At 47.4% G+C, this 237,914-nt stretch overlaps 1 protein-coding gene and 1 pseudogene across 4 annotated transcripts; one reads left to right on the forward strand and one right to left on the reverse strand.

Annotated features, from left to right (window-relative positions):
* The first annotated feature begins 82,754 nt into the window (after positions 1-82,754).
* On the forward strand, positions 82,755-235,098 carry Ssbp3 (single stranded DNA binding protein 3). 4 transcript variants are annotated; one of them, XM_090334767.1, is made up of 18 exons: positions 82,755-83,203; positions 84,217-84,289; positions 84,518-84,579; positions 86,975-87,059; positions 193,601-193,690; positions 211,990-212,070; positions 212,970-213,029; positions 217,313-217,379; positions 217,458-217,534; positions 222,436-222,524; positions 223,219-223,267; positions 223,848-223,883; positions 224,315-224,369; positions 225,586-225,656; positions 231,860-231,938; positions 232,446-232,474; positions 232,568-232,669; positions 233,487-235,098. In XM_090334767.1, exons 1-18 carry the CDS (start codon positions 83,148-83,150, stop codon positions 233,514-233,516), a joined length of 1,191 nt encoding a protein of 396 aa, XP_090190893.1. In that variant the 5' UTR covers positions 82,755-83,147; the 3' UTR covers positions 233,517-235,098. The 4 variants fall into 4 exon arrangements, with proteins under 4 accessions (XP_090190893.1, XP_090190894.1, XP_090190896.1 ...); XM_090334768.1 differs by having other exon boundaries at positions 82,758-83,203; positions 222,460-222,524; XM_090334770.1 differs by lacking the exon at positions 211,990-212,070 and having other exon boundaries at positions 82,758-83,203.
* A 1,676-nt stretch (positions 235,099-236,774) lies between these two features.
* On the reverse strand, positions 236,775-237,687 carry LOC150061783 (large ribosomal subunit protein eL29 pseudogene; annotated as a pseudogene).
* Positions 237,688-237,914: the final 227 nt, after the last annotated feature.

The following is a 237,914-nucleotide window of genomic DNA, read 5'->3' on the forward strand; positions in this document are numbered from 1 at the left end:
AAATTGATCTGGAAGATAGTGGGTTTCATTATGGCATTTTCACACATGTATATTCATATTCCCACTCTTGTCCCCCTCCAAATAGCCCTCCTACTTTCATGCTTTGTCTTCTTTTCTTAGATCTAGATTCTGCCTATGAGTTGAGTGAAGATGTGTGATATTTATCTTTCTGGATCTCATTCATTTAACTAACAGGATGATCTCTGGTTCCATCCAGTTTCCTGAAAACATGGTTTTGTCCTTCCACGCGGTTGAGTAAAACTCCATTGTGTGTATACCACACTTTCCTTTAGGAATTTATTTATACATTTCTATATCCATTCGTCTGTTTGTGGGCCTCTTAGCTAGTTCCACAGCTTGGCTACTGTGTGGAATGTGGTACTCGACATGAGTGTGCAGGTGTCTCTTTTGTATGCTGACTTCCATCTCTTCAGGGGTGTCTTCAGGAGTGATGAGGCAGGATCCTCCCTCGTGGCCTGTAATCTCACCTTCCTAGGCAGACAATACCTTTTGTCGCTCTAGAGTATTTTACATTTTCTAGGATTCTATATAAATGGAATCAGGATACTTCCTTGTCTAGCTTTGTTCACTCGGCATAATAACCTTGACATTCACATAGAATGCTGATATAGCAATAGTTCAGCCCCTTTTTATTGCTGAGTAGAATACTACCACACAATATCCGTATATGATTCATTTACCTATGGATGGGTTCTAGTTACTGGCTATTTTGTAAATAAAGCTGGTGTTCAAATATATGTGTGGACATAAACTTTCATTTCCCAAGTAAAAAGGAGTGGAAAAAAGGCCGGGAATTTGGCCTAGTGGTTAAAGTGCTTGCCTAGCATGCATGAAGACCGGGGTTCGATTCCTCGGTACCACATATAGAAAAAAGGTGGAAGTGGTGCTGAGGCTCAAGTGGTAGAGCTCTAGCCTTGAGAAAGTCCAAGGACAGTGCTCAGGCCCTGAGCTCAAGCCCAAGACTGGCAAAAAAAAAAAAAAAGAGTGGAAAGGCCAAGCCATATGATAGAGGTGTGCTTAACCTTTTTTTTTTTTTTTTTTTTTTACCAGTCCTGGGCTTTAGCTCAGGGCCTGAGCACTGTCCTTGGACTTTCTCAAGGCTAGAGCTCTACCACTTGAGCCTCAGCACCACTTCTGGCTTTTTTCTATGTATGTGGTACCAAGGAATCGAACCTGGGTCTTCATGCATGCTAGGCAAGCACTTTAACCACTAGGCCAAACTCCCGGCCAGTGCTTAACCTTTTAAACTACACAGTGGTGTTGTTTTACATTCCTGCCAGCAGTGGAAGAGATTCCAGCTTCTCCACATGCTCACTAGAACTTGGTGTGTCATCAGTCAGTTTAATCTTAGTCATTTCAGTGGATCTGATAGTAAACCACTTTTTCAGGAAGGATATTAGCATCTTATTATGCACTTATTTGCCCAGATCTATGTACCTCTTTGGCAAAATAACTCTCTTAAGTATCTTCCAACTTGTTTATTGGCCTGTTTAGGTTTTAATCGCTATACAAGACTTGTTTATGAGCTGGGCAATGCTGGCTCATGCCTGTAAGCCTAGGTACTCTGAAGGCTGAAATGTGAGGCTTGTGGTTTGAAGCCAGTCCTTATCTCCAGTTAACTGCCAGAAAACCGGAAGTGGAGCTATGACTCACAGTAATACAGCACTAGCCTTGAGCAAAAAACCTCAGGGACAGTACTCAGGTCCTAAGTTCAAGCCTCATAGATGATGATGATGATGATGATGATGATGATGATGATGATGATGATGATGAATTGGCTATGTATCCAAAAGTACTGAAAATTTCTGATATGTATGTATTTGTAGATTTATTCCAATTTGTGAATATTTAATTTATCCTTCTGTATTATAATATCACCAGGTATTCAACAGAATCCTGCACTCGCTCGCGCGGTCTCTCTCTCTCTCTCTCTCTCTCTCTCTCTCTCTCTCTCTCTCTCTCTCTCTCTCTCTCTCTCTCTCTCTCTCTCCCCTGCCATGTGTGTGTGCCAGTCGTGGGGTTTGAACTCAGGGCTAATGGACCATCCTTCACATTCTCAAGGCTAGAGCTCTACCACTTGAACCACAGCCTCACTTGTGGCTTTTTGGTAGTTAATTGTAGGTAAGAGTTTCACAGACTTTACTGGCTGGGGTGGTTTTGAGCCCCAGTCCTCAGATTTTAGCATCCTGAGTAGCTGGATTACAGGTCTAAGCCACAGGTGGCTCATGTTCCTGCTTCCCCTGCAGAAAATGAGAGTTAAAGATTCTATGTTTACCTTTTGATCTTATTACCAAACATTTCCTCTAAGCTATACTGAAGGATTTTTGTCCCTTGTAACTAAAACAAATCCTAATTTAGCTTGTAATCAGTGTGTGTTTCTTCACTAGAAGCTCTCAGGTTTTCTCTTTACTCCATGCTCTCTGAATTCTCAGTAATACCTCTCAGAGAGGGTCTTATTTCATTCATTCTTCTAGTTTATCCTGTCAATTGATACCCTGAAATCCTTTTATGTTAATCTGTGATAAATTCTTTTACTCCATCTCTAATATTTATCTTATATTTATTCTGCAACTTCTATCTTTCCATTGGTTTACCCATTGTTCTATGTTATTTTAATTCCTGGATTATTTTGTTTTAATTGCTCAAGAATTTAGCCAGGTCAGGCACCAGTGGCTCACACCTGTAATCTTAATAAGGAGGCTGAGATCTGAGGATCATGGGCTGAAGCCAACCCTGGCAGGAATGTGCCTCTTGTCTCCATTTAAACACACACACACACACACACACACACACACACACACACACACACACACACACTTCCACAATTCAGAAGTGGAGTTGTGGCTCAAGTGGTAGCAAAAAAGCTTAAGGACAGCACCCAGACCCTGACTGCCAGTCCTAGGACTGGCACCAAAAAAAAAAAAAAAGAAAAAAGAAGGAAAGGAAGAGGAAGAAGAAGAAAGAAGAGGAGGAGGAGGAGAGGCATGATGGCATATTGTTAAATCCTGCCACTTGGAAAAGGTTGGAAGGTCTCAAATTCAAGGCCAGTTGAAGCTGCACAATTAGTTTGGAGTTACACTGGAGATTGTGTTTTTCTGTCTTTGAAAATAACAATAACCAGAATTGGCACTGGTAGTTCATAGCTGTAATTCTAGCTACTCAAGAGGCTGAGATCTGAAGATCCAGGTTCAAAGCCAGCTTGTGTAGGAAGTCCACGAGACCCTTATCTCCAATTAACTACCAAAGAGCTGAAAGTAGAAGTATAGTTCAAGTGGTAGAGCACCAGCCATAAGCAAAAAAGCTAAAGAACAGTGCCCAGGTCCTGAGTTCAAGCTATAGGACTGGCATAAACACATGCATGCATACATACATACATACATACACATAAACTTTTAGAAGTCATTGCATTGTTTCTTTCTTTTGTTGCTTTTTTTTTTTTTTTTTTTTTTTTGCCAGTCCTGGGCTTGAGCTCAGGGCCTGAGCACTGTCCTTGGACTTTCAAGGCTAGAGTTCTACCACTTGAGCCTCAGCATCACTTCCAGCTTTTTTCTATGTATGTGGTACCAAGGAATCGAACCAGGGTCTTCATGCATCCTAGGCAAGCAGTCTACCACTAGGCCAAACTCCCTGCCCCTGTTGCTTTCTTTTAAACTGGCAGCCAATGAATACTTTTAGAAATTGTCATGTGGATCCTTATGGGTCTCTGCTTTCTGTTCATACAAATGGCATCTGTTCAGCCTGAGATCTTGACTTCTAAGCTTCAGGTTGGATCTATCTGAATACTTGTCCAGGAACCTATTCATATTTGATTTACTCGTTTATTATTTTTATTTTTTCCTTTTTAATGTATTTGCCAGTCCTGGGGCTTGAACTCAGGGCCTGGGCACCATCCTTGGACACTTTTTGCTCAAGGCTAGTGCTCTGCCACTTGAGCCACAGAGCCACTTCTGGCTTTTTCTGTGTATGTGGTATCAAGGAATCAAACCCAGGGCTTTGTGCAGGCTAGGCGAGCACTCTACCACTAGGCTATGCTCCTGGCCTCTTGTATTATTAAGGAGTTATACAAAGAGGTTACAATTCCATAAGTCAGGTCACAAGCACAATGTTTCTTGAACAATGTCACCCCTGCCTTTGTTGCCCCCACTTCCCCCCTCCTGTCCCTGCTTGTAAGTTTCATAGTTCTTTATTTGGAGAGGGAGGGAGGCAGTCCTAGGGCTTGAACTCAGGGCCTGAGCACTATCCTTGGTATTCTGAAGGCTAGAGCTGTACCACTTGAACCACAGCACCACTTCTGTTTTGTTTTGTTTTTCTTATGTATGTAGTACCAAGGAATGGAACCTGATCTTAGTGCATGTTAGAGAAGCCCTTTACCACTAGGCCAAACTCCCGGCTCATTAAAATTTGTGGTGGTGGTGTTGTTGTTATTGTTTTCCAGTCCTGGGGCTTGAACTCAGGCCCTGAGCACTGTCCTTGGGCTTTCCTCAAGGCTAGAGCTCTACCATTTGAGCCACAGCACCACTTCCAAACCTGGGTCTTCATGCATGCTAGGCAAGCACTAGGCCAAACTCCCAGCCTCATATCTATCTTTTTATTTATTTATTTTTTTTTTGCCAGTCCTGGGCTTGAGCTCAGGGCATGAACCCTGTCCTTGGACTTTCTCAAGGCTAGAGCTCTACCACTTGAGCCTCAGCACCACTTCCAGCTTTTTTCTATGTATGTGGTACCGAGGAATTGAACCCGGGTCTTCATGCATGCTAGGCAAACACTTTAACCACTAGGCCAAACTCCCGGCCCCATAGGCAAGCACTTTAACCACTAGGCCAAACTCCCGGCCCCTCATATCTATCTTTTATCTTTATTTATTCTTTCTTTTGTTGGCCCATTTATTTATTTATTTTAATGTATTGGCAGTTTTAAGTTTGAAAAAAATGTAAGCAAATGTCCTTCACCACCCCTATTTCTTCTATTAACATCTTGCATTAGTAAGCGTGCATTTGTCCAATTACACAGTTAATATTACTATATTAAAAACTAAACACATATGGGGCCGGGAGTTTGGCCTAGTGGTTAAAGTGCTTGCCTAGCATGCATGAAGACCCGGGTTCGATTCCTTGGTACCACATATACAGGAAAAAGCCGGAAGTGGTGCTGAGGCTCAAGTGGTAGAGCTCTAGCCTTGAGAAAGTCCAAGGACAGTGCTCAGGCCCTGAGCTCAAGCCCAGGACTGGCCAAAAAAAAAAAAAAAAAAAAAAAACTAAACACATACCTTACATTAAGGCTGGTGTGCTCTCTCTCACTCTCCCTCTCCCCCCTCCCTGTCTCTCTCTCTCTCCTTGTCTCTCTAGCTCTTCCCCGGCCACACACACATATTAGGGATTAAACCCAGAGCCTCACCACGGTAGACAAGTACTTAACCACCAAGCTATACCCCTGCCCTAGAGGCTACTGTTTATATTGTATATGCTATAGACTTTGACAAGCATACTTTGTTTTTGAGACAAAAATCTAGCTACGTAGAGCCAGGCTTCTAAACTCTTTATCATCTTGCCTCAGACTCCCAAGTACTGAGAAGTCGGGGCCATCCATTGCTAAGACCCCTCCATTTTTACTTGCTAGTTAAAGTGTCAGAGCGCGCACGTGTGTGTGTGTGTGTGTGTGTGTGTGTGTGTGTGTGTGTGTGTGTGTATTTAGAAGTACTGGGGGGCTGGGAGTTTGGCCTAGCATGCACAAAGACCTGGGTTCAATTCCTTGGTACTGCATACATACAAAAACAAAAAAAGCTAGAAGTTCTGAGGCTCAAGTGGTAGAGCTCTGGCCTTGAGATAGTCCAAGGACAGTGCTCAGGCCCTGAGCTCAAGTCCAGGACTGGCCAAAAAAAAAGAAGAAGAAGTGCTCGGGTTTCCATTCAGGGCCTCACTCTTACTAGATAGGGTAGTCTTGAATGGAACCACATCTCCAGCCCTGGGATTTTGGGCCAAAAATTGAGCATGGATGAAATTTCCCTTTTTCATATCTAGAACTAAGTTCATCCCTTAGGGAATAACTTCTTAACCCCCATTGGAAAGCTGGAGCCAGAGAGATGGCATGATTTGTCGATCATCAGGCAGCTAGTAAGTGTCAAAGCCAGGCCATCTGCTTGGGAATCTGCCCTAGCTGTGACGACTGCTAAGCTGGCTATGCTTCTGCGTGTACATTAAATGCACAGGTCTGTGTCTGTTCCTGAGTCAAACACTTTCACCGTCAGGTATTTATAATAATTCCTGGTATTGCAGAGCAATTTAACCACCTTATTCTTCCACATATCATGGCTGTGTCTGTTTTGTTTTGTTGAATCAGGATCTCACTCTGGAGGGTAGACTGGCCTCCTCAACGTCCTGCCTCATGCTCCCAAGTGCTGGAATTACAGGCATAAAGTTCTATGCCCAGCTAGATCTTGTTTCTCAGCCTTCCTCTTTCCTGTCCTTGTTGGTTTTTTCCCCTAGGTTTGACTATAACTCTCTCCCATCTCTTCCCATTATAAAGGCTTCATGGGGACAGCAGTCACACTGGCTTATTCTCAATAATGCTCACAGTGCCTAGCCACAGGAGTTAGCCAATAGTTGTATGAATGAATAAATTAGTGGATGAAGAAACAAGCTTGATCTTACAGGATCTCCATCTGGGCTGCCCAATGCACGCACTACAACTCACAGACAGCTATTCAGGTTGCGATGAGTTCAAAGTAAATGTCTTAGAATTCAGCTCAGTGTCTGCCACAGAGGACAGCACTGTTGCTGGACCCTTCCATCATTTCTACTCTAGATAACCTTACCAGCAGGGAAGGTGGACGTGGACAAGCACATTCGCAGCACAAGGCACACATGTGCCAAACCCTTTGCATGAGAGATGAGAGATGAGTGCTTGGATAAAGAAGGGCTATCCAGCTGGTGCCAGTGGCTCATGCCTCCAACACCACCACTTAGGTAGTGAGCTGAATCACGGTTTGAAGCCAGGCTAGGAAGAAAAGTCCACAAGACATTTGTCTCCAATTAACTATCAAAAATCTGGAAGTATAGCTGTGGCTCAATGTAGAGCACTAGCCTTGAGTGATGAAGCTAAGAGTCAGAGTCCAGGCCCTGAGTTCAAGCCCCAAACAAGCACCAGCATCAGCACCAGTAAATGGAGGGAGAGGAGGAGGAGGAGGAGGAGGAGGAGGAGGAGGAAGGTGGAGGAGGAAGGAAGGGAAAAGAGGAGGAGAGAGGGAAGAGAAGGAGGAGGAGAGAGGGGAGGGGGAGGAGGAGGAAGAGAGAGAAAGAGAGGAGAGAGAGAGGTGGGGGGAAGAAGGAGGAGGAGGAGGAGGAGGAGAGGCTGAAGAGGAGCCATCCCCCCACCCCAACCTACACACAAACTAGTTTGCTGTAGGCATATTGGCCAAAAGCAAGGAAGAACACAACAGGGAGGGGCCCAAACCAGCTGTTCCCATTATCCCTTAAAAGCAGAGATGGTGGTCCAGAGAGGGCAAGGAGCCTATCCAAGGGCACAAAGGAAGTCCTGAGAGTGATGCAGAGTCCAGGCTTCCTGCTTCCCTGTGTGTTTAGTCAGTGTCCCTCCCAGGCTCACAGGCGTCTCCATCCTGGTCCCCTCCCCCCACCTCCAGGCTGTCAAGTTCCTGGAGTCCCCTCCCCGCAGCGTGGCCCTGGCTGCTGGCCTCTCTTATCTTTTATTTACCCCCTCTAGTACCCTCCAGCATCTGACCCTTAGAAATTTTAGACATCCCAAGGAGAATAGCTGCTTATAACCATTTGCTAATTACACGTATGGATGTCAATTAATTCATTTAGCTAATTAGCCACTCGATGAGCACCACGCACCAAAGAAGTGTAAAAGACAGGCATATGGTGAGAGAGGGAGGTGGCAGGGTGATCATGCAGCATGCAGGGGCGCGGTGGCCCCAGCCCCTCCCACCCCCAGATGAGTGGAGGGAGGCAGCTTAAGAGCTGGGGAACAGAGCTGCTGCCACTGCCTGCCATAAAACATAATTACAGCTTTCCACTAATAGCTCTGGGAAAACAGGCACACACATGCAACCCTGCGCAGACAAGCATATATGCATGCACACACTTCTGTTTACATACAACCACTCCCAGGCCACATACACACAACACATGTGTGCACACACACTTGAGCCACAGCATCACCACTTCCAGCTTTTTGGTAGTTAATTGGAGATAAAATTCTCATCAAAGCCAGGCACTGGTGGCTCATGCCTGTAATCTTAGCTACTCAGGAGGCTAAGTTCTGAGAATCTTGACTTCTGAGAATCTCCAAGCCAGCACAAGAAGAAAAGCCTGCAAGACTCTTATCTCTAATTAACTACTAAAAAATCAAAAAGTAGAGCTTTGGCTCAAGTAGTAGAGCACTAGCCTTGAGCACAAAAGCTCAGGGACAGTGCTCAGGCCCTGAGTTCAAGCCCCATGTGCGTGCATGCGTGTGCACACACACACACACACACACACACACACACACACACACGAGTCTCATAGACTTCCCCACCTAGGCTAGCTTTGAATCATGATCCTCAGATCTCAGCCTCCTGAGTAGCAAGGATTACAGATGTGAGCCACTGGCACCCAGCAAGACATTCTTTAAACTGTTCATTGCTCAGCCTTGTCACAGATAGTATTTCATTTAAGTCTGCATATACCCCCCCACTTTACAGACCCAGAGACATTAAGACATTTGCTCAAAACCACACAGTCAGGGCAAGACTGGGATCATTTCCTTCCCTCCTTGACTACAGACTGCCTGAGGTAGGGAAGGTTTCATCTGTTTGGGGAAAATGATCACTTTTGGAGGACTACCTACTTCAGGAGTGAAAGTGGGCTGACCACGGTCTTTGTTCCACAGAGAGGAGAAGGGAAGGTTGAAGCCAGGCACTGGGGTCTCATTCTTCTAATCCCAGCTATTCTAGGATGGAGGGGGAATCTCCAATCCCCTGAGCTGGGCCATGCCTGAAGGCAAAAAGCACCAGCCTTTTTATTTTTAGGGAAAAAGGGAGATTTCTTAAGAGGTAACTGAGCTAGCTAGCCCACAGAACAGGAGTCTGTAGGAATCTGCACCTTCCAAACCCTGGCACTGCCCCTGAGCTCTTTTACTCAAAGCCACTTGAGCTGTAGCTGCATTTCTGGCTTATTGGTAGTTAATTGGAGATAGTCTCACAGACTTTCCTTCCCAAACTGGCTCTGAACCTGCATCCTCATATGGCAGCCTCCCACATTGGTAGGATTACAGGGTAGCCAACTCTATCAAAGGTCATAAATTGAACCGTAATGGACTTATGGTTCATCCATATAAATTTCTCTCTATATATAGTCATGTCTAAGCAACAATAATAGAGAAAGCAGTTTGAAGTAAGAAGATATTTCCTAGAGTCCTACGCTCTCAGAACTCCTTGAGCCCTCACCCCAGAGCCCCAAGTTACCTCTGCTGGAGAATTTCTCAAGATATTCCAGCTCGGATTGTATAAGTTCAGACTGCAGAGTGAGGACTTGTGCAGTGTCCAGGCCCAGCCTCACCTTCCCTGCCCTGGCCTAGTATGGCAGCCGGTACCTCAGGGTCCCCCAGCAGCCCACTTGATGGTCCTTCCTCTACCTGATGACAAGTGTTGCTGACTTCTCCTGGAACTGTGACTCCCAGGCCCATCCGTCAGCTGCCCAGCCAGTGCAATCCAAGTTTAATGATGTCATGACAAGAGTGATTACAATTGTTAATTACCTTCCAGCCAGCCAGCCAGCAGCAGCAGCAGCAGCAGCAACAGCCACCGCTTGGCAAATCTTTAGCCATGCAGCTACTGCCACTATCACCATCACCCTGCAGCCACTACTACGAGCCACTGTGCCTCACATATAACTCCTGCCTCTTGGGTCACCCTACTGTGTGTCCAAAATGTCCTAGACAGAGGAGGGGCATTCCTCTGGGGATCCCAAGGGACCCAGACCCTGGGACCCAGGAACACCTGAGTGATAGAATCCACATTGTGGCTATCCTAGAAGAAAACACTGACCAGAAATCTGCTTACCAGCAGTCAATGGCTCTCTCTGCAACAGAGTGGGGACATCTTAGTTTGGTCTCTACCATGTCTCATCAGAAAAATCCAGACTAAGGTCCCCTGCCTGCTTCGAGAATTATCTCCATGACTCAGCTCCACACAGCACAGTGGACTTTCTATTCTGTCACCTGGCCCTGCAGTCACCTCTGCCTGCAGTCCTTCACCCATGACCCCAGGCTTTCAATCCGGGCCAGTTCTCACTTGCAGCAGGCTATGATCCAGGTCTTCACTCTGCCTCTTCACCCTGCCCACCACTCCTGCTGAGATCTCTTCCTTTGACCTTCCTAGTCACATACCAACTCCCTGGTGAAGCACAGCAGAGAACTTCCAAGGCAGGGCCTCAGCACACAGCCCAGGCCTGGTGTGGAGTCAGTGTTCAGAATGTGTGAAGGACTCATTCAGTCTTACAGTTGGGCCAGGAGGCAGGAAGCAAAGCAGCCAGGGTACAGGTCAGGGTGAGTCACTGCTTGTCCTGTACCCTGCTGGAGAAGGAGGGGAAAGAAGAGGAGAAGGAGAAGGAGGAGCAGGAGGAAGAGGAGGAGGAAGAGGAGAAGGAGGAGGAGGAGGAGGAAGAGGAGAAGGAGGAGGAGGAGGAAGGAGAAAAAGAAGAAGAGGAGGAGGAGAAAAAAAAACTTTTTCAATGTGATCCTTGGCTCAAAGGTGAGTCCTATCGTCTTGGTCTGCAGGCTCTTCGTGACCATGGTAGGCACGTTTGGTGCTGCTGGCTCCACTCTCTCCTCTGAACATTGCACCCAGTTATGGAATGTGGGTGGATGCTTGGGACATTGCCAGGCTTGAAGATCCCCCAAAATGCAGGGAAAACCATGCTGCAGAGAGGACAAATGAAAGGGGTTAACAGGAAGATGGAAAGAGAAGCACGGAGAAACGAAGAGACTCCATACCCATCCCTCCCCTCACCCAGTTCCACCAGGCTCCAGAGAGGCTCCTGGCTCATTTATTTATTTAGCCTGTTCTGGCCTTAAGCTCAGGATCTGAGCACTGTCCTTGGATTTTTCTCAAGGCTAGAGCTCTACCTCTTGAGTCTCAGCACCACTCCCGGCCTCCTGGCTCCATTAAATGCAGGCCTTTCTTCTGACGGTTTCTGTTGAATGGGTTATAAAGCAAAGGAAATTTCATTATAGTGTGGGACAAGCACTACATATGTGCACCTGCAAAGAATATTTTGAAAATCCATTGGGTCAGACATGGTGGCATAAGGCCATATCTTGGAACTCAGCACTCAGAAGGCTGAGGCCAGAGGATCAAGAGTTCAAGGCCAGCCTTGGCTACATAGTGAGAACCTGGGGAGGAAAACAAGGAAGGAATAAAAGGACGGAGGAGGCCCAGGAGTATAGCCTAGTGGTAGAGTGCTCGCTTAGCATGCATGAATCTCTGCATTCAATTCCTTGGTACCACATACTCAGAAAATCCAAAAGTGGTACTGTGGCTCAAGTAGCAGAGCACTAGCATTGAGCAAAAAATTGTCCAAGAAAAAAAAAAGTGTCCAAGGACAGTGCCCAGGCCCTGAGTTCAAGCCCCAGGACTGGCAAAAATAAATAAATAAATAAGAGTAGGGAGAGGAGGGAGGGGAGAACCAACTTTTAGAGGGCTAGAATGTAGTTTAGTGGTCAAACTCTTGCTTAGCATTTGTGAGACCTTTGGTTTAATTTAGCACTGATATAAAAAGGAAATAAAATTGAAATTGTAGTTGTTGTTGTTTTAGAAATAAAGGTTTTTGGTGTGCAGCGAGGACATGGAGAACATCGTTCAAGTGCTTGTCAGTATTCCACAAGATGGTGGGATGTCTATCATTTATTTGTTTGTTTTGTTGTTGTTGTTTGTGAGGCAGGATCTCTATGCATATGCCAGGCTGCCCTGGAACCCTTGTCTCTGCCTTTGGAGTGCAGGGGCTACAGGTGTGTGCCACTGTGCTCTCAGACAGCGTCTCAGAAATGTTCAGAGAGCATCAGGCAAGTACACCATGCTGCTTCAAGAACAAGTTGGGATCAGGAACTGGGGTAAGGTACAGAGAGCCAAAGCTCTGGGTTTAACCCCAGTGCTCCCCCTTGCTGTCATTTACAGGCTATGTAAGATGGACCAGTTATTTCCAGTTCTAACTTCCTGTCTGTAAAGGGGATTGTAACAGTCCTTGCTGGAAGGGGCCTGTATAAGGACAAGCAAGCCTCTCTTCCACTACAGGCAGTACCTGGTAATAAGCCAACACCTCACATGTGTCAGTAAAGAGGGTACTGCTGGCAAACCCCACTAGTTGTAGTTCTGAGACAATACAGGTGTGCACCCTAACATAGTCACTGAGGCACAGAAAAATTTCAGGAAGATTTTTTTTCAAGCCAGTCCTGGGCCTTGAACTCTGGGCCTGTGTGCTATCCCTGGGCTTTTGTGCTAAAGGCTAACACTCTACCACGTTAGCCAAGTTCCACTTCTGGCTTTTTTGGGCAGTTTAGTAGAGATAAAAGTCTTATGGACTTTCCTCCCTGGAATGGCTTCAAACAAAAATTTTGAGATCTGCTGCTCAGTAGCTAGGATTACAGGCCTCAGCCCAGCCCAGCTTTTTTTTTTTTTTTTTTTAAAGCAGAGTCTTCAGGCTAGCCTTGAACTCCTGAATTCAGCCATCTTTCCACCCCTGCCCCCCAAATGCTGGTTCTACAGGTATGTACCACTGCCCCCGGCTTGAAAAGAAAAGAATTTAAAGGGGACCGGTCACCACTGGGTTCCAGGAGGATGTTCTGGGGACAAAGCTATGTCCCTGCTTATACAGAGCCTCTCTGGCAGGAAGCAGAGGGAGGAGCAATAAACAAGGAACTCTTAGATGACTCTTACATGGAACACTGATGCCAATATGACAGATATTGACTGTGGCATGCCTCAGATCCCAAAGGTCAGGGCCTTCTCGCTAAGGAGGTAGCTGAGACAGGAAGGGAACCCTGGGGATGGGGAGCAGTATGTGAGAAGGGCAGGACTGGGTCTCCTGAGCAGCGCTGAGCAGGGCTGAGGAGGATGGAAAACCATAGGGATTGCATTAGGGTCTTTCCCAAGAGGTATATCGGAGAGGGCCTGGGTTACCTCACTTTATCCTCCATTATTCACACATGCTCATGGGTGCTTTGGGAAGACTCAGTTCTCCTGGGGCAATGGGGTAGATGCAGAGATGTTCGGAATTCAGAGCGGTTATAGAAATGAAGGCAGCAAGTCCAGGTAAACCTGTGCATCCTGAGCAGACCTCTCCTCCTCCCCCTGCAGACTCACCTCTCGATGAAAATGTTCTAGGCAATTCTCTAACCACCCAGAGCCAAGGCTCACAGGCTGCCACTTAGGAGAAGGAAGTCAGAAACCAGCCTGTGTCCTGAGGTCCAGAAGGGCCAGCTGAAGACCCCAAAGTCCCCTGGTGACCTCCAGGGAAGAATGGGAGGAGTTCTCGTCAATTAAATAGACTGGTTTCCATCTTTGCTTTGCCACTCGTATTCTAGGTGCCAAAGAAAGTCAACCAACATGCTGCTCTGCCTTATACCATGGAGCGACAGTTCTGGGGCTCTGTAGGGTGGACTTGGTCCCCTCCAATGCTCTTGTAACATCTAATCCTAATTGTAAGGCCTTCGGAGGCTGGAAACAGTGTGAAGAGAGTATTTAGATATGGGGCCTTTGGGAGGTGATTAGATTAGAAAAGGTCATCAGAGTAGAGTCCCATACTAAATCTTGATGGCTTTATAAGAGATGACAAAGAAAAGGAGTGGGGGAGAAAGAAAGAGGCGGGGGGAGAGAGAATGAGAGCAGAGCTGGAGCATGGCTCAACTGGTAGAGTACTTGCCTAGCAAGCACAAGGTCCTGAGTTCAAGAACCTAAAAATTAAGGAACCTAAAACCAAGAACCTAAAAATTAAAAAGAGACACACAAATACATCCTGTCTCACCATGTGATCCCTTATAATTTCTCAGGATACTTCCAGCAAGAATGCTATCACCAGATGCAAGACCTCAACCAAAACCTGGACCAGAACCATCAGCCCAAATCAATCTCTCCTCCATATAACCCACCCACTCTGTAGTATTTTTGTTATTGACAACAGAAAATGGATTAAGAATCCTCAGGTCCATGTTAATCCCTTTGTCCCCTTTGGGAACAAGGAGCCAGCAAGACAGCATCTCCCTTTTGAGCACCTTTTAGGTGCCAGCCACATACCAAGCAAAAAAGAGCAATGAAACCTAAAGGATGACAGTGGCTCACATCTATAATCCTAGTTACGCAGGAGAGTGAGATTTGAGAATCATTGTTCAAAGCCCCCAGGCAGGAAAGGCTATGAGACTCTTATTTCGCATTAACCACCAGAAAAATGGGAGTGGTATTGTGGCTCAAAGTGGTAGAGCACTAGCTTTGAGCAAAAGAGCTGAAGGCCAGCACTCAGGCTCTGAGTTTCAAGACCTACAACTAGAAAAATAAATAAAGATGAAAGAATGAGCACCAAGTGAAATGGGTTTAATGCAGAGCCCAAGCAAGCAGAGACTAGGTGGGGGAAGTTTAGTGATGAGAAAGGAAGCAATGCTCTTAAAGCTAAAATACCAAGTTAAGTACCATCTCTGCAAAGTGTGAGGAAAGCACACCTCTAAACCAGGATTTTCTATGAGTAAAGGCTTCAGTTATAAGAAGTGAGTCTACAGGTGAGATGAATGCCTTCTCTGGTTATGAAGTGGTGGTGACTCTATCAGCACATCTCCTAGTACTACCCCAGTGTCCACACAATTCACCATGGAACAGAGCCCCAGACAAGCATGATCGGGAAACAACATAAGAACCTACAAAGGAACTGTGCATCCCCCACTTTTAAATGGGAACTCTAGCCCCAAGAGGTATGGGATTCTTCAGCAACCAGGGGTAGAAGGTACCTGGGCAGGGATTTGAACCTAAATCTGTCTAGATGCAAAGGACATAATTGTCATGTCAGGCCACAGAAATGCCTGCTAGGAACCAGCCTGCAGGCACAGGCAGGCTGTGTTCAGAGTCCTCAGAAAAATAAGGAGTAGGTGGGAGGCACCAGGCTGTACCAGGGACAGATTCCCCTGTTTAGTCCCATAAAGGCAGGGAGGGAAGCTGGATGAGGAGAAATGTGGGGGTTGCTCTCAGGATACTGCCTTGAGCTTCACCTCCCAGGCCCCCCACCCACTCACCTCACCACTCAGGGAGCATGCAGACACTGGCCCTCCTTCCATCCCTCCCTCCCTCATTCCGTCCCTCCCTCCAGCGGAAGCCGCAGTCACTCTGCAGACACCCCCTGGTGGAAACAGCTCATTACTGGATGGGGAAAATGTGCTAGAACATTAGCTTAATAAATCAAATGCCTGGGCAGCCGCCAGCCAGCCGCCGCTGCTTGTCAGGGTGGAGCTTGGCGCCCATGCCTGCTGAGCCGGGTGGTTGGGGGGGGGCATAACATGGGTATCCTCTTGCTGAAGAACCAGACAGGCACCCTTACTTGCAACCATAGCCACAGCATATGCCTGAGTGAGGAGAGGCCCTAGGAGCCCCAAGTCGTCTCTGGTTTGGGTCCTGCCTCAGTCACTTGCCAGCCTTTAGCCTAGAACCTGGACCCTGAGAAAACACATCCTCACCACGAGGCATATCAGACACTATTGACTGATGGCCAACAAAAAGCCTGGGGCTTGTCTAATTCACAGGTGCAATCCCAAGAGCCATGCTCCCATCCCCATTTTTCAGAATGGTGAGCCTGGAGTCTCTGGTTATTTCCAGTCAGGCTTCCCCTCTGCCCGGCTAGGCCCCACCTCTGCCTCTGGAATAGCTTCTATGTGAGAAAAGACCTCAAGTCTTTCCAGCATGCTGGACCTGCAGATCAACAGGGTTACTTCTCCAACTCCAGAAAACCCCAACCACTTAGATAATGAAGGAGGTACCTCCTACCCAGGACCCCCAGAACCCCACATTTCCTGCATCTGGCTGCACACTGTGGTCCTGATAAACATGAAACCCTTTCCAGTCCCTGTGCCCCTCTTCCTGAGGTGGCAACCAGTTGGTCTGGATGAGCTCTTTCTCCTAGCCCTGGCTCAAATTCTAATGCCCTGCACACAGAGGCAAATCTGCCTGCTGTGCAAGTGCTTCTGTTTCCCTCTTTGTAGAAGGCACGGCCTTAGGGATCCTACATGGCTTGCTGCCCACTCCACCCACTGGCCTAGGCAGGGAGTGGGCAGCCACCAGAGCTCCATCAGCCAGAGAACCAGTCTCCAGAGTCCCTCCCACTTGCTCTCTGGGGGATGGAGGAAAGGGAGAAGAAAAAAAAAATTCAATTACCAGACCAGCTATTTGTCAACTCCTCCTTCCCCATTGCCTTAATTTTTCTAGCCAGACCAAGAGTCATTGGAGACAGGAGTAGTGAGCCTGCAGGCCCAGAGAGGGAGGAAGAAATAGGCAAGAAGTGGAATAGGGAAGCGGACCCCAAAGCAGACTTGGGGGATGGGCCCCTTTGACAGTCCAGGAGCTTCCATTATGGCAAGAATGAACAAGTGGCCAGGGCCAGTGGCTCAAGTCTGTTATCCTGGCTGCTCAGGAGGCTGAGATCTGAGGATCCTAGTTCAAAGCCAGCCTTGGCAGGAAAGTCTGTGAGACGTATCTCCAATTAACCACCCTGCACCCCCCCCCCCAAAAAAAAAAGCTGTAAGTAAAGCTTTGGCTCAAAGCTTTTGGTAGAGCAAAAAACCTCAGGCTGGGCCAGGAGTTTGGCCTAGTGGTAGAGTGCTTGCCTAGCATGCACAAAGACCTGGTTTCGATTCCTCAGTACCACATACATAGAAAAAAGCCAGAAATGGTGCTGAGGCTCAAGTGGTAGAGCTCTAACCTTGAGAAAAAGAACCCAAGGACAGTGCTCAGGCCCTGAGTCCAAGCCCAGGACTGGCAAAAGAAAAAAAAAAAGCTGAGGTACAGCACCTAGGCCCTAATTTTCAAAGGAGGAGTAGGAGAAGGAGAAGGAGGAGGAGAGGAAGGAGAAGCGGAAGAGGAGGAGGAAGAAGAAAGGAAAGGAGAATTAAAGGTCATAAAAGTGTTTAAGTATTCAGACTAGGCTTCTTTGAAAGCAAAAGAAACAGAGAGAGGTCCTCTAGCCAGATATCTGCAGTGTGCAGAGCCACTATGTATAGGGTTCCTTGTCTCCTCCCCCAAATAAGGCTCTCCTGGCCTGACTGCTCCGGGGTGGACATGATGTGGGTGGAGTCCCAGCCACCTCTTCTAGCCACAGAGTCCTAGCTTCCTCTTCAATATAGCAGGGACATACCTAGGCTTCCCATACCGCTTCTCACACAGGCCCATAGGGAGACGTACAAAGGTGCTTTGCCAAGGGCTCATTTGGGGGAGATGGAAGTTGGAAGCACTGGAGGAGAAAAGGGAGCCCAGAGCTCTACAGTGAGTAGAAGTTGTCACACAGAGAGGGACTTCAGGCACAGGAGTGGGAGAAAGCTACAGAATATCATCTACAGCACTTTCAAACAACCCCTGTGATGTTTCCAGGATATAAGCATACTTTAATTTAAGGCCCCAAAGGAAATGTAATGTAGTTGGTACTCACACAAAGAGGAGTCTGAGGGCCGGGAGTTTGGCCTAGTGGTAGAGTGCTTGCCTAGCATGCACAAAGACCCGGGTTCGATTCCTCGGTACCACATATGTAACAAAAAGCCAAAAGTGGTGCTGTGGCTTAAGTGGTAGAGCCCTAGCCTTGAGAAAATCCAGGGACAGTGCTCAGGCCCTGAGCTCAAGCCCAGGACTAGCAAAAAAAAAAAAAAAAAAAAAAAAAAAAAAAACCAAAGAGGAGTCTGAGAGAAGAGACTATTGAGAGACAAGGGAGCAAGAAAGAAGAGGGCAGAGCAATGTGTGCTATGTATTTGCTGAGAACTTTGTATCAGCTCCTTTAGCATTGGAAATGATTATATGTGGTGGTACTATCAACAGCTCCAATGTAGCTGGGTGCTGGTGGCTCATGCCTGTAAGCCTAGCTACTCAGGAGGCTGAGATCTGAGGATTGAGGTTCAAAGATAGATTGGGCAGGAAAGTCTCTAAGACTTATAGCTTCAATTTCAGAAAACCCAAAGTGGAGCTATGGTTCAAATTAGTAAAGCACTAGCCTTGAGTAAAAGAGTTCAGGGAGGGCTGGGAGTGTGGCCTAGTGGTTAAAGTGCTTGCCTAGCATGCACGAAGACCCAGGTTCGATTCCTTGGTACCACATATATAGAAAAAGCTGGAAGTGGTGCTGAGGTTCAAGTGGTAGAGCTCTAGCCTTGAGAAAGTCCAAGGACAGTGCTCAGGCCCTGAGCTCAAGCCCACGACTGGCAAAAAAAAAAAAGAGTTCAGGGATAGCATTAAGACCCTGAGTTCAAGCCCCAAGACCAGCATATAAAGAAATTGAGGCATAAGGTTATAGAGTATACCTTAGAGTTGGAGCAATTGATTAGCAAGCTCAAGGCCTAAGGTTTGATCCTTAACACTAAAAACAGAAGTATAATTTAAATGCATGAATCCGGGGCCGGGAGTTTGGCCTAGTGGTTAAAGTGCTTGCCTAGCATGCATGAAGACCCGGTTCTGATTCCTCGGTACCACATACATAGAAAAAAGCCGGAAGTGGTGCTGAGGCTCAAGTGGTAGAGCTCTAGCTTTGAGAAAGTCCAAGGACAGTGCTCAGGCCCTGAGCTCAAGCCCAGGACTGGCAAAAAAAAATAAAAAATAAATGCATGAATCTTTTTTAATTCATTTTTAAAATTTATTTTCTATTTTTTAACTAGTCTTGGAGCTTGAACTCAGGGCCTGAGCATTGTCCTTGGGATTTCTCAGAGCTAGCACTCTACCACTTGAGCTACAGCACCACTTCTGGCTTTTTCTGGGCCAAATTCCTGGGCCCAAATACATGGATCTTTAACTTCAGAAGTCTTAATGAGGTTTTTTTGTTGTTGTGTTGGACAGTTGAGGTCTTAGTACATAGTAACCTGCCACTCTCCTTCCTCTTTCCTCAGCCTTCTCAGTGCTAGGAGGATGGTGTGTGCCACACCCCCAGTTCCAGTGAGTTTGTTTTGTTTCGCTTTGCTTCATTTTGCCATTCTCAGGGCTTGAACTCAGGGCCTAGGCATTGTCCCTGAGTTTCTTTTGGTCAAGGCTAGCACTCTACAACTTGAACCACAGCATTACTTCCAGCTTTTTCGGTTTATGTGGTACTGAGGAATTGAACCCAGGGCTTCATGCATGCTAAGCAAGCATTCTACCACTAAGTCACATTTCCAGCCATCCAATGAGTTTCTACAAACACCTTAGTCATTTTGACAGTTACTTCCCATTCTAAGTCAGTTACCCTAACTGGAACAGAATAATGCCAACCTTCTACACACAAAAAAACTAACGGGGGTCAAGGAACAGCGGAGTCTATGCCCATGGCAAGTAGTCAAAAAAATAACTGTGGGCCGGAGTTTGGCCTGGTGGTAGAGTGCTCACCTAGCATGCATGAAGACCCAGGTTCGATTCCTCGGTACCATATACATAGAAAAAAAAACAGAAGTGGTGCTATGGCTCAAGTGGTAGAGCTCTAGCCTTGAGAAAGTCCAAGGACAGTGCTCAGACCCGGAGCTCAAACCCAGGACTGGCAAAAAATAAATTAATTAATTAATTAACTGTGACTCTTAGTCACAGGCAGCTTATTCACAAGTTGTGTCCAAGCCTGTGTGAGCTGCAAGAGACCCAGCAGTGTGGCTGGTGTGGAGCTGCCAGTCTCTTGTGGATCAGGATGGGTGCCAGGGTCAACAGGAGCACAAGACACCATGGGAGCTCCTAGAAGGGAACAGCCCCAATTTGGGGATCAGCAAGGGCTTCCTAAAAGAAACGACACTTGTATTGCTTAAAAAAAAAAAAAGCCAAGAGCTGAACAAGAAAGGGTGTGGCCTGGGAACCACTCCATGGTCACTCTGAGCAAACTCTACTTCAGCCACGACCACTGCTGGCACCGTGGCTGCTACAGTCATCACCACTCCAGAAACACGCACTGGCTTTGGAAGACTTCACAAAATGACTCTGCTCACCTTGAAGCTATTCTCACTTGCGGGGGTAGCATCTCCCCAGTGACTCAGCAGAATACTTGGACGTGGCACATAAGTAAGGCTAGTAAATGTTAGACATACAAGGTTGTGACTGGAAGAATTATAATCTAAGCACATGCAGGCCAGCTCCTTTTTCTATATAAGCCAGCCATCTCTTTATTCCCAGACTGCTCCAAGAGACTTTTCTCTTGTGTTCCTTGAGTGTTGCAACATTAGAAAAGGCTTCTCCACAATGATCTTTTTTAATTGCCTACTTGTGCTCCTTATCATGAGTACAGTATACTGGGCTGATTGTACAAAAGACAGAAGCACTCATGGGGATTGTTTTCCAGACCAAACCAGCAACAGTGAGAAGACAGCCAGAGCTCGAGAGCAGCAGACGCAGAAACTTAGAGAACTGAGACTGCTGAAGGCTATCAAAAGCCAGAGAGAAACCCCTGGCCATCCAGGCCACTGGTAGAGTTCTGGGGAAACACAAAGAGTTAAGAGTAAAGGATCCCAATACCTGAAGCATGGGCAATAGGCATCTGACCACAGCACCTAGAACTATTGTTCTGAAGCTCTGAACAAAAACCCTCTAGTTGTCAGACCCAAGAACCATAAACTTCTGTCTTAGAAAGCTTGGGGCTTGCTCTGACTCAAGCTATAAGCCTCAGGCTTTTAAAGTTTGGAGTCATAAATGGCTGGTCCTCTGGACCTAAAGCTCTAAGCCTCTTGATCTGTAAGCCCAGCCATGACCCTATGGCACTGAAGAGCTTAGAGCATCAGCACTGGGGAAGTTGTTCCTTACTTACTTGGGATTTCTGGCTGACCAGAGCCACTCCCAGCCAGCTGTTCGTGACACAAGGACCAGGTCAAACTGAGCGTCCAGCTTTGTCTCCCCCTTATATCTCAGGTACAAGTCAATTTCTTATAAAACTCATGACTACTTCCCATTTCTCCCTCAGAACACATACCTCCTTAGAGAGACTCCAGCTCCACTGAAGCCAGACACTGGTGGCTCACATCTGTAATTCTAGCTGCTCAGGAGGCTGAGGTCTAAGGATCTTGGTTTGAAGCCAACCCAAGCAGAAAAGTCTGTGTGACTCTTAACTCCAATTAACCTCAAAAATTAAAATGAAACAACAACAACAAAAAAAAGTCCAGAAGTGGAGCTGTGGTTCAAGTAGAGCAGCAGCCTGGGGCTGAGACAGCATCAGTTCCTAAGTTCAGGCCTCTGTAACCCTTCTAATACCTCCCTACAGCCTGTTACTCTGCAGGAAAGAGCTAGAGTTTTCTTCACCCCAGTATCCCCAAGTTCTGGCAGACCCTGGCTGAGTGACAACCTATGGGAGCCCAAGCAACACGGCAGGCTCTGTAAGTCACACATAGTGTCACCAGGACACCATGCATGCATCAGAGAATGGATCCAAGATGAGGCCCCAGAGGCAGGTCTCACCAGGAGCGCCTGGGTCAGTTCTGTGGTCAGAAAGGCCGGTTGAGAGCTCCAGGGGACCAACAGGCTATAGAATTTGGATTTGGGCAGTCTTGGGGAGAAGAGTAAACACATTTAAAGGGGGGAAAAAGACTAGACTTGAAGCCTGATTGTTCGTGGGTGGTAAGGAAGGAGTCAAGAGGACTCCCAGGAGCTCCCCAGTCTCCAGGGACAGAGGGAGGAGGCTATTAACCAGCTGGGACACCAGTTACCTGGGTCACAAATAACCTTGGGAGACCCTGCCCACCCTCCCATGCCCCCCCCCCCCCGCCAGTGTGAGCTGCAGCCAGCCCCCCCCCCCCACTCCCTTTCCCCAGGGGTTGACTTGACGCTCCACTGGCTCAGAGCCCACGGCTCCCTCCCGCAGTCAGCTCTGCGCCTGCCAGGAAGGGAAGGGAGGGGCGGGGCGGCCGCAGGAGCCCTGCAGGGCGGGAGGGAGGGAGAGAGGAAGGGAGGGCGGGCAGCGGGTGGAGGAAGCCAGCCTGGCAGACCCCAACCAGGGAACTGGCGAAGCAGAAGAGAGGGGAGTGGCAGACCAAAATAGAGGAGCCCAACCCTGTCACCAACCTCGAGATGTCCAATGCCCCTTCCCCAGCCAGCCTCGTGCCACCACCCCCCCACACCATTTTAGAAATAGGGACACTAGGTCTAGAAACCCAGTGTTTGTCAAACACACTCTTCTGTTAGACATGCCCCCCCCCCCCGCTCTCCCTCCCCCGCTTCCCGGTCCCCCAGGCTGTAGCAGCCACCTCCACCCCCGGTCTGGTAGAGATGGTGTATATATAGCTCAGGGCTCCTGCTCGCCTTCCAGTGTCCCCAAGTCCCCATGCTACAGGGACTTGACTGAGCAAGTGAGACCTCTGGTTTTTCACGTGCAAAATGAGGATGCTGTCTAAGAAGTCACCCTCAGGTATGAACTAGGACTCGGACTCCCCCCCCCCCCCAAGACACAGGACTCAGCTGAAGCCTGGCGACTGGGTTCAACCCCAAGCCCCTGGGTGAATGTCCCCAGAGGGACTTGATCCAGTCCGTCTCGAAGGTCCAGCCCAGCACCCAAAAGGCTCTGTACACCAAAGTTTAACATTCTAGAAGCAAAATACAAGCCCCACACCCCTACCCCTGCCCCCGGGCCCCGCAGAACTGGCACTCAGGGGCCGTGGCTCAGGCTTGTCAACGGCCTGCCCGGAGCCGCCCTGGGGCTCGGAGGGTCCGGGGCCGCCCCGATTCCGGGTTTCCAGGACTAGATCGGGACCCGCCGACCCCGGGCCGCCCCGCCGACCCCGGGCCGCCCCGCCGGCGACCTGCGGCGGTGGCGGAGGCCCCTAGGGGGCACTGTTGCCCCGATCTTGGGCGGCCGGCACTGCAGCCCCCCCCCACCCCGGCGAGCGCCCGGAGGACGCTCGAGTTCTGGGAATGCGGGACCCCCCCCCCCCCGGCACACGCCGCCTCCCGCGGCCGCCCCAGCCCGGGACTCCCGCGCCGCCCGCTCGGTGCGGACCTGCGGCGCGCTCCCACCCCTCTCAGCGGAAGGCACTTTGCGGGGATGGGGTGTTTTGGGGGGGGTTGGGGGAGCCGAGGAGGGGGGCGGCATTCGGCTCAGGCTGCTCTGGCGGACTAGGGTGTCTTGTGCGGAGATCTGTGGGGGGAATTGGAGGGATGAGCGGGCTTGTTCTCAAAAAATAAAAATAAAAAAAACAACTGTCAGCTGCTTCCCCAACGCCCCTCTCTCCATCGCCACCCCTCCCAAGCCGGACGAGCATCCATCCCACCCCATCTCCCCCAGATAATATCCAGAGATTCCCCGAGGATGCGCCCCCCTCCCCGCACCTCCCCGCCCCAAGACTGCCGTTCCTGGCCATTCCCGGCCAGCCTCGCCTTCCCCAGCTCCAGCCAGGCCCAGGGGCCAGGACCCAGCCACCCTCCGAGCAGTGTGTTAGGGGGACGACTCCCGGTGCGAACGCTCCGCCCGCCCCCCCAGGGACGAGCCCCCCAAGTCAGGGGCTGCAGCGAGGACGGTGGACGGGCAAGGAGGGGGGAGGAACAAAACAAAACCATTCAACTTCTACCCAACGGCTTAAAGAGAGAGGGGGGGAGATGGGAAGAATGGAAAAGCCCCGAACCCACAAAGCAGACTTTTTAAAAATTATAATTGAAAACATCTCGAAGTAAGGGCCGCCAGAAGCGGGCCAGCTTCCCCACACCCCCCAACACACACACACCGCCTGCAACCCCCGCCTCGGCTCCCCAGAGCCTGATGAAGTCATGATAACTAGGCTGCAAAAAAAAAAAAAAAAGTGGGGGGTGGGCCGGGGGGCACTGGGGTCCCGGGCTGGGGCCCCGCGCGGACACAGTTTGGATACTATGGTTACGCGATCCGACCCAAACAGCGAAGGCGGACAACAATAGCGGCCGCCAGAGGAGGAAATTCCTTCCGGGGTGGACGGCGCGGGGGGAGGGGCGCCTGGCTGGAACGCCGAGGCGGCGGCTCGGCCAATCAGCGCGCGGCCGCCGGCGGTTTCAAGGTGCCCCGCGCCGCGCGTTTCCCCCCCACCCCTCCCGCCCTACCCCCCCCCCCCCCACGCGCTCCGCTCCGGCGCTGGAATTGCTGAGACGTTTCTCTGCACGCGCCCGGGGAGCCCTGCGGGGACTGCTGCCCAGGCCGACACCCCCAGGACTACCCCCCCCACACACACCCCAAGCCCACCACCCTGGAAAAGCTGAGCGCTCCGCTGCAGGAGTTGCCTTGCTCTCCAGGGAGGTGGCAGGAAGAAGAAGAAAAAGAAGGAAAAAAAATAAAAATAAAATCCCTACAAAGCACCCCTTTCTGCGAGGTTGGGTCCTACACGAGCCTGTTTTCTATGTTAAAGAGAAGAAAATGAGAGGAGAGAGAGAGAGAAGGTCCACGCTTAACTCGGGGAGCTGGGGAGGATCTCACCCTTGCCTCCCTGATCTCGGGGTCTGTTAGATAATAAGTGGAGTTCCTGAGATTGGCCGTCTATCCCTGAGGCCCGGGCATCAGGGATGCAGAGGCCCCAGCGCAAAGCTGCCGTGTAGAAGCCCACCACACCGTCACCATCGAGTTAAAGCCACCTGCATAAGTAGCAGCTAGACAAACCGAGGGCTCCCCAGCCAGAGTCTCTATTATTTATGTGATGCCCAGTGGGGTGATTGCCACCACCTACCAAGGAGTCTACCACCTACTCCCACTCTTTGAACAGTCCCAAACTTGCCCCCTAGCTGGTCTCCCAGTGGCCAGGCCACACATGGAATCGCCTTACCTGCTCCCCTCCTAGGAGCTCCCCAAAACCAATCCAATTCATTCCCCTGCGCTTTTTTTTTTTTAAAGCTCCCAATCGAGGTTTCCTTTTATTTATTTATTTTATTTTTCTGATGCCTCCTGGGCACGGAGCGACACTCCCACGAGGAGCACAAGCCTTTTTATTCATTGCATGAAAAGAGCCTGGCTGCTCTGAAGGATCCAATGTTCAAAAGTATTTCTCCTCTCTCCCACTCTGTCTCTCCCCCTCTCCATATATAATGGGGATAGCCCTAATTCTCCAGTTCCTCGTGTGTATCTATAAATAAATAATGAGGTTTTATTAATTATGCACATACAGTATCTGCAAGCAGAGAGCAGATTGCTATGTCTCTTGATGAGAGACAGAGAGAGAGAGAAAGAGAGAGAGAGAGAAAGAGTCCTCTACACTATATTTTTCTCCCCCTACAAGCAAACAAAAACTTCAAGGGGCCATATGTCCACTGAAGAGAAGGAAAGAAGCTGGGGAGTACTGGGGTAAGGATGGGTAAGAAGGGGATCCCTTGCGGGCTTTCAAAGCAATCCAAGGCAGACTTCAAGTTGCCTGCTTTAAGTTTCTAATTGCATCATGAGTTTGAAAACACCAAGGTTCTCTGGGGCATCTGTGTGCTAGGCAGGATGGGCAGCTGCTAGCAGTAAACAGGAAACCAGCAAGAAGAGAGCTGGCCGCAGCCCAGTCCATGTCTCAACTCCATGCCCCTCCTCAGAGCCCCCAACCCTGAGTTCTCAAGCACACTTAGCTTGTGAGCATTTAGGCATCGACCATATCCTTAGTGTACAATTCTTCACACAAAGTAAGCGCTCATCAAAATGTTCAGGGTGAATGAATGGAGTGTAGACACAGACAGAGGTGGAGAAAGGGTTCAAGTGGCCAGGGTTACTGTTTGGGATACCAGGCCATGTACAGGAACTGGGGCTTTACCATCAGACAGTGGGGGGGGGGGGGTCACCAAAGTTGTTTGTCTAAGGAAGTGACAGCAGAGTTGAGCCTTAGAACACTAAAGGAGTTCCGAAAAAGGTACAAGACAACAAGGGACATTCGGCAGAGTCCAAGTGACTAGAGAAAAAGACAGAGCAGTATGGGGCTAGTGGTGGTGTTGAGGGAAACTTAAATTTTTATGTTTACCACTGAGGTGGGAGGGTGAGGTCAGAGGTGAGCTTTGATTCAAAACATTTTGGTTTCAGTTTCTGAGTTGCCAGCTTGCCTGAAAATAGGGATTCGGGAGGGCAGAGGAGATGCAAGACCACCTTCCAATGGAAAGCACAGGAGCAGGATGGGCAAGGTCCCATGTAAGGCAAGCATTCTACCACCTAGCCCTGAAATTATTTTTAAGGTGGAAACTAAAAGAGAGAGAGACCTGAAAAAAGACACACAAACTCATTTACCCAGTGATAGACCAAGGACCAGTTAGGGGCCCTCTGGGGTCTCACGCAAGACAGTGGCTGAGCTAGCTCTCAGCTCCATGTGCTTGGCTCTGAACCTACTACATAGGGAAGAAAGCCTTCTCACCCAGTCACCCAGCCTGGCCCAGAGTAAGCTTCCTGACAAAAGGGTTAATTAAATTGGGTGTGTGTTGCACAAGTTTAAATATATATATATATATATATATATATATATATATTTTTTTTTTTTTTTTGCAAGGGAGAAGTTCTGGATGCCATTTCTCTTGCCTGTGAGAAGTCTATATATCACTGAGGAGTTCAAACATAAAAATAAAATTGCTCTGGCTGTGGTTACCACAGAGCTATCAAGCTGGGTCTTGTCAGAGCCCTGGCATCTGCTGTGTAATTTGGGGAGCACTTAAGACTCCCATCCGTGGGTGGGGGCGGCCGTCTGACTTCTTTCTTTGTATCCTCCTAATTAAAAAGCACCAGAATCCCTTTCCATGTATTTCAGAACATCTCTCAAGCCAAGGAATAGCAAGGGGCTTCGAATGCTGGAGGCACTTGGGGTTTTGGAGAGGTGGTTGGAGATCCAGCATGCTGCCACCTGTCAGAGGAGTCGTGCCCTGATGTGTGACCTGAGGCAAGGCCCTCCTTTGCCCACAAACCCTGTGTTGTGCAGGGAAGCTGGTTGAAGATCAAGGATTCTTCTTATCCTGTGGTTATACAAGGCCCTAGGACTCAGGGCTGTTTTCCCTCACAATCTGCTGAGATGGAGCCTCTGTCTCATATAAACATTGTGCCTGAATTACCCCCACGTTTATTTGTGGATCACCTACAGATCACTAAGGTCCCCTAAGTCACAGGTATGTCTAAGCTCTAATAAGCAGTGTCCCCATCCACATGTATTGCAAATCCCTAAGGTCAGCAACTATGTAGGCTGGGAAGTCTGAGGCTCAGCTCACCTGAGATGCACATGGGCCTTCTTCACTATCCCAGGCTAGTGTGTGTTCAGCTATGATTTGAATGCTACAAGGGATAGGAAACTCATTACCACAGTATGCCCACCAATATATCCTGCTTACATTTCTTTCTTTTTTTTTTTTTTTTTTTTTTTTTTGCCAGTCCTGGGCTTAAGCTCAGGGCCTGAGCACTGTCTTGGATTTTTCTCAAGGCCTCAGCACCACTTCTGGCTTTTTCTAAGTATGTGGTACCAAGGAATCAAACCCAGATCTTCGTGCATGCTAGGCAAGCACTCTACCACTAGCCAAACTCCCGGCCCCTCATCCTGCTTACATTTCAATGCTAGCACATACTAAGATTAGGCACAGCCCAACGTGGGTGACTCACGCCTATAATCCTAGCTACTCACGAGTCTGAGATCTGAGCATCACAGCTCAAAGCCAATCTGGGCAGGAAAGTCTGTATGAGTCTTAAATTCCAATTAACCATCAGAAATCTGGAAGTGAAGTTGTGTGCTGGAGCACCAACTTTGAGTGAAAAAAAAGTTACGGAACAATGCCCAGGCTATGTGTTCAAGTACACACACACACACACACACACACACACAGATTGTGCCTCCCCTCCTGTGACCTAGCTAAGAAAACTGACTCCATGAGCTAGAAGCTGGAAAGTTATGCAGACTTCCTATTTGACTTCTCTTTCTACCAGATCAGCCAATTACCATGTCCTTTGATTCTGCCTTCTTGCTGTCTCTGCAGTGGTCCATACACAGAATTACGATTCTACTTACTTGGTTACATTGGTTTTCTTTTCTTTCTTTCTTTCTTTCTTCCTTTCTTTTTTTTTGTGAGTCATGGGGCTTGAACTCGCCTAGGCCGGCTCTGTCCCTGAGCTCTTCAGCTCAAGGCTACCTCCCTACCCTTGAGCCAAGCCCCACTTCCCATTTTTCTAGAGGTTATTTGGAGATAAGAGTCCCAGGTCCTTTTGTGTTTGGGCTGGCTTTGAACCTTGATCCTCAGACCTCAGCCTCCTGAGTAGCTAGGATTACAGGTGTGAGCCACCACGCGCCTGGCAGTTACATTGGTTTTCTAGCTGGTCTTCTTACTACATGACTGGTCTCTTCAAATGATCCTCCAGGCAGCCTCTCAGGGGCTCCGCAGAAGCCTTGCCCTGAACACGACATTCCTCTGCTTGTTACAAACCAAGACCCAAGCTGCCCACATAACCGAAGTCTAAATTCCTTAGCACATTATTCAGTGCTTTCCTGGCCCTGGTTCCAGACACACATGCAGTCCTGTTGCTTCCTCCCAAGTGCTTACCTGACACTTGAACCACACCAAAAAGCCTTGCTGGATATCCTTTGTTTTTTGTACTATTGGGTCTTTTTGTACATGTTGTGCCTTCTACCTAGAACACTGCCCTTACCAATGAAAAAGATGTGAACAGTACAGGGTCCCTGCCCCCAAAGAATCACATCCACACTATCTGAACTATCCAATATGGTCACAACTCACCACAAGTGGCCAGTGGAGTGTGTTTATGAAGCATGGTAATCCACACCAAGCTGGGCTTTAAGCATAAATGACACCGCAAGACTACAATGGCCTGGCACAAAAATAAAAATAAATACATTTAAGTAGCTTGTTAATTTCTGTATATTGATTACTTGTTTATGGCATCTAGAATTTAATAAAATAAATTATTCAAGCCAGGCTCTGGTAGCCCATGCCTATAATCCTAGGTACTCATGAGGCTGAGAGCTGAGAATCACAGTTCAAAGCTAGGCCAGACAGGAAATGCTGTGAGACTCTTATCTCCAACTAACCACCAGAAAACTGGAAGTGGTGCTGTGGCTCAAAGTGGTAGAGCACTAGCCCAGGCCCAGAGTTCAAGCCCCATGACTGATGGGGGGGAAAAGTCTTCTTGTTTCTCTTTCTTTTGAAAATATGGCCACTAGAAGGGACAGGTATGATAGCTCACACCTGTAATCTCAACTACTTGGGAGGTGGAGGTAGAAGGAATGAAATTCAGGCAAAAATGTGAGAAATTATCTCTAGAATAAATCAAAGCCAGGTACCAGTCAGCTAGCTACATAGGAGGCTGAGATTTGAGACTTACAGCTTGAAGCCAGCCTTGGTAGACAAATCTGAGTACCTCTTTAATTCCAGTTAACTAGCAAAAGGTTAAAACTGGATGTATGGTTCAAGTGGCAGGGTACCAGCCATGAGCAAAAAGGCCAAGTAAAGTTAGGTGCTGAGGGCTCATGCCTGTAATCCTGGCTAATCAGGAGAGTAAGCTCCAAGGATCCTGAAGTCAGCCCAGGAAAGAAAGTTCATGAAACTCTTATCTCCAATTAGTCACAGAAAAAGCCAGAGTGGAGCTGTGGCTCAAGTAGTAGAGCACTAGTCTTGAGCAAAAGAAGCTCAGGGACAGTTTCCAAGCCGAGGCCCAGAGTTCAGGCCTCTTCAACCACACAAAAACTAAAATGAAAACAAACAAAAAACCCACCATAGCTAAAGTATTAAAGTACCTGCTTAGTAAGCATGAAGTCCTGAGTTCAAATTCCAATACTGCTGGGGGAAAAAATGTGGTTGACAATTTTCAATGCAAACGTGGTTCACACTTGTGACTTGCATGAGATGTCTGTAGGACAATGCAGCGAGGAACACAGACACGGCAACAAGAAGTTACAATGACAATTTAGGGGGACAGTAGTGTCAAACATGACTGGGGACAGTGCTAGAGCACTCCCATGCACCGCCCCCTACAGACTGCCAGACTGCCAGTCTGTTCAGGCTGCCTACGGCATGCCATGACAGTCACCTTCCCTGTGAAGATGCCCTTCCCCCATCGCTACCCTGCCCCCTCTCCAGCCTGGGTCAGTCCTGAGTCCCCGGTGCTTCTTCCTGGTCATGGTGTAAGCTAGGTTCCCCACCTATCCCTCCCAAGCCTCTGGCCTGAGGGCGACTCCTTGCTACCTCCTGGTGGTTATGTCCCAGAGCTTGAGGCAAGAAGAGGTCTCAGTGAATGTTTGTAGAAAGCAGAGAGAATGTCTTCATTCAATAAACACGTACTGACCCTGAGCGGCCTTTCTGACCCACATCCTTCCACAGCCCCCTGTGCTCTGGCGGGCCTTCCACCATCCCCCAGACCCATCTCACTGCTGGAACCAGGGGTGATGCGGACCTGGGGCCACGTGGTACTAATGCAGGTCATTTTGTTTAAACATCTTGGAAATCCTGCAATCTTGGTCACACATAGATATCCCATTCTTGAACCATGAAGAATCTGAGGCTCCAAGAGGGGAAGGAACTTCTGTAAAGCCACATAGTAGATCCAGAGAGAGCTTGACCATCACAAATCTATCCTCTAGTTCCCAGGCCTTGGGCCTGAGACAGGGTTGGTCCAAGATTTTCTTAGGACTAGACCACCCCCTCTTCTCTCTCCCTCACTTGCTCTGCTCTGTCCTAAAGCTCTCCAGCTTGAGAGATAGCTGAGTTTAGCTCACATCTTAGCAGCTGAGAGGACCCCTCACCCCACAATCTGTGCAGGGGAAGTCTACCCCCCCTATGTTGCCTTGAGCTGAGCACCCCGCCCCCAGCAGCCCCCAGCCTGAGAAAGGAGAAGGGAGGAAAAGAAATCCGTGGGGCCTCTGGGGCACAGCCCTTGAGGAGCCCCGGTGTTTGGTTTCAATTAGGAGGACAAATTCCAGGAAGCCAGGCCAGGGCTGGGGGATGGGGTGTGCAGAGCAAGGCTCAGAGGGAGGAGGCTCCTGGAATCCAGCCCTATGGGAAGAGGCTCCCATAGGGCTGAGGGACAGCCTGGAGATGTGTGGCCTGCAGGGCCCAGCTGGAGTCCCAAGTCCCCAGCCACTGACATCACCAACTTTCAGTGTGACTGGTCAGGGTGGAAGTGATGTGGTGCTAGCCACCTAGAGTGGCTCAGGGCTCTGTGTTGGGTGGCCAGCAATGCTTTTGTTCCTGCTCACATTGTTTTCTGGATTCCAGCTTGGGGCGGGGAGGACTGGTAGAGGACAAGGCATCCCACCATATAACCAGATGACTGAAGCCATGACCTTGTGCCGACCCAGAAGCTCTAGGTGCAAACAAGCAACTCTGTAGGCTAGCTGCAGAGAAGCCTGGGAGCTGAGTTCTGGGAAGTCCAAAAAAGAATGGATCCTGTTCACCCTGCTTTCCTTGGCACCTTGCATCCTATGCACACAAGCAAGCACTCAATGAGGGCTACTCGTTGAATTAAGAGTCATGAGCTCTTCTGGGAAATTGCGGGGATGCAAGGTTTTATGAAATGACCATCAAAAGCTTAAAGACCAAGCAAGGAGGAAAAAGGATTCCAAACAGAGGGAGCAGCAGATACAGACAGGCAACAGGGAGCAAAGCATTCACTGATTCATCCATTCAATCAGTGTGGACAGTATGCCTGTGATGGTACAGCTGCAATGCTCAGCTCATGACTGTTAGACTGGAAGAGCAGATGGACTGGAAGAGTAGAGTAGATGGGCCAGACCAGGCTCAGTAGGCGTGGTTTTGTCTTCTGAGGGAGACAGGACAGTGCCCTGTGCAAGCTGTGGGGCATCCCCGAGACTGCATGAGAGGGAAAAGGTTCTCAAGAGCAATCCATCTAACTATACAAAGGCCTATGCCATGCTATGCTGAGACTTGCTCAAGGCCATCTGGGGAGGGAAGCAGAAGTAGACCTCACCACTAGCACCTAGGGCTTGCTTGCCTTTGCCAGGTCTCCCAGCTGTCTACTGAACTCAGCTTCCCTTTACTGCTCCCCCTCCCCCACCACACCACACCTCCTGCCACATGATCAGACATCCTGGTTTCCTGAGTTCTTTTTTTTTTTTCTTTTTTCTTTTTTATTGTAATTAGTAGAAGGGTTACATGATATTTGCCAGATAGAAGGTGCATTAATTCACATACATTGATACCCTTTCACATGTCTTGGTATCCTGAGTTCTTAAAGTTTGGTTTTGTCTTCTCTCCCAGAACCAGAGAGCTTGGTCTGAAGTAATATCACAAAAGGTGGGACAGATCATGAATGAGAGAGACCATACAAAAATGCCATAGCCAAGAGCTGGTATCACATCTATAATTCTAGCTACTCAGGAGGCTGAGATCTGAGGATTGTGGTTCAAAGCCAGCCCAGGCAGAAAAATCCATGAGATTCTTAACGCCGATAACCACCGAAAAATGGGAAGTAGAGCTGTGGCTCTATTAGAACACTAACCTTGTGCAGAAATTCTCACGGACAGCACCCAGGCCTTGAGTTCAAACCTCATGAACAACAACAATAACAAAAAGTACCAAAACCTTAATGTCATCTTATTGTAAATTCTTCTACTGGGCACTACCTCCTCCTCCTCCTTCTCCTCCCCTCCTCTTCCTCTTCCTATTCCTCCTCTTCCTCCTTCTTTTTCTTTTATTAAATTTCCCCCTAGTATTTGGACTTGAACTCAGTGCTTCCTGTTCCAACTTGGCTTTTGTGCTCAAGGCTGGTTTTCTTTCTCTTTTGTGATAGTTCTTGGATTTGAACTCAGGGCCTCAGCATTGTTCTTGTTTCTTTTTCTCAAGGCTAGTGCTCTATCACTTGAGCCACACAGCCACTTCCAGCTTTTTTTGAGGAGTTTACAGAAGATAAGAGTCTCATACATTTTCTTGGTTGGGCTGGCTTCAACCATTATCCCCTGATCTCAGACTATTGAATAGCTAAGATTATGGGGATGAACCACCAGTGCCTGGCTAAGGCTGATTTTTCTACTACTTGAGCTGTATCTCTGTTTCTAACATTTTGCTGGAGATAAGAAGCTGACAGATTTGTCTTTCTGGGCTGGTTGTGAAACTCAATCCTCAAATCTCAACCTCTTGAGTAGCTAGTACCTCCTTTCTTCTTTTTTCTTTCTTTCATTTTTTTTTTTTAAATTCAAGGTCTCACTATATGGCTGATATTGACCTCAATTTGCAATCCTCCTGACTCAGCCTCTGGAGTCCTAGAATTATAGGCATATATAATACCCTCTGGTAAATCTCCTTTTATGGCAAAGAGAGAGTTCTAGCAAGCAATAATATCTAAGCTAGACTTAGTTCATTTTCATTGACTTTATTTTTATCTTTACCTTCTGCTTTTTGCATACTGGTTTTTCATTTAGCGTAAGGATAGAGTTTTCTTGTTAAATCAAATTTCGTAAAACTAAATTTAAAGGCAAACACTGAGAAACCAGACATGGCGGTTAGTGGTATGTAAGCTGTCTTAGCTATTCAGGAGGTTGAGGCAGAAGAATTAATTTAGCTCAGGAGTGCAAAGCCAGCCCAGACAGCAAAGTCAACGTAATGAGACTGGGAAGGGAAGGAGGGAAGGAGGGAGGGAAAGAGAAAGAGAGAAAGAGAGGAAGAGAGGAAGGAAGGAAGGAAGGAAGGAAGGAAGGAAGGAAGGAAGGAAGGAAGGGGAGACCAACACAGAGATAGAGCACGCAATCAAGCAAGCCAGCTGCTAGTGGTTCATGACTGTAATTTCAAATCCTCAAGGTTCTAAAGCCAACCTAGGCAGAAAAATCTGTGAGACTCTCTACCTCCAATTAGCCATCAAAAATTCAGAAATGAGGGCAGGGAGTTTGGCCTAGTGGTAGAGTGCTTGCCTAGCATGCACAAAGACCCAGGTTCAATCCTTGGTACCACGTACATAGAAAAAAAAGCTGGAAGTGGTGCTGTGGCTCAAGCGATAGAGCTCTAGCCTTGATTAAAGTCCAATGACACTACTCAGCCCCTGAGTTCAAGCCTCACGACTGGCAAAATAAAAGTTCAGAAGTGGAGCTGTGACTCAAGTGGTAGAGTACTAGCCTCAGCCAAAAAACCCAGAGACTGTACAAAGGCCCTGAGTTCAAGACCTAGGACTGGCTCACGTACATGTGCATCACACACACACACACACACACACACACACACACACACACACACACACACACACACGAAAAATGAAGGAAGAAAGGAGGGAAAGAGGCAAGAGGAGGAGATGAGATAAGCGAAGGTCAAAAGTCATAGAGGAGTTACACATGAGCAAATCTGGGGGCATCTGTGTAGGGACCTCTACCTCTCTCCAGTTCTAACCTACCCAATCCCTGGGAACTGGCTTAGGGCTAGATTCTGGTGTCTCTTTGTAAAAGAAGAAGGTGGGCCCTTTCCTGGGCATTTAATGGAAGCATTATCCCTATTCTCCCCTGGCAACTTCAATACAGCTACATCCCCTAGGACATGCCCTATGTGACTAGAAAGAGGCAACCCTCAGTTGGGGTGGCTGTCCTGAGCCAATCTTTTTGGGTTTTTTTTTGTGATACTCTTGGTTGAACTCAGGCCCAGTACACTACCATCTGAGCTGTACGTGCCCTTTGTGCCTCTTGCCCTTTTGCATTAGTTTGCTTTTTAGGTAGGGTCTTCCTTTTGCCTGGGCCACCTTAGATTATCATCCACTACTCTCACCTCTGGAGGTTACCCACCAACATCATTGCTCCTTTCCCCTCTGAGTGCTAGTAATAGAACCGGGGTATCTTGTGCAAACTAGCCAAGTCTCTAACGCTGGACACACCCTAAACCCATTTATCTGATCCTGGAGTGGGCTCTAGGGAGGGAACTCTGAGACATCCACACTTCAGAGTCAGTGGAGAGCAGTGGAGAGTGAGTATGCAGCCACTGGGGGAGGGGGGGACTCAAGATTCTCCTGGGTCCACCCTAAGCTTTTCCTTATTTCCAGTCTACCTGGCTGTGTCCCACTTAACCTCCAGCTCCCTGTGGCCACTTCTTGGGCCAGGCTTGCTATGGAGTCCTTGCTTCCTCAGCATCCTAGCTGAGACAACTAGGCCATTGTGGCTGGCTTGTCTGCCTGTCACTCACTGGTAGGAGACAGTGCCTGTTTCACCTGTGTGTTCCAGCATGGGGCTGGCCCTTGGCAGCCTCACTGAGTTGAAAAGGATACATCTTAGTGTATACTCTGGGGAATAATAGCTCCCCCCGCCCTAATACTCTGTAAATTCTCATAGGACCTCTCTTCCTGGTACAGTGGCTCACACCTGTAATTCTAGCTACAGAAGGGTGAGATCTGAGGATAGAGGTTCAAAGCCAGCCCAGGCAGAAAAGTCTGTGAGATGCTTATCTCCAATTAAACACCGAGAAACCTGGACGTGGTGCTATAGCTCAAATGGTAGAGCACTATCCTTGAGCATAAATGCTCAGGGACAGAGTCCTAGGCCCTGAGTTCAAGCACCAGGACGACGATGACGACAATGAAGAAGAAGAAGAAAGCAAGAACTTGCTGCCCATAGGCAGCAAGGACTCTTCCTGTTGAAGGGTTTAAGCCAGGGATCATGCTTTTTGCTTTTAAAAAGTTTTAAATTAGCCTGTATTAGTTGTACAAACAGGTGTTTGTGACATTTCCATACACATATACAGGGGGTTATCAAACATACTTTCCATTTCTCTCCTTATCTTCCTTTTCAACCTTGTTCATATTTCTAGTGACAGCACTGTGAGTTGGGTTTTGAAGTATAAATAAGAGTTCCTCGAGTTAGCGGTGACACTTAGGAAATAAAACATGGTCAGAGGACATCTAAATGAAAAGGCTAAAAATCCCGCAGAGAGCACTCCTAGCATCTGTACAAAACTGTAGAGGAAGGGCTGAACTGAGTGTGGTAGTACCTGCCTGTAAACTCAATACTTGGTCAGCTGAAGCAGAAGAATCAAGAATTTGAGGACAGCCTAGGCCTCGTGGTGAGAAGAGACTTGGACATTTAGAGGCATTTAGAATGCTAACCTAGCATGGACAAGGTAAAGGAAAAAAATGTGGAGAAAATTCTAGTCCTGGGGTTAGTGGCAGAGCATTTGCTAATGTGCCAGAGGTCCTGAGTTTGATTCCCAGGACTGAGGGGGAAAAAATCCAGAATTTGATTAAAGGTGTGAAATAACCTGAGAGGCTCAAGGACCTCCTTTATCATTACTCAAAATGTCACTGGTTTATCCAAGGCCCCCATTACAGTTTTGCTTTTGTCCCCAAGCCTGCTTCCTTTGTGCTAGAAGTGAGCCCCACCTTTTGTGGGGAAGCGGGAGGCTCCCCTCTCATTCTTGGGTTTGTGTCCAACAGGCTGGGCCCTTGGCCAAGCAACCCCTCCCTCTCTCCCTCCCTCCCTCCCTCCCTCTGCAAAGGCTGCCTGCCCCCCCACATAGGTCCTTCACTGCCCCCCACCCCTACACACACACACACACAGCCTTGACCCAGGACAGCAATGCCAAATTGAAAACCAAGCCCCTTTCCTGAGCTGGGGAGGGCTGGGGGAGGCAGAGCCCATTTCTAGGTCAGAGCTCCTTGCCTGCCCTGCCCTTCCTTGCCTTGCTCAGTGTTGTTCAAAACTAGACCTTGGGGAGAGGGGGCGGAGGGGGGGGGAGCCTTAGTGTGGTGTGTGTGCATGTGCGTATGTGTGTGACTGTGGAGGGAGAGAGAGAGGAAGGAGGGGAAACAGAGAGAGAAGAGGGAGGGAGGGAGGGAGGAAAAGAGAGCTTCTGTGTGTGTGTGTGTGTGTGTGTGTGTGTGTGTGTGTGTGTGTGTGTGTGTGTGGCTGTGTGATTGCATGACTGTGTGCTAGACTCTGTGTGTGTGTGTGTGTGTGTGTGTATGTGTGTGTGTGTTGCTCCAACAGCAAGCAATACCTTAAAGGCACAGACCCTATCTCTTCTTGCAGCCCTCTACCTTCTCCCCATCCAGAGCACCTCCCCCCACCCTCAGTGAAATCCAGGTCCCCATCACCAGTTCCTCCAGCCTAAGAGTGGAGGGGCAGCCCAGCCCCCATCTTCCCCAGAGAGAGGTCCTGCTCGAGGGAAGGGGGAGACAGGGGCTTTACTCCTGGGCAAAGGCGGCCTCCCCTAAGAACTGGGGCCTGGAAGGGTAGCGCCCGGCTCAGGCAAGATCTCAGCTTTTCACTTAGCAGGACTGGGCTGTCCACGCCTCTTCCCAAGCCCTGCAGGACTCCCCCAGGGAAGGCCTGGCCTGGAGTCTATGCCCTCAGACAAAGGTCCTGTCATTTTGGAAACCCAGAATAAGGGGACCAAATCCTGGTTTCTCTGCCAGCTCCTGGCTCTTGTTGGCTGTGCCACCCTGGGAAGGTTCCTCATCCGCTCTGGGCTGTCTGTCACTCCCATGTAGGCAAACACACTGGGTGCAGAGACCACAGCGGCTCCCAGTCCACGCTCAGTTCTGGGGCTTACAGCGGGCACGGTTTGATAAGAAGACGCCTCCCTCCCGGGGGAGAGAAATTATCTAGCTGGCTCATCCTCCATCCAGGCCCTGTCTCAGAGCTACAAAAGTAGTGTGTGCATTCAGAGTGTGAAAGGAGACCTCCTGGTCCAACCCCTCCAGTCACAGTTGGGGAAACTGAGGGGGGGGAGAGAGGAGCCCTCCTCTTCTCCTTACCCTGCCCCCCCCCAAGAAGAGGTTGAAGGAGCCAGGATTCCCTGGCTCCAGCCCAACTCTGCAGCGGGCCGGGTCTCACAGGGAGCATCGGGAAGAGGAGCCTCCACGGGCGGGGAAGAGGGGGGGGTCCGGCAGGCCGACCTCGAGGGCCCCTTCCGGCCCCTCCCCCCAGCCAGCGCACCGGCCCACCACCTGCTCCCCCGCCTGCTGGGGCGGGGCCAGCACCCGGTCCCCATGGCAACGTGCCCAGGCGCTGGGGCCTCCCCACCGCAGCGAGCGCGGTCCATCTGGCCCCCAGCTCGTCCCAGCTGCCCCCTCCCCAGGCCTGCTGGCCAAGGTGTTCGAAGCCCCGCAGCAGCCAGAAACCAGGGCAGGCAGTACCAGGCACCCATGGAGATGACTGGCTGGGGTCCACTGATCTCCTAGACCTCGCATTTGTTGTGGAGGTGGAGACCCCCTAGATATCCACCCGGGGTATCTGGAGTGAGCATGTTAGAATTAGAAACCAAGCTTTTTGGAGCTCTGGGTTTCAGTCCCCAAGAAGACCACAAGGCACCTTCACCTGTTAACCCAGGAGAAAAATGCTGGCAATCTCAGCACCCGCCTCCTGGAATGGTTGTGAAGACTCAGTAAAGGAAAATGCTTGGTGATAGCCTTGAATAAATATCAGCTATTGTTCCCACTGCAAACCACAGGTTGCAGGACAGGTGTCCTGGTCTAGTCTGCCACCAACCCACCACAGGACAGGCTACTGAGAAAAGGGTATGCAGTTCCATCTGAGGAGTGCCCATTGGTCAGAAGCTGGGTAAGAAAGGACCAAAATATGCAAGTATGTGGAGTGAACAGTTCCCTCTGGGAGCTGGTGGTGAGGAGACCTGTGAGACCTGGGAAGAGCTGGGCTTAGCCTATAATCCAAGATACTCAGGAGGAGATCTGAGGATCATGGTTCTAATCCAGTCCAGTCAGGAAAGTCCATGAGATCTTTTTTTTTTTTTTGCCAGTCCTGGGCACTGTCCTTGGACTTTTGGGCTTTCTCAAGGCTAGAGCTCTACCACTTGAGCCTCAGCACCACTTCCGGCTTTTTTTTTTCTATGTATGTGGTACTAAGGAATCGAACCCGGGTCTTCGTGCATGCTAGGCAGGCACTTTAACCACTAGGCCAAACTCCCGGCCCCAGTCCATGAGATCTTTATCTCCAGTTAAAAGCCAGAAGTGGAGCTATGGCTCAAGTGGTCAAGTGCTAGCCTTGAGGGAAAAAACTCAAGGACAGCACCTAGGCTCTGTGCTTGAGCCCCGATACTAGAGCACACACATGCACACACACACCTCAAAAATGTCTTCCCCCACAGCCTTTCTAAGAACATGCATTTCCAAGAGTAAGTCTAAAAATGTGCAGGTAAAACTGTTCCATTTTGGACCCAGGAACAGTGCCCTGGAATGTCCCAGGCAGGGCCCCTGTCAGGTAGCACAACCTAATATTATAGGTAGAGATAAGTAGTTACATGATAGTACTCCTGCCCACTTTCTCCTCTTCCCTGCTGCTTCACACCTACTACCAGGGTCTTGTGTGCTTGCCAGGGACTAGAACGTGCTTGTATCCAAGCTCTTGCCCTTGCCCGCCTCCCAGGCCTAGGGCAGTACACAACTGTGCAAGAGTCCTGACGCAGGTCCTAAGACTGGATGCAGGGCTCTGGGTCAGATAATTAGATTGGGATGTAGTAGAATGGAGAGCTTGGGCGTCAGCTAGGCATGTTCTCTTGCTTACCTCCTTCAAAGGAAAGAGTGAGGCTAGAGGAAGGTATACCCCCATGTAGTCACAGAGTGATGGAGTTATGGAACTGCCCAGAGCTATGGGCTCCCTGCCTTTGAATCAGCCCTTCCCACCAAGGCCTCTGGCCAGCCACTGCTTCCCATGAGCCATTCACAGCCGTCTTTCCAGCTGCCTCCCTGCTAACTGGCTGAGGTCATCTCAGACTGCCTCCAGCTGCAGCCAGTCTTTGCTTGCTCAGCCCTAGGAGGGTAGAATTCTGAGATATCCCACTCAGTCCCCCCACACCCCCCCCCAGGTGAACAGCACACCCCTAGGTGCCTGTCCTTCATTTGTCATTGTTCTTTTAGGATGACAAAACAGACTCAGAGAAGGCAAAGTTGGAGCTGGGATTGTAGGGCATCTATTAAGCATAAAGTGCTGGTTGAGGGAGGTGTGCTTGCAAAGACAGGACTGATATGACCCAGTGGCCACACAACTCTCCCCATCCACAGGTACAGGGGAGAATCAGGCTCAGGAAGGAGAAGGAACTTGTCTAAAGATACTTGGGTGATAAGAGACAGAATTAGAATTAACCTATTTATTTATTTTGTGCCAATCCTAGGGCTTGAACTCAGGGCCGAGGTTCTGTCCCTGAGCTTTTTTTTTTTTTTTGCACAAGGCTAGCACTGTAATACTCGAGCCACAGTTTTACTTTGACTTTTTGGTGGTTGATTTGAGTTAATCTCACAGTTTTCTGCCTGAGCTGGCTTTAAACCATGATCCTCAGCTCTCAGCATCCTGAGTAGTTAGGATTATAAGCATAAACTACTGGTGCCTGGCCAGAGTTAGAATTTAAGCTCAGGCCAGTTAGACTCCCAGGACCCCAGGAACCCCTGGGAAGGAGCTGGGACAGCTGGAAACTTGGGCATGCCATCTCCAGTGGGCTGTGGAATGTGAGGAATGCCCATCCCTGGGGCTGGACTGGTGGGCAAGGTGACCTTGGAGGAGATAAAGTTGAATTCCAGGACTCAGAAGTGAGGGGGTAGGAGGCCCACAGAGGCAACCTGGGGTGGTACTGCCAGGGACAGGACTAGCTACAGGGTTAAGACTAAGTGTGCAGTGGGGGAGTGGGAAGAAACAAAGCTGCACCTCAGCCCTTGCTGTCCCTGCCACTAGAATCTTTATCCCTAGTCTGCAAGTGACACTAACCCTGTCCTTATCCTATACCTGGCTACCTGGATCTTGTCACCTGGAAAGCCCTAGAGAACTCCAGCCACAGACATTCACAATGAAACAAGAGCCTCTCTAACCTAAGCCAAGGAATGGCTTTGCTTTTGCTTTTTCCTTCTTCTTCAGCATCCATGGGTCTTCCTCAGCATTTCTCTTCTTGTCCTGCTGGCTTCTTGGCTGCCTCAGTAGAATATTCCTTACATACAGATAAGGACACACTTGGGAGTTCAGGAAAGAGAAGTAATCATCTAACTAGAGTGATGCACAGTCATAAATAAATGAAAACAATAACACTGAATGGTGATACATGCCTGTAGTTCTACCACTTGGGAGGCTGAGGCAAGAAGGACTGAGAGTTCAAGCTCAGCCTGGACTACATAGCAAGACCCTGTGTCAAAAAAACAACATTTTAAATATAAAGTTCAACTGGAATTTCAGATAAATAATGAATAACTTTTTAGTGTAAGCATATAGTATATATTGCATTGGAATTTCTTTCTTTTTTGGTGCTAGTCCTGGGGCCAGGCACTGTCTTATCCCTGAGCTTTATTGCTCAAGGCTGGCATTCAGACATTTGAGTCACAGCTTTGCTTCTGACTTTTGGCTGGTTAACTGGAGATAAGAGTCTCATAGAGGGGCCTGGAGTTTGGCCTAGTGGTTAAAGTGCTTGCCTAGCATGCATGAAGACCCGGGTTCGATTCCTCGGCACCACATACATAGAAAAAAAGCCAGAAGTGGTGCTGAGGCTCAAGTGGTAGAGCTCTAGCCTTGAGAAAGTCCAAGGACAGTGCTCAGGCCCTGAGCTCAAGCCCAGGACTGGTAAAAAAAAAAAAAAAAAAAAAAAAAAAAAGAGTCTCATAGACTTTCTGGGGATTCTCAGCTCTCAGCTTCCTGAACAGCTAAGATGCAAGGTATGAGCTACTGACTGACTGATTCCTGGTCTTGCAAGGGACATTCCTAATGCATTTTCTGTCTGATTTTTATATTACTGAGAGTTTCATCAGACCAGAATCTTGGCCTCTTTTGTTAGCTTGTTTGGTTTTAGTTGGGTTTGAGATAGGAACTCATTATATAGCCCAACTCGGCTTCAAAAATCAAGAGCCTCTTGCCTCTGCTTCCCAAGTGCTAGCATTACAAGCATGTGCCATTATGCCTAGCTAGATTCCTTCCCTTTTTTCCCCCTCAACTCTCCAGCCCCTGGCACCTGGCATGGTGCTTACAATGAGTTGTCATGGAACCATACGGGTGTGCTTATTGCCTTCTCTGGACCCCAGTCTCTCTACTGACTTCTCTTTAACTAGTGCTATTTAACATGATGGGCATTGGCCCTTCCTGGCTGATGCTCACCCATTTCAGAGCTACACTACACGTTTATCCAGTAGGTCCTAAGCATCATTGCTTTAGGAAAGAACCCAGAGTTAGCTTAAAAGACCTAAGGCAGGCCTACCTAGCACTAGCCCTCTTCAGCCTTGGGCAATTCCCTACACTCTTCTCCTCTGCCAGATCCTCTGCTGCATACCTGCCTGGTAGGAAATGACAGAGTTAAAGCAAGTGGGTAGAAACACAGAGGTCCCAAAAGAACACAGATACCTTGTGATTTCATTCTACAAGAAGACTTCAGTTCATAAGAGGGACTCAGACAGCAGGGGATGCCAAGAGCTGGGCTGGGGTGGAGGATGGGAAGGCAAGACTTTAATATGGTCTTGAATTCTTTCTTTCATATATATATATATATATGTATCTATATATATATATATTTTTTGCCAGTCCTGGGACTTGAACTCAGGGCCTAGGCACTGTCCTTGAGCTTTCTCAAGACTAGTGTTCTACCACTTGAGCCACAACATCATTCCTGGTTTTTCTGTATATGTGTTAGCAAAGGAATCAAATCCAGGGCTTCATGCATGCTAGGCAAGCATTCTACCACTAGTTTACACTCCTGGACCCCCAAGCTGATTTTGAACCTAAATCCTCAGATCTCAGACTTCTGAGTAGCTAGGATTACAGATATGAGCCATTGGTGCCTGGCTGTAACTATTGGTGGGTCTGTCTGTCTATCTACTTTCAAAGGGCCTTTACAGCTTTTATGAGAAATCCAGGAATCCATCCATCTGTCCAGAGAGGCAATCTGAAGTGAATTCCCTCATTTGAAGGGCGTCAATCTTATGCCTGAGTGGAGGGCAGGGAATACATGGGTGTTGGTAGAGCAGACTCAGTCAGGAGAGATGCTAAGTGGGAAGCTTGTTCAGCCTTGGATTCATCAGACTCCCAAGACACCCCAAATAAGCCTTCAGCTTCAGGGATAGGGGTGCTCACTGGCTTCCAGACAAGCTCTTCTGTCACCTTCGCCTGCCTCTCTGTCATCCCTCTGTTACCTGGCTGTTACCAATAGGCCTTGTGGGTCTCACTGTGGAATCTGGACAAGGCCTTGCCAGGTCCACCTAATCTCATCAGCTGGACAATTTGGGGCAAGGATGGTTCTGGAAGGTGATATGGAATGAGGAATTCAAATGCCTTGGAGCCTAGGAATGAGTTCTTGGTTCTCAGCAGGAATCTTAATAGAAAGCTCTCCCCCACCCTCCACCCCTTCCTCTTCTGCTCCTCCTTGTCCCCTTCCCCCTCCTTCTTCCTCTGGCTTTCCTTTGACTACGTCCCTACTCATGCTGAACTAGCTTCCTGTCAGCCCAGGAATCAAGCCTGCCTGACCTCAAGGCAGAAGAGGCTGGGAGGTTGGAGAAGGGAGTGAATTGGAGTGCCTCTTTGGTCTATACTATCTCCTTTGCTCCATTTTTCTGCCATCCTACGAGGCAGAACCTATCTTATAGAGAAGGATGCTTAGACTCCAAGAAGGTGACCATTCTGAACAAAGCCATAGCTGCTCACCCTCCAGTTTCCTCTCCTTATGCCAGGGCTCTCAGAAAACTAGATCCTAGACTAACTGGAGGATAAGCATATCCCACTTGAGCTAAGTGTAGTGATTCTCACCTAATCCAGAACTCAGGAAGCAGAGGCAAGAGGATGACAAACAAAACGCATAAAATTCTCCCTGCAAGACATATGGAGTCCTAGAAAAGATCATTTGGTCAGTCAGAGCTGACAAAGGCCAAACTATTTCTACACGCAGGTTACATAGAGCAAATCACCTTCCTGAGTACACTTCTCTCCTGTTAAATTCTCTCTGGAGAGACCTTTGCCCACAAAGGTAAGATGATAGTGCCTGGGCTTTAACTTGATTTCTGATTCTGGTCCTGCTGTTCCCTAGTTGAGTGGCTATAGACAAGCTGTTCCTCCTATCTCTTCTTCTCCCTGGCCATCTCTGAGGATGGGAGTGGTGACAATGAGGAGAGGACAGCATCAGAGCTCCCCAGGGAATGGCTGAGGCATGGGCTGTGGGGCCCAGGCCTATGAAGCAGCCACTGTCCTGTCCAGGGACCAGACAAGTAACACCCCAAACTAACCCCCAGGCCAAAGCACTGACGCCTGGAAGGGCAGATTCACAGCAACATGTATAACCTTCTTCTCTCTCTTTACACCCACACCCCATCTCACCCTACCCGGTCCCATGCAGCAGCTCTGTCCCATTCCCATCTCCCTCCCCCACTTCTCCCACCCCAGAACCCCAGAACAAAAATGACATTTGACATTCTTTGTCCTGTGCAGACTCATTCTCTGAGTCCAGGACCCACCAGGCCTTGCAGCTGGGACCTGCCACCTTCCCCCAGTCCTAACACCGCCCCCCCCTCAGTCTCCAGGGAGGCTTTGTAGGGAGAAGGAGGGAGGGCCTTAAAGGAGCAGAGCCTTCTTTCAGAGCTCATTGCTGAGCAGGAAGGAAAGCAGAGGTGGAATGGACAATAGAGGAGTCTAAGGAGATCTAGGCATGTAACTCCTCTGAGCTTGGCCTGACGACTACCCTGGAAGCAGCACCCACTCTCCTGGCTCCTAGCCAAGGGTGCTTTTCATTCACTGGTCTCTCAGGATATTTGAAAGGAAGCAATCCTAACTCTGTCTTGACTCACTGGGTGACCCTGAGTGAGTTCCTTTTCCCCTCTGGGCCCTGGCCTCCCTGAGGGGAAGAACTGGAGCATCTCAGCAGAGACAAGCCACATTCCCAGATTCTAGTTCTAGAACTTTAATGAGGGAGGCAGAGGGACTTGACTTTGAAAAAAGTCATGTTTTCATTAAAGTAAACCCCAAGATCTACAAAGGGGACCAGGACTCCCTATATTCACAATGGTACAACCCTGTGTAATCCATAGAACTCTTCCACCCCTGCCTCTCACAAACCTGTGATGTAAACAAGACCAAATAGTGTCCTCTTCCTGCAGAAATGGATAATATAGTCACAGAAGACAGGCCCTGCCCTGTTCTGGGTGTGTGTATGGGGGTGGGTGTCTAAATAATGATGTTGAACAGAAGGAAGAAAGGCCGTACCTTGCATCCAGCATCAAACAAGCCATGAGTGTTCTGGCTGAGTGGTGACAGGAGCAGAGCAGAAACCAGGGAGTGGAGTGTAACTCAGTACGACTGAGCTTAGGGTATAATATCTGAGGGGAACAAAGGGGAGGTCCAGGGGCCAAGGGACCAAGGAATTTGTCCTGTGGATGTTAAGGTGGTATGAGAGACAGTGTGCCAGTCAGTGTTTATTCATATTTTAGTTCCAAGGGAATGATGGGCTGGGCACAGACCTGGAAACAGGGACAGCTGTACATGCAGGTACCTTTGGACAAAGGGTCTGTGCTGTGGGGGAGGGGGGAGGGAAGGGATGTTGGTAGAGCCCAGCAACTCCTCCTGGGAAAGAGGGGAAGTGAGCAGGGAGATGAAGCAGAGAGAGGAAATGAAAGATTAAGTGCATAAAGGCCATAAAGCTCAGAACCGTCCAGGCCGGATGGATTCCTGGTTTATAGATACATTTAGGTTCAAGGATGTCCCGCCAGGCCTGATGGCCCAACAAGAGCAGCCACCCAGGGAGGCAGAGGGACCCTGAGCAGTAAGGGACCCTTTTGTACCCTTGTGGTCCTGTCTTGCTTACACCCCCTCCCCCTTTTTTCTTACCTACCCCCAACTCCTCTGCCTGGCTGACGGCCCAGCTGGAAGCAATTGTGGGAGCCCCCAGCCTAGAGCACTGCATCCCACAAAGGGCCCTGGTAAATAGCAACCCACACCCCAGACAGCCTGCAGCACCCCTCCCCTGCCCCCCTTGCAGCCCCCTGCCCGGAAATTTAAAACAACTGCTCAACACAGTCTTAAATCCTTCAGGAAGGCGCTTGGGTTGGCAGGCGGGAAGCATAAAGTTGGCCTGGGCCCTGAACAGAGCTCTCCTGAAATCCCCACCCCTGGCCTTAAGTCCTGCCATGGATGCCCTCCCTCAGGGGGTCTGTGCTGACACTCATCACAGTGGGCCACTGAAGTTGTGCCTTGTTAGAATTGCCACGTACACTGTGAATAATATGAACCGAGGATGATGTTTACCCTGTCCCCTGGTAGGTCCTGGCCCATGGGTCTTCCTGGGCACAATGCACAGTGGGTACATGAAGAATGAACAAATGAATCTACCTTGTGACCCAGAGCCATCTCTGTTTTTCAGGCTTCAGTGTACTTAGGCATGACATAGGCATCACTGGTTTTACCCAGTCAGGATTAGAAGTGTTACATAAAGTAAGTGGCTCCTGCCTGTAACCCTAGCTACTCAAGAGGCTGAGATCTGAGGATGCTGGTTTGAAGGCAACCCTGGTAGGAAAGTCTAGTTAACCATCAGAAAGCCAGATGCAGAGCTGTAGTTCAATTGCCAGAGTTCTAGCCTTGAGCACAAAATGCTCAGGGACAGCACCCATGCCCTGAGTTCAAGCCCCAGGACTGGTACACACACACACACACACACACACACACACACACACACACACACACACACACACACGGAGTGTTAAATAAGAATTTGTATACAAGTATGCTCAGCACTACGAAGATAAGTTATGGGGATTCTTCTTGCCTCCTGGCCTCAGTTCACTTGTCCATGAAGCAAGAAGCCTGAGCTGTGCCCAGCCAGTGTTCACTCTTCACTGTGATGTGCTTGTCTCCAGCCAGTGCTTAGGATGCCCTTGAAACACTAGTGGACAGTGGAAGACAGGCAGAGGGTGTTGAATCTGGGAGGGAGCTTCTAAAGTGGGGTTCTGAAGATCACTCTGCGTTCTTGGGTGGCCTTGATGTAACCTCTAGCATTCAAGATTTCTGATGACAGGACACTATGTAGAGGGCATTGAGGTGCCTCTGATGGGCTTTGAGCTGGACAGGGACATGAGCAGAGTCTTGCTCTTCCAGCAGAGGTGTGGTTTATTGGTAGAGTGCAGGGAGTCTGGATATCTTGAAGAGATTACCACCAGTGACCCGGTGACAGGATGGTGGCCTTCATGCCTGCCTTTGCCATACTGTGCCCTGCACCCATTTTGTCTCCAACACACCACCTTGGCTTGGCTCAGAGGAATAGCTTGCTACCTGTGTGTTCTGAACCCATCTTCAGGGTGGGAGACCGTTCTGACCCAGTTTGACTACTAATGACCCTGCGACCTTGGGCAAGTCACTTCAGTGCTCAGGATGAACATCTGAATGTTGAACGAGGAAGGAGCTATCCTTGGGCTTTTTCCATGGCTCTTTGGCTCTGTATTCTCTTTCTTGTGCCCCAGGATTATGACGAGGACAAGCTGTTAAATGCAATTCCAGCCAGAACCCAGCTCCACTATGAACAGCATTCCAGGATCCTGAACAGGTCTCCTCTTTCTCCCCACCTCAATATCCCTCCCCATACATATCCCCAGACCTGGCCTGGGTATCTTTGCTTCTGTCACCTGCCCATTTGGCCTTGCTATCCTCTTGGGGGCTGGTCTGGCCTCTCCAGGGCTGGGAGGTGTGGGGAAGTGGTGGTGTCAGCAGATGGATCTTTAGTATTTCTCTGCCCCAGGCCAACCCTGGACAAATCGCAGCCAGAATCCCTCCAACTCCTTGCCCCGCCCCCATGGCTGGGACAGACCTCAGCCAGCAGGCCTCCCAGCTTTGATCAATACAGGGCAAGCAGCCAAGGCGGCTGCAGGCTTCATCCTCCCAGGAGGCCCCAGCCCAGCCGGGGTCACAGCAGGGAGGGGCCAACGCCTGACTCTGGGGCTGGGGGGCGGGGAGGGGCAGGGGAGAGCAGCAGAGTCAGTCTCCCTCCTGTCTGTCACTCATTCCTTCACCCACAGCTGTTCGGTACGCAGAATTTAGTGAGCACCAATGAGGTCCAGGCCCTGCCATCAGCACTGGGGCCTCAGTGGAGGACAAGGCAATAGCTCTTAGGGACTTCATGTTCCAGTAAGGAAGACACAACAGATGAACAAACCAGCAACAGAAAAGGTAGTTTCAAAAGGTTATAAAAGTAAAATAAAATAGGAGCTGGGAATAATGGTGTATGCTAGTCATCCTTACAATGCAGATTCCCAGGTTAGAGGATCTAAAGTTCATGGTCAAGCTGCACTATGTAGCAAGACCTTGTCTCAAACAAACAAACAAAAAAAATGAAGATGAAGATGAAAACAAAACAAAACACCAAACTAGCTAGGTGCTGGAGGCTCATGGCTGTAATCATAGCTATTCAAGAGGTTAAGATCTAAGGTTCATAGTTCAAAGCCAGCCCAGGCAAGAAAAATCAGTGGCATCCTTATCTCCAATTAACCAACGGATAACTGGAAGTGGAGCTATGGCTCAAAACAGTAGAGCAGTAGCCTTGTGCAAAGGCATCCAGGTCTTGAGTTCAAGCCCTATGACTGATTTACAAAAACAAAAACAAACAACCCTAAGTAAGTGAATAAAATAATGGAGGTGAGTCCCTTCATAGGAGACAACCAGGGTGCCAGCTCCAGTGAGGAGCCCATAGAAGCTTACTGGATGTGATAGTGGGGGAGGCAGGGACAGTAAGGGGAGCAAGTAGGATAAAGGGAGAAGCTGGACTAGGATGCAGTCACTGGTCTCCCTCAGCCCCACCCCAACCCCAAGGGCAAGCAGAATCTTTCAGGAGAGCCACTGACTTGTCTCCTCTCAAGATGTAGGCTGTGTCTTTGGACCACTGTACTGAACGGTCATTGGATGTGTCTCAAGAAGAGACAATCATCCTCACAGTCTCCACAGAGACATATTGCTGCCTACACTCTCAGTCCCTGGGGAAGCGAGCAGACCAACCCAAAAGTGAAATTCAGGTGACATTCTAGATCACCCATCTGCAGGCTGAGATCTAGAGCAAGTACATCCTGATGGAAAGAAGCACAAGGGTAGAGCCTTGGACAGAAATGAGTAGCCTGGTCTGCTGGAGGGCTGGGGAGGCCACAGTAACCAGAGAAGTGGGCAGAAGCCTGTTCAGAGGGCTTTGTAAACCTCAGGACCTCTTGTGTGTGCTAAGTGAGTGATGATTACCTCATGGATTGGGTGGAGAAGGGATGGGGGTCATATGATGGAAATAAGAGCAATAAGGCAGTTGAAGGGTGTAAGTCTTGATATAGCTTGACCTACCACAGGATATTGTAACCATGATTCTGGTGCCCTATGTGGCTGGCTATTAAACTACATAAAATTGATTTCTCCCAATGTTATGGTTTTGCCACTTTGTGGATTAGGGAGGAGAAAACTCAGACATTTCGAATCCTTCACAACTTGGACAGGAACCCCTTTTCCAAAACATGGTGTTCCTGCTGTACCTCATAAGGACCAAGAACCCTTTCCTGTGGATTAGCCTGAGAGATCTGAGAGCTACTACCCCGAGCTGCTCCCAGAACCCCCTACTTTGTCTTGGGCCACCTCAGAGCTCATCCCCTTTGTCCCAACAGCCCTCTCAGAAGATGAGAATGAGGCTCCTATCTCCAAGTCACATCTCCCCTGTGAGTTATCCTGGAAGGGATGCTCCATCTCCCTGCCCCAATTGTGGTCCCCTACCACCCAACTGATTTACTGCCTTCATTTGTTTGGTATTTTTAAGCAATATTTTATTTATTTATTTGGGGTTTTTTGGTTTTTTTGGTTTTTTTTGCCAGTCTTGGGCTTGAACTCAGGGCCTGAGCACTGTCCTTGGACTTTCTCAATGCTAGAGCTCTACCACTTGAGCCTCAGCACCACTTCCGGCTTTTTTCTATGTATGTGGTACCGAGGAATCGAACCCGGGTCTTTGTGCATGCTAGGCAAGCACTCTACCACTAGGCCAAACTCCTGGCCCCTTATTTATTTATTTATTGGCTTTTCTTTTTTGGTACTGGGGATCAAATCTAGGATGTTGCCACCAAGCAATATCTCAGCTCCACTGCCTTGTATCTGATTCCAGAAAGGCATGAAGAGAAACCACGTCATAGATTTGTGAGGGAGGCCATTTTCTTTCAAGGTGCTACGGATTCCATGCTGACCATCCTCAAAGGTTCATGAACTCATCAAAAGATGAACCTTTGAATTTCAAAGAATTGTTCCCAGGAGGTGCCATTAGATTTGTGCTTGGTCATTCTTCAAAATCCAAGCCAAGGGATTTTCTGTTGTTTTTTTTTTTTGTTGTTGTTTGTTCATTTGTTTGTTTTTCTCTTACTTCTGGTCAGAGAAATTTCACAGTTTGGAAAGAATTTAAATGTGCAACCAACTCTCCAGCTTGGTGTCATTAGTTCTGCTGAAATTTGTGAATCTTGGTGATTCTTTTCTACATCAGAGCTTATATATCTCCAGATATGGAAACCTTACTACTTTTATTAGTTATATTAGAAAATTCTTCAGCTAAATGAAAATATTCTATGATTCTACAAATAGCATGATGACTCTTGCCTTACATTTGCTTACCCGCTCGTTTTTTCAACAATATTTGTAACTAAGTCTCCATCAAATTCAACAAAGGTACACATAGTCAAGTGACAGAGCAAATTTGTAAGTAAAGGGAAGTTCAGACTTGGGTAGTCCTACCTACTCAGGAGGTTGAGATCTGAGGACTGTGGTTCAAAGCCAGCCTGGGCAGGAAAGCTGGTGAAACACATCTCTAATTAACCACAGAAAAAGTTGGAAGTGGAGCTATGGCCCAAGTGGTAGAACATTAGCCTTGAGTATAAAAGCTCAGAGACAGAGCCCAGGCCCAAAGTTCATGCCCCTCAGGACACACACACACACACACACACACACACACACACACACACCACACACTGCTGAAAGTGAAGCTAGGCTCAAGTGGTATAGTACCAGCCTTGAGTAAAAAAGCTAAGGAGCAGTCCACGCACTTAGTTCAAGCCCCAGTACTAGCACCAAAAAAATAAGTAGTTTAAGGATGCAACTTCATGATAGAGCACTTGTCTATCATATATGCGGCTCTGGGTTCTATTCCCAGCACCACAATGTAGAAAAAAAAAAAAAAGAGTTTATGTTCTTTGAGCATTTACTCTGGCCACAAGGTCTTAAGCATCACAAATAAATGACACCATTTCATCATTGCATTAACTCTGTGAGAACCATGTTAGAATTGCCATCTCCATCCCAAAGAATAAGAAAGCTGGGGAAGCCGGGTGTTGGTGATACATGCCTATAGTTCTAGCTACTTAGGAGGCTGAGATCTGAGGCTCTCAGTTTAAAGCCAGATTGGTCAGGAAAGTCTTCGAGACTCTTATCTCCAATTAGCCACCAAAAAAAGAAAGCTGTAAGCAGAGCTGGGGCTTAAGCTAGCCTTGAGTGAAAAATCTCAGGGACAGTGCCCAGGCCCTGAGTTCAAGCGCCAAGACTATCAGACACACACACACACACAAAGTAAGGTTGATGAGCAAGTGTTCCAGCCGGATGGTGTTGAGAGGGGTGAAGAGAGTTTAATAAAGGGCCTACTGTCAGCCCTCAGTATCTTTGGTTTCCACATCTGCAGATTCAACCAACCACAGATTGAAAATATGCAGGGGAAAAAAAAATTGTGCCAATACCTATAGTACAACCAAAACATACATAATGTTTACATTGTGTTAGGCATTGTAAGTCATCAAAGCCGATTTAAAGTCTACAGGAAGATGTGATAGGTTATATGCAGATAAAGATTTTGAACATCTGTGGATCCATCTGCATGGGGCACTGAAACCAATCTCCGGTAGGTATCAAGGGACCACCGCCGTTACAGAGGTTCTAGGAAGGACTAAGGAAATCTGCACAGGATGGCACAGTGCAGGGGGGTTGGGTAGCAACAGAGAGGAAACTTTCCGCCTACAGATCTGAAGGGGTGGGAGGTGGTCAGGAAAGCGGGGGCCACCTGGTACAACAGTGACCACAGAGTGGAGGAGGGAGGTGAGGAGTGAGCGACCCCATACTCTCTCCCCAGCTGGGGCCTCCCACTACTTCAATCCACAGGAAACCAGAGGTAAGGTTTCCTAGGTGATTGAGAGCACAGGGGTCAGCACAGAGCAGGGAGGAGAAAGATAAAGAACAGGTCTTGGGGATGGGCTGGTGTAAACTGAGAACAACCAGCCCAGAGGTAGCTCTCTGAATCTGTGAGCGGTGGAGCCCTAGAAATATATACAAAAATGGTAAAACCTGAATTCAAGCTTTAAGAGCATGAAAGAGTGAGTTGGTGCAGGATTTGGGGAAGAACTCATCTGAGCAGTAGAAAACATTCCAGAACAGCATAGACAAAAGTTGACAATGAACAATGCACAGTTTCTTGGGCAGGAAGAGTAAGCTGTTCTTAGGGGCTGCAGAGTGTGGGAAAGCTCCAGAAACTTGTGGAAAGGAAGCTAGAGATGAAGCTGCCTGCACAAAATAAAGTTATCAATCTGCTTTTTGCCAGAGATTGTGCTAGGAGTTGGGACTGTCCTGGTTAAAATTACACTCACAATCTTAATCTCATGGAATGTACCATCCCATCAGGAATGGCATGGGAAGACAGTGAGCTAATTGTAGCTTGAATCAGGGCACTGGAGGAATCCTCCATTTTCTTCCGGTAGCCAGGAAGAGAGTGCTGCATGTCGAAGTTTTAATCCCTCCCCCTTTCTGTTGGGTTGACCAACTTTAATGGCACCAAATGCTTACACAACTGAATTGTATACACATTCACACAGTTAGACTCTTCTTTTTCTTTCTTTTCAGTGGGAACAGTTTGAGTATTAGACCCAAGGCCTAGAGCATGTTATTCATGTATTTTACCAAGGAACTGTACCTCTGGTGCCAAGTTTACTTAAAAAAAAAAAAAGACTATTTGGGGGCTGGGAGTTTGGCATAGTGGTAAAGTGCTTGCCTAGCATGCACTAAGGGCTGGGTTCAATTCCTCAGTACCACATACTTAGAAAAAAGCCAAAAGTGGTGCAATGGCTCAAGTGGTAGAGCTCTAGCCTTGAGAAAGCCCACGGACAGTGTTCAGGCCCTGACATCAAGCCCCAGGACTGGCAAAAAAAAAAAAGAAAAAGAAAAAAAAAAAAAAAAGAAAAAGCCAGGAGTGGTGCTGTGGCTCAAGTGGTGAGAAAGCTAGCCTTGAGCTGAAAGAGCTCAGAGGTAGTGTCTAGGCCCTGAGTTCAAACCCCAGGACTTGCAAATTAAAAAAAAATTAAAATGATGGCTTTACTTTAAAAAATTAATGACTTTATTACTTTTCTTGCCTTATTGTGCTGTCTAGGACCATGTGTACTGATAACATTTGAATAACACTGGTGTGGTTGAACATTTTACCTTGTTTATCAAAGGAGAAGCCTCTAGTGTTTCATATTTGATAAGATTTTAGCATAGGAATTTTCATGATCAAGGCATTTCCTTCTATTCCCAATATACTAAATTTGTTTGTTAATGAACTGATACCAAATGTTACAGATGCAGTATTCGCTGCAGATGCAGAGAGTGGTAATATTTCTCTCTTATTCTATGAATGTGACAAAACATATTGATCTATTTTAGGATATTGAGTTCAACTTACATTTCAAGGATAAGCTCTACTCTGCATTTCTGGAATCAACTCACATTTCTGGGATAATCCGTACTTAACCATTGTATAGCTTAAAGTGAGCAAGACCAGAGCCTGTTGTGAAGTCAGTGATACCAGTAAAAGGAGATGAGGACTTGGGCTAGACTGTGGAGACTGAAGAAGATATGAAGATACTCAGAAGTTGGAATGGGCAGGACTTGGTCGTGAATTGAATTAGGATTAAGGCATGAGCTACTGGTGCTGGGCTTTAAGTTGGAGCTTTTGACTTGGACATCTGTATTGAAGGTTTGTCCTCAGTTGATGGAACTTTTTCAAGGTAAGACTTTGTGGGAGGAAGTTAGGTCATTGAGGGAAGGTCCCTGAAGGGAATATTGAGACTTTGGTCCCTTCCTGTCAGTCTCTGCTTCCCAGCTGCCACTCATTCAACAGTTTTGCTCAACCACTTGCTCACACCGTGATGTTTATCCTCTTCATAGGCCCCAAACAGAACCCATCGATCCCAGGGCCAATATCTGAAACTGTGTGCCCAAATAAATCTTTCCTCATTATAAATTGATTATCTCAGGTTTTTTTTTTTTTTTTTTTTTTTTGCGGGTCATGGGGCTTGAACTCTGGGCCTGGGCACTGTCCCTGAGCTCTTCAGCTCAAGATTACCACTTTACCCTTGAATGTATGGTGAGTATATAAATCTTCTGACTGCAGCTAAGCAAGAAGCCTGGTTCAAGGTCACATGTCACAGCTATGGCAAAACAAAGTCTATAAACCTGTCCCTCTAAACCTTATGTCCAAGCTCTTTCAGTTTTTGTTCCCCAAAACTAATTTAGCCCTTATGAAATTAGCATTCTTTTTTCTTTTTGCCAGTCCTGGGACTTGAACTCAGGACCTGCGCACTGTCTTTGAGCTTTCTCAAGGCTAGAGCTCTACCACTTGAGCCACAGCGCCACTTTGGGTTTTTTCTATGTACATGATATCAAGGAATAGAATTTGGGTCTTCGTGCATGCTAGGCAAGCACTCTATCACTAGGCCAAACTCCCAGCCCGAAGATGAGCATTCTTATTTCCCATCTTACAGATGAGAAAATAGAAATACAGCCTGGACAGAATTCTTAACTTGTCTCCACACTCTTCCATTGTGTGTGTGTGTGTGTGTGTGTGTGTGTGTGTGTATGTACACGCACCTATCCGCATGCGCACATATGCATGCACATGCATACATGTCAGTACTGGGGCTTGAACTCAGGGCCTGGGCACTATCCCTTAACACTTTCTTCTCAAGGGTGGTTCTCTACTACCTAAGCCACAGCACTGCTTCAGGCTTGTTAATAGTTAATTGGAAGTAAGAGTCTCAGAGCCTGTCTGGGTTGGCTTCCAACTGTAATCCTCAGATCTCAACTTCCTGTGCACATGGGATTACAGGAATGAACTACCAGTACCCAACCCCTCTTCCAAATTTGAAAAGCTGTCCTATGGATTCAAAGGAAAAAGTTCGGTTCCCAGCCCCACGATTCTTGTGTGTGCATCTTTTCCTTGGCTTTTACAAAGTGATATCCTGGCATTGCTACACTTTTGCTTTGGTCTTTCTGTAGCTCTCCGTGATCCACTCTACTGGTTCCCTCCCTCATTCCATCACCCACCACAGCATATTACCTCTCTCTGTATATTAGTCAGGGATTGCAATTTCCAGCAACAAAATCTATTCAGACACAAAAACAGTAGTATTTGTGGCTGGTTCTTAGTTCAGACAATCACTAGGAAGAAGAGAAACATAGACTCAAGAATAAACATCATGTCTACGAACAAGACCAGCAAAGCTACAGAACTGTCCATCTAAGACCTGCTGTCATTGCTTCTAAAGGTCAAAAGCTAAGACCTCAATTTCAATGACGACAACATTACTGCCACAAGTGCCCAATGCCACTTCTTTTTTTGTTGTTTGTTTTATTTTTGCCAGTCTGGGGCTTAATCTCAGGGCCTGAGCACTGTCCTTGGGCTTTCCTCAAGACTAGAGCTCTACCACTTGAGCCACAGCACCACTTTCAGCTTTTTTTCTATGTATGTGGTACCAAGGAATCAAACCCGGGTCTTGGTGCATGCTAGGTGGGGATTCTACCAGTAAAAAAATCTACCAGTAGGCCAAACTCTTGGTCCAAAATGTCACTTCTGTGTCAGGTACTCACTCTATGATGCCTCCCAAGCCTGATGTGTTATGATGATCATCGTCAGATCAATGTGCAGTCTCTTCCAGAGTCTTCCTCTGGAAGCAAAGTTCTGAGCTGGTGCATCTGATTGGCAGAGCTTGGGTCACATGTTGCTGCTTCCTCCATGCATGTAAGGCTGTTCTTTCTGCCACTGGGGAATAATGGATTGGTTGAGGAAGAATCAGCTCAAATGCAGAGAGATTATTCAGAAGATGGAAAAATGAAAATATGACAAATGCCTGCTACACACATATTGTTCCTTTGGTCTAAAATACCATTTTAGTGTCTGGTGTATTATAATTCGTCTTTTTTTTCTTTCTTTCTTTTTTTTTTGTAGTACTGAGGCTTGAACTCAGAGTCTCAATTTTTCTTTTTTTTTTCTTTCCATCCTGGGGCTTGAACACAGGGCCTGGGCACTGTCCTTGGACACTTTTTGCTCCAGGGAGCTCTGCCACTTGAGCCACAGCATCCCTTCAGGCTTTTTCTAGGTGTGTGGTGCCGAGGAATTGAACCCAGGGCTTCATGCATGCTAGGCAAGCACTCTACTACAAGGCTACGCTACTGGCCCCGAGAGTCTCAACTTTTCTAGGTACTCTACTGTTAAGCCACACCCCAAGGCCAATTACAATTTCTTTTCTGAGATGTCTTCAGGTATCATCTCTCTCAGGAAGCCTCTCCCACCCTCCACCATCCCATCTTTGTATGGACTGAGCCAAGTACCAGCTTAGTGACCCGTGTGCTTCAGCTTCATAGCACTGATCACAATATCCAAGTCTACTTTGCTTGGCTTTCCTGCCTTGGTTGGGTTGGGAGCTCCTGTGTGTGAGGATCTTTCACTGAACTTGAGCTTTGGGTTGAAGTCAACAGAAGCTGAGTGAGTGTTGTATGAATGAACAGATAAGGAAGGAAGGAGGGAAGGAGGGAGGGAGGACAAAGGGAAGGAAAGGGAAGAAGGGAGAGAGGGAAAACAGGAAGGTGGGAGGGAGGAACAGTTCTTTGCTGCCTGGACTTTGGCAGACAAGGGAGTTCTCCCCAAGGACACTGAGAGAGGGCGATCACTAGTAGTAGACAGTCAATAGAAGTAAGCACAGGAGATAAAAGCCTGCTAATTAGACGGGGTATATCCAATATGGCTTGTAAGGTAGCTTAAATAATGCAGACTCCTGATTGGCTCCATCTGCTATAGGAAAATGTTCGGAAAGGTTGGGACCAAGGGTGGAAATTTGAGGTCCATGTATTTATGATAGGGTCATCTGTAAGATCTAGAACGAGCAGAAAGAAAAGTCAGATTGATCTGACTTGGAATCCCTTTTCAGCAACTGCTTCGCTGAGTGGCTTTGGAAAGCATGCTCTGAATCTCTGAACAGGGGTGATAATGCCTCATGCCCTGGGTGGATTGAGGGTTTGTGTCATGAGACATGGATACACCTTGTCTTTGCTTGTTTCCTTCCTTCCTTTCTTCCTTCCTTCTTTCTTTTCTTTTTTTTTCTTTCTTCCCTTTCCTTTTCCTTCTTCCTTCCTCTCCCTCCTTCCTTCCTTCTTTGTTTCTTTCTTGTTTACTTGTTTGCTTGCTTTCTCTCCTTCCTTCCTTTTTTTTTAACCAGTCCTGGGGCTTGAGCTCAGGGCCTGGGCACTGTCCTTGGGCTTTCTCAAGGCTAGAGCTCTACCACCTGAACCACAGCACCACTTCCTGCCTTTTCTGTGAACGTGGGTGGTACTGAGGAATTGAACCATGAACTTCATGCATGCTAGGCAAGCACTCTACCACTAGGCCAAACTCCTGGCCCACTTATTTTCTTTCTCTCTCTCTCTCTCTCTCTCTCTCTCTCTCTCTCTCTCTCTCTCTCTCTCTCTCTCTCTCTCTCATTCCTTCTTTCCTTCCCTCTCTCCCTCCTTCTCTTCTTTCCCTTCCTTCTTTCATTCTTCCTTCCTTCTTCTCTCTCTCTCTTGCTCTCTTGCTTTCTCTTTTCCTCTTGTTTCTTGTCTGTCTGTCTGTCTCTGTATTTTGCTGTCCCTACCACTTGGACTCCACCAGGGTCCAGTCACTGAGCTTCTTTTTGCTCAAGGCTAGTGCTCAACCATTTTCAGCCATAGCTCTACTTCTGGCTTGTTTGGTGGTTTTGGTGGAGACAAGCGTCTCACAAATTTTCCTGCCCAGGCTGGTTTCCAACTGCAGTTCTCAGATCTCAGCCTCCTGCTTAGCCAGGATCACAGGAGTGAGCCACTGATGCTCAGCTGCTTTTCTTTGCTTCTCCACTAGTCCACAATCTAGACCCCTTCTCTTTTCCTTTGATGACATACACTAACTTTTGTGGGAGGGAGGTGGGGGGACATTTTCAAGTGCTTACTTCACTGGTTGAAACCGAAAGAGTAACTTAAACTACTCAGTGTGAAGTTACATCAGTGTAATTTTAGAGCAGGGGGCTTAGCAACACTCCATCTCCCAGGAATGTTCACACCCCACACATACAGAGTTAATGGCAGGACTTTGACTGGGTCCCCCTTTTGCCCAGATCTCTGAAAAGCAAAGTGTAAGTATGAGTAGAGGGGTAAATGGAGCATTATAAAACCAATGAGTCGGGGTTGTGGCCATCTTTTGTCTACCATGATCCCCCCGTTCTTTGGTGATAAAGTTAACTCCCCCCCTTTCCTTTATTTTCCTTTCCTTCTTCTCCTCCTTCTCCTTTTCTTTATTCTCCTCTTCCTCTTTCTCCTCCTTCTTTTTTCTCATTCCCCCCTCCTCTCTTTGCCCTTCCATTTTCCTCTTTTTACCTTTCCTCCCATACCTTTCCTTTGGAAGAGATCTCACTAAGTAGGCTGACTCTGCTCCTTCTGCTTCTCTCCCAAATACTAATAGGCATGTGCCACTGCTTCTGGTTTAAAGCCAGTTTTTCCTTTCAGGGACTTGCTCTGCAAGGGTGACCTGTAACCTCAGGCTGGTCTTTGCTGGTCAGAGCATTCCATTGCTTTACACACAGTGATTGGTCCTGAGGGAGTCACATGGTCCAGGCCAGGCCAATAAAAGGAAAACTTGAGATTTGGGACAGATTTTTTTTTTTCATGGTATTTACTTGAAGAACATAAGCCTGAAACCATCCGTGGTCATCTTTGGGGTTTCTTGGAAATAGCTTCCCTAAGAATGAAAAAGGAGAGGAAAAAGTTAAATACCCATCTGTGGGTGGAGGGGTGGCTCTGGACCCAGCTAAAACTGCAGCTAGAGCCACCCATGGGTTTTATGGCTGCATGAGCCAAAAAATTCTGTTTTGCTTAAGCTAATTTGAGTTAGGTTTCTGTCAGATTTGATCACTAGATGTGAGACTTTTTTTTTTTTCTGATTCAAAGATCACAGTAGGAAACAGAAACTTAATAAGCTAGTAATAATGGTGTGTTTCACTGAGACCTGGTGTGAGCTTGTGAAGCAGGGCTGGGTACAGATTCACTTTCTCCACATATATACAGTTTTAGACCTTTTGAACTTTCGACCATGAAAACATATTTTCTGTTTTAAAAATCATTTCAATCATTTACATTCAGACTATGTAATTTGCTATTTAAAGAACAATGGGAATGGCTTTCTTACTCATCTAAACATATTTATTTCCTAATTATGTTATGTCATTTTGGAAAATTTGAAAAGTCCTGAAATATTGTAAAGAAGAGAATTGAAAGCATCTGTAACCCTACCAGATGCTTTCTAAGATATTTCCTCTTAGTCTTTCTTCAGCTGCTTTTCATGCTTTGTTCCTTTGTTTTTTCTTCAGTCTTACTTAATTCCTACAGTAATCCAGTAGCATTAGGACCACGCATGTGCCCTTTAATAGAGGAGAAAACTGACATGGAGACAGGGAGAGTGACTGCTCAAATTCACAGCCACTAACTTATGTATGTGCATCAAACCTACACATTATACATTTGTAATGTAGATAAATTCTCATCCCATGAAAGTAGATCATAGTCTTATGCTTCCACTTAAAATGTGTCATTAATGTTCTCTGATGATATTAAATTATTTCTTTTAAAACATTGTCTTAAAAAAAAACCAAAACTAGGGCTGGGAGTTTGGCCTAGTGGTAGAGTGCTTGCCTAGCATGCACGAAGAGCCGGGTTTGATTCCTCGGTACCACATACATAGAAAAAAGCCAGAAATGGTTCTGAGGCTCAAGTGGTAGAGCTCTAGCCTTGAGAAAGTCCAAGGACAGTGCTCAGGCCCTGAGCTCAAGCCCAGGACTGGCAAAAAAAAAAACCAAACAAACAACAACAAAAAAAAACTTTAGGGGGTGTGGTGGCTCATGCCTGTAATCCTAGCTACTCAGGAGGCTGAGATTTGAGGATCGTGGTTCAAAGCCAGCTCCCGGCACAAAAGGACCTGAGACTCTTATCTCCAATTAACCTGTAGAAAATGGGAAGTGGGGCTTGGCTCAAGGATAGGACGGTAGGTTTGAGCTGAAGAGCTCAAGGACAGCGCCCAGGCCGAGTTCAAGCCCCATCCTACACACACACACACACACACACACACACACATACACACACACACACACACACACACACCTTTAGTAGCATAAATTTGTACATAGTGTCTGTATTGTGATATTTTCAACACACAGACACTGGACTTTGTCAAATTTACCATATCTAGGTTAGTGTTCTTTCTTAACTCATATTCCTCCTCCCGTCTCCTTTTTAACAGTCTTTAGTGGGTTTAATTATGCTTTTTTCATAGTACATTATATCATATATACATATATATCTCATATACCAGTATAATATTCATTCCCCATCACCATTTGAGTCTCCCCCTTCCCTGCTGATTCTTTCCCTTAAAAATCAGTTCCCCGGCCGGGAGTTTGGCCTAGTGGTTAAAGTGCTTGCCTACCATGCATGAAGACCCGGGTTCGATTCCTCGGTGCCACATACATAGAAAAAAGCTGGAAGTGGTGCTGAGGCTCAAGTGGTAGAGCTCTAGCCTTGAGAAAATCCAAGGACAGTGCTCAGGCCCTGAGCTCAAGCCCAGGACTGGCAAAAAATAAATAAATAAGTAAATAAATAAAAAAAAGCCAAATAAGAATGTGTTAGGCTCTTAGTTCAAGCATACATACACACACACGCAAAAAAAAAAATCAGTTCCCCTTTTGCAGTATGTTTTATAAATATTTTCATTCTAGGGATAGATGGATTTTACATATATGTATAAAATATGGTAATTGTCTTTCTGAGCTTGGCTAATCTCACTTAACATGATGATCTCCAGTTCCATCTATTTTCTCCCAACAAGATATTTTCATTATCCTTTATAGCTAAATAGTACTCCATAGTACATATGCACACATGTCTGTCTCTCTCTCCATATATATATATATATATATATATATATTCTTTTTTTTTTTTTTGCCAGTCCTGGGCTTGAGCTCAGGGCCTGAGCACTGTCCTTGGACTTTCTCAAGGCTAGAGCTCTACCACTTGAGCCTCAGCACCACTTCCAGCTTTTTTTTTTTTTTCTATGTATGTGGTACCGAGGAATCGAACCCGGGTCTTCATGCATGCTAGGCAAACACTTTAATCACTAGGCCAAACTCCCGGCCTATATATATATATTCTTATCACATTTTTTATAAGATCATTGGTTCTTGGACATCCAAGCTTGATTCCATCTCACGGCTATTGTAAATAGTGTTGCTTTAAACATGGTTGTGCAGGTATCTTTCTTGTTCATTGATTTACATTTCCTTGACTATATGCTCCAAATTGGTATAGCACTATCATATATATTTCTATTTTTACTTTTGTGAGGAACCTCTGCAATGATTTCCATAGTGACTGCAGCATTTTAGATTCCCATGTACAGTATATAAGTGTTCTCATCTCTCCTACCTCACTCCCTGCATTTTCACCAACACTTGTTTGTTTTCTTGATGGGGTTGTGTTTCCTTTATGGCTAAGGATGTTAAACATTTCTTCATATATTTATTAGCCATTTGCATTTCCTCTTTCGAGAACTGTCTGTTCCATTTGATTGTTCATTTATTGATTTATTTGTTCTTTTATTGCTTAATTTTTTGAGCTCTTTCTATTCTATTCTTTGTACAATGAATAATTTGCAAAAATCCCCTCTCATTTTGTGGGTTGTTTCTTCATTCTTTTTCTTTCTTTCTTTCTTGGTGCTGCTCCAGGGGTTTGAACTCAGGGCCCGGGAGCTATCCCTGAGCTTCTTTTGCTGAAAGCCTAGTGCTTTACCAGTAGTGAATCAGAGCTTCACTTCCAGCTTTTTTTTTTTTTGGTAGTTTATTGAAAATAAAAGTATCACAGACTTTCCTGCCCTGCAATCTTCAGATCTCTGGCTGCTAAGTAGCTAGGATTACATCTATGAGTCGCCAGCACTAGGCTAGCAGTTCTTTCTTATGCTTAGGTGTTTCTCGGTCTTCATGCAAAACGTTCTTGTTAATGGGTGTAAAATATTCCCTGCTATGACTGCTAAGACTGATAGGTTATTAATCGCCTATTTGTTACCTATCTAGATTGTAATTATTTAATGTTTCTGACTGGTTTTGTTCCAATAAATTTTCTACTATGTAGAAAAGAAATATCTGGTTATTCAGGTTTTGTTCCCAGAATCAAAGAACAAACATTCCTGATACAGGTTGCCAGCTTGCACTTCGGAAAGGCTGGTACCAGGTACAGTCCCAGCAGCATCTAGGAGCATGGCAAGTAGAACTAACCACTCTGTTATTCCTCTTTCTGTAATATAATCCACTTCCACACTTGCACTTAACCACCATGCACACAATGTGGAAAGCGGTCTCCATGTTTCTGTCTACTTTTGCCTATTGCTTGCATGGACATGGATCCTCATCATAAACTCCTCCAGGGGCAGAGGAGGCAGTTCAGTGATAGTTCTTTCCTAGCAGAAGTAAGGTCCTGGGTTCAATTCCCAGCACCAAGAAAAAATAACCTGATCATGGTGGCTCACACCTGTAATCCTAGCTACTCAGGAGGCTGAGATCGAGGATCACGACTCAAAGCCAGTTCGGGTACTAAAGTCCGTGAGACTCTTTTTTTTTTTTTTGCCAGTCATGGGCTTGAGCTCAGGGCCTGAGCACTGTCCTTGGACTTTCTCAAGGTTAGAGCTCTATCACTTGAGCCTCAGCACCATTTCTGGCTTTTTTCTATGTATGTGGTACCGAGGAATTGAACCCGGGTCTTCGTGCATGCTAGGCAAGCACTCTACCACTAGGCCAAACTCCCAGCCCCAACTCCGTGATACTCTTAAATCTCCATTTAGCCTCTAGAAAAATGGTTAGTGGTGCTGTGGCTCAAGTAATAGGGCTGTAGCTTTAAGCTGAAGAGCTCAGGGACAACGCCCAAACCCAGGCGTAAGGCAGTAGCCTTGAGCTAAAGAACTCAGGGACAGCGCCCAGGCCCAGAGTTCAAGCCTCATGACCACCAAAAATAAATTAATTAATTTAAAAAATGGATGCTGGTGGTAAGGAAGAGATCTGAGAATTACAGTTCAAAGCTAGCAAAAAAAAAAAATGCTGAATTAGCTGGGTGCTGATGGTTCACACCTCAGTAGGCTAGATCTGAGGATCACAGTTCAAAGCCAGCCTGGGGAAGAAAGTCTGGGTGACTCTCATCTCCACTTAACTACCAGAAGAAAAAAAAAACCAAATATGAAGTGGTGTTATGGCTCAAAGAAGTAGAATACTAGCCTTGAGCAAAAGAGCACAGGTAAGGCACCAGAGTTCATGCCCCATGATCCCCTTTCCTCTTCCCCCAGCCCCCTGCATTGCTAATTGGAGGTATGGATCAAGTGATAGAGACCAGCCATAAGGAAAAAAGATAATCAAGAGGACAAGGCCCTGAATTCAAGCCTACAACCTGAAAAATAAAACTTTATGTATTTATATTTATTTAAATGCTTATATACTATGTATGTATGTATGTGTGTATGTATGTATAGTTTTGGTACCAGGGCTTAAACATAGGGCCTGGGCACTGTCCCTGAGATTTTTTTTTCCTCAAAAATAGTACACTTCTCACTATTTGGTGGTTAATGATATGAGTCTCATGGACTTTCCTGCCTGGGCTTGCTTGACACTTTGATCCACAGATCTCAGCCTCTTGAATAGCTAAGATTACAGATGTAAGCCATGAAAATGTTTTCTTTTACCGTTAATGTGAATTTTATATTGGGGACATCATGCATGCTAAGCACACATTATGCCATTGAACCCACTCGAACAGAGTTGGTAACTCACTCTGAGTTACCAAGCTGCAGCCATTAGGTTTTTGTTCTTTTAGCAACAGAAATTGACTATGGCTATTGTGAGTTCAAAAGGAATCCATCAGAAGGAACTACTGCAGTATGGCTCATTTCAGAACAGAGAGAGAAAACTTAGGCCTTAAAAAGGCCAGACTTGCTCAAGAGTTCAGGTGCCAGGAACTAGCACATGGCTTTTTCCAGGCCTTGGTCAGAGGTCCTTGGGCTTCATTTCTCAAGGCCCCTCTACTTCCATTGTGGTGGTTTTCATTTTATTTTTTCTTCCTTCCCTTCCCTTCCCTTCCCTTCCCTTCCCTTTCCTTCCTTCCTTCTTTCCTTCCTTCCTTCCTTCCTTCCTTCCTTCCTTCCTTCCTTCCTTCCTTCCTTCCTTCCTTCCCTTTTCTGCCACTTGAGCCACAGCACCACTTTCAGCTTTTTCTGTGTATGTGGTACCAAGGAATCAAACCCAGGGCTTTGTGCATGCTAGGCAAGCACTCTACCGCTAGGCCATGCTCCTGGACCCCCCCATCTGTTTCTCACTTCCCTAATTTCTCTCTCTTCCTCAGATTCACTTTGCAGAGGCATGCCTCCTTGTAGTAAGTCCTTGCCTCTCAAGTCTGGGAGGCAAAGCTAAGGCATAATCCCAAGGTGATAGGATGAACCCATCAACCTGTGAACCAGAGGAAAATTCAGATTCGATGGGGAATCTGGTGCTGCTTCTGGCCAGATTGTTGAGTATCCAAGAGTGGGATAGAAACGAAAGCAAACACAGAGGGCCCCTGCACCTGTGTTGGGCACTTCAATCACACCACTTCCTGACTGATGTCGTTGCTGGCTGTGTATTCCTCCATCCATCCTGATTCCTTTCTCAGCCACTCTTCCCCAGATGCCCAAGCCTCAACCCAGGCTGGACTTCCATTTCCTCTTTTTCTCTCTTACCCCAATCAGCTGTTTACCCAGCCTGACAACTCAGCCAGCTTAGTGTTTTGTGACTTTCCCCTGCTCTCCATCTCATTGGCCCTACCAAACACATCTCCCCCACCCAAGCATCTGTCTTCTAACTGGCCACCTGTTCTTGCTGACTCTGACTTTCACTTATTCACATGGTTCCCAGCTACTATGAGATTTTCCTAAAAGCTATTCAAATACATCATTTCCCTGCTTAAACGTGTGTGTGTGTGTGTGTGTGTGTGTGTGTGTGTGTGTGTGGTTGTTGTTGTTGTTGTTATTGTTGTGTCAATCCTGGGGCTTGAGTTCAGTGTCCTTAGTTATTTTGCTCAAGGTTGACACTCTACCATTTGAGCCAGAGCTCCATTTCTAACTTTTTGCTAGTTACCTGGAGATAAACGTCTCATGAACTTTCCTATCTGGGTTATCATTGAACTGTGATCCTTGGATCTCAGCTTCTGAATAGCTGGATTACATTAGTGCCTAGTTTACATGTGAGTGCTAGGGTCTCCTGAACTTCTTTTGTTTAGTCTCCAACTCTGTTCCCTGGACTCTGCCTCTAAGTTGCTGGAAGTACAGGTGTGTACCACTCACTACACCTGGCTACGTCGTACAACTCTTGACCATCTCCTCATTGTTCTCCAGGTAAAGCCCTGGCACTATAATGGAATAATCTTGTCATGCTCTGGCCCTACTGGCCTCACTACTAAAAGCTGGCAGCATCTCTACCCACTTCAACATCTCTTCCTATAATCATACTATTCAATACAGGCCTGCTCTGTGGTTGGGCTTGAAATACTCTTTGTTTTCCTTCAGTAGTTAGCATGCTTCTTGCTGCAAGGAGCAGACTACCCTGACCCAAACTGGTTTGAAGCCATCAGGAAATGCTTTATCTTGCTTGTGGAGGAGGCAGGAGGAGCCCCAGGCTCCAGACAATCGGCAGCTCAAAAATGTGGAGGAACCTGCTCTTTTTGTCTCTGGTCTTTGCCACCATGGGGGGCAGATTGGTCCTAAAGTTGAATTGTCTCTGGGTTAGAAGGACCATGGCAGCAGATTCAACTTTCTCAGCAGACATGACCACATTTGCCCCAGGGAAAAGAGAATGGTGTCCCCCTGGGTGGTGCCCAGAAACTTCTCAGCCTTTCCTCATGCAAGCCTGCTAAACCTACCTGAGATGAGGACTGGTGGAGAGGATAATGTCCATTCTCATGAATGCATGAGGGCTCAGCCTGCAATCCTAGCTACCCAGGAGACTGAGAGCTAAGGGTTCCTACACGAAGCCAGGCTGCACAGCAAAATCCTTGAGAGGTTTTTGTTTTTGTTTTTGTTTTTCAATTAACCAACAAAAAGACAGAAATGGACGTTGTGGCCTAAGTAGTAGAGCAATAGCTTTGAACAAAAGTGCTAAGGCAAGGCCCTGAGTTCAAGCCCCAGGACTGGATCAAAACAAAAGAAGATAAGCATAAAGTCTGGTGGGGGAAGGAAAGTGGGAGAAAAACAAGGGAGGAGGTAAAAATGTTCAACAAGAAATGTAGTCATTACCTTATGTATGCAACTGTAACCCTCTCTATGTCATCCTGACAATAAACTTAAATTAAAAACAAAAAAAGTCTTCAACTGTTATCTCCTTTAAAGAGCAATATCCCTCCTCTTAAGTCTCTCTGTCCTACCAGGTTCACATGGGGTTTTGAATGATTTTGCAATTAAACACACACACATACATACATACATACATACATACATACATACATACATACATATCTTCAAACTGAATGCAGTGGTACAAAATAGAGGAAGCAGAGATAAGAGGAACTTGCATTCAAGGCTAGCCTGTTCTATGTAGTGAGATCATGTCCTGAACAAAACAAAGCAAAAAGACAAAGCAAAGGCCTACATGGTATTTGATGACACTGATACACTGTGCCACGTATGATTCAATCCTGTAGATGGACATTTAGATTGCTTGCAGGTTTTAAGCATTATACACAATGTTACAGTAAATTTTCACTTATACAGAATTTAGACATCAAGTTATTTTGCTATGATAAATCCCTAAGAGTGATGTCTTAGCCTCTCCTTTCTACTTTTCTCTTTTATTTGCTTTTTCCAAGTTTTCTTTTCTCTTCTTTCTTTCTTTCTTTCTTTCTTTCTTTCTTTCTTTCTTTCTTTCTTTCTTTCTTTCTTTCTTTCTTTCTTTCTTTCTTTCTTTCTTGTAGCCTAGATTGTCAATGCTGCGGCAGGAGGAGAATCCCCTGACAACCTAGGCAATATAGCAGGACCTCATATAAATAAATAAACAAATAGTCCCCTCCCTTGATACCCTAGGTAGAGCTCTGTTGTTGCCTAGAGTACTACAGAAGTGACAATATGTGACTTCTGAGGCCAGGTCATAAAAGTTCATGCAATTTCCACCTGAGTTCTGGGAATACCCGTCAGGACTCTTCCTTGTAGAACAGCTGCCAGGCAGTGAATTGTCCACGTGCCTTGGAAAAGCTAGGATCCCAGATTAAGGACAAACGAATCCAGGCATCAGACACATAAGAGCAGAGGCCTCTGGGAGAATCTGGCTCTGAAGTTTAGGAGTCTGAGGCAGAGAATAACTTTCCTTGCCATGCCTTCTTCAAGGTCCATGGAGTCCCTAAGCAGTATGCAACAGCTGTTGTTTACATCAGTAAGTTTGGGTGGCTGGTCATGCAACAATAGTACCTGGAATAAAGGGATTTTTTTTTTTACGTAAAGTATATACATTTGAAACATGTTGGTTAAATTAAAATGTTCTTGTTTAATGCAAGGAAACATTTGTTAACTTTGAGAAATTACCTCCAGGACACAATGGGGAAATATGCATTATTACCTTGAACAAGTTCTACCAACATATCCGCTTCATGGTGAAGCTACAATCCTCGAGTTTTAAGAATGGTAAGGAGGCAGGCTTGGATGGAGGCCAAAGCTAACCCGCAATGGCTAAAGTCAAAGACTCACCTATTCCCAAAGCCACTTAGCCCTGGAGCTGGTGTGGCTCTTCAGGAATGTCTCCAGTTAGAGAAAGATGGCAGCTGGCATTGCAAATCCATATCAGCCACAGGGGAGCTATCGGTGGGGGAGGGGAAAGAAGTGGTAGGAGACCTAGACAAGGACCAATGCAGCCAGAGAGATTCCCTGGGAGAGACAGGTATGAGCCACCTACTGCCAGCAGGCCAAGCAGCTCAGGAGGTGGGTGGGTGGCCAGCCTCAAGGGGGAATCTAGATGGCGGACAGAGGGTTCACTATTGTCTACCCTTTGTATTGCCTTTCTTCGTTTGTTCTTGTGAAGTGGCCCATCTGGGACTACTTCTCCAGGTTTCTTTTTGAGTTTTGCTTCTGTGACCTTTAAGGAAAAAGGGTTAGTGAGATGAGCCACAGAACTGGCTGCAGAAAGTTCATCTCATGTCAGACGCTGGTAATTTACATCTATTAGTCCTTGCTAATCAGGAGTCTGAGATCTGAGGATTACAGCTCAAAGCCAGCCTGGGCAGAAAAGTCTGTGAGATTCTTATCTCCAATTAACCACCAAAAAGGTGGAAATGGTAACTGATTCTTGTTATCTTGTCAGACTCTTCCGCCCCTGGTGGACAGCCCCTTATCTTTGGTCACATTCCTTCTGAGTGAGTGGGCAGCTTGCCTGGTGGAGACCCACACCTTCAATCCTGAAGGATGTGAGTCCAGATCAATGTGTTTGCGCAGGCCAAAACTGCTTTACTCCCTTATGTATCATGAGAGCCAGGCATGGCGGTACCAGAAGGCCCCTCAGCTGGTCACCTAGCACCAACTGTGAACTGTCTGTAACCAATATTCCCAGAATCTGATGCCTGTATTGGCATTCACTGAGTATGAAGAAAATGCCAGAGTATCCACTGTAACATTGAAGAGTCACTTTCCCTTCCCAACGAATAGGAATAAAATGGCTTATTGGCATGGATTTCAGGAAGGAAGTGAGATAGTGTATGTTGAAAAAAATCTTGAAATTTTACTCAATGAACATTAACATCTATTCTCTTATGTTAAGAGCTTCACATATAATCATGTTTCCCTTTTTGCCTTGGCGAGCAGAGAGCTCATAGCTTCATCTGGCACTCATTCACAGAAGATCTCTTGTTCATTTTTTTTCTTCTCATTTGCTTGGTCATCCTGTTTTCTCCTCTTCTTTGTAGCTACCCTTGAGCACAATTCCTGTGCTGAAAGTGCTTTATAGGTGGCATTGTGTTTGCAGAGTGGCAGGGATAAAACAATGCCCGACAGAGGAGCTTGTTGCGCTCAAGACAGTTTACTTTCCAAGAAATGGTGGTGCCTTACCTAGAATATTTTCCCAAGACCTTGCTTAGACTTAGCCAGGTACCTCACTGTTGGGTCTCAATTTGCTTTGGCGTCTCTCAAGCACCCAACATCTGGGGGTGGAAATCCAAGTTCCAAAATGACTCACAGCTCTGACAACTTGGAAAAACCGCCAAGCAGGTACTGAAAGTGTGGGGAGATTAGTTATCAGGCCCTGCCATCAGCCAGCAGCGCTGGTAGTGATCCTTCTTCCTGCCCTCTTTCCAGAGCCCCCATGCCAGGTTTCCTGCTTCTAGAATCCCAGATGTCCTTTATCCTGCCATTGGAGTGGAGCCACTGAGGGGACAAAAAGGAGCATAAGTATCCCAGATGTGGCTGAGCTGAGTCTTCCCACTGCAAATCTGTCCCCCAAGTTTGACCTCTACCTTAAAGCATCTGGAAGGCTTGGTCTTAGAGTCCAGCAGGCTCCAGGTGGGCCAGGCGCTGGGCTGTTCTGCTTAGAGAGTCCCTTCACGGTGGCCAAGATAAGCATGTGAACTCCCTCCCACCAATGAGGTGCCACCCCTGCTATTTCTGTTTTCACATCGGTTGCAAGATGAACCACTTTCATGAATAACTTGTCACTGGACATAATCAGCAGACACTCTTGCTGAGGGGTTTTGAGTGTCCATCATTCTTGGTTCTTGGTGCTATGTGTTTCTGCCCTACCATTGCTGGTTTGATGTCAAGTTCAGGGATAGGAAGAGCATAGCTTGTCTGGAATGGGCCCAGGTATTAAGCCTGCCAAGGTAAGGATCGTCCTCTTGCAACTGCATCATTGCCTAACCAGAGTCAGCACGTGCCTAGGTCCAGGGAGAATGATTATGAACTTGGCCATGTATGTATGGGTGAGGGTGGTGGAGGAAGGGCTTAGAGGGAAGAAAAACTTGAAACAAGGGTGATACTGAGAAGCTGGAACCTAGATGTGCAGATTCCAATCCTAACCCTGCCTCCTACTAGCTGACAGCCTAGTAAAATCACCTTTTCCCTTCAAGCCTTAACTTCCTTCCCTGGGGTGTGGGTGACATGTCCCCTACGTTTAGCTTCACTGTGACAGTAAGATAACATTTGGTAAATGAGTGCCATCTACCATTTCCTGATCACACACCACTGGGCACTTGACCAAGCACATAATAGCTATTATTACCCATTTAATCCACCATAAACTCAAGGAGTTGGTGTGATGACCCTCATTTTACAGACAAGGAAGCCAAGGCCTGCAGAGCAATGGCAAGGCCGTACATAGTGAGACCAGGCTTTGCATACACAGGTTTTGTGGATCCCAAAGTGAGGGCACTTGGCCACAGCCTAACACTAGCCTTTGGTCCTAGATCAGGGCTTCCATGTTTCAGGTATTAAATACCTCTTTGCTACATTTTCTCTGGCAAACCTGTACAGACAAGAAATGGAATGAATCATTCAGTGTGTGATATTTTCCCCCATTTTGCCATATCTCACTGCAGAAGGATGGCATCATGGTCCTTTCTTTCCGAATGAGGAGACTGAGGCTCAGAGATGGTGAATACTTTGCCCAAGAAAGTAGAGGACTGTCTACAGGATGGTGTCTGGGCTGTGGAACCTCTCTCTCTGAGCCCCCCCCCAAAAAAAAAAAACTACACTGGTTACCTCCTAGGAACTGAGCAAAGGCGGTAAGAGAGAGAAAATGAGAAGGATTGAAAGATACAGAACACAGGTATGGAGGAAGGGGAGTGGGGAGAGAGAGAAAGACAGAGACAGAGAGAAGCAGAGAATTGTTTCCACCAAGTTGTTGAGCTTCCGTCAGGTGCCAGTGTCATCCTATGCAGTAGGGATGTATCAGTGGCCCCAGCAGGTGTATCTCTGCCCTCACGGGACTTCCTAGTGAGAGAATAGAGAGATCTAGAGCCATTATTTTTTTAAAAAAATGCAGAGAGGAGCCCACAGAAAGAGACAAAGAGGGAACAAGGCAGAGGAGAAACCCTGAGGTAGAGATAGAGGAGGCACAGGCAGATAGGTATAAGAAGATAAGAACAGCAAGGCTGGCCATTCCAACTGAGAGCCATAGGAAGATGGAGCCAGGAGCAGAGCCCTGGGACAGCATTCCAGAAATAGAAAAGGACAGAGCCCCTGAGGTATTTCTGGAGAAACTCTTTTCCTGAATGCCTCCTGTGCCTTCAGACTAGTGTCTATGGGTGACCCACACTCTCTCATTCCTAATCCCAGTGCTTCTGAGGCTAATCCCTAGGCCTCAGTGACCATGAAGGGGGTTGGGGGTTCCAGTAACATCAGCTTTGGAAGAAGAAGTCTTAGAGTCTGTGGGCACTTCCAGCTTTGCCTGCCATGCCCAGGATCCTTGTTCTGGGCCTCTTTCCCTGACTGTCAGGATATTTTGTGCTCGCTAAGCACCTGCTGGCTTCAGGTGCTGTTGCTTCAGGGATAAATTGAGGCACAAGACAACAGGTAAGAAGATGGAATGGGTCTTTAGGAACAAGGACAGCCTTGGATAAGGGGGAAAAGGACAGAGCACTGGACTGGGAGCCAGGATCTTTGGGTTAAGTAAAGAATGGAATGTGCCCTAAGGATACCGCCACCCTTACCATCCTGTTGTATAAGAATCACGTGAGATGAACTTTTGGAAGAGACTTGTGTGAAAGCTGGAACTTTGACGTTTGCCGATGTCTGTTTCCGTGGAAACGGGAATGGGAATCAGAGAAGGAGCCTGCAAGCTCTGCTTTGGGTGCCCCAGATAGCGAGGGCAAGAGGGTGCTGACGGGCACAGAGCTCCAGCGGTAGTCTCTGGAGCTGATGAGGGGGGTGGGGGGTGTATTTCTGCAGGAGGCAAGTAGAAGGGACAAGGCCAGCCTTTAGAGAGTGCTCCCTGCCTCCCTGAGGCTGACTCCATATTCCCACCCCACCCAGCATGCAGCTGGGGTGGCAGGAAGACCTGAAGGAACCGTGCAATCTCCAAAACATTCACCCTTGAAACAAAATCATTCAGCCAGGTTTTGACACAAAAACATGGATCTGTTTAACACACATAGAAGCTGGGTACTGGGTAACACAGGCATGTAGAAAACAGGCCTCAGCTTCCTTCAGCTTCCACTGGGCCCAAGCTGGACCCCCAAACCATAGAATCCAAGTGTTGAAGCTGTAAGAAGCACAGAGTCCATTCTCCAGCCTTCTCATCTTTCCCACCTGACTCTCCTGTGCCAAGATGCCACCCTCCAGAAGCATCCAGTGGCTCCACCTTGGTGGCTGTCTAATGTCAACAGGCCTTTGTTCATGCCATTCCTTTGCCTGGCACCACTTTGCCCTGGCAGGGCTAGAAAATGACTGCTTTACGCTTCAGTGTTAACCCTGTCTGATGAGAACTAGGTGCTCCTGGAGGGTGCAGGCTTGGGGCTGGTCATGAGGGTGCCAACATCCCTTGTGTGGGGTCCCTTCCGTTCTTCAAGCCCACATCATCCTCTGCCCCTGTCTAGTGCCCTCAGTCTCTTCCTCTATCCCTGCACCTGCCAGTCAGTTTACACAGGTTCTTCTTATCTCTTCTTCAGCCTAGTCTACCACAGCAGCTTCCCTCGGGGGCTGGCCTGTCCCTTCCTGCTTCAAGGCCAATCTTCTTAGAAGGGTTGTCTGCTCGGGGCCAGGAGTTTGGCCTAGTGGTTAAAGTGCTTGCCTAGCATGCATGAAGACCCGAGTTCGATTCCTCGGTACCACATACATAGAAAAAAGCCGGAAGTGGTGCTGAGGCTCAAGTGGTAGAGCTCTAGCCTTGAGAAAGTCCAAGGACAGTGCTCAGGCCCTGAGCTCAAGCCCAGGACTGGCAAAAAAAAAAAAAAAAAAAAAAGAAGGGTTGTCTGCTACTGCTGCCTTCTTTGTCCTCCTCCTCTTCCTCCTCCTCATCTTCCTCTTCCTTCTCCTCCTCTTCCTTCTCCCCCTCTTCCTATTGCACATGTGTGCATGTCTGAGTGTATGTGTGTGTGTGTGTGTGTGTGTGTGTGTGTGTGTGTGTGTGTGTGTGTGTGTATGCTGGTACTAGAGCTTGAACTCAGGACCTCATGCTCTCTCTTGGCCTTTTGGCTTTAGGCTGACATGCTACCACTTGAACCACACCTTCACTTCCAGGTTTTTGCTGGTTAATTGGAGATAAGAATCCCTCAGATTTATGTGCCCAGGCTGGCTTCAAACTGAGACCCTTCCTTCTCAGTCTCCTGATTACCAAGAAGTACAGGTATGAGCCACCAGGTCCCAGCAGCTGCTGCTCACTTCTTTCCACTTTTCTGCCACCAAGGACTGCCTGTCCTTTGCCACCTGGAATTCCCTAACACTATGCTCCCCAAGCTGGCCCCACCCTTCCCAGAGTGCTTCCAAAGGCTGTCATGCTCTCCAAAGCTACTCTCTCCTCCAGTACTGTCTTCCCTGAGCTGCCTTCTCTAGCTCTCCTCTCCCTCTTCTCCTGCAAGCCACTGACCCTTCCTCAGCCATTTTCCTGTCTGTCATGGGCTCCTCTATTCTACCTGTTGGTGCTTCTTGAAATACTGTCTCCAGCATCTGCCTTTGAGGGCTCATCATCTTCCATGACAGTCTAGGGAAGGTCCCTTCTCCGGGCTGCCTTCCTCATCTCCTGATTCTGCTGAACATCTCACATTGTGCCCAGAGGGTCTGTGTGCTCTGCCACAGGCTCCATCACAGCAGATAATTTGTACTGAGAGAACTGTCTGTGTCCCTATAGGTTGCCACGTCCCAGGGGGTGGGGACCAAAGCTCTTCTGCTCATACTCCCAGCCCAGTATCAACATCCATCTCTGACAGACCAAGGACCCCAGGAGAAAGTGGAAAGTAGATTCGCTTTTAACTTATTCTGGGAAATTTGGACTTCATCCTGCATGTGGAGAGCCACTGAAGAATCTTAAGCAGGAGCAGGATGGAGTCACATTTGTGCCTTGAACCACGGGCCTCCAGCTGGAAGGGCAGAGGAAAAGGAGCTGTGTTCTAAAGATTGAAAAAGCAGTTGAGGGATTTACAATGCTCCAGGGCTGGACCAAAGCAGGCAGAGGGCTGATGGGGAGAGTGGACAGACACAAATGACCACTAGGTCCAGCTGATCAGCCGTGGCCCTGGCTAGGTTGAGGAAATGGAGGAGCAGAGCTTGACTTCTAATTGGTGCCATATATAGTGAAGGAGATGGACTAGAGGAATGGGATGGAGAAAAATAATGAATCCAATTCCAGACACATGGCTTTTGAGACTTCTGGTGGATGTGTAATAGCAACGCCCTTTAACTAAACAAAATGGCTATGGTGCTGAGAAAAGAGATTGGGGCTGGTAGGATGTATTCAATTACAATCCTTGTTGAGGTTCAGAGTGTCTACTTGTGGGTGAACTTGCCAGAGATAGAAGGGTAAAGGAAGAGTGTGAGAGAAAGCCAGCTATGAACAACTGGATTATCTTTTCAAAGTCATCCCCCTTCATGTCCACTGACAGGGGATATGAGAGTGAGATAAGGTTTGCAAGACTTTGTTGGTCCCAGCTGCTCCTTTTATTCTGAAGGAAGGCTAGGACACTCCTGGCTCTTGAGCTAGGAGAGCCACTGGACAGCCTTGAGCTGCTCAGTTGACTTCAGACCTGTTAGTGAGAAATGAGGAGCTTTTATTCTAAGGCCCTGAGATCTGGGGGCTGTGTGTTATGTAACATTGTGTCAGCAATAGCTTTACAAGTTAAATTGTAAGAAGAGGCTGGAGAAAATGAATCTTTTAACAGGTAACAGGAAGAAAAGACAGGTGGAAGGAAGGCAACCTGGGATGGAGGGAGAATGGGATGCTTGGGCTAAGGCTGAGTGGGTGTTCAATACCATGTCTGGAGGTCTTCTTGTTTGTGTGTTATGCCAGGGTCCTCTTAACTGTCTCTCATCCTCTAGCTTGAATCTAAATTCCAGATGTTAAAGACTCCCCAGGCTACTGTTCAGGCCAGACTTCTTCTCCAGGGCTCCTGGCTCATCCTCTGCCTGTCTCCTGGCTGTCTCCCTTGGATTTCTAATGGGCTTTCCAAACTCAATCTGCCCAAGATTGCATTGGCTCTACTCCACCCGTACAGACCTGCATCTCTCCTGGGTCTCTTGGTTCCTTGAATGGCATCACCAGCACCCTTGCCAGAAGCCTGGGAGTCCTCTATGCCCTCTTAGTTACCAAACCCAAGAAAAGTTCTCCATTAATTTCAGTGCTTGTCAGCACACTTGCCGTGGCTTCCTACGTGCTTGGGGCATCCCTCCATGCTGCCCCCTCCCCCCAGCCACTACATGATTGAGCCACCAAGCCTACAACAGGGCAAAGACAAAACAGCATGATACTCAAGGTCCTGAAGGAGTCCTTTGTTTCTAAAACACCTTCCCCTCATCCCAACCCACTCATTTCTGTTTCCTGTGGCCTCTTCCAAGCAGTGTTCCTGCCCACCTCCCAGTCCAGCCCTTGGCTCGTTCAATGACCCTTCCTTACTTAGTAGATGTCCTTCTAAAGCCCTGTGATGTGTCACATTGAACACTTCTCGTGCCCTGCCTCAACACCCTCTGTCTACTTTTCCTTTTTGTTGTTGTTGTTATCGGTGGTGGTCATGGGGCTTGAACTCAGGGCCTGGTACTGTCCCTGAACTCTTTTTTGTTCAAGGATAGATCTCTACCATTTTGAGCCACAGCTCAACTTCCAGTTTTTGAGTGATCAATTAGAGTCTCACAGGAACTTTTCTGTCTGAGCTGGCTTTGAACCATGGTCGTCAGATCTCAGCCTCTTGAGTAGCTAGGATTATAGGCATGAATCACTGGTGCCCACATGGCCTTGAACTTTAATCTCTCTCTCTCTCTCTCTCTCTCTCTCTCTCTCTCTCTCTCTCTCTCTCTCTCTCTCTCTCTCTCTCTCTCTCTTTCCCTCTTTGCCAGTCCTGGGGTTTGAACTTAGGGCCTGAGCACTGTCCTTGGGCTCTCTCTACCACTTGAGCCACGGCACCACTTCTGGCTTTTTCATTGTATGTGGTACCAAGGAATGGAAACTGGGTCTTCGTGCATGCTAGGCATACACTCTACCACTAGGCCAAACTCCCAGCCCCTTGAACTTTAATCTCTTGATCTCCACTTTCTGAGTAGATGAGACCACAACTGTAAGCCACCAAACCGGGCCTGGCCTGCTATACTTATCCATTATTTATTTGCTTATCCATTTCTTTGTGCGTGGATATTTCAGGTGGTTTCTACATTCTAGCTATTGTGAACATGCTATAGGAACATTGAAGTGTAAATCTGTTTGAATCCCTGCATCTAATTCTTTTGAGTATATATCTAGAAATAGAACTGATAGATTCTATGGTAATTCTATGATTTGCTTTTTAGGTACTTCATACAGTAGATGTAACATTTAAAATTCCTACTTTCCATTCCTATCAACAATGCACAGAAATTCCAATCTCTCACCCTTGCCAACACTTGTGAGTTCCTGGCTTTGTTTGCCTTTTGGTAACAATGCTATTAATGAGCATGACTGCTGCCATTGCTGTGGTCACCTGCCTTTTGCACTGTACCTGGCAGTGGCTCTCCTGTAAACTCTTGCCTTCTGTCCTGATGGCTCTCCAATACCATGCCAAGAGATACTTCCAGAATCCATGAGAGTCCTGCTCTTATCACAAGGGCCAGCCAGCTGCTTGTAACTCTACCTAGCAAGGCTCCTCCCTGTTGCAGACTCCCCTCCCTACCTTGGAATAGTCCATCTCCCTGACCCCCTTGTGTGGTTCACTCCCACATTTCCTCCAAGAGGCCTTCCTGGATCACCAGTCCACCCCTACAGATCAGCCCCTCTATTCTTTGCTCTTACAATGGTGCTAGCATTGTCTCTACTAATGGTTCCTGGCACTTAGTGCTGTCTGTGACGATTTTGATGTTTTTGTACTTACTGAATAAACCCTATCTCTTCCTCTGGACTATAAGCACTACATAGAAAGAGACCTCAAGCACCTGTAGACCACTGAACTCTCAGTACTTGCCACAATGTCAGTCCACATGAGGTGGACAGAAAGCTCTGGTTAAATGAAGTTCTCAATTCAATAAAAAGGAAAAGAGCTTCTGTTCCAAAAGGTGAGGATAAAGTTTTTTTTGTGTTTTTTTTTACGCCCCCTGCCCCCACCCTGTCTCAGAGCCTAAACCCTAATGAGGGAAATAGTTGAGAAAATAAATAAGCATGTACTATGTCAGGTGGTGCTTGTATCCATGGAGAACGGCCCAGATGGGAGCAGGTGCGTTCTCTAGAGGTTCCTTAGGGAGGGGCTGGTAATGCTGACCTGGAGGAAGTAAGCCAGGCCAAGTGTGCCAGGCAGAGGGGACTTGCTTGGTGAAGGGCACAGTTACTAAGGAACATGAAGGAACTGTAGTCTGGTACTGACACCCCACTAAAGGCCTATGCAGGGCAAAGTGCACTGAATTCAGGGTTACCTTCCTCTTCCCAGTTGCTAGGACAAGGCCTGGCTTTATACTTCCTGGTATTTCCTATATTCCTGGCTCAGGGCTGACCACTAGTTTGTACTTTCTAAATCAAACTAAAGCCATCTTAGACATTGCCTGAAACCTGTTTTACCGACTTGGCTGGGCGAGTAAATGTCCAGCAGAAAATGTTTCCTAGCACATTTGGTCTTTTATTTATTTATTTATTTTTTTGGCCAGTCCTGGGCTTGAGCTCAGGGCCTAGGCACTGTCCTTGGACTTTCTCAAGGCTAGAGCTCTACCACTTGAGCCTCAGCACCACTTCCGGCTTTTTTCTATATATGTGGTACCGAGGAATCGAACCCGGGTCTTCATGCATGCTAGGCAAGCACTTTAACCACTAGGCCAAACTCCCAGCCCCCACATTTGGTCTTAAACACTAATCTACTCCTTTCTTTCTCAGCACCTCTAACTCTGGTGGCTCACTAGGCTACTATCCCCTCCAAGTCAACTTTTTCATTATTGCCTCTAAACTCCCTTATGAAAGGGCTGCTCTACCCTGTCCCACAGTCCTGAGACTAGGGGGTTGGTCAAACTGACTAATAGTCTGGGAGGTGACTCCCTCCCCTTCTGTCTTCCTGCCTGCCTGTGGCTCTGGCATTAATACCCACACCGCACATACAAGACTCTGAGGTTGAAAGAAAGATGTCATCCACACAGCCTTTTGAGATCAGGTCCTAGGATGTTTGCTTCCTGAGGAGCCCTTGATACCCTTGGTGGGGGACTCCTGCTAAAACCAGGGCTGACTAGCAGAGCTTTCCTAGGAGAGCAGCCCAAGATCTGGATCAGAAGTTTCCCTCCCTGAAATTCCTAGACCAAGTATGCTGGGGGCAGGAGGGGGATGGGCTGAATGCTTTAAGGAGGGGAGAGGAAGGGAGAGGAAGGGAAAGGAAGGGAGAGGAAGGGAGAGGAAGGGAGGAGGGGGAGCCTGGCCTCCAGCAGCTGTGTGAGGAACACCGAAATAGAGCTGCTAGAGCTGCAAACCGGCCAGAGGAAACAAGATCCTTTGGCATCCTGGGCAAGCATAGCCTCCTGGGTTGAGCTCATGGACGTGAATCCTTTTCCTTTATCTGTCACCTTCTGGAGGTCTGCCTCCCTCAAAACTAGTTCTAGGACCCAGGATTTCTGCTGCCCCTGTTTCTGGCAGCTGAGAAAGGAAGGAGCTACTTAGGTCTGGAATTCACCTCATCCTTCCTCCTCCCTCTCACTTCACCTGCCAGTTCTTTCGTTCTTCATCTGTACTGGAGGTTGGGGGCCGAGGTGGGGGAGAATGACAACAGTTCCTTGACCCCCCAGAGTCATGTTCCCAAGAAGAACTGCAGAGTGATCAGGCCTGATCAGGGGAAGGCAAACTTGAGCAGCCTAGTTGCTCAGAGGGGATCTGAGGGAAGGTTCTTTCTAGAGGGAGATGGCATCTCCCAGCCAGGACCTGGAAACATTAGCTGGACTGGGGTCGGAGAAGAGGCCTCAGGCAGAGGATGTCATTAAGTGCAAGCTCTGTGGGGATAAGGCATTTGAGTAGCTAGTGCCCAGTGTAATCCAGGGCCTAGGAGAGGGTTTGATGTTTAATAAAATAGGGGTCCTAAAGAAAGAGAAGGAAAAAAAGAAAGAAAAAAGAAAAGGAGGGAAGGAGAGAGGAAAAGAATGGGAGAAATTCTATTAGATCTAGGTCTAGGTGGAAGTGGGAAGTGGCGCTTCCAGAATCTCAAAGTACAGTAGTTCCAGGTGGCTGTAGCTCCCATGGGTGGGGCTGAGCCCTGAGTGTGGCTTTATCTAATCCTATGGGGGTAAGTAGTGTCTGTTTCTTATCTCCCCAAGGGCCTTGAGTGACTTTGAGGATGGGATTTTTTTTTTTTTCTAGCCTGGGTCCCCTGGTGCTTGTATAGAAAAGTCTGTGTCCACACAAGATCAGAACCCGTGCTGGGTGTGGGAGACACACAGATGACTCAGACTCAGGTCCTGCTCTCCCGTCTGCTGGGGGAGACAGACAGCAAACAAGGGTCTACACAATAGAATGGGGAATTCCTGTGCAGGTTCAAGCAAATCACACTCAAGCCCAGGTGACCAAGGGATGGGTTCGGCTCTGGGGAGGTTTCAGAAGGAGATGTGGATGAGAGTGAGATGGTGATGTTAGCCTTGAAGAATGGAAAGAGAAGGGGATTGGTAGGGGAGACATCCCAGACAGAGAAGCTTGCAATGAAGATAGGGGCAAGTCTCGGGAAGCTGGGGCCTGGGACCCAGCAGGCAATGGCAAGCTGGGGATCTTCCTTGAAGGCCATCCAAGGGTGTTTGGCCTTGCCTCGGATCTAACCACCTTTTGGATAACTATGCTGGCACCTGCCCGCCTAGTTGGAGTTGCTGAGTGGTCCTGCTTCCAGGGAACCCCTCAGTTACTTCTGGTCAGAAGCAGGAAGGACAAAGGCACCTCCCTGCTCTCCCTGCCTGGTTGGTCCCATCATCTCCTTTAGCTTCACCAAGAATACACCAACCCTGTGCAGGCTCAGACCACAGGGACTAGTCCCCTGGCACAGGGTCCCAGCACATCACTCCTCTGTTCCCCTTATGCATGCTCTGGAAGGAGGGGCCAGTCCTTTTGCAGAGGGTGGAGAGAAAGAAGCAAGAAGGGAATCTTAGCTCGGTAGAACATCAGCCTACAAAGATCTGCCAGTCTTTTCCATTTGACAGGCAAGGAAATGACTGTGTAAGTGGCCTATACTTTGCTTTGGTCTCTGAGGCCGACAGGGCACTTACTAGGTGAAGTAGGTGGAGAAGGGCAGTGCTTCCCTCAGCCAGGACCCAACCAGTCCTTATAGTCTGTGGGCCCTGCAGACTCCAATGAGTCAGGCATCTTGTGAGTCAATCTGTTGACAAACCATCCCTAGCCATTCTTTGCCCATCAAAAATAAAAGGAAGTCCAGGGAAGGGTATGAGCAGACCAATTTAATTAGTGTGGGCTCTAAGGTACCTTAAGTTAGTCCTATTAAATTAAACTGCCTAGGGGAAAAATATAACTGTAATTATTTCCTCCTCTGCCCTATCCATGTGTTTTTATCTCCAATCTCCAAGCTTCTTTCCTCATTGACAAAACAACCCCTTTAAACTCAGGGGTAGCAAGACACCCCAAACTAGGGCTGTGTCTCCTTCTTCTTCCCCTTTTCCCTGTGAGCTCTAGGTCCCAGCAGAGAGCTGAGTGAATCCAGAGGTGTCCGCAGAGCCTGGCTGTATTCTAATTTAGGGAGGCTGTTACACGGAGCAGAACATTATTCCAAAAATGCACCCAGAGTCTCCTTCCTGAACCAATGCAGATCCGTTTGCTGCGGGGCATTTCTTTTAAAAGCCCCCTTTCTCCCTTCTACAGAGCAAAATAAGCAAACTTTAATGGTAGGGAATTATTGTTTATTTTGTTGAAATCTAGTTCTGAGTTTTCCTACTTGAAACGTGTTTTCCCCAGGACACTGACCTATCCTTTAATTGTTTGGTGCGAGGCATGTTAGGGGGAGGGGCGTTACTTGTTTATTGGAACAGCGCAGTTAAAAAAAAAAAATCAACCTAGGCTAACAGTTTCAAGGCTCCCCTAAAGATGTATCCAAACAGGCAGCCAATCAGCGCTTACACAGCTTTTTCTGCTTGACTCTTTTAAAGAGACAGTGCCAACAGTGTTTTATCACATTTAAAGAGAACTGCGCTCTAAAAAACAGTCTGAAAATGGGGGAACCTTCCCCTATTTTTACCATTCTCGGGTCTTCAGAGTATCCAAGGAGGGACACATAGGGTGTTTTCGGGGTTCTTTGCCAAGGTAGAAAAGAGTCAGAAGCAAATGGCTGGGTCACTGCCAGCCCCCCTCTTCCCATTGTACACCTGGGTCATTGACAATGGAAGCTTCCCCTCCCCCCCCACGCCCGACTTTCGTCCCCCCACTCCCCAATTTAAGGTCCATTTATTTGAAGTTTTCAGATTGCTGCGGCGGGCAGTCAGAGGCGCGGGGCATCCAGGTGACGCCCCCGCCCGCGGAACTGCACCCTTTTCCGTGGAGATGCCGCGGGGCTAACTTGCCAGGGGTGGCAGACCTTGGAAATTTGGGGAAAAAAATCACTCTCCCTTTTCTAATCTCAAGTCCCCGATCCTTTGCTACGGCTCCCCAAAGCACGCTAGAGGACATTTTCGCGCGGCTCCACTTTGGGGTTTTCCAAAGTATTTTAATGATCTAGTAAAGGAGCAGCCGCGCGCCTCGGCGCCGACTCCAGCAGCCCAGCTCAGCGTGGAGCCCGTGCCGACGCTCGGGGAAGCGGGGCTGGACGTAGAGAGGCCCGGGGCGGGGCGCGGAGCTGGAGTCTGGGGAGGGGTCCGGGTCGGAGTCGGGGGCGGGAGGGGGGGAGGGCGAGATAAGGGCTGGGCGGGCGCGAGCCGCGGGGGCGGCGAGGCGGGTAGGGGAGAGAGACCCGCAGGAGGGGAAGGGTCGCTCCGCCTGGGGTCCGAGCCGCCTCCCCCGGACGCAGCCAAAGCGCCCCGGCCCCCGCCGTGCGCGCCGCGGGAGCGCTGGCCAGGCCCCCCATTCTGGAGCCGGAGCCCAGAGGGTCCCCGCCCCATCCCAGCGCCGGAGCTCGCTCGCTGCAGCCGCGGCCAGCGCCGAAGCGGGCAGCGGCTGGCGGAGGCGGCGCAGCGGGACTGCCGCGGCCGCGCTGACAGGCGTCCCTCCCGGCCGCCGGGCCCGCCCCCGCGCGCCGATTGGCCAGGGCGGCCGTCCGTCGCGGGGCGTGGACGCCCGCCGCGCTCCTGCCGGGGCAGCCACGTTCGGTTGAGCTCCAAGTAGACCAGCGGCGGCGGCGGCGGCAGCGGCAGCGGTGCCGGAGGCGCAGAGGGCGGCGCAGGCGGAGCCGAGCGGCGGGCGCGCGGGGAGCGAACGAGCGAACGAGCGAGCGGCGGGCAGCCGGGCGGGCGGCGGCGCAGCGCAGGCCGAGCCGCGCGGGAGGAGTTCCAGGGCGATGGGGCCGCGGCCGGGGCTGACGCTTTGACAGCTGGAAAGAGCGCGGAGCCAGCGCCGGGGAGGGAGGGAGCGCGGCGAGCCGAGCGCGAGCAAGCGGGCGATCGCCGGGAGGGGGCCGGGAGCAGGGCAGCTCGGGAGACCGGACGGTAGCGGCGGCGGCGGCGGCGGCGGCAGCGGCAGCAGCGGCGGCGGCGGGGCTCGGCGCCCTCTTCTCTGCAAACCATGTTTGCCAAAGGCAAAGGCTCGGCGGTGCCCTCGGACGGGCAGGCTCGGGAAAAGTAAGCCTCTCGCGAGTGGTGGCCGCGCGCCCCGGGCTGCGGGCGGTGGGAGGCAGGTGGGCGGGCGGGGGCCGGGGTTGCTCACCCTCCGGGGGCCCCCGGGGCTCCGCGCGCCTGCCGGGCCCCTTCCCCGCGGCCGTGGCGGCGGCGTGGGGGAGCCCATTGTTGGGAGTCGGCGGAGGCTGGGGCACACCGGGGAAGGGACGGCGGGGGCAGCCAGCCTCTGGCGAGCGGCACTTGGTGTCCGCGGGGCGCGTCGGGCGCGGGGGGTCCGTGGCGAGGGGTGGGCGAGGTCCCGCCGCGAGCCGGTGCGTTCGCCCCAGCCCCGCGCTCCCCGCGGCGGCCGCACTTTGCCCACCGGGCGCGGACAGGGGGCGCGTGGCTTCTGCAGCCCCGAAGGCTCCTTTTGTCCGTCCGCGGCGTGAGGAGTGCGTGCCGGGGGCTTTGTTCGGCCGGGAGCGCTCTCCCTTCTCTGTCCGCGGCCTCGCCGCCGGCTCCGCGCCCTCCGGGGCGCCCGCCTGGGCAGGGGAGGCGGCGCCGGCTCGGCCCCAGGCGTGGGGGGACAGTTGTTTGAGGGGAGGTGTGGAGGGCGGCGCTTTGCTGCCCTCTCCGGAGCTCGCCGGTCACCCAGACCGGGGCTGTATCTGCTCGGACCCCCAGGCCGGGTGAACGTGGCCAGGAAGAGTAGATCAGGAAAGGGAGGGTGGCTCTTGGGCTCCGGTGGTGTGTGAGTTTGAGAGACCTGCCTAGGTGGTGGGTTTGGCCCAGGCGCCTGCCTGGAAGTTCAAGTTTGGGGGTTCTCCTGTTCTCCAGACCCACGGCAGCGCGTTCCTGGTACCCACCCCTTAACTGCTCACTCCACGGGCCATGCTTGAGGTGATAGCCGCTCACCTCTGCCCGCGGTTACAATGGGACTGTGGAGATGGGGTTCAGAGCCTGCTGGCAAGGTCCAGAGAGAGCCTCAGTGTGATCTGACCCTCTCTTTCTCTCTCTTCCCTCTACCCCCTTGCCAGGTTAGCTTTATACGTCTACGAATATTTACTGCACGTAGGAGCACAGAAATCCGCACAGACCTTCTTATCAGAGGTGAGTGGGCACCCCCCCAACATCCAGTTTCTTGACACCCCTTCCTCCCCACTCTTCTTAGAGCCTTTGTTTTCAGGAGCAGCCACTGTGGCCACCATTTTGAATTTTTATCACCTTTTGGCATTTATTGTTAGTTGGTCTTCACAGCCTTTTGGCTCCAGGAAGCCCCTGCCTGTCTGTCCCTCCTTTCTGCCCCTCTAAGCAGCCTCTCTGGTCCCTCTGTTCCAGATTCGATGGGAAAAGAACATCACGCTGGGAGAACCTCCTGGGTTTCTGCACTCGTGGTGGTGGTAAGTTGTGTGATAGTTTTGTATATGTGTGTGTTTTGTTCTGAACCCTGGGTCCAAGTGAACAAAAGACAGGAGACCTGGAGCAGCCCTTCACCCTTCACTTCTGCTGTGCACCCAGATCAAAACTGGCCAAGCAGGAAAAGGACCAAAGACTGCTGCCTGAAGTTTTTCTCTGGTGTTTCTTTTTCTGTGGAAAAACCAAGGAAAACCTTACTGGGCCAGGGTAGAAACTTGTTACTTTTCTGTCTCACTCTGGGGCACTAGGCAAGAGCTTGGAAAAAAACTAGAAGGGTTTTGTCAATCCTGCATGCTGCTTTAATTAGGGAGAGTGGGGGCAGGGCAGATGAAGGGGACACCAGGTCTGTTCTGCTACTGGGCTGTCCCTTCCTCTTTCTTCCATAAGCTCCAGGTCTCAAGAGAACATCTAGTAGTGGACCTGTTCCAGAGATCCAGAGAAAAAGCAAGAAAGGGCTGCACTTCCTGCACACTGATTCACACTGACTGGACCTTCCTTTCCCCTGTGCTCCCCCACCCCCAGCATCCCTGAAACCACAAAGCTTAGTATTATCCAGAATTTTTAACTGGTCAGAGTAGGCCTGGCAGGGTGTCTGCAGCTGTCCTCAGGGGCTCTCCCTCTCTTCTTCTCTCCTTATCTGTGACCTATCCAGGTCTAACCTGCTGGCAGGAGGGAGGCTCAGGGTCCTAGACAATGACTTGTCATTAGGGTGTGATGTGGGGGTTTTGTGGGACTGATAGGTGAAATCTTCCGCATTCTTTCGAAAGGGAGAACAAAATTGGGTAGCTTGTGATATTTTGGAAGAGTGTAGGAGAATGTAGTGCCATGTATTGGGATCTTGGGATCTTAGCACTTTAGCATTAGGTTACTGTTTCAGGTCTCTTTGAACAACAGGAGGATGGAAGTGTCTGTTCTAACTTGTGCAGAGAAAATGAGTTTTTAATTACTTCTGCCAACCTGCCAACTGCCGAGTTGGAGGTGTCTGGTGTGGCGCAAGGATTCCACCTATGAGGGTGGGTGATAGGTTGGCTGTCTGTTTTTAGGCGCAAGTTGTGGATGAGGTTGGCAGGTCTGATTGCCCCGGATCTTGAAGAAACTTGGGCTTATGAGTGTAAATTTCTTAGAAGGGACTGGAATTTCCTGTGTGGAGAGTTGATCCATGTGTAGCACTGAAAACAGGAGGAACATTCCTCAGGTCCCTGTTGCAGCTAGCCAAGCCCCTGGTTTTTCTGTTGCATGGAGTCCCCTACAGCCTCTCCATCCTGGTACCAGGATGTGTGAGGTTGGTTGTGCTGAGCTCAGGTTGTGGTGGATCTGAGTAGCTGAGGTCTGATTTGTTAGAAGTGACTAAGTGTGACTTGACACTGAGCAAATGACTGAGGCTTTCTAGAACGGGAAGAGACACTGGAGCATCCTATGCTGATGGGCAGACTGCCTTATCCACACACCTTGAGTGAGATGCTTGTGTGATAACCGGAGCTGATTTGATTCAGCCAGGAGAACTGGCTCACATATCAGACCACAGTTCAAGGTCCCACTGTGCCCTTCAAACTGGGTCTGTCTGGACCTTGGTGTCTGGTTTGGAGGTGTTTCTGTGTTTGTATAACTATGTTCTGGTTAGTAAAGGACTTGTGTGTTGTGTGTTCCTAACAGTATTGGAGTGACCATATGGACTCATACAGAACAGAGGCTGGGGTGCCATTTCTGGGTCCCTTGTCACCTTACCACTCTTCACTGGATGAGTGCTTTCTAAAGAGGGCCTTATGTCTTGTTCAACAAGGGACAAGAGGCTGTCCACAGCCTCTCCTAGGGCTAATTGCTGTGTGTTCTTTGGTGGATGGGTGGGGGTGCAGGTTCTGGGATTAAGAACCTGTAAGATTCCCTTCATTGCCAGAGTGGCCCATATTGCTGTGCCTGTGAATCATAGCTGTGCCCTGACTTTGACAACTTACTCTTTTACAACATGCAGCTATTTGGGTTTGGAGTGACATGGGATAGGCGTGGATTCTCTTCTGCATTAACACCTGTGATCCATGGGTGTGTGCTGTGAATCCTTACAAGCCTCAGTGGCCTTGTGTATAAAGCATATAAAGTGAGGAGAGGATCCCCTTTCTTAGTGTCTGGTAGCCTCTAACAATATCGGCTGTGAGAGGCATCCAGCACAGAGGAGGTGCTTGGTGGAAACAAACCGTTGTTCGTTGTGTAAATGCCTGGCTTGTCAGAAGAGAGGTTGGATTTGTTTTGTTTTGTTTTTAGGCTGCGTTTGCCCAATGAAAATCTTGGGAGACCTGGTGCTGTTAATACCATGAATTGTGCACTTGCTGGATGTATACAAGTAATAATTAGTAACCTGATCTTATTTTATTTTCTGACTTGCAGCGTATTTTGGGACCTTTACTGTGCAGCTCCTGAAAGGAGAGACACTTGTGAACATTCAAGTGAAGCAAAAGCCTTTCATGATTACGTGAGTAACAAATTTTTAATCCTGGCAATAATTACAGGGTTGGATAACTCTACCTTCTTTAGTACCGAAAACATCTACACAGCCAATTGGCAATGGTCTTTATTTTCTGCTTGCCTTTCTGTTCTCTTGCTCCCCCATCTCCCTGTGGTCCACCTCTCTGGACCCTCCTGATGCAGACTTTTAACTTATTGAATGGTATTTTTATCATGCTACCATAATGCAAAAAAAAAAAAAATGTAGACGCCTATCTGGAGAATTAAGTGGTGTTTGTAGAGCTTAGACTCCTGGATGGAAGGTTTGTATTCAGAGTAGACAATTAGTTGGGAAGGGACTGAACTTGTTTGGTGTTGACTTAAGGGGAAAACAAAAACAAAAAAAACATATATGGTCACAATCAAAAAGTAAAAAAACAAAACAAAACAAAAAAACCGAATGTAAAACCTATGTTTCAGAAGGGGTAATTGAGTGAGAAATTTGATGGAATGGACTCTTACCCTGCCTTCTAGTAGTCTTTTCAAATTATGGATGGAGGATGGAATCTGTTGTATCTAATAGGATCTAAAAGGATGATGAGTATGCTGAGATATTGAGCTTATTTGTGATCCTCTGCCCCAAATAGTCTACTCAAAAGTGATAATTTCATCAGACTTTAATGCTTTCTGCTCTTTTGCTTTCTGTCTGGCTGACTGTCTTCAGGTTTATGAAATTATTTTCCAGACAAATAATTTCATGTCTTTCCAACTCCCACAGCAATTTCCTGCAAAATAAATGGGGAAGGGGACTTTGAACTTGGGTTGGGTGGTCATACTTTATGATCTATTGAAGCAAGTTGGTGTGGTTTCCCTTACAGGAAGATGGGAGGAGAAGTGTCTATAGGTCTTGTGTGGCCTCCTTTCAGTTCTTGTTGGCCCTAGAAAGTGAGTCTATGTGTGTGTATGTGTATGTGTATCACATGTAGAGTGTGTGTACATAGTAGATTATTTATTTGGTCTTTCTCTTTAGTATCAGGTGGGTAGGAATGGTTCTCAGGCTCTGGTTAAAGAAGTTGGTTCTTGGACACCATCAGGTCCTACCTTCTTGGCCAGGCCATCCAAGACCTTTGCATGCTGTTTGAAACTGGCTTGGGAGACCAGATCTCATGTGGGTGAATTTTATAAGTTGTCTAATTTAGTGATGTAGATATGGTAAAAATGTTTCCAGTAGTATAAGTTGAGAGACTGAATGGGAAGTTCACTGGGTTTGAGCGTGTTTGGTATGATGGACTTTGTTTTGTTTTCTGATCCTGGGGCTTGAACTCAGGGCCTGGGTGCTGTCCCTAGGCTTCTTGTGCTCAGGGCCAACACTCTACCACTTGATACACAGTACTACTCTGGCTTTTTGAGTACTTTATTGGAGATTGGAATCTCATGGACTTTCCTGCCTAGGCTGGCTTTGAACCATGATCCTCATATCTCAGCCTTATAAGTAGCTAAGATTATGGGCATGAGCTACCAGCTTTTTAGTAATAAAAAGTTAGTATGCTTTTGGAATAGAATGCTGAGGAAATGGACCAGTTCTTATGTCCTTTCCAGGGTTTAGAAGGAAGCAGCCATGTAAAAATACTCAATGAATTTGATCTTTCTACCAAGCAAAAATCTTGCTCAATTTTTTTTTTTTTTTAAAGACTTATAAACGGGTCAGTCCTACTTGGCAAATGGTTTCATATGGGTGGAGTTTCAATCCAGCCAGTCTTTCTGTCTCCTTCAGTCCTCCAAAAATGCTAGAAATCAAGCCCAGAGACCTTGTGAGTGACAGGCAAGTACTCTATCAAGGAACTCCTCCTCCTAAACCCCTCAAGCCAGTCTTTTGATGTCAGGGATCTGTGCAATCTTTTTCCTTTCAGAGGTATCACTGGTACCTTTGAAGCAGGTTTGTTATTCTAGAGTGCTATGAGAGTCTCGGGCAGTCTGTGGTTTGGTCTCCTGTCCTGGCACAGCATGACAGCGTGCTGTTCTGAAGCTTATACATACTTTGCTGCCAGTGACATGTTAAGGAATGGCTCAGTAGACTTGTGCAGATTGTGACGTTTAGAAGATGCTGCTCAGAGATGAGGTCATACTGATGGAGGTCTGTGACTCATAGATCTGAAGATCAAACCCTCTTCTCCTAGATTGGGATCCATCTGGTATCCTGCAGCCAGAGTCAAGTCACAGTGGGGAGGAATAAGGTGATTCATGTAGACCGGCAGAATGAAGAGGTGGCATTGAGTTGCAGGGGTGGTAGCAGAGAAGCAACTGGAAAAAGAAGAAATACTCTGCTTGTTGATAGAATCATTACAGCTTCTCGCTGACCTCTCTTTCTTTTGCCTATAATGCATCTCTGTCCACTTAAATCACATCTAACTTTTATGTTCTCCTTGGAGACTTCACTATGTTGTGGTTCTAGGTCATCTTACCTCAGTCTTTTGAGTCGATGGGATTATGTGCTCCGTAGTGCTGGCCCTCAGAGGACTTCTCTGGTGATTTTCTGCACATGGTGGTCATTTCATTTCATTGTCCATAAAAGCCATTTCTACTACATCAACATCCTGGGCTTTGTGTTAACCACGGTGGGGGTTCAGTCCTTCATTTCATTCTGCCAGTGACTCTATGAGGAAGCACATTTTGTAGATGGAGAAACTGAGGCATAGAGATGGAATCACAGTGTCAGAACCGGGTGGACACATAACTGACCCAAGTCTGTTTTTAATCCTTTTTGGCCCGGCCCTAGGGGGTCAATGGTAGGCATCATTTCTCTGTATTCTTCTGGCTTTTTCATGTTTGTCTTTCAGTTGCAGCTTATTATTTTTTTCCATGGCAGAGTCTATATGCTATTTATCTCTTTAGCCCCCATACTTTGTTCCCTTCCTTTTCCCCCCTCCCCCTTCCTCCTCTTCCTTTTTTTTGCCAGTCCAGGGGCTTGAACTCAGGGCCTGAGCATTGTCCACTCAAGTGAGCCACAGTGCTACTTCCAGCTTTTTCTGTGTATAGAGTCCCAGAGAATTGAACCCAGGGCTTTGTGCATGCTAGGCAAGCACACTACCACTAGACAATGCTCCTTGCCCTCATAGTTTCTTTTATATAGTAAAAGGACATGCTGATAGACTGGGGGAGTTAAGGGTAAGAACACAGGTGATTTGTGATTTGGGCTTAGAGAATCACAAGGTATTCCTTTAATGGCTTGAATTCTGTGTGTGATCTTTAATATGACAGTTTTAACACTAGCTAGCAAGTTGTTGTAAGTCCTAGAATAAATAAGAGTGTTGCCCCTCCCACTCTTTTTTGAGCAGGGACATACTAAGAATTGAACTGAAGACATTGCACCTGCTGGGCAGGCATTTTACCACTTGAACTATACTTCCTAGCCCCGTAAGTAAGAGTGTAAAGTGGCCTAGTATTTTCTGTCCAGGAAAGCTGAAGACTCATTGGTGTGCATTGTGTAGCCTGATATCAGATATAGTCTTTTGTGGGTAATAAGTGCCTAGTCCAGAGGGGTGAAGAAGGGGGCCTTGGTTTCTGTGGGTTCGAAAGGACTTCAGATAGAAGGTCCCTGAAAAGAGTCTTGCATTGGAATGATATCATGATTTAGGAAAGTCATTTCTCTTCTTGATGGCTGGTTCAGAGGTCAGGTGATCCCACAGGTTCCTACTAGGTCAAGACTAAGACTTGTTGGGCCTGGAGTGAACCAGGTGACTTGGTAGAGAGGGTGTCTAAACTGTTCTTGACTTGGTGGGTTTTTATGAGTCAGCATCTATTTTCCCCCATCACACCTGGCCACTGGGTTTTCTTGGCTCTCGTTATTTACCAGCCCAAGAGCCCTAATGTTAGCCAATGGTAACATGGTGTGCTGAGGACTGAGTACTAGGGTGGAATTTTTTGAGAAATGGGATTGCCCTGTATCAGAAGAGCATCTGAGGTGGCAGGAGGATGACTGCTGGCTGTCTGGTGTGATTTCCTTGCTGTTCCCCTCAGTGTTGAGGAAATCCCCTGGGGTCCCACTGGTGGTCCCTCTGGGTTCTCTGGCACATTAGTCTAATCTGTTCTTTGTTGAATAGGCACTCTCAGCAAAGAGTGTATCAGACCATAGACCTGGACTGTCTGGCTGCTTCTCCCCTTGAAGCTCCCTAGGGTGGAGCTTTGGGTGGGTAGCAGTGTCTCTGGTGTCTTTCTAGACCCTGCCAATGCTTTCCACCTGTGGTAAATGGTTATTTGTTATCCCTCTGGTGGCAGGAGATACACAGAGTGAGTGAGCCCTGTAGTGTGACCTCTGAGCCAAAGATGCTGGCTTTCTGGAGCATCATTATACTTAGGCCTTATAGCTGCCTTGCTTATAGATGAAGAAACTGAGACCTGTCTTAAGGACAAGCTTAGGAGAGGACAGGGTAGGACTAGAATTTTCCTCTTTCCATTTTATGGCTCTGTTTTTGATAACTCTCATCTAGTAGCAGCTCCTTGCAAATAAAGGGAGCATGTTTGCTTAGATTTGGAATATGTCTGGTACCTGCTTGCAGAAAAAATGTCTGAAACAGAATGAAAGTGAAGCTCCTGGGAGGTGAGTGACCAAGTCACCAGCAGAAGTGAGACCTGACTCAGCCCTGAAAAGTGGGTCTGTTATGGTGCAGTGGTTCTTGGCTTTGGCAGGAGAAATGTAATAAAAAGCTATGGGCTTTCTTTCCAGAAAAGGCATATGTTCTCACGAAGGCGACTTTGTACATGATTTCAGGGGGTTTATGGGCTATTGCTCCCCAAATCTCAGTTCCCCTGGGATTCCCAGTGAAGAACTTGGGAAGGATAATGGTCAGGGAGGCCTGTGACTTCATCCAGTTTCTTCTGCTTGCCCCAGTTTGCTGCTCTGAAGCCCCCTTTATGCTGGACTCATCTCTCCTTCCACCCTTGGTTGGGAGACTTCATCTCTGGGAAGCTTAGTTAAGGAAGATAGTACCCCAGAGTCGTGGGCGTGGGCGGGAGCTGAGGTATTTGTGGCTAGGTGGCAGGGGTCCAGCGTCCTTGGTGGGTTTGAAATAGCAGAGTGATATTTGAGAGGGTTCTTCGTGGATATGCTGAGCTGAGGTTCCTGCCAGGCAGGGAGTGGCCACGCCTGCCAGAGCCCACTGGAAGGAGGGGAATGACTGGGTGGCAATGGGGGCAGGAGCAGGAGGAGGCCTGCAGCTGGGCTGTAAGGGCTGGGGGAATGCTGTTCCATGATAAGCCAGTCTTGCTATCTGCCCCGAGGTCCTGGCAAGTTCATAGCTTGCCTTTGGCTCTGACCCTTGGCATCCTTCTGTGGCAGATTTTAAAAATGCATACAGTTTTGTTTTGTACCCCTTCCTCTTAGAGCTTAGACTTTGTATTGAGTCCCTTCTTTGGGCTCCCACCCTGTTTTCTACAACTCCTCTTGACCCCAGAGGCTGCCAGACTTCTCCATCGGTAGCTAATTAAACATTAAATGAAGGACTGGAATTGCATTTTGCCAGAACTCGGGCAATGTGGCCACCTTAATGGGTTTCAAGTGGCGGCAAGACCCCACATTGCAAACGCTTGCCCTTTATTTCAAGGCGGGAGGTGAGGCGGGGGGAGCAGTGGGGACCCAAACAAAGTTTTTGGCAGTGGTCACTTCATTTGAACTCCCAGACCAGCAGTGTGCACCAGCCTTGTGCATAATGCCATCTTTGTTAGCTAAGCATTTGCAAACTTGGACTGAGAGTGAGCTCTGTGCCAGCCAACACTTGAAGGGAGCCGGGAGACACCCAGCACTTCCCGAAGTATCCCTTAGTTCATCTCCCTTGTGTAAGAGAGACTAGTTCTCTAGTGGGAACCTTAGGCCCAAGGTGCCTGGGCCACCTCTGTCTGTGTGGGAGTGTGAGTATTTAAGTTGTAGGAAGGAGAAGTGTGGGGGTTGTATTTGAGGCCTGCCAGCCACTGTCAGCCAAGATAACAGGAATGTTACACTGGCTGTAGCCTTTTATAATAGTGTCTGAGGCTTTAGAGTATTTAGAAAAATTAATCTTTTTTAGCTTGGTAATAATTCTGACCACGGCACAAGTGCATTAAGCGATTCACACAAGCATGTTTCTGGGAGCTGACAGCAAAGAGACATACACTGCTTGTTTTTTTATTCACCCCATGATGGGGTTCTCTGTAGCTTTGGAGAGATGAGTTTTAGGAAACTATCTGTACTATGCTTTGCTTTTCCTGGGTCTTGACTGCTCTGGAGTTTGGAAAATTTTGGCTCTAACTAGAGGCTTAGGCTCAGCCTTGAGTGCATGTTCAAATTTATCATTTTTCCTGGCAGGCAGATTTTGGAGTCCTCAGTTTCCCCATTTATACAATGGGAAGTGAATGGCAGTTCCTCGGCATGATATGGCGAGTGCTGAGTAATAGGATCTGTGCACAATGGTTGTCTTTTTGCCTGGGTCATGCTTGTTCAGATTGATTACTCTTCACAGTCCCAAAACTCCTACCAGCATATTTTTCAGAGAGAGCAAGTTGACCCTAGGGAAGGGGCATTGGACCCTTGACTTTGCCTTTGATGCCCTCCTGAGCCAGGGTTCCTCTAATGTGTCACGGGCGCCCTCCTTGTATCCTTGTATAGCAGTCTTGTTCTAGCTTTGCATCCTCATAAGAGACAGAGCTGGTGGTCCTGCCACAGCTGGCACTGATAAACACTCCCTAGAGATGCCTTCAGTCCTTATCTGTTTTGGACAGAGGAGTCCTGGGCCACGCCTATGTGTGCTGCTTCAGTTCGAATGGTAAGGCCTAAAGGGCCTTCTGTGAGGCATTAGGTGTGAGTTGTAGCCTCATATTCCTGGTGAGCTATGAGCTTTCACTCCTCAGCCTCACCCCTTTCTGTTAAATGGGCAGACCACCACTGTCCTTGTGCTGCCCCCTGCACAGGTTGGTACTGGGAGCTTGAATTCAGGGGCCTACCACGTAAGCCACACTCCGGATTTTTTGCTTTAGTTATTTTTCAGGTAGAGCCTTACTGTTCTGTGGACTGCACTCCTGTTGCTTGGGCCTCCCTTGTAGTAGCTAGGATTATTCCACCCAGCTTGTTGGCTGAGATGGGGTCTTGCTAATTTTTTCCCTAGCTAGCTTTTAAAACCATGATCTCCCATTCTGCACCTCCACAGTAGCTGTGATTACAGGCATGTGCTGGTCTTCCTGGCCTTGAAAGCTCTACTTTCTGATGGCTGGGTGTACAATGATTGGCAGCAGGAGAGATTGGGGCAGAGGAATCTTTGTGTGAGAGGTGTGTGACAGTGAAGTGTGGCCCTACGCTCACTTGTTGAGGAGCTGTATGGATCTCTGGGTCAGGCAGCCCCAAATGCTGGAGATGGGGGTGTCATATGCCACGTGCACTCCAGCCTGCTGCTTGTGAAGATGAAATCAGATGGCACCAGGATGACCCTTGCCAATACCTGGCCCATGCTTGTATCTGTTTCCTCCTTTTCTACTTCTGTGCCAGGAATCTGGAACAGGTGCTTTTCTGGCTGCCTCTAGGCCTTTCCCCATGGCACCAAAGCACATGACATGGCATTTTTGCTCCTCTATCAACGGATCCTTCTGTAAAGTACATCCCAGTGTGGAATGTGGCTGGCCCCCACCCCTGGCCTGTTAGGAGGGAAGATCTCTCTTCCATTCTCTCCCATAAATTTCACTGGGGCTAGTCACCAGTGGCTTACACCTGTAATCCTGGCTGCTCAGGAGGCTGAGTGAGATCTAAGGATCAAAGTTTGAAGCCAGCCTAGGCAGACAATTCTACAAAACATTTATCTGTAATTAACCACCAAAAAGCCAGAAGTGGAGCTGTGGCTCAAGTAGAGTAGAATGCTAACTTTGAGCCAAAAAAAAAAAAAAGCTCAAGAATAGTGCCTAGGTCCTGAGTTCAAGCCCCAGAACTGGCACAAAAATAAAAAGCCAACAACAAAAATGACAGAAAAAGAAACCTCACTCACTGGTTACCTGCTTTCATGGGGAGTTGGAGTCTCTTCCCTTCTTCCTTCTGGCCTGAAAGCTCCTTGAAGGCAGAAACTTTATCTTATCCCCTAGACACACTCATTCCTGGGTCCTATCATAGAATTGTGAATGAACCTGGAGGTCAGTGAGCCATACTGTGCTATTTGATTTGTGCTCAGACATCAAGTGTGGTGAAGCCATGTTTTAATGAAGAATGATGAGTGACACATGGATAAGTATTGTTTTGCAAACCAAGTTGTAACCCATTAATTCATCAAAAATCATCTTAGAGGGTCATGACTGATAATTACCCACTGAGTAAACATGAATATTTTTTCTGCTTTTAGTGATTGACAACTGTACATAAATGTAAGTGTGCCCTGGGTTTATCAGGTAACCCTTGTCTTACTGTGGGTCTCAACTCAAATGTGAAAGCCATTGGCCTAGAGACAGTTAAAGTTGGATCTGTTCCCAAAGGTCCAGTGATTGGGAGTGGAAGTCTCAGTTTCCAGATCTGTAATAAGAAAGGTTTCCCACCACATCTGGTAATTCATGGTGGTCTCATTAGGTGGTTGGACTTGGTCTCTGCTGTTTGCTGCATATTGTTGGTGCATTGAACACAGAGAAGGACCCTATACCTGCTTGTTGAGTAAGCAGTAGCTCCCACCTCTGGGATGGATCCTCAGGCTGGCTCACTCTGTGTGCGTGCTGGGGCACTCTTATATCTCAGTAGTGGAATCCATCCAGCTATAGGCAAAGCCTAAGAAGGTTGCAGCTTACCCAGCTGACTGGCATGGGATAGCTCCTCCAGCAGTCTAGAATGGAATGTGGGGGGACCTGGTCTGCCATGAAGGATGTTATTTGAATAGTCTTGTGGCTGCAGGGAGAATCCTAAGGGTAGGTCTCAGGGCATCCTGTCTACACCCAGTGGGCCCAGTGTCCCCAGTTCCCTGTCTCTTCCTAGTGACAGCTGTTTGCATAGCTCCCAGGGCAGGTTTTGTGTTCTGTTCTTTGTGTGTTTGGGTGAAGCTGACATTTCACTTGTGTTTCACGGTCCTTTGGCCTTAAGCATGATGCTCCCTGGGGCTGCTGTCTGAGGCTCTCCTCTGATCCTCCTTTTCCCGGCCAAAGAAGGCTGGATGGTAGCCTTTCCACTCGAGACACTGGCTATGTATGGCCTTGCACACTGATGAGGAGAGCCATCTGTTGGTGGGCTGTTTTTCCAGGACACCAGCCTCTTGCTTGGCTCTGTACCGTAGGTGCTGGGGCCTTGATGGGAGCATTCACAGGATTGGGACTGGAATGACCAGGGTATAGTTTTGATTCCTCCACATGACATTGGACGGATTGTTTGGCCTGTGATAGTCAAGTGAGAGCATGTGAACATGCTTTGTGAATTATGACTGTCTTTTGAGAATTCTGTTTGAAATCTGAACCAACCATCCAGTCATAGAATGCAGTTCAACAGGAGGGGGCCAGGAGTTTGGCTTAGTTGTAGAGTGCTTGTCTAGCATGCACGAGGACCTGGGTTCAATTCCTCAGTACCATATTACATAGAAAAGCCAGAAGTGGTGCTGTGGCTCAAGTGGTAGAGCGCTAGCCTTGAGGAAAGCCCAAGGACAGTGCTAAGGCTCTGAGATCAGTTCCTTGCAGTTTCCAGGTAGGCATAATGAGGCCTGGAGCAGGGTGGTGACGTGGCCAGCTTGTGAGACTGTAGGGTTCCTGATTGTCATGGCTGCTGTTGGCTCTAGAGACTCTCCCTGTAAGGCTGGTACGTGTGCCCACGTCTGTGCCATCCTTCAGGAATTTTACAGCTTTCTTTGGGAGAGGCTGAGCGCCGCCTGTGGCTTTGGCCACCTAGCCTGTGTGGAGGGGGCAGGCGCCCAGTGGGCAGGTCTGGTGCCTGGCATGTGTGTGCTGCTTGCTGGTCTTTTCTCATTGCTTCCAGTAGAAAATGTTATCCTCTCTCTAGAGGCCCTTCCCCTTGGCAGTGCTGCTGCCCGCTAGATCCTGCTCTGCCAGCCACTTGGGTTACACAAGACAGTGCTGGCCGCAGCTTTGGGCGCAGGTTCCACTGCAGATCTGTGAGCCATGAGCTGCTGCAAAAGGGATTTTACAGCATGACAGGGAATTTCAGCCACCACGTTATCTCCGAATTGGCCAATTGATGGTTTCAGCGGAGCATTTCAGCATCGGGGAAGCCAATACAATTTGAGTTAGTTGTGATGGCTGCCACTTTAAATACCGCGGTGAATTTCTGTCAGCGAGCTAATGTGTGGAATAGGGAATTGCAGAAAACTTGATCACCAGAGTGCCTCGGTCGATTCTGACCCCAAGCTATGGAAAATGAACTTAAATCTAGTTGACTGTCGCCACATACTTTCTCTGACATCATTTTGCCAGCATCTTTGTCAAGGGGAACTTGGAGAGGCCACAAGGTGGAAATCAGTTTTTTCTGTGGCCCCCACAATGTTTGAGACAGCAGTTGTCTTTGGGGGTGGATCTGGGAAGTTGAGGTGGTGATTTCAAGGGGAGGGACTTGTTACTAAACAGCAGTAAAATAGTCAATCACTTATTTAATGACATTAGGTTTATTGAGCATTACTATGGACACAAGCCCTTGAAAATGTATTTCCATGCAATTTTGTCTCCATTTGGACAGGATAAGCATTGTTTCCACTTTGTGAAGAGTGAATAAAGATAGTGAGCAATTATTGAGTGCTCAGTGTTTGCCAAGTACTGTTTCTGAGGGCTTAATTTTATCTCATGTAATAATCAACAGCTCTGGAAGTTGGATTCTGTTTTTACTCCTGTTTAGCCAATGAGGCAATGGAAGGGATTCAGTCCTATTGACTGTAGACTTGAGCTTAGTTTTATCTCTTTTCCAGTGTTCTCTTGACTACAGTATCTTGCTTTTCTTCATTGACATCAAATTTGGTATCTGCCTGATTAATGACAACCCACTGCATGGCTGATGTGGTTTGGTGTTGGGCTGGCAGGTCTGGGTGGGAGTGGTCTTAGGGAGTGGAAGGCAGAACCCTGCTGACAGTGCTTAGTTTCTCTAACTTCATTGTGGGGTGAGAGACTGACAAGTTTTTAACAACTTCATCTGGGAAGACAAAGGTTCTCTAGCTCTTCATTTACAAAGTCTCCTTGTGTTTGTGTCCTGCCACCTCTGTGGACTCTGTGCTCAAAGATACTTTATTTACAAAGATATTGCAAGCGTTGAGTTACCATTAGATTTTATTTATTTACTTTCTTACAGTCCCGGGGATCAAACCTAGGGGCCTCTATACATACGTGCTCTGCCATTGAACTGTATCCCCAGCCCAGATTCCCTATTGATTTAATGAAGGATGGTACTGGTTAAAGCTGGTTAGAGCTTCTTTGGTTGCTCAGTGGAGCCAGTGTGAGCTCACCAGATTGGTAGAATGGTAGCAGAAACACAGAGAATTTATGCTCTATTTCTATTGATGGCAGACCCAATCCTTGCTGAACTACAAAAAAATATATGTTCACAGTGAAGTTTTCCAGGGATCTGGCTAGAATACTTAGGTTGGGACGGTAGCCTGTAGCTGAGCTCCCTTACTTGCCTATCAGTATTGTTGGCACCAGCACAGTGTCCTGACATGTGAGGCTAGAATGCAGAGTTGGCTCTGGTGGAGAATACTTAGATCTACGCAGATAAGCTGCCCCTGTTTCTGGGATGTGTAACAGGCTTCCCCATTAGGGTGTATAATACAGCTGGGAGGGTGGAAACCCCAGGATCATGGGACCCTTGGGGAACCCTCTGACTATTCCCTATGGGCTTGAAGAAGCAGAGATCCTGTGTTTGCTGCCTGCCAGAAGTGGCATCTTCTTGAGTTGATGTGCCATTGGATAACCAGTCTTGATATCAGCTTTCTTAATGCAGTCTCCCCATTAAATGACCCTTTAGTGGGTCATGTCTTTTGGGGTCACTATTTCTTAATTTCTAGCATGAGGACAGAGGAATACAAGAGCAGTATATTATTTTATATTTTTGTTGGTTGTAGGGCTTGAACTAATGGCCCTGGGCACTGTCCCTGAGCCTTCTCACTCAAGGCTAGTACTCTACCACTTTGAGCTACAGCATCACTTCCAGTTTTCTGGTGGTTAATTGGAGATAAGATTTGCATGGACTTTCCTGTTTTGGCTGGCTTTAAACTGTGAACAAATCTCAGCCTTCTGATAGCTTGGATCACAGATAGGAGCCACTGGCACCTGGCATGATCCTGTTTCTTGGATAAGGAAATCATGAGTCCATGGTTATGAAGTTGTTAAATAAGAGAGTTGGGACTTGAATCCAGGTCCTCTCTTACACTTTAAGCCATACTATACTCCCCCCCCCCGTCTCTTTCCCTCTGTGTGTGTGTGTGTGTGTGTGTGTGTATGTGTGTGTATGTATGTATGTATGTATGTATGCATGCATATTTTCTGTGGTGCTGGGATTTTAACTCAGGGTCTCCTGCTTGTTAGGCAGGTACTGTTTAGTCCATCCTTGCACTGTTTATTTTGAGACAGGATCTTACTTTTGGCCCAGCCTGCACCTGGACTTCAGTCTGCCCATTTATGCTTTGGGTTGTAGCTGAGATGACAGGGTGGTACCACTTTGTTCAGCTTTATTGAGATTGAGTCTCAGTCATTTTTCTGCTTGGACTAGCTTTGAACAGTGATGCCCTGAAGCTCAACTTCCCATGTAACTAGGGACATGGGAGTAAGCTGGCTTACATTGTTTTTGTGCCCAACTTTTGGATGCTTTTGGGGGATAGGACCTTGAAGAAGCTTTTATGTTGAAGGAATTGGATCATTTTACTACAGAAGCCTGTAAATATGTCTTTGAAATAAAAAGATGTCAATGACAGTTTGCTTCTAGTGAGATGAATGCAGATAAACCTATTTTGACTGTTAACTTATTTTGTTGTTTAAAAGCCAGTGACACGTAGTGTTGAATTTATTTTTCTTCACAACGTTTAAGTGTTTGCCACTTCTTGAGTGATGTGTGTGAATCTGGGAATTGCCTCTTTGGGAATGGAGGCTGTTGTGTGTAGGTTCTGCCATAGAGGGACTTGTTGGAAGGTTTGTTAGGATGCGGTGGCAGCCGCCCAGTGGCCCGAAAGCAGCGGGGTTACCTGTGTCTGAGGATGCTCACAGCACTGGAGCCCATTGCTCTGAAGTTGGGGTCACGGTGGAGAACTGATCACAGGAATCTGTGACTGGAAGCCTAAATATTTATTCTGTTCTGTCCCTAATGAAAACAAATTGTCAACAGTTGTTCAGTAACTGACTAAATTAAAATCTGTAATTAGTCAATTAGATTAAAGAGTTGGCACAACCTGATTGTATCATGCTGGTTAGGTTATTAAGAGAAAGGGTGTGATTTTTAATTACTGAATGCTAATTTTGACAGTTTCAAACAGAAACAGACGTGGATTTCCCCCCTTTCCCTAATTCTGAATGGTTCAGGAAGTGAAGACACTCAACGTGTAAAGTGTGCTTTTTTGAAGGAGAATTCCCGAGAAGGCCTTCTGTGGGGTGTGAGGGACTTCAGAGGGGTGCGGAATGCTTACATTGGTGCATTTGAGAGGGCTGGATGGAAATCCTTTCTTTCCTGAGGGGAGGCATGGTGTAACTTCTGGCTACTCTGTGAGATCCTAGATTTCAGCTCCCACCAGTCAATCTATGGTCTTCTCTTTTAGGATTTCTCCAAACTCTCAACATCAGTGTGTGTGTGTGTGTGTGTGTGTGTGTGTTCCTGAAAATAAGCAGTAACAGACTGAGTCTAGCAGAAAACTATGAGAATGGATTCCTCCTGTGACAAACAACTGACCATGCATCCCAGTATTGTTTGTGTGTGTGTGTGTGTGTGTGTGTGTGTGTGTGTGTGTGTGTGTGTTCCTGAAAATAAGCAGTAACAGACTGAACCTAGCAGAAAACTATGAGAATGGATTCCTTCTGTGACAAACAACTGACCATGCATCCCAGTGAGAGAAAGGGCAGATGAGTGACAGTTCTGTTTTCTGGCAGTACTGAGATTTGAGTACCATGTATCAGGGGCTTGCCACTTTCCCAGGCCTGTGTCACTTGAACTAGGCCTCCAGCTCTACTTTTTGCTGGTTTTGGGAGATTTGAACTTTTCTGCCCTGGCTGGTTTCAAACCATGATCCTGTGGATCTCAGCCTCTTATGTAGCTAGAATTATAGATGTGAGTCTTTGGCACCTGGCTTCAGTTCTGGTTTTATAGTGTTCTTTGTGGGAAGTTCCTTAGAGAGTGAAAATTTTGCTTTGTAGCTGAGGAGAGTTGAAAACTGTGGAGAAACAAGCTGCCCAGGAGTAGGGGTTGGAGATGAAGAGAGAAGAAGGCTGCTTACAGGAAGACAAGGAGGAGTCTTGCTGGAGACAAGATGGTTTGAGAAAGTAGGGTCTAGCACAGCCTGGAGATCTTCTTAAGCTAGGGAGCCATATGACTCCCTGCTCTACCCCCTCAGGTCCTGGGAGTTCTTGGGGCAGCTATCAAGAACTAAGAGGGCTGTGTACCTGATTGCTTTTATTTGAGTGACCTCAAGCCTCAGAAGAGCTTAGGTCGGGAAGACACCCGGGCTTGGCTTGTCTGGCTCAGGGACTGCTGGAAAGCTAGGGCTTGAGAGTTCTGTCAGCGCTGCTGTCTATGGGCAGCCTGTGTGTCCTGGGAAACCCATGCTAACCGTTTTGGAGCTGCCCATGGGCAGAAGCACAAATTCACCCTGGATGGTTGTTGTTGTTGTTTTTTTCCCCCATCAGTCCTGGGGATTGAACTCAGGGTCTGGGCACTGTCCTTGGATTTTCCTCAAGGCTAGTGCTCTACCACTTGAGTCACAGTATCACTTGTGGCTTTTTTCTACATATGTGGTACCTAGGAATTGAATTCAGGTCTTTGTGCATGCTAGGCAAACACTCTACCACTAGGCCAAACTCTCAGCCCCTGGATGGTACTTAATGACATACTGAAGGAGTCTCTTATCTGTAACTTTCCTGTCTGATTGACAGGAGTGCTGGGGAACTAAGTGTACCACAGAGTTTTATTCTGTATGTGTGTGTGTTTTAATGATACCAGGGTTTGAACTTAGGACCTAACTGTTAGGAATATACTCTGCTTCTTTGAGTAATGTCTCTGGCTCCTTTTTCCTTGGTTGTTTTCAAGACAGGATCCTTGTTTTATGCTCAAGTCAGCTTGGGTTGTGCTTTTATTTGTGCTTACTCATGTCACTGGGGATGACAGGCATGGGCCATTGCCACTGCGCCCAGCCATGGTGCTTCCTTTGTTGCTGTGGCAACAGGTGTGTGCCATTGCACAGTCTGGTTGAGATGGAGTCTTAGAAACTGTTATACTTTGACAGTGATTCCCCCATTTCTGCCTCCAAAGTAGCTAGGATTATAGGCCTGAGCTACTGTGCTCTCCACAGAGGCTGGGTATTCATCTGTACTCAGGGCTCTCCTCGCAGGGTAACCTGGGCACTACACTCAACTTTTAGTACTGTTTTGGAGAGGACAAGGTAGAGACTATAGAAAATGTTCCACAAATATTTCTGGACTAAAGAATCAGAATGAAAGGTAGTCAGTGTTCTGGGGAAGGTATCCCTGTCTATGGAGCTTTTCTTGGTATGCTTGAAACAGGAATAAGAACAGAGTGTTTATGACATATGACAGATACAGATGGACTAGTGTCTGCTCTGAACTTGAGATTTCTCATCAGATTCCAGGTCTACAGCTGAAGCTGTATTGTAAGAGATGGTACTTTGTGTGTGTGTGTGTGTGTGTGTGTGTGTGTGTGTGTGTGTGTGTGTGTGTGTGTGTGTGTGTGTGTAGGTTGGAGGAGGAGAGTAAGTAGAAGAAAGGAAGTGACAGTGAGTGCTAGGAGAGAGTTTATTTTAAAAGCTTCCCCACTGATAGATTTGTAGCCCTGGGTAAATAGGGAAGCTTGTAAAACTTGATTCATTTTCTCCTGAAGTCTGTTTTTGGTGGAGAGCAGCAGAGGACAGAGCCATAGGAGCTGAATGCTTTTAGGTTAGAAATGCTTGTATGTCCCCAGTACATGTTGTGTCCTTTACAAGGGTGGGAAGTGTCCCATCTATTTTCTGTCTCCAGAAGATCTTTCCTTCCCAGGAGAGTCTGCTGCCTAATACTGGGGCTGTGCTCTGTCTGGCCTCATTCAGGGTTTCTCCACTCAGGATGACTTCCTACTTCCTTCCTGGCCCTATAGTTGGGTTTTTTTTTTCTTTTCTTTTCATTAGGAAACACTTCCTCCCCTGTCCCTGCCTGGCCTGCTTATTCTGGAGACATGGACAGACAGCTGGGACAAGCTATGAGCTAGGGTGTGGCCTAAAGTGGAGACCATGTGAGCTGGTTAGGAAATAGAAGCTCCTACTCTGAGAAGACCACTGCAGGAATAGCAGGGTAGACAGCAGGGAGAAATGAGAAGGTGGTAGTCTTACATGTATTGGGAAAAAGAAAGGCCTCAAACTCTTTGAGTGAACATTTGAAATGTTGCTGTATATTGAAATAAACATTAGGCTATGTATTTTTTGTTGCTGGAATAGGATATGACCTCTGAAATTTACATAGCACTGCTAGGCCCTAGCTAAGATAGTGAAATACCAAATCCTCCGCCTCAGGGCCTCTATAACATGCTGTTCTCTCATTAGAGCACTTTTCCTAAGTTCTTTCTCTTCTTGGGGAAGCCCCATATTTGTTGTTGTTGTTGTTGTTGTTGGTAGTGGGGCTTGAATTCTGGGCCTAGGCACTGTCCCTGAGCTTTTCAGCTCAAGGCTAACACTTTACCACTTGAGCCACAGGGCCACTTCCAGTTTTCTGGCAGTTAATTGGAGGTAAGAGTCTGATGGACATCAGTGCCCAGGCTGGCTTTGAACCGTAATCCTCAGCTCTCAGCCTCCTGAATAGCTAGGATTACAGGCATGAGTCACTGGTGCCTACCTCCTATATTCATTATTCATGTCTCAATTTATTGCTGAGTTTTGAGAAACTTCTGATAGTCTTTTTTTTTTTTTCTTTTTGGCCAGTCCTGGGGCTTGAACTCAGGGCCTGAGCACTGTTTTTGAGCTTTCTCAAGGCAAATGCTCTACCACTTGAGCCACAGCACCACTTCTGGCCTTTTCTGTTTATGTGGTTCCAAGGAATTGAACTCGGGGCTTTGTGCATGCTAGGCAAGCACTCTACCACTGGCCACACTCCTGGCCCCCTGATAGTCATTTTTGACCTCTAGGGGACACATTTTTCTGGTGAGTTCTGTAAACTCAGGATCCGACTGATGGAAATCTAATTAAGCATTTGTTCACTGATAAGGTAATGAGAAGTGTCATGAGGCTGTTCACCACCCCAGCCCTTGTGTGAGTTTAAAGGCTTCCTGAAGTCTTAATACCCTCATACCAAGTGTCTCTGTGGCTCTGCTCATTTGCAGCTCTGGCCTTGGTGTTTGCTATTCTTTTCTGAAGTAGATCTTTGACATATCAATGGAGCTTCAGCTGTGAAGTATCCTTAGAGATGTGTAAGAACTAGCTTGTTCTTCTCTCACCCAGTGCTTGCTGACTTTGGAGATGCTGAGGCTGTCCAAGTGCCTGCATGGCTTTTGCTTGTTTTAGAGGGTTGTGGAGTAGCTGAGTGGGCAGGGATGATTTCTAGAATCCAGAACACAAGGTCTCTGCAGTGAGGATGATGGACAATAGCCTGGTTCTCATCCATGGAATTTACCTGCATATCTGTGTTGAAATATTATTTGGCCTTTGTAATTCCGGGTTGTTGGTGATTTTATCAGACCTTACAAGTCTACAGTTGACCTTTGCATTATCTGAGAAGACTCCTGTTTGCTCAGCCAAGAACAAACAAAATTCCAGTGAGGGTGGCTTCCACTTAGGCCCCTGGTCTTTGAGTACAGCCCCTTGCTTCTAATTGTGAGTAGCTCTTATCTGTTTTTTTAGGAAGGTCCAGCCACACCCTGGTGGAGAGCTTCTTTACTTCTGAGCTGACTTTTCAGACTTTTCCAGGTCTGACTTACTCGCTCCCTTTAAACTATCACTTTCTGTGAAGACCATCTTAATAGTATCAGTTCAGGAGACTTTTTATCCAAATGTACACCTGTGGGTCATCATAAATATTTGCTTTCTCAGATATTCATCTAATCGGACTACTCTTTCATTTTTCAAATGCTTGTTGCCTCTTGCCAAGTGGCTACTTGAAGCAAGGGACACTAGCAGATCCTTTGCCAGCAGAGTCTGCGCACTGTTTCTTTTCCTTGATCAGGGGTTTGTGTATTTAAATAGAAGCCTTATTCTGCTGGCTCAGATTGGCTAGGTGAGGAAGGCACAAGAAAGTCTCTTGCTTTCCTCCCTATGGAACCCCTAGCTTACCCTCGGTCAGTGAGGGAGCCCACTATTCCCACTGCGCCACCTGATTCATGCCAGGCTGCACCCCTTAGGACAGCTCTGTGATTTGGGGCTGGTGAGTTGTGGTGAATGAAGCCTATGTGAGTGTGAGCTGGGCCTCATCTGGGTGCTGCTGAGGCCTAGAAAAGTGAGGGTCAACCCTTGGAGGGACAGAAATGCCCTTGAAAGGCTATCATTCTAGCAACATAAAAAACATTGCTTATTAGAAACTGACATCCACATGAGCTCAATGACAAGGACAAAGGATGATTTCAGAGGCTCCTGTTCTTTCAGACCTTAGTTCATTTTTCTAGGTTTAGCCAAAAATGTTAACTCCTCGCCCTCCTGGCCCCAGCCCAGGGTTGCAGCCAGGGGGATGGTGGAGGGGCCTCAGAGACACAGGTGCCCCAGAGTACCCCACTCCTATGAGTGAGTAAGTGAATGAGGGCCAGGGTTAGGGCCTGGGGTGCTGCAGGCTGCGGCAGCTCAGGAAGCCAGTGTGCCTTCCAGAGCTGCCCTGCAGACTGGAGATACACAGATGGCTCCTTCCCCCTCCTGCCTTCTCTTTGAAAATGTTTTTAACACAGAGCATGTGTCTCTACGGCGTTCTTTTCACCAGGACAGAAGCTGTCACTGCACGCAGTGGAGAGACTGGTTCTGATCCAGAGCCCACTGTGGCCTGATTCTCAGTCTAATTATATGGCAGACCGGGTTGCTGGAGCCCTGTGTAGGGTGTAATCCTGGGGTGAGGAGGGCTCATGGGGGAGAGGGTGGGCAGGAAAAGAAGTCTGGTGTGGTTTTGCCTGTGCACACCACAGGAGTATTATCCCCCTAGGGGACAGCGTCCGCTGCTCCAGGGAGGGGCTATGCTGACTGATCTGGGAGCAGAGGCCAGACTTCATGAGAGGGAGATGCCTGGAGCAGCCTCTCCAGTTAGACTAGCTACCATCCATTTTCTTCCCTCTGATCAGAGAGACCTTCCTCTTCTGGGTTTTCAGCTAGTAAGTTCCTGTTTAAGAGCCCCCACTGTACCCAGTGTGGAACCAAGAGACCCCTTCCCAGCCACAGTGCAAGAGTGATCACCCCTCACCCTCCAATGACTGACTGGCTCAGTTGATGCTCAGTAAAAGTCTGATGTTTTAGAGTAGTGAGTGGAAAAGACTTATGGCCTTATCTGCTGCATTCTTTGGGGGAGAGCAGGGTCCCGCACTGCACTGTGCTGTCCCTGGCACAGTGTAGGGAGGTTTTGAGAGAAGAAGCTGTGTTTAGAGAATAGTAGGACTCTTATCATGGGCAGGGAGATGGGGTTGATTCCTGTTGTAGGGGCACTGGTGGCTTTCTTCTGTAGCTAGTTAAAACCATCCTCCTGGCCTTGCCCTTAAACTGCCCCTTCCTTAGCACAGTCCTAGGCTCCGGTGCTAGGTGTTAGGATTACATCTCTCTTCTACTAAATCCAAATCAAGTAAGGACAGGGAGGGTGGTGAGTCTCCATGAAGGCAGCCCTAAGGTCCCCTGTCCACACCTGGCCATGCAGAGCTCCCCTACATTTGGATGTTACCATCTTCATGGCAACCATTCTCCTCTTGGGCCGGGAGGGCCTGGACACTCTCACTTTCAGGGTAGGAAAGGTAGGTAAGTTGTCTTCAGGAAGGAAAAAAAAACAAAACAAAGGGACGCACAGGTGGGCTTTAGAGCATGCCTGAGGTGCCAAGTGAGCCCCCACCCCCACACACTAGAAAGCCAGCCGGCATCTCCCTCACCCTGTGCAGCAAGTATCACGTCTGCCACTGGCTGACACTTTGAGGGGTTCCTTTTCTTCAAATAAATAATTCTTTGTCTCTCTTCAGGGTGGCAAATCCAGCTGAAGAGGCAGCCATCAAAGGCAGCCTGGCTGACTTTGAATGAGTAGGCTGGGAAGGGACCTGGACAGGCAGGAGGGTCTGTGAGAGCCTGTGTCTAGCCCAAGCGGGAAGGGTGTCAAGCTTCCAGAACCACGTCTTAAAATGTGCGATGGTGCATTGCTTGCGAGCTGATGTGCTAGTGAAATATTAGACTGAATGAGGAGTTCCTTCCTCAGAAGAGAAAGCAGGCTCTTTTCCTGTCCCTTTGTCTCTTGTCCCCTTTGTCCCAGCCCTCCAGCTCTGTGGCCTCCCCTCCCCCAGTGGTTCCTTCCTTTGTACCCCGCTGGCCACTCACCAATGAAACTTAGCTCAGCTGAGGCCCCAACTCAGCCAGGCCTAACTTCTCATTGAGGCAGAAGTAGCTAGTGAATCCAGGCCTGCTTTCAGGGCTGGGGACTCAAGAGAACCAGTTGACCCCCCACCTCTGAGAGGTAGTGGTGGATTTTGAAGTTTGGCCCCTTCTGAGGGAGTAGCATTGTTGTGGGTTTCTGCTTGACCAAGAGGGGTCAGAGGTTGTAGCTCAGTCTAGAGACTGAACCTCCTACCCCTTCTTTCTCTTGCCCTGAGTGGTTCTAGGCATTTTTGGGCTCAAGTTCTTTGTACAGTGGAGTGTAGCACACACTTGTGGGCAGTGATACACTCCGTTTGTTACAGGATAGTGTCGTAATCCTTTTTAAATGAGGGTCAGCAACCACTAGGGATTAAGAGGGGAAAAACTGAAAGTTGGGGGAAATCTATCAGGAACTGAATTTGCCGAGAATATGGGAGAGCCCAGCTCAATTCAGTTCCTTCTAGTGAAGATAGGAACTCTTGGGCCAGAAGTCTGAGGGCATCTGCTTCTGATGCTCTGCATGTGTTGCAGCCAAGAGCCCTAGGCTCCAGAGGCTCTCCTACTGATTTGTCTGGGTATCACTGTGCCAAGGCTGTGTAGAACCATTGTGTGCTGGTATGTCTGCACTGCTGCTTTTTGCAGTATTTCTCCTGCTTATGGTATTATTTATTAATTTAACTGTACAGGCTTAAAATCATACATTACAGGAAATGACATGAATTTCAAAACATTACAGTCCATGTTCAGAAAACATTTTATTCTAGGACTACATGTACGTTTTTGTCATCCCTGTCCTAAATCTTGTCACAAAAGCCATGTTTCTTTTCTATTCTTCATTCCTTTATCACCTTTGTAAGGACATGCTACTCTGCCTAAGCTGTTGGAAATGTATTCCTCTTTAATTTTGTGTATGATCGCTGTCTCTAGTTCCATTACTAAGAAGATGGGCTTTTTTTTTTTTTAAAACAAAAATTGCGTCTCGGAGGTATTTGAAATACACTCATGCAGATGTGGGCAGCACTGCAGTTTCCCCTTCTTGCCACTGAGTGACCCTAATAATTCTGTGAGCCTTGATATGCTTATTTGTAAAAGGGAGGTAATAATAGTGCCCAGACTAGCATCTCAGGATTAAGTGTATACAGAACTGAGAACTGGTATACAGTAAGTGCCCAACACGGGCACTGTTGGAGACTGGGCTATCCCAGCACTCTGCCTTTCTGGGGTACAGGTAACCTCCAGGACCAGCTGGAGGCAAAGCTTGGAGGGAGATGGGGAGAGGCACAGGACCACAGTGTGATGGGGTTGGGTTTTGGAGTGAGGAAAAATTGGATGAGGGGGCGGGCTGTGTCCTCAGCTCTTCAGGCTCAGTAATGGGATGAGGTGAGGCCGGTGGCCCTGGCCATTTATTGATTTGCCTGCCTTTTAAATGCAGTGCTTGGAGCTAGCCTACTGGCATTCCCTGAGTAGGATGTTTTAAATGCCCTTGGTTTAAGGACTATATGCCCAGGCAGTGAGAGAAGACATAACTGTCTATGGAAAGGACTCAAAACATTCAGGCTTTGTTTTAACAGTTTTATTTCAGAGCTGGCAAAAACTTAACTGGGGTTGTAGCAGAGGTGCCAGGTTCTATGTGGTTGTGTCCTTATCCTGGTTACTAGTTACAGTGTGACAGATGACATTTTCACTGGCCTTCACTGGACAGTGGCTGAGGTACATACCAAAGGTGTTCAGAATTGTGGGACAGATTTGCATCACCGTTTGTAAATAAGTGCTGTTTTGCCTATCCACCTCTGATGTGCCTGTGGTGGTCGAGCTGGGATTCCCAATTTAGATGTTTGACGGAATTTGAAACTGAAACGATCAAAAGTACATATCCTGAGAAAAGAAGAGTAAGGGGTGCAGGAGCCCCTGGCCGGAAGTTCTTACCTGGCCAGCAGAGAAATTTTCTACGTGGTTTGTAGGAGTTCAGGATGACTGCATGCTGAGGGCATGGCCCCAAGCTGGCTTTTCCTTTCAAATCATTATGCTGCTTTGAGAGAACTAATGAAGTTGAAACAGAGGTGTGTGCATGTACTGTTACATCCTTAGGTCTCATCACTGGCTCTTCCTCCCAGCTGTGAACTCCTTCATTCTCCCCTCTCCTCCTATTAACCCTCTGGGCCCAAAGGAAGAGCCAGTCAGTAGGGCAAGACATTGTGGAATTGGCTGGTCAGAAGCTTTTCAAAAGTGGGATTGTGGGAACTCCTGAGCTTGAGGACAAGAGACTAGGGGGAAGGGCAAGTTTCTTTTTGAATGGTCTGGGCCTCTGCACATGTGAAGGGAGGAAAAGAGAAGCTGAGGGAGAGGAGTCTTAGGAGTGGATGGCTATAAGGGAGGGACCTCATTTGCATAACTGATCCTTGCTCTAGGGGATGGGGCCTTGCCAGCACAATAGCTCTTTCCTTCCCCCTCCCCTTCTCTCCCCTCCTTTCCCCTGCCCTCCTGTCCTTCTTCCTCTCTTTCTTCTTCTTCTCTGCCCCTGAAACCTGGTCAGCACTATCTCATGGCTCTGGGCAGCCTTATATTTGCCTTTTTTGCAAACAGAGCTGTCCACCCTCTGGCCCAGTGGCAGACAGGCCACTGCAGCTGCCTGTTCTGCTAAGATAAAGACCCAAAGGAAGGCTCTGGCTGCATGTCTCTCCTCCAACCCTGGGACTTCGTAGAAATGCTTTGTGTGGGCTCCCAGGTGCTTATTCCCAGCCATCTCTTCTGTTTGACTGGTGGGGGGGAGGGCAGAGGCTTCTGGAGGGACGAGCAGTGAGGTGGTTTTCTGGGAGCTTATTTTCTGGGTCCCTCATCTTGACAACCCTGGAAACCACAGCTGAAGGTAGTTGCTGGAAATGAATACCCCTGTTGGTGTCACCCAGTCTCAGAATAGGAATGAAGCCGAGGTGCCAGTGTACTGGTGTGGGTAAGAACAAGCATCTCATCACCACACAGACCCCAAACAGTGCCATCTGGTCGGCCCACCATATGTCTCTGCTAAATGAATGAATGGATAGATGCAGGCATGCTGTGTGAGCCCAAGTAGGAACAAATACTTCCTAAGAGGGTAGTCTTCTGCCTCTGGGCTTTTCTGTCAGATCCAAAGTTTCTCCAGCAGTAAAATAGTGGTTTTCTTGTTTGGTCAGGCTGTCTGTGGTTATTACCATTATGCTGAGCATGCTGAGAGGTCCTGAATTCATGGGGGCAAAGCAGTCCCTGAATTCATATGCTGGCTGTGGAGACTGTGTGGACAGTGTGGGAGGCTCCTCCACTGCTCTGTTTGGTGTAATGTGCCACAGGACAGGGCTAGAGGTTTGTAGAAAGCCCTGCAGCGAGGGGTGGTGGGTATTGCCACTGTTGCCATTTTCCCAGGGGCATCCTCCTCCTCTACAACTGGTTCCTGGCTTCCCAACTACTTGAGCTGTGCTTAGACTGTAATCTTTTTTTCTTTAATTTAAATAATGTGAACTAGAGCATGTTTTCAAACAAGTTTATGCCTTGCTGGTCAGTTGAGTTCCCTAATACTTTTGAGTTGTATTGAGTGGGATTGGTGTTGACTTTAAGATTTTATTTATTTATTTTTTTGCTGGTCCTGGAGCTTGAACTCGGAACCTGAGCACTGTCCCTAAGCTTTTGTGCTCAAGGTTAGCACTCAACTACTTGAGCCACAGCTCCACTTCCAGCTTTTTCTTTTTTCTTTTTTTTGTCTAGTCTTTCTTTCTTTTTTTCTTTGTTTGTTTGTACTGGGGATTGAACCTAGGACATTGCACACAAGTGCTTTGCCACTGAGCTATACTCCAGCCCTACTTTCAGCTTTTTGTGGTTAAATGGAGATAGAGTGTCATGGACTTTTCTGTCCTGGCTAGCTTTGAATCGTAATCCTTAGATCTCAGCCTTCTGAGTAGCTAGGATTACAGGAATGAGCCACTGGCAACCTGGTGATGTTGAGTTTTAAACCACCTTTAGGTTCCTAGTGAGCCGGGGTTGGGTGAATGCGGATCTGTGTGGCATTTTGTCAGAGGGAGAAAGGGCTGTTTCACCTTTGGAGCCTCAGCTTCTTTATCTGTAAGATAGGAACGTCAACATTCTCCACAAAACCATTGAAGGTGGTATGTGAGCAGATTTCACTTCAGAAAGTATTGAGAATTTGGTATTGATAATCTCACAATGGGCTTGGGCAGGTTAAGAGCTCATGTGGGTAGGGATATTAGGACCAAAGGTGCCTGAGGAATTGGTGATATCCTTTGGTGGCTTCCTGGGGAGATGAATAATAAAGACAGGTTTTCTCAAGGTATTTGTTTGGTGAGAGTAGCCATATTTCCCGATACCTTGTAAGTAGCAGTGAGAGCCACGCCTCCCATACTCTGTTGCCTGGCTCCACATGGTGGGCTGCTTAGCATCTGGCCTCTGTACTGATATTGTAGGGCCCTCCAGAAGACATCTTGCCAATGTAGCCTACCTTCTGCAGCTTGGAATGCTTTGGCTTCTTCTTTGCTTCACCACTTTAAGGACATTTCCAGCCAATACCTATTCACTGTTTGGGCTCTAGGTCAACTTGACTGGTAAACTCCCTGTGCACCAGTCCTACAGAAGCATAGGAATTGCCTACTTTTTTTTTTTTTTTTTTTGCCAAGCAGGCTGATGGGATGGGAAGCTCCAGTTCTGGAGGTCCAGAAGCACACATCTGGGTGATCAGAACCCATGTCACCCAGAGCTGGCTTTGACCTCTCAGCTCAGGCATACCCATGTGCTTGACTATGAGTAGGAAGGTGGAGGTTTTTGTCAAGCTGGGGCAATGAGAGGCATTACTAGTTTTCAGAAATTAGGAATACCATCTTGAGCCATCTAAGTTCATTCACCCAGAGTATTACCAGGGGCTAGATGGGTTGGTTTCTAGCTTTTTTTGAGCTCTGTAACTGGAATTATAAAAGGGCAGTACTCATTGTTTACAAACAAGGAAACCGAGTCCCAGGAAGGGAAGAGGCCACCCTGGTTGGCAGAAAGAGGCCCTCAAAGGCTCATGAAAATTTCCCTTCCATTTCAGCAGCTGGTTGGTAGATCTTACTTGTTCCTGTGGCCGTTACTGTTGGCAGCCTACTTCCCTTGTTTCTTCTGGGGGCCCTTGAGGGGAAGAGGGAGGAAGATGGAAGCAAGGCTGTCAGGTTGGTGGTTGAGCACCTAACTCAGTATAGTTAGTTGTGAGGACACTATGAGGAGGTCTGCACAGCAAGTCCATCGGCTTGCTATTAGTTTTTCCCCTCTCACAAGAATCAGATGGAGGCCGGGAGTTTGGCCTAGTGGTTAAAGTGCTTGCCTAGCATGCATGAAGACCCGGGTTCGATTCCTTGGTACCACATACATAGAAAAAAGCCGGAAGTGGTGCTGAGGCTCAAGTGGTAGAGCTCTAGCCTTGAGAAAGTCCAAGGACAGTGCTCAGGCCCTGAGCTCAAGCCCAGGACTGGCAAAAAAAAAAAAAAAAAAGAATCAGATGGAGGGATGTGCCCTTCTGACCTCACAGACAAGAAGAAGAAGAGAAGGAGGAAGAGGAGGAGGAAAGGAAAAGGAAAAGAGGGTGGCTGGGCAATGAGGTCTGCTGGCATTAAGTAGATTTTGTTTTTGTTCTGGCTCAGTATCTCTCTAGCTATATGGCCATGGATTAACCACTAGGTCCTTCTGTGGCTCAGGTTGAGGACCATATCTGTTACTCTAGAGATTTCAGTCAAGGTTTACTAGTGCAAGAAATACTATAGAGACCTGAGATTGGGTGGCTTCCCAGTCACATGGCTCCTGGATGTCAGATGTTCTCCAAGACCTGCTCTCCAGGTGAGAAGATGAAAAATTGAGTGAGAATTGTGTCAGCTGTTGTCTGCAAGGACAGACAGACTCATAGACAGGCATCTTGTAGGTAGTGGTGGGCTGGGACATAGAATTTGAAATGAATCAATAGACAAAATGGAGGGGGAAAAGTACCCAGCACATCCTGATCTAGGACAATTCTTGCAGTGAAGATTGATAGTCAGCTAATAGTTAAAGGTTCTCAGTGCTCTGCAGAAATAAAATAGTTCAGACCTTATACCTAGTCCTGTGAGGCAGATGGTAGCCCATATTGCTGTTGGCAAACTGAGCCACAGAGGATTAGTCCATATAGGCTGGTAGGCTCAGCTTTAGTTCCCTTTGGATGTGAGGTTCCAAGGGCCAGGCACATGCACAGTTCCTGGGATCACTGCCCTGTCCAAGGAGAACCCAGGTCTAATTGTTAGGAGGTAATCCATAACTAGTGGGGTTGGGGTGAGCTGATGACCTCTCCCCACATCTGTTTCCTTATCTATCAAGTGAGTGTAACTCACTCCATGAAATAAGATGAGGTTTTGGGTATAGTTAGCTCTGTGGGGTATGCTTAAGGAATGTTCCCTGGTATTAGGGAGCTGGCACTTTCCCAGTTTCTTTACAAGGTGGTGGTTGCAGGTGGAAAGGTGTTGGAGTCTTCAGGCAGCTGCTCCTCCTACCCCCACCTTACTGTCTTTGTTTTAGAGGCCAGGAGCTTGTTGGACTTGGGCAGGATTAGATAAAATGTGGGCAGAGTGCCCAGCACAGCACTGGCACGTGCTCAGCCCCTGTAAACAGTAGTCATTTTTTTCATCGTTGTGCTTTATCTCTCAATATTAGTAATTATTATTGATGGTTCGCTCATCAGTCCTGTGGGTGGTTTCAGCCTTACTTTATAGACAATGGAAGCAGTTTGGGGGGTGAGCAGTGCATCCAAAGTCACAGTGATTGGCAGACAAACTGAAACACTATACAGGGTGTGTCTCCCAATTCCTAGGTTACTGTGCCACTTTGCAGGGAGGCTCCAGCAGGCTCTCCCTGTGTGTCGCAAATCAGGACTTAAAATTGCCCCAGGCTTCCTTCGAGCCAACCTTCCAAGGTGTGCCTATTGTGTAAGGTGAAGTGTGCTCACGCACAGGTGGTGTCTGCACATGCTCATTCTCCTACTTGGGCTGAGCTCATAAGCATCTCTACTCCATTGGTGATGTGTTTTTTTCTCTGTGCTCTGGTGTAGCAACGCAATCAAAACCTAATGTCTCAAGAGAGCATGTAGTGTCCTACCCAGAGAAGATAAACAGTGAACCAATGATTATAGAAGTGATACAGAAGAAGTGTCTGTAGCCTTGGAGTTAGGGAAAAGACCCTTTACTGAGGCCCTTTGCCAATACCCGCTTTAGGTGTGGATGGTCTTTGGGGCAGTACTATCTTGCTCTTGTTTTTACCCAGCTACTACTAGTCCTGCCATTTACTCACAGATCCTGTCTGATGGCATTTGAGCACTCTGTCCCTGGACTATGTAAGTCCATGCCATTATACTAAGGAACATTGAAGAGATTGTCCTGTCTAACAGAAAACCAAGCTCCAAAGTCTGTTCAGGTTCAAGTCAGGTTTAGAGTGGAGCCAAACCATGCTGAGGGCTGCCACATCTACCATGCTCGTGCTAATTCTTTGTTGATTTGGAAGCCTCTTCAGGACTGTGTAGTGCCTTAGGGCCACTCTTGTGGAGAGAAGGATTGTAATCCCTTAAATATAATAACCCTCTGCACTGGGCATTTTATAGAATTGTCTCTTGAACACAGGCTCATTGGCACCCTCTAGCAATCCTGGGGTAGTGACAGACAAGGTACATCATCTTGTTTTGTTGATGAAAAGGCAGGTGGCTTTACTGACTTTCTAAAGTCACATGTCCAGTGTATGATGAAGCTGAGAGTAAAGATCCAATCTGAAGGCTAGTCATGGTGTACAGGACAGATGGTAAATGCTTGGCATGTACCCCAACATTCCTCCTTTGCTCGTATCAGACATTGCAAGTTGATCACAGTAACTCTTTTCCTGCCGACATTGCATTCAGAAATGTTCAATATAGCATTCTACCCAGCCATTATCAATCAAATAACATTGCAATGCAAGATGAATTCTTTGTCATCAATGTCATATATCAGGTTGGAAGTTGGCCAGTGGCATTGTATGAATTTCCTGGTGGCTTGGATTTTCAGGTAAGTGAAAGTCGGATGCATACTGTAAATGAATTCCAGTTGGAAGCCCTGTGCCTGTCTGACAGAGCCAACTACCCGCTTCCAGGAAGGCCCTGGAGAATCTCAGAAAGATGTGTAGTGTTTGATGGAAGAAGGGCTGCTCAAATTGGAGTGCCAGATGGTGATCCAGAAGGGCATGGAAGGCGGGACAAGCTAATTGTGGAAATGTGATTGAACCCTGCAAGCATACAAGAGGGAACATGAACTCCCTTTACGAGATACCTTAGGTTTCAATCCATGTTCTTGATTTTTCTGGGCATGTCTCATGTAAGATTCTTCTCACCATGTAAGACCTTCATGGGATGTGAGGATTCTGAGAAATGTCTAGATAAAAAATTAGGAAGTGGGGGCCGGGAGTTTGGCCTAGTGGTTGAGTGCTTGCCTAGCATGCACGAAGACCCGGGTTCGATTCCTTGGTACCACATATATAAAAAAAAGCCAGAAGTGGTGCTGAGGCTCAAGTGGTAGAGCTCTAGCCTTGAGAAAGTCCAAGGACAGTGCTCAGGCCCTGAGCTCAAAGCCCAGGACTGGCAAAAAAAAAATAAAATTAGGAAGTGTTACACTAAAGATGTCTTGAGGGTAACAGTGTGTATGCATGCATGCATGCTGGTATTGGGGCTTGAACTCAGGGCCTGGGCGTTGTTCCTTAGCTCTTTCACAAAAGGCTAGCACTCTACTGCTTGAACCACTCTGCTGAGAGTAACATCTTTGGAAATTCTATGTTGGCCAGAAGGACAAGGTCAGTTTCTCAGACCAGTAGTTTTCTGAGTAACTGGTCCTCTCTTGGGCATTTTCATGCATTCAGTTTGAGCTGGAGATTGACATTCTTACTCAAGTTGAACCTTGACTTCTGCACCTGCCCTTGTATAGCCAGAATATAAGCACAGAGGACCACAGTGCAGTGTAGAAAAAAAGCAGGAGGAGAACTTTTGTTTTTCAGTCGTAACTTTTCAGACATCCACCAGTTTCTTGCTGTCAACCTCCATGTGAGTATTCCTGACCTTGAATATCAAGATGCCTTTTTATCCATCCACCTGGCTGCACTGTCCCTGTCATTCTGACAGCCATGGTTGTTTGGCTTCCTGCCCTCTTGCCCATAGTCAGGCTCCTCTACTCATCCCCAGCCATGATCCAAGTAGCTACTTGTAAAACAACTTCAGTTCAAACCCTTGCCTTCTCCAGGAAGCCTGGCCCACCCCCAACTTGTGAGGACTTTCCCGCTTGAATTACAGATTTAAGGAAAGTCCTGTAATAGTGAGGAGGACTCTACAGGATGTTAACTTCAGACGCTCTGACCTTTTTTTTTCCTTTTTAGCAGGAAACTTTTTTTTTTTTTTTAAATGAAGTCTTATATGGAAACCCAAACAATAGAACAGCAAATGGAGCTTTCTGTTGAAGGGCAGGCTGACAGTCCTGCCAGCAAGCTTCTGGTCTTCATGTTTCTCTGTGGTCTCCGTGGGTTTGCCTTTGAGGAGCCCGGTTCATGGTTTCTCTGACCAGCCTGAGCGTAGAGCACAGTGACAGAACACTTGCTGGCGTGAACATGATCCTGTGTCCCTTCCCCAGCATGGATGGAGTTTAAAACCCAAAGATACCCCGGATTCAGTTAGCTTCCTGAGGGAGAGTTGTGGTCAGGGTAAAGAAGCAGTGACTTGGATGAGGCTTCCCAGCAAGTCATGGGATTATGGAGAGTCATAGGGTCCCAAATCTTTCTTCCATTTCCTCTTTTAGTGTGCTTGCATTCTCCTCCTCTTCAGTAGCGTAGATGTGCAGATATATGTCAGTAGTAGCTCTGTAGCCAAGTCGCTGAGAACTGCAGGTTAGGCAACCCATTGGATATAGTGTTCAGTGTGATGGAATACCCATCTCAGCAGGGGATTGGGGAAGGTGTGCCAGTTAAGCAACAGAAGGCAGTTATTCTCAAGCTCCTTTCATTGTAGTCATGCTCAACCCTCCTCTGGTTGAGTACTCCCAAAACTGCTTCAAAAATGCTCCAGGCCAGGAGGGAACTGAGTCGTGAATTGGTACTTGATTCCTCTACACACAGCAAATATGGAGACTTACTGGATCCAGTTGGCAGTCCAAGAACAAGTCCCTTGAGCTGTACAGCTCAGCGTTGCCATCCTTCAGAGCCTTCTGTCTGTTGCATTGTTCTGCTTTAGGAGTATGGACTCCCATAGTCCTTTTATGTCATTTATGTTTTCTACCCTTTTTTTTTTAGCTATCACTAAATGTTCTGGATGTGCTGCAGGAGGGGCCAGTCTCTTAATATTGATAGTTCTAGTCTAATTGTCTTATAGTAAGTATTTTCTACTTTGCTTATGTTGTAAGTGACGCTGTGGTGAACATCCTTGTGGCCAGGTGTGTACATGATGGTTAGAAAGGGAACCGATGCATCCTGTGGCACACAGAGCCCACTTTAGAAGCAGCAGTTACCTCAGCACTGCCAACGCAGTGCTTCCCAGAATGACTTGAGGATTGTGTCCCAGCCTTGTTTCCCAGAATGTAACTAAACAGATTAAACAGGAGCTAATGAACCAGTTGCAGAGGCAACTTTGGCCCAGGTATCCAGTCCTGGGAAATCAGATTTCCTACAGTTTACTATACTGCTTTATCTGGCTAGCCTGCCTTGGAGGGCTGAGATCCTGGCCCTCCTCACGTGTCCATTCTTTCCTTTGACTAGAACGGTGGGCTCTATGGGGATTAATACATATTAATTGATTTAGATGTTTTCCCTGTGTGGGAGTGAATAGTGGAGACTTATTTGTCTGAATGTATTTTAAGACGCTGAAACTTTCTGTTTCAGAGGCACAGATTGGACTGTAGAGACAATGGGACATCAGGGACTTGCTCACAAAGAGGTTTCTGTCTGCGATTTTATTGCCTGGGTTTTGCATGGCTCCAGTGATGGCTAGTGTCTCAGGTGGGGTTTGTGAGCAAGAGTGGCTGGTAGGGCTTTCCTTTCCTCTACCTAGTAGGTGTATTTGAGGAGTGACTCATCCTGAAGTCTAGGATTGGCTCCTAGACTCCATTTCAGGTTGTGGTGGCAGAGATGGAAGCCTTTTTCTGGCCTATAGAACCTGGCATGCTGCTTCTTGTGACTCCCCCATCCCCACCCCAATGGAAACCGCAAGGTAAGCTGTTGTCACAGATACATTTCCATCACGCAGTTTGTTCTGAGAGGGTTACTGACCTGAGAGAGCAGGGAACACTAGGGAGTCTGGAAGCAGGTTTATGTGAATCCAAAGCTGGTTCTTACTCAGATAGTTGTCACAGCCTAGAATACAGAACAAATGATAGGTTCTGAGCAGAGCTGTCCATGACTGCCTCACAGTGTAGGATATAAAAGTGATATCATCACCATGTTCAGAGTTGCATGGACAGCAGTGATACACTGAATAAGCTGCAGTGCCAGCTCTGTTGGGAGCTGTTGGAATCCTAAACTCCAGCAAGGAGCAGGTAACCCATAGAGGGAATCAGGGGAGGCTTTCTGGAGTTAGTGCCCTCCAAGGATGGGTAGAGCACTTGATAATACTACCTTAGCTTCAGCTGTTACCACACAGTGCTTTAAGTCCTCTGAAAATTAAACCAACAACTGTGAGATTGGAACTCTGATTGGTATTCCAGGTGAGGAAAGAGGCAGAGAAAGGCCAAGTAACTTGCTCATGGTCACTCATCTAGGTCTCCTAACCAGATTTCAGCACAAGCAGCCTGGTTCTAGAGTTAGTGCTCCTCACAGTTGGGTTGTACAGCCTGCTAAGTCTTGGGCAGAGGCTGGCCCAGAGGAATATAGGAACCCATGCGAGCAGAGCTTGTGGTGGGGGCACTTATTTGGCAGGTCTGTCCAGGAGAGGAGTGGGAGTTGGTGCTGTCACTGGTGTGGGAAAACACCTGCCTTTCTTTGTGCTCAATGTCTGCATGCCACCTTTTCCCTACTATCTTCCTCTGTGGCCTCTCAGCAGCTCATTGTACAGTGTCTTAGTCATTGAAGTTCTTAAATATTAGTTACTTTTATCAGCATTTTGGTTATTGCTTATTTGGAATTAATTTAAGAAACTCTAACCCCAGATATGTCTTACCAGCCATCTGATAGATGTACACACACAAACATGCAAACTCTCCTTTCTGGGAGCCATGTTGCTTACAGGACAGAACACGTCCTCACCCTCTTACATGTACCTGGCCTGCCAAGGTCCTTTTCAACATGGTGTGTGATGCCCTCACACTTTGATTGCTTCACCTCATAGTACAATGGAGCCTCTGTCAATATGCCAGCTAGTTAATTTTAACTTGGTCGTGTTGCCTCATCTCCACACACTGTTCACATTGCCCAGTGTCTTCCCTATACGGGTGTGAGGGAAGCTCTTTGGTGCCTTTGCCCTTGTTGCTGAAAATGCAGGAAGTGGATTGTGATCTTCTCCAACCTGCTCCTTCTGGGAAGCCCTACTCTTTATCCTTCTGCATGTCCCCCTCAGCCTGATTTTCCATCACTGTTGCAGGAAGTGCTGGACACTCCTTGGGGAGAAAGGTGGTCTTAACAAGAGTTAAAATTTATCAGGTAGGTAGGACTTATAATGAGTACATGAGCTTTGGGGTATTTATGGAGCCTTTGGATATTAATTCATGTTGTTCATTTCATAGTTCCCTCCCTCCCTCCCTCCCTCCCTCCCCCCTCCTTCCCTCCCTCCCTCCCCCCTTCCTCCCTCCCTCCCTCCCTTCCTCCCTTCCTCCCTTCTTCTCTCCTTCCTCCTTCCCTCTTTCCCCCCTTCCCCCTTTCCCTCCCTCCTTCTCTCCCTCCTTTTCCTTTTGCCAGTTCTAGGGCTTGAACTCAGGGCCTGGCACTGTCCCTGAGCTTCTTTTGCTCAAGGCTAGCAGTCTAGCACTATACCATGTGAGTCACAGTGCCAATCCCAGCCTTTTCTGTTTATGTGGTACTGAGGAGTTGAACCTAGGGCTTCATGCATGCTAGCCAAGCCACATTTCCAGCCCTTTTTCACATTTCTGATGGTAAACTTGGGCCAACCATGAATGTGAGTGAGTCTGTGGGATTTATTTTGCTATTTTTTTATTTCCCCTTCTGCTGGTGTTCTGTTGTGAGAGTCTCACTCCCTGTTTTGTGTTAAAATAGTCCTGAGTTGAAAGCAGTTGAAATCTTAGTCTTTCTACTACTCTGACCCTGGCAGACACTTCCCCTGTAGCTCTGGGCTATAGTTTCTCTATCTGTAAAAGGGAGGTACAAATTATCTGTCCTCAATCTTCAAAATCCTTCTGTTACTATAGTTTTGTAATGGGATTATAATTTTTTTTTTTTGGTCAGTCCTGGGTTTGGGCCGAGGGCCTGAGCACTATCCTTGTGTTTTCTCAAGGCTAGAACTCTACCACTTGAGCCACACCACCACCCCATGTATGTGGTGCCAAGGAATCAAACCCGGGTCTTTGTGCATGCTAGGCAAGCACTCTACCACTAGGCCAAACTCCTGGCCCCAGTGGGGTACCTTTGACTCTGGAGTAGAGGTCAGCAAAGTTTTCAAGAAAGGGCCAGATATATTAGGCTTTTTGATCTCTTTTGCAACTATGACACTGGAGCGGTACAAAAATCAGCTGCAGATAATACATACTTGAGTGACTGTGGCACTCTCCTAATAAAGCTTTATTTACAAATAATGATGGTCTGCTGGATTTGTTCTTGTATTAGTTTGCCAACCCCAGCTCTACAATGTTCTCTTGTCTGTAATTTCTTCTCCTGCACCAGACTAGTCTTCAAGGAAGAATTCTTCCATAACCCTCCTGAGACTTGACCTTGCCATGAATCTGGTTTCCTCCCTGCTTCCCCCTGGCAGCTGGGGGATGACTCCCTCTCTAGGGAGCAGGTGTGCCTAGTCTGATGCAAATCAGGCTGCTCTTGGAGAGTTGTAAGATTTGCTGAATTCCTTTTTACATCTGATTAAAACAAAAACAATGTCTTTTCCTGTATATATTGAAACAAAAGAATGGAATCCTGGTGGCATTACTCAATTTAGGTTTTTGTGGGGGGGGGGCGTCCTTTTATAAAAAGATAGCTGCTGGGCTCACACCTGCAATCCTAGCTACTCAGGAGGCTGAGATTTGAGGATCATGGTTCAAAAGCAGCCCAGGCACTACACTAAGGTCTGTGGGACTCTTATCTCCAATTAACCGTCAGAAAACAGAAGTAGAGCTGTGGCTTAAGGCGTAGGGCCGTAACCTTGAGCTGAAGAGCTCAGGGACAACACCCAGGCCCAGAGTTCAAGTCCCACAACTGACCAAAAAAAAAAAAAGTCCAAAATGGTTTTAACTGTGTATTCTCCCTCATATCCAACTTCTTAGCTTCTAAGAGAACCTGTGGTTGAGGGGAAAAGCAAGTTCTTTTACCTCTCCTTTACTTGTAATTGCCATTGTGACATCAGACTGCTAATTTGATAGCAGCATTCTTTAATCTCTTTGAATTGCAATAAATACTTTCCCTTCAGGTAAAGAAATATTTCTTTTTATTGTAATATATAGAGGGGTTACAGTTATATTCCCCAGATGGTACATTCCTTCTCACACATTGATACCCCTTCTCATGGTTTTGTCCCCATTTCCTTCCCTCCACCCCCTCCCAATCATCTTGTTCCCCCCCCCTTTCCTTTTCCTATTTCAAATAAACAAATACATGTATATACAATATACCAGGTAACAAAGTCAGGTCAGACAATTCTATTCACAGCATTGCTGAAAGCTCTATGGTTCTTCCCTCTCTGAACTGGCTAGAAGTGGGGAATACTTCTCTTTCATTTCCCAGATTGACAAAACTAAGCACTGCACAATGGAGAGGTCTACAGTTCTGGATGGAAAGGTAATCTCATATGGCTGCAACACACAACTGAGATGTGACTCAGCGAACAATACCTGGCCAGCACCTGTGCTGTGCTGCAATAGGCTTCCAAAGCCTGGTCCACCCTCCTAGGAATGCCCTCCAGACTTGTGCCCCAGACTGTAGAGGCGTGAGGATTATAGCCCTCTGTCCACAGCTCCCGTGTAAACATGCAATCTGAGTAAGACAACCACTGGCTTTGAGACCATTCATTTTCTCCGCTTCCCCTAGCCCCCCTAGTGTACTGCAGCTCTGGGAAACACATAGCTCTTCTATCTGCTCTCTTAGCTGTGGATGGTGAGGGGGTTCCACCACTGAAAGCAGAACTAACCCCTAGGGCAACCTAGTGTGTGGTTGAGATGCTCAGATAAATGTTTGGACAGCTTAAGAAGATAAACTAGAACTTAAGTAAATAAAGCCAACTACCTGGTCTAGGGAGAGTCAGGTTTAGGGCCTACTGTTTACTGAAGCTTTCAGGCCCAAGAGCTTATGATGTGGAATATGCCACTGGGCCTTTCTTGCCTTCTTCTCTGGGCTGCAGGAGCCTACTCCTGAGCAGAGGCACCTGAGGTAGCTGAGGTGAGATGGAATCCTCCTCCTGTTGGGAGTGGTTTTCCAGGGGTCTAGAACTCAGATTTCTCCCTGTCCCATTTCTTCTCAGTCCAGAGGACAAACCCAGGTATCTAACTCTGCTAGGCCATTTTCAGGGGAGGTGGGAGCGGGAGAGTTATGTAGGGAATGACCTGTTCTGCCTCGGAAGGTCAGATTAATGTCACAAATGAGGCAATTTGCTTTCTTTGAGATGGACTCCTGACATCACCCAGGCTGGCTTTTAATTCATTATATAGTATAGGTTGGGCGCAAGATTCTCCATCTTCTTGCCTGAACCTCCTTGGTGGTGGGATTACAGGCATGTACTACCATATCCAGCTTATTAATTGTTTTGTTTTGTTTTTGCTGGGGCTTAAGCTCAGGGCCTGAGCACTATCCTTGGACTTTCTCAAAGCTAGAGCTCTACAACTTGAGCCTCAGCACCACTTCTGGCTTTTTTCTATGTATGTAGTACTCTGGAATCGAACCTGGATCTTCATGCATGCTAGGCAAGCACTCTACCACTAGGCCAAACTCCCGCCCCCCTCCCACTGATTTGTTCTTAATTGAGCACCTACTTGGTGCTGGGACAATTCCAGGATACAGTGCTGTCAGCAGCCACTGAGCTTACTCTGGGGAGCTCTGGATGCAGAGGGAGGAAATGAATGGGTAATGAGGAAAAGGAGGGTATTTTCTTGCTAGGATATTGTGTGGGTGTTTATTTGTGGTCTCCCATACTTGTTCTTACCACTGAGGTGAGGGTAGGGATGAAGATAATTAAGATGCTAGACTGGGAATGAGAAATGCCTCCCAAGAAACTTTTGCTGGGTCTTAAAACTCCCCGTCTTCCCCCTAACTCCCAAAGAGATGCCAGAGTCTCTTTCTGGTTGCGCTCTGTTTTCATGAGACCGTGAGATCTGAACCCAGGGAAGAACAATGACAAAGCCTACAATTGGAAATGAGTTGTTATGTGTGAATGAGAACTGGCCATGTATTGTGGGACTGGGGCCCAAATTTGGAGTGTCCAGAAAAGCCACTTGCTTTGTTTTGGGCTGTCATTTCTGCTGAGAGTGTGGTGTTGATCCATACTATTGATCACGGCGTGGCTTGTCTAGGCCTTGCTTGTTTAGCTGCCTGCTGGACTGTGGGGATGAGAAGGGGTATCAGCAATCCTTGAGAACAGGCTCTGGACTCTCTCTGAGGCTGTCAGCTCAGTACCACAGTTGCCCCAGAGGCTGGCTTTTCCTAAACCTTTTCAGCTTGGGAGGGCTGTTCTGTTGGGCGCAGGTAATGGGCGCAGCATTTACCTGCTTATTCCACTGATGTGAGCATGGCAGTCCACTGCCCTTCGAAAGGCAACGGCTCCCTTCCTCCTTTCCCCTCCCCTTTTTCTTCTTAATATAGCTCTCCAGTTTTTCAGCATCTCTCCTTTAAACCTCTGCTCCGTCAATCTTCTGAGAACAGAGCAAAAACCTTGAGATGAGTTGTGATATATCCAAACATACATCTTTATAGTTAGGGCAGGCCAAGTTACTGAGCATGCATTTTTCTTTTAAAAAAACAAATAAATAATGTTCTGTTGTGAACTGGTCTTGATTGTCCTTTGTCCCCAGTTGCTTCTCACTGAGGGTGGAAGTAGATGTAAGTTGGAGAGCTAGAAGTAAAATAAAATCTTGAATGTAGATGTGAGGGTTTGCAGAGGCCCCCCCCCCCAACACCCTTGTCTGCATTAGCATATACTACAGGTTGCAGCCCACCTGGTCCCCACATTTTGCAGGTAAAGAAGTTCAGGCCTAAGAAAGCAGGTACAATGACTTCTCCAAGGGCATGTGGAAAGCCTGTGCTCTTTCTGTGGCACTACACTGCCTCCTAGCTTCCTCACTGAGGAGGCACCGGGGGCCACATTGGCTTTGAGCAAAGCCAGCTTGCCCAGATCACATGCGTTTCCAGATACTTTACAACTGACTTCCCAACATTGTCATCTTATAGTTGAGAAAAAGGGATCTAGAGAGAGAAGTGACCTGGCCAAGATCATACAGTGAACTCACGTGCTGATTTTTCATAGATATTTGTTGATAGCAAATGTTTGCCAGTGTTATGCCATGTGTTAGTGAAAAAATGGTGCAAAGAATACAAAAATTCCTCCCCCATGGAGCTCAAATTGGGTTCCATAGTGCCATCCTTTAACTACTAGATAGTTCTTTTATCCTGCCATGGACTTAGGGAAGGCAAACTAGTTTCAGTGCAATCCATTAAGTTTAAATGCAAGTAGACAGTTAAATCAGCTTTTGGGGGGAATCATGAGGAAATGAAGTCCAAAACTAAGATACTTTGACATGAGAAGGGATATCAATGTGTGAGAAGTTATACACCTATGACCTGGTGAATGTAACTGTAACCCCTCTGTACATTACCCCATAATAAAAAAAATTTTAAAAAGCCCCAAAACTATGATACTTTGCTTTGGAGCTCCATTCTCATTTTCTTTGAGATGTGCAGGGTGGCTAGCTATGTAGGCTGGCCTCAAAGTTTAGATCCTTTTGCGTCAGTCTCCCCAGTGCTAGGATCACAGATGTGTACCACCATGCTCCACCCCAGCCTTTGTATAGTGTTTTCTTGAGCATTGTCTAGGTTCTGAGACTACAGCAAGTGAAAAAGTCTGCAGGAGTTGCAGTTAAAATGTACTTCACTGACCCAGTGTTATAGAAGCTGGAGGTCTGAGTCTCTGGTGATCACTAGTATCTGATAGAAAGGCTTCCCCAGGGAACAAAGTATTATCTAATTACAGTGCTCAGTCCTCCATCCTTGTCTTCCCTGGAAGGTGATGGTACAGAGGGATACCAAGATGGTAGCACATCCTCCCCAAATGATAATCATCTACTCTTTGCTGTGCTCCAAAACTTAATTCTTGTTCTCTCCTCTACAAAAGTACCCTGTACATTTGAGTTTTACATAATGGAGCTTTTCTTATCCAGCATTTTAGTCACCACCTGCAGTTTTTGCCACAAAAACACAGTGACCTCTACGGCTGGCCGGGAAGAAGGTGGGTGGAGTTCAACCAAGGATGCCAGGGAAAGCTGATGTTTATAAAAAGCCTCTGTGTAGGTCAGTGAGAGGCAGGCAAAAACCTTTCCATGTCCTCCTTAAGAATCCTAGACTTTTTTTAAGGAAAGGTTATTTTAAACCCTGAAGGGCCTGAATGGTCTCTTTGTGTTCCCATCTGCATATTATCAACTGATAACTTTTACTGTCCCTCTGATTTTCTGGCTCAGGTTCCACTACATCCTCTCCTTTCCCTCCAGGTGTCTGGGAACCCACTGTATGAGGAGGTACCCGTTTCAGTTTTGTGACGTCTAGAAGCCAGAGTTCTAGGTTTTACCATAACCACCTAGAAAGACTTCTTCTGACAGCTTGTTGGGAGAAGGGAAATTATGCACGTCTCTGTTCTCTAGTGAATCACCTTTACCTCCACCAATGGGTTTCCATCTCAAATGCCTCAGTTCTGTTTTGGAAGGCATCTCTATTGCTTCTGACTTGCTAATGCTCTTCAAAATGTGGCTTCTAAAACTGACCTCCAGCAGCCCCTACTCTCTGGCCCTGTGCCCTTGAAGTGTCTGCGCTTGGCAAGAGGGAGAAGTGTGGTACAGGTGAAAGATGCTCGATCAGGAGCTGGCGGTGATCTGCTTTGCTCTGTGGTAGGTATTAACTATGTTCCCAAGAGTTTCCTGCTCCCAAATGCCAACATCCCTGCCTCTTAAGTGAGGTTTAGCTTAATCTCCAACCTTACCTAAATGTTACTTCTATTATTATTCAGAGCTATGGGCAGAATTTCCCTGCAACACTGAGAATGTAGGTGGGAATCCATCCTCCAGATGTCTACTTTTCTAGAATCCTCTGGACTACATCCTTTGTTCCCTTAGCCCCAGCCAGCTAGGATATCTTCAGAAGTCATACGGGATAAACTCCTTGTTTTACCAGCAGGAAAAACTGAGGCTCAGGGTGTGGATATGGACCCACCTCCCTTTCTGTTTCACAATTGGAAGCCAAGTTTCATGTCTCTGTTCTGGGGCTCTCTGCTTTGAGGGAGGTGCGACTACAGCTCCTAAGAAGTGTTGTTCAGTCTAACAGTTGTGAAATTGCGTATGTACATAGAGCTTCCAGTGTCTGGTCAGCATATACTAAGCTCTGAGACTGCCATTACTTTCTTCTTCACTCAGGGCATGGTAGACTGGCTAAGCACAGTAGAATCAGAGGGCCTGTTGAACTCAAGGTTTGCATTCACTGCTGCTGCACAGCATTTAGTTGATAGATTAGAGATACTTCCTGAGGGTGGGCAGGTGTGTTAGTCTTAATTTTTGTATGCACAATATGAGCACATAGTAAGTGCCCGGTAAGTCTTTGTCAAATGAGCCAAAGGATTTGGATGCAAACAAGACCAAACAATGGATAAGCTTGATGGCAGCCTGCCCATTTGGTAGGCTAAAATGGAAAAGGCTCGGTCCTTTTTATCTCAAAAATATTCTTGGTGCTTCTTCCTTGTCCTGGCTGCTGTGGAGAGATAGAAAGGGGCAGTTGCCGTTGAGTGGCATAGGGAAGAGGGCCTACCAGAGCCTATATCCCAGAGGATATAGCAAGTACTCTGTAAGCATAGGTTGCCACTCTCTTTGGCTTTGGGGAGCCCTCCTTCCAGAGGATCCCTCAAAACCACCCCTGTCCATGTCTCATAGCAGTCTGCCAATCAGCATCCAAATGTCTGTTAAATGTGCAGGACACACAGGGTTGACTTTCTCTCCGTTCCCAGGAAAGTCTTGCCTTCATCCTTCTCTCACCCTGTACTTCATAGACTTGTTTCAGCTCCCCTTGAACCTGACTGGCCACTCTGCATGCAGAAGGGCTAACTGACATACAGGTATATTAATAATAATAAAAAAAGCTATCTGCATTTCTAGGTACCAAAAGTTTGTGGTATGTCTGGTTATTTACTAGCAAAGAGGATATTAACACTATAATTCACTAGGCTGGATTTCCTCGCAGATACTCCTTCTGCACAAGGTGGAGGAACTGACTAGGGAGAAGAGGAGGAGGAGGAGAATGAGGAACAGCAGCATCAAGAGCAATAGCAAGAGCAACAGCAGCAAGGTCTATTGTCTCCACTAGTAGAGTCAAGTGTTCTTGTGGTATTACCCCTCCACACCCCCAAGAGTTCAAACAGCCCATCCTTGCCTTGAAGGTGATCCCTGGCTTTGTGGATGAGTAGAACTGTTAAACTGCCCACTGTGAGCCACACTGCACCCGGCACTGGAAAGATAGAGACCATCCTCCCTCCACAATATCTAGCCATAATTAAGAGTGTGAATTGCCAGTTGCCATCCTTGTTTCTACTGTTTCTTCCTTGTCTTTCCTTCTGACTCCCTTCAGCTTTCTCTCTCTTCTCCGTGGAGACTCAGTCCTCTTTCCTTGTCCTGTCCTCTTTCCCAAGCACCTTTCCTATAACCACACAGGCCCATGGGTACCACTTGGTTATCAAGAGCCTTGGCTCCTCAACTCATGGAGGATGTGAGGCCTCACTCAGATGGTGAAGCAATGGCAGGCCTTTTTGTGCTCTGATTTTGTTGAGGTCTATCCTGTCAAATCTGAAGGGCAGAGGAAAATGGTTGTACAGTTTATTCTCCTAAGACCCTATGAACCTGAGCTGTGAATACATAGCAGGCTGCGAGAGATGAGGAGGGTGAAGCCCAGGCAGCTGGGCAGCTAGAGATGCTGCTGCCTGCTGCCAATGACTTGCAGATGTGGGTGGAATGCAGGAGGGGAGAAGCAACCAGTCACAGCTCTGCCTCTGAGCTGCTTCCCGCCAAAGTAGGCGCCACTGCGACCAAGCCTGGCTGTGGGGTGGGAGTGCCTGTAAGGAGGTGGGGGCCTGTTTGGCAGCAGGCGTCTATCAGACAACTGGAAAGTGCCAGTGCTTGCGTGGCCATCTGTCCCCTGCGCCTAGCTCCCTTCTGCTTACCACAGAAGGGCCCGGCACTATTCCACAGCACAAGGGCATGGAGCCTGGCGGGGAGGGGCAGGCCAAGTTCCATTTTGCCTTTGTTTATTCCTATCTCCCTTGTAGCTCCTGCGTTATGGAGTTTCCAGGTGCATGGAAAGTTTGCATACAGTGGACATTTTATGGGGCACTGGTAGGAAGGAAAGGTAGACGTATGGGTGGCCCATTTCCTTTTTAATGTTTGTCTGTTTGTCAAACTGTGGACTCTTGCCCTCCCCCAGGTGTTGCTTTTCCTTTTTCTTGCTTTAATTTGTAAGAGCACAGCCAGATCAGGAAAACTCTGGGGATTTGGATTTGGCTCCACAGTACTCTCTTCCAGCTAGTTAAAGGGTTAAAAATTATGGGGAAGTTCAGCCGGCACTTGCAAGATATGGTTGCCGTAGCAACAGGCCTTCTAATCTGGTAGGTGACCTGAGAGACTGGAGAAGATGTAGGGGTTGGTTTGGCATTTCATTATTTCATGAGGCTGCCTCTCCAGCTGGTTTCTTAGCTGAGCTAAAGCTTGCTGTTCCTGCCACCAGAATTACTGGCCCATTCTAAAACAACAGGGCGGATGACAGGAGCAGTGTGAGCTGTGTGTTCATGGGGGCCTGGCCAGGTGGGGTGGGGGATAGAAATGAGACAGAAACCTTGGAGAGAAGGTACTGGTGGGCACCCTTCTAGCCCCTTGTTCCGGTAAAGTGAGTCCTGGTTTTTGTTTTGTGTTATTTTAAGCACCCAGATAGGGACTGGTTTTTTTTTAGGAAGAACTCACCATTTTCCAAGAATCCTCATTGAATCCTGTTTGATCTGTGGGAGACCCAGTTGCAGTATCTGTAGATAGTGGCTGCCTACAGATCCCAGATAGATCTATTGTGGCTAGTACAGAGACGTAGGACAGAGTGCCTGGTTCCATCTAGTCACTCAGCAGATATTCATTGGATGATGCTTGTGGAAGACTCTGCAGATCACACACTGTCCTGGCCTTATAGATCCTGGTATGTGGAAGGCCTTTAAAGCAAGGGCTCCTCTTTCTCATTAGCAGGACGTGTATCAGGGCAGTCTTTTGGCCCTGAGAAACCAAAGCATTTTATTTTCATCTCACCTTTTTCTCTGCTCCAATCCTGTTTCTCTTGGATACAAAAGCCCTGGGTATGTACAGGTAGTAGATGACAGTCTAGATGATGAAGCCCACCCTGCCCAAATGCCAGTCCCATGAAGAGTTCTGTATGAGGTCAGGCCCAGCTTCAAAAGAATCTCCAACTGGATGTCTTCCTGGCTTTCTTGTCTTTCTGGATTCCTTTTCCTCCGGAGAGGTAAGTATTTTGGAACCTGTGAGGGGGGGAGATTTATATTACTTATTAGAGTTTAGGTGTACTCCCTTTTCCTTTCTTTCTCAACTGGGATCTTTGAGAAGAGAGGGCTCTTGTTAGAGTCCTAGTACATAGTTGTGACAGTCCCCTGTTCTCATTGCAAAGGTGCAAATGCCAAGGACCAGAGAGGCATGTGCATAGCAGAGGTGACAGTATATAGACTTCCAGGGCTCTGAAATCCTATGTGAGGACTTGCCTACAGTAAGACGTTATTATTGAGTTTTCCATTGAGTTTTCTACCTGCTGTGCAATGGCAGGCATGTAAGAAAGCTTGGACTAGAAAGTGGTTCTGGATGGTGGGAGTTTGAGGGGGCGGTGGATGCACAGTGCTGCAGACAGTAGAGTACACATATGTCCTTGGAAGATTGGAGTCCCTTGACAGTAAGAATCGCTGGCATCTTCTGGTTCATATCTGTTGGAGGCAGTAGTACAAGTGCTTTGGGATGTGAGACTGTTCTAGACCCCTCTGTGATGCTGTAAAATGTAATGATTAGTGTATGATCATCCATGGTTCCTTTCAGACTCCTGGTCCATGTCTGGAGAAGGAAAGAAGCATCTTGGCAAATAGCTCTTTGCCCATGGACTCCAGACTGGTTTCTTGGTACAGAAGGGAGACATTGTGCCTTGTTCATTGTAGCTCAGAAGCCTTTGTTGGGTGCTACTTCCCTTATGTGGGTGAGATTAGGCCGCACTCCAAGAACCCTTGGTCCGTCTTCCAAGGAGCTCTGAGAAGTGGTCAGAATGGTCAGAATTGGGTTCTGTCCTCATGGATACTTAGAACACTTGAGTTTCCCTTAGGAGGATCATGATGGAGAAGTCTCCAAGGTGAAGTATCTGGGGCTGGGCAAGTATTGAAGCCACAGTAGAGTGGGGGTAGATTATTGAGCCCAAGGTTTCAGGGACCTCTAGGATATTAATGCAGAAGTGACTTTACTGTTTCTCCCCTCAGTTTGGGTTTGGGCTCAACCTTCTTACAGTAGGTGTAATTTGTAGAGAAATATGGGTCTGCTCTGTACTAATCACAGAGCTGGGGTCTCCTTCAGTGCCCATTAAATAAAGCAAATAGAGCTCTAATGGTGGCTGAGAATTGTTCTCATGGTTGGGGTGTGAAGGGGCTGCTTTGGAACACCTGCTGCCAAGAGGCTCTGTATAGTTGACCATGCAGAGGACAGCATGGGACAGATGATTGCAGGGGACAGGATGATTGTGGAGGGCTAGCACCGATGTCTAGGGCTCCATGGTCCAGTCTTCCTCATTCACTAACTATCTTTTTTCTCCTGTCATCTTTTTTTTTTCATCAGGGTATCCCTTAGAGAATGAGTGGGCCCAATGCCTCCAGTGTTTTGTGGGGCTGTGTTTAAGATTTGTGCTTATGGAAAGGCATCTTTGTTGAACTTCATGCACCTTCTTCCATCATTAATCACTCTTTGGTTTAGAGTAGGGAAAAATGTAACCCTGCACTGAATTTATTTTTGGTGGGCATGGGGCTTGAATTCTGGGCCTGGGCGCTGTCCCTGAGCTCTTCAGCTCAAGGCTACTGCCATATATCTTGAGCCTCAACCCTACTTCCAGTTTTCTAGAGATTAATTGGAGGTAAGAGTCTCACGTTCTTTAGTGCCCAGGCTGACTTTGAACCTTGATCCTCAGATCTCAGCCTCCTGAGTAGCTGGGATTACAGGCATGAGCCACCGTGCCTGGCTCCTATACTGAAATTTTGAAGCCACTGATTGAGACAGTAGATCCTTACTTTTTACTTCATGTTTCTGTTAGCAGTAATGGGATGGAGGATAGTGCCAGTTGTGCTAAGGTATCACATGATGAGAAAGATGAATAAGACCTGAGAGCTGTCAGCCACCGCCCCTTTTCTTTGCCTGGTGTTAAACCTACCACAATAAGACTTGAGTGGATTGCTTTCTGCTCTGTAAATGGGAGTTAAAGCAAGGAAGGAGGGGGCTTGGCAAGGGGATGAAAGAAGCCTGGTGGGAAGTGGGGGTGACCCAGTAGGGGGATAGTTTTAGACAAAGGCTCCCCAGGGACATTTTGTGGAGGTTTGGCTTCTTTCCATGGTGTCACTTGAAGAAACCACCTTACCTATCAGCCAAGTCGGGAGGATTCTTCAGAGGCAGTTCACTCCCTGTTGGGTCTGTACTCTTCAGGCATTCTAAGGTATGGTGTGCTGGTTGTGTTTGTTTTTGTTTTTAAACTGTATTTCCCCCCTATCTTTTCTTTTTTGAAACTGGGGACCAAACCTAGAACGTTGCACTTGCTAGGCAAGTATTTTGCCAGAGTTATATCCCAGCCAGATGTGGTAGTTCTGAAGTGTTGGCCTTTGGTCCCTTCATGAACTCTGAAATGTGTCTAGCCACAGCCGACTGAGGAAACTCACACTGCTCCTTGGCTCACCAGTAGTTCCTTCTGAATTTGAACCCACAAGCTTGGATAGTGGTTGAATATGCAGGTAGAGGAAATGCCGAGCCCAGCAGAGTGGGTCTGGAGTATTTCCACAGGGTCATGTTGGCATTGAAGGACTTTTCTATGGCTGAGTTACACAGGCAGCAAGCTAGTATGAAGTGGAGCTCTCATGACACCCCAGCCAAGTTTCTGATCCTTTCCATAGAGAATCTGCTGTAGGTTTTGTTCTGTTAGTTTGGCTGTTTGAGTTACCCTATCTCATGCAAATATTCTATGTCCTAAAGGAATATGAAAGGATCAAGAAAGATTGTATGTGTGTATGATACTGGTTCAGGCCCAAGGCCTTGTTTGCCCCCACTAAGTAGGTGCTATATCATGTGAGCACTTTTTTTTGCTCTTCGTTACCTTTGCCTAGGCCAGCTTTCGACCCCAATCATTCCTTATAGCTAGGATTCTAGGTCTTCTTGACTTTTTGTCTTGGCTGGCCTTGAATTGTGATCCCAATCTCTACATTTCCAGTAGCTGGTATTCTAGTTACAAACTGGTGTGCCTAGGCTGCTTTAGTGAGAGAGAGAGAAAGAGAGAGAGAGAGAGAGAGTGAGTGTGTGTGTGTGTGTGTGTGTGTGTGTGTGTGTGTGTACCTCACCCTTAGGCTTAAACTCAGGGCCTTGGGCTTTTTTGCTTAGGCTAGTGCTCTACCACTTGAACCACCGATCTACTTCTAGGTTTTTGGTGGTTAATTAGAGATAAGAGTGGCACAGACTTTTCTACTGGGTTGGCTTTGAACCTAAGTCTTCAGGTTTTAGCCTAATTAGGATTACAGGCATGAGCCACTAGTACCCAACTGCTTTGAATTATTTTTCATATAGGATCTTGTATTTTTTCAGGGACCAGCCTTGAGCCATAGTTCTCTCTATTTCTGCCTCTTGAGTAGCTAGGGTTACAGGCATATGCTACTATGTCTAGCTTTATTTTCCCTTTCCTTATTATTATTATTATTATTATTATTATTATTAAATTGACAGAGTCCCACTGTGTAATCAAGACTGGCTTCAAACTTACAATAATCCTTCTCCCTCAGCCTTCCAAGAGATGAGATTTAAGGTTCGCATACCCAGGTTTGGCTAGGATTGTTGTAATTCATTCTTAAATTATTACAGCATTACTGTTGAGGTTGTGAATCTTAGCATTGATGTCCTTAACAGTTCATAGGTGACTGGAGTAATTTATAATGTTCCTAAGTATAACTATAACTGAATGCTGAGGAGAGCCACCTAGATGGTGGGCTCTACTGGTTCTCCGGTGCTCACATCTCTTGGGCCCTGCTTGATTTTTATGTATGTCTCATATCTAACAGTAGTGCTGGCAACTGATTGTAATTGCTGCCCTGATATACCTGAGAAAACTGAAGAAGTTACGTGTTCTGTACATGTTCACTATGACAGTAGCAGGAGGAAAGTTCGCCCATTTCCTTCTAGACTGTTTTCCCTTGTGTTTTGGCCACAACATTCGCATGATAGAAAGGACATCAGAACAGCTGTGAAGGTTCTATTTCTGTTTCTAGACTCTGGAGTTAGCTTTTTCCATGTTTGATGATTTTTGGAGAGTCTTCATATTGGCTGTATCCTGGGCAGGAATGGGCTCAAGCATCCAGATCCAAGCAAGGTCTTTTGTGTCTAAGGAGTTGCTGATTGGAGTGCTAATGATTCAATTAGAAAATTACTTGCTGCAGAGGTCCTCAGCCAAACCAGGGCAGTGCCTGCATCTCAGCAAACCATCTGAAGGCCATACATGGATAAATCCCTTGGCTGTGGCCCTCATAAATTGCCCCACAGCCTTTCTTGGACCTGTTAATCACTTGAGAAAAGCAGAACTACTGCTTTGCAGGACTGCCGCACACTTGGCACAGGTTTCTAGTTTGTGTTTCCGTTTGTTCTGGTACTGGTGAGGAAGAAGGCTAGAGCTCCATGTAATAGCATTGGTGCCATATTTTACACAGGACTCATTCCTGGACACCCTCATGACCTTTCTTTTGTCCCCACCACAGCCCAGTTATTAGGATGTCCATCTCTTTATAAGTGGCAGCACCGGGCCTAGAAAGCTTAAGCAACTTGGCCTCAGATCACCGCCTAAGGAAGTCAACACCGGAGTCTCAGATGCCAGGTTGTCAAGCTGTCACTCAGCTCTGGTACCATTCTACATGGTAGCCCTTGTTATTCTTTCTAGTGGGTTTTCATAATGCCAGGTTGTGAATGGCAGGTTAGAGACCTGCCAGGAAAGGTGGACTGGTAAGGGAAGGCATTTCTAGGTGAATACCCAGGGTTGGGGTTTGGAATGACAGCCATCTGCTAATGCTGAAGTACCAGAGATTCCACGTGGCTAGAAATCTATGTTCTGAAGCTAGGGCATGGTGGCTCATGCCTATAATCCTAGCTACTCAGGAGGCTGAGATCTGAGGATCAAGATCAGCCCAGGCACTAAAGGCCCTGAGAGTTGTTTTTTTTTTTTGCCAGTCCTGGGCTTGAGCTCAGGGCCTGAGCACTGTCCTTGGACTTTCTCAAGGCTAGAGCTCTACCACTTGAGCCTCAGCACCGCTTCGGGCTTTTTTCTATGTATGTGGTACCGAGGAATTGAACCCTGGTCTTCATGCATGCTAGGCAAGCACTTTAACCACTAGGCCAAACTCCCGGCCCAGCCCTGAGAGTTTTATCTCCAGTTAGCCCCTAGAAAATGGGAAGTGGGGTTTGGCCCAAGTGTAGAGTGGTAGCCTTGAACTGAAGAGCACAGGGACAACACCCAGGCCTAGGGGTAGGGGATAGCCTTGAGCTGAAGAGCTTAGGGACAATGCCCAGGCCCAGGGATAGGGTGGTAGCCTTGAGCTGTAGAGCTCAGGGACAGAGCCCAGGCCGAGTTCAAGCCCTATGACCCACCCCAAAGAAAAGAAAAAAATTATGTTCTGCGTTCCAGGACACTAACTAGGTGTGCTTGAACCTAAAATGGCAATAAGAAGAGGCGATTGAGGGCAAAAAGATGAAGGTGCTGTGAATCCCAATTGAACAAACCGCTCTTGAGAAAGGCATCAGTAAAATCATTTTGTTGTGCATGTCTGCTCTTCTACTTGTCTCCTCATTGGATACCCATCTCATATGAGTCCCTGGGCTGCTGAGGTCTTTATTTTCTAAGCTGGGCTTGAAATTTCTTGAGTTATGGCCTCATAGTCTGCCCTTTTCTCCCTAAGGTCGTCTTGTCTTTTCACATGCAGCCTTGGAGGCCTGGATGCCTGGTAGTTGTTTTGTTCATGTAACAAAAGTTAAGTGCATACTGCATGCCAGGCACTGCTGTGGATGCTGGCAAGAAAGTAGGTAACAACCCAGCCACAGCCTGCCTGTCCCACAAGAGCAAACATGATAGTGAGTAGTTCAGGGATCTGCTCAAGTCTCAAGCTTTTGATTTGAAGGCTTGAGCATAGAAGCTCTAGTCTCTCCTCCTCATAGCTCTGTATTGTGGACATTTTATATTTGTCACCATGTTCTACCCTTAGCGCATTTTCTTGATTCAGGTAGCTATGGTCACACCATTCTTGCAGATGTTTCTGAGGAAGTGTCTTCCTCTGTAAATAAATCCCTGTTGAATGCAGCAGCTGGGTTTCCAGCCCAGGTTCTCAACTGGAAGTTAGGAGCATTTCCCATGCCACACCTGACACTTTGGGGTGGCTTAATTTTGTGTACTTGATTTGAGTGTGGAAGAGTTCTATGGACATGGTCCTGGTATGGTTCATAGGCCATGAACTGGGTTCCTGCTAACTGTCACTTGCTGCATGGATTCTTTTGTTGATGGTGAAGGGGAGGGCTCACTTATATGAGCCCCCCCGCATCTTGCTGTGGAGGACATTGGTGCTGCCCTCCAAGATGGCAGTATAGTTGGGGAGTCAAAATTAGGATGTGCATGTCCACTGATCTGACATGGGTGGGCAGTATGTAGGATCTTCAGCCCCATTCTTCTGCCTAGCCAGCTACTTGGATACTTGATGTTGATTGGGCTCTACCAAGTTCCGGGCATTGCAAATCCAAAACAAACAAAGCCCAGCTGTGGATGGGATCATGTTGGCTTTTTCTGTGTGGCAGCACAAAATACAGCAGCAGGATGGGTAGATGGCTCACCTTTGTGGCAAGCTGTAGGAGTAATGCTCCAGGAGGCCTTAAGGTTGGTGGGGAAACAGAAGTATGCAGCTTGATCAGCAGCCATGGGGGACAGCTTTCTTTGTCTCTTATCTGTCCCCTTGACCTTTGGTTCCATTTTGAACCTTTTCCTTGTCTATTTCTGTTGATCCTTTTCTAATTGTTGCCCATCTTCCATCTCTGGCCTCACAGTTCTCTTAGTTTCCTGACACCTGAAGCACTGGCTTTCCTCGTCTGTTGTCAGTAGACAGACAAAGGGGCTGAGACCACTACCTGATGATGGCTTTATCTCACTGTGATTCAGATAGGAATGAGACTCTGGCCTGTCCTTGATGGTGCTGGTGGAAGGTCAGGTTGGTAACACAAATGTTGGTGCAGCTGAGTTAATTTGATTTATGGAATCCTGAAGCAGGAACAGTGCAGGGAAGGAGGAAAGGAGTGATCCGATAGTGCAAGCATTGAGAGTGCTGGAAAGAATTCTAGGTGTATTCATTTCCAAGGCTGCACTAACAGTACCATAAGCTATTGGCTTTAAGCAGCAGAAGTTTATTTTCTCACAGTTGGAGATTGAGAGTCCACAATCAAGGGCCAGGAGAACCATAAGCTCCCTGAAATTTCTGACAGAGAAGCTGTGCTCCTTGGCCGTGTCACTCCAATCTCTGCTTCTATCATAACATGGCATTCTCCCTGTGTGTCTAAATTACTCTCATTTTATAAGGACCCAGTCTTCTGAGTTAATGCCCATTCTAATCCAGTATGACCTTATATTAGCTTGATTACTTTTATATCAGCAGAGGACCCACTTCCAAATAAGTTCTCATTCATAGGTACCAGGGATTGACAGTTACCTCACAATATAGGGTGATAGTGCCAGGCCCCTAGTTTAAATAGCATGTTTGAATTGTTGCTTTAAGCTTTGAACAGCTGGAAATGTAGCTTAGTGGTAGAGTGCTTGCCTAGCACGCGTGAAGCCATGGGTTCTATTCCTTAGTACCACACAAACATCTAACTCATAAGATGGAAGTGTCCCTGTGACTCAGTTGGTAGAGTTCTAGCCTTGAGCAAAGAAAAAAGAAAGCTCAGTGATGGTGCTCAGGCTCTGAGTTCAAGCCCCTCGACTAACACCCCCCCCCCCCAATAAAAACAAAACCAAAAAGCGTCGAGGATCCTACTTTACTCTGTTGTTTGTCAGGCCAATAATCTGGTGTATGCTCAGGTGTGGCCTCTACTGGATACAGAGATGAGATATCACTTGGCTTTGGGGGTGAGAAACTTCTTTTGACAACCAGGGATTTTTAGGGAAAGCTTAAAGGAGATGTTTAGGCATGCCTTTGGGAATGACCTTAGAAATATGTTCTTCCTTCTCTTTGAAAGAAGGTGATGGGCCTGGAGATTCTCTTAATGCCTGTCTTCTTGTAAGTGAAGGGGCTTGGGCAGGTGTGGCATTGAACTGCAATCCTCAGATCTTAGCTTCCCCAGTAGATAGGATTACAGGCAGGAGTCACCAGCACCCGGTGGGGTTGGATAGTTTTACAAGTGTGGTGTTCAGGGTTGTGTGTTCCAGTCTGCTTTGGTAGCTAGTGACTGTTTTATTGGGAGGGCAAATACTGTGTAATGTCAATAAGGATGTTTTAAAATAGGGACTCCTGTGTTTTTGCTGTGAATAAACACAAAGGAGTCAAGTATAGGTTAGTGTCTAATGACTGAGGGCCGCCCCTCTTTTCCTCCCTCTTAGAAGTTCCTGTCTGAGCAATAAGAACAGCAACCAAATCCACCCACCAGACACACACTTCTCCTTAGGACTTTGCAGACTGCCTGTGTCGGAGAAGCATTTCTAGACAGTTGATAGGAGTAGAGTAAAAAGCATTTGGAGCTATTATGCTGGTGAAAACCAATGTAATGTAAATAGGAAGTCTGGATTATACATAGTCTCAAAACACTGCAACTGAAAACCACACATGCCAAATGAAATTTCCCACCATGGACTTCAGAGCGCCGTCTACAGGCATCAGGGCTTCAGTGGGGGACCTGGTCTGTGTCTCCATTTCTCACTGCTTCTTCTTTGCTCTCTTCTCACCCAAGACAGAAAAAAGAAAATTGATTGTCTATGTTCTCCAGTTACATGCCAAAGATACTTGCCATGTTGAGTCTATCCAAATATTGCTGTCCTTTTAGACAGTCATAAACCAATCACAGGGAACTAAGAGGCACCCTGAATATATGTTAATCCTTCCACCTTCATTGTGTCTCTCCTAACAGTGGCTAAGATCACCCTCCCTCAGAAGGAGTCTTCGCCCAGCCCGTTTTGGACAGAACTGTTTATGTCTACTACATACAAATGGCTTGGTTTGGCTGCTGGCCTTTGAGACACAAGTCCGCCATGTAGTCACTGGCCTTTTAATAAAGACTCCAAGATTCAAACTGGCAAAAAAAAAAAAAAGGCTTGGTTTTGTGTCTTATTTCCAAAGGATGTATGGGTCCGTATATTCCTTGTAGAGGAAGTTAGGTAATAAGCAATAAGACCTTTGATAAGCGCACTAATCAAAGACTCATATTATGATTTAGATCTTGTTGGTATGACCTTTTTTTTTTCCCCCTAAATACGTTCCTGCCTGTGGGGGTCTAGACCTGGAGGAAAATGTCAGTCCGCTACCTAATCCAAGGTACCTACCTCTTCGCTACCAAGCCTCTTTCTCCTGTGCTTTCTCAGTGGCCAGGTACCTGACTCCCTGCCACCACCTCTTCTTTCCCTTCCAGTCTTTGGGTTTTTGGAAGTGTAGACCACCTGACTCAGTTTGCTGACTTGAATGTCCTGTGTTACTGACATGGGGATCCCTTTTCCAAAGCTGCCCAAAGCTCCCCACTGCCATGATTCTCCTAACATCCTCCAATCAGAAGCTCTTTGTAATTGATGTTGGCAGTTTCTTTCCTTGGAGGAAGTCGAATGACATCCTCGCTCCAAGTTCTAGAGTTCAAGACTGCCTTATGGGGGACATTAAGGTATGTGTCCATCTAACTGACAAGATGGTCTAGGGCTTTGAATCCTTCTAGATCTGTGGATCTCAACTGAGGAAATCCCTGGCCTAACACTGCCTACTCACATGCACAAAACACTGCATAGAACAAGTATCTGGGTTTGTGGAACCCTGAAGTCCATCTCCGAGGCCTTTTGGAAGTAGACATGCTCCCTGGCCACTAGGCCACCCAGACTGCTGGCATTCAGTAGAATAACTGCAATGGGGAGTACCCCAGAGTTGTGCCTTTGTAAAGATAGCAGTGGTTATGATAGAGCCTACATCAGCGAAGCTGACACTGTTTACACAGTCCTAAGGTAAAACTGAAGGGAGTATACCATCATCCATTTCACAGATCAGCACACTGAGGCCTAGAAAGGTAAAGTAATATACCCAAGGTCACACCTTGAGCCAGGATTGGAATTCTGACTGTTTAGCTTCAGAGATGTGCAAGACCCTTGGCATGCAGCAAGAGACTTATTAGGTGCCCTCAGTAAGTGGTAGCAGCTGCGGCTTAGAGCATGACTTCCTTCTTCATTGTCCTGCCCATATCCTGTGACCTACGGGAGATGATCTGTCTAGCTCTGGAGGAATCTGCATATGAGTGGGGGCAAAAGTAAATCTGAGAAATGTGTCAAATTCTGTTTTTGAGCATCAAGTGGATTCTCAGAGTGGCCTGGTTGATGTGTTTGCTAGTCATGAAATAGGATCCATTGGGAGGTTCCCTCTGAGACACTCAGAACATGCTAGCTCACCAGGAGGGGAGATAGGACAGAATCTGTGGTGGGAGATAGGACAGAATTTGTGGTGGAGGCATAGGGAGTGAAGCCAGGGAGATGTGACTTTGGTTCCCACACAATGTGCAATAGTTTTGGTTTTTGTTGGCTTTTCTTATTACTTCATTTGGTTTGTGGATCCCTGAGTTTTAGTCAAGAAAACTTCAATCCAGAGGGATCACATTTCTTATCCAAGGTCTCAAGACTGCCTAGGTGCTAAGCAGCTGAGATTTGAACATTAGTCTGAAGGCTGTCTTGACTTCTTTCCTTGTCCTGCTGTTTCTGGGCTATACCACCTAGCAGTATGGAGCAGGATAAGGGCAGGACACTCACCTGAGAACAGGAGGGGTTAGACTTCGCTGGAAGCTTTGCTCACAGGTCCACTTTGCAAGGACCCATTGGCTCCACTAGCCCCACTAGCCAATGCTGGTGGCAGAGGAAGAAGCAAAGGGTTAATTGATCTACCTGCTTCACCCAGGGAGGCTATAGCACACTCACAGATTTCTTTTTAAAAATGTATTAATCTCGGGCCTGGAGTTTAGCCTAGTGGTAGAGTGCTTGCCTAGTGTGTACGAGGACCCGGGTTCAATTCCTTGGTACCACATACATAGAAAAAAGCCAGAAGTGGTGCTGAGGCTCAAGTGGTAGAGCTCTAGCCTTGAGAAAGTCCAAGGACAGTGCTCAGGCCCTGAGCTCATGGCCCAGGACTGGCAAAAAAAAAAAAAAAAAAAGTATTAATCTATTAGCAAGCCCCAGCTTAAAAATAAGAAAAAATAAGGAATGTAGCAAAACAAAAGGAAATAAAGATGAGGGATAACCAAAAGCTTAGGAGAACTGAGGGGCTTTGGAGAGAGGGTCTTTCATGCATGCTTCAGGTCATATTGTTGAGATTAGATTCTAAAGCCCCTGCTGGCTTTGGTCACCTCTCCTGGGTCCTGTGCTGCCTGTGTCTCTCCTGGATCCCTCTGTTCAGGGAAACTACTGAAATCTAGTGGGGCCTCACATTGGATATAGTTCGAATCCAGCAGTCCCCACCTTGCTGTTTCTGACTTGAGCAGTTTGACCTCTTTGCCCTCCAGCATACAGGTTCTCTTTTGATTCCTTTGGGTACTAGCCTTTGTACCTGCTGACCTTCCTGTACCCCCATACCTGGAAAGTTATGTCCCTTTCCCCCTTTCCCCTGCCCTCCGTGTTATACCTGCTCATCTTTCAATCTTCTCCTTTGACTAGAGCAGGACTCCTGTGTCTGAGACACTGCCCTTGTGGCTCCTAGGACTTCTCTTTTGGAGGTTACCACAAACATTAATTTTACAGCATGTAGCAGCTAAACTAGGGGAAGGTTTGTCCTCCCTTCTCTGCCCTATATGCCTTTGCCTTGGCTACGGTTGACCAAATAGCCACTGCCTAACCCAGCACCTATTATGCTGGGATTTTGGTAATCCTTGTGGATCTTAGGGGTGGAGGCCAGAGTCTGTTCTGTTTGGCTCAGGAGTGCCATTTAGGTGAAGCTGAAGGCAATGACATCTTAATTAAAAAAAAAAAAATCACCATGTTTCTCATTAAAGAGGAAGATTGCTTACCAGCATTTTAGCAGGCACCTACCTTGAAGGAGATTCCACTGGTTTGTTTACTTTGTAGGTGGAAATTCACAAAACCGAGAAAACAGAAAAGTCTGGTTGGGAGAGTGATGACCTTGTTTCTTGCATTGACCATGTTGATCCTGCTGTAGGATCCTCCATTGGATGGAGTCCTCTTGGCCTGGGATTCCTGGGGACCTCCCTTCCTTCTCTATTTTGACCTCTGTTAGAGCCTCAGACATTGCTCTGCCCCTGAACTCTTGCTGTATCCCTGTGAAGCCTCTGGGGATCCTGGAAAGGTACTGAGGGTGATGAAGCAAAATTTGCATGGCTCATTCTGAGAGTAACTTTCCATCATTTGTGGCTAAAAATACAGTGCTCTTGTCTTTCTTCACTCACTCACTGCACATGGGTTTACTTGTGGGGCTTCATGAGAGCCAATTGTCCCCCATTCCTGCTCCCCCTCAGCAGGTGTGAGAGGTACCAGACTTGGGACAGGAAAGGTTGCAATACGGCTCACCTCCCAGGAGAGCAGAGCCCTGAGCCTTTGAGGAGGCTTCTCGGGGTTTCTGCCACAGTGCCACACGTGAGGACACCAACTTTCTTTGCAAATATGACTGGAGCCAAAAAGAGATAGGCCACCTTTAGAGACTGTTTATTTTATTTTATTGATCTTTAGAATACATAGAGGCAAAGGAGATAAAATTAGTTTGTCCAGTTAATTTTGTAAATATTGACCAAGCAGAAGTTTTATGCCACGTAATATGACAGGGATCTTACTAGAGAGCAACACGATACTTCTCAGAGATGCTTATCCTGGGGATGGGGAAAGTAGGGTGTAAGTATTAAGTCAGTAGATAGCACAGAGCCACAGGGTCCCGCTCCTGGCCCATCTTTCCTCCAGAATTGGCTGGTGAGGCTAAAGCATGCCTCCTGCCTTTAAAAAAATTATTAAAGAATTTATTAACATTGATTTTTACATCATATTTCAAATGACGTATTTAACAAACAAGTATTCAAGAAGGGAATCACTGGCACTTAGATTTTAGAACATAATTAAAATTAGGCTGAGGGTTTGTATGTCATAGATACATATTAATCTATGTAATAAAACATTATGTCTGCCTCCTGCCTTTTTTAAGGCACTAGAGGTTCCGCTTGTATTGTTTGGGGGGGGTGCAAGGTTGAATATATTCTTTTTTTTAAAATTTTATTGTAATTAGTAAAAGGGTTACATGATATTTGCCAGATAGAAGGTGCATTAATTCACATACATTGATACCCTTTCACATGTCTTGGTACCCGTTTCCCTCCCCCCCCACACCCCCCACCCGTCTTGGTTTTCCCCCCTTCCCTATCAAATTTCAAATATCCAAATACAAATAAATTCAATATATCAGATAACAAAGTGAGATACTATACCAATATGAAATAACCAAGGGAATATATTCTTTTCATGAGTTCTCTATGAGCCTGTGAAGTAACTGCTTCTTTCTTGTTTTCCAGTTGATGAAACTGGGACCTAAATGGTTAATTTAACTACACAACTGAGTTTTAGGTTCAGATGAAAGCAAATGAATTATAAAGTTCCTTCTCTTCACCTTATGCTATATATATAGATACCCACACAAGAATTAAGGATCTACTATCTGCCCAGTATGAGTTATCCTAGGTACTTACTTTTAATAACTTTTCATGGTGCTTTTTGTTCAGTCCACCTTTATCTTCCTAGTAACCTGGGAGATAAGAACCTCTCACCCCGCCCCCAATTTCTCTAAGAAACAAAATCAAAATACCCAGAAAACAAATTAGACTAGCTGATGGTAGGTGAATTGGCACAGTCTTAGGAGATGCCAGTGTCTCTTGGGTGCTAGAATTTAGCCATGTTACTTTATTTCTGAAATGAGTTGTGTTATTGTCCAGACCGGTCTCAGACGTCTAGTGATCATTCTGACTTGGCCTCTCGCATATCTGGAATTTCAGGTGAACCCCACCTTGCCTAGCTTGAACCCTAGTGCCATAATCCAGAGCCTAGAAGGAAGGCTCCTGAATTACATTCTACAGACTATAAGAAATGAAAGACATATGAGAAAAGAGGTATGTGTTTAGAAGACTAGCTTGTAACTTGGACCTCAGGAATCCTATTTGGGGACTTTTTTTTCCCCCACCATTGTCATGATCTTGTTTCAGGTAAAAAATTATGGTAATTAAAATGTAATTTGGAATCCCCTGTTGGCTCACAGCAGCTGGTCCAGATGTAGGAGGCTGGGGTTGTCTGTGCTGGAACAAGCTAAGGCTTGTTAGGGGTGTCACTTTGTTCTGCCCTTTGTGTTGCTGGGGACAAAGCTGGGGGCAAAGAGATACAGGAGCTATTTTTACATTGTTCACGTCATGTTCAGAATTACTGGCTGTTTGTGGCTGATTCTGTTTGGCCTCTGCTGGGAAGAGAGAGTTCCCTTGGCTGCCTGGGTCTGTATGGAAACTCAAGCTCATACCCCTTGGGTATATGTGTACTGTAAAGGCGGAGGGGCCTGGGTGACAGTAGTTACCCTAAGCCAGTGTTTGGCCTTGTCTTCTTAGGATTTAAATTCTTCAGAGCTTGGGGTGAGGGTGGGAGTATGAGAGGTATATGCAGAGGTCATAGACTTATCCTCGTGCATTTTTTAAAAAATTTATTGTCGAGGTGATATACAGAGGGGTTACAGTTGCATATGGAAGGTAAATGAGAACATTTCTTGTCAAATGTTGTTACCCCTTCCTTGTTTTTCTCCCACTTTTTCCCCGCTCCAAACTTCCCCTCCCCAAATTGTAAAGTTCATCCCTTTTCTTTTTGCCAGTCATAGGGTTTGAGCTCAGGGCCTGGACACCATCCCTGAGCTTCTTTCGCTCAAGGCTAGCACTCTACCACTTGAGCCACAGTGCCACTTCTGACCTTTTCTGTTTATATGGTACTGAGGAATCAAACTCGGGGCTACATGAGTGCTAGACAAGCACTTTACCATCAAGCCACCTTCCCAGCACACATGCATATTTATTAAACAGAAACCTCCTCAGTTTGAGACATATACTGGAGTTGTTTCCAGGTAATTGTGAAGTCAGGTCAAATAAGGTATTATCCCTTAAGGATTTTATAGTCCGGTTTGGGGAATGGAAAAGTAAACCTTTGGTTGATCATGTGCAAGCCAGGAGTGTGTGCTGGGCTCTGTGGGAGGCACTGGCAGTGCAGTATGGGGTGTCACAGACAGGCCTGAGTTGCAAGGGCACTCAAAGGCCACTTCCTGGAGGAGGCAGTAGCAGGAGCTGATTTAAATAATTAGGGATAAGAGGTTCCAAGTATGTACTTCTAGGTTATTTGCTTTTGAGTATCATTTATGTACATATAAGGTATTATTGTTAGTATGTCTTCTTTGATTAATTGGTTGACATACTAGGATTTTATTTTGACACCCAAATAGTATTGTCTTTAAAAAGTTTGAGGAAAAACTAAACAAGCCACTTTGTACCAGCCTAGCTTGATGTCTCAGGTTAGAAAGGAGAGCAGCCATAACCTTGTGCTTTTTCTTGTGAGACCAAACCAGAGTGGTTTTATAATGAAGCAAGGGTTAAAGAAATCAGACCCACATCCCTGGCTCCTGGTCTGGCTTTTGCGCTGTGCTGCCTGAGTGTGTGTGAGGCTGGACTGGTAGGAGACTTGCCTGCAGGATCTTTGGGGGTAGGTGAGGTAGGTCCCTGGGGAAGCAGGCAGAGCCCAGTTAAAAGTCTGGAGTGAACTCAGGACCAGAATCTAAGTAGTGAAGGCATAGGAGACCATACATGCTCAGAGAAGCAGGGCATCCATGGTGGCCTAGCATGTGGATGGCTGGTTTGCAGGGGGGGTTAGGGGGAGGAAGGACTCTTTGCACAGTGTTCTTTGTACTCTAGCCATTTCATGCTTGTATTCAACCAATGCAAACTGTGTTCTGATCTCTACTTCACTCTGGGCAAACCTAGGAAGTTGGTGAATTAGGTCTAGCCATGTCTTTGGAGTACTGACGGGCTGGTCACTACATAGGTTTGCCTTCTGGGACCCTTCACCTATAGCTGGAGTGGTTCTACCATGTTGCGAGTGTATGCTGCTGCTGCAGCAGCATCAAGTCCTTGGCTTGGGCTTATTTGCAGTGAGTATTCTAAATGTCAAGTTCCCCTTGACTTGAGCTGAGCAGACGAAACAAAATGGCAGACAGATTAGAAGAGGCTTGAGAAGCCTTTTAGGATTTGAAAAATGTACTTCGTTGACTTTGAAAAGCTGCTGAACTGGCCCATCTGCACAGAGGCATGGGGCATCTGCTGGTTTCCCATTGGCTCTGGGAGCCTGCAGACACAATGGCACCCCCTGCCCCCAGTGGGAGCCCGGGCACTCCTGAGCCTTAGCAGAGGTGGATTCCAGGCTTCCTCATAAGTGTTGTGACAACAGGAGACATAGGTAGGATCTGTCTGAGTTGGTCTTCAAAGGTAGAGGGCCTTGACACAGCAATACCTTTTTAAATGTGTGTTACCCACTGGAAAGATACAGTATGTAAAAGTAAACATGGTGGACTGGGAGTTTGGCCTAGTGGTAGAGTGCTTGCCTAGCATGCATGAAGACCCAGGTTCAATTTCTCGGTACCACATACATAGAAAAAAGCCGGAAATGGTGCTGAGGCTCAAGTGGTAGAGCTCTAGCCTTGAGAAAGTCCAAGGACAGTGCCTAGGCCCTGAGCTCAAGCCCAGGACTGGCAAAAAAAAAAAAAAAAAGTAAACATGGTGGCCTGTTGTGTCACATTTTCTAGAGTAGATTGTGAGAGTTACATAAAGTTAGGGCTCACCTGTCATCAGAAGTCCTGGCTTAGAACCTAGAGAGTCAGCTTAAGCAGAACTTTAGAGATGGTCCTGTTTAGCTCTTTTTTTCTTTCTACAGAGGTGGTAGCTGAAGCTCAGAGAGGTTAAGTAATTTGTCCAAAGCTACACAGGAAGTGGTGAAGTTGGAATTTGAGCCTGACTCTGTGGCTCCAGTGCCCATACTTGTCCTATGACATCACATTGGCTCCTGCTCTTTAGCCCTCTCTTCTTCTGAGACTCATTTCTCTTGCCCTTCCTCCAACGGCTTCCTTTTCCTGTCTGGATTCCCCAGAAATCCCTCTGTGGGTCCTTCCTCATCCAGTCTGAGGGATAACATGAAGAGCAGAGCTTCAAGCCAAGCTGGGCCCTCGCTGCTTCTGTGACACTTTCCAGAGGCCAGTGCCTGTCCTGCTGCCTGTTTTGTCTACTGATCTCCTGAGGAGAGGCAGAAGTTAGTTTCATACCCTGTTAGACCACTAAGGGTCCCAGAAAGAGTTGGTGGAGTTGGCATCTCTGGTTCTGGGGAGACAATGCACTTTAGAAGAGGTACAGCTTGCTAGCTGGTGGCTGTTGTGTTGCACCTCTCACAGAACACAGTGTCCTTAGCCCCAACCTGAAACCCACCTACCCTTAGCAGCTGGGATGGCCCAGAGTGCATAGAAGTTCATGATGTACACTCTGGTTCTGTAGCCTGGAGGCTTATCTTTTCTTTCTCTTTCTTTGCACACTTGTATACACAAGTGCCTTTGTGCTCCCAGGAAATAGTTTTCTCAATATCTGTCCTGAAAACACTAATGTGATACTGTAAGTGATTGTGTTCATGTTGGGGAAGTGAAGGACATCACTGCGTGAGGAGGAGCGTGATGGAGGCCAGAAGGCCCTCGCACATGAGACTTTAGATTTGAGGGTGAGGTGCTTCCTCTCTTCTGTAACAAGAGCTGTCTCTTATGTCCGGGTATTTCACAAAGAGCAGAGGCTGAGGCCCTTTCAGCTATGGCTGTCATCATCTTCCTTGTGAGGTCTGGCTCCTCCAACCCCCTGTCATTTCTGAGGGACGGCAGCCCTTCCAGGACAGCCTGTGAGTGAGGTGAGTCAGAGCTGATTAGCAGATTCTCTGTTCCCATATCCAGGTCCAAAACAACAGGATAAAATTTAATAGGCATAAATGTAAAATCTTGTGTGCAGGTTCAAAAAAAAAAAAAAAAGAAAAAACCAAGTTCACAGGCATAGGGTAAAAAGGAATCATTTTAACAGCGAATGAGAAAGTGGTCATTGAATCCACCTGAGTTTCAGCTTCGTGTGCACAGTTAGCTACAGTGCAATGCAGGCTCACCCCGCAGGTGCCACATCTACAAGGAGAATGACGCTGCTGTTATTACCAGTAATGAATAATAATAGCTAGGGGTTTTATATATATTATCACTTCATTCTTAAAATCATCTTTGAGGCGGGTCATATGATCTTCTTTTTTTGGAAAAGGGCTCACTCAGCTTTACAGTGAGACAGAGCCTCTGGACCAATTGAAGCCAGGTTGGACTGAGAGTCTGTGCCACCTGGAACAGACTAGAGGTCAGGTAGATGGTGGAGATTCTGGAGAACTAAAGGAGATGGTAGCATTTAGCTCAAAAACAGTTTTAGTAACATCTGTCTTTGAAGTGCCTTTGCTTAGTGCTAGGCACCATTCTGAAGTTTTGATGTACTAACTTCATTCTTATCCCTGGTTTTTTTTTTGTTGTTGTTGTTTTTTGGTTTTTAGTTTTTGGGTGTTTTTGTTTTGTTCTGTTTTGTTTTTTTGGTCTGTTGTGGGGCTTGAACTCTGGGGCCTGGGCTCTGTCCCTGAACTCTTCTGCTCAAGGCCCTACCCCTGGGCCCTGGCATTGTTCCTGAGCTCTTCAGCTCAAGGCTACCACCCTATCCCTTGAGCCACAGCACCACTTCTGGTTTTCTAGTGGTTAACTGGAGATACAAGTCTCACTGTCTTTAGTGCCCGGGCTGACTTTGAACTGGGATCCTCAGATCTCAGCCTCCTGATTAGCTAGGATTACAGGTACGAGCCCTGCTTAACCCACTTTTATAGATGAAGAAACTGAGGCAAGGCTAAGTTGCCCAAATTGGTACAACTTATAAGTGGCAGGGATTCAGATCTGGAAATCATGGCTTAGAGCTCCAAATTATCAGGCCCGACAGCTATAAACAGGATTGGGCCTGGTAGGTTAGAGAAAGATCTAAGAATGCTCTTCACAGGATGACTGGCTACCCTGCTGGATTCAGGCACAACCCCAGCCTGAGTATCAGTGTGTGAATGGAGGAGAGGCCTTGGCTCTTTTCCTCCGTGGACACCAGATGTCTGAGAGGCAGGCTCCATGTAGCCAGTTGACTGCCTACAGCTAGACATGCCCAAGGAGGTGGGAGAAAGGAGGACGTCATCTTCCTATAAAAAGTCTGATGTTAGTACAATCCTAAGTGAGATGTGAGAGGCTTCCAGGACTCTCACATAGCTGGTCCCACCCAGTGCTTTGTGGAGGACAAGGCTAGTTTTCCTGGACCTCCCCCACCTCCAGGCAGTGCTGTGTTCCATGGTGGTGGTCCCTGTGGACTGCTGTAGGGGAAGTGACTAGCTATCCGCTGGGTCCAGCCTGGCCCTATTAGGAAGCCCTGGTTGTCAAGCTCACAGAACTGCTGACAGTGGTGCTAGGGAACAATGCTGCGTAGGTGGAGGCCAGTGCATGTTTGCTTGTCTCCTGACCTGAGTGACAGCAGTAACACACTTTATTTGTCCCTTTCAGTCCTCTGCAGGATCTCATCCTGACTCTCAGGACTTTCCCACCCTGATTCAGGGTGGAAAAGGGACTTAGGCTTACATAGCCTTTTCATCTCTTGCCCAGGTCCCTGGGACCCATCACTTTCTTATTTCAGGTCCTGTGTGTGTTACAGGTCACTTCACCAGGAAGCAGAAACTGAAGCTCTGATCAGGCCATGGTAACTTGAAATAGAAGGAAAGAGATTTGGAGATTTTCCTGCCCTGACCATTTGTCCTACAGTTGAGGAACTATGGCCCAGGTTGGCACTTCCTTAACCTTTCTAGAGGCTCTTGGGCCACTGTGTAGGAACCAAATCTAAAGCTGAGGTCTCTTGGTCTTAGATCCCATAGCCCTTCCCTACTCTATCCCCTTCCATGGTCAGTTTCCTTGTGTCTAATTTCTCCTGCTGGGTTGATTCCAGTGACTGTGACTGCCATATAGGTATCACCTGCTGTTCTTGTGGTCCTCTATAGCTGCCAATATCTGATTGTCCCAGCTGTCACCTCCTTTGCCTCCCAAGTGCTGGTAGCAGCAGCTAGAATGGAGTGAAAGGAGCATGGTCCTGGCCAGACCTTGGGGTCCAGCCCAAGTTCTTCCTCTTAGGGCTGAATGAATTCAGGAGAATTACCTAACCTTCCTCAGCCCTAGTTTCTCACCAGGTAAGTAAGATGATTTGGACTCCACCCCCCCCATCCCCACCCCGTGTCTTCCAGCTCCGTAAGTGTGTGGTGGTATTTTCATAGAAGTGGGAGCCATGCTGACCTGGGGTTGGAAGGGCAAGTGATATGGATGCATGGGAAAAGCCCATGCTGGGAGGTTCAGGCATGAATTCTGCTCTGCTCTTTCTTGGTGGCAACCTCCAGGGTTAAGGTTGACAGTAGGTGTGTGAGTAGACACTCTTGGCCAGCTGATTGACACACACAGGATGCCAGTTGGGCACAGGAGGTACCGGATGCTGTATTAGCACCTCTAGATTGAATGTCATTCTCTCATTAGGCCTGAGAGACCCAGATTCACATTAGATCACAGGTATGGGATGGAGAAAGCATCAAAGCAAACAGGGGCCTCTGGCCCCTTCTCAGTGTCTAATCTTGTCATTGTGTTGGCTAAATAGTTTTCATTTGCCTGCCTGCCTGCCTGCCTGCCCGCCCGCCCTGCCTCCCTCCCTCCCTCCTTCTCTTCTTCCCTCCTTCCCTCCTTCCCTCCTTCTCTCCTTCCCTCCCTCCATTCTTTATTCTTTCCTTGGCTGTAAAGTTGTACTATTTTCTGATCTGATACTGTTTTGTATAACGCAAACCCAAGTATCTGAAAATGAAGGGTAAGCTCTTTTCTCTTCATTCTTAACAAAAGATATCCTGAAAGTGATGGGATATCTGGTTTGAGAGAGTATGCACATCTGTGTGTGTGTGTGTGTGTGTGTGTGTGTGTGTGTGTGTGTGTACGTACATACATCTAAAATACAATATTTCATGTCCAGATAATATACCTTTGCCTCTCCAACCAAGCATAGGTGGGTTTCTTTCTATTTAGGTGAACTAACATATGGAGGTTATTATGTCATGGCACACTTACGGAATGCACACGCGTAAAAATTTGATTTCTGTTTAGAGTTAGCAAATTTTCCAGGGCTTTATAATAAATACACTTCTAGTGATGAATATTGATGTATTTGTCTATACAACGTTTAATAAACCACTTAACAGTGCCTGTAATTACTAATTTCTTCTTTATTCCCAGGCCAGGCCTGGAAGGAGTAGTCATCTTCAGGGTAGTCTGTGCTGGTGATCCATTAATGGTGCTTCTACTCTTCTGGCTTGGTGTGGTAGGACCTTGTTCTGAGGGAGTTCCAGGTGGTTATGCCCTTGAGAGTTAGGCTCTGAAAAAAAATTGACTGTGTGAGGTTGGAGCTGTTGATTTTAGTGGGATTTGGGCTGTGTCATCAGGCAGAGCATGTGGCATCACAGTGGGGAATGACAGGCAGAGAATGCCAAACACCTCCATTCAGATCTCTTGTAGGAGAATGGCCAGAGAGATGTGGATGATGTAACCCAGGGAAGAAGTGTTCAGTGATGGCAGACAGGGACCACTGTGAACATGGATCATCCTTGTTTCTGGTTGCCTCAAGGGTGCAGTTAGCTAGCTGATGTATACAAGTGTTTTAGACTCAATGCTAGAAGGAATTTGGTGGCCGTAAGTTAGAGATGGATTGAAGGATTTGGAGGAGGCACCAGGAAGCATGAGGCCAGGCTGGATGTCCCTGTTGACATCCTGTAGCTCCTTCTCTTTGAACTGCAGGCTGCTCTCTGTTAGGGGACAACTGATAGTTGTCCTCACTGATCCAGTGGAGTTGGCACTTCGGTTTATTTTTAGTCAATATGCTGGGGTAGCAGGTATACACTGATAGTTTGGGGTATGTGGTTCATTCATTCAAGGTTTGCCTCAGCATCCTAAGTGCTGAGATTATAGGCATGAACCATCATGACTGTTATGTGGGCCGTTAGTACACATGGAGAATTCTCCCTTCAGCTATAGACATTTGACTAAAATCTGCTCAGAAAGCAATCCAGTTTTTCTCCCCTCTTTACTACCTGGTAGCTTAACATGAATTGTGGGCTGGGGACAGCCACCTACTGCTGGCCCTCTCCTTCAGTTCTCAAGGAAGGTTACAGCTAGGATAACCACCTTGTTGATTATTAGCTACCAGAGCATCTAGAGTCTTGGGAAGCTGGGGACTCCCTGCCTAGGACTGTGTATCTTGAAACAGTTGACCAAGAGCTGGATTCCCAAGTTAGATGGGAAGATGTCCTTTTCTGGTGATTCCTTACAGAAGCCTCTCCTCAAACCTCATTCAGCTGTTCTGTAGCTTAGGGCCAGCCCAGCAGCTTTAGTAAGAGGCCAAGGCCTTGATGATGGGTTTCACGTGAACAAGAACACCTTTCCTGCCACTTCCTAAAACATAACTCAGTATTGATTGTGCAGGAGGCTGACACTGTCACACACAGTAATCCTTGTTCCATAGCAGGCATGCTCCTTGAAGAAAGAAAGGGAACAGTTTTGTCCCTCATCCAGCATGCCTTTAAAAATGCACCTTGATTTAAGATTCAGCTTTTTTGCAGCATATTTTAGAATGTCAGGAAGATAAATATGCAGCCTTCTTAATGTGTCTGCCTTGAACAGCCCTTAAAAAAAAGGTATGCCATTTATCCACCCGTTCAAAGGCTCTTCAGCTCTCTTACCTCCTCCCCTGCCTTGATGTCTGGGACCTTCTCTGGGACAGAGTTTTAGTGGGAATGAGGGGCCATGGACAAACCACTTTCCTTCCTAGTCCAGGAGATAAATCTGTTTCCCTGGTTCCAAGGCCGGTAGGTGCAAGGTTCCTAGAACATATTTGGAACAGGCACTGGCTTCTAATCACACCTGTCAATGTAGCACTCTCCACATACGTGGTACCAAAAGATCAGTAGCAGGAAAGGGGAGTGGGTGCTGGTAGCTCACACCTATAATCCTAGCTACTCAGGAGGTAGAGATCTGAGGATCGTGGGTCAAAGCCAGCCTAGCAGTAAAGTCTGTGAGACTTCTTATCCCCAGTTAACCACCAGAAAACTGGAAGTGGTGCTTGGCTCAAAGTGGTAGAGCACTAGCCTTGAGAAAAAATTCTCAGGGACAGTGCCCAGGCCCCAAGTTAAAGACCCCCTCTCCCCCCGCAAAAGAGGTAGGAAAATCGTGCACTGGTTCTGGTTCTGTTTTCGGTGACAGGCAGGGCCTGGAGGGAGCAGATCCTATGATCCCTGTTGGGTACCTTTGGCCAATGCTCCTGGGAATTTGGCCTAGTGGTAGAGTGCTTGCCTAGCAGGCACGAAGGCTTGGGTTGGATTCCTCAGTACACATACATAGAAAAAAGCTGGCAGTGGTGCTGTGGCTCAAGTAGTAGAACTCTAGCCTTGAGAAAGTCCAAGGATAGTGCTCAGGCCCTGAGTTCAAGCCCACTACTGGCCAAAGAAAAAACAAAAAGAGGGTATACTCCCATAAGCTAAGCCAAAATCAGATGAGTGTTGGCCTACAGATTAGGGAGATGCCACCGGTGACTGAGCTAGTCTGCAGGCCCTTTATCTTTTATGTGACTTTTATAAAGATGTCCTAGCAATCCGACTAGTGATTTTCTCCTAGAGGGAACTAGAGGAACCCCAGGGTTTTCCAAGATGTGAGTGAAGTTGTCAAAACACTTCTCCACCAACTGACTGAGGAATTTGAAAAGCCCAGTGGGCAGATCAGTGTCCTGCCTGGAGGCAAGTCATGTGAGCTCCTGATGCCAGGAGGCCTGCATACATGGGCAGTGAAAGGAAGAAATGAAGAGAGGGTAGTGACTTGGCAATGGATCACACCGTCATTCTGGAGATAGCACCCTCCCTTGGGCAGGTGCTCGTTGTCATTTCTAATGGCCAATCAGGTGGACTAAGCTAGTGACTCAAGGTCTTGACTTCAGCATATGCAGTCTACCAGGCAATTAGGTCATGCGGGACCACCGGAGCCATTTCAGACCCAGGGGATAGTGAGTACTCTGGACTACCTGGTTCTTACTTGTGCCCATGATTGTCCTGCTGTGCTTGGTGCCCCGGAGAGTTCAGGAAGAGAATGGGAGATAGGAACATCTCTCTAAATGTGATCTGTGATCTGCTTAGGTATGAGGTCAAGAAAAAGCCCCTATTCTTGCTCCTACCCACTCTAGTCACCCTTCTTCTTGCCCTAAAAAACCATTTTGAGGATCATAACATTTATCGTGAGCTTTATTATGGGAGACTTTTTCATGTATAAAAATAAACTCTGGCTTACAGAACTATATTTGGTATATGGAAGTCATTTGCATGTAAATGTGCTTAAAGGACAACTGCTTTATTTAAGATGCAGAGGGAGCCCCAGCTAGTGGGGGGAGGGGCCCAGGGTCTGCCTTGCTCTGGACCAGCAGGTAGTTGAATTGTATAGCCTTAAGTCCTGTTGGATCTGTGTCCTTTGCCCAAGACAATTGTAAAACAGGATAACTAGTACTTAAAAATTCATAGAAAATGTTTCTTACCACAACGTCATAATTGTTATGACTCAGAAAAGTAAAATTGCCATTCCACTCTGCCTGTCTGCCCTCACTTTTGTTGCCTACCCTGCGTCCCCAGCAGCAGCTGCAGAATCAGAGAGGGGGCGGGGTAGAGAGAGGGAGGGAGGAGGGGGAGAAGGAGAAGGAAAGAAAGGAAGAAATCCAAGGCGATGCTTTATTTATGTTAGCAGCTACATTTGACTTGAAAATTCTGTCCCCTGAGCCTGGAGGTCAGCACATTATGGAGTGATTGATGGCTGTCAGGAGCAGGCAGGGTGGCAGATTGCAGAGGGGGAAGTGGACAGATGATGCGGTGGCTTTGGGGGGCTTAGCAGACCTCAGGCCTTGAAAGGAACGTGGTGGGAAACAAAAGCAGATGGAGAAGTCTGCTTTGGTCCCAGCCCTGTTCTTTTTTCTTTCTTTCCTTTTCCCTCCCTTTCCTTTTCTCTCCCTTTTCTGTTGAGCATTAGAAGTGGGGGAGGCCATCCACACCCTCCAAGACTCCCAGAATGTATCATTTTTGGATATACAGGGGTAAGATCCTAGAGATGCCAAGTCTGAGATGACATACTGCCAACCCAGAGTGCCCCAGGTCTCAAGTTAGAACCCAGCAGGCTTGTCTTTTCCCCCAAGTTTCCTGTCCTTGAAAATCCCAGAGGTGGCTTGGGCATCCCTGTCTTCCCTTTGCCCACCACTTAGGTCCACAGGCCAAACAAAGAAGACACACTTAGAGGCTCTCTTCACACATTGTTCCTGTCTCATGGACTGGGTTACTTAGGATTATGTTTCCGAAGGGCTTTCTGGCTAATCCTTGTGTATTTTCTGTGGTGGAAACAAATGGTATTGGACCCACAGGCCTGTTTACAGATGGGGAGACACGGAAATGATGGAAGAGCTTTGAATTTTAAACATTAGCTAATGAAATTGGAGGCGAAGGCACTGGGTGGAACGGCTTGGTATTCCCATGGAACAGGTCTTAAGAGGCAGAGCGTGCAGAGTCCTGTGGAGGAGAAAGGCTGGCCTGCATGCTCATGTGCTCCACATACGTTTATGGAGCCCTTTCCTGGTGCCAGAAGCTCCTGTATGTATGAACTCTGAGACCTGCCAAGGCTTCTCAGCCTAGTTAAGATGATTATAAGAGCAGAGTTAGTGGGCTCTAATCACTACCATGTGGAGGCCAGTGAGTCTGGTAACCTCAGTGTCTGGAGGCTCCGTAGGGAAAGGGGTACTAGTGTAGCTGAAATAGAACAGAGAGGCTAGAGGGTGTGGCTAGGACCACAGGTGTGCTGCAGAAGCAGGGGGTGAGACTGGAACTGTGTTATCCCCTAAAATGGGCTGGAATTTGTCATTTCCCCTACCCTACCTCCTCCACACTGCTGCATCATGTGCAGTTGTGCAGAGATGGGACTGGCTGGCAGTTCATTCATCTGCTAATTGTTTTGATAAGAGGCTCTAATTATCCACTGCCATCATCAGATTACCCTGAGCTCTAGGAGAGAGATGTGAGAGTTGGAGCTGCTGCTGCTGCTGCTGCTGTCACCACCATCCCTCATCTCCACTAGAAGAGTTCAGCTCCTAGTACACAGGTTACTATTCCCAGTGCAAACCATTGCTAACTGAGCCATTGAAGGAAGGTGTTACGGCCTGCCGGGGTGTGCTGTGTCTGTAAAATGTACCCGAGGGCACTATCCCCTGGTGTCAAGCAGGATTTCTCTTTGATTATCTTTACCCCACTGGGTTAAGTCCACAGATAAAGAAGTTTGATTCTAGGGATTTCAAAATGAAAAAAAGGAGTGTGGAGGAAACCAGAGAAAAATCAGCAACACTTCTAATGAATTGACGTCAGCTGTCAAGATGAATTAAGTTGCTTTTTTGGACTGTTCAGTTAAGTTCTATTTACATGTGAATTTTGTATAAAGAAAGCAATAGCTCCCCCCACCTCCAAAAAAAAAAAAAACCCAAGAAGGTAGATGACAAATTAATCCAATAATTGAATCTCCTGGAAAGGGTTATGGGGAATGATGGCATCGTAACTGATCTGATACAGAGTTTTACTTCAGCAAGAGCTATAAAGCAAGGAGACATCTCCTCCTGGTTGTGCTTTTTGTGCAACACTTTAGCCCTTTGACAAGCTTTGGTGACCTTTGTCTGCATGGCATGTGAGAGAGGGGTGTCTCTATTTTTCTAGTTCTATCTACAGCATCAGGCAGGTGTCTGGATTGTTGATTCCAGAGAAACTTAGGCCCAGAAAAGTATGATTCCAGTCCTACCTGTTCCCTGTGAGATCATAAACTCTCTTGTTAGTTAACATGGCTCTTAGAGAAAAGTGAGGACTGTGACTAGGGTTTAGAAGGGATGTGGTCTAAGTCTCTTAGGCACCCAGGTATTTGGTGATAGAATGGTCCTCATGCTTCTACAGGCTTCTGGTTTCAGAAACTTCACTGCTTATTTCCCCTGTTTGTAAATTGGAATTGCAGATGATATTGAAGTTCTCTTTGGCTTTCTTTTCTTATGTATCTTTATTTTGAACCCACCAAAGTAGAAAAGCAGAGACTCTCAGTCTTGCTTTGCTCTGCTCCTAGGTGCTGCTGCTCCCCGACATTGCCTTCCCTTTCTGGGGGAGTAGCATACAGCTGGCCTTCTGCCTGGCATTCCCCCATTGTCTTAGCATTTGGGGCTCAGCTAGCTGGGAAGTTTGGCAACATGTCAGGCCGTATATCTTGAAAACCGCCCTCTAGAAAGCACCTCGTTTAGCAGATTTACTGACATCTTGGACCTGCCTGTTCTCGGGGCCCAGCATACTAAATCACAGCAGGACTACTGGACTTCGCACATACAACTTTCCAAAAAATTTCAGCAGGATATATCACTGCCCCATTAACTCCCAGCCATTAATCTCTGACTTCTAAAAACCTGGAGTTTTCCCAAAAGAACCAGGACACAGTGAAAAATAGACCCATTTGGTAAATTCTGTAATTCGGTCTCCCCCTGCTTGCTCTCCAGTGAGCCTGTGCTGTGTGCCCTTGATGATGGGGTGCTATGTGGGCAGGACAGGTGTGGCCTTGAAGGCTTGTGAGAGATCATCTGTTCTTCACACCGCTGTGGCCCCCGAGTCCCCTGAGTGAATAGCATTCTTTAGGGGTGGGGGTTGGGGACTGTTATGAGGACAGGTTACAGACACTGCCCTGACTGTCCTGATCATACTGATGGCACAGAGATCAAGCTTGGTGCTAGGCTCCATCATTGAGAGAGACCTTGATTCTTCTGATTGCCAAAGAGGGATTTTGTTGTAACAAGTTTCATTCACAGTCTTGAAGATTCTTGAAAGAGTATTTCTCCCTCCAGTTTCCATGACCAGAAAGCTTCCTTCTTTTGAGAGAAGACTGTCCATAGCTGGGACTTTGGGAGCCTACCAGACTTGAATTTTTGAGATGGTTAACTTTTTTTTGATAACTTATCTCTGGAACTCAGGCAGGATTTCACTTTCTAGCCCTCGCCTTCTGTATCTATGTAATGATGTTTAATAAAATGCAATCTCCAAGGTTTCTTGAGGATTAAAGAGATAACTTTGGCAAACGTTTAGGATAACGTGGTACAATGCTGGCTTTTGGAGGGGGTTACGTTGGATATTTGCTGCACTACACTTGGATGTATGTGAAGGTGGGCCTGTGCTCGTATGGCGAGAGATAGGCCCTCTTTTCTCTAGTTCCTTGCCTTCTTCCCCCTCAGGATTTTCATCCTTTAGAGGTAGAAGTGGCTCACCCCTCATTAGAGTAGGATGGTCTTTGTGGGTCAGAGCCTCACACTGCACCTCCACTGTGAGTATTTTTCAGTCCCAGAACAGGTGGGAATTCTGCTGTCACTGGAATCCTGATTCTGGCCTTCTTAAGACTGGGTGTCCTCTCAAGTACCCACTACCTCAGGGCTTTCTTCCTGCCCTTCTCTTGCCTGAAGGCAGTTAACATGGGAGTAGAGGCTAGGAGTAGTCCGGCTGGCTTGTTGGGACAGGGTCTGGCAAGCAGGCTGGGACAGGAGGCTAGCGCACCACCTTCTCCCAGGAAGAGGATGCCTGGCATCCTGTCCTGCTGGAGAAACTGGTTTCCAGAACCTGACTCTGAGGCCAGCTTGCTGGAAGGGTGTTCGATTTGAGAACTTAAGGCATGGATCTGCCTGTGCATCCCAAAGTTTACTTTCCCCCTCTCAGCAAAACCTCCAGTTTTAGTCTTCTACAAAGCTAATTAAACCCTCCAGGCAGAGTTTTGGGTCATTTTTTTTTTTTTCTTTCCCAGCTGATGAGTTCTTGGAGCTTAATTGACTTGCTCAGAGACCAGCCATTGGTACATGGAGCCAGGAGACTTTTCCTGGGTTCTTTGGAAAGCATAGGTCAGGGTTTAGAGAACAGATTGATGAAGTATAAGTAATTATGTATCAGTATCCATTTTTCCCCCCAGAAGGCAAGGATTCCGTCCTTTAATTCCCAGTCTCCAGTAAGGCACCTGGCACAGGTGAATGAAAGGATAGCTATCATTTTATCTCAGTCAGTTCTGCTGAAATTTCACAGGCTGCTTAGCTTGTTGATTAACACTTGGGTATAAGTTGGGTTTTCCTGAGCCTGGCTTGATTGTCTTGTGGGGTAAGGGCAGCTGTTTCTTAAGATGATAGCAGGTCCTTCTCATCTTTCCACTCTTCCAGGGGCGGGCGGGGGAAGGCTGCTTTCTGTATTTTCTGTAGTACACACACTGTGTGCCTGTAACTTAGCTTGGTCATTATTGTACGGAACTTGGTAGATGCTATCCTTCATCATATGTGCCAGGTATGTTATTAGATGGTTCTGATAGGAAGAGTGTTCTGTGCTGTGGGTCTGATCTAAGGACAGAAACTAGTGGTGGGCACAGACAAGGAAACACTGGCCATGTCCACCCTGGTTGTTACTGGCTATGCTATTTGCCTTACATATACCTCAACTCTTGGAAGCCTTCTCTATGTAGAGAACTTCACTGGCATTGCCGTGATGGGCCTTAATGCCCAAGATTTGTGGGATTTTTAAGTTCCCATCAATACTGTTTACTATCACAAACTGTGTATTATCCAACAGGTAGGGCAGACAAGAGACATAACAGACACCAAGACCATACCAGATTCTCCTGTACAGTGATCCCATGAACTAAATCTCAAAAGGCAGGAGCAAAGGCTGTAGCTGGTCCCTCCTACTCCCTATCTGTGCCTTGAATGTCAGGTACATTCACTCATCTTGTAGTCCAGAGGCTTTGGAAGGACAGGGTAGAGCAGTATGTCTTTCATTTTCCCAGCCAGCTTTCTGTTTTTAATCTACAAGCAATGCACAAAACACTGTGGCATTCCTGGATTCCTTGCCCACCCAACCCTTTAATTTATAGGCCAATAGACTAAGATCTCCCTGTCTATTCCCATCACAGAGGATGTTTTGACCCTGGTGAACTTCAGCTCTTTTCTTTCTTCAGCACTAAATTGCTAGAATAGCACCAAGTGGACAGTCGAGTAGGTTTGAGTGAGCGACACTAATCCCTCATCCTTGGAGGTTTTCCTTCTGCAAGTCACTGTACATCCTCCACTCATACACAGCAGCCTCTCTATGTTTAGTGTTGGGCTTCTCGTTCTGTCTCTTCCCATGCCGCCCCCTCCCTTCTCTCTCCCCCCTCCCCCCTCCTTCCAAGGAAATAGAAACTTAGGCAGTTTAAAGGCTGGATGGTCATACTACTTTTTTATATGGATTCATTCAGAAGAGGCTTTGGGGCATTTATGGGATACTTAGGTAATACAGTGAGAGCTTTCAGAGTAGTAGCAGGGTGTGGTGAAGGATCATGGGACAAGCCAGGGATGGTTACATCTAGCCCCTTCATAGCTCATACAGTGATGATGCTCTCTAGTACTCAGTTTCTTCATATAGGAAGGTGGAATATTCTTTTCTCTGTAGATGAATAAATCTGCCAGACCTTACCTCTGAGATGCACCCCTGGCCAATGTCTGTGGTTTTGAGGGGTCTCTAGGATGAAACATGAATTCCTTAGTTAGGCCTCCAGCACTCTCTGGGGTCATGACATCCCCTGGGAGATACAAGGGCTCTTTGGAGCTGTCTAGATAGGCCACATTCTCCTAGGCCACTGTGCCTTTGCACATGTAGTTCTTTTTGTTTGGTGGGCAAGTTTCCCTTTACAGCCCACCACCACAATATTTTTCCCAGCAGTTTTTTCTGCCTCTTCAGATATAACAAACCACTCATTCTTTTGTACTCTGATTCCTCCATTCCAGATTCACTGGATAAATGTCTCCTGTCCACCAGGCACTGTGCTGAAAGTTGTGATAGGCTCTAAGGACTTGATAGTGAACTATCGGTTCTCCCCAGTCCTGGCCCAGTTGCCTATCCCCTGGAGGTGATCTAGCATCTACCTCCTTCCTCACTGACTGCCCACTCCTCAGGATTCCACCTTTAGGTTTAAAACCTGTTGAGTCTCTCACCCTTATCTTTGGCTTCTTTGAAGCCCAGACCAGCTCCTCTCTTGGTCTTTTTCACTTTCAATGACACCATTTTTCATCTCAGAAACTGGCCTTTGTTTCATGTAACTTTTTACTCTGTTCCTTCCTACTCCCGGAAGCCATTGAAATTTGCTCCTTCACTTCACTAGACTGGAAGCCCCTGCTTCACCTCTGAAGTCCTGTTTCTGTGCCCTGCATCAGGTGTGAAACAGGTGCTGATTGTGTGAAAGCAATAGGTTTCATCTTCTTGCTGTTTCTCAGAGGAGGCTTGTGAGCTGAGTGAGCCCATTCTCCTGTCCAAACCTGAAAAATAGTCGGAGTAGACAGTAAGTTTGAGACTTTCTAGCTCTGTTCTTTGTAGTTGGCTCATTCCTTAGACCCCTTCCCCGGCTGCCTGCCTCCTACAAAGAGAAGGGGCCAACAAAAGAACAATAAAAACACCAGGAAATACCAAGTCTTTCTCTTTCTGTATTTCTTCAAGACCCTTTTTTTACAACCTAATAAATTGGTGCCGAACCTGCTTCTGACCATTTTCCTGGAAGTGGTCATTGTCTTCTTGGAAATTGGCTGTAGTCTACAGGGTTGATGATTAACAAATTCAGGGTGGATCTGGTGGGGGAAAACAGGAGGTCCTCAGGTAGTGGACTTATATTAGAGCTGAAGGCTAGTGTAATCCCTGTGCTCAGCCAGAAAAGTTTGTGAGAATCTTATCTCCAGTTATCCAGCAGAAAGCCAGAAGTAGAGCTGTGGCTCAATTGGTACAGTGCCAGTCTTGGGTGAAAAAGACAAGTGGAAATTGAGAACCTAAGTTCAAGCCTCAGTACTGGTACATGCATGAGCATACTCATGCACATACACATGCTTGTGTATGTGTGCACATGCACACTTGCGCGTGTGACACAACATACACAGAGTGAGAAGGAATCCCCTCTGAGCCTCACTTTCTCTTAGGTTAAAGTGAGAAAGTAGCCCTACTTCGGTAGGTTGCTCCAAGCATTGGGGTGCGTGCGTGTTCTTAGTGCTTTGCTAAGCTTGGTTCTTTGCCCTTCCCATCTGCTGACTGTGTCCTGTAGTGTTTGGTGTGGAGAACGTGAAACAGAAAGGACTCAGCCCTGGAACTCTAGTGTTTCTAGGCCTCAGCTAATTTATCCATAGAATGAGAATAGCCACTCACCGAGAGGTTGTTAAGGGGAAAAAATGTGGGGACATGGTGCTTGCATCTTCCTTTCCAACGTCTGCAAGTACATTTGAAACTATTTTAACTGATCTGATCTGGCTGGTAGAAATAAGACAGTAGTGTGGAGAACCTGCTGTGGAGATTTCTAACTTGGGGTAGGGACATGGAAGAACAGAGAGGTGCCCCGCTGCCACTTCAGCTGAAGGAGGCCTGGAGAGCAGGCCAGGCAGCTTCTCTCCTGGCAGCCCTGTTCCCTGAAGCCTGTGCTTCCAGCTTCTCCACCAGGAGGTGAGAATCGGCAGGAGAGCTGCTTGGAAAGCTTACTACTCCCACAGCACCCCCCTTCCCGCCCCCCAAACTCTGGGGGTGTGAAGATGAACTGGTGTGACTATAGCTTGGTGTTTTGGTGTCTGTGAGAAAAGCAGAATTGGCTCAAGCTGCTTTCTCAGTTAAGGGGATTTAAGAAGAAGGGGGGAAAAAAAAAACAACTTTAATCCTACCCTGGTGATCAATCTGACACCTTCCCTTTGAGCCCCAGATGGTTGGTTGGGGTAGAAAGTTGGCCACGACTCCTGTCAAGGAACAGAATGGTATATCTATATGTTGAAGATTATGGCTCTCAGTAAGCATGTGTGTGCATATATATATATATATATATATATATATATATATATATCATGCCTGTCTGGTTTGTTTTTTTTTGGAGAGTATTTAAATATTCCCAGAAGGTTCCAGTTGGTTAAATGTCATTCTTGAAGGTGTCACGTTAACACTGCTTGAAACCATGCTCATCCGCTTTGGTTTGGGGGTCTCCCTCACCTTTCTTCACTCTTAGCCCAGACTGGAAACAAAGTGGGTAGCTTGAAGTGTGGATGGAAACATGGAACATGGACATCACGGGTGTCTACCTGAAGTGTAGCACCCATCTTTTACAGATCTTGTTAGAGGAAGCTTGGGGAGAAAAAGGAAGACATTCTCTCTGTTATTACCCTATCATCACTGCTAGTCTTGAACAAATGTTGCCAGGTCTACACATGTGTCTGTGGTCTGATACTTTTTCTTTGGGTAAATGTGTTTCCATTTATTCATAATTGTCCTTTAATGGCTGCATAGGGCTTCACTGAATGTTCACCACCTCCCACCCTGCCATTATAAACATCACTGTAATGAACAACTGTGCATTTTATTTTATAAGATTCCCTTGGGATGAATTCCTAAAAGTGAAATTATTGGCCCAGACAGTATAGACCCTTGAACCATTTTGCCAGATTTTCCAGAAAGGGTCTTTTAATTCATACAGATTGAGCAATATGGAAATGAGTATTCTAATGGGACTTTCATTTGTACTGGGATGAGGGGCTGTACTGGAATTCAGCCGTATGCATGCTAGTCAGGTACTTTACTACTTGAATCATGCCCTGAATCCCTGCACTTTTGTCTCAGCTGGCCTCAGAGCCAGCTGTCTCCTGTCTCTATCTCCCAAATATCAGGTATTATAGGCATAACTACCATACCTGCCATTTAATGGTCCTCACTGGAGATTATTAACTTTTAAGGAAGCTTGTTCTACTTTGTTTGTTGCTATTGTTGGTTTTTGCTATTCTCCTTAAATGAAAACTTTATAGTCTTGAAACTATACTCTTTTTCCTAAACCACAAATTCAGCTACTGTGTGCTTCTTTTATAGTACCAAGCAGTATGTGGTGTGATCTTTATTTCTCTGACTTCCAGGGATGCTCCACTGCCTGGGAGGAAGGACAGATAGGTGGGAACAAAGATAGACTAGGCACGACTAATGGTCTAGTGTACAGGATGGGCTACTTTTGCTCTTAGAAGCAGAGGAAAGAAAATTATGTGCCCTAAAGAGTTATGGCGTTGAGGACTGGGTACAACCAGTTTGTTCCGAGTATGAAGGCTCTGGTTGTAACCTTGATGCAGCATTGTGTTCACCAGTGTTGTGGGCTGCCTGGGCACCGGGCTCGGTGGGGACTGGGGAGATGGCTAAGAGCCAGCAGCCTCTCCAGGCAGACAGAATCACACAGAGGGAATTTCTATATGATGTGACAGATGGCTGGATAGGGTGCCATGGATGATCAGGGCCAGAGTGACAAGCTCCGCCGTTCTTTTGTTCTGGGATTTTAATTCTCTTTCCTTTCTCCTTAAGCAAATCAGCCAGTATCCCCTTTTTGTCCAATGCCTGGACCTACATAGCATTGGACTTTGTAAGTGTTCCTCACCAGCAAGGAACAGCTCCCTCTCTTGTCCTGATGAGATCCAGCCATACAACTCTCCTTATGTGAAAGAATTATTGAAGCCTTTAAAAAAAAATCTTAAGAAATGTGAGTCTGTAGAGCTTTTGTTTTGAAAAGCAATGTGTAAGTATCAAGCCCAACTTCCAGTTAACAGTATGTTTTCATATCTTTTTTAAATTGAATGTGTGCCAGGTGGGGTGGCCAGAGCCTTGGGGACCTTATGTGATCCAGAAGGTTCTTTGGCCCTCTTCTTATGGACTTAGTCCTCTGTGAGATAAGGGACCCCCTCTTTTTGGGGGGCTTCTCCATGACCTACATGGTAGGTCCTCAAAACTGCTTTTATATGTTTCTATACTTAACTGTCTGGCTTGTCATTGTTTCTTTCACCCATCAAAGGACAAGAATCTCTCTGGGGACTTGGTTTAGGGTTACATGTTTGATGCTGAAGGGGAGGAGACAGTAAGTATAGCAAGAGAAATATGGGATGCTGACCGCAACTCTGTTCCTTTCTAACTTCCTGGGCAGGGCCCCCCTGGTCCATGTTTTCCTTCTCAGCACTCCAGTACTACCTAGGTCTAAAAATCCCAGGCTTCCTGTCATCTTCCTGCCCCAACGTTTGGGAATGATCCGTCTCTATTCAGTAACATGTGCTTAAGACCACTGCACAGAGGTGATAGGCAGCCTGCAGTCCTGGCAGGAGGGGCATTCCGGGCTCCCACACTTCATGCAAGTTCATGGGTGTTTATGCCAAGGGAACTCATTATTAGTGTCACAAGGCACAAGTGCACAACTACTGTATGTGTGTGTGTCTGTGTCTGTGTCTGTCTGTCTCCCTGTCTCCACATCTCCACCTTTCCCATTCCTGGCTGGAGAGCAGGGAAGCCTGAAAGCACTAGTGTCCACAGGATCCCAGACTATGAGAGGAGGATCCTAGAACTGTGCTCCCAGCTGCCTCCTATTGTCTGGGGAGCTACAGGCTATAGCCCCTCTCCCACAAACTGTCTTTTGGAGAATAAACATATCAACAGGATTGATTACCCCATTGGTCTCTGGGCAGCTGGCTCTGACCTGCATCTGGAGCTGATTTCTCCGCCTAGTCACCCATTGTCTTGGATGGCTCACTTCCACAAATCAGAGGTTGGCTTCACTGCCCTAACCTTGCTGCGACCCCAGATGCTTGTTTGTCGGTCGAATGAACACTTCCTGCTAGATGAAAAAAAAAAGTCCAAAGTGCACGTGGGCAGCTGGAGAGCCACCTCCCCTCCTCTGATGCAGACAGGATGTTCCTTCCCATCCCAGCCCCTCCCTAGCCTCCCGCCTGGGCCTGCCTTTCTGAAGTGGATTCAAAGTGGAGGAGACATTTCCAGGAAGCTAGACCCATCACCCCCACCTAAGGGAAGCTTTGGGAAAGATATGGCCAATCTTCAGGGAGGCATTGTGCTATGTGTGGGCTCTGCCTTCCACTCACAGGTCTTTAGGGGTGGCAACCTAGGCGTATAGCCAAGGAGGTTTGTTCTAAAGTTAGGTGTGGGGAACGTCCTGTAAAGGGCCTGCAAAATATTTGGTAGACAACAGGATAGACAGGAAATGCTTCTTGTTGACTGTTTGCAGCCTGTCTGCATGTATTAATAATTTTATATTATAAATACCCAAGTGCTAATTGGCAAGGAAAAAAAAATGTTTCTATTCCTTCATGGGTCCTGAGACAACAGGAGGAGACAGTTCTGGGGTTTTTTTTGTTTGTTTTGTTTTGTTTTGCTTTGCTTTGCTTTTGTTCCAGTCCCAGGGGTTGAAATCAGGGTCCAAGCATTGTCCTTGGGCTTTCTCAAAGCTAGAGCTCTACCACTTGAGTCACAGCACCACTTCCGGCTTTTTCTATGTATGTGGTACTAAGGAATTAAACCTAGGTCTTCATGCATGCCAGGCAAGCACTCTGCCATGAGGCCAAACTCCTAGTCCTAAGGAGACAGCTTTAAGGGCAACAAAGGCCCTTTTCTTTGGGCCCAGGTTACTCTGAAGAAGTGATGAGCTTGTACATACTTTGTTGTTGTTGTTGTTGCCATTTGTTGTGGGGCTTGAACTCAGGGCCTGCGCTTGTTTGCTCAAGACTAGCACTCCACTACTTTGAGCCAGAGAGCCATTTATGGTTTTCTGGTGGTTAAGTGGGGATAAGAGCCTCACCAACTTTTCTGCCTGGTCTGGCTTCGAATCGCTGTCCTCAGATTTCATAGCTAGCATTACAGGCATGAACCACCAGTGCTTGGCTCCCCTGAATATTCTTTAAGACTCATCTCAGAAAACCCTCCTCCTCATGGAAGGAGTCCCTTTCTGACCATTTGCTTAAATAACCTTCCTTTGTAATGTTCAGGGTGGTGCTTGCTGTATGCTGGAGACCTTTCTCTGTGGGCTGCTACATTCTGTGGATGCTGGAAAAGAGGCAGAGTTAGGTAAGATAAATCTGTATGAGACTTCTGCCAGCCAGAGAGTACTCTGGGCTGCCTGGCTCTTGTCAAGGTCAATCCAGAACTATGCACCTGGTTGGACACACAAAGCTTACTTTGGGGTAAAGTAATACAAGGCCTGTTTCTCTAGGCATATTCTTGGTTTTGATACTGGCAATAATTTGGCTGATTCTCTAGCTGAAGACTTTAAACTTAGACACTGCCTCTGCACAGGTTACCTGGGGTGGGACAGAAAGGGCCATTTGTTTAGCACAGTGGCTGCTGTCTGTTCCTGCTAGTCCCCTTCCTGAGTGATAGATTGCAGCTAGAGATGATACAGCCTTGAGTCCTGCATGGTTGGCCTACTTGCTTTCAATATGGAATCTGTGAGGCCGCCACAGTGTTGAGTAGATTTGGGCATCTTGCTTTTGTTTTCCAATCCTTTTACCTCTACTTGTCTTCCAAGCTCTACAGTAGGCCCAGAGAGCTCCCGCCAGGACCTAGTATCACTGGGCTCAGTGACTCCTTGATATTCTCCAGCTTTTGTTTGGAAACCCCTTCCCAAGGGTATCTTTCAGCTGCCATGTTGAGCATGTGGTGGCCCTGATTCTCACTCAGGCCCTTGAGCCTAGAGAATGCCTAGGATCAAACCTTATCTCTGCTGCCCCCTTCTGGGATGGTCAGTCCTCTCCCCAGACATGGTGCTCACCTTGACTTCATATCAAAGAATCAGCCCATGTCAGAGCAAAAGAAGAGTTGTGATATGGATTGATGTCAGTGAAATAAGGCCAAGTAACTGTCTGGGAAGACATCAAGCACAGGGAGATGCAGATGGGACACATGGTTCTTCCAGATGCCATTAACCTCCAGCGATCCAGACACAAAGGCAGACAGGCTACTGCCTGTCTTACCAAACCAGTGTTCTGGGTAAGACCCATCACTCTGTCTCCTAAAGGAGGATGGTTTCCCTGCCTGTCATACATAGTATAGATATTTCACTTGTTTGGAGAACTAGCAAGCGAAAAATATTGTAATCTGGGAGGTAGGCTTTTCTCAGGAGAGTAGAAGGGCTGAGCTGAAACTAGAGGCCCCTTTGAGTCCATCCTGTTGTTCAAACACCAACCACTTCCCACTTATCTCCTGCCCTCCCTGAGGTCTGGGCTCACCAATGCCTTGCAGATTGCATCAGGGAGCCACTTACCCCCATTAAAACTGGGAGGGCTTGTGAGGGAGAAAATGGGCGAGGGTGTGTTGGGAATGTTTTAGCTAATGCAGGGAGTGCTCTTTAAAAGGCAGGTAGAAAACTTTTTTCCTTTATAGATCAATTAAAAAAAAAAAAACCCTTCTTAAAATTAACCCCTGGAAAGGCGTGGTAGAGGGCCTTTGTTTTCTTGTTCATACCTAACTCTGTATACCCCTCTTCCCCCAAATAGAAGACCCTTACTCTTGGTACCTTTAGAAATTTCTCTGAAAGGTGGCCAGGTGTGTTTGAAAAGAACCCCCCCCCCCCCTGTCTGTGATAAATGCCGGGTAGTGACTGAAGTTGTGGCCCTCAGAGTGCCTAGAAAGCAGGGCTGAGAGTTGAAGAGCCAGAGAGGGTAGGGAAGCTGACTGTGCCTCCCCAGGTCTACACAGCCTGCTGGCAGCAGCAGGCATGAAGACAGGCATCTTGTCAGAGCTGGGCAGATGGTGTTCACCTGCTCGGGACACACTCCCTGGTGCTAGGGGCCCTTGGAGTTGTTGGGATAATAACAGACAGCTGCCAGCTCTAGACTGGGATCTGCGGACATTCAAAGGCTTGGAAGTGTGTGTGTGGGGGGGTGGTGAGCCGGCTTGGGACCTCCCCACCCACCATGTCTTTTCTTTTGTTTTGAGATTTGTGCCCCCACCCCCCTTTCCTGCACCAACATCCGAGCAACAAGAGTGTTTTAATAGAGGACAGTTCTGTTTTGGGAATGACAAGAAAGCGCCTTGTCGAGTGTGACCTGGCCTCTCCTTTGTCCTGCCTCCCTTTCTTTGTGTGTGCCTGCAATGGGTTTTGTTCTAAGGGGCAAAGGATTTGGACATGAATTTGGTGTGCTCCTAGGGTTTTCTTTCTTTATTTTCTTTTGGGCAGCAGCTAAAGCTTTTGGGTTTTTTTTTCTTTTTTCTTTTTTTCTGAGTACAGGGTAGTTGAGGAGCTAGGGATTCGAGACCACTCTAGGTCTCTCAGTTAAGAAGTGACATCAGAAACAGTGAGTAGCAAAGAAGCCAGCTTTCTGACTGCCTGGTGATTTCTCAGCTTATTGTGTCTGTTCATGAAGGACAATAATTTCTCACAGTTCAGTCTGACTAAAATCCCAATAGGAACTTTTGATGGCAAAGCTGGCCCTTCATGACCCAGCTTTTCTCTGTGCTGTGTCCAAAAAGGGGCTGATGTTCCTGGATTATGGGATGAAGTCTACACTTGCCTGTGTTGACGATCTAGATGAATAAGCACCATCACTCTTATTAGGGTACCTAGAAAGCTATGTATTCTTTGGGGAGGGCTCAGTTAGATGGTTCATCACGGAAATTATGACCTACCCTTGTGGTAAGGCTCAAAATCTGGGCCTCACTCCTTCAGTTCATCCTAACAAATCCATGGTACTAAGAAGATATGGGACCGTCACAGAATCAGCTCCATCACGGCTAAGTACTCTATGTCAGTGTTGTTTGCTTACATGCACTGAGCGTACAGGTGGCAGATGTCCCTTGTTAAAGGTCTCTAGAACTGTGTTTTGTGCATGTCTCCCCAGAGTTCATCAGAAAAGCATTTCCGTTTAGTTTTGTTGATAGCTTAGAGTAGCATTTCATTTCCTATCCTAATCATTCCAAGCTAGTAGGATTTGTCTTTTTCTCAAAGAGTTTTAGTTTTAGTTTTCAGAACTATCCTAGGGATGAACTCACACTCTTCTAGTAATCCTGGCCTCTCCTGTTCTTTTTGTTTTAATTATTAATGAGCATCTCTAGTGAGTTTGGCAGTTTGTAAGGAGAGGTGCTTAAAAACATGACTTAATGTATTCCATACACGCCGGGGAACGGAAGGCAAATGAAGGCAGGGTCCCTCCCTCCCTTCAAGAGGCCCCTCTAGTAGTGAGACCACGTGAGCATAAAAGAGTGGAGTGGAGTGGGTTCTTCAAAGCACAGAGGAGAGGGGAGCGGTTGGGGGGGTGGGTATAGAAGTTGGTAGGGAAAGTGATGCTTTTTGTTATTTGGGGATCAAAGAGCATTTCTTACTGGTTAAGCAGATTGGTAGGGAGACCATTTCCATTAGAGGAGGCAGTGGGCCTCCAGGCTCCTGGGCCAGAAGAGCAGGAGAAAGAATACAGTGTAACTCTAAAACAGGAGTGCTGGGTCACCCCAGCAGGATCTGCATAGTCTCTTGAAGACCAGGCTCTGTCTGACCCGGGGCTACAGGACAATAATGCCTGGAATGCTGTTTGAGACTTTATTTTCCTTTAGAACTCCAGGTTGAGTGAGAAGAGAAATGGTTTGGTGGTCATAGAAGAACAGTTGTGATCAAAATAGCTGAGTGTCTGGTGCTACCAGTTACGTATGTGTGATGTTCAGCAATTCAAGCCTCAGTTTCCTGCTCTGTGAAATGGTTCCTAGGAAGCATTTGCAGCATTTGGGTTGGTGTAAAGGGATCTATTTCTTTCTGATGATAATACCAGTGGTGCCTCCTGGGGAATGCCAGCATTTGAGCCCCTGAAACCACCACAGGTCTCCGCTCAGTGCAGGAATGAGCCAGGTAAGAGGGAAGATGGCCTCACATGAGACTGTACTGTGGCCCTGACCTTTTAACTATTACACAGGCTGGTTTCAGATAACCTAACTTTTGCCAAAAATGAGCCTGGTGTCCTGCCTTGAAACTCTATGCCTGTTTGGACTTGTAGCCTTCCCTGTTCAGCAGTGGATGAGCTCTTTGACACATGGCCGACACTAGTCTGAGGCTTATCGTACCAAGGTGTGTGTTATCATATTCCTCCCATTCTCATTCAGCCAGAGTGTGTGTCATAACCATTCAGGCTTTGGAAGGCATCCTGTGAACTCTGCACGGGTGCAGCAATCCTGTCCTGGAGGAAGAGAGGAGTAAGAATGGTTCAGACTCTAAAAGGAAAATAAGAAACGCATATCCTAGGATGGATATCCTGCTAGTCTGGCCTGAAGGTTGCCAGAAGTTAGGGACAGATAGAAGGGGGAGCTCATTCAGTAAAAAAATCCTGGGATAGACTTCTCAGGAATGTGGCATTCTCTTGGGATGCTGAAGATTAGTAATATTTGCACACAGGAGGAGTGATGTGTAGGGTATCATGGGAGAAGATGACTGGAAGCAACTTACAGAGTGATTGAACATGGGATGAGACTGACAGCAGAGGAGAAAAGTTTGCAGTGTGGAGCCAGACAGGAATGCTTATATCTGAGGCCCCAAACCAGATGAGGGTTTCTTTCTACCTATATGTCTGTTATGAGGGTAGCAAAAGTTGAGTTTCCTTACTTTCACTCATTGCCTTCTAATTGCTCAGTCTGGCAAAGGCAGGCAGTAGTCTCTAGCTTAGAGCTTTCTTCCATCCTAAGAAGGTGCATTGGCCCTGTGATTGCTCAGTGAGATAACTTTTCTGGTCTCCTGAATTCCGTCTTTAGCCAAAAATGTATATAACTTGCATTACCTTAGTTATCACACAAAGATAGGAAATTTGCTATTTATCGAATCCTTGCAATGTAAGGACCATTGTGTTGTAGGCAGCTATTGTGTTCCCTGAATAGGGAAAGGAAGGATTCAGAAGACTAGTGACTCTGGAAGGGAAGGGCCTGATTCTATGCCAAGTAGTTCACTGCTGGCTACCCAGTCTTTATGTCACTCTTATGGACCCTGGGAGTAAGGTAAGAATCCCCTTCTCATTCATTTAAGAAACAGCTTAAATGGGCATGGTGGTGTACATCTGTAATTCTAGCACTCTACAGGCTGAGGCAGGATACAGCCTGAGTCTGTGAATCAAAAAGCAAACAAAAGAAATAGCCTAGAGTCCTGCACAGATTGTTGTTTTATGATGTTGATGGCCTGTTGTTTTTCTGGGCTTTGTGAATGCATTTGTACATGACCACCTCAGCTGTCCTGGCTGGATTAGGTCTTATCTCAGCAGAGATCAGCTGAGAGGGGCCTGCATATCAGGTGGGGTAATAATTTCCACAGGTGAGAACCTGTTTATTCTCTGACAGCATCCCCACACTCATCCTCCAGCCTTGCTCTGCCTAAGAGCAAATCCCAGGTCTGACTCCAGTGACACCTGGTCTTGCTCTTCTGCCAGGCCTGTAGCTACTGGCTCACAGGAGTTGCTGCTCTACTGTGCACAGGGCCTTTGCTTAGAATGACTCATTTTCCCAGAGCCCTACATGCTATTACCTTTCTTCACCCCTACCCCTACTTCTCTTACCTTACTCCCTCAGCCTCACCTCACTAGTACCTCTTCCTCTGTTAGCAAATATTTTACATGGCACACCTGAATGGCCTATGTTTTAAAAACTCAGAAGCCGTCTGTGGCTAGGGCTTCCATGCAAATTTTTGTGGGTTCAAAAAAAGAGCATGGGGTTTTCAGAGTGATAACCCTGTTTTGTGCTTTCTCAGCTTTGTTTATTGGTCCAATGACCTTAGATGGGTAACTTCTCTGAGCCATGTCCTGCACCTCAGGGTGGTCAGGGGACTGGATGAAAGGAAATGTGAGGGCTCAGTATAATGGGAGCCACAAGTATTGAGGACTGATGGTGATGGTGAATGTGGAAGTATTGAACCAGATCTTGGCTTAGTTAGTGCCAGAACCTGTTCTTCCTCCTGGGTAAGAGAGCTGGGTATCCAGGTGGCACTGTCAGGCTGCCTTGGTTGGAACAGATTATCTGGCTTAGGGATAGGAGGCAACAGGAATAGAAGTCAGAAGAGCTTTCTAGTGGAGTTACCCCCACCCCAATCTTACTTCTGATTGCTTGTTTGACCCCTAGAGCCTTCTGTGACAGAACTAGCACCCCATGGTTACAGCTAGCTCATTCTTTGTCCTGTATAATTAGTGCAGTATGCCTCACTCTTGTCTCTAATTGTGTTGTACATCGTGTACTTTATTATATCAGGATATAATGCCGTTAGCTTGGCAGTTATCTTGTGCACTAATTGTTCATGTGTCTGTCTCATCTGCCTCACTGGATTACCCACTCCTTCTGAATAGCAGGTGCTGTCTTCTCTGCCTCTGAGGCCCAGCAGTGTCAGGGTATAGCCTGAGGGCCCAAGTGCGAGTCCCTTATTGACCAAACACTCCTTGCCTGAGGCCTCGTGTTACATACAAACAGGGGACAGAAGTGGTCTTCAAGCCCCCAGTCAGCCCTACCATACACTAGTGTTGTGTGTATGCCTCTGATACTCGAGCTACTGTGTGGCTGGTCCCCACTTTGCTCCCTAGGCATTTTGGAGTGCCCACTAGGTACTGGGTAGTGAGGAGACAGTGGTAAATGAGAAGGAAACAAATATCGGAGCACTTATCATTTCAATACTGTGCTTCTAGTCATCAGTTTCACACACCAGCACATCCTCATCCATGCTGAGTGCTGGGATAGCCCAGTAAGCCAAACAGATCACCCCACTCTGCCATCAGTCCCCAAGGCAGGAGAAACAAGCGGACATTCTAGGGGAAGATACCTCACGCACACAGAGGTGCCCAGAGGGAGAACAACTAGCATCAGGCTGGGAAACGTGGGGATACCTACCCCCAGGCCCCAAAGAGACACCATAGAGGAGCACTCCAAGTTTGCACCCCCCTCCTCCTCAGGGCAGTGGTGCTGCAGGCTAGTGTGTTTGTATGTCTGCCTTTGTATATGTGAGGTGGGGAGGGGAGACTTAGACAAGAATCTAAACCCAAACCAGATGAACGTTGTTCTGCGGGTGCCTGGGAGTAGGGGTGGCTTTGTGAGCATGTGGCTAGATCACCCTTTATAATTACAGCACTGTGGCAAAGGCCCTGGAACCCAGAGTGGTGGCGGGTGGGCCAGCGGGGCAAGCCTGCTGCTTGGCTTCCCATCTGCTCAGCCTCACTTGGCTCTGAATGGATTAGTTCTGTTTGGGTTGGAGCTTAGTGTTGTGTGTGTTTTTCAACCCACTCCCGTTTGTTCTTCTTTCCCTGGCCTGAGTAACTGCCCAGGGTTATCGGCCTAAGGAGCAGAGATGGTCTCTGTGAGGGAGGCAGAATGGTGAAGTGGCTATTGTCCAGTCAAGAAAAGGAATTACTGAAGTTTGTATTTTTCTGGGACACTGTGGAAACTGAGATGTGGATGTGGCTGGAGGGCCATATTGAAACCCCATGGAAGTGAGAAGGTAGTGTTCAGCCGATAGAAACTGGGGGCACAGTGTAGTCGGTATGAATGAGTACTGCCCACCACAAAATGGCCCCTATGTGAGTGAGGGCTGCTAAGTCAAAAGTGATATGCCAGTGGCGATTTTTAGGCAGACTTTTTTGCAGATGAGATTTCTGAATGGGTGCTAGTTGTTTCCTGCCAAATGATCCCGGTGAGGCTTCTTTTTGCAGGCAGCTATTGGCAGATAATTAATTTTACAGGCAATGTTATGTGGTAAAAGGTTGACTATGGTCTTCCTCTGTTCTCCTGAGCCCTGATTTCTCCACTCAAGTGAGGATATCTACTCTTGCAGGATTGTGGATTCACAGGAGTCAATAAGATGCAAGAGACTGTCAGTTGGACACTGGCAGTGTTCATTGCCCATCTCTGCACAGCTGTACTAGGTGCACGGGAAGTTGGGAGTGCCTGAGGATACCATTCTGTTTCCTGAGGGTCTTTGAGGAGCCTCAGCGAAAAGCATTCTTTTAGGAAAGCTGCTTTTTAAAAAGGCATGGTCTATTGCTCTCCATGGAATTCTTTCAGTATCTCCTGGAAATGGACACTGTAGAGAAGGGGTTGGGGCAGGCAGAAAGCAGCCACAGTCTCAGCGCTCCCAAGACTACATTCTAGCTAGAGAATCAAAATTTCACACACGTGAAACAATTAGAGAAAAATAACAGATGGTTTCTGATCAGAGGTCAGTGCTCTGTCTCAGACTTCCCTGCCCTCCAGCAGAAATAAAACTTCTTTTCTCTAGAATCCCACAGTACTACATGCCACTTCAGTTTGTATTTGGTCATTTGTGCCTTTGGACATAAATATGCATGGGCACTGCTGAGTACCCTCACCCATGTGCCAAGGATCATCTCAGTCCTTCCTCATACCCTTGCTGAGCACCAGTGCTAGGCCCTGTGCTCAGTCAGCTGTCTATTCAGCTGTCAGGACTTCCAGCCTGGTAAGGCTTTTGGTTTCTTTTGGGCTTGTGAGGTTCAGATAGATCCAGCACCTCCCAGGCTGCCTTTTAGACCTTCTAAGGAGGTCAGCATTGTCCAGAGCATAGTCTTCATGTGGGGCTGAGGTAGTGATTTCTTCCAGTCTGGAGGAGTCCATAAAGACTTTGGAGGAGCCTCCGGTTCAACCCTGGTAAGCTCTGTGATGTCTGACACCCCCTTAGCCTTTGGACCTTTGTTTCCTTGACTTTTAAAACTAGGAGAGAGTAAATGAAGGGGTAATATCCCAGATGAAATGTACTCATATAACTTAACCCCCCTGTAGATCATCTTTGTAATAACGAAGTTTTTAAAAATCTAGGGTGGGATGAAAATGATATCCCTGTTGGTATTGGTTCTGAAACATTTACATTTCTTTTTGAAATGAGGAAGTGTCTTTGGTGTGCTAGATCCTTACCTGGGCTTTGAAGATATGGAGGACACCACCTGGTTTCTGATATTTCAGTGCCTAGTGGGAGAGATAGATGCCAGTCATAAGATCTAAGAGGGATCTACTTGCTGGGTATCCTGAGAGAAAACTTAACTGGCTCTTCTGATATTTCAGTGCCTAGTGGGAGAGATAGATGCCAGTCATAAGATCTAAGAGGGATCTACTTGCTGGGTATCCTGAGAGAAAACTTAACTGGCTCTTCCCAGGGGGCCTGCTAGTGAGTTGTCATTTGTGGACCCAGAAGAAAGCAAGAACTACAAGTTGATGCCTGAGGGAGCCAAGAGTAATGGGGGTGTTTCAGGGCAGGGAAGAGTCTATGCAAACCCAGGGCTTTAGAAGACAGGCTGGGCTAGTATGGGTGCTGGAACCATGCTTGGTTCAGACCAGGTTGTGGAAGGCCTGCCAAGCTGCTGTGCAGAGAGGAGATGAATATCCCCCAAGGCAGTAAGCAAGGTAGTAGTCATCTAGAGAGAGGAACAGGGACAAAGGGAGGGTAAGCACACAGCTTGAAGTCTGTGTCCAGATGGCAATGAGAGAGTTGGTATGACTAGGAGGAGTAACCACAGTCCCCTCAAGTCTCAGATTCTTCCTAATAAATGAATGTCCATATGCCTAAGAGGGTGGGCTTAAGTGTGACAATAGACGGCCTAGATTTGCTTAGTTCATGGAAAAAGAAGCAACTCAGATCTTCTAGCTAGTATGCTGGACCTAGAAGCATCTTGGCCAGGTGGTAGGCATGTCTGTCTTCCACTTTGGGTCTTAATTTCTCTTTTGATAGAGATGGTAGGGGGTGGAAGGACATCAGGGCAAAAGTCAAGGTGTGCTAGCATGCCCTGTGATTGCTGCCCTTGTTTCCAGGAACCAGAGGCTCAAGCATGCAAGGCAGGGTGACTTTGTTCTTGGCAAGTAGAATGGAAAATGCCAGTGTCTTGCAGTGAGTCCCAGAGGGTGTGGACACGTGTGTGTGTGTGTGTGTGTGTGTACATGTACGTGTGTGTACTTGGCTGGGTGTGCCCCCAATGTCTCCTTTGGATGAGGCATCTGTGCTGGCCTGGCTAGGAACCTACATGGAGTCCCTTCCCTTCTGCAGTCTTGTCTTCCTTGTAACTCTCCATAACAACAAGCAGGAACTCTCAGCAGCTCTGAGCCCTAGCACATACTAGGTGTTTTGTGTCTCCATGCCCATCCTCAGCACTGTGTGGCATCTTGAACATTGTGTGTGTGTGTGTGTGTGTGTGTGTGTTGTTATTTTGGACCTATTGCAGAATATCTCACTGCTGCCAAGTTGCTTTCTTAGGATATATTTAGATAAAGTGAGATGATTGAGAAGTAAGTAGGTTGACGTGTATTTGCACAGGGATGTTTGCACATGACAACCATGGTGTTTGTGGAACTGATGTCCAGAAGCTTTGACCTTCCTGGATCCTCCTAGTATGCTTGGTAGAGAGGGTGATAGACCTCCTTGGAGAGGCCCAAGGAGAAAATGAGTGGCATGACAAGCCCTCTCTTGCAGAGATTAAACACAGCTGTTGGACCCACACCATACCTGCTGCGACCTCCTTCCCATTCAGTGAAGGAGGCATCCAAGATGATAGAAAAAGATGGGTAGAAGGAAAATCCTGTGAGTCCCACTCTACCAGAAAGGTAGCTGTCTCCTGGGGTGGCATGGGCTCTGGGATTGCACCTGATAAGACATGAAATAAAATTACCCTGTGGTTGGTATTTTGAAAGTCTTGGGGACAACACAAGCTTCCCCAGGTGGGGTACACAAGTCTGGTCCTGTACTTCTCCTGGCAATACTTTCCTTCTTTGGGTTCTTCTCCCCCCCGCCCCGCTGCCATGTGCCTCTTTTTGAGTCTGAGTTTATATCATCCGCATATTTGATACACCATGCTAGAGCAGAAAGGGGTCTTACTTCTCCCTAGACCTATTAAGCTTACAGTGGGGCAAGGCAGCCTCTTCTGTGAGTACATTTAAGACCTCCATCTGCACGATGGAGAGAGCTTTAATGAGATTAGAAAGCTTAACCAAGAGGCCAATTAAATCTGGGCCCATACCTGTTTGGGCGGTTGTCTAAGCCCTGACCTGCTCCAGAGGCGTCCTGCAGGCCTCCTGGAAGCCTGGCTGGGGAGGTTGAGGAGTCAGAAGACAAATGCCCATCTGGCCCAGCTGTCCCTAGACCTGGGGTCTCTTTCCCCAGCTGGGATCAGAGTGAGGCAGAGCCCAGGAGAGTTCTATTTGATAGAACATCTGGTCCTGGAGTTCCCAATGCTAGACCCTTGTATCCTTCCTGCAGCCTGAAGTACAGGCAGCTGGATAGTTACAAAGATGCCTGGTGATGTTGATCTGTGACTAGGCTTGTAAACCAGGAACTGGGTGCACTCCCTTCATTTTATAGGGGAGGGGAGGGCCTCTTAGGCAGCCAGCCAGGCCTGACTCTTTGCTGGTGTTACTTTGGACTGTCTAGGTGGAAATAGCATGTTGCTCTCTGTTCACAGACTTTCTGTTCCATTTGTGTTTGTCATTGCTGTGTAAGGAAGACTAGGCAGGGCAAAGGAAAGTTGAGGAGACCTGTGCCAGATAGATACTAGAGTCAGAGAACTGACCCTAAGATTAAGGTTCCTCCCGCCCCCCTCCTCCCATGACATAAGCTTTTCTCTGGTTCCCACTGGAGGTTGAGGAGTATGTAGTTTGGATGTTTAGACCCAGCCAGGAGGAAAATCCTAAAATCAGTTAACTGTGACCTTGTGTAAGACACTTACCATTCTGGCCATCACTGGCAGGATGGGTCGATATAAAATAAAGGAGTGGATTTACTCACTTCGGGAGGTTGTTGAGGATTAAGTAAGATCAGCCTCCCTTGGTGCCTGCTTTGTGTAAGCCTCAGGATGTGAGGGCTTGTACCTATGCTCCTAGGATGTAGAACCTGGAAGCTATAGGGACAGGGACGGTAGCACTGAGGCTTTAGTTCCTGCTGGCTTGGCCTTCCCCACTGGTAGACAAGTGGAAGAGAGGGTTTTTTATACAGGAGTGTGTTCGTGGAGCAGCTGACAGATGCATGTCAGGTAGGCATTACTCTAGGATATGTCAGAAACTTCACTTCATCCTGGGAGGTGGCCGGCTGGCTTTCTTACCCATTTTCTAGATAATAGCCAGCCAAGGCAGATACCTTGGGAAACCAGGTTCCAACCCCCTCCCCTGCCCTCCACCTGGTAGATATGTGGGCTGTGAGGCTCCTTCTTGTTCTGTAGTTCCAGATTCAGCTTCTGAAGGCCCATGCATTGCACAAATTTAGTTAAAAATTTCTATCTTGGGAAGTGACACCGTGGCTCAATTGCTAGAGTGCTGTCCTTTAGCTGAAGAGCTCGGGGACATTGCCTAGGCCCAGAGTTCCAGCTCCACGACCTACGCCTAAAAAAGAAAAAAAAAAATCCTATCTTGGATGGAGAAAACCTAGGCCATGGCTTGAAGTGGAACTGGTGGGGGAGGGGGAAAGAAAAGAAAAACAGACTGCTTAAGGTCAGGTATGCAGCAGAACAGGTCATCTGGTCATCTGTCAAGAACAGCACTGCCATCCCTATCAGAGTTCCAAGTTTCAAGCTGAGCAAGCCCAGAACTCAGATTGAGAATCTCTGCAGAGGTCACCATGGTTCTGTCCTCCAGCTATCAACAGTGTGATGAGAGAAATAAGCATGTGGAAGTGAAGTCCACACTTCACTCTCTTGACAATTGAGCTTCTACAAGCCTGTTCTGTTCTTTGAAAGGAAAAGAATAAAGGAGAGAGAAATTTCCCAGAAGAGCCAGGTTTAGCTTTCTCCAAAAAGTTCTTTTCCTAGTCTTTTTGCTTTTTATTGACTACTAGATGTAACAAACATTTGGATTCTACTTCTTAGGAACCAGAAAGATAAGCCCTTCTCATGTGATAAAGCCAAGTGGGAAATGGTAGAAACACAGGTAGAGTCTTAGGAAGTTGGAACAAACTGTCCCGCTTAGGGCAGCCTGAGGGATTCATTGGGAATGCAGAAGGTGGCATGAAGTGGCCATTCTAGAGGAGGGCATATGCAACAAGGCTGGGACCAAGAAGACTTCCTGTGGCTTCAGCTCTGTGTGCAAAAATACAGAGAGAATGGAATGAGAGGCTGAAATGAGATCATAGCCCTTTCATTATCTCCTTGTGTCTCAGTTCCCATGCCAAACCCAAGAGAGAGATTATCCTGTACTACAAGGGCATATCTCAAGTCAGGGGGAATTACCTGCCTCTGAGTTAGCCAGGGAGCTGGAAGCTAAAAGCTAAAGCTCTTCCCTGCAGTCCAGTGGTCTGTTTGCATTACAGCTGCAGTCTGTGGTCTATTGAATGTTCTATTGGACATTTGATGAAAGAGATACAGATTGAAACTTTCTAGTGTTGAGTTCTAATTTAACCCGCCAAAGGGCCTTTGTGCCCTTTGAACTGGTAAGCAAGGACAGACCAGAAGTTTTATGTGTAGTTAAATGGAAGGGAATAGAAGAGCTGTAGAGCAGAGAAAATGTGAGTAGACCTAACACCTGGTTGGCAAGGGGCTGGCTGACCAAATGCCTAGAACATGGTTAGCACAGGGAGAGAATAGAGCAGAGTACATGTAGGATTGCTGACCAGGCCCCATGGTTAGTTTGCTTTTCCTCTTAGTACCTTTCTAAGGCCCATGGAGGAAGTGACCCCTTGGAGCCAGTGGAGAGTCCAGGTACTGAACCTGTGGAGAACAGGTAGCTAGATCTCAGCAGTGGTTTTGTTTTGTTTTGTTTTTGCCAGTGGTGGAGCTTGAACTCAGGGTCTGGGCACTGTCCTTGGACACTTTTTGCTCAAGGCTAGCACTCTGCCACTTGAGCCACAGCACCACTTCCAGCCTTTTCTATGTATGTAGTACCAAGGAATTGAACCCAGGACTTTGTGCATGCGAGGTGAGCACTCTACCACTAGGCTATGCTCCCAGCCCTAGATCTCAGCAGTGTACAGAGACATGGGGTTTTCTTCCTGAACCCAGCCCCTGATGCCCAGCTCAGGGGGTCAGTTCCCCAAGGCCACCTCACGCCATCATTCCTTCAATGATTCTGTCCTTTTTCAGAGCTACAAATGCTTTCTCTGGATGGCAGCTAAAGTCTTCTTCACAGTTTCTCTGGGTGAGGATGTAGTGATGATTTCCAGTATCCTGACAGGGCCAGTGGCTAGGAGGTCTGTCTAAGGCATTTAACAGCAAGGGACATGCAGCTCCAGCACCCAGGCCTTCTCACTGTTCAAAGCTGGATGTTTCAGGCAGAGGGACCAGTGTGTCCCAAAACATGCGTAGGCAGGGGCGTGTGGAGGTGGTGGTGGTGGAGGTTTGGAAGGGAGGGACTAGTTGTTTGGATGTGGCCCAGTGGTAACTTAATGGAAGATCATTTAAGTTAGCTAGTCTTGGAATTTGACCTTGTAGATGTGGTGAGTACTCTTGAAAGACAGAATTTCTACAAGAATTTTATTCATCCAAAGAATATCTACTGAGCCAGCGACTTCTCTGTGCTTTGTTACACTATTCCTGCCATATCCCTGAGAAGCCAGCTGGCTTATTTAATAAGGAATTAACAGTCAGGTGTATCAAATGGTATGAGGAAGAACATGAAGAAGATGCAGAGGTAGCACCAGACCCAAGAGGAGAGTGTTCCAGAGACAGGGACCAGCCTGTGCAAAGGGTGGCTGAGCAAGCTCATCAAGAAAGGAAGAAAGGCCTTTGTAAATTGCTACTAAATACCTAAGTGATATCAAGTTACTCTCCTTCAAGTATTGGGCCTTGGTGAAGGTCTCCTGAAGATCCTCCTTTTTGCTGCCAGCATCTTAGGGTGGTCATCCTCCAGGGGAAATCTCCTCTCCCCCTTTCCCCACCCTCCATCCTGTGGTTGGAACTCAGGTCCTGGGTGCTGTCCCTGAACTTCTGTGCTCAAGACTACCACTCTACCACTTGAGCTACAGCTCCACTTCTGATTTTTGGTGGCTAATTAGGGATGAGTCTAAGATTTTCCTGCCCCAACTGGCTTCAAACCTTGATCCTGAGAGATCAGCTTCCTGAGTAGGTAGGATTACAGTTGTACGCCACCAGTGTCTGGCTCTCCAAGAGAAATTTTGTGTCTGTTTTAGACGCCTGAGTGGCTGCTTCCAGTCTTTCCCATTCGGGCTCTAGCAGCTTCTTACTATAACTCTAAAGGATGTGTGTGACCTTGCAAGTTCTGGACCCATTTTGGGGGGTATCAGCAAGAAAACCATGTTCTGTACATCTTCAGATGAGGCTGTGGACTTGCCTATGGTGAGCTGGAATGGCAGCCCCATGCCTTGTTAAGCCACAGTCTGAGCTTACAACCAGAGACAAGCTAAGGACCAAAAAGAAAGCACATTGGCTTTTGGTGGGTTCCTGACCCCCTCTTTCCTGCTCTGCATCACTCCTGGGAACAAATCAGTTAGCAGTTTCTGAGAGACTCCTATAAAAGCTTGCCAGGACGGGCTCTGTTCTAGAATGCTACTGTGCTGGGCAGGGGTGTGAGTCCTACTTACCAGCTGATAACTGTGATAACAGAATTTGAGACATTCAGAATGGCTGTTATGTTCCTAGAGAAACCAAGTACCAAAGGTATTACCTTTCCTGCTCTTCTACAGACAGATGAGGTTATGTACATACACATGTACACATATATGTACACACATACTCTATCCATATGTCCATGACTGTGTGAGTCTGTCGTTCAAGGTGTTAATGTTGTTCTCAGCTCCCTCCTGTGTTTGCTGAGGACTAAAAGCTGGGTAGCCTGGACCACTTCTCCCTGTTCTGGCCCAGTACAGCAAACTTCCCTGGACCTGCTGCCATGTGGCTGGTTGGGCAGTAGGGAAATGTAAAATGTACATAGGGCCTGAGGAGGGCTCACTTACCACATAGGAGCACTCCAAAGGGAAGTGGCACTAAGTGGTATGGTGTTGATAGTGTGGCCATTGCAGAAGGGACTCCTTACAGAATCTCACCCTTCACTGTGGCGTCAAGGCTCACCCTATAACCATGGCATTTTGTAATTGAAGCTCTCAGGGCTCTGAGAAGGGGAGGGGCAGGGTTGTTCCTGGTCTCATGCCTTTTTCTGTCAGGGTTCTCCTTGGAGCTGAACTGGAGGTGCTGGGCCCTTTTGTGTCTGTCTGAAGAATTTGGTAGAAGGGAAGAAATGTGGACTTTGAAGTGAAGTACACTGGGTTTGCGTCCCAGACTGCCACTTCCTGACCTGCCGTGCAGCCTGGGGCAGGTCAGCTCTCTGAGCTTCAGTATTCTCTCTGTAACAGGGAAGATAATGCGACTACCCGTAGGACTGTTGAGAGGATCAGAGATAAGTACATAAAAGGCCAGGCATTAGGAGGCACATGTTAACGCATCCACCGGATCTTGTCGTATGGCTCCTGTAGGCAGTGCAGGGGGAGAGAGTGGGCTCAACTGGAGTATGTCACCTCCAGGGGAGTAGAACCCTGCCTTTCTTGGGTCTCTTGCCACAGATCCGGGCATTACAACTTAATGCCATCTGGGGGTGGAGGCCCCGTAGGCTGCTCTCCTCTCTTGGTCAGGTGCTGCTGGTGGTATCTGACATGTGCCTAGGATCTGACTTCCAGATCTTTGGCAGTGCCTGTACCTGTGCAGGAGGCAGGCTATACCCGAATTTCAGGCAGGATGGTCATCTATACAATCCCTCAACAAACAACGGGGTGCAGAGGACTGCTGGAGTGGACAGTGGAAGTCACTGAATGCCCAACTCCTCATGGCATTGTTTGGTCCAATTTCCTTTGCATTGTGACCTACATTCTTTATTTGCTAAACCCTCTGAGCAGGCAGCAGTAATAAATCAATTAATGACTCCGATGAATCGTTTAATGGCTGACAAAATAACACTAAAGCCAACAGCTTGCATCTCTCCAGCAGTACCAAAGGACGCTGGTTGACTCGGGTGGGGGACGAAACAGAGACTGTTAGCTAAATTAGCGCAATTAGTGCGTGCTTTAAAGGCTTAGGCGGCATCTGCTCAACTCTGAGCTGGCGTGTCGGGCGCACTGGGGATGGCTGTGAGCACCGTGGTGGGCAGCTGCTCACCGGCTTCCCTCCTGGCCTAGCGGGAAAGTGGGAGGGCTCCAGTCCATTCCTTTACACAGAAGAGGCCTTGGCAGGTTTGAATTATGTGCCCCTTCCCTGCCAAGTATAGACGTCCCTAGCTTTGATATCAGGAGACCCTGGTGAACTTTCTAGACTGTACATTCGTCCTGTCACTGCAGAGAAGAAGGCAAGGGCAAGTGACTCTGTCCCTACTAAATTGGATGCCAGCTGAGGAGATGTGGGCTCCCATCCTTGAAAGATGCTTGGAGGGCCTTTCCTTTAATGATTTCTTTTAAACTTAAAAAAAGAAAATAGTTTTAAGAAGCAAAGTGGAGGCTTTCTGTTCTCTGCACACCTCGGTCCTGGCAGGATTAAGTTGTCATTGGAACTGAGTGTGTGTGCGGGTCCACGCCAGGGAATTTTCCACTTTGCAGAAGCGACTGCCAGTGTTCTTGTTAAGAAGCTATCAGTGGCCTACTATGACATGTTTGTGGTTATAAGTAAGTAGCTCCTTAAGACAGTAGGAAGTGTGTGTGTGTGTGTGTGTGTGTGTGTGTGTGTGTGTGTGTGTGTCTAATTGTACAAACTAGGGTATGCAGCTCACCTTTCTCTTTCCCTCCCTCCCCCTACTCCTCTCTATTTTCCTTTCCTTTCCTTTCCTTTCCTTTCCTTTCCTTGCCTTTCCTTTCCTTTCCTTTCCTTTCCTTTCCTTTCCTTTCTTCTTCTTTTTTGCCAATCCTGGAGTTTGAACTCAGTCCTTAGAGCTTCTTTTGCTCAATGCTAGCACTCTGTCACTTGCACCACAGTGCCAGCTCTGGCTTTTTCTGTTTATGTGGGACTGAGTAATTGGACCAGGGCTTCATGCATGCTAGGCAAGCATTCTACCATAAGCCACATTCCCAGCCCCGTAGCTCACCTTTCTTTAAGAAGAAAACCAGTGTTGTACAAATAGCATGCTATTGATCCACTTACAGTGTTCATAGGAGGGTCCTGTACAGCCCCATCTCCCTATCCTTGTTGTACAGGCCAAAGACAAAGCCCCACATCATATAGCTTGACCAGGGAGGGGTTTGCACAAAGAGAAGGGTGATCTGGATACTATCCAAGATACACCCAGGTGTTCATTACACAGGAATCCACCTCTTACCCACACTGTGCCCTTTGATCCAGTTCCCAGAAGAAGCTAGGTGCTTCCTGGGATGAGTGGGCAGGGCTCAATGATGTGGTGGCCTCTTCTTAGCCCAGGGAAGTCAGTTACTCAGTTCCTCTTTTGAAATATTCTGACAGGCATACCTTTCTTTCATCTCCCACCCCCTTAATACTTGCTAAGGTGGCCACCTCTCAGAAGTGTGCTTCTGGAACTGAGGGTATGGATTAAGAAGAGGTGAAGGTTTGTCTAGCCTGCTTAAGGCCTGGGATTCAGTTTCCAGAATGGGAGCAGGTGGAGTTAGGCTTCTGCAGGGCAGAGTCCCTGTCTTCTCACTATTCTGATGCTTTTCTTGCCCCTCTCCCTATACCAGGCTACTCTGTTCATGGAATCATAAAATGTGAGCATTTATAGCCAGACTCAGTAGTTGGCATGTCCATAAACAAAGGCAGAAAGATCATTTGAGCCCAGGAGTTCAAAGCTAGACAGTGTAGCAACATATAAGACCCTGTCTCAAGCCTGATGCTGACGGCTCCTGCCTGTAATCCAAACTACTCAGGGAGCTGAGATTGAAGGATCACAGTTCAAAGCCAGCCTTGGCAGGAAAGTCCATGAGACTCTTATCTCCGATTAACCACCAGAAAATGGGAAATGGCACTGTGGTAGAGGGATAACCTTGAACTAAAGAGCTCAGGGACCAGCACCCAGGCTCAGAGTTCAAGCCCCATGACTGACCAAAATAAAAAAAAAAAGAGAGAGAGAGAGAGAGAGACCCTGTCCCACAAACCTAGAAAACTAGACATGTCTGCCATTGCGAGACTTTGTGTCAAACTCTGGGTCTGCCTTGCCCTGGCCTTGTAGAAGGCCTGTCCTGAAAGTTGTGTTTCTGTTCCCCCACATCCCCATGAAGGACTCAAAAATGTAACATGCGGTACCCAAGTGTTCTAGCTCCTGGTAAATGGAAGGACCTCTGTTCTCAAGTGGCTGCTGTAAGTGTCTGAATTGTGCTGTATGATTCTAAACTGAATAGAGCCTGTGTTTTCTTCTATCCAGCAATGGTGGGAGAAAAGCTGCAACAAGCTGGCCAGAAGTGACAGTTGTTGGATGTCAAGCCCTTCTGGGAGGAGGGACTACCTAATTCCTGCCAAGGAGCCCCCTAGGTAGCGGAGGGAAAGTAAGCCTCACCCCAGCTAGGAGTGGGCATGGGGATTTGCACTCTGAAGGAGGCTGTTAGGAGCCCTGTGCCAGGAGGGTGAAGATGACAGCAGTAATCTTTTATCTCCATATCTCCTTGTACATCTTTCAGTCCTGCTGTCCTTTAAGGCCCTGGCTTGAGTGCCACCTCTTCCACAAAGCCTCCCTGATCCTCCCTAATCCCTGTCTCACAGTGCCTGCCTGGAGCACCTTCCCATATCCCTCAGTTCTCTGTCACCATGACACTTTCATCCTCCAGACCTTCAGGGCAGAACCTTACTCTCATCTCTCATCCCAGTGGGCACAGTGCCATCCATGTGGCTACAGGAACAAGTGCTAAATGTATCCAGCCTGTGTCAAGTACTGGTAACCCATTACAGTTCCCACCTACCTTGTTTCTTTTTTCTAATTTGCCAATTAGACCCAACAGACTCTTCATTGGACCTTCTTTGACATATACATGTACACATATGCACTCATGCTCTACCTCTTTTTGAATGACAACTCATTGAAATATTTGTCAGAAAAAGCCAAGTAAGAAGGTCATCCTCCTTGATGGAGAAGAGCAGAATACATAGGTGATCTTGAACACAGAGAAGGATTTGTGATTGCTAGATGGTCTTAATGCTCTCTCATGAGCACTTGGCTCTTTTCATGAGCCAAAACCAAAAAAGCATATATTTCTCAGAACTTACAGATATTGGTAGGAGGGAACTGTTATTTGGCTTTTTGGAACCCAAGATCAAAGTTGAGGGGACAGAGGGACTGAAGTTAGAGCCATTTATGAGTTATAAGGTTAACACTTTAAGATTGTACTTCTAAGTGCTTCAATTTTAAATAAAAATGGTGTCTTCCTAGCTGTTGGGACGTGAGTATTACCTTCCTTTAACCTCTCCTGGTTTATGGGATCAGCATGAAATAGCAATTGCTTCCCCTACCTTCTCTGTGTTGTTCTTAAGTTAATCCTCTCACATGGAAGCAAGAAGATGGGACTTTGAGAAAGAAGCTTTCTTTTGCCATGTCACTACTGAGCACCCCAAAATTACCACAGCCTACCACCTCCATAGCAGTTGGTTCTGAGACTTAGATCAGAGAGGCTTTCTGTACCTTGGGACAGCTACTATTGGACCAAGACCTGTCTGTCTCTCCATGCTGAGTAAACCCATCCACTTCTCTTCCTGCATGACAGTCCCCTGACTATTTGAAGGCAGGGATTCTGTGTCACTCCCTTGTGTCATTGGAACCTATTTTTAACACCAGCTGGTTCTCTCTTCACATAGCAACAGTTCTTTGTTTTCTCTGAGCTGCAAAATCAAGAATACCCATTCCCCTAAATGCATTCCGTTCTGTGGTCCGTGCATAAGACCAAAAGACTTCTTCTTCCTCTCTGTTCCCTTCTTCAGACTCATTGCTCTGGTCTTGGCCTTTCTGCACAGGTGATAACATTCTAGCCATTCTTCCCATTCCTTTACCTGAATCTTTACTGTGGTGACACTATTAGAATTCCCACCAGGAAACTTGGCTGTCCCAGAGAGACCAAACCACTCCAGCTCTCTGAATGCAGCCCTGAATTCTGTCTGTCTGAGATCTGTATGAGCCTTCTTCCCTTCCTGGGGCGCCAGACAGGCATCCTTGCCCTCTTCCTGTGGTCATCTCAAGTGGGCCCCACACCCTGCTTCATGACCTCTATTTCCCAGCCACACCCTTAGCACTCCTCCCACCTCAATGCCTCTGGCCCTTCCAGCCATGTGGCCAGGGTTGAGTTTCAGTCAAGAAAGGCTGCACTTGGTGGTTTCTCATGTGGCCTGAGTATTGGGGCAGGGTAAGGAGGGAGGGGATTTACTGATTAAAGTACCATCTTCTCACCCTTGTGAATCAGTCACGGGGGTGTTGGCTGACCTGGCAAGAGTCCCAAGGTTCACTCTGAACATTTGTTTTTATTCTGTTTTCCAGAAGCATCATATGTGTAGAAATATTTGTAGAAAATAGGGGGGGGAAATGCAGATGGGGAGGTCTCCATGCTAGTTTGTGAGAGAGGATAACTTGGGGTTCTTGGCTGGGGTCAGAAGTTAATACCTTAAAGGGAACATCCTTGACTCCCTTTCTTGCCTACCTCAAGGCAGGGTGAGATGAGAGAGTGAGAAACTTCTGAACTCTGTGATAAGGTCAAATCTGTGTTCCCAGAGCCATGGCCTCTGCTGCTGCTACTGGGATATGGTTGTCCTCCGTGTGTTAGTATGCTTGGCACAAAGTGAGATGAAATAAAGTAGTATTCTTGGGGTCTCTGGGTACCTGAGAAATTCTTCCCACTGCCTGGCCTCCAGGGTTCCTTCAAGTCATCCAGACTCTTGGATTTTGGATCCTGCTTCTCCACCTGGCAGATGAGGAGCAAATCGCCTTCTAGCCAGGAAGAGCTGGTGGTGGGGTCTCCTTCACTGTGGAAAGCCTAAGAGCTGAGCAGGGTGAGAGATGCCAGACGCTGCAGTGGCAGGTGTGTGTTCACAGGGGCACTAGGACTGGGCAACATCGCCCCCCCCCCCATTGTCAACCCGTATAGGGATCATAAAGATAAATAATTTTTTTTTCCTTTGCCAATCCCTTGGACTTGAACCTGAACTCACAGCCTAGACACTGTCCCTGTCCTCCTTTAGCTTGAAGCTAGCATTCTATCACTTGAGCCACAGAACCATTTCCGGCTTTATCTTTTTATGTGGTACTGAGGAATTGAACTCAGGGCTTCATGCATGCTAGGCGAGCACTCTACCACTAAGCCATATTCACAGCCCAATAAACACTAAAGAAAGAAAAGGAGGGAGTTAGCCTTTTTTGGAAGGCATTTCAGCTTTTCAAGTAGACCCTATCCCAAAAGCTTAGAGAAGGTAGCTGGCCTGTATCACCCTATGCAAGGCTCTTTAAATTAATCTCCCTCTCCCTCAATTTAAGCATGGGTTACTCAGGGTTACACCTAGTTGTGTGCTCTATTTAGACATGTATATACAGAATGTGGTTGGGTGTTGGATAGGAAGGCTTGAGTGGCTAGAACCCAGATGTCAGCCAGTGCTCCCTGCCAGTTCAGATAATAGGTGGATCTCTGAGTGCTTTTTATTCTTTGACCTCTGAATGTTCTCTAATAGAAGGAGAAAAGCTAGAACTCGTGGTTCTCTGGGAAAAGCATTGTCTTTAGGTACTGTTTTTTAGAGCCCCTTCTTTCTTTTGTATGTGGGATTGGCTGGTCAGAAAGGTTTGGAAGAAGAGCCATAGTAGACAACTCTTAAGACACCTGGGGGAAACTGAATCCCAAGTGAGAAAGGACCTTTCCTTTGGTTGTCAGCTAGGACCTGAACCCATGTAGGAGGCCTTAGCTTTCTAGATCCAGTGTTCTTTATTCTCCAGCTCTGATGGGGAAGTTCCATCCTGTGTACCCACCACAACTAGTCATTCTGTAGGCCTAGGGAAGGCCACAGGTTTGGGCTTTATGTTTTTAGAGAAAACTCACATGAGATGCTTTGCTGTGTCTTAATAGTGCTCTAACTCAAGCTGAAAACCACAGGGAAAGGCTGACTTGTAGCAATCCAGAAAGGCCTGGCTCCAGATGGTCAGCTTTGAGCAGGTCTTTGAATAATACAAGTAGTAATCATTTATTGAACACCTGCTGTATGCCTCATGTTGTGCTAGGCTGTAAATAGCCCCTGCTGTCAAGATGTAGGGTGGAGGCTGGTATCCAGTGCACTGTTGGCAGAAATAATGTAGGGTCCCTTGGTCTGGGTTTTGTGGGCAAGGATTATTCTGAGGTCTTCTAGCCTCTTTCCCTTGTGTCTCCCAGTATACCAGTAGCTGCTTTCTTGCCCTTTTAAAAGTTTTTTTTTCTTCTTCTTCTTCTGTGAGTTTATAATTTGATTCATAATCAAAGGGGAGAAGCAATAATTGTGATCCTGCAGGGTACAGACTTAAGTGTTGCATAACTGCTTGGTTTAACAGAATGAGAAGGCCTTCGGTCATAAAAGTCTCTAAGCCCAACACAATAGCTTGTACCTATAATTCCAGCTACTTGAAAAGTAGAATCAGAAGATCATTAGAGGCAAAAAGTTACTGAGAGATTTCATCTCAACAAACAAGCCAGGTGAGGGCATTGTATATGTGATAGCAAGAGGATTATCTTCCAAGTCTAGCCCAGGCAAAAATGAAGAAAAAAAAACCAGCAAAATAATAACAGTACAGCAAAAAGAATATCTGGAGAGGTGGTATGGATCAAGTGGTAAGAGTGCCTGCCTAGCAAAGCATGAGGCTCTGAACCAAACCCCAGTGGCACCAAAGAGAGTTGTTCCCTTGATCTCCTGACCCTTAACCATTACTGCCATACCTACCTTTGTTTTTCTTCCTCCAGAGGTAGATGATCAAATACTTCTTGCATCTCAGATTTCAGAAAATTACTCCACCCCTTTACTGGCATTGCAGTTATCCTAGTCTTGCCTTTAAAGAAGCATGGGCCTCCTACCCACTCCTAGAACTGTTGACTCACTCCTGATTTCATAGGAAAACCACATCTCTGGGTGAAGGAGCCTCATAAGCAATGTATTTGCAGGTTCCAGCTTTCATTTGAAGTTGTTTTCTTAATTATGACGTGCTTAGCCTACACCTCAATATAGGAAAAGTCAAGTACTCCAGATAATGAAAGACAGGAATATTTTACCCATAAAAATAGATCTACAAGTGTCCAATGTGAAAGCATTCCAGAAGGTAATGATTCAAAATACTCAAAAGGTAACTATCAGGTTTGCAAACATTGATTCAATGTCTATTCTGAGGATTAACGAGCTAAATGTAACCTCCATTTCTGAAGGAATTGGAAGAAAATATAGGTAAATATTTACCTCAGCTCCCCCACCCCCTTTGTAAGTTTTTTCTAGGGCTGTGAACAAGTAGTTGTTGGTTCCTAATCACAAAATGTCAGATGTTCACAGAACCACTAACCTCAAAGAAATGATACTGTAGCTAAAGAATTACTCCCTGAAGTATCCCCTTTTGGCCCTCCCCCAGATGGCAAGGGGTCCAGGTGAGGCCTTCCCCTGCTCTGAATAGGCTATAGACTCAAGAGAAGGAGGTCATTCCCATGTTTGGAAATGCTTGGAACACACCATACAGGATGGTTGGCAGAATCTCCTTGACTATAGACTTATATGTAAGAAGACTTTTACTTAGGATCTACCAGACAACCTTCTCAAGCCTGTACCCAGTCTTAATTCCCAATGTTTCAGAGTAATCCCATCTCACAGACCACATCCCATCCCAGCTCAACCTACCACACTCCTAATGTAGAGGTGGAAACAACAGCCATTCTTTTTACAGGATGCAGATGAGAGAGGTCTGAGTAGCTTGTTTATGCCATTTGTTAGTACAAATGATAGCACCTGAAGCAGAGTGGGTTGTTCACTGTTATATGTGGTATCAATGGAAGACTGGAAGTCTGGAGGTCTGGTTTCTATTTTGTGGCTTGAGGATAAAGGAGAAGAAAGCAGTAACTCCTTCATGGGTAGGGGATAGGAGTCTGCATTTATGAAACAAATGGAGGTGCTGGGCTTCCTGACCCTACAGGTCATAAATTTGTCTTAGAGAAGAGCCACGATCCTAGGACGTGATCAGCGGTGAAATTACTTAGTTTTGTTAACAGTGGAGACGATGGACTGGAGTGAACATCTGTGGGAATGACACCTGGAGATTTAGCATAGGGGGAGAATCTGGGAACGGGCCCAGATAGGGAGCATCAAGGCCCCTGGATATGTCCCTGGGGCCAAGTGCTTGGGCCTCGCAGCCTTTAGCCCTGCCATCATGAGCACAGAGCCAGGCACAGACATGCTGGCCACATGAACAGGTTTGTCACAGATTGTTGGAAAGAGGCCAGGTGGGGAGTGCAACAGCGTCTGCTCACCCCTGGGAGGCATTTGTTGAGGCAGATGTACCAGGTGGGTGCCAGGATAGCAACATTTAACAAGAGAAGTAAAAACAGTCTTCTGTCATGCAGACCCCTGCTTCTCATGAGACACCCAGGACCCTTTGGGGGCCAAGAAGCATCTGTCTGTTTCTTCCTCACACTGGTCTGGGGCATTTCCTAGTTGCTCTGTCATTTATTTATTGAATTGTGGGTATTTATTGACCTTCTGCTCTGTGCAGCATGCCAGCCGCCTGGAGAGAGTACCATGATTTATAAATCATTCCACCTGCCCTCTAAGAGCTTTTTAGACTGCTGGTGGGTAAAGTAGGGCATCACTGTCAATAGTAGCCACCGTGTGTTAGCTATACACCTCCGCAGGGCAGGTACTGCGGGAAGTACCTTCGCTGCTTCCATCTCTTGCCATTCCTGCAGCATTCCTGAGTGGTGGGCCTTGTTCCCTAGTTTCTTAGATGAGGCAATAGAGGCCCAGGTTCATCATTCAGTAATATACCTGTTTGAGAAGGGTCTGGGGGGGCATGGGCAGACATAGTGAATGGTGTGGGTCAACCTCCTTTGTACTTGGTTGGGGGTTTGGCCACTGATGTCCACCTTTTCTCTCCACAGAGTGCAGCAGCTGCCCCAAGCCCTGTGCTTGGCAACATTCCCCCCAATGATGGGATGCCTGGAGGCCCCATCCCACCGGGTTTCTTTCAGGTATGTAAGGGCCATGGGTCCCATACTCCTTGTGTACTTGGACTGGGGTAAAAGGACAACCAGGCAGGTGGGAGAGGAGAAAAGCAGCACAGCTGTTTGCCATGGTCTAAATACAGTTGCTTCGTGTTGGTTGAGGCCCTTCCCTTCCTATCCATCTCTCCGCCTCTATGGAAAGCTGGGAAGGAGAGAGGAGAGATGGGAAAGCAGATACCTTCCGCCTGGCAGTGCCCTTCACCAGTTTGTTTTTTTCACACCAGCTCCGCAGGCACAACATGGTCTGCTGGAGAGGTGCGGGGAGCTGCTTCCAGGCCAGTGTGGAGCTTTCCTTTAACAAAAGACTTTTTCCTTTCTTATTTATTTAAAAAAAAGAAGAGTAAACTGTTCTTGTTCCTGTTTTGTTGCTGCTGTCATTGTCATTGTTTATTTTACCTGTCCAAACTACAAACCCTAGGCATAATATTAAAATAACAACAACAACAACAACAACAACAAACTCATCTTGGCAGGTTTCAGAATCCTTTCTCTCTGGTTAACCACTGATTTTTTCCGAGTGTGGCCACAGACTGCATCCCACAGCATCTATGTCTGTAGTATACAACAGGCAAGAACAGGTCCCCCGTGAGTTGGAACCACACCTCTTCCAGACACCTTGCTGGGCCTTTTCTGGGTGTGTGTGAAATCACTTTGTTGGGGTTGGGTGTGGCTCCCACCCATCTGTGCCTCCTCCATCTCTCCTTCCCTCCTGGCAGTTTATCCCACTTCAGCCAAGTTGGGACTGGGAGATGCCATCTTGAAGAGCTGTCTGTGTACAGGGCTGCAAGGAATTTTCTGTGGTGAAGCTCTCAATTGTGGCATTGTTCAGTTGGTCCAGCCTGTTCGGGCTGAGTTGGATAGCACACCTTGATACTCCACACCATTGTAAGCGTGAAGCTCCCAGAGAAGAATGAGGAAAGAGTGGTGTGGAGAAGGGGACAGAGATGTCCTTGGGGACAAAGATGTCCTCAGTGAAGCCCAGGAATTTGGAGCTAGATCTATGAGGTAAAGTTCAAAGAGAGGTCATTCACTGTCAGCCAGAGTGTAGCATCCAATGCAGCATCTAGCAGCAAGTCAGGCTGCCTTGAACAGACCCTGATGGTATCTGAGAAATGACAGGATAATCACATCTTAGGGTGTTAAAGGGGGTTCTCATTTTGCAAGATGTTACAGTTTGGTTGATGTTTACTCCCAGGGGAGGAAGGTTGGGACATGTTGCTTACTAACCAAGAAGGACCATGGTAAAATTTGGTTATTCCCTTAAAACAGAAGCAGTTGGTCACTCATAAAGCTGAACACAAAGCTATGTACCAGTAACTAATACCTGTCATCCTCACTACTCAAGAGGCTGAAATCTAGAGAATTGTAGTTCAAAGCCAGCAAGATCAGAAAAGTCCATGAGACTCTTGTCTCCAAAATAACTTGCAAAAAGTAAGGTTGGAGGTATGGCCCAAATACAAGGCCCTAAGTTCAAACCCCAGTACCACCAAAAGAAGAAGGAAAATTCCGTGGGAAGAGAAAGAGGGACGCAAGGATGGCCCTCTAGGGCATCAGGTGGCCACATACTTATCAGTATGCATTCCCAGCATTCTACCAAAATCAGGACTTTGTCAGAGATGGAGAGACTGATGTAGCTTCAGAACTCTTTGAAATGTGAGATTCTAGTTCATACCAGACCAGGTGTTGCTAGGGTCTTGGCTTGGGGGAAAGCCAGACATATGGAAGAGGGGCCAAGGGAAAGTATAACCGTAAAATCCCTGGAAACCCATGGACCTAGTAAAGTCAGCTACATGGCTATGGCCCTTTCCTGGACAGGACCATTCTGTGGGGGTGAGAGTTCACCTATACCAAAGATAGCAGTGTAGCCACTGCAGATAGATACTCTGCATCCATCTAATGGCTTCCATGCCATATTCTGTTCAGATTCACATGTCCTTACTCAGGATGCCAGGCATGACCTATATAGCTCAGGTATGGCTCCTTGACAGGCTTCCAGGTGCCTATTGCAAGCCAATATGGTAGCAAGCCCCTGACAGTAACCAAGGGTGTGTGTGTATGTGTGTGTGTGTGTGTGTGTGTGTGTGTGTGTGTGTGTGTGTGTGTGTGTGTGTGTGTTTTAAATATGCTTTTGACTTCCGTCTTGGCCTGAGTCTAAGTCAAGGCACAGGTCTGTCTGAAATGTGGGGAGCTCCCTCTTCCTCCTTTGGTATAATCTCTTGTAGCTAAGGCTTAATTCCAGGCATACTTCTTTGCCTCTCCTGTATAATATTTTGAAAGCTCCAGATTGATTCCTGTCCTTAGCCATCTCCAGCCATACCAAGAAAAGGCAGCTGTCATGACTTAGGGTCCTCTTTGTTCTCTGGGTAGGGTGGACCGTCAGAACTGTCTGGGTCATCCAGCAGGAAGCTGTGTGTCCTGTCCTCCCTGCTTCCTTGTGTGGCCCAGCATTATTTCTCCATCAGCCGGATGAGGGATGTGTGAAAGCCTGCTTGATCCTTCCTGGTTATGATGCTGACCACTTGGCCTGAGTGCTTGCTAAGAGGAAAGGGTGTCTCTGGAAGGAGGTAGTGGCAGCCCATTTCCGGAGCAGGTTGTCTCACAACAGAAATATTAGCTATTGATTGCTGGCCCTGCCCCTTGCTCATCTTCAAGTGGCCACTCCGATATTAGAAGAGAATTAGAGATGATATCGAGGGTTTTATCTGCTACCAACAATTGTACTTCTTCCCCTCTTGGCCCCAGCCTCGGTGGCTCTGGCACAGGAGAACTTTGTATAGGGAGCCAGCCTGGATGATTGGTCCAGCCTATCCTAGTGACTGGTCCCATTTTCAAGTCAGGTCTGTACCACTAATTGGTCTTAAATTTAGGACCTCTAAAATAGATAGGAAAGCATAGCTGTCGACTCCCATTCTAGTACCTCAGAAAGCCATACACAGAGCCTATTTCCTTAGGCTTCTGACATCAGGCTGCAGCCCACTCATAGAGTCTGAAGGTTGGGCCAGCCACACGTTAGGCTCCATCTGTGTGGTGTGTGTGTGTGTGTGTGTTGGATTTCACCTATCTAGTGGTATGGCATAACAAGATGATAGTGTCTAGTAGCCGTTAAGGGATGGCAAGGAGAGGTTTCAGCATTGACCTGAGCATACCTGAGAGATACTATGTTGTTCTTGGGGGTCTGTGTAGAATTTAGCAAGGAAATTCTGTATTTAGGAAAAAAAAAAAAACTATCCTAATCTTGGCATCTCCCAGCATGATTACTCATGTTACAGCGCAGGAACCTAGCCAGCCTCAAAGCACTGGATTGGCATTCTGGCCAGGTTGGGTCCAACAGGAAGCTGTCCTAAGAGTCCAAGATTGTAGTTCTTGAGTGGAAAAGGACACAGAGAACTTGGCTATGCATTGCTCTCACTCTTTGGGCCTTTTTTTCTCACCATTACATGAGGCTAAACTGGATGGTCTCTTGAGGGATCTTGCAACTTTGATTTCTTGCTCTGGATGGATTTTACACAATCAAGCAGTAGTAGTTTTTTCCCTCTGCGCAACTTAACAGGCTGCACATCTGGCAAAGCTAGCTTGGCCAGGCACATTGGTCTGGGTGGATCCCCCAAATGTTGGCCCCAAGGGGGCGTCATTCACTTAGGATTTCTAGGTCTAGCGCTGGAGGTCACAGAGAAACAGAGCATTGGGTACAGACTGTTTTTGTTCTTGTTTTGTTTTTAAATTCCAATGATTGTTTTCAATCATGTAGTGTTTTTGAACATTTTGGTCACAGTGTTTCTACAGAGAAGGCATGGCTGGTTGGGAAAGGTGAATGACTGCCCCAAATTATCAACTTAGGGCTGTATTTGGAGTCTTAATGCCAGATTTTCTGGTTCCCAATCTACTGTTCTTTCACAGTACCATGAATCTCAAGTATCCAGAGAGAGACAGACAGACAGACAGATAGACAGGCACCATCTTCTCTCAAAAGTAGCAAAGGGGCCAAAAGTTTGGCCTAATGATAGAGTAGATGCCTAGCATACATGAAGACCCAGGTTGGATTCCTCGGTACCACATACATAGGAAAAGCTGGACACTGCTCAGAGGCTCTGTGTTGAGAATGATAATGAAGCCATGTCTGAGCTTGACAGTTCATGATTGGCCATGTATACCATGACAGTGAGCCTATGAAAGGGAATGCATGTTCTCCTTATCTGGCCCAGACTTACAGATATGAATATGGAATCCCAGAGGGCACAGGGGTAGAGTTTAGAATAGTCATAGGCCCACTCTGGTGTACAAGGATATTTAATTGGGCTTGGGGTTCTAAATTAGAATTGGATCAACTACCTGTCTGTCCAGGGAAACAAATCAGCAACCCTATTCCTTCACATGGTCTTCCATGCTTAGGTAGGCTTGCCAGCTTGTCTACTTTCCAAGACAAGACAGCCAGGAGGGCTTCCTGTAGGCAGTGCAGCCCTGACTGAGATGGTATCTCTAAAAGTAGGTGTGAGACAGACACTTGGGAAGGCTGAAGTTTCTGGGTAGTTGTGAATGGACCTTAAGTATTCCAGGCTTCATTTGGTAGAAAGTGAGAGACCTGTAGGGCCCTCTTGTGTGGCTCAAGCCTGGCTAAGGTCTATGTCCTTAAACAGTTACTTCACAAGTACTCTAGTAGCTCTTTGGACTTGGGTGCTACAGCAGATACTCATTAGTGGCTGATCTTGTGGATGCTACAGACTTCCAGCAGAGAATATAGGGTAATGATAATCCTGAGCAACATTGAAGAGTCCTGCTTTTTTTTTTTTGGCACCACAAGCTCTTGTACTCTGATTTTAGGTAAGCTTTGTTCCTGCCCACCTTACCTGAAAGAGGTAGAGGTGGGCTGGGAGTTTGGCCTAGTAGTTAAAGTGCTTGCCTAGCATGCACGAAGACCTGGGTTCGATTCCTTGGTACCACATATATAGAAAAAGCCGGAAGTGGTATTGAAGCTCAAGTGGTAGAGTTCTAGCCTTGAGAAAGTCCAAGGACAGTGCTCAGGCTTTGAGCTCAAGCCCAGGACTGGCAAAAAAAAAAAAAAAAAAGAGGTAGAGGTTTGTCTCCAGAGACATCTTCCCCTCCCCCCAACAACTCAAGGGACAGAACTAACTAGATGGAGAAAATGCTATGAACAGTTTGGAACCAGAGAAATGATCGGCAAGTTAAGAGAAGAAGATGCACACACTTTGCCTCCTATGATTATAGGGACAGCTCCTCTTGCCTCTCTGTCTCCAGATGTAGCTGGGGTTTCCCCAAGAGAGAGCAGCCTCAAGAGGGCTGTAGTGACTGTCTGAAGTGTCTGACATTCTGCCAAGTGTCAGCCTCAGATCCCAGGTCCTCAAGAGAAAAGAAGAGGAAGCCAATTTGAATCTATATGGAAGATGTTTATACTATCTGCCAATTTCATGATGAAGCAGTGAGCTACCTGACAGTGGTGGTACACAGCTCTGTAGACAGCATGAAAATTGTTAGCCTTGTCATGGGTGAGGACTCCAGGAAGGTCAGAGTCAAACGTAACTGGGGCAGTTCCAGCTGGTCTGGGTACTGTCAATTTCCTGTCCTGCTGTCTTATGGGAAGAGGAGAGGCGCAGAGATCAAGCTGGCATTACTCCTTCCAGTAAGCTGCCATAGGAAAGATTTCTCTATGCTAACTGAGACAGATCTGGAAGAGGGGAGACTTGGAAAGAATGAAGCCCCTTCTTTTATGGTTTCCAAAGCCTGCTGCTAGCAAGGAAGTGACAGATAGTAAAGCAGGCCAGGTAAGATGGCTAGAACTGAGGCTATGTGAGGTTCCTTGGCCTTAGGTCATATGTGGTTTCTAAGATGCCAGGGCCTTTGAGGAGCACTGCGGATCTAGCAGGGAGGGAGGGGGTGGACAACATCTGACCGAGTACCATAGGGAAGGCAAAGAAGCAGCTTGTTTGGTCTGAAGGTCTTCGGGGAAAGGGGGCTGATGTTTGAGTTGTAGGCTGCCAGGGAGTGAGGAAGGCAGGAGGGGGGGTGTACCAGGGTGCAGCTATGTAGGGCATGTTTGGGATGGCAGCAGGCCTGGAGGGCTGTGGGAAGGATTCAGGAGGTGATCAGGCCTACCCTGAGGTGAGCAACAACTGGCACCAGAAGGACTGGGGAGCTATGGACCACTCCTAATAAGGGAATGATGACTTCAGAAAGAGCACCAGAGGCTGGAGGAGCTGGGCACTTAGAGGGAGGCTGGCCAGCACAGAGTCCTGCAGTGGTCTTCTCAAGAGGTGTCCCAGCTTAAGCTAGAGTGGTGACTAGGAGAAACTGAGACTGTGGCCTGTGTATACTGCTGTGTAACTGGTAGCTCCTAACAGGTGTTGGAGCTAGGCAGGAGGCAAGCTAAGGAGGTCTTCTGGGAAGGTAGTGGAGGTAGGATGGGGTGGAAAAGGGATGGTGGGGTGATGAGAACCTTCTATCCCTTTAGATCCTTCACCATGAGGCCAGGTGCAGCATGGTTCTCTGTCTGCCCAGCCTGACCCCGTTTGCTCCAGCCCATGTGCTCTGAGTAGAGCTGTCTAACCCTACCTAGAGTTCAGGTGGAAAAGCTGTCCCCTTCCCATCTTCTGTGACTCTGTTTGACTCTGGAAGGTAGGCCCCAGAGCCAGTGGCATGTCTTCTGCATAGATAAGGAAACCAAGCTCAAACTGGCCAGAAGATCAGTCAGAAAGACTGTCCTGGACATCAGTGGAACTGAACCTTCTCCACAAAACACGTCTCAGTGCCCTCTGTTCTGGGCCTTGTTGTCAGGACCACAGCCCCAGCCCCCACCCAATCTGTTGGCAGTGAGGAGAGTACAGGAGATGTGTCAGTTCCCTGGAGGACTGAAGTACCACCCAGCCCCTAGCATTGCTGTCTGCCTCCAGACTGACAGAAGGCAGGGTCACCCCTGCTGAGAGGGATTAGAGAGGAGGCGGGGCGCCACAACTGCTGGGCTCCAGGCCACAGTTGGTGGTGGGAGACTGCTGCTCTTTCCTGCCCCAGCCCCACCTGTTCAAACCAGCTTCCTCAAGAGAGTGGCAGCCCCCTCTTATGGTTACTGTGCTAGAAGTCAGCTGCAGGCTCTAAGCTTAAACCTTCTCACCACCATTCAAAGAATTGGATACCCTGGTCTCAGTGCTCTACTGCCAAATGCCTGTGCATTCTTTGGGGAGTCACCTTGCCCCCTCTGAGCTCTAGTTTGTCCCTCTGTTGACACCATCCTCTGTGGTCCCTCCACAGCCCTCCCCACAAATTGCCTGGCCTGGGCAGAGGCTTGGGATAGGAGAGGGAGAAGAAAGGCTCCTTTCCTGACCAGCACCACCTCTGCAAAGGTCAGACTGAGCTCCACCCAGCAGCCAGCCTGGTGCCTAGCCTCTGCCCAGTGGCAGATGACCGGCACCAGGACTCCTAGCAACAGTGGACAAAAGGTTACTCCTGACGTGCCAGGCTAGCTCAGCAGCTGGCTCAGCCTCTTAAACAGGAAAAAGTAGCACTTACTGCCAGTGTGTATGTTTGTGCACATGTTTGTGTCTGCACACTGGAGCCCCCTCTCCCTCCCGCTCCAAAAACGTGCGCTCCACATGTAGCCCTGTAACTCTCACTGGTGAAATGGAAAGTTGAGCATAAATCAATGTCTGCGCCCGGTTAGCTATGCATCAGCAGTCAGCACTAGGGAGATTTGCTCGGTAACAAAGCCTCTAGCGGCTCCACAAGCCTTGACTGCCCCCTAACGCGGAGCCAGCCCCACATTGTAGAGCCCTGTGGGCTGCACACAACTCTACCAACATGATATGGTTCTTCTCCCACCGTTCTTTCCAAGGTCTCTCTCCTCCTTAGGGTAGGTTTGGGGGTCTTGGTAGGACTCTGGGAGTCCAGCTAGGAGGAGTATGCTGTGTACCTGCTTCTCCTTGCCCCTCTCTGGGCCTCCCCTCCTCATCTGTAAATGGACTCCTGAGTGAGGCATTTATGGATCTGATTCTGGGAGGATTGTTGTCACGGCTGCCTCTGCCACTGTTTTATAAGAATGGGACGGTTTATCCTCTCTACTTTAAATCTACATTTGTACCTGAATTTCTCTTACCACTGAGCTCTCCGTGCCACTGGGAGCTGCCAGCCTGCCCAGCTCTGGGCTGTTTCCCTTCCCTTCAAGAGCCTCTGGTGGGGGACTGTTTTGTTTTGTCTCTATCATAGCTGATTGGGGTGCTTAGACCTTCCTCTGCTCCTGCCCTGCCTTCATCGCAACAAATTGTGTAGGGTTTTTCTCCTTTACTTCATTTTATTTTATTTTTTAAAGGTCACATTGCTTACTTAGCCTTTGTAGCAATAGAGGTTTGAGGAGAATTCCAGCAGAATCCTGTAATAACAAGCCTCAGCAGTATGTGTATCATGATCAGACTCCCCCCCCCCCCTCCTTCCTCAACTCAAGTAATACCTCAACCAGAGGAACCGGCCCTTTGGATGGGGGCCTGGGACTGGGTTAGGGGCTACTTGTGCATCTAGTGCATTATGAAGGGCTCTTCTGAGAGCCTGGGACATGGCAGGAGCCCATCCTATGAGTTTTGAGTTTATGCTCTATTTCTGCTAAAATCAACTCCCCAAGCAACCTGTCTCTCCATGAATAGCTTCCTCCATACATGCACGGCCTTGAAGTCACTTGTTTTTGTGAGCTTTCTCCTAGAAAAACTCCCTCTCATGCTAAAAACAGAATGGAGATGCTAGGGACAAGGCACAGCCTTTATAATGCCAGTTCTCTTTGCAAGGCAGGATGGGAACACACAACATTGGGCTGGGGCCTACAAGATAGTGAGTGGCTGTAAACAAGGCTTTGGAGCAGGAGACCCCTTAGCCCGTGGTAGATGGAGAAGACATGTGAACATGTATGCCTATTCATAATGATTTATGGCTGAAAGATGACTGATGGCTTCTGGGTTTGTACTGGCAGTGGATAGACTCACCTGTTCCCTCTATCTTAGGCAAGAAGATGCTAGACTCACCCCTTCCTCTCATCTGTATCAGTGGATCATCCTTCCTGGTAGCTTTTATGTCATTCAGTCTGGGTGAACACATGGTTGCCTAAGAAAGTCAGTTGATCTCTCTGGACCTCAGTTGCTTCTTGTACTAGTGGGTGATAACAGCCCTGATCTCTTACAGCATTTGTAAGAATGCTGCGATGAAATGCGTGAGGAACTCACCTGATTCCAATGAACACCTGTTAGCTACCTATTAGCTTTTGGATCGTTGCTGTGCAGCCTACGGCTGTTTTGTTCAATAAGCTAGAGGCCAAGGTAAAGGTACATCCTCCAGCTTACCCAAGAGTGAAGGATACTTAAATTTTTTCTCTAGCTACAGTAGAGCCTTGGGTCAAAGCATAGCCTATATGGCATTGCTGTGTGGAGATACCAGATCAGTGGCCTTTCAGCACACAACCCTTCAGTTCCACTGACAGATTTGGCACCTGTGAAACACTAGGTATTGGCACATTAGCACTTTAACATATTAACTCACTCCATCTTGCCCACCTGTCTAGTCTGCACCACCCTGTCCCCTGTTTCCTTTCTGCCCAATAAGAGGCACCAGGTAGAGAAGGGCAGGGGGATTATAGGATCAGGAGTCTCTGGTTCTGTTCCAAGTAGGAGTGTTTTTATGAGCTTGCAGAGACCTGAAGTCTTTGCCTGTACATCCAAGTCTTGTCAGTAGTGAATTTTGCTTGAGCCTCATTTGACTTCCTTGGGAGAGGGGCTATAAAATAGAAGAAACTTCATCTGCTTCACTGGCTATGGATCAAAAGAGTTTGGAAATGTGGTCAGGTCAGAAAGCAGGTTGGAAATCTATGTAAGGGCTCTTTCCCAGAGGCTAGCATTGAATCATTTATTCATTTAGCACCCAGGCATGAACAACAGCTTTTTGCCTGGCTCTCCTTGGCTCCTAGGGTTGGGCAGAAAAGGCAGTCCATGGCCCTAGTGGATTCATAGCTCATGGGTCAGACTCCAGCATGGGCTAATACCAGGTCAGTGATGATGCATTCTCCCCCAGCAAGTACTTTTTCTCCTCATGGTGTCCCTTCTTTAGAAGAACAAAGCCCACATTCTCCATAAGGCTTTTGGGGTTCATGCCATTGTTGGGCCAGCTCTTAGTCCCTAAGGCAAAAGCCATAATTGTTGCTTTCAAACCTGCATTAGTTTGCATGTGTCAGTTCTTCTGCAGAACTTATCCTTCACCTTGAACCCTTTTTACTCCTAGGTCATTTTATTTAAGAAGGCTTTGTCATCCTTGCCCTAAGGTCAAAAAAAAAAAAAAAAAGATATGCCCAACAGGTGAATCTGATTTTCTTAGATTATATAGGTTTTAGAAGTGGTTTAGATTCTGGAGATTCTGTGGTCAGTTCTGGTCTAGAGGCCCAGTCCCCAACAGTATTAGAGGGAGTACACATAGGTGTCATGGGGAGCCCTACACACCCAGCCCCTGCCCTGTGGAGCACCAAGAATTTTGGAGGCCAACGAAAGGGGACCACTCTTGGAGCTCTGAGCACTTCCAGCAGCACCACAGAGCCACTCCTGTGTTTCTGCTAAGGTTTGCTGCACGCTGCCTGTGTCCCCCTGGGTCGTATTCCTCAAACTTGAATATGACCCAAGTCCTAGATTTTTGCTTTGCCCCATCATATTATCTCACCTTCACTAAAAACGGAAGGAGGAATTGGGCCATTTTCTAAGCTTTTTAGGGAGAGAGAATTGTGAAAAACTGCAACTGCTCATGTGTCTCCAGGACTGCAGAAGAAAAGGGACATCCTTGGCCCTTCCTTTGGTCCATTCTTACCCATCTTATCCTGAATGTATTAGCAACGCTGAATTCTGGCCATTCTAGGCCCCTTTCCTGGTTGCTTATGGTGAATTGTTACTTTTAGAATCATTTTCCAGGTGTGCAGGGAAGGGCAGGAGGGCTGGAGGGCTTTGAGTAGACTCAAGGGCTTTGGGTGGACAAGGGAGTGCCTCTTTAACATACATCCCTTACCTTGATGTGCTGTTGTGATTAACAGTGGAACTTGGGTGCTAGCAGAGAAGGCATTGAGGAGCAGGTTAAGTCTACAGCAATATCCATTTTCACAGCAAAAAGCAGCCATTTGGAGGAGAGAGAAGTTGATTGCTCTGGCCAAACTCCCTCTGCATTCCAAGGGACCAGCAAGGTTCAAGATCAGGGAATCTGTCTCTATGTTCCCACTTACCCAAAAGCTTCTGTAATAAGTAAAATCAAGGAGGGGAAGTCTGCTGTCTAGACCCTCCCTGTGTTGCCTGCACCTTGCACATAGACTGGAAGTAGTTTACTAGGGGTTAAGGTTTGATGGAGTCACTCACAAATGATAACATTGACAGATTTTTGTTTTGTTTTGTTTCTTTTCATTCACTGCATAGTCCACAAGAAATGGGAATTAGCACCCCAGACAGCTTCAGCTCTTTTCTCCCACGACCATAAGCCTTGATTTCTGACTTGGAAAGGCATAGAAATATCTTTGAGAAAGAACGAAGTAGATGTATGATTCCCTGAGACAGACACTTCCTTGCACTAGCTCCCACAGGTTAATACTGCCTCCACAGCTTGAGCTCCCCAAGTATACATAAGGTTCCCTACAACCACCCCTATGCATCTAGGTCATTCTTCTCTACCAGAAGATACTGTTTCATCCTTTGAGGTCCACCCTAAGTGTGATTACATTGTGATCACTGCCCATCTAGCTGCCCAGTGCACTGGTTCCTGCCTCTTAGTACTGCTGTGATTTAGTTATACCTTGTCTTCAGCTAGCCTGGTACTCCTTAGGGAAGGGCAGACTGCCACTTATTTGTGTGCTAGTGCTTAGCACTCAGTTCAGGGGTGTATTGACAACTCGGGAGAAGTAAGTTCAGCCCATTTGTCTGGATATTGGTGCTTTTCCTTTGTCCCTGAAACGTGGACTTTGTTGTACAGACACAAACACATATGATCTTCAGCAAGTATACCACAGGGTTTTACTGACCCACAAAGTCACCTCTCTTCTCCCTTGTCTCATTGTAATGGCTGATATTCAAGGTTGAACCCTTTCCTGGCTAAAAATGCCGGAGAATTTACTGGACAGGAAGAGACCAAGCAGTTTGAACCTGCTGAAAGAACACACAGCTAGGAGCCAAGCCCTGAACCATCTGAGTCGGCAAGTGAAGGGATGGCTTTTCCTTGCATTGTAGCAAGCACACAAAACTGTGGGATCATCAGCAAGGAGGTCATCTGAGTCCAGGGTCTTGAACCCAAATCTGGGCTTGTTGCTATGGGAACAAGCTACACATACATACGCTTGGTATTATAAGCAAAATATGAACTTGAAATCAAAACCACCCACAAATAAGACCTGAGGACTATGGGGCTTTTTTACTTGAGAATTAAGAAATATCCCTGTTTGTCCTTCAAATCTTGAGAGCTGTCATGTGGCTCAGGGATCTGCAGATGTTTTCTGTGAAGGGCAGGTAGCAAGTATCACAGGCTTTGTGAGTCATTTGGACTCTGTTGAACCATGCTTGAATAAACATGTCTGTGTTATAATGAAACTTTATTTATGCAATTTCAATAAAATTCTTGACAAAAACTGTGGTAGGCTAGATTTTGCTATGCCCCTGGGTTCCTAGTGCTGCTTCTGATCCCATCCTCCGCTTCAACTGGACAGTGCAATGCTCGGGACCAAGCCTGCTATCTTGCATAATAACTAATCTAGATCTGGCCCTTCTCTGTGCCTGAACTCCATGAACACATCACTGAGACTCATTCTTCCCATCTGTGTTATGGCATAGTCACATTCCAAATGCTACAACAAGAGCAACAAGAAGCAAGTATGTAGAGAAATTCCCAGTTAGATCATGGATAGTACCTGTGTTAGAGAACACCCACACCCATCTTTTTTTTTTTTTTAATGTGAGAGTCCTGGGGCTTGAACTCAGGACCTGAGCATTGTGCTTTAGCTTTTTTGCTCAAGACTAATTTTCTGCCACTTGAGCCAAAGCTCTACTTTTGGCTTTTGGTGGTTAATTGGAGATAAGAGTAACCAATTCCAATTCTTGCCTGAGCTGGCTTGCAACCATAATCATCAGATCTCAGCCTTCTGATAGCTAGGATTACAGGCATGAGCCACTAGCATCCAGGTTTCCCTTTGTTTTGAAACCCATTGCTTGCTGATTCTGAGCTTCTAAGGGGGCAGTTGTGACATACCTATTAACTAAAATCTGAGTTACTCCTCCCCCCTACCCCCACCGTTCTTGTTCTTATTCTCTCTCTCTCTCTCTCTCTCTCTCTCTCTCTCTCTCTCTCTCTCTCTCTCTCTCTCTCTCTCTCTCTCTCTCTCTCTCTCTCTCTCTCTCTCTCTCTCTCTCTCTCTCTCTCTCTCTCTCTGTGTGTGTGTGTGTGTGTGTGTGTGTGTGTGTGTGTGTGTATGACTTAGCAGACCATCCAGGAAATCAGATTCACACTGTGGTGGCCTGTGTCTCCACCGTTTGCTCGGCACTGTCCTGACTTACTGGATAGGTGGGAAATAGGAAAGGAGGTAGCTGGGCCTTATGTCAGGTGGAAAGCAATGAGCCTTTTTTGGTCTTTTCATGGAATGGGTTTCTGGCTTAAGAATCCCTGATATTATAGCCAGGTGGCCCCAATGAGGAGACTTCATACATTCCTTCTCGTTAACTGGTGAGTTCCCTACCATTCCAGGAACACTTATTTGTCACCTTGAAGAGAGTTGTAGTATTGAGGCTTGTCAACTGGCAGCCAGGGAGCCCATTCTGACAACACAGAGGGGATATGCCCAGTTCAGCCCCCTGAAGACCTGTTGTGCATGAGCCAGACCTAGGCTGGGCACCTATACACAGGCATTCAGATCTCTTCTCTTGGAGTTGGAAATCTCAGTCTCAGCTCTACCCTGTACCAACCAGACATGCATATATACAAAGAAGTCTCTTCCACAGGGAATAGGTTCATGCTGGATTGGAACACAGCTCTCCAAGTTATGCTGAGTTTATCCTGAAGGTTGAATGAAATTGTTTCCTTCAATGAGCTGCATGTACAATTGATTCCCTTTCCTTCTCCCACCCTGCCTCCTAGTCAGGTGAGGGTAACAAGGCAGCCAATGCCAACAGCGGCAGGGTAAATAATGGTCACAGACAACTCAGCCCTCTCCCCAGAGTAGACTTACACAGTGTTTTTCTGTCCACGTTTGTGTCTTAAGAGCAAGTTGGATTGTTAGTTGAGTGTCTTTTGCCATGTGTATAACCACCATACATTTTATATTCACTCAGTTGAAGTGGCATGCCCAGCCGGCAGATTATACTGGGCCACTAGTACAGCAAGCCCTCCATGTCCTGAAGCTGCTTGATAAAACCCACCCTTCATCCTTAGCAGACCAGTGGCCAGGTCCACAGGAGATGCAAGGGGTGGGGATATGTAGAGCAACCTAACACACAAGTCCCAACTCCCACCCAGCAGTCCCATGTGAGGTCAAAAAGCAGATTTATCCTAGATGTCAGGTACCAGCTAAGTCTCAGGCCTTGGACAAGGCCTACCTCTATCTTGGGTCTCTTTGCTCTGTAAATGAAAGGATGTTAGAGGAAGAGGTAACTTATGTGCCAGAGCAACCTGACTGTTGGACAGATGTGAGTTTTCCCGAAGCTTCTACTGAAGTCACTTGGTGGTCCAGACTGAGCCTGTTATAATGCAGCACCTGTGACAGAAAGCCCAAGATCAGCTGGAGAGACTGGTCTCGACGGCTTGTCATCACCAGGCAGACTTTTAGATGCACCTACTTTGAGTTCCTCAAAAGCTTTCAGCACTGGCCTCCAAAAAGGCCCATGGGGAAGTTGTTCTGCACAGAAAACTGATGAGTGCATCAACTTAAGGGACCCCCACCCACCTTGCAGGCCTTTCTACCTGTCTGTTCTGTCTTTGTGGATGATAGAAGCTTCCACCCCAGCAAAGGTCAGAAGCCTCTAGCAAGGTTCTTTTTGTGTTTGCCATCTAGGTAGCCTTTTGCCCACATGGGTAAGAAATTGAAAAGGCAGTGAAGTCTTCTCTCTGGAAACCTAAATGTAGGTCTCAGTGAGCATGCTAGCTGGGGGAAAGAGGAGTGGGACTGTTCATTTGTGGCCACAATAAAACAGGGCTGTGGCACCATTGCCTCCTGGTGGAGGCAAAAGTTCCCATGAGCACAATTCTATTCTTCCTCTTGGGGGTTTGCCAGGCAGTGTGGGGTTCCTCCCCGGATACTGCAGGCGGTTTGAGGGACGCAGAACAGATAGCGAACACAGTGACAGCTCCAAGCTGAGCAGATGATGGGATGATGTGGGTAACCCAGTGGGAGATGATGGCTCCTGGCCAATCAAGCTAGCTCTTGGTAAGACCAGGGGCTATGCCAGGAGGTTTATAAGCAGAGCCTAGTCAGCTCCTAATGGGGGTAGGAGGGGAGCTCAACTCCATGAGGAGATTTTACCTTCACCTGGGAAAAGAGTGTAGTGGGATTTCCTCTAGGGTAAGCAGGTCTTGGGCCAGGATTTCCTGATCTTCAGTATTTGAATCCCAGCTTCAAGTCTACATGGAGATGTCATACGGCACAGCTCCCTCCCCAGGTTCAGCAGCCATTCCTCACTGTCCTCACAAGGTAGCTTAGCTGGGGCCTCAGCAATAGCATTGGCCCACAGGATTGTCTGGAAGCACTGAGAGCAAACTTGCCACCTCCACTTAATCCAAGACCAGTCCCTGAGTCAGATGGAGAGTTTCTGAGGAGACACAGGTGAACTTCTGGATCCCACGGCACCTCTTGTGCAGGGCGGGGTGCTCACACCTGGGTTTGAGTCCTGACCCTCTGAAGACTGTCATGCAGAAGCCCACAATGATGCTCCAGCGTTACCCACTGATGACCTCTCCTGCCCAGTGAGGTGGTGCACAGGTGTGAGGGGCTTGTCAAGAACCCTACTGCGCCTGCTCTGCAGAGGCACTGTGTGATAGAGGGAGATGAAGATTACAAGGATTATGAGGGAGGAGGTGCTCTCATATTGCCAAGAGCTGTAGGGCCAACAGAAGGCCTTTTGCCCCCTTTTGGCAACTGGACCTCACCCTTGAACTCTCCTCCTCTGTTCCTTTTATTTTTCTTTTTTTGGGGGGTTGGCTTCAAATTATCTTGTTTTGTTTACATTACACCCAAGTTTCATGGTACAAAAGACTTGCAGGTGCAAATATGTCCCGCCTTCATTAACTTCCCCTCCCTTTTTAATTTATGTGATTTCAATTTTCCTTCCCTGTACTGTTAATTAGGGGACCCTCTAATCAGTGCCATTATCACAGTGGTATTCATGTTTAGGAAAGCCGCTAAACAAATGCTTGCAAAATTGCTAAATGGCTAATTAATGTCTGTTAATTAAGAAAATTGCTCATGGTAACAAACCATGCCGTTGCTGGCAGCCGCTAGAAAGACACACACTTGTTGAAATTAGTAGCATGGCAGGTAGGGGAACATCTGCTCCTCAGAGCTTTCCGGAAGTGAGCAGCCCCTCGCTCAGCCAAGAAACTACCAAGCCTGTCCCCAGTGGTGTCCCCAGGTTCTTGTGCACACTTCTGTCCCAGGCCCAGCTCCTCCCTGGCTTAGGAATGTGTCTCCCAGTGAGCAGAGCCCTGCAGAGCCCTGTGGCTCCTCTCTTTTCAAATGTAACCACACCTATCCCCCATACACGTTGGAAGTTTTTCTCAGAAATGGCACAGTACAGGAAGGATGGAGGAGAATCCAGCTCCTTGCGGCTGATGGGCTAGGGGGCACTTTTAAGGCAGGTTCCCCACACCTGCCACATATTTACATTTACATGTAAAAGAGAGGCTCTGCCTTAAAACATGTAAGACTAGAATTTTTTGTTTTAGATTTTTTTGAGGGGGAGGTGGTACTAGAGTTTGAACTTGGCCTCACATTTGCTAGGCAGGCACTCTACCGCTTGAGCTACACCCCAGTCTTCTTTTGTTGCTTTTGCTTTAGTTGTTTTTTCATATAGGATATTAAGTTCTTGTCCAGACCGGTCTTGAACTGTGATCCTCTTGGTGTATGTTGAGTAGCTGGGATTGTAGGTATACACCACCATTCCTGGCCGTTCTTCTTCTCCTTTTTGAGGTTTTAGGTTTTTTAAAAATAGTGATTGCAACCTACTGAATTGATTTTGCCACCCACTAATGGGTTGCAGCCCACAGTTGCAACAGCCCTGTGGTTTAAATGAATTCATCTTCCTCCTCTATTCTGTGGGATTCAAGGTCAGCATAGATGGGAGCTTTGGGTCAGTTTGGTACTCCAGGTGACTCACCACCAGCTGGTGGGAAAGCCCAGCAGCCAAGGGTAGCTATGCCTGTCCCCTTCTACCCCCGCTTTACCTCTGTCCTTGAACTTCACACTTCAAATCTGACTTAATTGTGTAGCCAAAGCCAAAGCTTTTCAACCTTTGCAACTTCATTTCCTCACTGGTAAAAGTTAAAATAAGAGATTCCCATCTTACAGAGCTGTTTTGCAGTGCTGATGAATTTCCCCAGTACAGAGCCTTGCCCTGTTGTACCTAATGCATCTGTCCTCACATTCCCCTTGGCTCAAGCTATAGCACTACCCTGTTGCTCCACTTCTGTTCATCCTCATCTACCACCTCTGTCGCTATCTCCAGCAGGCTTGCTGTTCCACCTCTCACTAGCTCTTGGTCAATTCTGAGGGACCCGCATTACCTTGTCTTCCTCAAGACTGAGCTTCTTGAGGATAGAGACATCACTTGTTCCCCTCCCCCACCCCCAACCACCATCCTCTGTGAATGGCATTTGCAAGATTCGTATTAAGGTCCCCATGGTGTCAGGGGTCCTCTTGTCTGTGTCACTGCCCGCCCCCACTCCCCTTGAGTTCATCTCAACCAATGTATTTAACATGGCAAACTCTGTTCAGATGGATACTGTGTCCAGCCCTTACTCCTGTGTGCTTTGAATAAGGTGCTTCGTTTTATTTTTTGTTCTTCTGAATCCCCTGTGAACGTACTGATCAGCCCCCTCCCTCCCTCCTGCCCGCCGTTGTACACCATTGAAGCAGGACCTAAGCAGCTGCTCCACCACTTCCCGCCAGCCAGAGCCCACCACCCGCACGCCCGCCGCCACCCTGCGTTTTGGTTTAATTTTTGTTCTTTTAAGCTTCTGCGCTTCTCCATGTGCTGTGATCTATAACCTGCCTCTACTGTCTGGCCTCACAGGGTCCTCCGGGGTCACAGCCCTCGCCGCACGCACAGCCTCCACCTCACAATCCCAGCAGCATGATGGGACCCCACAGTCAGGTAAACGCACTGTGGCTCGCCCGCCCGCTGGCCGGGGGGCTCGGGGCAGGAGGAAGGAGAGAGCCCGCAGAGGAAAAACAAAAATCAGAATGTGCTTTAGACCCTGCCTTCCGGTCTTCATTGACAAGTTTAATTTTCCAAGGGAAACCCCACACACACACCAAAAAAGTTAATCTTCATTCTTTGGACATCACACGCAGAATGGATACAAATAAAACCAAGAGAAAAGAAAAAATATATTCCTGTGACCTTGTCAGCGGCCTTTGCGTTTTTGTTTTTTCCTCTCACTCTTTTGGTTTGGTTTTGAGTTTGGTTAACCATTTGTTTGTAACTGAGGCTGCATCCCTAGCCTTTTCTTTGTGCACTCACTGCTGAGAAAGCTTCCTTGCCCATTTCCTGCATAAGTTAGGATACCCGCTGTCCCTTACCGTTTCCCATTGTGCTTTCCCTTTAAATCCTTTCTCCCCTTCCCACTCCTTCTTGTCAGTGGTTTCTCTGTGTGTGTGCACGCGTGTGTGCGTGTTTTCAGCTCTGTCTGCAAACCCTGAAGCTGTTACATGTAGGTCCTTTGTCTTGTTCTTGTATGTGCCCTGATGGAGAGCAGAGGTATTCTTCTTTGCCCTCCATTATTTACCTGTCCTGTGCAAAGTCCCAGCCGCTGCCCCTGTGCCCTAAGTAGAGCTCTGCACCGGGGACACCAGTGTGGTGTCAGTAGACATTGGGTGTGTGGGTTCCTTGTTCCTTTTGCCCATGGGAAGTGAGGGAAGAGCCTACCCAGAGAAAGAGAGCTCCAATGATCACTGGGCATAACAAACTGGACTTGGTGGAGTAGAGAGCGTTTGTGTTTATTGCTGTACTGTAGCACAGGCTATCATTGAACTAATTCCCTGTAATTGCAGCCTTTTATGTCACCACGATACGCAGGCGGCCCCAGGCCCCCGATCAGAATGGGAAACCAGGTACTGTATGTTTTCATATTCTCTCTCCCCACACTCAGCCATCACTGACCCCAGGCAGACTTGGTTTGGAATCAAACTTGGAGGACAGGATTGAGGGGTAAAGGACAGAACTGAGATGGAAGACAGCTTCCCCGCAAGGACTACTCTGAGCTCGTGGTGCTGTGTTGGCCCTACCTATGTGGATGGTGTTAGGCATACTCCCCTGGGCTTCAGAGGACAGTAAAAACAACAGCCTAGTGGCTTTGCCAGGGACTCTATTCTTCTAGAGACCGTGGTAATGCTCCTGTCCCTCCTCCCTTCTGTCCCCTTCTTTGGAGGGAGCCAGGGGTCTTCCTCCTTAATGAAGTTAATTGACAATGTGAATTTTTTCCTGGAAGCTTTTGAGAATTGCCAATGCTGGGAACTGCATTCCTGCTCCTAGCAGGAGAAGTGGCTATAGGAGTGCCTGGATCAGGAGCCTGGCTGCAGCAAAACAGGATGCCAATATAGTCTGTCTGCCTCCCAGACCCAGCTTGAAACAATTAGAAAAGTGATGTATTTGTGTATGAAGGGGCTTTTCAACCTGCAGTGGCACTCCTTCCTCTGGCCCGTGTGGGTTGGTCACCTCTAGGTGGTCTGGAGAAATCAGTTGCCATGCCACCCTTCCTGGTCCAGCCCATTGTGCAGGAGGAGCCTGGCAAAGTGCAGATGAGTAGATGCCTCTTCTGAGAACCAACAGAAAAAAACAACCTTAAAGAAACCTCAGGGGCATTTCTTTTTAATATATTCTTTCAGAGACTTTGCAAAAGCCCATCAGAAAATCAGACAGCAGTGCCGGCACACCAGCCCTTGTTTGCCTTTGGACTTGAGAGTTTAGTCAGTGACTATATTGGCCTTATCTGTGTGGGATTCTATGCCATCCCCAAACTCTTCAAGAAAGCTCCAAAGCAAGTCAATTCAGAGATTGGAGAGGAGCTCATATGTAGGGCCTCCAGGGTTAATGAAAAACTATACATCAAAACTTCCAAAGATGGGCCAGGAGTTTGGCCTAGTGGTTAAAGTGCTTGCCTAGCATGCATGACCTGAGTTCGATTCCTCGGTACCACATACATAGAAAAAAGCCGGAAGTGGTGCTGAGGCTCAAGTGGTAGAGCTCTAGCCTTGAGAAAGTCCAAGGACAGTGCTCAGGCCCTGAGCTCAAGCCCAGGACTGGCAAAAAAAAAAAAAAAAAAAAAAAACTTCCAAAGACCTGTTTACTGTTTTCTTTAGACCCAAAAGGGATAAATTTGGATGAGGTATTATAAAGACCCAGTTCTTTGAACAGGAAGTGAGTCTTGGGTATATCATAGATGAGGAATCAAAAGGTCAAAGAAGATGAATGATTTTCGAGAACCTCACAGTAAGCTACACTTTGGTCAGTTCCCCAATTCTAGCCCAGTGCAGATTCTCCTTACCCAATCCCATTCACTTAACTTTCAGAGTTGGAACCTCATTGCCCTGACTCAGCCTTCACTCCACCAAGTGGGCTCCTTTCCCTGCCCCTTTAGGGGCTTGGACCAAACTAGATATAGAGCAGATATTCCTGGCACTGATTGTGACCCTTCCTCCAGCAACTGAAGGACATGAGAAGGCATGTACATGCTTCTGTTCAGCAAGTAAGCATAGCAACAGGCACCTGAGAGACTATACAGACAATAGATCCATCATCAACACCTTGATTCCTCCATATGATTCCTCCATACTTACATGAGAAATCCGTGTCAATTTCCCAGTTCCTTATGGACTCCAGAAATCTTTATCTTCCACAGAGGGATCTGTCCCTTCCATAGGGATCCCTTGAGGGTTCATGGAGAGTGTCTGGGATGGGACCGCCTGAGTGAACTCAGCCCTTTCCTACTCCCTGTAGAGGGAACAAAGGTCGAGGGTGTACCTAAGCTCATATACTTGTGTTCTATGTGCCTTCTGGGAGAAGGTGATTAGCAGAGTACTCAGACAGTGATCCCTGACTTGGCCTCTAAGACTTGCCTCCATGACTGGAACTTTGTGGCTGTGTATAAAGTACCACTGTTGTCCAACAAGGGTGTTTGGGTGACTGGTGACCAGTGATACTCAGCCTAGTTTAGGAAAGCAGGGGGTCGGAACCAAGGCTATCAGTACCACCCACACACAATTCTGAGTAGCTCCCACCTGGCCCTGATACTGTTTTGGTAAGACAGGTGTGAGCTGCAGCGGAAGCTGGCATTTGTCCCATTTCCTGGCACATGATTCCTGTGCCTCACCCCCCAAGATTATAGAATTGTTGGCCCACCCACAGAAACCTGTGGAACAATCCCATGGCATCTTTTTCTTGGTGGCCCCAGGAGGTGTGCACAGCAATGTTAGACCCATCCACAGCCATTGTCTTCTACTTAGGCTTGAGAGCTTTAACCTTCTCAGTGTTAGATCTGCTTTCCTTAGCTCTACCCATTTCTACTTAGTAAAGTTCCCAGACAGTCTGGTCCCTATATCAGGGTCACTCAGTGAGAGCTGTCTCTTTCAGGCCCCTCTGCTAGAGACCTAGCATATGGCAGGTTAAGCACCGGCTAAAATGAAAGCCCAGGAAGAGCCTTCTATAAGAATTGCTGATCTCCATGGGCTTCCTGAAGAGGGATGGGCTGCCATCCCTCTGCTACTCTGTCCAGATCAGTAAGGAGTTCCTGTCCTCAGGACTGAAAGGTTCTCCTCCACCTAAGTCTCCTACGTTTCCCCAGTCCAGCCTGCCACAGAAGCAGGCCTGCCTTTATGTCCTATAACCAACTCCAGAAAACTCCCAGCCCCAGTTGGCAGAAACAGAACAGCCAAGTGATTGAGAGTGAGAACTCAAGTGGAGAAAGCCAGAAGTAGGACAGCTAAAACCTAGGACATAAAGAAACAACCTCTAAGCTCCCCTAAGGAAGATCTAGTGGCACTTGACCAGAGGTATACCCAGCCAACTGGTCTGGGTGGTTCACACCCTCCCATCCTAAAAGGAAAGCAGTGAGGATCAGGCCCTTTTCTTCTCACCTCAGTGCTGGCCAAAGGCAGAAGTGTTCCCTACCCAGCTAGCCTGCAGTGACAGCCAGAGCCAGTGGCCCTCAAAAGGCCTCCCTGTTATGGCGCCCCACCCTTCCAAGCACTGGCACCTGCTCCCACAGAACCATGAGCAGCAGTCACCCAAGACTTTTTCCCTAAAGGCAAGAACTTGTGCAGTGCAGATCAGGTGCTAGGGTTGAGGACCTAGAAGCATACTCAGCTTCTCCTGCAGCTGAAGTAACTTTATGTGCCAAGTGATTGCTTTCCGTAGACTTTCACAATGCATACCAAGCACTCCCTTAGGAACCCATAGCACCCTGTCCTTCCTTGACAGCAGTCACACTGATAGCTACCACTGCAGCAGGCCAGGAGAGTAGGCTGTCCTTCAATGGCTTATCTTGTCACCCCTGAAGGGGAACAAATGGGAAGCTGGGAGTTTGGGAGGCCCTCAGTGTCCTTGGATCTCTGGGCTGCATTTGCCCTGTCTCTCTTAAAGCCCTCCTCGCCCTTCTCTCCATGATGATAGGGTTTTAGCTTGTGGGGCTCTCAGTTCCTGTAATTTGGAGGCAGAAGTAAAATGAAGTACCTCTCTGGAGTTCAAGTAGAAGAGTATTGGGCTTCAGCAGTCGATTAAACTGCGGTATCTGGAGTTTAAGTAACTAGGAGGGAGTGAGCCCTGATGCTATCAAGAACGTTCTGGAGCTGGACACTGGTGGTTCATCCCTGTCATCCTAGCTCTTCAGGGTGCCAGTGACTTACCCTTATAATCCTAACTACTCAGGAGGATGAGATCTGAGGATCGCAGTTCAAAGCTAGCCAAGGAAGGAAAGTTGGTGAGACTCTTAACACCAGTTAACCACCAGAAATCTGGAAGTGGCTTTGTGGTTCAAAGTGGCAGAGCACTAGCATTGAGCAAAAGAGCTTAGGGACAGTGCCCAAACCTTATAACCAAAAAAAAAAAAAAAAAAAAAAAAATTCTAGCCTCAGTTCAAGGTTGTGCAGTTCCACAGATCTGGAAAATAGGCTATGGTTTCTCTCTACCACCCTATACTTGCCAGCCCACCCCCACCCAACCACCCTATCTGATGCTGCAGTTGGAACTTGCCAGAGCTGACTGTCCCTTGCTAAGAGGTCCACCCCAGCCAGCAGCCAGCAGTCTGGTCTTGAAGCAAAGTACTAGGTGAAATAGGCAGCTGTATTTCCTACCGGCTCCAAGGAACAGCTTCTCAGCTTGTGTCTTCAATCTCTTCCAGCCTCCAGGAGGAGTTCCTGGGACACAGCCATTGCTGCCCAATTCCATGGATCCCACACGACAACAAGGTAGAGAGGGCAGGCCAGGTGGCCTGGGTATGGGGAGGGCTTGCCCTGCCTTGATCACTAACCTACTCTCTCCCACAGGCCACCCCAATATGGGAGGATCAATGCAGAGAATGAACCCTCCCCGAGGCATGGGGCCCATGGGTCCTGGCCCACAGGTAACCAACCATGTATCTGTCTGTCTGTCTAGCCTTCTCCCTCACCATCTGTGTGCACCCGCCTTCTCTCCTTTTTCCACAGTTTGTCTTCCACATCTCTGCAGGGCTAAGAGCAGGAGGATGTCCAGGTTTCCAGCTCCCCACCCTGCCTGTAATGGGCAAGCAGCAGACAGTGCGGAGGAACTGGGAGTGGGCATCCTGAGAGCCTTCTCATTGGCAGAACCTGCTAACATGGGTGGCCTAACATATGGCTTGGGGAATTTGGAAGACAGAGAATCTGGTACCATGAGTTTGTGACGGGGGCCTCCAGGAATCCATAGCTGCCTCCCACTTATCGTGGAGTAGGCTTGGGGTAACTTAAGGGCCACTGTATGTGATGACCCAGAGACAGGGCAAGTACGTGTCAGGGTGTCCTTGGATGAGTCACTTTGACGTCTTTGGGCTCCAGTAGGCCTGAGTTTCCCCATTTGTCAAATGAAGTGGAGCAGGGTGTCTAGGGCAAGGAGGAGCCAGGCTGCTAAGGAATCCAACACCCCCTTTAAGCCCAGGCCTCAGCCATACAGTAGACTTCTGTCCATTTGACCAGAGCATGCCATGTCCTAGAAGAAATTATTTCAGGTACTCCATGTACCTCTTCACAATGACAAGTGAAAGCATTTGCCCCATAGCACATAGAGCAGGGCCATCTGCACAAGAATTGGCAGCTCTTTTTGCCTGGACATTCTCACAGTTCCTCTCCTTCCTTTAAGTATTTAATGTGACAGAGTTTAGTTTCACTGGGAATGCTCCGAAACCTGACTTGCTTGAGGGAGAAGGGCAGTATCGAGGTCTGAACTCAAGGCTTCATGCTGGCTAGGCAGTATTCTACCTTTTAAATCATACCTCCAGACCATTCTTTTTTTTTTGCCCAATTCTCCCCTTTTTCATATAAGTCAAATGTTATTGCTCAAGGCTAATCTCAGACTGTGATGCACTGTGTTTTGGTGTCAAATGTCCCACATACCCAACTAAGCTGACTTGAGCTGTAATCCTCCTGATATCTGCCTCCTTAGTACCTAGGATTAAAGGCATGATCTACATGGCTTTCCAAAGGAAGCTAGAAGTCTTAGGAGAGTGGCTTCACATACTGAGAAGGTAGCTAAGTCGCTTCACACAAGGTTATGTTCTAGAGCATCCCCTCTCATTTCTCCCTGCCTCTATTGTAGGTGATAGAGATTCTCTGAGTCCTCCGCAGGTATCTGGTTTCTCTGGGCTGGTATAGCACCTCCCATTTACACATGTTCTCTTTCCCCCTCCCTCCCTCCCTCCCTCCCTCCCTCCCTTCCTCCCTCTCTCCCTCTCTCCCACCCTCCCACCTCTCTCTTCCCTCCTCCTCTCTCCCCTCTCTTGTCATGGGGCTTGGACTCAGGTCCACACTGACCCTGAGCTTCTGTGCTCAAGACTAGCACTCTCCTACTTTGAGCCACAGCTCCACTTCCAGTTTTCTGATGATTAATTGGAAATAAAAGCCCCATGGACTTTCTTGCCCTAGCTGACTTAGAACCATGATCCTCAGATCTCAACCTCTTGAGTAGCTAGGATTATAGGCCCAGTGCCCAGCTATGTGTTCCCTTTTGAAAGGAAACCTAGAAGCCTCTGCTTGGTCTGAGAAACCCACTCCAACAAACCATTTTTTGGGAGGTCCTATCTTCAGCTGGCCCCATTATGAAACAAAATGAGCCTGCAGCATTTTAAGCCCTAGCATGCCTATTTTATTCTTCTATTCCTCAAAGCTCATGTGTTTACCACCAACTTTCAAACCACCGGTGGCCAGCTATGTGGGGCTGCTTCTGAGAAGGGACAGGGGACAGGATCTGAAAACAACACCCCTCCTCCAGAGTCCAGAGTGGCTCTCAATAACCAGACCTGAGCTGCATGGTAGTCACTCTTGGTGGAGAGTCGGCCGTGGACTTAGATCTTCAGTGTAATGTGGGCGGATGAGATCTGAGACCCCCATGGGGATGGTCAGAGCCTCATTTGTTAGATGGAGGCAAGCGCAGCACCGGCCCGTAGGCTGTTGAAAGGAGGAAGATCAAGTTCTTCATGTGATAACTGGTCCTTAGTTATGACTATGTAACCCATACCCTTACCTCCTGCAACATCACAAACAGTTTTATGTCTTAAGAGACATAGCTGTAACTTAGTGGTAGAGCGTTTGTTTGCCTAGCATGAGGAAGGCTCTAGATTCCATCCCAGCACGGAAGTGGGGAGATATTTGTGTAACGATAGTAAGTGTGGGGCTTAGGAAGCTGGCAGTAGCTGTCATCCCCATGTCTGAGACCAGTCTCCTGGAAGCTTAGGACTTTCTCCTTGCTTAGGGTGTCTCAGGTAAGCCAAGAGTCCTCCTTTCTGCATACTACAAGGCGGCGAGGGCTCTGAAGGCTGAAATCTTGCTGAAAAGTCCTCTGGGCTGTCCTGGCCTCAGCAGTGTATAAGGAAAGGAGATGCCAGCCAATACTCCCCTGGCAACCTCAGGAAACATCCCTTCTGCCCTTTATTTTCTGTACTAAAATATGGAAACCCTGAAGTATTTTGCCCATGTCTCTTACACCCATCTGGTTGGAGTGTAGTATTAAATTCTAGAACCAAGCTTCTTACAGGCAGCCTAGCATCTGCACTAGCCCATCTTTGGAGGGCAGGGAGGCCTGATGTTTGGATAGCCCTGGGCCATTTATAAAACAGGAGGCCAAGTGGCATTCTCATGGATCTCATGGTATGGCAGGGTGAGTCAGTGAACACCCACTCCATATCCTGTGGATCCTGTCTTCTTCCTGCAGGACCTGCACTCTGCCCCTTATCACAGCCCAGGCCATAGTATACAGTTTCTGTAGACTATAGTAAGCACCACTGTATATACAGTGCCTTGGTGACACCAGACACCAAGAGGGGACACCACAAATGTGTGTGATTCCTAGTGGGGAATTAAATTGTATTTAGCCAGTGACTCCTCTGAACTTTCTGAACTTGGGGTTTCAAAACCAATGTGACTTCCACCTTTTGAGCTATATCCCATTTCCACCTAAACATCCTAGAGGACCCAGCAGCCCAGGTGCTGATCCAAGGCAGATTCAAGCTCAGGGCCTCTGAGGAAACAAAAGCAGGACTTGAGAGCATGGCTCTACCATTTGAAGACCTTGAGTTCAAACCTCAATACCAGCAAGGATAAGTGCAAGGGTCATTAATTCTGGTACAGAAGCCTCAGGAATGGACAAGAATGGAATAGAGCCCTGAGGAACCTCTCAGGGTAGAATGCCCATTCCAAATTATACCCTCTGAAGGGAGGGGCGAAGCAATGGGTTCCTGGTCCCAGTTTAAGCAAGCTCAGCCATCCTGCGGGCCTTGTCCCAGCTCAATTGTGCATTAGTGTGAGGCAGCGGCATCACTGCATGGCAGCACTTTTTTTTTTTTTTTTTTTTTTTTTGCCAGTCCTGGGCTTGAGCTCAGGGCCTGAGCACTGTCCTCGGACTTTCTCAAGGCTAGAGCTCTACCACTTGAGCCTCAGCACCACTTTCAGCTTTTTTTTTTCTATGTATGTGGTACTAAAGAATTGAACCCGGGTCTTCGTGCATGCTAGGCAAGCACTCTACCCAAGCACTCCCAGCCCAAGCACTTCATTTTTTAAACCTCTTTTATGAGGATAGTAAAATAGTTGCCACAAATATTTAATGTAGGTAGTAGCTCCATGATGCTAGCTCATACTTACAACTCTAGCTACTCAGAAGCCTGAGATCTGGAGGATCATAGTTCAAAAAGACTTCACCTTGCATATAGATTCCCTTCTTGAATACTTGTTGGTAAAACCCGTCATTTGAAATATGATGTAAAAATCAATGTTAATAAATTTTTAATAAAAATTTTTTTAAAAAGACTTCACCCTTAAACTACCCAACAAGAAGCTGACTGGGGCATGGCTAAAATAGTAGAGCTCTAGTTCAGCAATCATGAGGCTCTGAGTTCAAACCCCAGCACTGCCAAAAAGAAAAAAAGTAGTACACAACTGGTATGGAGTAAGAATTGTCATTTTTAGCTTGCCAAAGGCACCAGCAAATGACCAAGCTGCTGCCCTCAAATCTCTGGCTCTGCTCACTCACCTGCAGAGATGGGGAACATCTGACCCTATAAAGTAGGCCCATGAAGACAGACATTTGCTTCTCATTGGCTGCCTGACATGGCTAATAATGCTGGCTTGCAGGATCCTGTCCCTGCTCACTCTCTCCTCCAACCTTATTAGTCTCCCTCCTCTGTAGGATTATGGGGACAGAACAGAGACTGAATAAACGTGTATTATGTGCTCAATAAATGGCAATACATGCTGGCTCTGCCATCAAAATTTCATCAACTGGCTAATTCCAGATGCCTCTGCCACAGCAGAGATGCAGCAAGGCACAGTTCATTACCCAGGCATGGGGGTAGGCGGGGGCCTCTGGGACGCTTGTTCCCCTGCAGTCTAGCAGGAGTGGTGGCATCCTGGGAATCAGTGGCTGGCACAGTGATGCCCTGGTGGAGAAGAATGACCAGTAGAGGTGCTGCCCTCTGGGCACCTGTTCATCAGCTCCGTGGTGGTGCCCATAGCCATTACCTTCCCCTGAGCCCTGTGGGAAAGGTGTCCCCTAGCAGCTTGCTTGACAGCCTTGTGCTTTTTGAAGCCCCTATAATCACATTGACTGTTGTGACTCTCCCTCTGTGCTGGCTTGTCATTGTGGTTCCTGTCACTTGGTCCCCTACCCGACCCCACCCTTTTCTGAAAGAATGTATTATTTTTTACTCATCAGATCCTCTTCACAGACTAACCCTCTCGCTTATGTTCTGTGTTTGTCTTCCCTCCCTCCTTCTCTCTCCGGTTCCCCTTCTCCTTCTCATAGACTGACCCTTGGTTATCGTTGCAGAATTACGGCAGCGGCATGAGACCACCACCCAACTCCCTCGGCCCCGCCATGCCTGGGATAAACATGTAAGGCAAAAAGGCCCCAGCCAGTGACTCAGAGTCCATGGCTTCCCTTGCCCTCTGCTGGCACCTAGAAGACTCTTGTTAGGAGTCAGAGCTGGTGCTTCTCTGCACCTCAGTTTCCTTATCAGTCAGAGGATGGCGACAAGCTGGGGATGCGAGTGCTCCATGCCTATGTGTGCCAGGCACAGCCCCAGGCATGTAACAGCAAGTAGCTTACCTCATGGCCATGCTACTCCATGGGGGCGCTGTTATGATCTTCCTCTTACAGTGGGGTCACTGAGGCACAGAGAGGTGAAGCAGCTTGTTCAGGCTCACACGGCTTTTTTTGGCCGAGTCCAAATTTGAATGCTTATACAAATGACTACCGTTCTCAATGCTTTGGTCATCTTTTGAACATTTGTGTGTGTGTGTGTGTGTGAGAATCTGTGAACTATCTTCCTAAGAAAATGTATGTGCAGAGGGAACTTACAGATTTTATAAATGTTATGTAATATGCAAATGTTACCTATAATTTAAAGGGGTTCATAGATTTCTGCACATGGAACTACGCATTGCTATCCCAGAGCCAGATTGGCTCTGGGAGTAGGACTATCTGAAAGGTTTTGTTACTGATGTCAGCCTGTTCCTTCTGTGTCTGCTGGCTCCTCCCCTTCCATTCTAATACAGCGTTTTCATTGTCTTCATCTCTCCCTTTCAGGGGCCCGGGAGCTGGCAGACCCTGGCCCAATCCCAACAGTGCTAACTCAGTGAGTATCCAGGTCAGGTGGGGTACTGGTGGCCAGTGAACAGGTCCTGGGAACAGGGTGGCTACTGTCCCTAGAGGGAGGAAGAAATGCAGTAGAGTTCTACCTGGTGCTTCCAAGGAGGAGGCCACTTGAGGTAGAGGCCTGGGACCACGTGCTAGAGTTACCAAGCTTGGTCCTGTCACACTCGGCACCATTCTCAAAGCTGAGAGCCTGGGCTTCAGAGGAAGTTCTCCCTATAGGGTCGCATGTAACCTTCAGAGGAAGGAGTGGTAAGGGGCTTGGCACAGACAGGCTAGGGGAGAGAAAGTACAATCTCTTGTCCTCCCACACAAGAGGCCGTGTGACCCCTCCCCCAGACTCCTCACAAGATGGGACAGACTAGCCTTCAAGAATGACTTCAGTGTGTCAACAAGACCCAGGCTTCACTTCATCCACAACCTCATGCAGCTAGCTCACTGGGTCCCAAAGTCTTTTACCTAGAAGAGTGGGTATATCCCCAAGTGGGTTTGAAAGCAAAGGGGTCCACACTACCTATTGGAAAAGGTGACTCCAACATGTGGCTCCGGCATCTCATTTGCAGATCCCGTACTCCTCCTCATCACCTGGTACCTATGTGGTAAGTATGGCCGTGGGTACTACCTGCCCAGGGTGTGTGTCCAGTTGTGCAGCAGGGGAACGACTCAGGGTCCTGTCTCATTCCCTGTCAAAACTCTCGCTGAGCACAGGTTCCAAAGTACTAGGCATCCGCTGGTCTACAGGGACCCCACACATCCCCACACCTGACCTGGGGGCTGACGGCTCCCATCTATAGCCTCCAACTCTTACCAGTTGGCATGCATAGGAACACGTGTACACATGCCCACCACAGGTGCATATTGGCTTGAGGAGAGGAAAGAGAAATTCAAGAACTCCCCTCAGGCTGAATGAGCACTGGAGGTTTAGTAAGAGATGAGTGCCAGGCTGGCCTGGGCTCTGGGAGGGAACGTGTGGCCTCCCCATGCCTATTATCACTGCTTGTGACTGATGCCAGCTTTTATCTCATCTCAGGGACCTCCTGGTGGTGGCGGCCCTCCAGGAACACCCATCATGCCTAGTCCTGCGGGTAAGAGGGATTGAGGGAAGAGAATCTGGAGGGAGGATTGTTGGTGGCCCAAAGTGTAGAGCCCACCCTTCCATCACTGGCTCCTGAGCAGGATAACCTTCTTTTGGAACTGTGGATATTCGGGGATTTAGATTGCTGTCAGCCTCTGATATTACCTCCCATTCCATGGCCTCTGATCACACTTCTCCTGGTTCTTGGGTATTCCTCTGTAAAGAACAAAGCTTAGCAGAGAGGTCTGGGAAGAGGGGTCCTGTTGTCCATTGCTCCAAATGACTCTAAACAGCTTATGAGGCTCTGGCACCAGGATTCTAAGGCCTCCAGAATTCTATGCTTCTGTTCTCCTGGGAAATCCCTTCTCTTATGGTTTTTAACCAGAAGGCACGCATGAACACTCGTGAACATGTGCACACATGCATGTACTCACAGCCATAGTTACTTCTTTTCCAGCTGAGCCTAGCCAGCCAGAGAAGTACAACATGGACCCCCAAGAAAGAGAGGTAGCCAAGATTTCTGCCTGAGAAATATGGTTCCTATCTCTGACAGAAACATGTTAACGGATTGCAGATTTCCTAAGGAGACTGCTTTGGCTGAGTGGGGATTCAGAGCCCCCTTTTTCTCAGCTTCCCATACAGGGAAGCTGCTCAGCTACAGGGGTGGAACTGGCGGCTGCTGTGATGCTCAGCTCCCACTCTGGCTCCCTTTTCCTCCGCTGCATTTTGATGAGCTCCATGACCTACATTCACACTGGGTCATGTTAACCCACTCCGTATGTTAATGTGCCTCCAGCCCCTCTCTGCTTCCCCCCCACACCCCCTCAGCTTGGCAGGGTAGCCCCTGGGTAATTTGCAGCCTTTCCCTTTCCCTGATTTGATTAAAGCTCCCTGAGTGTGGCTGTGGGGCAGTACAGGTGCGTTCTCCCTGGCCCCAGGATGCTCCAGTCTGTCGTGGGGACCTGTAGTCCTCTTGGGCCGTGTCCACGCTGCTGCCCAGACACCCTGAAATCCTTCGTTTCATGGTTGAGTGGTTTTCACAGTTGAATTTTCTGTGATTAAAAACTTTGTGAATCTTCATTAAATACAAATTAGCCAGAAAATGGTGGTACTTAGAGGAAATTTTAGGTGATAAAATACAAAAGAATGAGTTCAAGTGCCACAAGTTTGTTTTAATTAAGAAATGAATTAATCACCCCAACTTATGGGTTTGCACTATTCTACAGATTCAACAAATTCCAGTGACAACATCTACACCATGATTAATCCCGTGCCGCCTGGAGGCAGCCGGTCCAACGTAAGTCTGCTTTCTACTCATTTACATAGCAGATACCATAACAAATCATAATTAACTTCATCAGCTGAGGGGAAAGCAAGTCTTAATTGATTTCAGCCATTTGTTACCAAAGATGAATAAAATAAACCATCAGAAAAGTGATTAACTCTTGGGCAGCTCAGTTCCTATTTCATAGCTGGTCAGGGTGGAAAGGATAGCATAGCGTGTCTCTGGTCAGGGCGAGGGCACTGGGCTTTGAGGACCAGCTACTGTATGGGAGGAGGGAGGGGCATGCTTTGAAGAACCAGGCTTCGAAGTCCTGCTCCCTGTTCCGGTAACTGGTACTGCTGCCCTGGCAATCCTCTCTCCTCCTGCTAACTGTTTCTTGGGCTAAGGGTGGTATTGGGGAAGTCTCAGTGCCTTGCATGTGTTAAACACGTGCTCTACCACTGAGCTGCAAAAGTTCAGACACATTTAATTTCCCCAGCAGCCCTTCCAGGTCAGGCGCCTCCTTTGTGGGGGCCATGTGACCGGTGACTGTGGGAAGCTCCATGTTCTTCCCTTTCTCTGTCCAGTCACCCCAGCTTCTTCACAACTCCTTACCAGGGTGATTGCTTGGATGGATTTGAGCACTGAAAGCTGTGCTCCCCAGGGCACTATGTGTCCTTTTTCTTGGCAATGAATATAGAGCTTGAATGGAAAAACTCTAACACCTGTACAGAGGCTGTACAGAGGCCCTAAAGGAGATGACACCCTGTTAAGTGAATTGGACAGAGATCCTCTGCCTTGCGGAGTCACTGTCAGTGCACTTCCCCTGACCAGGAATACTGGCAATCGTGTGACTCGGGTACACTGTCCTAGAGCTGTGGCCTACTACAGAACTGCCTGTAACTGCTCTAGCAGATTCACCCTTGTGTGTGTTGAGGTGGTACTTGGTTCATTTTTACCACTGCAAATATGGTGACTGTGTTTCTAAGCGTTCATATTGTGAAAATGAAAACCATGACAATATCAGCACCATCATGACCCAGACATCACTGAGAAAGAAAGCTGAATGACCATGTTATTTTAGTAACAGGTAGAAGGACACACACTGCTGGACTAGGGCAGTAAAGGACAGGCAACACAGCATGCAGACAGGAACTTGGGGGTAGGTGTGGCAAAGGGGGGATGTGGAAGCACAGGAGCCTGCATCTCTCAAGTATGGGATGACAGCCACGTCCTTCTGAATCAAAAGCCCTTTTTGTCCTCCAAAGACACACAGGTCCTCAGTCAAAAATAGCAGTCACTGAATTAGCTTGGGCATACCCTGGAAAGAATAGCATTACCATCTCGTTCCCTGATTGCACTGTGAACTGAGAAGGTTACAGTTCCTGTTTCAAAGGTTGCAATGAAAAGTCCTGTGTGTGAACCAAATAGAGGGGGAGTTTTAGTAACAGATGTCACTCATTTTGATCCTGATTGATCCTACCCCAGACCCAGTGAATCAAAGTTGATGCCTGGAATCATAGCAATACAAGCAGTTAGTTATGGCTGAAGGTCTACCTCAGTGTTTGAGCACCTACCTCACATGCATGAAGTTTATTGAGCATCCCTAGCACCCCCAATAGAATAGAACAAAAAAAAAAAAAAAAAAAGAAGCTCCTATGAGGTCTTTTGTGCAATGATTTGAAAGTTGGGAATTTTGAATCACCTTGGTTTCTATGAAGATTGAAACTGAAGAATGAACACAGAAGAATGTTGCTCATTTATCTGATAGCTGCCAAACAATACACCAAGAGTTTGTTTCATTTCATCTGTATCTTATATTTTTTGGTCAGTCATGGGCCTGGGCGCTGTCCCTGAGATTTTTTGCTTAAGGCTAGTGCTCTGTCGCTTTGAGCCATAGCTCACTTCTAGTGTTTTAGGTGGTCTGTTAGAGATTAAAAAAAAAAAAAAATCTCATGGATTTTCCTGTCTAGGCTAGCTAGCTAGCTTAGAATCTTGATCCTCAGAATCTCTCAGCCTACTGAGTAGCTAGGATTACGGATGTGAACCGCCAGCACCTGGCTTAGTCTATATCTTTTTACAACAAAAATGGAAACATCCTAACATTCTGTCCCCTTGCACCTAGTTACTACCACAAAAGGTATAATTTGCCTACCTGGGACACCAGCCTTTATGATAGAAGTTTAGGTTATTTTCCAACTTCCTCAAAGCATGCAAAAGAACTGAGTGAGGTTTTGTTTTTTGTTTTGTTTTGTTTTGTTTTCCACAGAAACAGAGAATTTCTCAAACAGGTGCCCGAAAGACGGGCCTGCTAGGAAAATTGCTATTTTTAAAAAGTGCAAGGCAGGCAGGATGTCCATCTCTGATGTGGAAGTCCATTGCATTGAAATTAGACAAAGAGTCATAGTAAAGCGGAGAGGTGCACCTCCTTTCTCCCCCAGGGTGAGCATTTTTAAAAGAGGCCACAAGGGGCCCACAAGGGTGAGCTGACCACGCCCAAATTGTTCAGCTTCATGTGGAGGTTGCAGCAAGACATCATGCCACAGAAATCATGGCTCTTACTTTTTTTTCTTTTAATGAGACTGCTTAAAAACTCAAAAAAATGTCACTAGAAAGGGCAGCCAATTTAAACATGGCTTTTAGTTTCTTTATTAAAACTAACTTCCTTGGAATCTAGCTTGGATCTTGGAAGTTCAGATTACCTCTGTGTTTTTCCTCTAATACTCCTCTTCTCCCTTGCCACCAACCCAAACCACCCCCCCCACACACGCACACAAAATAGTGTCACTGTATTGCCCAGGCTCAAGCCATCCTCTGGCTTAGGCCTTGAATATCTGGAGGTTATAAGGACTAAGAAAATGAGGTTTGATTGACCATAGCCTGTATGCCATGTGTGCTTGGTGTGGTTTGCAAATGCTGAACATCATAGGCCAACTGGCCATCCAGTGAAATTGAAACTAACTGCAGATGCCAGCTGACAGGAAACTGGCCAAAGTCAGCTGTAGACACAAGGTAAATGTGGGTCTTGAGGTGCTGGAAATAATTCCTGCAAGTCTACAAACCTGTGCTAAGAAGGAAGGTTCTCCATGCTCCTAGCGTAGACAGGATTGTGAAAGGATTATCTACTGTTACATTGAACTATTCCTGTTTCCTTTACATTAAAAAAAAAAAAGTACACTTTAGACACTGTCAGAGGAAACAAAAGAAAAATCTCCTGTACTGAAGAACAGAAAGAAAAAGGTAAAGTACTATATCAGAGGACAGAAACATAGTAAAAATGTTACATTTTTCTCACATTATCATTTACTTCAACTAGCCTTCCTACTACTGTTGTTATTTCAGTAGTAGTATTTATTTATGTAACAGAAAAGTAAGTCTTGCAGAGTATGTGGTTCTGGACAGGACAGCTGACCATTCACAGGCAAGCTATAGAGCGGAATTATTCATGGCCTTTGTTAAACCTGTTTTTTTGTTGTTGTCTTGTTTGCTTTTCTGTTTTGGGGTTTTTTTGTTTTGTTTTTTGCTAAATCTGGGGGCTTGAACTTGGGGCCTAGGCACTGTTCCTGAGCTTTCTTTTGCTCAAGACTAGCACTTGAGCCACAGCACCACTTCCAGCTTTTTCTGTGTATGTGGTCCTGAGGAATTGAATCCAGGGCTTCATGCATGCCAGGCAAGCAGTCTACCACTAAGCCACATTCTCAACCTAGAAAACTTATTTAGGTATAATATCAGCTGCACAAGTAACAGAAGAAAAAATGTAGATATGTGCCTGTAATCCCAGATATACTAGAAGCCTATGCAAGAGGATGGCTTGAGCCTGGGCGACATAGTAACACTTTGAGAAGTATTAAGATTTGAATTTGGAACCAGACAATTGCTCAGCTGGTGCTCTATCACTTGAGCCATGCCTCGAAGCCCTGCTTTTTGCTGGCTATTTTGGAGAAAGTCTCATGGACTTCATCCCTCAGTCCTACAGATTTCAGCCTTCTTGAGTAGCTAGAAATGTTTATCTGTTAGGTAAAATCAAATGAAAACACTGTAAAGTGCCAGATCACACTCACAAGCCCCCCCCCAAAAAAGTGTGTGTGTGTACACACATATATGTAGTGACTGGTTCTGGGAGGATGTGGAGATGCTGAAACCTTCTTGCTCTGCTAGTGGCAATATTAAATGGTGCAGCTGCTGTGGCAAACAGTCTGGCAGGACCAAGAAAGGTCAAACATTGGACACCCTTATGACCCAGCAATTGTATTTGTAGAAATGAAAATAAAATATGCCCACACTGTGCCTTGCATGCAAATAGTCGTCTGAACAGCCGAGAGTAGGAACATCCTAAACAGATTGTCGAGTGAAGAAGGAGTAAAGTAGCTGGGTGCCGTGGCCCTTGGCTATAACCCTAGCTATTCAGAATGGCATCTGGAGGATCACAGTTCAAAGTTAGGGCTAGAGGCATAGTGCAAATAGTATAAAATTACCAAGCCCAGCTAGCAAAGCCAAGCAAGCACAAAACCTTGAGTATTGCCTCTCCTCCTCCAAAAACTCAAATACTAGTGTATGTAACAGCGTAAGTTTAGGAAACAACCCAAGTGAAAAAGTCAGCAAAAACAGTTGTGTGGTTCTGTTTGTACTCAATGACCAATATAGGCAAATACACACAGACAGAAAATATATTCGTGGTTGTCTGAAGCTAGGAGAGAAAGAACGCTGAGGACTGGCTGCTAGCGGGCACATGGTTTTTGGGGGGATGATGAAAATGTTCTGAAATTGATTGTGGTGATGATTGTACAACCCTACGAGTGCACTAAAAACCACTGAACTGTATACTTCAAATGGATCAAACATAAAAATATACAATAATACATAATTTCAAGTAAATACCTGACAGTTAAATGTTTATGTCAAGGTAATGCTATGTTCAAGTGGTAATGTGTAGATATAAGCATACATTATGTTAGCATGTTTGGGGATATTTGGCTAGGTTCTGGGTTCCAGGCTTTCAAAAAACATTGGTCACCCTGTTCTCATATGGCATAGGATAATCAACACAAAGTTTGTTAGCACAGGGTAAGCAAGGGTGCTGTACCCCGAGTGGCATAACGTCAGTGAGTGGGGAAACAGCTCTTCCTAGTCCCATCTTACAGTGGTTCTTGCTCCCTGTATACCATGTTCTTTCCTGTCTCTCCATGTTGCCACCCCTACACAGTCTTGTGCTCCTGTAGGATGTCTATCCTGCCCAGATTGTGCCCCTCAGTTGTGCTCATGCTCAGCTTTGTATCCTCAGCACCCAACCCAAGCCAGATGCTCTGGCCTTTGGTTGTCCCCTCTCAGGTGGGTTTGGTAGTTGTAGACAACTTGCAGATGTAGAAGAATGAATCCCTATAGGTTCAGATTTTCCTGCACTGTAGGTTCTTTGTGAAAGGCTCATCAGTGACCCTAGTACTGCCTGTTACCCCTACTCTGTTACCCCTAAAACTTCTTCATGTTTAATGAGGTGTGTGGAGGAGGCTAATCACAGCCCTGGGCCAGACTGCCAGGACTTCATCTTGGTTGTTGGTAAAAGACACCTAAAAAAAAAAAAAAAACAAGCCAGGCGCGGGTGGCTCACGCCTGTAATCCTAGCTACTTAGGAAGCTGAGATCTGAGAATCAAGGTTCAAAGCCAGCTGGGGCACAAAAGGACCTGAGACCCTTATTTCCAATTAACCTCTAGAAAACCAGAAGTGGGGCTTGGCTCAAGGGTAGGGTGGTAGTCTTGATCTGTAGAGCTCAGGACAACTCCCAGGCCCAGGGGTAGGGTGGTAGTCTTGAGCTGAAGAGCTCAGGGACAGTGCCCATGCCAAGTTCAAGCCCCATAACCCCCCCCCCCACACACACACACACACACACAAAATGTGTATAACTTGCCCCTGACCTCACACTGCCAGATACATGTGTGGCTGCAGCTGGTGAGCTAGGCTGTGCACATAGGAATGGAAAGAGCACCGTCTTTTGAGAATTGGGTGGCCTTAGCTGGTTCTTTTCTCAATATCTGGTTCTTTTGCCCAGTATCTAGAAGTCTGCTCCAGCTACCTAGGTGTGCAGGCTAGTACAAGGAACAGACACCAGAATGGAGGCTCTAGGCCACCATGGCATAGGGCCTGTGCTTTCAAGGTTTATTGGCCAACTTTGGGTATGGGAGATAAGAGGGGTGTTGAGCGCCTGGGCCCACTAAGCCATGCTGTGTTGCTTCTCCCTCAGTTCCCAATGGGTCCTGGCTCGGATGGCCCGATGGGAGGCATGGGAGGCATGGAGCCACACCACATGAATGGATCGCTAGGTAAGCCGGTCCCAGTCCCAAGTCACTTTCCTGCTGTCCCCATCATGACTCTCCCAGCTTCTTGCCCTCCGCCTGAGCTCCTGGCCCAACTAGGAATAGTGCACAGCCTTCCTAGATGTGTTTTTTTCTTTAGTTTGTCATGGTGCTTGAACTCAGGCCTGGGAGCTGTCCCTAAGTTCCTTGCTCAAGTGTAGAGCTCTATCACTTTGAGCCACAGCTTCATTTCTGATTTTCTCATGGTTAATTGAAAATAAGACTTTCTTGTCCAGGCTGACTTTAAACCATGATCCACAGATCTCAGTCTCCTGAGTAGCTAGGATTACAGACAAGAGCCACCAGCATCTGGCTCCTTGGATGTCTTGACACATAAGAAGCTCAAGAGGGAAAGATGCCCAGACTGAATTCTCTGTGTACAGAATGTGGGAAATGGGGGGAAGCCTAGGGAGGCTGGAGTCCTTCCAGGGTAGAATGAACAAGAAACTGAATTGGATTCTTCTTTCCTCCCAGGGTCGGGTGACATAGACGGACTTCCAAAAGTGAGTATGCACTCTCCATCTTCTCCCTGACATACCCGTTCGTGAGGGCAGGGACGTGGGGACACAGGCTCACCTCCTCTCTTCTTTCTACAGAATTCTCCTAACAACATAAGTGGCATTAGCAATCCTCCAGGCACCCCTCGAGACGATGGCGAGCTAGGAGGGAATTTCCTCCACTCCTTCCAGAATGACAATGTAAGCCCACCCACTCCATGCTCCCCTTACACCTGGGTCCTGGTCTTTTCCTGAGGCCTGGGAACTCTGGTCTTCAGTCTGGATGCTGTGGGCTTTTCACCGCCATTTCACCTAGCTACTGCCAGGCTCTTAGCGGGAACACACGCTAACCAGAGAAGCCCCGGATTGAGCTAGGCACAGGCAGCACTGCCCCAGAAGCCCATTGCCTCCCAGCCTTGGGAGGAAGAGCCATGCACCCAGGCATTTCAGGGGTGTCAGGACCCTACCATGTGCTGCCCATAGTATGCTTCTTGTGTGCCTTCCTTGCCAGAAAACTACCTTGGCGAACCCTAGACTGACCCCCAGCCAGGGGTACCCAGGTGGATCCCTGACTCCTGAAAGCTTGGCTCCCTGCTGTCTCAGCTGCTCAGAAGAGGGGCAGTTAGAGGAGCAGTAGGCAGGGTGGCTGCCAGAGTTCCAGAAGGACATATAGGCTGGTTCCAGAAGTGGCTCTTGATTCTCGCCTCTTAGCCTGTCCAGCTGTGTTGCCAAACCTTAAAAACCTTTATCAAGGGGCCGGGAGTTTGGCCTAGTGGTAGACTGCTTGCCTAGCATGCACGAAGACCCGGGTTCAATTCCTCAGTATCACATACAAAGAAAAAAACCGGAAGTGGTGCTGAGGCTCAAGTGGTAGAGCTCTAGCCTTGAGAAAGTCCAAGGACAGTGCTCAGGCCTTGAGCTCAAGCCCAGGACTGGCAAAAAACACACACAAAAAAAACAAAAAAACCCTTTATCAAGCCCCTTGGGAGCTCACATTCTTCTCTGCTTCTTCCCACAGTATTCTCCAAGCATGACGATGAGTGTGTGACCCCCCTGTCCAAGATGCTGAGATTTGCAGGCGGAAGATGCCAGAAATTATGCAAGAAGTGAGGTGTTGTTACCAGGAGCTGGGGGAGGGCATCTCCACTCCCCTCTCCACCCCCCCACTCCCTACCTTTCCAATTTTAGTTTCATGCAATAAAAAGGCTGAACTTTTTATTCCATAAAACATGAAGGACAGAACTCAAAAGCAAAAATGTATTTCAAGTCAGTGACCAGAAAAATCCCCGCCCCTTGCCCTTTCCCGAAAGGGCTTTTTCTGTAATGACATTTTTTTGTTGTTGTTGTTTTTGTTTTCTTTGTCTGGGGTTTTATCATTGCTGGGATTTTGTTGTTGTTTTCAAGGGGGATGGGTTTGGGACAGTAATTTTTAAACATGGAAGCTTCTAACAAGCCTTCCACCCCAATCAATCAACCCCTTTTGTTTTCTTCTTAAAAAAAGAAAAAAAAAAGGAAAAGGGCAAAAAAGAAAAAAAAGGAAAGGAAAAAGAAAAAAACCACAAGCCCTGCTGTCTATCTGTCCATTCATCCCCAGGCCCTTCCACCTGGAAAGCTAGTGTAGGTGTGAGATGTCACTGTCTTTGTAGCCATCTCAAAACAATAAACTGGACAGTTTGCAACATGGTTTCTTTCAAAAAGCTGCTTTGGGAAAGAAAGGAAAGGAAGTCACCCTTTTCCAGCTGGTGTTTTGGCCTGGCTAGTGACAGCAACACACCTGGAGCCCAGCCCTCCCCCGTCACACAGGGCCAGACCACCCTGCCAGCCACAGCCGACCACCGCCGGACCGGCGCATGCACTGTGTTCCCAGGACTGCTTCCTCTCCTGGACTTCTGTCCACCTGGCCTCCCCGCCTCCACAGCCCCTCCTTAGCCCCCACCCGGCTTCACTGGATGACTGTGACCTGGCCATGGAAACTGTGACCTCCACGTTCTGGTCCCGGGCTTCTCACATTGTCACTTCCGTGCGCATGGGCAGGGTGGGCTGGAGTTTGGGGGGTTTTTTGATTCTCTTTGTTCACCCTTTTTCAAAGACAAGATATTGACCAGAATTGCTCTGTATATGCTTGGAACTGGATGGAAAGACTTTGGCATAGCTGTGGGGGGTGGGGGGAGCACCAGCAACCAAACAGACTGCTGTTTTCAGTCCTGTTTTTATTTTCAAAGACCGACACACCCAGTGGTGGAGCCCGTCCCCTCCCATGAGGGGGGGAGACTGGCGGCCTCCCTCACCTCACCCCTAGGGGAACCTGCGTGTCTTGCCCTGGAAGACACGGAATTCTTTGTACATTTACACTCCCTCCTCCTCACCCCCCCTCACCCCTCCCTTGTAGCTGGTCTTTGTTTTCTTACCTCCCCTCTCTGACCCATGTATATCATATTATGTGAGATACCATCTGCCTGAAAAAAAGACCTTGTGCGGATTATTGGGAACATTGTAGCTGTTTCTGTGTTTTTTCTTACCTTGTAGTCTGGTTCTGAATTATGAGAGGAAAAAAAGTAATTATGATACATTGTAGTTTGTGTACGATATATGTTGATAACGTTTTATTAAAGGGACATCTTTTTTCCGCAGCCCTTCCTGACATGTTTGGGGGACGTGGGTTGGAGTTTATTACGCTGATTGTAAAGTACATGGCAAGTCGTGGGGCATAGATTCTGTGCCTGGCACCTGGTGACATTGCCTGGTGCAGCTGGCACCTACCATTTTTTTCTGGACACTTCTGTGCTCTTTTGTGAAAAGTGGCCCCCATGGCCCCTGGGGAGTTGGGGAGGGAGGGAGGGAGGGAGGGAAGGTGGTTCCCTCCAATCTCCCTGAAAATATTGGGAGCCTGCTACAGTTTCAGTCTCTTGTCCTGAAAACACAGTTTTTGGAATGTTTCTTTCTGGAAAGAGAAAAAGGACCCAGGAGCTCCCTGTTTTGTGCGGCTCAGAGGGCCCATCTGGTCCTGTGGTTGCCCCCATTTCCTCAGCTAGGAATCTTGCCAAAGGCCCTGCACTCAAGTGCCTAGTGTGTTAGCGACTGTAGGGCAATATGCCAGGCCACTGGCCAAGTTTGTTTTCTTTTGTTGGTATTGGGGTTTGAACTAACCCAGAACCTGTGCCTGCTAGGCAGGTGCTCTACCACTCAAGCCGCACTCCCAGCCAGCCCTTTGGCTTTAGTTATTTTTCAGATTAGGTTATACATTTTTGCCCAGGTTAGTCTGGGCCAATATTCTCCCACATAAAGTTCCCAGGTGACTGGAATGATAGGTGTGTACAACTATGCCCAGCATTATTTGAGAAAGGTCAACTTTTTGTTTATGCTGTCCTCCCAATCTGTACTCCTCTGCGACATTAACCCAGAAAAGCTTGGATTATGGGTACGAATTGCTATGCCCAGGCCCCATGGAAGGATTTTTAAGAACAGCACAAGGCTTAGAGAAGTTACCAGGTGAGGCTGTCAGGATGTGAGGTGAACTGTTCCCACCTGTCCTGTGGGCAGGAAATGCTGAGGGCAGTGGGAAAAGGAGAGGCAGAAGACAGAGTTGGACTTGCTAGTGCTTGGGGAGCAGAGCCAGCACCCTGGAGCATCTCATTCAAGGACTGGGCAGAGCCCAAGCAAGGTGTGAATTCAGCTCACAAGGATCTCAGGAACAGACTGCACATCCCTGTCATCAAATCTTGCCTTTGTCACTACTTTCGGTGTGGCAAGGTTTGTGCCTCTGTCCCTCAGTTTCCTCATCTGTGAAATCAGAATGATGGTTTATCCCCCTTGTAGAATGTGAAACATCCTTGCTGGACAGAAGAGGGGGACTAGGGCTGTGACCTCCCCGCACTGGCACCTCCTCAGAACTGCCTGCTCAGTGGTAGGGACAAGTGCTGGGAAGGAGGAGGAGCTGGATTGTGAGGGGCCCTAAGCAACCCCACTTGGAGAGTGCCACTGGGCACTCTTCCCTGCTACTCTACCACTCTGGGTTCCGGGCAGTGCCTGTCATCTGCACAATGCCAGTGGCCCTGGTGAGGGTTAGTTCAAGTGGCCCCCCCAGGGCCCTGACCTTGAGGAAAAGACTGATTTGTCCTGCCACATGGCTGATCAAGAGATGAGGGCCAGGCTGGAGCTCTACTTAATGCTGGAGCCCAGCGTTCTGAAGGAAGGGTAGAGTTCTTCCACAGAGCGAGGCTTTAGTAGCTCATCCCAGGTAGGCACCAAGCTTTCCTATAGGTAGAAATGACACAGGCCACCGGCCCTGGCTGAAGATGACCAGGGAGTCACAGCAGTCCTCCCGTCCTCACACTGGCAGACAGAGGTCTTCACTGTGGGGCCTTCACAGGGCCTGGGGCATCCTTAGGAGCTGGGGCCTGGGCCTTGGCTTGCACCTTAGCCTTGGCCTTAGCCAGGGCCTGGGCCCTGGCCTTGGGCCAGGTGAGCCTGCGACCCTTGGCAATGTAAGCATGGATGCATTTCTCAAGCTTGGGGTGGCGATGTAGGCAAGCCACTGGAGCTTGCGAGTGGCACTTGCGTTTGTTGCTCACTACTTTGGGCTTCACCAGTCTTGATAGCCTCAGCCCTCATGCTCATGACCTTGGCATTGTTGGCCTGCATCTTTTTAAAGCCCTTCTTGTTGTGCTTCTTAGAAAAGCCCATGTTTCTCAAGAAGTTGGGGTCCACCCCCTTCAGAGACTCCTATCTTTGTGATCTGGGTTTCTTGATGCCATTTCTGTGCCATTTCCACTTGTGGGTAGTGTGTCTCTTGAACTTGGCCATGTCTGAACCACCAACCTTCAGGAGCTGATGTGCCTCTGTCAGACTCTTATCTCCAATTAACCACCAGAAAACTGGAAGTGGCGCTGTGGCTCAAGTGATAGAGCACTAGCCTGCACTGAAGCACTCAGGGACAGTGCCCAGGCCCAGAGTTCAAGCCCCACGACTGAAAAACAAAACAAAAAAAAACACTCTTCCTGCCAGGTGAGGTCCTGTGGCCACCAGAACTGCTAAAGAGTAAGTTCCCAATACTGAGTGTACAGGCTGGTTAGGGGAAGAGAGTGGGCATGTTTGACAGGTGTGTTGGTTGGGATCTCAGGCCTGTGACAGAGGAAAACAATCATTCCCTTCTCAAGGGGAGGCTGGAGTTACAGTCAGCTCACTCTGACCCAAAGCGGCCCCACCTGGCTCAAGGCTGGATCACCACCTATAAAAGAAGTCTGTACTGCATTGGGTGTGGCAATGCATACCTGTAATTCTAGCTACTCAAGAGGCTAGAGGATCACAAGACCCTATCTCAAAATAAAAGTAAAAGCACTATAGGTGCAAGTGCAAATGCTTGGCCTGTGCAGAGCACCAAGCTTAATTCGTAGTACTGAAAAAACAAAGGTCAGGCTTCAGTAACCTATGACTTGGTGGGGCAGGG

This window comes from Megascapheus bottae, chromosome 6, assembly GCF_031878675.1.
Source record: "Megascapheus bottae isolate mThoBot1 chromosome 6, mThoBot2.hap1, whole genome shotgun sequence".
Classification (NCBI taxonomy): domain Eukaryota; kingdom Metazoa; phylum Chordata; class Mammalia; order Rodentia; family Geomyidae; genus Megascapheus; species Megascapheus bottae.

Bases quoted from the DNA above. Each gene is read 5' to 3' on its own strand.
- Ssbp3 (XM_090334767.1), top strand. From the start codon at position 83,148: ATGTTTGCCAAAGGCAAAGGCTCGGCGGTGCCCTCGGACGGGCAGGCT. The intron at 223,884-224,314 runs GTAAGTATGGCC...ATCTCATCTCAG, and splicing joins CATCACCTGGTACCTATGTG to GGACCTCCTGGTGGTGGCGG. The intron at 231,939-232,445 runs GTAAGCCGGTCC...CTTTCCTCCCAG, and splicing joins CCACATGAATGGATCGCTAG to GGTCGGGTGACATAGACGGA.